Source organism: Pogoniulus pusillus, chromosome 10, assembly GCF_015220805.1.
Source record: "Pogoniulus pusillus isolate bPogPus1 chromosome 10, bPogPus1.pri, whole genome shotgun sequence".
NCBI lineage: Eukaryota > Metazoa > Chordata > Aves > Piciformes > Lybiidae > Pogoniulus > Pogoniulus pusillus.
In genome coordinates this window covers 15,718,528-16,006,885 of record NC_087273.1, presented here as the reverse complement: position 1 = coordinate 16,006,885, position 288,358 = coordinate 15,718,528, and the positions used below count along the sequence as shown (strand labels likewise).

Here is a 288,358-nt window from a genome sequence, read left to right as displayed (position 1 = left end):
TTCCCTTTCCCTTTCCCTTTCCCTTTCCCTTTCCCTTTGTTTCTTCTTCTTACTTATGCATTTTCCACTGATTCCCCTTCTTATCTTCCCCCCCCCCCCCCCCTCACTCTGCCAAGAATACAGCTGATTGGAGTCAGGATGATAGCATCTCAAGGTCATCCAAATGGATTGATAAATAGCAGGAATGGTGTGAACTATAGGGTGCCTCCACACGTATCCAGCAGGGCTCTTACAAAAGGTGGTTAAAAATACTTCTTAAAAAGCTCTTTTACATGTTATTTTTACTAGCACACTAAAGTCCTTGCACCCCTTAGGCTGAACAAACCAATTAACAATCTGCACTTTGGATTGCTGGGCATGTTTTTTTCTGGTCTGTATTTGAAACTACCTGCTTCAAATATACAACCCTATAAGGATTTTTTAGAAGAGTTGGGGTTTGGGCTTTTGTTGTTGGTTTTTCATTTGTTAGTTTGCTTTATTATTTTTATTTTAATTTTAATGATCATTGAATCAAAGAATAATTAACCAAGTTGGAAAAGACCTCTGAGATCATCAAGTCCAACCTATCACCTAACACCTTCTAATTAACTGAACCACGGAAATAAGTGCCTCATGCAGCCTCTTCTTAAACACTTCCAGGGATGGTGACTCCACCACCTGCCCAGGAGCCCATTCCAATGCCAATCACTCTTGCTGTGAAGAACTTAACATCCAGCCTAAACCTGCCCTGGCACAGCTTGAGGCTGTGTCCCCTTGTTCTGTGGCTGGGAGACCAACCCACCTGGCTACAAACTGCTTTCAGGTAGTTGTAGAGAACAATGAGGTCTGCCCTGAGCCTTCTCTTCCCCAGGCTGAACATCCCCTGCTCCTTCAGCCTCCTCACAGGGCTGTGCCACCTCACCAGCCTTGATGCCCTTTTCTGGACAAGTTCAAGCACCTCAATATCTTTCTTAAATTGAGGGGCCCAGAACTGGACACAATACTGATGATATTACATTGTTTAGAAACCATGGTAATTATCAACTTTGTATTGGCAATATAGTGACATCTCTCATGCTAACTCGACTTCAATTCCATGAAGAAAAAAACAAAAGGGCAGTGTGCTGTGAAGAAAATGAGACTAAGAAATGTGGGGGCTACAGTCAATATTCAGCAGCCTTAGAGAATGGTTCTACAGACTAAATTTAGGAGTAGAAAAAAAGGGAAAAGCAGGACATGCTTAAGTAAAAGCAGGTGAAGACTGTAACTTCACAAAGTAGCACTTATTCCATAACTTATCTTAAAAATAAGTACTGATTTTACTCCACCTTCTTCCTTTTCTGTCCTCAACTCCTTCCCAATCACTGGCATACCTTTTTTCTTCACCAGCTACCAGCGCTGGTATGAAGCTTCATCTATTGGCATCTGAATTTTGATTTACCCAGACCACAGGCACCCTGGAGAAACAGCTTTACCCTTGGATTCTGCACCTCAGTTTATTCACTACCATCCCTTACAGTGCTTGAAGAATCTGCCAAACCAAAGGCTTATCACTGAAACTTATCTCCACTGAACAACGGCAGTTTGACACCTTTCTTCTCACCAACTTTGAATTCTTTAATGGAAATATCATGACATTATCTGAAAGCATTCACTAGCTGAGCTGAATTAACTAGACAGAAGCCAAAGACAGCAACCCCACAGGAATTTGAACAGAAGAAAGGTTTCTAATTTATGCAGAGATTAAAGCATGACTTGCTTGCAAGTTGAATTGACCAAAACAATTAGGATTTGATTTTATTATATTCTGCAGAGGTGCCATTACCTTTTCATCAGGCTACTGTGATGTTCAGCAGAGTATTGCTTTTTATTTTCCCTTCAGAATAACAATTGTTGCATTACGAGTTGCTTAAATATTCATTCGGGCTCCAGAGCTAGGAAAATTCCCCAGACCGAAACTAAAATCTGATGAAGCTCCTTTCATTTTTATGGTGGTGCTATCAAAGAAGTGGAGGGGAAAAAAATCCAAAAACAACAACTTAAAAAAATTCAGGCACCTGACTGCTACAGTAAGGCAGAGCCACAGTGCAAGCATATACAGAGCCAGGGAGTGAAAACAACAGAGACACAATTACAACTAATTCTGACTCGTTCACTTTGTTGATTCACTTTCTGAAAGAGCTGGTCCTGTTAGGGGAACACCATTCTCTTACTCATTAGAGATTATTAAGCTAAACGGTGTATTTTCTACTGCTCTAGGATGTTTCAAAGACGATCTCCACTTAAAAACATACCTTTTTCCTGAAGATTAAAGAGGCACACTTCATTGAATATTTCAGGCTGGAGACTCGGTCACCTAACGTCTTTTGTACCTGTCTGCTTCAGCTAAGCCTAATGCGCTGCTATTCAGATTCAACAGCACTTCTATCTCGCTCTGCGCTGATAAAAAAGCCCACCCAAAAACCTGCACAAGATGTGTCCAAAAAAAGAACGAAAATGCTTATGAGGATTAAAAAAAAAAAAGAACAAAACCAGCTATTCTGATAATAAAAAGCCAGGCCACGCATTCAGAAAGGTTTCATCCCTGGCATACATGAGCTGCTCCTAACGCTGAACTGCTTTAATGATCAAATCACTTTTTGTGCAGACCGAGTTCTGCCTGCCAACTTCTTCCCACCATGTATTGCCATTTACACAAAATACATCTGCACATGATGAGCTACAGTCATATATGTCACCCCCCTTCCCAACGTGTCACAAGATCACAAATGCAGGCAAGTGGGCAAGTCACAAGCATTACTCCACAAAATGGGAGAGGGGAAGCAACTGACACAGTCCTGGAGACAATGAAGAAAATTGCACTCTACTGTTTTTAACTCCAGGCTTTTTTGTTTCTTCTCGTTTACCATCTCTCCAGAGAGAAAAGAGGACGGGAAGTGCGGAAAAGGGCAGGAAGGTGGTGGGGAAAGGGGACAGAAAGGGAGCAGGAAGTGGGGGAGAGGGGGCAGGAAGGAGGGGTAAATGGGACAGGAAACAGGGGAAAAGGGATGGGAGAATGGGGGAGAAGGGAACAGGGAGTGGAGGGAAAGGGGACAGAAAAGGGGGGGAAGGGGAAAGGAGGGAGAGGGAGACAAGAAGTGGAGGAAGGGGACAGGAAGGGAAGCAGAGGAGTAAAACTGGCTTACAAGAAGAGAAAAGCATTTTAGCAGGATTAGTCTCAAGTCTGAAAGGAAAGGAAAATTTTCCTCTTCCTTGCACTCACATTTGTCCATTCTGTTTCCCCCTGATCGTTCCTTTGTTCCTCCTTCCTCTTGTACACATAAACCACACAAACCAGCTCCAGCATACATCACTACACTGTCAGCTTCCATTATCTCCCCTTTTGCCCCAGTAACCCTGCTTCCATCAGTTAGTGGTTCTTCTTCTGTGCTCTCACTTCTCTTTTGATCTTTATCCCAGAGGCAGGGAAGCAGAACAGTACACAGTTGGAGGACCGACACCTTAGTGAGGAGGCACTCATCTAAACTAGACTAGCTACAAAGCAAAACAAACCAGGGAATCCTGGGAAAGAACAACCTCAGGGATCAGCATAGGTTGGAGACTGATCTGTTGTTGGAAGGCAGTGAAGAGGAAAAGGATTTGGAGGTCCTAGCGGACCATGAGCCAGCAGTGTGCTCTTGTGGCCAGGAGGGCCAATGCCATTCCAGGGTGTATTAGAAGGGCTGTGGTTAGTAGGTCAAGAGAGGTTCTCCTGCCCCTCTACTTTGCCCTGGGGAGGCCACATCTGTGTCCAGTTCTGGGCCACCCAGTTCAAGAGGGACATAGAACTGCATGAGAGAGTCCTGCACAGAGCCGCAAAGCTGATGAAGGGAATGGAACATCTCTCTTACAAGAACAGCCTGAGGGAGCTGTGGCTGTGCTGCTTGGAGAAGAGGAGACTGAGAGGTGACCTCATCAGTGTTTATAAATATGTAAAGGGTGAATGCCAGGAGGCTGGAGCCAGGCTCTGCTGGGTGATGCCCAATGACAGGACAAGGGGCAATGGGTGAATGCTGAGGCAGAGGAGGTTTCATTTAAACACGAAGAGGATTTTTTCCCCTGTAAGGATGACAAAACCCTGGAACAGGCTGCCCAGGTGGGTTGTGGAGTCTTCCTCTCTGGAAATATTCACAACCTGCCTGTATGTGTTCCTGTGTGATTTGATATAGGTGATCCTGCTCTGCAGGGGGGTTGGACTGGATGAGCTTCGGATGTCCCTTCCAGCCCCTGGCATTCTATGAGTCTATAAAAGTAAAGATATTCACACACATCCTCCTAGTGTCACCTGAAGCAGGGCTGGAGTATTGCACCTCATGCCACTTATGAAACACAACATCTTAAGCCATTGCTATGTTCCAAACATTTTGTAGTTTGACTGCGTGTATATTTCAGTTCCTTAGTAGTTAGTAAAGTTACAAAATAAAGAACCTTTAAGTGGATAGGTCCATCAGCATTCAGTCTATAAACAAGGTAGGAGTACCTCTGCTGTAATTTACAGAGTTTTCAAGACATTAAATTGCTGACAACTCATTCAAGTGACAAGGACTGTAACAAGACGTGAAAGTGGCAAAACATCAATCAGCTCACATGCAGAAAGCTATTAAGTTAATCTCATTTGGCCATTTTTGTCCTCACTGGAGGGAAACCATACATCTACACAATACCCTCACAGAACACAATTAGAAGGGAAGGAGAGAATTAACCCAAATAAGTCTCCCAGGGAATCTTTGAAAAACAAGTTATCATACTGGATTACTCCATTGATTCCTACTATGCAGCTCATAACTCATTTGGAATATTATTGGCTTATATTTTCATTTTTAAAAGTATTTTAAAAGGATGACCAGATAGCAGTACTCCTCCTTCAGACCAAAACTGAGAGACAGCCTTACTGATCTGACCAATCACTCAGAATCCACATCGAATTTCTCTTTTTGATGGTTAGCACCAATAAGACAAGGAGCAACAGCTACAAACTGGAACAGAGGTTTCACCTCAACATGAGGAAAAACTTCTTTAGAGTGAGGGTCACGGAGCCCTGGAACAGGCTGCCCAGAGAGGTTGTGGAGTCTCATCCTCTGGAGATTTTCAAACGCTGCCTGGATGCATTCCTCTGTGAACTACCCTGGGTGATCCTGCCTTAGCAGGGAGGTTAGACTCAATGATCTCTGGAGGTCCCTTCCAAACTCTAAGGTTCTGTGATTCTGTGGTTTTATGAGATAAGATAATTAGTACACATGCACTAGTGACATATTTCATCTGTGGCCTCCACCAGGATATTAGATCTATAGAATCTACATCAGAACATCCTTAAGTTTGGAAATCAAACACCGAAGATGTAGGAAACAAGAGATGTGAGCTTGCCAGTTCTTGATTCTCTTCTCAGTATGTTTTACACTGTATTTTAAATGAACAGTGTCATCATAATTTTTGGTCCCTAGACAGTGTAGGACAAAAAGTCTTTAATAAAGGTCTACTCACATGATGGAGCAGGTGTTGGTTTGTTTTGGTTGGGGTTTCTTTAAATGCCTGTGTGTACAGGATTAACCCTTCTAGGGGGGGAGTGATCTGGAACCTGACTCCAGGTGGTCTTGACCCCTCCCCAGGGGTGGGTCTGAACACTACCAGGGGATGGTTACCCCATTCCCTCTTCCTAAGATCCATAAAAGCAAGGGGACTTCCTGTTCTCACTTTCTGCCTGCCTACATCCCCTGCTGTTTCCTGCTGCTTATTGTTTCACCACATGGCCATCATCACCATGAGGCAGACAAAACCCACTGCCATCAAATCTGGTTGTATATTTACATGTTTTGTATCTTGTTTTTTTCCCTTCTCTACACCTTTGTAACTCCCTGTACAGGGTTAAACCTCCAGGGGGAGTGACCTTGAACCTGACCCTAGGTGGTCTTGACCCCTCCCCAGGGGTGGGTCTGAACACCACCAGGTGATTCATAGTTAGTCCACTCCCCCTTCCTGTCTAGAGGTCTATAAAAGCAGGGGGGACTTCCTGTTCTGCTTACCAGCATCATCATCCTGTTCTTGGTTCTCTCTCTTTTACCACGTGGCCGTCACCCAAGAGGCAGACAAAGCCATCAGCATCAAAATCTGGTTGTATTTACACATTTTGTATTTGTTTTCCCTTCCCTATACATTTGTAACTTCCCTAACTTGGATACCTTTTTATTAATTGTTCAACTTTTCTTCTTTTAACTTCCAAATCAGAGTGAGATTATTTATTTGGGTGTGCTTACCTTTTCCTCTCTCTACATCTAATTTCTTTCTTTTGGGAAAGAGGGAAGGGCACTCTGAAAAACTGTTATTGGTTCTATTAAATGTATTTGAGTCTCTGGGAATTTACAGTATCACAGTATCCCTACCTCATATACCTTTTATTGTTAAACTTTTTCTTCTTTTAACTTCCAAATCACAGTGATATTATTTATTTGGGTCTGCATTCCTCTCTCTCCATCTAATTCCTTTTCTTTTGGGAAAGAAGGGGGAAGAGGGAAGGGCATTCTATAAATTGGTATTGGTTCTATCAACTATATTCAAGTCTCTGGGAATTTAAATTAGAACTGAGACACTGTGTCAATATAATGAATGAAAATTATAAAGTACACTTACATTTGAAAATATACATAAATTACCCATACAATTGAAAATATACATAAAGTACACTTAAAATTATTGTTGGAGGTCACCTGAAAGCCTCCACAACCTCCCTCAGAATGCAAGTGAGTAGGAATGGTTGCTTCCAGGACTGAATCTGAACATCTCAGACATTAAGTGTGGCCAGCAGAACGTGGGAAGTGATCATGCCCCTGAACTCAGGATTGATGAGACCACACCTTGAGTACTGGGTTCAGTTTTGGGCCATTCACTTCAGGAAGGGCTGGAGTGAGTCTGGAGAAGGGTTTGGAGAACAAGTCTGGTGAGGAGCAGCAAAGGGAACTGGGCTTGTTTAGTCTGAGGAAGAGGCTGAGGAAAGACCTTATGGCTCTCTACAACTCCCTGAAAGGAGATGGGAGTGAGGTGGGAGTTGGTTTCTTCTCTTTAGAGTCAGGTGATAAGACAAGAAGAAATGGCCTGAAATTGTCCCAGGGGAAGGTTAGGTTGATGATTGGGAAACATTTCTTTCTGGAAAGAAGTGATCAGCTGATGGAACAGGCTGCCCAGGGTGGTGGTGGAGTCACCATCCTTGGAGGTATTAAATGCGTGGGCATGGCACTTGGGGACATGGCTTAATGGCCATGGTAGTGCTGGGTTGATGGTTGGACCTGATGATCTTAGAGGTCTTTTCCAACCCAAACAATTGTATGATTCTTTGTTATTGTACACATGCAGTTCAAAGTCTTAAAATTCAGGTTGCACTCAATCTGAATTCTGTTATTTTCTAATTTCAGAGAATTTGATTTCCCAATCTCTTTTTTTTCCCTACACATATTTGCTACTGCTCTAACTTTTAAAAAATGTTTAAAAAGCACTTACACACCATGTCATATTTGATAAAGTCATTTAGAAAAGCCTGCAGAAGATTAAATGAGCTGGAGATATGAGTTTGTTCAGTGTGCCTCCATAAATTAGCAAAAAAAAAAAAAACCAAACAAATAGAAGATTTCAAATCCATATGGAATTTGATCCAAAATATAACAGCAAAGTGATGGTCTCTTTCAGAAGAGCAATATAGGCTGCAGGCTAGATCTTTTGTATACTGATGTACACAGCAGCTGTCATTTGGTAGGTTTAGACTATATATTAGGAATTTTTTTCTCTCAGCAGGAGTGGTCAGGCATTGGAATGGGCTGCCCAGGGAGGTGGTGGACTCGCCAACCCTGGATGTGTTTCAAAGCTGTTTGGATGTGGTGCTTGGGGGTATGGTTTAGGGTGCACTTTGTAGAGTAGGGATATTGGTTGGACTTGGTGATCCTGAGGGGCTTTTCCAACCTATTCTGTAAGTGAAATCTTCATTTTTCTCCTGCAGATTGGCTTTTGCAGTCCTAGACAAGTTCTTTGACCCTGACGCACCCTCCCTGCCAGCTGTCGGGGGGTGCTGATGGAAGCTTCTCGATGGCAGTTCCACAGTGCTTGCACCTGATAACCCCTCCTGGCATTAGTAACACTTTCTGCAGCAGCTGCAGAGGTAAAGTGAAGCCCAGAAACTGTAGCAAATCTGCTCGTGGAGCACCAAAAGCACATTCAAATTTGGGGTGGGGGCTTCTAAGACATCCCCCTGCTCCATCCCACATGCTGCTCTCATTTGTTCACCCAGCAGCGTTTTCATACTTTATTTGTGGGATGGATCAATGGTAAAAAAATCCAGAAGGACTCTGAACTCTGCAGTGCTTATTTGCAAAAAAAAAAAACCCAAACAATTCCCAAAACAACTCCCATGAGCTAGCAGCCACAAAAATCAGACAGACTCCTTGTCATGACATAAGCATATAGAACAAAGACCAGAAAGTAATGTTTAGAGGGGCTCTCAGAGGGTTCACACCTGAATGCAGCTCCAACTGTTCCCACTGAAATCCTTCTGAAATTTTGGTGGAGAGGTATTCCACACCATGAGCAGAATCTTGGCTCCAGACTATTGTTTGTGAAGAGCCTGCAGAGCAGAATTTAGAGTCAGTCATAGTCTGACATTCTGGTGTAGTACTTACAATTTACCTGTCACCAGCATTCACCGAGCCTGGAAAGCACAAAATGATATTCATGTCTAGAAATATCTCACATTTTTAGGTAGCTTCTATCTGAACTTTGCTTTCCCTGTTTGTATTGTTCTAACTTTTGAAGTAGCAGCATTGAAAAAGGAGAATTCTACAGCAGAAATAAAATGGGAAGTTGGTTTAGACCCCTTCACTTTACAGTTGCAGAGTGGTTTTGGGTTCTCTTTTTTGTTGTGGAGTTTTTGTTTGTTTGTTTTGTTGTTGTTTTCTTTGTGGTTGTTCTTTTTTGTTGTGTTGTTGTTGTTGTGAGTTTTGTTGTTCATAGAATTATAGAATGTCAGAGGCTGGAAGGGATCTCCAAAGATCATTGAGTCCAGACCCCTGCCAGAGAAGGATCACCTAGAGCAGATCACACAGGAATGCAACCAGATGGTTCTTGAATATCTCCTGAAAGGCAGACTCCACAACCTCCCTGGGCAGCTGGTTCTGGTGCTCTGTCACCCTCACAGTGAAAAAATTCTTCCTCAGATTCACATGGAACCTCCTATGCCTCAGCTTCCACCCACTGCCCCTTGTCCTGTCACTGGGCATCACCAAGCAGAGCCTGGCTCCAGCCTCCTGGCACTCAGCTTTACATATTTTTAAACATCAATGAGGTCACCTCTCAGTCTCCTCCTCTCCAAGTCAAAAAGCCCCAGCTCCCTCAGGCTCTCTTCATAAGGAAGATGTTCAACTTCCTTAAAAACTTGTTTTCAAGCCTAAAACACCTGCACTCATTACAACAGTCTCTCCCCCTCGCAAAAATCCTGTGTTCTTTGCCTGATATCCTTGTCTTTACATGGCCAAAATTTCCATATACTCTTGCAAAAGTGATGCTGAAAGCAGCATTTTCCAGGCACCTCCTCCTGAAGACTTCCTGCAGCTTCTAAGTGTTGTGGAGGCAGGGAATTAATGTGGCCCAGTCAGGAATATGCATAGAAAAATAGAGTTCTTTTATTTTCCTAAAAACCCACCCCCAAAACTACATACAGAAATTAATTTAGTTTTTAATTAGTAGATTCATTTATGTTGAGAAGATCTACGAGGATACCGTAGGCAGATTTGACTATTTTGGAAGTCAGAAGTTGGAAAAGGCCAAGCTATCAAACATAGCATCCCCCACTATTAATAAGGCTGAGCCAAAGTTACTCACAGGTGAGTCAGGCTGGCTGAAAGAAGGGCAGTCCAGATGCTTGTCCCCTGCTCTCTTTCAGAGGCCATCGAAAAAGAATGCTTAAGGTGGGAAGCCTCCTTCGAAGCAGAGCCCAGGGGCTCCTTCTGCAGAGTCTATCCAGGCAGGGGAGAACTCTAAGGCGGGAACCCCAAGGCAGGAAGTTCCCCAATATTTATACCCCTCCTAGACTAAGAGCAAAGTTACCACTGCCTAGGCACGAAGACCACAGCCAATTACAGCCCGATTCCAGCGTGGGCACTGCACGGGCACCCCTCGTGCCAGAAGGGCCCCCTACTCCCCCACTTCACACCTGCAGGGCAGGGGGGGGAAACAGGTCTTTTCGTGCCTCTTCCTCTCCCATTCAAACCACAGAGGGAGAGGAATTTTGGGGTATACAGGGCTCCAGGACACTAAGAAAATGGTGCCTCTTATCAACTGCAGCATGTCCTGGCAGCATCAGGAAGATGAAGTAGAAGGAATTTCAAGATGATGAAAAAAAGGCCAAAACCCAAAAGTGTTCACATTGCTGTGGCAACACGAACTCAATAGTGAGGTGCTGAGAGAGCTTTCATGGGACTCTGTTTGTGTACTGAGATAAACTTGTCTCTGAGGCAAAATGGAAGAGTCTAGGCAGTAGCAAGCTGAGTTTGATTGATGAGTGCTCACACAATAGCTTACATCTTTCCACATAAGGACAGGAACCATGCACTTGCAGCATAAATAGGCAGAATGAAAGAGTTCAGTGTGTGTGCTGGTGTCTCTTGTCTGTTGCCAAGAGCTGCATCTCTGATAACAAAATGATAGCTGAGCTCCACATACAATGAGAGTGCACAGAAATCCTAAAGGAGGGTTTATAAAATGCAACAGATATGAATGTTCTGTCATCCCCTTTCACCACTGCTAAGCAATGCTAGACGGTGTTATGAAGCAAGGACAAAGCAAGGGCTGTTTGAGACTGTCTGTTCACGTTCAGAGGAGGCCACAAAGATGCTCAGAGGGATGCAGCAGCTCTGCTATGAGGACAGGCTATGAGAGTTTGGGCTCTGCAGCCTGGAGAAGAGAAGGCTTCAAGGAGAACTCGGAGTGGCCTTCCAGTATCTGAAGGGAGCCTACAGGAAGGCTAGGGAGGGACTATTTGCAAGGTCTTGTAATGACAGGATGAGGAGTAATGGGTTTAAACTGGCAGAGGGGAGATTGAGACAATGTTAGGAGGAAGTTCATTACAGTGGGGGTGGTGAAACAGTGGCACAGGTTGCCCAGGGAGGCTGTAGATGCTCCCTCGCTGGAGGTGTTCAAGGCCAGGTTGGATGAGGCCTTGAGAACCTGTTTCTAGTGGGAGGTGTCCCTGCCTGTGGCAGGGGGTTGGAACTGGCTGAGCTTTGAGGTCCCTCACAACCTAAACCATTTTATGATTCTATAATTCTATAACTGACAGTTCTTCACATGAGCACTTCTCACTACTAAAATCTGTAATGTCCAAAAGCACACAGATTTGCCTTTTGGAAGCTGTGTCTGCAGACACTTTAACTTTAGCAGGTTCCATTCCCATTGGATTTATGCCACATGGTTCCAGAATTGGATTACAACTTGCAGTTTCCAGAAGCTGCTGCAAAGGGACTGTCTCCAAATTCCTACTCCACTCTTGTGAGTAAATCCGGTGCTCTCTTGGCTTTTCCCTGGGGCTCTGGGCTGCCTCTGGTTTCTAAGTGGAGTAAAGCTGTTTTGTGGCTTAGCCTTTCCCACTTTCCGACTTTCCTAAATTATCAATTGCCCATGAGCATCCTGGTGAAAATGCCCAAACAAATTGGAACCTGTAAATAAAATTTGACTGGTTTTGCCCATAGTTTTGGGGCAGGGCTTTTAAGGAAAACAAAAAAAGAAAAAACCCAAAGACTCACAATGAGAAGTATTGCCCAGTTCAGAGAAAAGGCACAGGCAAACTTTTGAATCATGAAGAAAATGAGCAACTACCATTATAATAGAATAAAAACCCCAAACCCAAACTTCTGGGGGTAACAGCCAAAGAACATTAAGCTTAACTGCTAAATTTAGTATTTAACTTTCCACACTTATAGCCCCAGAAATGTTTGGACTTTTCTTGCACCATTTCTGTATTCATACAACCTGGGGGGGGGAACAAACCAAAAAACCCAAACCCCACACAATTCTGTTTTCAGAAGTAAAAGCAAACAGGAGCCTTCATCAATGGGGACTTAGACATTGACATTAGCCTGTAAAATTTCTTTACCTTGCATACTTCTCATATATTACCCTTTCTATTACTCATGTATACTGTATACCTCTAGTATAATACTCTCTCTATTACTCTTGTATATTATATATCTCAACTGTATTACTCTCTATTAGTCTTGCATACTATATATACCTCTAGGATATTACTCTCCCTATATTATTCCTGTTGTATACTATATTCCTCTAGTATATTACTCTCTCTCTATTACTCTTGTATACTATATACCTCAACTGCATTACTCTCTATTACTCTTGCATACTATATATACCTCTAGGATATTGCTCTCCCTATATTATTCCTGTTGTATACTGTATTCCTCTATTATATTACTCTTCCTATATCATTCCTGTTGTATATTACATTCCTCTAGTATATTACCCTCTCTCTATTACTCTTGTATACTATATACCTCGACTGTATTACTCTCTATTACTCTTGCATACTATATATATCTCTATTATATTACTCTCCCTATGTTATTCCTGTTGTATATTATATTCCTCTATTATATTACTCTCTCTGTTACTCTTGTATACTATATATCTCTAGGATATCACTCTCTATATATTATTATTCTTGTATACTATATATCTGTAGGATATTACTCTCTCTATATTATTATTCTTGTACACTCTAGTATATTACTCTCTATTACTCTTGCATACTATATACCTCTAATATATTACTCTCTATATATTACTGTTGTATACTATATACTTCTAGTATATTAGTCTATCTCTATTACTCTTGTGTACTATCTGTATAATATATATCTATATATATTGCATAGATATATAATATCTAATGCTAGATATTACTCTATTATTCTTGTATTCTATACACCTCTAATATATTACTCTTTATTACTCTTGCATACTATATACCTCTAGTATATTACTCTCTATACATTCCTCTTGCATACTATATAACTCTCTATTGCTCTTGTATACTTTGCATACTCTCTCTGTATAAATACTTGACATATATGCACAAAGAGCTGTAATACAATTTGGCAAGTGAAGTGCAATGACTGAGTTAGTGCCTTTTGGAAAATAAGCTGCTACACTGGAAGATATATTCCCAGCTGTGAACAGTGGAATTCTGATCAGTAATGAAACACCACAGAGCCATATGTCCATAGTTATTCAGAAGGCTGGGAAAACACTCACCAAAGCAAGGCCCATGCTTTTTGTTCTGAAGCAGAAGGAAGCTATTGCAACTGAACAACCATCACAGATTATAAAGTACAGAGGGGTTATTAGGGACACCTAATTTAGGATTTTAGGTTTTTCCTATTGTTCCTAATTTAAAGTCCTTTTGGATGTCCCAATTGATGCTCTTAATTTTTCTTCACTGAGAAAAACAGACCTCAGAAGAGGACATCAGAGACATCTGGGGCTTGGCACTACATGTACATCTTAAATCCTGGCTCCCGTGCTCTTTATTTGAAGCCAAGGAGTATCTCCTTTGTGCTGCCTTGGATACAGCTAGAAATGGCTCTCAGCTTCTAATAATGCTTAAGAGAAGGACAATGATTTTACTATTTTTCCTAAGCAATGATACAGAAATCAAATGCAAATCAGGGCAAATCAGATGCATGTCCTCATTTTCATTATGGTACACCTATAGCTCACACACTTCTTACAATCTGAAATTGAAGATATAGATATTTTGAAGCAATAATCATCACTGCCTTGCATATTGTCCCATGTTAAAGGCCAGGCTGGTTGAGGCCTTGGCTGACCTGGTCTAGTGGAAGGTGTCCCTGCCCATGGCAGGGGAGTTGGAAGTAGGTGATTTTTAAGGTCCCTGACAACCTTAGCCATTCTATGAATCTATGAATGTTTTGGGGGATTTTCTTGCATGTTCTCCATGTGTTAATGTTTCCACAGCACACTGTACTGCATGCCTCCATAGAACACTGTAGGGATGGCTTGGGTCACATACGAAAGATACATGTAAAATTTCTGCATTTTGATCAGAGATTCACATTTCAGGTATCAGCATAAGAGCTTTCTTCAGTCCATATGTGAACCTCACTACCAATGCAACTTCTGCTATGCTCATTAAAAACTACTGCTGAATCACAGATCCTTAGAGGCTGGAAGACACCTTCAGAGACCATCAAGTCCAGCCTCTCTGCCAAGGCAGGATCACCCAGGGTAGTTCACACAGGAATGCACCCGGGGGGGGTTGGAAAGTCTCCAGAGAAGGAGATTTCACAACCTCTCTGGACAGCCTGTTCCAGGGCTCTGTTACCTCCACAGTAAAGAAGTTTCTCCTCATGTTGAGCTGAAACCTTCTCTGTTCCAGTTGGTAGCTGTTGCTCCTTGTCTTGTTGCTGCTGACCATCAAAAAGAGTTTGGCCACAGGCACTTGACATCCACCCCTCAGATATTTGTACACATAGTTGAGATCTCTTCCAGGTCTTCTCTTCTTCCAGGCTACTCAGCCCCAGGGCTCTCAGTCTCTCTTCATAGGGGAGATGCTCAAGTCCCCCAGCCCTTCTTGTGGCTCTCTGCTCTTCCAGCAGGTCCCTGTCTCTCCTGAACTGAGGGCCCCAAAACTGGACACGGTATTCCAAGTGTGGTCTCACCAGGACAGAGGGGCAGAAGAACCTCCCTAGCCCTGCTGGCCACACTTTTCCTGATGCACCCCAGGATGCCATTGGCTCTCTTGGCCACAAGGGCACATTGCTGGCCCTTGCACAACTTGCTGTCGACCAGGACTCCAAGGAAATTAAAATGGCAATTCAGAAGATCCCTGCCCCTGAAATTAACGATTCTGCTGCACTTACAAACTGACTTTTTTATCCTCCCTTTTTTTGGGGTGGTTGTTTTGTTTTGGTTTGGGGGTGGTTTGAGGTTTTTTTTCCCTATTTATTTTTTTTCCATGTTTGAGAACTACCAAAACAGCATATTTGACATGAAATTAACACTGGCTGTTTTCCAGGATGACTGGTAAAGCATAAAAGACTTCTTTGTGTCTAGAACTGAAATATATTTCCTTTAAACTGCCACTTATGCAACCTTTGACTGTCACAGCAAAACTGTACATTTCTTGAAAAAGATAGTGGTAAAACTCTAAATTAAAAGGAAAGTGCAACAACATTTAGCAGGAAGAGAAATGTAACAAATATGACAAATAAATAAATGCCACAAATTAAATGCTGCTCTGTTTTCTAAGTAACAGATATGTTATGCATGTCCTTCAGCACTGAGTACCTGCAGTGTATTTCTCCACAGACAGAATGATTACTTCATTGATACATACTATGAAAATACAGGGCCTGTCTTGCAAGGAAAATGCCCAAATATGGGCAATATTAATAGCTGAAATATAAAATAACACTGATTACCTGATAGAACAGCTGATGGTCTAGGGAAACAAATCACAAGTTACAACCCAGGCACTCTTAAGCTGTACCTACTGACCATGTAGCAAAATAATCAAGCTGTATTTTCATCCTCTATATCAGACCTATAAACCACATTTTCTATATCTAATTTGTTTCAGAATGATTATTTGTCAAGAACTAATAAATGGAGTTATGTTTCCCTGTAAATAACCCTTACTTATTCTAAGCAGAAACTCACTACAAAGAAGTCAAATATTTTTTTCATCCTCCTGTGAGAAAAATCCACATTTTCATTACCAGTAGAATACTTATCATGGTTAGTTTTGGTTTACTGTGTAATTTGTGTATGTCTGAAGTGCTGTAGGCCAGAAAAATGGATGTACACCAAATATAGGTTAGCCAAGAAAGGGAATGGCTGAGACAGTGCAAGGCATGATTTAAGATCTTTGAAGTATTAACAGTGGATGTCAATAAGCAATGGTAAAAGGCTGAGTTTTCAATGGAGGCAGCTGGTATTGAACAGGATAAAAATGAAGCATTTATATCCCCACTGAAGTCAGTAACAAGCTTTCCTCTATCCACAATAGATCTTTTTTCTTTACTGCATTATTTTTCCCTGATATTTTTATAGCAGATCAAACAGAATATTGCATGGATACATGTGTGTCACATTAAAGCATCCAGTCCATTTTTGTGTTATATATGCACATGATAAAGCTACAAAGTGACCTGAAAAGTCATTTTAAAAACTTTCAGAGCCAGCACACCACTGATGAACTCTCTGGTTTCTGCACCCTTCTATCTATCTGCTTATAAATATTTCTTTCTCTTGTTTTCTCTTGTTTATACAGAAGGTTGCAGTGCCACAAGTATTCTGTATCCCCACCTACAAAAAGAAGGAATGAATACTGTTTCAAACTCACACCTTCATAATATTTGAATCAAAAGCTATACAGACAAATAGTTTTCCAATGAAGTAACAATTTTCCTGTGTTTCTGTGTGCCATTCCTAACTAATGTATTAATCATAGAATCAACCAGGTTGGAAGAGACCTCCAAGATCATCCAGTCTAACCTAGCACCCAGCCCTATCCAGTCTACTAGACCACGGCACTAAGTGCCCCATCCAGTCTTTTCTTGAGCACCTCCAGGGATGGCAACTCCACCACCTCCCTGGGCAGCCCATTCCAATGCCAATCACTCTCTCTGGCAACAACTTCCTCCTAACATCCAGCCTATACCTCCCCTGGCACAACTTGAGACTGTGTCCCCTTGTTCTGTTGCTGATTGACTGGGAGAAGAGACCAACCCCCACCCAGCTACAGCCTCCCTTCAGGTAGTTGTAGACAGCAATGAGGTCACCCCTGAGCCTCCTCTTCTCCAGGTTGAACACCCCCAGCTCCCTCAGCCTCTCCTCATAGGGCTGTGTTCCAGGCCCCTACCCAGCTTCAACACCCTTCTCGGGATACATTCCAGTATCTCAACATCTCTCTTGAATTGGGGAGCCCAGAACTGGACATAGTACTCAGCCTTATTCCAAGTAATAAACATATTTTAACTTCATGCAAAGATGCAGCAGCTAATAAATAACTTTTTAAAAAAAATCTTAAATGCACCATATTATTCTAGTAGCAACAGAACAGTTGCTGGCAGCAATCTGACCAGTTGCATTTCATCTCCAAGGTCCCACCTTAGCAGCTTGAGGACTATGTCTAGGATTACTGGAGATTAGATGATAACCAGATCTTGGGGAGAAAATTATCACTTCTCTGGACTTTCTGAACACTGCTACTGACTGAAAAGCAGACAAAATGTCCTTTCTTTTTCTTTTGTTTGTTGCAGGAGCTCAGGAATGGTCAAGATTTCTTATTGGGGTAGAATCACAGGATCACAGGATGTCAGGGGTAGGAAGGGACCCAAAGGGACCATCGAGTGCAACCCCTCTGCCACAGCAAGACCAGAGAATCTAGCTCAGGTCACACAGGAACACATCCAGATAGGCCTTGAAAGTCTCCAGAGGAGGAGACTCCACAACCTAGAAGGCCAGAAATCTAAGAATATGGATTCACAACAGAGAATTGCAGATTACCTCATCTTGGAAAGGATCCATAAAGATTAATTCCAACTCCCTGCTCCTCACAGGACTACCTAAAACTACATCATGTGACTGAGAGCATCATCCAGACACTCTCTCAAGTCTGACAGGTTGGTGCTGTGAACACTTCCCTGGGGAGTCTGTTCCAGTGATCCTCTCAGTGAATACCACTTCCCTAATGTCCAATATGCACTTCCCCTGATGTGGCTTCATTCCAGTTACTCGCATTCTATCATCGGATAGAGGAGATCAGCACGTCCCTTTCTGCTGGCTGCCACCCTTGAGGAAGCTCTAACCTCAATCAGGTCACTGCTCAGCATTTTCTTCTCCAAGGCAAACTAACCAACTAGCCTCAGCTCCTCCTCGTAGCTCTTGCCCTCAAGACCTTCTTTGTCCTCCTCTGGACACACTCTGTACTGGTTTGAGGCTAATTGGACTATTTTAATGAGAGAAATGAGATCACTGGCTGTGAAAATAATAGCGATGCCTATGTCACTCGTCGGTTCTGCTGAGAGATATAAAAACAAGTAATATAACAAAAAGTCAGTCAGTCTCTGGTTGCTGCATCAACTATCTCTGCCTGGACCTATGTAACTCCAACTAATCACTCTGATTCTAAGCCCTTATCTGGCTTCCCTCATCTCACCCTTTTGCATGTAAGAGATTCTGAGGTAAGGGAGGAGGGGCGGAAAGAAAGAGGGGAGTTTGAAAGCCCTCCTGGGCAGTTCTGCTGTTTGGGAGGGGGTTTGTATTTCTGTATTCCTCTTAACTTGTATCTATTATAGATAGATGTAAATATCTGTATATATTGTATAGTTGTGCTTGTAAATTGTGCCATGCTATAAATGTAGCTTCATTCTTTGACTTCCAGCTGGCTGAGTTACTCTGGCGAATTCGTGGCACAGCAGGAAACTCCTAAACTACCACACACTGTAAGGAGTATAAATGAAAAATGCAGCTAAATAGAATTTCAAGTTGCCAGAGCAACTAAAAAGAAGCCATGTTTACTAGGAATAAATAAATTGAAGTAAAAGCCACAGACAGAGGAGGAGATGTGGAGAAATAACAGAGATATTGCTCTGGATTCTGATGTTTCGATCTCATTTTGACATCCAGCACATCAGTGTGCTAGTTTGAAGCTATCTAGAATGTTTTGGTGAGAAGGACTACATTACAGGCTGTGAAAGGGAAACAGAATGATGTCTACTTCAATCATAGGCTTGCTGAGATGTAAAAGAACAAGAATACAAACATAGATAAGCTACTACTGCTGCTTCTGCTGGGGAGCTCAGAGCTGCATTTTTTTTCTCTCTCTAGCCTCTCTGCCGTTTCTCTGATTAATCCACTTTGCTTCCTAACCCCCTGGCTGAACCTCCATTTTTATTTGGGACTGAGGTAAGGTTGAGAGAGATGGGAGAAGGAGGAAGGGCAGTTGGGAGCCCTTCCTGGGGACTCAGGTTTCTGGGAGGGCTGTTGTGTTTCTGTGTTACCTTTTACCTTGTATATTTCTGTATATAGTTGTACATACTGTAAATGTCTGCTTGTATATTGAGCTAAGATGTAAATATAAGCTTCATTCAAATTTCCAGAGCTGGCTGAGTCTAGTCTGGGTGATTTTCAAAGCGTGGGCGGGGCAGGTAACACCCAAACCACCACAGTGAGTGATCAGTTATTGTTGCATCTGACTATTTTTCATTCAGAACAGAGGTCAATGACAGCATAAGCACACTCATGGGAAGAAAGGTTCATGGCACTCATATGGAAGAGGGGCTGTAGGGAAGACTGGATGATCTTGGAGGTCTCTTCTAACCTGGTTGATTCTATGACTTCTCTTTCAATTTTCTGATCTTGACTAAGTTGAACATAGTATCGGCACCACTATTTTGTCCCTCGGTGAAGACAAGGCAATGCCATCACTTTCCCATGTGAAATAAAGCGTCATACATATCTTAATTTGTGAAATAAATACTTGCCTCAATCAATTTTGCAATGAATTTGTTGAATATTTGCAGTGTTAAATTCATAAAAACCCACTAATTTAAAAGGAGTAATGAGATGCAAGCAATTTTTTAAATAGGTCCTTGTTATATAGCAAATCAGAGAAGAGCTCAAAGAGTTTATCACAAGATCCTGAACATTGATGTTCTTTGCATACCACAACTGTGAATCAGTCCCTTAAAAAAAAAAAACAAAAACAACTAAGTTAGAGATGGTAATGAATATATTCTTTTCTGATCTTTTAGGTCTGTTTTGTTTCACATGCCGACTCCAAACGACACATCAGCATTGATGTGCCATCATATCGATTTTAATTTGAGCTTGGCTTCAGGCTTCTGATCATATTTTCAGAATTCATTATAAATAATGATTGGTTTGAGCATGCATTACTTGAGCTTTATGGTGAGTAGAGTTAATGGGACTTGGAGCTCTTTTAGTTCCTATTACCTTGCTTATCCTGGAGGTTTCTGTCCTCAGGCAATCAAGCTAAAGAGGCATTTGGGTCCTCAGAGGGCATTGTTCCTCTCAAAAGGAAGCTATCAATGATGATAATGATATTGAAAACACACAGAGAGCACCTATCACCATAACGCCAGTGCTTACTTTTTGAACCTTAAAAGTAAACACAAAAAGTCCTGGTTTTTTTGAAGACTTGCTACTAGGTTTTCTCCTTCACTTTTGTCATTAAGCTTAGATAATAATTGTCAGTACTCCATATGAACACAAACAGTTCAGCAGACTACAGATGGAGACACTCTTGTCAAGCCTTTCTCGAGGGGCCTTTCATGATGGATGGCAAATGGACCTGTTATATGGTGAGCATTGAACAGGCATCTAAGAAGAGTTCAGATAAAAAAGATGCTTGCCATCCCCTGCCAACAATCACAAGACTAGTAACAGAGCTTCAGACTGATCTGCATGTTTACACTCACGGAGCTACTGCTGTACAGATTGCTGCTGACAGAGAAAAGCATCGGCAACTGTGGAACAATCACAGGATTGCAGGATGTCAGGGGCTGGAAGAGACCCAACAAGATCATCGAGTCCAACCCCTCTGACAGAGCAGGACCATACAATCTTGCTCAGCTCATAGAGGAACTCATCCAGACAGGCCTTAGCAGTCTCCAGAGAAGGAGACTCCACAACCTCTCTGCGAAGCCTGTTCCAGTGCTCTGTGACCCTTACAGTAAAGAAATTCCCCCTTGTGTTAAGCTGGAAACTCCTGTGCTGCAGCTTCCATCCATTGCTCCTTGTTCTATCTCAGGGAGCAAGTGAGCAGAGCCTGTCCCCCAGCTCCTGATCCCCAGACCTCAGATATTTATTAAGTCCCCTCTCAGTCTTCTCCAGACTAAAAAGCTCCAGGTCCCTCAGCCTCTTCTCATCAGGCAGTGCTGCAGTCCCCTAAACATCCTTGTATCCTTCTGCTGGACTCTCTCCAGCAGATCTCTGACCCTCTTAAAATGGGGAGCCCAAAAGTGAATGCAGTACTCAAGATGAGGTCTCACCAGGGCAGAGTAGAGGGGGAAGAGAACTTCCCTTGATCTGTTGGACACACTCTTCTTAATACACCCCAGGCCTTCTCGGCCACAGGGGCATATTGCTGTCCCATGGATGTTATCCACCAGCACTCCCAGGTCCCTCTCCACAGGGATGCTCTCCAGTAGATCACCTCCCAGCCTGTAATGGTGCAGTTTATTATTCCTCCCCAAAGGAATAATAAACAATTCAACATATCTGAAGTGCAATCCTTTTTGACTAGGTGACAGTAAAACAGACAAATAAATCTGTTCTTACAGCAGCTGTTACCCTCAAGTTTCCTCACCACGGTGACAAGTTTCTTGTGTGGCATAAAGCTCTCACAGTCATTTCAAATATTTTTTTTTTTTGCAATTAACACAGCTGAGGTAAATAAACAATGGGAAATACACCATCAACAACATATATCTGAAAACCACTTACGCATGGATAAATCCAACCAATCAATTATCTCTTCGAAGGTGCTGAATACTTCCCAGAGAAGTCTGTCTCCCTACAGAAGGGTGCAGAACAACACACTCTTCACTTAGAAAATTTAATACTTGTATTTGGGTACACTGGAACTGGGTCAGGCAGGTAATAGATGTAAAGGAAGCACTGGAGTCAGCCTCTCATGACATGAACAAAACCATACCGTTTCTTGAACTCTTTCAGTAGATTCATAGAAGATCTGAATGACCTTTGAGAAGAAGGGAAAAGAACAAACTTTATAGGCTGGGTGTTAGGAGGAAGTTCTTCACAGAGAGAGTGATTTGCCTTTGGAATGGGCTGCCCAGGGAGATGGTGGAGTCACCATCCCTGGAGATGTTCAAGAAAAGCCTGGCTGAGGCACTTAGTGCCATGGTCTAGTTGACTGGATAGGGCTGGGTGGTAGGTTGGACTGGATGATCTTGGAGGTCTCTTCCAACCTAGTTGATTTTATGATTCTATGATTTTTATGTCTCATACTAGACAGCTCTTCTATCTCTTGTGATCTTTCCAAAAGGAAGAAGACAAATTATCTTATTAGAGTTCTTATGGCTTCCATCACAGTGCCATAGCAGTTTCTAACGACAGCTAAAAAGACCTTTCAAATCCAGGTTGCCTCATCTTGATTATAAGTATGCACTAATTTTCCATATTTGAAATGTGTAACATTTGTAGCCTGTGAAACCAGAGACAGGATGATGACAATTAGGTGTGTCACATAACACAACACTGAATCTACTTCACAGTTTCATAGAATGGTTTGGATTAGAAGGGAACTTGAAGATCATCTAGTTTCAGCCCCACTGCCATGGGCAGAGACACATTCCACTAGACCAGGCTGTTTGAGGCCTCATCCAGCCTGGCCTTGAACACCTCTAGGGAGGAGGCATCCACAGTAACACAAGAGGGAGGGGACAAATTCCTCTCAGTTGTGCCCTGGGATAGACAAGGGGCAATGGGTATAAACTACAGCACAGAAAGTTCCACCTCAACATGAGGATAAACTTCTTGACTGTAAGAGTCACAGAGCACTGGAACAGGCTGCCCAGAGAGGCTGCAGAGTCTCCTTCTCTGTAGACTTCCAAGCCCTGTCTGGATGTGTTCCTCTGCAACCTGAGCTGGATTCTCTGGTCCTGCTCTGGCAGGGGGGGTGGATTCGATCTCCGGAGGTCCCTTCCAACACCTAACATCCTGTGATCTGTGAGTTAAAATAGCAACTACTGAAATATAATAGAGATTATTTCTTTTACCTACAGAAACAGACTAAAGTAAAACGAGTGGTATTAATCAGAAGACCAAGGAATGTTTGAGCATGCTTTGCACTGACAGTTGCCCAGAGGAATTTAAAGAGTTTCATAAGGAAGCCACAGGTTGGTCAATACTTACATTTTTATGTATGTGTGTGTATGTAAAACTATAAACACACAAGTCTACACTTTAGTTCCTTCAGCTCTACAGAATGAGAGATTTTAAGAAGTTAAAAGAAAAAAAAAAAGTACATATAGAATTATTTATTAATATATTGCTGTACATAATGAAGCAAAACATACAAACTGTCTCACCATTCAGGTTCACTGTGGCTGTCTACAGAATGACACAGTCGTGTACCTGTAATTTTTAAACACTCTCAGGTTAAATGCCAAGATGCTATTTAAAATAAAGAGTAAGCAAACAAAACACTTATTTCCCCCATGTTTAGTTACTAGAGGCCACGGAAAGTGAAAAATGTGAGTTATGGATATCATCTCTTGTCTTTCAGAAGTTTTCCAACATTTCCATTGTTTGAAAGCTTTAATCACCTCTTTGCATCTGACTGTGTTGGGCAGTGGAAGATTAGTGCTAAGTGTTCTGTGACAATGCCTACCTGTATGTCCTAAACTAGTATGCCCAGAGGTGTTCCTACGAAGTTTAAACATCAAACTCCAACTGCACAGATCTCTCTCACAGGGATGCTGCTCTGGTTAATGTTGTGGATATCCTTCATATAACACAACAATGAATCTACTTCATAGTTTCATAGAATGCTTTGTATTAGAAGGGACCTTGAAGATCATCCAGTTCCAACCTGCTTGTCATGGCAGGGACACCTTCCACTAGCTCAGGTTGATCAATGCATCATCCAACCTGGCTTTGAACACCTCCAGGGAGGAGACATCCACAATATCCCTGAGTAATCTCTTCCAGTGCCTTACCAGCCTTACTATATAGAATTTCTTTCCAATATCTAGTCTAAAACTACACTCCTCAAGCTTCAATCCATCCCCTCTCATCTTAACACTACAATCCTCTGTAAAAAGCCCCTTCCCAGCTTTCTTCTAGGCCCCTTTCAGGTATGGGCAGGCCACTATAAAGTCTGATCAGAACCTTCTGTTCTCCAGGTTGAACAGCCCCAACTCTCCAAATGAACAACTCCTTTTCAGTGTTTCAAGATTAACAGCAACATCTGAGCAAAGAACACAGCATCACTTTGCACAGGCATCCCAAGAAATTGGGGAAAACTTATGGCTATTACATTTCTCACAAACATCTCTCCTGCCTTTCCAATTACTGCATTGTTTCCAGAATACTGGCGCCAGTGCTCCCATCTAGGTTAAATAGCATAGAACAGGGAAGAGATATTAATGATACCAACAACAATGAAACTGAAATCATTTGCCATGGTTTAGAGCTGTGTTATAATGTGTAATAGACTTTTTAATAACATGAAATGAGACTGATTTATAAAATTTCTAGAATGACATCTGAAAAAGACTTAGATAGGCTGGTAAAAAACAAACGGCAATTCATGTATCTTCCACGTTGGCTGTGGCAGTGATTTACTGTGTTGTCTGCAATGCTAAATATACATCATAAATCCCTCCAACAGAAGCCTTATTATATTCATCCATCTCTTCCCTGTGAGCTAACAATTTCTTCTTTCATGAGCTTTATTGTATAAAAAGGAACTCATTATATAAAATAAAATGCAGGCTAAAGCCAGCGATGTTGCATTAACCTAACGAGGGTTTTATCTGAAGAACCCATACTGCAGATACCCTGTGGTTATGTTGTTGTTAAAGACTATTTATCGAGTGGCAGTGGGCCAGCTCTTCTTGTGTAAGATAAAATGATACAGAGCTCTTTATAGATCTACATCAACTGATCTGTTTTCAGCTTTGGTATAAAATATTGCATACAGTCTCATATGCAATACAACTTGGAAAGGCCTCAGCAGTTTGTAAAGGAGCATGGCTGGGGGGGAGGGGTAATTTACTGACTGAGACAGTATGAACTAATTAGAAGAGAAAGGCAAATGGCACCTTAGTGAACAATTAATATCGGTGTCAGGAGGGTCTCCTTTCAGTCAGCTGACACTGAAAATTCAGCCCAATGAAGTTCACGTTTGGTGTTTTTGAAGCATCCTGTCCACTGCTCAGTACGTGGACAATGGCACTATGATGGGGACAACCTTTTAATCTCAGCAGCATCCCACCACTTACTGTCCTATGAAGACAATTTCATCAGCCACTAGAAGAACAAAAACTGAAACTCTACTCCTATTTCTATGAAAGCAAGCAGAAATGATAAGCACATTTCCCTCTTAGCAGCAGCTCCCTGATCACTGATGGCACCATCATTCTCTATCTTCTGTTGACAGAACAAAGAGACATTTAACCTACTCTACTCTGAAGGCACAAGGAAAATTATCAAGACGACATACAAGCAGACACCATAAATAATCTACTTCCATAGTCTTATGCAAGACATAAAAGTGTGTGGCTGAAGCTTTGGAACCAGAGGGCCATCCACTGATGCAGTGCTGAAAGGCTGCTCACTGGTAATGGCTGGGGTAAGGTAGCACTAGACTCAACAGCATCAAACACATGTTTGGGGAAGATGTCAGAAGGAAACTACAATCAATGACCACCATCCAGAGAGAGCTGAGTCATAATACAGTTCAGAGATGGGCTTGCTCCTCAAAACTCGAATTTCAGGTGGGCAATTACACAAAAATCATAAGGTGGCTATGTATCAGAACACCTGAGGAATTAGCCTGACAGAATGTCAGGGGCTGGAAGGGACTTCCAAAGCTCATCCAGTCCAACCCCCCTGCCAGAGCAGGATCTCCTATACCAGATCACACAGGAATACATCCAGGCAGGTTTTTAATACCTCCAGTGAGGGAGACTCCACAACCCCACTGGGCAGCCTGCTCCAGTGTTCTATCGCCCTTACAGGGAAAAAAGTCCTCCTCATGTGTAAATGAAACTTCCTATGCCTCAGCTCCCACCCATTGCCCCTTGTCCAGTCACTGGACATCACCCAGCAGAGTCTGACTCCATCCTTCTGGCACTCACCCTTTATGTATTTATAAACATTGATGAGGTCACCTCTTAGTCTCCACTTCCCCCAGCAGCACAGCCCCAGCTTCCTCAGGCTCTCCTCGTAACAGAGATGTTCCACTCCCCTCAGCATCTTCGTGGCTCTGTGATGGACTCTCTTAAGCAGTTCTATGTCCCTCTTGAACTGGGGCACCCGGGACTGGACACAGTACTCCAGATGCAGCCTCACCAGGGCAGTGCAGAGGGGCAGGAGAACCTTTATGCTTCAGATCTGTGCTACCTATTTGTTCCACTGAGTTCCTTACACTGCCGAGGCAGCTGGCAAAGACTGTAAACATTCCTCTACTGTTCATGTGGCTGCTTTTGATGAGTTTCTAGACTAATGCTGCACAAATGACTTGGGCAAGATGCACTTCTATAGGATTTTGGAATCAGAAGTGGATGATCAGGCACATGTTTTAATCTCATCACAGCCTCAAACTGCACCGGGGCAGGTTTAGGCTGGACATTAGGAAGAAATTCTTCACAGAGTTACTGCCCATTGGAATGGGCTGCCTGGGGAGGTGGTGGAGTCACCATCCCTGGAGGTGTTTAAAAAGAGGCTGGATGAGGCACTTAGTGCCATGATTTAGTTAAATAGGAGGATTAGGTGATAGGTTGGACTTGATTATCCTAGTGGTCTTTTCTAACCTGGTTAATTCTGTGATTCTGTGATCACACTGCATAGGGAAACATTACAAAGTCACAAGAGGTCTGCACATACCAATTCCAAAATGAAAAATCTTTGTCTTTTAAATTGTCTCAGGAGGTAGATCACCTGCTTCATTGAAAGACAGATTTCAAATTTACTTTTAAATACATGTCTAGGAGTTATTGGGAAGGAGGTTTGATGACTACACTGCAGAACAATTTTGATTTGTTGATGAGTTTTTAATTGAAAAGAAAACTAATGATGTTTCTGGCAGCGACAGCAAGGCAATCACTTCATTCATTAAAAATGGTTTCTTATTAGATCATGAAAACAACAGCAACAACAACAACAAAAAATCCCAGCAGGGCACCTACCTGTATTTAACTTTGGATGTTGAGATTCATTTCTTTTTGACAGAAGCCACCTCAGAAAGATGGTGGTTTTTTTGTGATTCTTTTCTTAAGAAAAAGGAGTGACCTACAGATAAGGGCATCAAAACAGAGTAATTCTTATATTTCATCTTTCTAACAATTCTTAGTTTTCATACCTCCTGCAACACAGAAATGAAATTAACTAATCTGATGGTTCTGAATGGGTTTAAGTCATGCCCTTACTTTCCTATCTAATACCCTTTTGTACGTTGCTTGCAATTTCTCTTTATTTTATTTTCCCTGAATCATGAAGACTAAAGACTGATACTGAATATCAAAAGCACACATATACCAATCATGATTGATTCCTATTTCCAGTAGCTAAATTGTAGTTTTGCCTTGCCCCCAAAGATAAGGAGAGAATACAGCAATTAGTATATCCTGGCCTGTATCAGGAACAGTGTGGCCAGTAGGACAAGGGAGGTTATTCTTCCCCTGTACTCAGCACTGGTCAGGCCACACCTTGAGTACTGTGTCCAGTTCTGGGCCCCTCAATTCAAGAGAGATGTTGACATACTGGAATGTGTCCAGAGAAGGGCGACAAAGATGGTGAGGGGCCTGGAACACAAATCCTATGAGGAGAGGCTGAGGGAGCTGGGGTTGTTTAGCCTGGAGAAGAGGAGGCTCAGGGATGACCTCATTGCTACCTGAAGGGAGGTTGTAGCCAGGTGGGGGTTGGTCTCTTCTCCCAGGCAACCAGCAACAGAACAAGGGGACACAGTTTCAAGTTGTGCTGGGGGAAGTATAGGCTGGATGTTAGGAGGAAATTCTTCCCAGAGAGAGTGATTGGCATTGGAATGGGCTGCCCAGGGAGGTGGTGGAGTCACCGTCCCTGGAGGTGTTGAAGAAAAGCCTGGATGAGGCACTTAGTGCCATGGTCCAGTTGACTGGCTAGGGCTGGGTGCTAGGTTTGACTGGATGATCATGGAGGTCTCTTCCAACCTGGTTGATTCTATGATTCTATCCCAGATTTTTCTCTCCCAAGGCATAAATACATACTGAAATTCTATGTGCACGGTTGGGATTGTCAGTATAGGTGTCTGACACAAAGTCATGTAAGCAAAATGACACATATTGGCTTCACACAGACCAAACACATAAAGAACGAAAGCAGGAGACAAAATTATATCTGTTTATAATACAGAGAAGTGTTATGGGAATAGCCTTGCTAACCTTCTCCACTTAAACTTGCACAGCTTATGTAAGACAATTCATACAGACTTTTTTTTCCCCCTGAAGAAAGACTTCTCTCTTGTTGTATTGCTACAAAATTGACACTAAAAGCCAAATAAGAAGGCTTCGAACACTGCAATATCCAACTTTCAGTTGCTATTCAATTTGAGCTTCCCAATATTCTGCCAAAAAATTATTTCCAGCACTTCTCAAAAACTTCAGCTTTATAGTAGACATTATATCACTTTATTTGGCAATTACCTCACCTGTGTGCCTATTCCTCTTCTTACTATATTTCAAATAAATTAGAAAACAAAACTAAAACCATAAGATAACTGTGCAATCTGCTGTGCCACAAATTAGAAGTGCTCTCAAAAGAGAGGTGGGGTGCAAAATTGCTACTTTTACTGTTACAGTTGTATGTTCAAGGCTCCAATGCCTCTCAAAGGACTTAATAAGAACAGCAAACTTTATTATACCTAAACAAATTTTCAGAAGGAGGAAAGAAAGCCTCTCGTCTCCCCGAAAGAGAAGGGCAAGACTGGGAACAAGAAGTGGGATCGTTAACTTAAATGCAAAGGACAACAAAAAAATTCCCCAAACAACTCTGAAGTCCAAGCACATAGCTTATAAATAAACTGCAAAGAAGTCAACAACATTATTCCAAGTATGTGCTTACTCACTGCCATTTGTCTCTCAGTTCATCTCCTCCCTTGACTGCTTTCACTTACTGCAGCTTTTTTTTCCCCACAAATAATAAACAATGATTGCTGGGACAGGGATTCCTCCTATTTTATCATTCCAAAGTTACGGGCACAGCAGGCTCCTAACTCCTGGCCACAGCCCCCCCAGGTGCTATTGCAATAAGTATACTACCATTCTAGGGAAAATAAATTAAATAACTAGTGCAAAACTAAACCCACACCTTTTAAAAGTATGCCTGAATATCTCTGCCATTAAAATATGCTTGTTCTCTAATATCATAGAACCACAGAATAGTTTAGGTAGAAGGGACATCAAAGCTCATCCAGTTCCAACTCCCCGCCATAGGCAGGGACATCTCCCACTAGAACAGGTCACTCAAGGCCTCATCCAACCTGGCCTTGAACACCTCCAGGGAGGGAACATCTTAGCATTTGCAACCTCCTTGGGCAACCTGTGCCAGTGTCTCACCAACCTCACTGCAAAGGACTTCTTCCTAACATCCAGTTTCAATCTCCCCTCTGCCAGTTTAAACCCATTACTCCTCATCCTGTCATTACAAGACCTTGTCAATAGTCCCTCCCCAGCCCTCCTGTAGACCCTTTCAGATACTGGAAGGCTGCTATAAGCTCTCTACTACAGGCTGCAGAGCCCTAACTCTCATAGCCTGTCCTCACAGCAGAGCTGCTCCAGCCCTCTGAGCATCTTCATGGCCTCCTCTGGAGTCACTCCAACAGTTCCATGTCCTTCCTGTGTTTGTGGCTCCACAACTACACACAGTACTCCAAGTGGGGTCTGAGGAGAGCAGAGTAAAAGGGCAGAATCCTCTCCCTTGCCCTGTTGGCCATGCTGCTCTTGCTGCAGCCCAGGACATGGTTGCTGTCTGGACTGTGCACACACTGCCAGCTCACGTTTGTTTTTTCATCAACCACAGTACTGCTTCTTCTAAGCTCACAAGGAGGACTTTTATTTCCCTCTATTTCGTAGGTTTCAAAGAACACTGGAGCAAATAAATGCTTGCAATAAAAAACACATTAAAAGTTTTCTCATGCCTGTTGTTGTGTTGGCTTACCACATGCTCAGGATAGGATTATTCTCACCTAGCCTAAGACATGTGCAGTACAGATGTCTACAACCAAACCCCAGTTTCTCTGGTAGTCAACAAAAATGTATAGACACTGCAGGGAACAACTGATCTCTTTCCAGCAGATGTCTCAGATAAGTAGTGCCCTGAAAGTGCCTGTATCGTTCCATTCATAGAATCATAGAATCAACCAGGTTGGAAGAGACCTCCAAGGTCATCCAATCCAACCTAGCACCCAGCCCTATCCAATCAACTAGACCATGGCACAAAGTGCCTCATTCAGTCGTTTCTTGAATACCTCCAGGAAGGGCAACTTCACCACCTCCCTGTGCAGCTCATTCCAATTCACTGTAAGGAAAGCACAGTGTGCTAGTTTGGGGCTAACTGGAATATTTTAAAGAGAGAAATTAGATTGTAGGCTGTGAAAAGGAAACAGTGACGATGTCTACTTCATTCATAGGCTTGCTAAGATGTATAAAAGCAAGAACAGAAATATAGATAACACAGTCATTGTGTGTCTCTGGGTCCTTCTGCTTTCTAACTCCCTTGGCCGACCCTCCAAACTCACCTTGCACATGAGGCAAAGTCTGGGATAAGGTAGGGGGGTGGAAAGAATGTGGAAGGGTGGTTGGGAGCCCCTCCTGGGGACTCTGGTTTCTGGGAGGGCTGTTGTGTTTCCGCATTACTTTTAACTTGCATATTTCTGTACATAGCTGTATATATTGTAAATATCTGCTTGTCTATTGTGCAAAGCTGTAAATATAAAGCTTCATTCTTAATTTCCATCTGGCTGAGTCTAGTCTGGGCAATTTCATAAGCAGGGGTGGGAGGTAAGTAACACCCAAACCGTTACACATAGCATTATCATCCCAGGTATAAGTGTCTACCCTGACATCTATATTCACTAAGAGGAATTCTTCACCAGAAAAGCTAACATTTCTCAGTGATTTTTATAGATCATTTGTAAACAGAAAGAAAGAATAATCTCAGCACAACCATGTTATCAGGACAAAGTATTCCTATACATCCACTAAAGAACAAACTATGGATAATGGCCTTGCTGCAATGACCTGCATGTAAAACATTTGTTTGCTTACACATTTTATCAAAGAATTGCAACCAACTGGTACATTTTTTCACAAATGGGCTAGAAGCAGGATTATTTGTTCAAATATAGAGTTCATCAGAAGGTGTTAAAGCACTTTTATGAATCTGCTTTTCACAACTTCCCTGCAAAAAGGAGATTATGACAGTTTTACAGATGGGTACATTTAAGTACAGAAATATGAAGTGTAAAACCTGGCTAACAGGGCAAGTTATCAGCAAAGCTAGGTAAGTACCAATTTTCCTTTCTGTCCTGTTCTCTGAATGTGATGTGACAATGACTTTCTGGAAATGATACTTAGCAGAATCTCTCACTTTAAAAACAGGAGGGAAAAAGGAAAGGAAAAAAAAAAAAAGGCAGCCAAGCTTCTCCCCTTCCCAAGATTTAGTTAACTGTATTCTTTGATACTTACAAATGAGATCATAACCAGTTCACCAAACTCACATGCTTTGAATCATCTTTCAAACTGATTCATAACGCGTGGGAAAACCAATTCACTGACCTCAACTCCATGATGACTGTGGTAAACTTTATCAGTTTCACTTTGTGATGCAGGAGCTCTTCTACTTGAATAGCAAATACACTCTGCCTCCCTTTGTGATTGAATGGCATCCACAAAAAAGAGGTTGTTTGCTGGATTCGAGTTCATAAGTTACTCCTCAAAACACTATTTTTTCTCCCTCTCACCCTGTACTGGGTCATTAGAGTAAGTTATGCTGGGAAAGCTTTGCTTAGTCAAAATAAAGAATGTTGAATTCCAATGACATCCTGGCCTGTATCAACAACAGTATGGTCAGAAGGACCAGGGAAGTCATTCTGCCCCTGTACTCAGCATTGGTTAGGACACACCTTGAGTACTGCATCCAGTTCTGAGCCCCTCAGTTTAAGAATGATGTTGAGGTGCTTGAACTTGTCCAGAGAAAGGCACCAAGGCTGGTGAGGGGTCTGGAGCACAGCCCTGTGAGGAGAGGCTGAGGGAGCAGGGGGTGTTCAGTTATAGAGCTACCTGAAGGGAGGTTGTAGCCAGGTGGGGTTGGTCTGGTTGGTCTCTGCTCCCAGGCAACCAGGGACAGAACATGAGGACACAGCCTCAAGCTGTACCAGGGCAGGTTTAGGCTGGATGTTATGAAAGAGTGATTGGCATTGGAATGGGCTGCCAGGGAGGTGGTGGAGTCACCATCCCTGAAGGTGTTTAAGAAGAGGCTGGATGAGGCACTTGGTGCTGTGCTTTAGTTAATTAGAAGGTGTTGGGTGATAGGTTGGACTCAATGATCAACCTGGTTAATTCTGTGTGATTCATAGCAAATACATTCTAAGTGAAACCGAACCATAAACCACTTTATACTGCTGCCTGCATCTGACAAAACAGTTAGGGTACGTTGTTACACACTGGAATACCTACTTATTGCCTGGTCAGTTTGTATTTCACCTGTGCCACACAGAAATCTGTTGTAAAAAGCAAAGACCTCCCAGGCTGCAGTGGCTCTCTGGCTGCACCGCTGACCTCCCTCTGAAATTGTGGTATCTGCTGTGGTCAGTAATAGGAAGGAATTCCAAGGGGATTCCTTTGTGTTGCTGTTATTATTAATTTACCTTTCCTATTCTCAAATGAAAACATTTGTCTTTCACCACATAAGACTTTAAAAACAAATCTATCTTTCTATTTACTCTTTTCCAGCATAACACAATATAGAGAAAGAGTGAAAATGTTTGGATTTGGGTTCTTTCAGAAGAAAAACATTTAATATATAATCTTTGATTCTTTCAGTTATTCACTTTATTTCTGATAAACTTCATTTGAAATTCAAAGCAGACTGTCAAAGTTCTCTGCTATCCTAGATCCATGCTCTAGAGAATTCCAACTTTAGTTGAATTTCAATATGATTCAAAGCTTAAGAGAATGAAATGGTCACAGGATGCTAGCAGTTGGAAGGAACCTCCAGAGATCGAGTCCAACCGCTCTGTCAGAGCAGGAACAGAGAATCTAGCTCAGGTCACACAGGAACACATTCAGACAGAGCTGTAAAGTCCCCACGGAAGGAGACTCCACAACCTCTCTGGGCAGACTGTTCCAGTGCTCTGTTACCCTTACAATCAAGAAGTTCTTCCTCATGTTAAGGTGGAACTTCCTGTGCTATAGGTCATAGCCATTGCCCCCTTGTCTTATCACAGGGCACAACTGAGAAGAGTTTGTCCTCTCCCCCTTGACCCTGAGCTCTCAGATATTTATAAACATTGATTAGATTCCCTCTAAGTCTTCTCTTCATCAAACAGCCACAGATCCCTCAGCCTCTCCTCACAGGGCTGTGCTCCAGCCTCTTCAGCATCTCTGTAGCCCTCCCTTGGACTCTTTCCAGTGGATCCCTGTCTCTGCTGAACTGGGGAGCCCAGAACTGAACACAATATTCCAAGTGAGGTCTCACCAGGGCAGAGTAGAATGGAAGAACCTCCCTGGGTCTTCTGGCCACAGTCCTCTTAATGGCCCCCAGAAAAATGGCATTGAAAAATACTACACCAAATATATAGAAAATATCCAATAATGAGCTTAAAACTTAAAAGAAATTAAGGCAGGACTTTGGTTCTTACAGTAAAGTTAGCTGGGAAAGAGCTGATGGAAAAACAGAATATTAGTTACTGAGCTTCTTTTCTTTATGTAGACAGCCACATTTGAAGTCAACCAACAGCAGGAATCCAGATGTTTATGAGCAAGGCTGGTTTATAGAAATAGAATCAACCAGGTTGGAAGAGACCTCCAAAATCATGCAGTCCAACCTATCACCCAGCTCTGTCCAATCAACTAGACCATGGCACTAAATATTATCCTTCTCTCTATCTTTTTTTTAAAGTTCAAGATACCAATCATCTGATTTGCTTCTTGAAAAGATTACAGGTACTCTTCCTGCAGCTTGAATTCATGCAATCTCTTAAAAGAAGAGAGGGAAAGGAAAAATAAAGGGAAAAATAAGGAGAGATGTTGTTCTACAATATTTTACTAAGTTTTGGTGAAAACAACATTATTTACTCACACACCTTTTTTCATTGTTCTGTTCAGAAAGAGCAAGCAGAAGTCCTGTTTTTCATTTGTGGTGGAGACAGGAAAAAGAAACACACATCCTTTAGTATATTTTTTCTGCCTGTATCTTCAAAGGACTTCAAGATTTAGACTGAGAGTAATTTAAATGGTGAACAGCTAAGCTGAGGATCAGTATTGAGAATGCTATACGTGAGAAAAATGCAACTGTCCATCACAAGAGTGAAGCTCAGTGAGCAACAGGCAAAGTGATCCTTGGGTTGGTCTAAAAATTCATAGAATACCTAAGAAGTACCACAAGTTTCACCACTCTCTGCAATTTGACTCTCTACAACTACTGCAAGAGAGGTAGCAGGGAGATGGGATTTGATCTCTTCTCCCTAGTAAAAGGTGATAGAATGAGAGGAAATGGCATCTAGATGCACCAGGGACAGTTTAGGCTGAGTATTAGAAGCAACCACTGAAAGAGTTCTCAAACACCAGAACATACTCCCTAGGGAGGTGGTTCGGAATCCATTCTTGAAGGTGTTTAAAAGATGCAGAGATGCAGTGCTGAGGACATAGTTCAGCACTAGAGTTGGTAGAGATAGACAGAGGTTGGACTTGATGATCTTAAAGGCCTTTTCCAACCAAAATGATTTTATGATCCTATGAGTTCCTGTTCCAAGATCAAGAAATATTTTTTAACCCTAATCTCTCAGATCTACACAGCACACTGCACACAACTGAAAAATAGAAGCAATACCCAGCTGTGTTCCCAGGCAAGAGAGAAGGTGTGAGAGAGGACAATATGGATGGATGGAAACCTACGTACAAGACATGCAATACTTCAGTGTACTCATAAAAACTGTTTGGATATCAAGACAAAAGGTGCAGAACAAAAATGCTGCAGAAACCAAGCAATTTAGAGTTTCCTGGTAATCTCTAAGACACAGATGTACAAATACCTGCCCATGGATGTCATTAGACTTACAGACAGTTTGACCTTGCAAGTGCAGGAAGTCATCAACAGATGGATTTAGTCAATTACATATGTAACATTTGATCTCTTGCAGAAAGAGCATCCAAAGAGTTCATTTGTCAAAGAGGGAGAACAACTACAGAAATGTGTCTTACATCATTATTACTCCACCAGATGAATTGCTCAGACACTAGTCTTACTTGGAGTATATTTACTTGAAGCTTTATTTAAAGTGTTTCTTCTGACTCTGTCTGCAGAAGTAACTGTCATAACCATAAGACAATAAATGCTGTCTCCCAAAGAGCAATCCCTAAATCAGTATTTACAAGTAATACAAAAGGTCTCCAAAAAAATCTAATGCTGCAATATTGATGGGGGGGGGGGGGGGGGGGGGGGAGGGAATATGTAATTTGCTCCCTTGAAAATCTTATCAGACAATAAATATTAGTTCACATAAAATTGTCCAATTAGGAGGAAAAGAAGTTTAAAAATAATTTTCCCAAGGGCTTTTGCTTACGTTTTTTCCTCTAGTTAAATATCATCAAAACGAATATCATTGGCAATTATTACTGAGGTAACTCATGATCTCATTTCTGAGAGCACATTTCAGCTTACAAAACAAGGTTGAAGGATTGCTAAGTATTTCCCACCCCACCCCCACCCCCGGAACTTTCCAATTTTTCTACAGATAAGTAGAAATTATTGGAGAGCACTGGAACAAAAATAACTTACATGCATGATGACACAAAATAAAGAACAAAATACTTCATGTGGTGCAAGTGAGATGAACCTCAACCCATGAACGCAGCTGGAGCTACAGGAGAATTTGGGGCGTGTGTGTGAAATAAAGCTACAGTTCCAGATGCTGGATTTTTTTACAGTCATGGTGTTTGGATCAGTGATTCACAGTACTCAATCTCTTACAGACACATGAATTTGCACTGTAAGGTGAACAAGAAGCATGTAGACCCAAGTGTTCCCTTCTCCTGAACTTAAGTAGTCATTTAGACAGCTGTCACCATATGCAGCATGACTCAAACTTGGTGCACAGACAAAACACCAGGTTCTGATGGGCTTGCAAACCCAGTTTTAACAGAGTAGTTGTTCCCATGGAAAGTCTCAAAGCTATGAAGCAGCATTTTCTAACAATGAATTTGAGGATTTCACATCAACTCTACTGACACCTCATAGGAAACTGTTTTGGAAGGGCTGTTGAACTGAAGTGCTTACATACTCTTGTTCTAAATACCCGGGCTATGAATGAACCACAGAATCACAGAACTTAAGATGTTGGAAGGGATCTTCAGAGATCATCAAATCCAAACCTCCTTGCCAAGGCAGCATCACCCAGGGTAGTTCACACAGGAATGCATCCAGGCAGGTTTTGACAGTCTTCAGGGAAAGAGACTCCACAACCTCCCTGGGCAGCCTGCTCCAGGGCTCTGTCACCCTCACTGTAAAGAAGTTTCTCCTCATGTTGAGGCGAAACCTTCGGTGTTCCAATTTGTAGCCATTACTCCTTGTCTTATTGCTGCTGACCACAAAAAGGTTGCAGAGGGAAATACAAGTATTGCAACTCTGTGACCCACTGACTCAGTTAATGGTGTCTTGTGATGTTTTTCACATGCAGCCAAACAAATGCGTACCTAGCTTGAACTTCTCAATCATTCCACTGAATGGCTTAGAAAAAAAATAACATTTACTTTTTGCAGGCTTTGTATGCACCCTCTAATTGTATAGTTCATCAACATTTATGTTTTTGAATAATAAAGCATTCTCTTTTTAATAGATCCTTTGTTTTTGGGGTCACCTTCCCAATATTCAACACATTAGCATGTCCATGATTTTATGATCATTTATTTGCCAAGGTCAACAAATTTGGGAAGGCTCCAAAGCATTAGTAAAGACCACTTTTAATCATTCTGCAAGACTTGAGCATCACCACGACAAATGAGCACACACAGCTGTGCATGGATGGAATTCACCTGGAGTACTGTGGATAGTTCTGGAGCCCCCAGCGCAAGAAGGACATGGAACTGTTGGAGAGAGTCCAGAGGAGGCCACAAAGATGCTCAGAGGGCCGCAGCAGCTCTGCTGTGAGGACAGGATATGAGAGTTGGGGCTCTGCAGCCTGGAAAAGTGAAGGCTTCAAGGAGACCTTGGAGTGGCCTTCCAGTATCTGAAGGGGGTTACAGGAAGGCTGTGGAGGGTGTCATGGAGGGCCTGTAGGCCCAAAAAGAGGCTTGCTTATGCCTATACTTGCCTGGACATGTTTTTCTGCCAGGACCCCTGGTTGTAAACAGGTTGTGTAAGCCACACACACCCAGCTCGTGTCTCCCTGGGGTAAGCCCATGTGATCCCCATATTTGGGAAAGTCCAGGCAAGAGCTTCTGCCTCTTATGGTAAGGTTTGGCTGACTGCCAACCTGATTGGTCATTCTAGTGGCCAAAGGAGCCATTAATCTCGGCCCACAGTCAATAAATAAGGGTGCATAGGTAAACAACTTGCTCAGCTCTGACCCTACCCACAGCTCAGCTCGGACCCCATTGCAGCGCCCTGCTGCTCTGACTCACCAGTATGGCTCAGACATAGCTCTGACCCCCACTTGCAGCACTCAGCTGCTCAGCCCCCCATGCTCGGACTCCATTGCATAGGTCCGATGCTCAGAGACTCAGACCTCATGCTTTGACTCATTCGCAGCTCACCTGCCTGCGTACCTTAGATGCAGAGCTCATTTAAGCCTGCACATATATATATATATAAGGAGCCTATAGCCTTCTAAGCCAGCTGTGCACATCTGCATGCTATTGCTAGCAGGACCAGATCCTGCATTGCCTTTACCTACGGAGCTCAGACTCCCAGCAGCCATGCACACTTTGCATGCTGCTGCCTACCATTGCCTGGTAAAAGCCACTGCCACTGACATAACCATGAAGCAGACCCTGGATTGCCTGCACACACGGCCTGAAGCCGTGAACAACCATTCTCCTGCTCCTGAAATCCCGCCAAGCTCAGAATCCCTGGACACAGAACCCAGAAGAAGCCAGCAGCACCAAAGGCAGAGATCGTCCCTTGCCAGGAGAACAAAGGTTAGAGAAAGCCTATTTCCCCAGAAACTGGGAAGATTTATCCTCTCCCCTCAAGCCGGGAAGATTCCAGCCTCCAAGTCCGCAGGTAGAGATCCCCTGAAGTCTGGACACCAGGCACAGGCTGTGATGCAGCCCTGGAGGGTGATTAATAACTGATAAAGAGTTGTGAGTAAAAGCTTTAATACCTCTGTAATATAAGTTATCTCTGCCATAGAGCAGAAAGAGTTTCAGCCTGCTCTGCTGGGCAAATAGCATAAAGAATCCAAACGGCAGTAAGCCACGGGGAAAACTCTTCTCTCTGTTTATAGTTTGAATGTTTGCTAGTTAAATAACAAATCCCTGTACATATTTTATCCTAAATTGTTTTCATAACCGTGTACCAAACTGAATATTAATATACAGTGGTTGGGGGTGGTGAGAGTTCAGAATATTGAATTTAATAAATCTATATTTCTAAATAAAATTTATATTGCCCCAATTAATTTCTCTCCTCTGCCAAATAGGTGTAGGCACTGAGAAATCCCCCTCTGCAACAGCGAGACTATAGGAAATGTCTTGTAATGACAGGACAAGGAGTAATGGGTTTAAACTGGAATAGGGGAGATTTAAACTGGATGTTAGGAAGAAGTTCTTCATAGTGAGAGTGGTGAGACGCTGGCATAGGTTGCCCAGGGAGATTGTGGGTGTTCCCTCCCTAGAGGTGTTCAAGGCCAGGTTGGATGAGTCCTTGAGCGACCTGTTCTAGTGGGAGGTGTCCCTGCCTATGGCAGGGGGTTGGAAAGGGATGATCTTTGATGTCACTTCCAATCTAAACCATTCTATGATTCTAAAATAACATTTACTTTTCACAGGCTTTGAATGTACCCTCTAATTGTATAGTTCACCAACATTTATCTTTTTGAATAATAAAGCATTCTCTTTTTAATAGAACTTTTATTTTTGGGGTCATACTCCCAATATTTCAGTTTTCAGAAATGCTGTCTTCTAATTAAACACATGTCCATGATTTTATGATCACTTATGTGCCAAGTTCAAGGAATTTGGCAAGCCTCCAAAGTGTTAGTACTATAAACACACACAGAGCTGTACATGGATGCAGAGCAACAGGCTGGGGTCAGAGTGGCTGAAGAGCAGCCAGACAGAGAGGGATCTGGGGGTGCTGATTGATACCCGCCTGAACATGAGCCAGCAGTGTGCCCAGGTGGCCAAGAGAACCAGTGGCATCCTGGCCTGCATCAGGAATGGTGTGGTCAGCAGGAGCAGGGAGGTCATTCTGCCCCTGTACTCTGCACTGCTTAGACCACACCTTGAGTACTGTGTTCAGTTCTGGGCCCCCCAGTTTAGGAGGGACATTGAGATGCTTGAGCGTGTCCAGAGAAGGGCGATGAGGCTGGTGAGAGGCCTTGAGCACAAGCCCTACGAGGAGAGGCTGAGGGAGCTGGGATTGTTTAGCCTGGAGAAGAGGAGGCTCAGGGGTGACCTTATTGCTGTCTACAACTACCTGAGGGGTGGTTTTGGCCAGGGGGAGGTTGCTCTCTTCTCTCAGGTGGCCAGCACCAGAACGAGAGGACACAGCCTCAGGCTGCACTGGGGGAAATTTAGGCTGGAGGTGAGGAGAAAGTTCTTCACTGAGAGAGTCATTGGACACTGGAATGGGCTGCCCGGGGAGGTGGTGGAGTCGCCGTCCCTGGAGCTGTTCAAGGCAAGATTGGATGTGGCACTTGGTGCCATGGTCTAGCCTTGAGCTCTGTGGTAAAGGGTTGGACTTGATGATCTGTGAGGTCTCTTCCAACCTTGGTGATACTGTGATACATCTTCACAGAGTAGTGCATGGGTAGAAGGGTTTTCAAAATCACTTGTGTTTTTATTTCAGCTGACACCAAGCATCTGTGCTTTCTGCATCACCCAGCTATGGAAACCATCATGGAACATGCCTCGAAAGCAAGAATAAGAGAAGTCTACCTTATGTAGTTCCCAATTTAAAAAAAACTTAAAAGTTAGAGATGCCAGGTTTCTTTACATGTTCCTTTTCATCACAGAGGTCAGTTGAAAACCAGCAAGGTATTCTGCATTTTAGGTAGTTTGTTTAGTAAAAGCTTCCTTTTAAACATGAAGTTAAGAAGGTGATTGTGATGGTTTGGGTGTTACCCATCTTTGGAAATCACCCAGACTAGACTCAGCTGCCTCTGGGAATTTAATGAAGCTTATATTTACAGCTTAGCACAATGTACAAGCAGATATTTACAGTATATACAGTTATATACAGAAATGTACAAGGTAAAAGTTAATACAGAAACACAACTCCCCTCCCAGAAACCTGAATCCCCAGGAGGGGCTCCCAACTGCCCCTTCACCTTCCCCTTACCCCTCTCAACCTCACCCCAGTCGCAAGGAAGATTGGAGGTTTGGCCAGGAGGTTAGGAAGCAAAGTGGATTAGACAGAGAAATGGAAGGTGAGGTTAGAGAGAGAGATGCAGCTCGGAGCTCCCCAGCAGGAGAAGTTGAGCCTTATCTATGCTTTGATTCTTGTTCTTATACATCTCAGCAAGCCTATGAGGGAAGCAGACATCACCACTGTTTCCCTTTCACAGCCTGTAATCTAGTTCTTCTCACCAAAACATTCTAGCTAGCTTCAAACTAGTACAGTGATCTGAGTGCCAGGGATCCCAAAAACTGCAGGCTTTTAATTTTGAGTGTATTGGTTTGCATTTGCTACATTTATGGGAAATTAAGACTTATGCCTGAGCACCTACAGTTATAAGACTTCTCTCACTGTTACCAACCTCTGTTTTGGGACTGGAGTAGTGAAGTTACCCAATAAAAATGAAGGAATCTGCCAGCCAAACTGCATTCCAGATTAATTACAACCACCTGGTACATGAGAATGTTGCACGTGTGCTAAGAGAGGTGAAACGAATGGGCTGTCTTTCTGAATGCAATCAGCAATAACAGGATTTTACTTGCTGCTGGGCTGCATTAATACATTGGCAAAACCAACTTTTTTTTCAGAGATGAGGAAAAGTAAAAGTGCTTACCTAAGAGAGGGAAAAAAACTTTAAGAAAGACGATGTAATAAATTAAAGTAATGCAAATAAATCAGAGATTCTGCATGGGAGAGAGGAAAGGGAGAGAGGAAGTGAACTTGACCCACCACTATGCAGAATTATTAGACACCAAACCCGTAATTTGGAGACAGAAATGTGATCATTGCACTATGGCTTTTTGGCCAAGCACATTAAGGCTTGTTGGACTATACCATAAAGCAGGTTATTGTTACTTGAAAGTGGAAGTATGCTAAGCGACCCATACGTAATTCAGTGAACAAGTTGTATGCATCAGGTTTTGTCAGATACTCAAGTTATAACCAAGCAAATCCTTCTTGGTTTGCAAGGCAATGCTCCTGTCAGTCACTCAGTGGGTTTCCTTCTCTGCTCCACTGAAGCTGTCTCCTCGGCCTACAATGTTAAGTGACCCTGAAAAAAGCTCTCACTAAATGACTTTACCAAGTATCAATTGCAGCTGAGGCAATTCAAGAACCCCTGGGGCACTGAACTAAGCAACTTATTTCTGGTTTCAAGACTTGCTTTCATTGTGATGCTCCCTATTTTAAAACTAAGAGCTTTCTCAACACAAGAAACATACAAATGCTGTTATACAAAAAAGACATATACCCAGAGCCATTGTGACACTATGTGTCTTGATTTCTCCCCCTCTCCCCTTCTTGCCACAACTATTAGTTCTGCCACAAACTGTTTGTTCTGAAAGATTAAGTGAAGAATTATTGCATAAAACACATTAAAATCTTAGTATGATATTGGAAGAAAAAAGAATTCTTTAACAAACAAAGACAGACAAGAAATGTCTCTTTAAGATCAGTGACTTGTCAGACAGAACACAAGCAGCAAGGCTGTTAGCCAGGGTTAGTGGAAGAGATTAGAGCAGAGTGAAGGAACAGTGAAGGAGCAAGAGCCCAAGAGCTAAGGGGGACAAATTGTTTATAATTTGGCTTTTTATCTTTAGCAAACAATGAATGGTGTAGACTTTATCATTATTATTATTTTACCACCTTGTAGTGGCCTTCCAGTATCTGAAGGGGGCCTATAGGAGGGCTGGGGAGGGACTATTGACAAGGTCTTGTATTGACAGGATGAGGAGTAATGGGTTTAAACTGGCAGAGGGCAGATTTAGACTAGATGTTAGGAAGAAGTTCTTTACAGTGAGGGTGGAGAAACACTGGTGCAGGTTGCCCAGGGAGGTGAGGTTCAAGGCCAGGTTCAATGAGTCCTTGAGCAGCCTGTTTATAGTGGGAGGTGTCCCTGTGGCAGGGGGGTTGGAACTGGACGAGCTTTGAGGTCCCTTCCAAGCTAAACCATTCTATGATTCTATGAATTTTCTGTGCCACGTTTCATTGTCTCTTGCCAGTGTCCACAGCTGTCAGACATGGGACATTAAGTGGTTGTCTACCACCTACTTGCCTTAGTATCTGCAGTCCATAAATTTGAAAATGCCTTTTTTGAACCTGAGGATTCCTCTTCTGCTTTGAAGTTTGCTGCCATTAAAGCTAAATGTGTACCTTTCATAACAATCTGGACCACACTGCTTCTCACAAGGGTATTCCATCCTACGGTGGAAGATCAAGATGCCTCTTAATGAACTCCCTGATGGCTACTGAGAAAGGAAGTACTGCTCCACGTGTGGATTCAGAAATTCAAAGCCAGAAATTAAGTGTAAGGTCTTTCTTAGGCATTCATAGGCTTGTAATGGGTTTGGGAAATACAGTTTAAAATGTAAATGGCCATTTTGTTCCAGGTGTTTCTGTTGTAACTGAGATTTTTTTTTAATACATCCATTCAAGCAGGCTTTACTCCAGCCATTTTCTATCAAAAACGGGTAAGTATATGCTTTGATTTTTAATGAGCAGAAAGTTGTTAGCCATTTTTCATAGGAGGCTGTGACTAATTTTATTTTATAACCTTGGCTAATAGATAATTAGGTGTTTCACTCAAATTAGCTCTGACACAGCTGGAGGCAAAGTGGGAGGAAGCATAAAGCTGGCTTTTGCCATAAATTTTGTACTATCAGTTCCTGAACACCTCTGCAAAGCAGCTGATAGGAAAGGCTATACTGGATATGTGCAACCTGTGTTTCCATTTTTTTTAGCAGTATTCCCTGGTTTTAACTGAAGAGAAGCTTAATAAAAGAAAATATATGCAGAGGAGGAGGATCTCCCATAGAGATCATTAAGTGGATCACTGAAGCTGTACAAATTTCGAAACAAATTTCCTGGATCAGGTACTTCCTCAGGCTTCACACAGTGCACTCTCACCTATTAGTATTATTACCTCAGTGTAATCCCATCACAACATAACGGTACAAATGGTGACTTGCCTCAGTCCATCTCCCTCTAGTTTAAGATAAACAGAATTATTCTGATATGCTTACACACATAGTACTGCAGTCACAGAACCACAGAAACATCCAGGTTGGAAAAGCCCCTCAGGATCACCAAGTCCAACCTAGAACCTTACTCTACAAGATCCACTTTAAACCCTAAGCACCACATCCAAATGATCCCTAAACACATCCAGGGTGGGTGACTCCATCACCTCCCTGGGCAGCTCACTCCAGTGCCTGACCACTCTCTCTGTGAAAAACTTCGTCCTAATGTCTAATCTAAACCTACCCAATCTCAGCTTGAGGCCACTCACCCTCATTCTGCCCCCAATTACCTGGGAGAAATCCCCATATACATAAAATTATTATAATTTGAAATAATTTTTCTCTTAAAAGAGCATCAACCACAGACCATCACAGCTGTTTTAAAGTAGTGATCTCCAACCACAGAGCATCACAGCTGCTTTAAAGTAGTGATCTCCAACCACAGAGCATCACAGCTGCTTTAAAGTAGTGATCTCCAACCACAAAGCATCACAGCTGCTTTAAAGTAGTGATCTCCAACCACAAAGCATCACAGCTGCTTTAAAGTAGTGATCTCCAACCACAAAGCATCACAGCTGCTTTAAAGTAGTGATCTCCAACCACAAAGCATCACAGCTGCTTTAAAGTAGTGATCTCCAACCACAAAGCATCACAGCTGCTTTAAAGTAGTGATCTCCAACCACAAAGCATCACAGCTGCTTTAAAGTAGTGATCTCCAACCACAGAGCATCACAGCTGCTTTAAAGTAGTGATCTCCAACCACAGAGCATCAGAGCTGCTTTAAAGTAGTGATCTCCAACCACAAAGCATCACAGCTGCTTTAAAGTACTGATCTCCAATCACAGAGCATCACAGTTGCTTTACAATAGTGATCTCACAGCTTTTATGATGACACATTAGAGCAGGCAGTCAAGAAAGACCCACCTCAATTTTTCTCCTGTTTATCAAATGATCACTTACCAGAGCTGAAGGAGATATTGTGTCTGTCTCATTTCTGCTCTTTAGATGAAGGATGCTGCAAGTTTCTTCTTATATCATGTTGAGGTGAGATTGCATCACATGAGAAGTTTGGTTGAATTTAGAAAGCTGGTCAGGTGCCAATGTATAATTTCATATTTATGCAACAGATTATATATTGTGCTTACGTATTATGTATTTTCTGTCATAGCCTAGTAGCTTCCTCACTAATTATTTTCCCATCTTCTGCAGCTCGTGATTCTTTTCTTAGTGAAAAATCTGATTAGTTTCTTAGTAAATACAATAGACATTTTAAAACTAAATAGGCAATCAATACATCAAAAAAACAAAAAAAAAACCAAGACACACAAAGACCACAAAGAAAAATGGAGGCTAGTCATCATCAATTCAAGTGTACCCAAGTGTCTAATCAGGAGAGACACGCATAGTCCAGATTGCTCAGGCTCAGCATTCAATTGCATCATTTTACTGGGTGTGGTATTTGTGTTTGGTAGGTAGCTGATACATGGTTACCCATAAAATGTCTTTGTCAGCATTGGTACTAATCATTCAATGATATTTGTGTCCCTATGTGTTTGCAGTCCTTCAACATCAAGGCAGTTGCTTATCAGAAATCGTGCATTTGACATGAGCTACTTTTGAGTGACCAGAACTAGTAGAAAAGATAAGCATAGACATTTGCAGGCTCATTTACAGAATCACAGAATCAATCAGGTTGGAAAAGATGTTCAAGATCATTGAGTCCAACCCATCACCTAACACCTTCTAATTAACTAAACCATGGCCCCAAGTGCCTCATCCAGTCTCCTTTTAAACACCTCCAGAGATGGTGATTCCACCACCTTCCTGGGCAGCCCATTCCAATGACAATCACTCTTGCTGTGAAGAACTTCTTTCTAACCTTCCAAACCTGCCCTAGTGCAGCTTGAGGCTGTGTCCTCTTGCTCTGTCGCTCAGTGCTTGGGAGAAGAGACCAACCCCACCTGGCTATGACCTGATTTCAGGTAGTTGTAGAGAGCAATGAGGTCTGCCCTGAGACTCCTCTTCTCCAGGTTAAACAACCCCAGCGTCTCTTCACAGGGCTGTGTTTCAGCCCCCTCACCAGCCTTGGTGCCCTTCTCTGGATACATTCAGCACCTCAACATCTTCCACAAATCGAGAGGCCCAGAACTGGACGCAGTATTCAAGGTGTGGCCTAACCAGTGCTGAGTACAGGGGCAGAAGGACTTCCCTGGTCCTGCTGGCCACACTATTCCTGATCCAGCCCAGGATGCCATTGGCCTTCTTGGCCACCTGGGCACACTGCTGGCTCATGTTCAGCTTACTACCACTACCCCCAAGTCTCTCTCTGCCTGCCTGCTCTCGAGCCACTCTGCCCCCAGCCTGTAGCACTGCATGGGATCGTTGTGCAACATCTGAAAATGTTAAGAATGACTGTTTCTAAAACACAGAAGCTTTTTTTAGTGAATAACATATTTTTAGCAACTTAACATTCATTGCATGAAGAAAGCACTCCTATCTTGGCAGAATGGGGTGACCAAGTGGTGTTAAAAGTATCACCTCTGAAAAACCTTTCTCAAAGTGTTTTTTTGCCCTTGAACACCTCAGAAACCTGTTACCTGCCCTCCTACCTACAGCCTACATTTTATTTGAGGTCTCTTATTCCAATGGCAATGATTCACTTGCACACACAAAGCACTAAATTATTCATGTTGAAATAGTCCAAACTTACAAACCCCTTACCAGAGTCACTCATTCACAAAATATCAACCTTACCAGAACATCATGGCCATCCTGCTGTTTCACTCCTTTTCATGCAGACAATAGAAGAGATGCACATTCTTTCCTGAGTGAAGCCCCAAATTGAGTGAGGTTTCTATGATGTCAGCCTACCATTCCTGTTGCTGCAACTGCCGAACCCAACAGCATACTTCTTTGTTTTGCTGATGCTATAGGATAAAGGCTCCATGGTCTTGTTTGGTAACATCATACATCTTATAGTGGTGGTCTGTTGCTGTCATTTCTTGGTACCAAAACACAAGAGAGAAGATATTTTTTACATGTATGCCTTTCATTCATTCTCAATGTTATATGCATGCATAAAGATTTTTGTCTAGATGCAAAACTGAGCAAAGCCTTCAACACTGTCCTGCACAACATCCTGATCTCCAAACTGGTGAAACATGGGTATGGTGGGTGGACCACTAGATGGATAAAGAACTGGCTTGATGGCCATGCTCAGAGTGGCTGTCAATGGGTCCATGTCCAAGTGAAGGCCAGTGACAAGCAGAGTCCATCAGAGATCAGTCCTGGGACCAGTCTTGTTTAACATGTCAGTGACATGGACAGTGGCATTGAGACACCCTCAACAGGTTTGCTGATCGCACCAAGCTGTGTGGTGTGGTTGACAGCTGAAGGGAAGGGATCCCTCCAGAGGAACCTGGGCAGGCTGGAGAGGTGGGCCCAAGCCAGTCTCATGAAGTTCAACAAGGCAATCTCAAGCACCAATATAGACTGGGCAGTGACTGGCTTGAAGGCAGCCCTGAGGAGAGGGACTTGGGAGTGATAGCAAATGAGAAGCCCAACGTGAGCCAACAGTGTGCTCTTGCAACCCAGAGAGCAAATCAGAGCCTGGGTTGCAGCTGGGTGAAGGAAGTGACCCTCCCCTCTACTCTCCACTGGTGAGACCCCACCTGGAGTACTGCATCCAGTTCTGGACCCCCTGTTACAAGAAGGATATGGATATGCTGGAAGGTGTCCAGAGAAGAGCCATGGGGATGATCAGAGGGCTGGAGCACCTCTTCTGTGAGGAGAGACTGAGGGAGTTGGGGCTGTTCAGCTTGGAGAGAAGGCTCCAAGGTGACCTTATTGTGGCCTTTCAGTAGCTGAAGGAGGCTACAGGAAAGCTGGGGAGGTAATTTTTAGGATGTCAGGTAGTGATAGGACTGGGGGGAATGGAACAAAGCTAGAAATGGGTAGATTCAGATTGAATGTTAGGAAGAAGTTCTTCCCCACGGGGGTGGTGAGACTCTGGAATGGGTTGCCCAGGGAGGTGGTGGAAGCCTCATCCCTGGAGGTGTGTAAGGCCATGCTGGATGAGGCTCTAGACAGCCTGCTCTAGTGTGAGGTGTCGCTACCCATGGCAGGGGGTTGGATCCTTGTGGTCCCTTCCAACCCTGACTGATTCTGTGAGTCTAAAACTTAACATCATATTCTACTTATGCTTTCAGAGCCTTTCCCCTCCTTCCCCACTCCATGTGCCTTGCTCTAATTTTCATTTTGCTCATGCTTTCTGTACAACTCAGCCTCCGCCTCTTGGCAACCACATTGTTTTGACATGTTCTTAGCCAAAAACAACTACCAAGTGATCATCCCCACTTCCATTGATCATCTGGCATCCATCCAGCTTCTCTCAATCAATTGATCTCTTGCTGCTTCTGAGCTCCCAACAATTGATAATATGTTTTGCTTTGCAGTGCCATGCTGCTTCACCCTCTGCTCTCTGCAAATTGATATTGCGCTCTCCCCAATTTATCTGCTGGCTTCCTTCCAAACCAAGGAATCCAGTAAGGTGTTTAACAGAACTCTCCTTCCTCCTGTGGTTGGCTGTGATCTCTGAGTGCTCAACTGACTGAAAAGAAAGCTTATATCTGAAAGCTAATAAGGAATTCTGCTGAGAAATCACCCATGCAGCAACTCTCCCCACAAATAAATAATGTCAATAAACTTTCCTCAGGTAGTCTCTTAAAAAAAAAAAAAGGAAAGTAGTCCTTCACTCAATTTGGGAGTGGAAACCCCAGTCCACTCCAGAAGGGTAGAGCTCCTCCAAATCTGAATTTCTTTGCAAAGATTTAAAATCCCTCACATCTCTCTCGTGTCATTGGCGCTTCTGCAGATGGTCAAGAACTGCCCAACAAAGGAAACAGAACGATTCAGATAAGGTCTACCAGGCTGTCTGGGATTCTCATTTTGTATCTCATACCACATACAAGAGTTATCTAAAAGAATTCTATTTGACCATGTGTAACAAGAAAACACAGATAGGTGCAAGACTTCTCACCACTCCAGAAATAGCTGCAGCTCCAGCTACAGAATTTGCACAAAATTAGTTCAAAACATGAGGAATTTAAAGTGAATATATTACAGAAGTTGGTGCAAAATTTCTGTGAGATTCATGTCCATATTAACCAGCACACCCTATTCAGAATGCCTTTTTTCTTTCCTGCATGTTCATTTGCAGTCAATAGTCTAGCAAGGAGGTACCTATGCTCAGTGCAAAGCTGTCTGTTACCAGCTCTGTTCATATGTATCTGTGTCCTGGCTTATGCTGCTGTGGATCACAGGATGTTAGGAGTTGGAAGGGACCTCCTGAGATCATAGAGTCCAAACCCCCTGCCAGAGCAGGAACAGAGAATCTAGCTCAGGTCACACAGCGACACATCCAAACAGGGCTGGAAAGTCTCCAGAGAAGGAGACTCCACAACCTCTCTGGGCAGACTGTTCCAGTGCTCTGTCCCCTTTACAGTCAAGAAGTTCTTCTTCATGTTAAGGTGGAACTTCCTGTGATGTAGTTTATATCCATTGCCCCTTGTCCTATCACAGGGCACAATTCAGAAGAGTTTGTCCCCTCCCTCTTGACCCCCAGCCCTCAGATATTCATAAACATTGATTAGATTCCCTCTAACTCTTCTCTTCACCAGACCAAACAGTCGCAGGTCCCTCAGACTCTTTCCAGGGCAGTGCTCCAGCCCCTTCATCATCTTTGTAGCCCTCCCTTGGACTCTCTCCAGTAGATCCTTGTTTTTGCTGAACTGGGGAGCCCAGAACTGAATACAATATTCCAGGTGAGGTCTCACCAAGGCAGAGTAGAGAGCATTCACAGAGCTGGAAACTTTCTGTGAGAAACCTCACCAAACTTTCAGCAGTGACATTATTCATTGAACAGAACATTAACACTGCAGGGAATAAACTGCTTATCTTTGAATTGTACTCTACAAAAGATAGAATAAGCAATCACGACTGTCTAATGCATGCATCCAACTTCAGCAGTGTGACCACTTCTGCCCACTGATCCTATAGGGTGGTAACCTGGATGCTCTCTAACTCAGAAACACAGATTATGAAGAAGCTCACTGAAGTCCCCAGAGGTTTAGTTGGGACCATGGTCAGACTCTCAATTCAGATGTTATTCTTATACAAAATGAACCACCCTGACACTTGAGAACATGAGTATATGAAGTGAAAGCCACACAAAAGAAGGAATCTCTGTTGTACATGTCATTAGAAATGCAGTAAAAGCTCTTCTTATTCCTGATGGACCAAATTAGGTAGCATCTCCCATCAGATGTTCAAATAAAGCTTATCCAACTTATTACTGAGACTTCTTTATGAGCTTATAGCAGTAATAATCCACATTTTAAATATTTTTTAGTTCAAATTACCTAAACTACCTCAGTAAAATGATGCAGTAGCTGTTGCCAGGCTGGTACTGTGTTTCACAGGTCACCTAGGCACACAGAAATGCTCCTTTCTGAATTTAACTCATCTATGTCATTCATGAAAAGAACTGAGCAGCTAACCAAGTCCTCACAATATCAGTTCCCTCATTACCTATTTCTGGACTCATGCACAGATGGAAGGAAATGAAACAGCCTCCTTGCACTCCCAGCATGGTCAGTCAAAAGATCTTGCCCTCAATGGGGGGAAAAATATAGAAAATGAGGACAGAAACTAGGAGGGTGAACAAAAGGCCACATCAAATCCTAACACTGCTTAAAAGAAACAGTTTGCAAAGCACTTGGTCCTTGTCTGAATCAGCAAATATAATCTTTCCACAATAAGGTATCTGCTCTGCTTCATTGCAAACACTGTAAGCAAAGCAATAGGGGCAGTGACCCTTCAGCTAAGAAATTAAACCTCTCCAGTGAATTTAAACCTGGATTTTTTTTTTTTAAATCAACATTTAGGATATTACTATTTATTAATATCTCTACTAAATCCTCCAGTCCTGCCTGACTGACACGACTTCTCTTAGTCATTTGCTACCAGTAGCAGAAAGGTCTCACATCAATGGCAATTCCCCAGCTGACATTTGTTCCTCAGTACCTAGGAATACTAAGCAAGCCTGAGGAGCTCCATTACCATAATTTAGTCATCAATGATAAACTCCGAGGTTTTAATGTATTTTAATTATGCATTTTAATTATTTAATCTACTCTAAAATAATTCTAAAGTAAACTCAAATTCAGTCATGACACGAAATCGTTATTCGCCGCTCTGTTCAGCTTCAAATCTTACTTGTGCATGGATGCAGACACTATGCAAAACACTTAGAATCACTTTGTCAGGCTTAAAAACTGTTGTTTGTGTCACTGTGAAATATAAATTTTAAGGGGGAGGGGACGGGGAGGGGAAATCACTAATTTTATATGACCTAACCTTATATGAAAAAGTTACTTCACTGCAATAAATAAAACATGAACTAAAGTTTTAAAGAACGTTCATCACACTGGATAGCTTCAACTGGAAGGAACCTGCAATCATACAGTCCAGCTGCCTGATCTCTTCAAGGCTGACCAAAAGTTAAAACATGCTACTAACAGCATTGTCCACATCTTCACAGTATCACAGTATCATCAGGGTTTTAAGAGACCTCATAGATCATCAAGTCCAACCCTTTACCACAGAGCTCAAGGCTAGACCATGGCACCAAGTGCCATGTCCAATCTTGCCTTGAACAGCCCCAGGGACGGCAACTCCACCACCTCCCCGGGCAGCCCATTCCAGTGTCCAATGACTCTCTCAGTGAAGAACTTTCTCCTCACCTCCAGCCTAAATTTCCCCTGGCGTAGCCTGAGGCTGTGTCCTCTCATTCTGGTGCTGGCCACCTGAGAGAAGAGAGCAACCTCCTCCTGGCCACAACCTCCCCTCAGGTAGTTGTAGACAGCAATAAGGTCACCCCTGAGCCTCCTCTTCTTCAGGCTAAACAATCCCAGCTCCCTCAGCCTCTCCTCGTAGGGCTGTGCTCAAGGCCTCTCACCAGCCTTGTCGCCCTTCTCTGGACACGCTCAAGCATCTCAACGTCCCTCCTAAACTGGGGGGCCCAGAACTGAACACAGTACTCAAGGTGTTGTCTAACCAGTGCAGAGTACAGGGGCAGAATGACCTCCCTGCTTCTGCTGACCACACCATTCTTGATGCAGGCCAGGATGCCACTGGCTCTCTTGGCCACCTGGGCACACTGCTGGCTCATTAAACACTAACAGCCTTGGGGCACCAACTGCCACTCTAGGAAGCCTCTTCCAGTTTTTGGCCACTCTTTCCATAAAGAAAGGAGGTTCAGGAGAGACCTTGTTGCTCGCTGTAACTACCTGAGGGGAGCCTGTAGCCAGGTGGAGTCTCTTCTCCCAGGCAAGCAGTGACAGAACGAGAGGTCACAGCCTCAAGCTGCACCAGGTTTAGGGAGAAGTTTTTCATGGAGAGAGTGACTGGCATTGGAATGGGCTGCCTGGGGAGGTGGTGGAATCATAGAATCAACTGGGTTGGAAGAGACCTCCAAGATCATCCACTCCAACCTAGCACCCAGCCCTATCCAATCCACCAGGCCATGGCACTAAGTGCCTCATCCAGTCTTTTCTTCAACACCTCCAGGGACGGTGACTCCACCACCTCCCTGGGCAGCCCACTCCAATGCCATTCACTCTCTCTGGCAAGAACTTCCTCCTAACATCCAGCCTAGACCTCCCCTGGCACAGCTTGAGACTATGTCCCCTTGTTCTATTGCTGGTTGCCTGGGAGAAGAGACCAACCCCACCTGGCTACAGCCTCCCTTCAGGGAGTTGCAGACAGAAATGATGTCACCCCTGAGCCTCCTCTTCTCCAGGCTAAACAACCCCAGCTCCCTCAGTCTCTCCTCACAGAGCTGTTCTACAGGGCCCTCAGCAGCTTCTTTGCCCTTCTCTGGCCACATTCCAGTACCTCAACATCTCTCTTGAATTGAAGAGCCCAGAACTGGATATAGTACTTCAAGGTGTGGCATGACCAGTGCTGAGTACAAGGGAGGAATAACCTTCCTAGCCCTGCTGGCCACACTGTTCCTTATCCAGGCTAGGATTCATTGGCTGTCCTGGCCACCTGGGCACACTGATGGCTCATGTTCAGCTGCTATCTACCAGTACCCTCCCAGGTCCCTTTCTTCCTGGCTGTTCTCCAGTCCCTCTGTCCCCAGCCTGTAGCACTGCTTGGGGTTGTTGTGGCCAAAGTGTAGAACCCTGCACTTGGCCTTGTTAAATCTCATCCCATTGGCCTCTGCCTGCCCATCCAACCTGTAGGTCCCTCTGCAGGGCTCTCCTACCCTCCAACAGATCAACACCTGCTCCTAGCTTGGAGTCATCTGCAAACTTACTGATGCTGGACTCAAGCCCTTGTTCCGGATCATCAATAAAGATATTGAGTAGGACTGGGCTCAGCACTGGAGCATTTAAGAAGAGGCTGAATGAGGCACTTAGTGACATGGTTTAGTTAATTGGAAGGTGTTAGGTGATAGGTTGGATTTGATGATCTTGACGGTCATTTCCAACCTGGTTAATTCTGTGATTCTAATGTCCATTCTAGTTTTCCCCTAGTTCAGGTTTGCACACATCCTTGTCATTGCATAGAAAAAGTCACGACCTCCCTCTCTACCTCCCCTCCTCAGAAGGCTGCAGAAAGCAATCAGTTGGCCTCTCAGCCTCCTTTTCCCCAACCTAGACAAGCCTAGAGTACTCAGCCATTCCAGACAGGATATTCCTTCCAGCCCTTTCACCAGCTTTCTTGTCCTTCTCTGGATGCATTCAAGGGCCTTCACGTACCCATATGCTGCTTTTAACTACACTTCATTGATCCTTGTCTTCAAGCCTCCCATTTCACTTGATCAAAGCCTAAAAGAAAAACCAGTGAGCTGAGATTAAAAAGAAAAAGAAAAAGACACATCAAATGTAAAAATACAAAATTAGAAATAAGAGACTGGTCTGAGTTTTACACTAGGAAAATAAATGGATTATGAGTGAACAATAAACTGCCTCTGCAAGAAATGAGGTGTCACAGTAGTAAGCATTAGTAGGAATATCACAGGTAATATATTTCTGCAACTCAGGACTTTTAATCCTACTGAGATAACTGTGCCTAGCTGGGTACTGCATTTCAAAATAAATAAATTAACAAACAAGACACAAACAAGTGTCTTCAGGAGTACAAGAAGACTCATAAAAGCTGTATGTTTTGTAATCACTTATGAATAAGTGTTGAAGGATTTATGTTTGCTTGGTCTGGAGAAACACAGCATATCAAAGGAGGACCTGAAACAATTTTCCACCATTAAAAGCCTATTATAGCAACTGCAATTACCTGGAGGGAAAGAAAAAACACATTCTATATACAATTAAATAAAAAGCCTTTAGTATAACAATAGGAACAGAGTCTGCACCAGAGTTAGCATTGCAGTAAGCCATCCTTATTTAAAGGCATGAACAGAATGGGCACACATTTGGTAGGGACAGGGTTACAGTTAGATGTTCAGTTTTGGGCTCCTCAGCTCAAGAGGGACAGGGATCCACTGGAAAGAGTCCAAGGGAGGGCTACAAAGATGATGAAGGGGCTGGAGCACTGCCCTGGAAAGAGAGGCTGAGGGACCTGAGGCTGTTTGGTCTGGTGAAGAGAAAACTTAGAGGGGATCTAATCAATGTTTATAAATATTTGAGGGTTAGGGATCAAGAGGGAGGGGGCAAACTCTTCTCAGTTGTGCCCTGGGATAGGACAAGAGGCAATGGCTATAAACTACAGCACAGTTCTTAACATGAAGAACTTCTTGACTGTAAGTAAGGGCCACAGAGTTCTGGAACAGTCTGCCCAGAGAAGTTGTGAAGTCTCCTTCTCTGGAGACTTTCCAGCCCTGTTTGGATGTGTTCCTGAGCTAGATTCTCTGTTCCTGCTCTGGCAGAGGGTTTGGACTTGATGATCCCTGGAGGTCCCTTCCAGCCCCTATCTTTCTGTGATTCAATTATGCTTAGCAATTTTGAGGAGTGGAACTGACAACTCTTCTTGCCATACGTTGCTATGGTTTGTATGACTGACGAAAAAGAGTGCAAACAACCAAAACAACCAATCAAAAAACACCCCCAAAATAATCAATCAAAATACTACCACAGTCCTGGGATTTCCTGAGAACTAAGGAGATATCCAATTTTCCATGTATGTTCATTAAGAAAGAGATGAGTATATTAACTTAGAAATTGGTCTTTATCATATGAGCTGCCCAGGGAGGTGGTTGAATCACTGATCCTGGATGTGTTTAAGGGTTCTTTGGATACGGTGCTCAGGGTTATGGTTTAAGGGGAATCTTGTAGAGTAGAGTTATAGGTTGGACTTGGTGATCCTGAAGGGCTTTTCCAATCTGGATGTTTCTGTGACATTCATACAACTGCATCAAAAGAACTCAGAAGATATAACCAGGAACACTGATAGGCTTTGGCAAGCAACCAGTGTGATTACTCCCATTTACTATGGACACACAAGTCAATCAAGTGACATACACGGTTAACACATCATCTGCTTAGCAGAGCTGCAATAAACCAGTCAAGTGAGTCCTTAGACAATTTTTCCCACCCAAATGTGCAAGCTACTTAATTTATTCTGCTCATCCCTGGACAGCTTTGACTTCTATGAACTGCAGCTTCACCGTTACACCAAATTCCTGAGAATGACAACAAAGTCTTTACTGGGAAAGTTAATGAAAAACATTAAATAGCCATTCCTACACTACTGAGCTCATCAAGGTGAAAATATACACCCTAGAATATCACACTGCCACCTCTTCTACCTTCCCTCTTGCCAATTATCTACCATCCATTAAGTAATTCCCCTGGCAAATTCTACTGTCAGGTAACATCTTTCACAGGCTTTTCAAATTATGGGAAACAGCACAGGAAAAATTTTGTCCTCCTATTGAAATGAAATGGCATGGCATGATGATTATCCTATTCATCCTCATAGAGCAATGAGGATGATTGGGGGACTTGAGCATCTCCCCTATGAAGAGAGCCCTGGGGCTGTTTAGTCTGGAGGAGACTAAGAGGAGACTTGATCAATGCGTACAAGTATCTGAGGAGTGGCTGGGGCTAATCTCTTTTTAGTGGTCAGCAGCAATAAGACAAGGAGCAACAGCTACAAACTGGAATATAGAAGGTTTCACCTCAACATGAGGACAAACTTCATTAGAAGTGACAGAACCCTGGAACAGGCTTTCCAGAGAGGTTGTGGAGTCTCTTTCCCTGGAGACTTTCAAAACCTGCCTGGATGCATCCCTGTGAGAACTATCCTGGGTGATCTTTGCCTTGGCACTTGATCTCGATCTTTGGAGGTCCCTTCCAACCTCTAAGGTTCTGTGATTTTACTTATTTGATGTTCATGTTGTTTATTTGTTTCAATACGTAGACAAGACATTTCCTTCATCACCTTCCCTTCAAAAGTGCTGCAGAATACAGCAGTGACTTCCACACACAAAATAATTTTGGAATTCATAAAATCTTACTTTGGGAATACAACAGACACACAAAAAATCCAAATGGAAGGCAATCCTAGCAGCTCATTTTCTTCTGTTCGTACATGCAGGAAGATACCACTGTTTGTTTACAAGTGGATCTCCTTTTCATGGTTCCCTTCACATCCAGGACAGCCAGTAACACATACATTAATGGAAGTTTAGTATGATGAATCAGCAGGTGTACCTGCAATATATAATCATTTGAAAGCCTGTATTAATCACTGTTTGGAAGTTAAACAGCAATGCACTGTGTAGGCTTTTTGTTTCATGTATTTTACAGTTTCAAGATGGCTTGAATGGCTCATCTTCACCATCAGTAATGGCATGGTTTTAGACAACAAGAGTTAGCTTAACATATGCTAAAAAAAATGTGAACATCATGCCACAGCACACCAACATATGGGGTTGGAACACTGTACACATCTGTTCAATCTGTTTTCTATGCAGCATTGTAGCAAGAGGTCAAGAAGTTAATGGCATGAATTTCAACCAGAAGCAACCAGAGAATCTGGCTAGACTCTCCATAGACTTTGCTTGCTAGTTCATTTTACCATAATTAAGCTCAAAGCAGTTGCATCTACTGAGCTTTACTAATTTTTCTGAGGTATATAAACACTACAGTTACAACTCTTAACTCAGGAGGTGGCTGAAGTAAATTTGTGTCACAACACGAGGATTTATTTTACTTGGCAAATGTTTCAAAACTATCCACCTGCCTCGATGAAAGACCTCCAAGATCTGTAATGGGCTCACACATGTTAAAATGCCATTGGTATTCTAAGCATGGACTTTGGCCAAAGAGCCAAAAAGAGCTCTCTCCAGATGCCAACTGGGACAATCAAGAACCATTCGCAACCTGTGGATAATGCTTCAATCACTGAAGCTATTGACAGGATAGTTGGATCCTAATTATTTCTGGAACAAGAATAACTTTCTGTACTTTAAAATGAAAAAGCCAGCACTTTTAAATGAGGGAGGGGGGGAAAGCCATCTAGAGAGGATTAGGAAATAGCTCAGTTTGATTCAGAACCCATTCAGACTATCTATCCCAGCCCCTCCTGCATATATATGAAATTCTCCTACAAAGGATGCAGCTGAGCATTTAGAAAAATGAGGTAGATGACCTTATGAAAGTGGATCTGTAAGATGAGACATGAATCAGAATGCTGACAAAGAGCCACAGCTGAAGGTGTGTCTTTTTTTTTTCTTTCCTCAGGGAAAATGGTGAGCCAAAAAATTCCATCTTCAAAACAGACAAGAAGACCAAAAGGGAGAAATGCCATTAAGAACCATGACAGCTCTGTTTATGAATAAGGCACATGGCCTGTTCCAAGCCACTGGACAGTTCATACTGCTTTATACTAGGAGGAGGAAAGGGAGTTCCTCCCAGAGCCTGGTGGTCCTCAGATGTTCTAGATGAGAAACATTGCCTCTTCAAAGAAGTAATCAGAAGTGACAGATGGTCACAACAGAATGCTTTGACTAAGGATAACATCCTCATTTCTGGGTTCTTTCTTTTAATTCTGACAAAAGCTAAGTGAAGGTTGAAGAAACAAGAGAGTTCACAGAGATGCTTAAGGAACAATGGTCACCATAAAAGAAGCTAGAAAAATGTATTTTGCAGCAGCAGCCACAAAGTATTTTGATTTATGGAACATAAAAGACAGAAAGATGAGAAGAGAATCAGATTGAGTCATATATACAATTGAATACATGAAATGTATGACCTTGTGAACAAAACCAAAAGGTCTGCTCGTGACAAAAAGCACAGAACTTTTTCTTACTGCTGAGGAGTAATGCATTTTCCTAACTCTCACAAACAAACTGATTGAGCTGCTTGTTTCTCTGTTGCTTTCAACATCGCTACTGCATTCATTCCTGAGCCTCATTTTATTCACCTTTGCAGAAAACACAACTAAACCCAAAAAATAAACACCCCCCCCAAAAAGAAAAACACCCAAACTAAAAACAAACAAACAACAGCCCACAATTGTTTCCTGTTCTCATCCCAGATTTAAAATAAGAACACAAAATCTATTTGCAGCTTTCTGTTTCTGAGCATACAGTGCCATCTATATTCTCAGGATGATTTCACAGTCTCTGCATGAAAACAATTACTTTGCCAGTCCTAAAAGCTCAGCACATTTAAATGCCTTTTTTTTACCCAGATCTTACACAGGGATTTTCTAAAGTGACAACTGATTAGGACTGTTTTGCTTTATGGGTCGTTAATTTGAGAACTCTTCAAAAGGCTTGAGTGTCAAAAAGCATTAAGCAGCTTCTCTCTTGAAATTATGACTTTTTAAGACACTCCAGGACAGGCACTAAAACATTTTTTAAGCAACAGCTGCATGCTCTCTCTCTGTGTAAACTCTAACTGCTAGCCATTACAAAAAAAACTAGGATCTACTTGGAGATTCAAAACAGGCTCCGTGGAACCTTCTCCCATTCTGTACTCGACAAGGGCAGTGTTGTGAAGATCAACATACATAAGGACCTGTATTCTTTCAAAGCTAACAACAGTAGCTACCTTCTGAGCTCAAGTTTCACTGGGAAATAGGAATTTTGCAAATCAGAGCAAGTTGCTGAAGCTTTGACAGCAATGAGGCCCAAAGAACTCACACAGTATCACATCACACAGTATCAGTATCACACAGTATCATCATCAGGGTTGGAAGAGACCTCATAGATCATCAAGTCCAACCCTTTACCACAGAGCTCAAGGCTAGATCATGGCACCAAGTGCCACGTCCAATCTTGCCTTGAACAGCTCCAGGGACGGCGACTCCACCACCTCCCCGGGCAGCCCATTCCAGTGTCCAATGACTCTCTCAGTGAAGAACTTTCTCCTCACCTCCAGCCTAAATCTCCCCTGGTGCAGCCTGAGGCTGTGTCCTCTCGTTCTGGTGCTGGCCACCTGAGAGAAGAGAGCAACCTCCCCCTGGCCACAACCACCCTTCAGGTAGTTGTAGACAGCAATGAGGTCACCCCTGAGCCTCCTCTTCTCCAGGCTAAACAATCCCAGCTCCCTCAGCCTCTCCTCATAGGGCTGTGCTCAAGGCCTCTCCCCAGCCTCGTTGCCCTTCTCTGGACACGCTCAAGCATCTAAATGTCCCTCCTAAACTGGGGGGAAACTCAATCCTGTGCTCACCAGAAGAAAACAGTCCTCGTGCCTACACTCCTCTATGCAACTGAAGAAGCAGCATCGGTGAATCCATGGAGCACACAAGATTGCAGGAGTCTTTTCTTACAAAGGCATTAGAGTTTCTTCAAGCCTTTTTTATTTGAACAGCCTTCCTTTAAAGCCCTGTATCCAGTGACATACATGGACCACAAGAGAAGAGCTGAGGCTTGACTTTGCTAAGACCAGCAGCATGCTGAACCAAGCCAGAATACAGGAGCTTCTCACCGCAGCAGCTGCATCACTCTACATATGTGAGACAGGTATAAAGATAAATGAAACATGGGACAAGGAGTCTTTTCCACATGCAACAGCAGTTTCACCGTGATGAAAGACAAAGCACAGCATTAAGTACAGTAAGTGACTTTTCCTTCCAGCTTTGATACACCCTGGCACACAAGGACAGATAAGTTATACTCCTCAAAAAGATGCATTGACAAATTCCCTTACTTTAGAAAGCATTTTGCCACCTCACTGCAGAATTCCTTGACAGTGGTGAGAGACTTCTTCCTTTAAGGTACTTCAGCTTCTACTTTTAACAACTGACTGAACATTTTGTGAGTGATACAGGTCAATGCCTTAATAATATACTTGATAAAGAGCTGTACAACTACAGCAAATGCATGAGAGCATAATTATAGATGTGCCATGAGCAGCAACAGTAAAAATATGAATCCAACTCAAAGCAAGCATTAATCTTGTTTGCAATTTTGTTTTCAATCTTCCAAATCACCAGATTAAAGTACCACAATAAGAAATTAGTGATGAGAAGAAGCTTATTAGATAATATTGTACATCTCCTTGGCAATACTAAATTGCTCTCTACAGCGAATACCTGAGCGCTTTGTTCTGAATGGCCAAAGGCAATGAGATGCTACTGATCTACTCCCAAAGAAACAATACTCCATTGAAACTTTATCAGGAGCTGTGTTCTTATATTTCACATAAACATTTCCTTGCTCAATTCAATCCTATTTTTCATATCTCCTCAGCCTTTCTAGGTGCTGCTTCATGAATGACATTTACCTGAAGTAAATAGTTTTCATCTGGCCCTCTTACTAGATGAAATAATTAAGTGCATAGATATATTTTAGTGGGGGTTTTCGGTTGGTTTTTGTTTGGTTAGTTTGGGATGGGGTTTTTAGTTGGTTTTTCTTGTTTGTTTTGTTTTGGGGTGGTTGTGGGGTGGGGTTTTTGGCAGGGTTTTTTTTTTTTTTGTTGTTGTTTGGTTTGGGGTTTTGCTTGGTTTTTTGCTTGTTTGGTTGTGTGTGTGTTTTTCTGTTTGTTTTTGGTTGTTTGTTATTTGGGTTTGGGCTTTTTTTGAAGGGGTGGGTGGTGCATTTTACTTTTTAGGCACAGATAGGATTGAAACTGCCAGGGAAAATTCTCTGATTAACACTTTAACAGAGACTAAATTATGAGTTTGGCATCAATGCTCCCCAATACCTATGAGAAATTGTGCTAGTTTGAGGCTAGATAGAATGTTTTGGTGAGAAGAATTAGACTACAGGCTGTGAAAGCGAAACAATGGTGATGTCTACTTCACTCAAAGGCTTGCTGAGATGTATAAGAACAAGAACATAAATATAGATAACAGAGTTGCTCTCTGTCCCTCTGGCATTCAACCTCTAACCTAACCTGCCATCTGTGTGACTAATCCATCTGCTTCCTAACCCCCCTGGCCGACCCTCCAAGCTACCTTGAGCATAAGGCAAAGTCTTGGGTAAAGTAGAGGGGTGAGAGGAAGGTGGAAGGGCAGTTGAGAGCCTCTCCTGGACACTCAGGTTTCTGGGAGGGCTGTTGTGTTTCTGTATCACCTTTTAACTTGTATATTTCTGTATATATTGTAAATATCTGCTTGTATATTGTGCTAAGCTGCAAATAGAAAGCTTCATTCAAGTTCCAGAGCTGCTGAGTCTAGCCTGGGTGATTTTCCAAAGTGGGGGGGGGGGGGCGGTGGGGGGAGGCAGGTAACACCCAAACCATTGCAGAAATACAATTGCCTACATTTTTTGTGGTCGTGTCACGTTGGTAACTCAGAGTTCTCTCGATAAAATTCTTCATTTTTCTCACTGAGATACTGGCTGCATTCGGTCAAACCCACAGACTGTTAGCTGGTCCTCCTTCATGCTACTAACTACTCTTGTCATTAAAATTCACTCTCTAGGCTTGCAAGATCCAGACGAACAGGCATGCAGTTACTCAAATCATAGTGCCTCTTTCACAGATGTAAAAAAGGTTAGTAATGTTTGTCATCTAGACTGTATTTTCATAGCTTGAAGTTTTTAGGATTTTTAAAAGTAGCTTTTAATTCTACCATTAAAATATGGATCACATAATGAACACAAAGGAAGGGTAGCATATTTTTATAATGACCATATAAATCACATGCATAATCATATTATATTTGTATAATTAGCATATAATTACCTTTTTAAAATAAATTTCCACTGGTTGCAAGGCATTTACTGAAACAGTAGATGAATTTTAATGATCATCCAATAAAACACCCAGATCCCATTTCCCAGCCCATTTTTCCCCTATGGGCATTTGGCTGAAGGAATTGATGTTATTTCCTCAAAGCAGAAATATTTTCCCCATGGGCACTGTTTTGAAGATGTGGCAATATGATTAACCTGCTTTTAAAAAGAACCATCAGCCTATGACTATCCTTATGGTGAAGGCTTTTCCCTTTTGTACCTTCAAACTGAAGGTTAACTGAAATGAATCTTTGGCAATCATCCTGTTAATAAATCTCCACCAGCAATCACCTGATCACTGTGGAGTGAAGCAGTTTACCCTTGATCCTCCAGAAGGTTTGTCTAATCCCTTGTGAAGATTTTGTCTCCCAATTGGATATCCAAGTCAAAGACAGTAACACAATTTTATGTTGATCATGTGTTTCATCTGTCCTTCATTAAGGAGCTTGCCCTTCGTCTTAAGCACCGTTTAAGTGTTCTTTCCCTTCTCTTCTCCCCTGTAGTACTGTGGAGTATGAGTGGAACGGAAGATAATAGCATGCTCTTGAAGCTAAGAATACATTGGCCAGAGAAGCAGAACAAAAATACAGCAGAATGAAAGGCGACAGAGTACTGAGAATGCTCTAAAAAAAGCACCAGCAGTACAGATGGATCACCTAAATCTTGCAGTCAGATAAACAAAATACAGAAGATAAACAGCAGGTTTTGAAGCACTATTGCAACACTCACCTTGCAGTGCAATGAACAAGAATTGCGGTTATCTTTCTTACTAAGATTGTTTCTGTCTTCCTATTTGGCATCTGTTATGATAACAGTAGCATCCCAAAAGTAAGAGAGAGAGTTCTGTGAACACTGTAAAACAGAGGATCCACATGATAGGCTCAGCTTCTTTCAACAGCTTAATTCCGCCAGAAATAACTGTGCCAGTGTTTCAACAAGTGCATCTTCAGTCTGATCCACTTTTCCCATGCCTTCAGTGTTCTGGAACATCTCTTCTGTTGCACCATACAACATCATCTGTCAATGCATCTATGAGGAACTTGACATGTTCATAATAATCTCTACGTGATGTGTATTCTACCAATAGCTGCCATTCTTCAGCTAAAACCAACCTCTGGGGTTAACTTTAAGTATCATGCTGGGTAACAGAATGGAAAGAAACAACAAAGCAAAAATTGCTGAAGAGACAGGGAACTTCCTTTCCCTCTTCAAAAACGGAAACATCATTCAATATAATCATGACAAAAAAGAACAGTGCTGCATCTTTTACCAGACTATTCTCCCATAACCCAGGGAAACATCAAAAATGCTATGTCATGGAATATGGAAGATCGTTTATCTTGGAAAATCATAGCCTCATTCAACTGGACCTAGTTACACAGCTTCTGTCTTAGTTAGTATCTCACATCAGAGCATTCAGCTGGAAAAACCTCCACAGCTAATGCTCAGCTACAAGTCTTATCAGCAATATTCCAATAACACAATCACTCTTACAGTTTTATATCGGTGTTGTCATATTTGGAGGCTTTACTAAAGTGTCAGCTCTATGGGGCTGTATGATTTGTGAAGCCCTCAGCTTTTATTCTTAAGCTAAGTTTTCAGATCTCAAGATTCATAGACCTTAAAGCCAGAAGGGACTGGTGAGATCATTTATAACTCCACACATCACTGCAAGATTTCCTTACACTTATTCAAATTTGAACCAGAGAATAAATTTTTAAGTGAAAACTTCTTAGAATGATTCCATTACTGCATGATTTCAGAGACAGGCCTGGAATTATTTAGTCTATCTCTCCAATTCAAAAATGAGACAAATCTGAAGATATTCTTTTTTTTTTCAATGCAGAGGGCTTTTAAAGCTACTTTTTTAATTTTTATGTTTGGCAGTGGAGATTGTTAGGGAGATTTGATTCATAATTTATTAACATCATTAACGTTTGGAGCCAAGAACAGGATGCCAGTAAAGCTTTTAAGACATACCATACAAAATATATCCATAATACCTTATCCCTTAGTTCTGTTCACTAAAAGACAGCTAAAGTGGTGGTGCAGAGATCAAGATTTTTTTATGGTTATATTTCATATCATCACCTTTCTGCTTTTATTAATTATCACAGTAGTTGCTCTGTTGTTAACAAGGTACTACTCGGTTGCTAATGAAATTACTGCCAGAGAACTGACAGGAAAAAGAACAAAATTCAGACTCACTCTTTTTTTTCTTCCCTCTCTCTTCTAATTTAAATTCAGCCAGTGATGCTAATGAAGCAATTCTTTCCACACTCTTTGGTAGTGTACAGATACATGTGGCAATAGGTTAGAAGCAATTAACTAACATTCACTAAGTATTTGTCAATATTTTTGCAAACAAGTCTGAGGAGCTTACATTACAGGTTTCAAAAAGCAACAGATGTTAAATGACATGAAAACTTGGAAGCAATGTCACATTGTTAATTAAGAATGAAAAGGTTGCTTCAAAACCTTAAAATCCTTGCCTGATGTAGAATCATAGAATCAATGAGGTTGTAAGAGACCTCCAAGATCATTCAGTCCAACCTGGCACCCAGCCCTATCCAGTCCAACCAAACCATGGCACTAAGTGCCTCATCCAGGCTTTTCCTGAACACCTCCAGGGATGGTGACTCCACCACCTCCCTCGGCAGCCCATTCCAATGCTAATCACTCCCTCTGGCAAGAACTTCCTCCTAACATCCAGCCTAGACCTCCCCTGGCACAGCTTGAGACTGTGTCCCCTTGTTCTGTTGCTGGTTGCCTGGGAGAAGAGACCAACCCCCACCTGGCTACAACCTCCCTTCAAGTAGTTGTAAACAGCAATGAAGTCAGCCCCAAGCCTCCTCTTCTCCAGGCTAAACAACCCCAAATCCCTCAGCCTTTCCTCACAGGACTGTTCCCCAGGCCCCTCACCAGCTTCCTTGCTCTTCTCTGGACATGTTCAAGTACTTCAACATCTCTCTTGAATTGAAGAGCCCAGAGCTGGACACAGTACTCAAAGCATGGCCTGACCAGAGCTGAGTACAGGGAAAGAATAACCTCCCTAGCCCTGCTGGCCACACTGTTCCTGATACAGGCCAGGATGCCATTGGCCCTCTTGCCCACCTGGGCACACTGATGGCTCATGTTCAGCTGCTATCTACCAGTACCCCCAGGTCCCTTTCTTCCTGGCTGCTCTCCAGCCACTCAGTCCCCAGTCTGTAGTGCTGCTTGGGGTTGTTGTGGCCAAAGTGCAGAACCCTGCACTTGGCCTTGTTAAATCTCATCCCATTGGCCTCTGCCCACTCATCCAGCCTGTCCAGGTCCCTCTGTAGGGCCCTCCTATCCTCCAACAGATTAACATCTGCTCCTAGCTTGGTGTCATCTGCAAACTTACTGATGGACTCAATCCCCTTGTCTAGATCACCGATAAAGGTATTGAACAGGATCGGGCCCAGCACTGATTCCTGGGGCACACCACTAGTGATTTTACACAATTCAAGGCTTTCACTGACTGCTGGAAAAAGCAGGATTCAGTAATAATTTCTTCTTCCCAATGTGTAAGATAGATACTGCATTTTTTATGTATTTATTCATTTGCACTGCTTCTAGTTACTGCAAAAAGCTGCAAAGCTGTGACCAGGGCTTGGCATGGCACGTGAACATGGCTACTTTTAGAGACATTAAAAACCTTCTAAGAGTATAAAGAAATTAGAGTGTCTCACTGGTTTATCATCCTTCCACACTAAGTTTGAATCAGCAACTGGATTACTTGATTTGATAAATGCATACTGCATGGTTGTCTGTGATGGCTACAGATCACATTCAATGACAGAGATTTTTTTTCCCCCCAGTCCAGTCTTATAATGGAAAATTATTAATACAGACTGGAGCATTTGTGTAATAAGGGTCTTGTTATTTTCAATGGTTAGCAGAGAAGAAACTTTCAATCCAGTCTGCAATTAACCTGAAGAAAATTTGGGTGTGATTGCCCTCTTCTGCATAATTCATCATGGACGTACAACTCTACATTGTGGCTTTCACCAGACCACAAATCTTTTGCAGCACAAAATAAAACCTTTTAAAGCACAAACTAAAATCTTCCTGCAGCAAAAATCCTTCAGGTATTTTACCAGGTAGCAAAATAAAACTAAGAACTCCAAATCTTTACCTCTGTATTCTGAGCATCCTCCCCAACAGACTAGCCTGAAATTAAAATTAACGCTATATAGACACATTGAAATGCTGTGCAAACAGAAGGCAACAGTAGCTTTGCCAGATTGCAACAATACTTGTGTAAGGCAGGGCAAAAAAAAACCCTACTCACTGATTTCTGATAATGTCAATCTCTCAGATATAGAGTTTTAACCACAAGAACCTGCAAAAGTAATGCTTTTTTTCCCTCTATTTTCTAACTCCTCAAACTTGAAAAATGGCCACTAATCATGGTAGACTTTACTCTTTCAGCTCCTTCAACTTCATGCTCTTTAAAAATGTGCAGCTCAATATTCCAGAACACACTCCTTTCCTTAACCTACACACTTGTGAAAAAGAGCATAAAAAATTGAGGATAATAAGGTGATCAATAAACTCTGTTGGTTCTCCACTGGAGAGAAGAGGATGCAATCTTGCACCTGCATTGGTCTCTCCTAGTATTCTGAAAGTTTAAGCATTGATGTTTCTTTATAGGGAACTTCAAGTCACTTAAACAACTAATATCTCATTAGAAAGAGTGGCAATTTCAATTAACTAGGTCTTTAATTAATATTTAAGTCCAAAGAACTGATGACTGGAGCACGTCTTATGCATAGTTACTCTCAGAATTAGTTTACCTTGATGGTATTTAGGGTGTAGAGAAGCTCTGTTATCCTATTCTAGCTATTTAGTTGTAAGGCATTTGTGAAAGTCATGCTCCTTGAGTGTGCAAGGACACATAATCCAAATTAGCAGTCAGATTAAGGCTGAGGGCACAACATAATAAGTAAGCTAAGTGAACTATGCAATAACTGCAAATGTCACATAAATATCAAGAACTATTGACCTCGGCTTTCATTCTTAAGCATTTTCTATGTATAATATTTCATTCCAAGGTATCACAAGAATTGCAGCTTCTTAAAGACACATACAGTTTCTGACTTCATTTTCATGCTGCACTCCATGCTTCCTTCCTGTGATGAAAACACAGTGCTTTTCCTATCAAGATCAACGTGGAATAACACAAAACTTGTGTCACAAACCAGGCTTACAGATGATCTGAGATGTGGGGGTTTTTTGCTAGAAAGTACAGAGAAAAAAAGTTTCTGCCATTTTCTCTGTAGAGTTCTCTGCTATGTATACTACATTCTTCAGATTCCAAATGTTTGCTTTCTGAGGGCAATTTTCTCAGTGGAAAATGTGGAAAAAGTTTGCACTTAAATGCTGCTGGTTAACAGAATTCATGTACATCTGAAGATATACTCCTCACTTTTATACTGGACATGATGTATCTGAAATGAAATCTTTTGTTGGTCAGTTTAGGGTCACCTATTCTGCCGTGTCCTCCCCAATGATGCAATCTCTGCAGCTCCCCAATTTGGCACACAGGATTTCTCATTGATCGCCGTCCATAGCAAGTCTAACCATAGAATTAACCAGATTGGAAAAGACCTTTGAGACCATTAAGTCCAACTTATCACCCATCACCTTGTAATTAACTAAACCATGGCACTAAGTGCCTCATCCAATCTCCTTTTAAACACCTCCAGGGATGGTGACTCCACCACCTCCCTGGGCAGCTCATTCCATGCCAATTACTCTTGCTGTGAAGAACTTATTCCTAATATCCATCCTGAACCTGCCCTGACACAGCTTGAGGCTGTGTCCTCTTGTTCTGTTGCTGGTTGCCGGGGGAAGAGACCAACTCCTTCTGGTACAACCTCCCTTCAGGTCATTGTAGAGAGCCTCTTCTTCTCCAGGCTGAACACTCCCATCTTCTTCAGCCTCTTGTCACAGGGCTGTGCTCCAGACCCCTCACCAGCCTTGGTGCCCTTCTCTGGATATGTTCAAGCACCTCAACATCTTTCTCAAATTAAGGGGCCCAGAACTGGGCACAGTACTCAAGGTGTGTCCTAGCCAATGCTGAGTAGAGGGGCAGAATGACTTCCCTGGTCCTGTTGGCCACACTACTCCTGATACAGGCCAGGATGCCACTGGCCTTCTTGGCCACCTGGGCACACTGCTGGCTCATGTAAATCAAGAGCCCTTCTGCACATCTGTCTTTGGTAGCAACTCTGAACAGCAGCATTATGACTGCTACGAGCAGGCACAGCTGGCAACAACGTGCTGTTAATTCAGAAAGTTCAGTCACTTAGAAGAGACTAAGCTGAAAAGTAAAATTACCAAGGACAATCAGTTCTGTTCTAGTTCAAAGTATGCCACTAACCAAAAGAAGACTCTAAGAAAATTCCCTTGTCAGGAAATGTATAATATGTTAAGCATTACTCAGAGGGCATCAAAGCATGGGTGATATAAAACCATCAGATATCATCGATTTAGCCCTAATGATTTCATAATTCAAGATTCACGCTTCCACAACATTTCTAACCATATATCAATAGAAGTTTTGGCACTTTTATTCCAAAACCTGAATAGGCTGGGTACTTTTGGGCTAAGCTTTCATTTATTATACATATAAACCTGCAATTAAAAATAGAAAATGTGTAACACAGATCTGCACGCCTACATAGATGAGAAGTAGTTATGCAAATCTCATGTAACTCTGCTGTGTGTCGTAGATGTAGCAGATGCTATAATAAATGCAGTCCCAGGATACTTGAGCACAGTTAGGCAATGACAAAGGCTTGTTTCTGAGAACCCTGCTGCAGTGAAAATTGCAGGGATAGTTGATTTGAAATTACTGCCTCTGGGGTTTTTTTCCTTTCTTTTTTTTTTTTTTTTCCTTTTCTCCACTCTTGAAATTTGATTCCAAAATTCATGCAGCAAGTTCTCTTTGTTTGTATGCATGTGAGATACATGCACAGCATATGAGGTGTTTTATATGGCATTGCCTAATTTAGTCTCTAAAATAACAGACCTCTACAAACTGGCCAGCATTTTAAATTAAAGCCCAGCTACTACTTTTTGCCTTTAAAAGGCTGCAAATATAAAAGCTGGGGGTTAGTAACAGTTAAAATTCTGTGAGTGTGTTTTGAGTCTTTGGTTCAGTTTTAGAAGATTTCATTTTAAAAGAATGCAAGTTCTGGCACGAAACCACACTTTGTTTATATCACATCATAGAATCATAGAAAGGTTTAGGTTGGAAGGACCTCAAAGATATCCAGTTCCAACCTCCTGCCATAAGCAGGGACACCTCTCACTAGAACAGGTCACTCAAGGCCTCATCCAACCTGGCCTCGAACACCTTCGGGAAGGGAACATCTACAACTTCCCTGGGCAACCTGTGCCAGTGTCTTACCACTCTCACTAGAAAGAACTTCTTCCTAACATCCAGTTGAAATCTCCCCTCTGCCACTTTAAACCTATTCTATTGTTCTATCACTGCCTATTCAATAAATGAAGAGACTTGTTAAAAAAAGTCACCACACAAATAGATGCTAACATGGAATGTGATGCAAATTTGCATTTTAAAGAACAGAGGTCATAGAGATGTATTTGGTACCTTCTCATTTGGTAAATAGTACCCATTTTGTGAGGCAGCAAATTTAGGAGAACACCCTAAATCCACAGTCACCTTTTTCAGTGAGTTTCATTTCTCTTGCAGAGTATTCCTTTAGACTAGAGGAACTTCTTGTCAACACATTCCTTACATAAAGCACTTCAGTCACATTTGCTGGTCAACAGGCTTGTCAAACGTGGCAAGAAGAAACAGCAGACCCGTATGCTCAAGTTGCTAAGTGAACACATTAGTATTAAGTCTGAAACTACTTTTGTTCAAAGCTGTCTCTGCTCCAGGTTGTTAATGTAAACTCTTGAGTTTAAAACAGCACTACATAGCTCCTTTCCTCCACTGTACTTAGAGCCTCTTTTTATTCTCACAAAAGAAAGAAATTCCAGCAGATTTTTACCCCAAAGCTTTTCTTTTGCCTTTTAATTGGATTGATACTGTGTTTTTTTTTTTCTTATGATATTCTATTTAATAGAGTTAATATGGATCGGGGGCAAAATTCTCCTTCCCTAAGCACAGACTCGGTTAAAGGGGAGAATTTTGCCTTGTTCACTACAACATAATAAAATGCTTTTTTTACTGTGGTTGGGAATAGCCTGGCATATAAATTATATCAAACACTGAATATCCCAAGGAAAATAAAAAAGCCTGCACTACAAAATATTTTTTCTTACTACATTTTCTAGCAGAGACTTCAATAAAAGCAAATCTGTACATTTTTCAAATGAATGCACCAGGAAAAAAAGTGCACTGTATGAAAAATACACTAAGATACAAAAAAATAAATGCCTAAATTAACTCTTAGAAGCCCTTAGGTATTTTGTTTCAGGTTTTCCAAATTATTCTTCCTTGATTTTCCTACTTCTATTAACAACAGAGAAAATCTAACATTTTCTAATCCAGAAGGTTGCCAAGGCATACAGAAGCCTTGACAGCATCTTTGCCTAGGAACTGTAGATCCATTTCAAGAGTTGTATATATAAATGTATAATATCCTAAAGAAGAGGGAAGCCTGAGTCTCCTCTTCCACATTGTTCCTGACTGCAGAAGACAAGGGAAGGGGCAAAGAAGGAAAACTAAGAGAAGATGGGATAGACACTTGTCCAAAACTGTATAATGAATGCTCATTCAGCACAAGCCCATGATAATGCACAACAGAGAAGCAGGAGGGAAGAGGACATTAGGGCATCTCACTATCTGTCTTCTCATGAGCCCATGACAGGAGTGACGCTCCTTAGACTACAAATCTGTTTAGATAAGAGAAGAGCCACAGCGCTACTCAGCAAGACACAGCAAAATCCCTTAACCTCTTCCAAGAAGAGGTAGCACAAAGTGAAGGATACTTGAAAACCTGATTTCTTATTCAGGTTTTAGCATAAAAGCAAAGCCATGTACAACTGCCCCAGAAGGAGTGTGACAGGCAAGTAAAACAGAGTAAGACTGCAGTCAGAACAAGTACCTGGAAGGAGTGGAAGAAAACTTACGAGTTCTGATACATTTTTGGCAGAGAACTATGCCTGCTTTTTGCTTTCTTTAAAATTCATGACTTCATGGTTGTAAAGAAAATGAAGCTCAGGGGTATCCACGAAATTCACTTCCTGGCAGTCAGAGCATCCACCTGTGGGAGAGAGAATGTGGGAAAACACACTCATCATGTTCTGTTTATGCTGCTTCTAAACACAGTTTCTTGACTTTATGCCAGCATAAATGAAAGCTTTATACAGATAGATATATACACTCACATAGATAAACCTATACGTACGGATACGTCCATCCACACACACATACAGACTTGAGTTATGCTAGCCACACAGCTATAGGCAAATATGTATATAAACATACATAAATCCACCCAACTAAAGTTTCAGTGGGCAAGAAAATAGTTTCCTGTCTGCTCTCAGAATAACAAAGCTGAGAAACAGAACACAGTAAATGCACTGCAATTCACAACTCTTTCACTCAAACATGCATCACAGGTAGCAAACCACTGTTGCATATGTGCCCAAGTCTGGGTTCCCCTGTCTTTGAGTGATCTTTGTCTTTCAGAGTTGAAACAAGTTGAAACAGAAAATGCACTGCAATGGACAACTCTTTCACTCAGACATGTATCACAGATGTCAAGTCACTGTTGTATACATGCCCATGTCTGGGGTCTCATCTCTTTCAGTGTACTTTGTCTTCCAGAACTGAAACAAAAAGGAGTTCCTAAGCTTTTGAGCTATGCAACACTTTGTCATTTCTAGAAGCTTCTTAGCATAACAAATTGACACGAAGTTGTTTTGGTTTTGTTTTTTTTTTTAAAAAGAAAGAAAATGAACCCAAATTAAGTTTACTTAGATGAGAAGGTTTGAAGTAAACACCTTTCATCTCGAAGCATGGGTTGCAGGGAAGGAAGAAAACTGGTTATTACACGAAACACCTTCCTTAAGCTGCTAAATGCAGATTCACTTAAGTAAAAAGGAATCCTCCTGATACGCCTCTCAGCATTTTGAGCTTTAATGATGCCTAGCACAGTAATTAACAGTACCAGTGATATATAACAATCCTGTGCTTTCCAGTGTCAGAAACAGAAGGCTAATGCCAGATTGCTTGTTAAAGGTACACCAGGCTGCAAAGCACACCAGATGAGACAATCCCCCAGTAGCCACGTAATGAGGTAAAGACATCTGTAAGATTATTTCAGAACTTTGAATGTGAAGATTCAAAGTCTTTGGTGATGCTACAGATGTTATTATTGTCATCCCTGCAGCCACTGGCAATGGAAATAGATCAGCCCTCCCATCAGACTGGACTGCAAATGGCTCAAACCTTGTTCTTCCTTAAATGCCTTAGTGCATAGCTATTCCTAAGTCACTTGAAGCAGTTCAGGCTGTTAACAGAAGAGAATACATTCCCTTGAATATGCTGCTCCTTCTGAGAACTGTGACCCACTACTTTAAGAGAATACTAAATGATCACTCAGTAACAACAACAAAACCAACCAAAAAAGCCTAACAAAACCAAAGGGCAAAGCCCCAACGAAACCAAAGGGCAAAGCCCAAACAAAACCAAACAAAAAAATATCAAACAAAGCAACCAAAGGAAAAAAAACAAACAAAAACAATAAAAGGCAGGAAAATTCCACTCAGAATAAATGAGAGAAAAACCCACACAATTTAAGATACTACTACAAAAGAAATACAAATTAGGGGGAAAAACATACACAGAGAACTCAGAAAATTTAGCAGATACACTAAAAAAGCTATGACCGTGACAATATTTTGGAGATAAAAAAAGAAGGAAGCATAATATTAAACTCAAGTTATGAGAATGTGAAAACATTTTGATTGAAAAGGCAACAAAGATGGAATGACTGCCATGTAGCAACTTCTATCAAACCTTTTAGAAAGAATTTTCAGATCCGAAAACTATGTCAGGAATTGAGCATGGGTTTTGTTGCTTTTACTTTCCAGCAATATCAAACCATCAATGTATTGGCAGGGGAAGAGAAGAATCTAATCATGACACTTTGCATCTTTGCGTCACGGTAGAATCATAGAATCATAGAATCAACCAGGTTGGAAGAGACCTCCAAGACCATCCAGTCCAACCTAGCACCCAGCCCTAGCCAGTCAACTAGATCATGGCACTAAGTGCCTCAGCCAGGCTTTTCTTGAAGACCCCCAGGGACGGTGCCTCCACCACCTCCCTGGGCAGCCCATTCCAATGGGAAATCACTCTCTCTGGCAAGAACTTCTTCCTAACATCCATCCTATACCTACCCTGGCACAACTTGAGACTGTGTCCCCTTGTTCTATTGCTGGTTACCTGGGAGAAGAGGCCACCCCCCACCTGGCTACAATGCCCCTTCAGGTAGTTGTAGACAGTAATAAGATCACCCCTGAGCCTCCTCTTCTCCAGGCTAAACAGGCCCAGCTCCCTCAACCTCTCCTCATAGGATTTGTGCTCCAGGCCCCTCACCAGCTTTGTTGCCCTTCTCTGGACATGTTCCAGCAACTCAACATCTCTCTTGAATTGAGGAGCCCAGAACTGGACACAGTACTCAAGGTGTGGCCTGACCAGTGCTGAGTACAGGGGAAGAATAACCTCCCTTGTCCTGCTGCCCACACTGTTCCTGATGCAGGCCAGGATGCCATTGGCTCTCTTGGCCACCTGGGCACACTGCTGCCTCATCTTCAGCTTACTGTCTATCAGTACCCCCAGGTCCCTTTCCTCCTGACTGCTCTCCAGCCACTCAGTCCCCAGCCTATAGCACTGCTTGGGGTTGTTGTGGCCAAAGTAAAATCACTTGCGCCCACTTTCAGACTTCCTTGTCTTGGCACTGAGATGTAAAGTAGTCCTGCTGTAAGCATGGATCCAGGATGGAAGTTTCCCAGAGCTGGAATGAAAGAATGCAAAGAAAGCCAAACCAAATGGATTTCATTACAGTCACACAGTGGTGAATTTTCAGATAAATAAAGTGCTGAGACTTTTTAATACTGTAATGAAACTTCAGCAACCAATCTTCTCATAAGGAAGCCACTAGGCTCTGTTCTGTCCTGTTTTCAGTGCTGTGAAAAGCCAAAAATGATTGAACTGATTTCACCTGGAGAAGTAACAAAATTAAATTGCATAAGGCGTATTAGAACTGGACTCATATGGCATAAGTAGGGTAGATTAGTATTATCAGCTTTTGGATTCCTATACTTCTAAACTAATTGATTTAGATCTAAATCTCCAGGAATAAACAATTTTGGATGTTCTTTGCAAGCAAAATACATTTCTATGAGCGGTGTTATCATAACAACTCTTAAATCCAACTTGTGTTTTAAAGCTCAGTAAATCACCCACAGTAACAACGTGATCAATTTAATTCCATTTCAGTTAATCAATTGTCCATGAGCTGGCTTTTATAGTCTCTGCTTAATTAAAATAACACCCATAAGGGATTTGTTTCTTCAAGGTATCTTTAGAGATATTCACACCTACAGATATGAGTGTCTGAATGGTTGCTGTTATTTATGTTCCTGGTGAATGAAATGGTTGGAAGCAGGACTGGCAAATATCTAAAGTCTGTAGGATAGTCATTAGGCATATCTGAATCATCTGTTCAGCTTAGATACAGAGATGGTGTGCTTTCATTCAGAGTAACTTGGTTTCAGTGCAAATACTCAAATTTAGACTTTGTTTGCCCCATCTGCAAATTCACTCTTACCTAAATGGGACTTCTACACTCAAAGCAGCACACATGTTCTCACTAGTACATATACAGACTCACAGAATGTCAGGGGTGGAAGGGACCTCCAAAGCTCATCCAGTCCAATTTCCCCTGCAGAGCAGCATCATCTAGATCAGATCAGAAAGGAATGCATCCAGGCAGGTTTTTAATATCTCCAGAGAGGAAGACTCCATAACCCCACTGGGCAGTCTGTTCCAGGGTTCTGTCACCCTCACAGGAAAAAAAATTCCTCCTCATGTTTACATGAAACTTCCTATGCTTCAACTTTCACCCATTGCCCCATGTCCTGTCATTGGGCATCACCCAGCAGAGCCTGGGCCTATCCTCCTGGCACTCATCCTTTACATCTTTACAAACATTGATGAGGTCACCTCTCAGTCTCCTCTTCTCCAGGGAACAGAGCCCAAGCTTCCCCAGGCTCTCCTTGTAACAGAGATGTTCCATTCCCTTCATTTTTGTGGCCTTGCGCTGGACTCTCTCATGCAGTTCTATGTCCCTCTTGAACTTGGGGTCCAGAACTGGACACAGCACTCCAGATGTGGCCTCATCAGGACACAGTAGAGGGGCAGGAGAACCTCTCTCAACCTACTAACCACAGCCCTTCTAATACACCCCAGAATGACATTGGCCTTCCTGGCTACAAGTATACATTGCTTCGGTCTGGCAGAGGCAGGTCAATAATGCTGACTCACCTTTAGAGGTTAGATTTTGACCATAAGCAAAGCCCTTGAACTACTTGAAACACTTTTGATGACATGAAATTAAAGGTTGCTCTCTTCTGTCAGGTGGCCAGCGCCAGAAAAAGAGGACACAGCCTCAGGCTGCACCAGGGGAGATTTAGGCTGGAGGTGAGGAGAAAGTTCTTCACTGAGAGAGTCATTGGACACTGGAATGGGCTGCCTGGGGAGGTGGTGGAGTCGCCGTCCCTGGGGCTGTTCAAGGCAAGATTGGACGTGGCACTTGGTGCCATGGTCTAGCTCTGTGGTAAAGGGTTGGACTTGATGATCTGTGAGGTCTCTTCCAACCCTGATGATACTGTGATACTGTAAATGCTCCTGGCGGGTGTGTTAAAACACCAATGTTCAGATTTCTGGTTAACCCAACTCAAGACAGTAATTCTCAAAACATTTGACCTTTATTTTTACTCTTCATGCAGTACAGAATCAGAGATAAAGATACAAATCTTCTCATGTTCTGAATGGTTCCTTTGTTTGGGTGAAGACTTACATTTTAAGAACTAAACAGCTACAACTTGCCTCCTGAATAGAGACTGCACAAAAAAAGGGTATGAAAATTAATAGATCCAACTTGCTGACCTGCATATTAAGGTTAGAAAACAATGCATGCCTTAAAATAAAAGCTTCATTAACAAGCATGGTTCTAATGAAGAAAAGTGTTGAAACATGAATAAATTCAACCAGAACAGACTTTTCAAGCAATTAATTGCCAAAAAAAATAGTAGGAAAGAAATTGAGTATAAGGTATCTGAATTTCTTCACTGAAGAGCTTACAAAAGGAAGTACAGACCACAGAACAAAGGCTCATTAAAAGGTTAGGAAGGAAATATATTTACTAACAGGTTTTATTCATGTTAGGCTACAACACTGTAAGTAACCAAAATTCAATTACATTTTCTAAAAAGAAATTATAACCAACTACATCCTGCAAGACTTTGAAAGCAGCCTTAAATCAGCCAGCAGTAGGGAGAACAGCTGGACAAAATTCTTTCCTTGGCCATATTTTCTAGCCAGTGTTTATCTATTTATTTCTAAGCCGTTCTTAAAGGTCTCTTACTCCCGTGGCCACTCTGCTGAGACACTCAAGCCTTCCTTTCATCATTTCTGCCCTTCAGGTTTTTCTTCTTTTCCTTTATATTTCTCATTCCTTCTTCCATAGGTCTTTCCCTTTAAAGACATAGAGATTATGAGCAAGCCTGGAGAAGAGGAGGCTCAGGGGTGATCTTATTGCTGTCTACAACTACCTGAAGGGACATTGTAGCCAGGTGGGGGGTGGCCTCTTCTCCCAGGTAACCAGCAGCAGAACAAGGGGACACAGTCTCAAGTTGTGCCAGGGTAGGTATAGGCTGGATGTTAGGAGGAAGTTCTTCACAGAGAGAGTGATTTCCCATTGGAATGGGCTGCCCAGGGAGGTGGTGGAGTCACTGTCCCTGGAGGTCTTCAAGAAAAGACTGGAAGGGGCACTTAGTGCCATGGTCTGTTTGACTGGCTAGGGCTGGGTGCTAGGTTGGACTGGATGATCTTGGAGGTCTCTTCCAACCTGGTTGATTCTATGATTCTATGGAATGACTTCTGCCAACTCCCATCAAGCCAGTATTTTGCAAGCCAGTCCCTTTTAAGCCATCTCTTGTGATTATACAAGCCCGTGCTCACCAGTTGAACTCAATGGAACTGCTTCACATAGCTAAAAGCAAGTGAATGCTTGAGATTTTCTTAAGCTTTCCCTTTACAGAGACACAAGGAGGGAAGCTTCTTCAACTGCTGATGCTATAAGAAATTGCATCATAAATTTATGGACTCAGATTTTGTAACCTATTGCGTATCCTCACCTTAGTACTACTACTTTGGCTGTTTCAGGACCTAATTTGTCCAAGGTAGAAAGCATAAGTAGCTTACATTACCTTAATTTGGGGGAGTATTTGCAGGTGAAATGAGAGAGGTGGGATGGAGAATGTAAACTCCTCCTATAGAAGCATCTCCCAGCCACCTGAGGCAGACTTACTAGAAGTTGCTTCATGCAACATTACTATTATTAACTGATTATCTTAGTCAAGCTCAGCACTGTGTGATCATATTAGCATAAGAGAAAAACCAGGAGCAAGTGAAGGGGACAGACAGCTGAGTCAAAATTGATTCAAGAAACAATCCTGCTTTCAACAAAGCACACAGTAGCATCATGTCCCAAAGGGAGTAGAAAGACTCTAAGGTGGTTATATAAACCCCTTCAATCAGAAACATGTTTCCACAACAATAAAAAAAGTTTTGTAAATATTTATAAAAGAAAAACTTCTTTTTTTTTTCCAAGAGAGCCTACACAAAAGGCTTTAAAAAATGATGCAAGCTTTATCAACTTGAAAAAATTAAAATTCAGAAGAACCAACTGAATAAAAATCCCAACAGACCAGAACTGCTCTTTCATAGAAGTAGTTGCTTTATCTTAGGGGGTAGGAGGGAGAACAACATTTTGTTTGCTTCTATAAAACAACAAAATCTCTACCCAACTGTAATATTCTCCCTACAGTTTTATTCTTTTCACATTTCCTCCCATCTCCCACACTCCCTTGTGGTTTGTGTTAATAATCGTTTGACAGAATCTTCCCCTCTATTTTATATTTAATTCCACAGAAGAAAAATATAAAATACAGTCACTGCTGTATTGGATTAATGCTTCTGCATGTCCAGAGGAGTGTTTCTTCCTAAAGCACTTTTCAAAAGAGTTCATATATTACTTGTTCTGCATGGAACATCACAGAGTGAAATAAATAAAACCCATGGAAGGGGGGAAGGTGGTGGGGGGAACCAAGAGAATTTTTGTTGTTCTCCATTCACACCCTGGGTGTCACCTTAAATTTGTTAATGTTTCTAGGGCTGATCAAATGCCAACATTTCCTGTAGCTGAGGAATCCATGTAGCCTGGAAGTTTCCCTTAGCCCTAAATAAGAGAGCGAGAACGCAAATGAAAGTCAAAATAAAACCCTCCAAAGCTTATCTAACAGCATCCTCTTTCTTGAGGTAAACATTCCAAAAGTTTTCTGTCAGTTTTCTGTGACATACACTTTCTGATAGCTAAACATGTTGGAGTTTGTCTAAATCCACACTTTTCCTTCTTTCTTTTTTTTTTTCAAGGACTCAAAAATGCTGCCAAGGGAAAAGAAAACCAGGCAGTAAAACCCAAAAACAAGCTGGCAAAGCAGCAGAATCACATATGGCCTGCAAACTACAACATTCATCAGGGTGTTACTTTTTTGGGTTCAGAGGGAACAGCAAATGATCAGCTAGGCTATCCCAGATTCCACTGCTACGCTTCTCTAGTGAGCACTATGGAACATAGATTTCCCTTTCTCACAGTGTCAGGACTAAATCAGGCCTAACTGCACCATTATGACACATTTATTTCCCCCATCCACCCAGCACATCAGTCTCTGTTTATTTAGATCTTCCTAGTGTCTACTTTTCCATAGCAAACATAAAATAATCAAGATTCTTACGAGGCTGAGGGAGCTGGGGTTGTTTAGCCTGGAGAAGAGGAGGCTCAGGGGTGACCTCATTGCTGTCTACAACTACCTGAAGGGAGGTTGTAGCCAGGTGGGGATTGGTCTCTTCTCCCAGGTAACCAGCAATAGAACAAGGGAACACAGTCTCAAGTTGTGCTGGGGTGGGTATAGGCTGGATGTTAGGAGGAAGTTCTTCACAGAGAGAGTGATTGGCATTGGAATGGGCTGCCCAGGGAGGTGGTGGAGGCACCGTCCCTGGAGGTGTTCAAGAAAAGCCTGGATGAGGCACTTAGTGCCATGGTCTAGTTGACTGGCTAGGGCTGGGTGCTAGGTTGGACTGGATGATCTTGGAGGTCTCTTCCAACCTCATTGATTCTATGATTCTATGATTTATTCTTTTAAGAATAAATAAATAAATAAAAAAGTAACTTCCTTGCCCTTGATTATTTTATGTTTGCTATGGAAAAACAGCTGAACCAGCTCGAATTCAAAACAATTGCACAAAATATTTTCCTTAAATAAATAAAAACTCTGCAACTTTTATTTCACAGAATGTCAGGGGCTGGAAGGGCCCAAAGCTCCAGTCCAACTCCCCTGAAGTGCAGGAAGCCCTCTAAAGCTCATCCAAACCATCTCCCCTGAAGAGCAGGATCTCCGAGACCAGATCACACAGGAACACATCCAGGCAGGTTTTGAGTACCTCCAGAGAGGCAGATTCCACAACCTCCCTAGGCAGCCTGTTCCAGGGTTCTGTCACCCTCCCAGGGAAAAAAATTCCTCCTCCTTCTTCCATAATTGATTAAGGCAAAAAAAAAAAAAAAATCAGGATCTTGCTGTCTACAACTACCTGAGGGGTGGTTGTGGCCAGGAGGAGGTTGCTCTCTTCTCTCAGGTGGCCAGCTCCAGAACGAGAGGACACAGCCTCAAGCTGCGCCAGGGGAAATTTCGGCTCGAGGTGAGGAGAAAGTTCTTCACTGAGAGAGTCATTGGGCACTGGAATGGGCTGCCTGGGGAGGTGGTGGAGTCGTCGTCCCTGGGGCAGTTCAAGGCAAGGTTGGACGTGGCACTTGGTGCCATGGTCTAGCCTTGGGCACTGTGGTAAAGGGTTGGACTTGATGATCTGTGAGGTCTCTTCCAACCTTGGTGATACTGTGATACTGTGATGGAAAAGAGAAGTATCAACATTGATAACTTATTGTATGCCAGCATTTCAAGTTACCACAGCATCTATTAGTAAGTACCCTTGTGTAGGTCACATCTCTGCCTGACTTAGCCATAGAAAAACAATGAACATTGGAGATCTGGACAACAAAGTGGCTGTGCTAAACATTCCTGACTCTCAGAGCAATTTATATTATTTAATTCATTTTTTAAAATATTTTTGGTGGGTTTTTTTTTTCTTTCCTTGTTTTATTGGGGAGCTTTTTTGTTTGGTTGGTTTTTTTTTGCTGTTGTTGTTTTAGTAAAGAAACATTTTTGCAGGGCCAGATAATCACAGAACCACAAAAACATCCAGGTTAGTAAAGACCCTCAGGATCACCAAGCCTGCTCTGCAAGATTCACCTTAAACCATATCCCTAAGCACCACATCCAAGCGACCTCTAAATACATCCAGGGCTGGTGACTCCAGGGCAAAATGTCATTGCCTTGATGTTGGAATTCTGAAGGAGAATTCTACATCCTATTTTAAATATGAGGTCAGATCAGACCAGAAAATGGTGCTCTCTACCCTTAGAACACAGAAGTGAATTGTTTATATATATATAAGATCTTTAAAGGGCTAAAAAATTTCATGCAATTACTTACGTTGTGTTTTGTCCCTTTCTTACCTTCATTCTCCAGTTGGTATGCACTGTCTTTCAGAGTGTAAGCTCTTTGAAGCTAGAGCTGTCACGTTTTATGTACTTCCACAGTGCCCAGTACAATAGGGCCTGACCTAGTTAACTCCTAATCAATAGTGCAATAGAGATGTTAAATCTCTCTCTGGAGATATTCAGAAGCTGCCTGGATGCATTCCTGTGTGATCTGCTATAGGTGATCCTGCTCTGGCAGGAGGGTTGGACTGGGTGAGCTTCCGAGGTCCCTTCCAGCCCCTGACATTCTGTGATCCAGTGAGATAATTACCACAAGACTATTGTACGTCCTACCACACAGTTCAGTTCATTGAGAAATCCTGTTGCAGTACAAGGGTACCTCCATGCTACACAAGCCAACACCAATAAAAAACCCTGGGAGTTTCCTGCTTGAAAACATCAAGAAAAGCTGGTATTGAGAAGGAATAAAGCTCAACTGAAATCAGGTAGGGATTGCTAAACATGCTCCTTTCACCCTGTTCCAACTCAGCTGCACTGAAACCCAACTTTGATTGCAGGTATTTTTATTCACAGTGATTAAAGCTCTCCTGCACTCACCGCTGAGAACAAACGTGTGCATATCCAAATGCTTCAAACTGAAAAGAAAACTTTGCTCTTCACAATAGCAAGCACTTTTAAATTGCTTTGCCATTTAATTCCACCTCAGTTGCGCACAGAAATTAACAAATCTGCTTTCAGACATCCCTGTTATTCTTCATAAAGTCCCCAAGGTGCCTCAGTGAAACTAAATTTAAAGCATGTTAAGTGCATTACTGGAAATGTGTTCCCCAACACACAGTCCAATTATGTGCCAAATGATGCCTTGAAGTCTCACCCATGCAAACCATACAAGGCCAGTGAGATTTTGCAGTGAAAATTTACAGCAAAAATTAACTTTCATTATCTAGCAAACCAGGAATAAAGATTTTCTTTCATAATTGAGATTTTTTTCCCCCTATTTTGGAACTTATCCTATGCTGCAGATTGAATCATCAAAGGAAAAACAAAAGGTCTGTAAATCAGGAATTGGTGGGCGCATGAAGGATGATCAGAGTTTTATTTCAGGATTACACAGGCAGAAAAATAGGAAGAAGTTCCCAAAAGATACTCTGATTTGGATGCAAAATACCTTTTACTTGATTTTGTTTTGTGGCTCCATCAGCTAGAATATTGATAAATATTTTCTATCACAGCTGCGTGCCCATACAAACACAGGGTTTATAATGAGCCTCCAGTCTTTTAATGTCCCAGAGAGCCTAAATAGAATCACAGAAACATCCAGGTTGGAAAAGCCCCTCAGGATCACCAAGTCCAACCTATAACCCTACTCTACAAGACTCATCTTAAATTGTATCCCTAAGCACCACATCCAAATGACTCTTAAACACATACAGGCTCCATGACTTCACCACCTCCCTGGGCAGCTCCTTCTAGTCCCTGACCACTCTCTCTGTCAAAAACTTTTTCCTAATGTCCAACCTAAGCCTACCCAGTCTCAGCTTGAGGCCATTCCCCCTTGTTCTGTCCCAAATTACCTGTGAGAGACCAGCAGCAGCCTCTCCATTATGTCCCTTCAGGCAGTCATAGACAGCAATGAGATCTCCTCTCAGCCTCCTCTTCCTTAAACTTACCATGCCCAGCTCCCTCAGTTGCTCCTCATGAGATTTATTCTCTAGGCCCTAAACGTCTGCTGCCCACAGCACCAGTCTGAATTAGACAGAGCACACACCAGAGTCTTTGCTTCAATATTGACTGTCCATCACACAAACATTGTGCAGCTTCACTGGGTTATGTTCTAAAATGGTAAAAATCAGCTTCTTAGTGCTTCCTAGTCGGCACCTCTGCAGCATTTGTGTGCTCACACACCTCTGTCACAGCGCTTCTTAAAAACACCTGTTCCAAACTCACAACTCCTGAACTGTGTAGTCTTCCCTGCCTCACAGCTCTGACTGTCCCTATTGCCTTGTCTAGCTTTTGGAAGAGGATTCTTCCAAATGGTGTAATGGACACTGAGAACTTCCTAAAGAAGAGTGAGAACCAGGTTAAGGCAACTTTATAGAATCACAGAATCACTGAATCAGTCAGGGCTGGAAGGGACCATAAGGATCATCTAGTTCCAACCCCCCTGCCAGGGGCAGGGACACCTCATGTTAGATCAGGCTGTCTAGAGCCACACCCAGCCTGGCCTTACCTCCAGGGATGAGGTCTCCCTGGCAACCCAGGCAACCTGTTCCAGGCTCTCACCACCCTCATGCTGAAGAACTTCTTCCTAACATCCAGTCTGAATCTACCCATTTCTAGCTTTGTTCTGCTCCTCCTAGCCCTATCGCTAACTGACAGCCTAAAAGCTCTTATTGTCATACACAAATGTCTGGAACTGATTTAAGGACAAGGCAGTTATTTTGCTGTGTATTAGGGCAAGCAAACCTTCACTAACTTAAGAACATGACAGTGGTCTGCAATTTAGATGTGCAGGGAATGCAAAGCAGTATTCCATTCATTGTCAGGAAACCCTGCAGCTCCCACAATACACACAAACATGGCACACCTCCCCTCAGCTGAAGGGAGCAGGAATTCTACCTGGAGACCAAATAGAAAGATCCAGGTTGGAAAAGCCCCTCAGGATCACCACGTCCAACCTATAACCCTACTCTGCAAGATTCACCTTAAACTATATCCTTAAACACCACATCCAAACAACCCTTAAAACCATAATAATTAAACCCATAATCATTCCCATGAGCTTGTAGCAATTTCTGTTAGTGCTTCAAAGTCATTGATCCCAACACAGACAGAGTTGCAAGTCTAAAGCACAGCTCTACATACATGCCTGGTTTGTGCTGTGGCTTTGTTTTTAAATATATGTGTGTATAGCTGTATTTGATTAGAACTGACAAGAAAACTAAAATATGATGACAAGAGGTCATTGTCAATAGCCTGAAGAAATTATTCAAGTTGACAAATGTGCCCTTTTCACATTAATGATTTTTATAGATTACTTTATTCTAGCCTGATTAATGGTTTTCAGCCAAATGAGTAAGAAGCTGTGATTATTACCAATCTCTTCCAGTGTCTCCTCTTTTTAACTTCTGACCCCTCAATAAAAACAAGCAACACACATAGAGGGCCAGGACAATGTGGGAGGTTTTCAGTGAATCTTGAAGTCCTTCACTTTAAAATCTCTAACACTGCATTTGGAATTTGCCACCGATTCCATTATATAAAGATTAAACATGACTTTAAAAGCTATGAATTTAAAAGGCTATTTGACCTTTCTGAATGTCTGTAACAAACCAAAGCAAATATCACTTACTACTGCACCACTATTATGAAGGCAGCAAGGGAAAGCACTACAAAAATCCTACAAGTGGTATTAATCTTTTAGCAAAGGAAAACAGAAGAGTCCTCACCAAGAAACTGCTCTTTTACGAGAATTCTACCTTAATTTCCAGACCACAGAAGCCTAAGTAATATTAAATAAGCAATGATAGCCTTAAGGCACAACCTTTAAGTGGATGCTACTTAAAGAAAGGCTCACAGCACTGCCCAAGTGTTGTAAACATTCACTTATGCTGGCAGATACGGATCTCAAATGTACCTTCTTGGAACTCAAGTGCTGATCTCTTGAAATGTATTTATTTATCATGCCTTTGGGTTAGGTTTTTGGTTGGTTGGTGTTTTGGTGGTGCTGGTGGTGGTTGGTTGGTTTGGGTTTTATTGTTCGGCTTGGGTTTTCTTGTTGTTGGCTTTTTTTGGTTGGTAGGTTGGTCAGTTTGGTTTTGTTTGGTTTGGTTGATTAGCTTTTATTAGAGTTTTTTGGGGGACTTCATTTTTCTTTCTTTGGGTTTTGGTTGGGTTTGGTTTTGATTTGTTTTTATTTCTGTATGTGTGTGTGTTTTCAGTTTTGTTTTAATAGACTAAACTTAAAAATAATGTAAAATTACATAGAAAAGGTTTTAATTTTAGGAAGTTCTACACAGCCTGTGAAGACTACATGTTGAATGGACCTACACCTCACAGAAAGGAGGAGATCTTCATACCCATAATCATAATCAACTGCATTTCACAGAATCAAAGAATAAACTAGGTTGGAAAAGACCTTTGAGATCATCGAGTCCAACCTATCACCTAATACCTTCCAATTAACTAAACCATAGACTCATAGAATCAAAAAGGTTGCAAGAGACCTCCAAGATCATCCAGTCCAACTTATCACTCAGCCCTGTCCAATCCATACCATAGCACCAAGTTTTCAAACACCTCCAGGGATGGTGACTCCACCACTTCCCTGAGCAGCCCGTTCCAATGGCAAATCACTCTGCAATTTACTGTGTGAATAAACCTATTCATGTGAACATTAATGAATTGGAATTAAAACATTTTTCACAAGGAAAATGTCTTGGAATCTGAGCCTTCATATTGAGAAGCCTGACTATTTTTTTTTCATTAAACATATCCTTAGCAAGCCAGAGTGACACCACAGCAGCTCTTTCAAGCTTAAATTAAAGGCTTTGCAAAATGCTGTGAATAGACCTTACATGCTATAGAGCAACCCCAGGTAGTTCTATGTTGGTAAATTTAGATAAAACAGTTCAAAAAAGAAAAAAAAAATAGAAGTACTCAAAGGGAACGTTTATCTACTAAATGTGTTCTGAGATGGGCCACCTCTGCCCTTTGGAAAGAAAAAATACTTCTGCATCACTGGTATCTTAGTATGAAAGCTGCCTCCCCCCAATTTGTTAATCAAGCACTCACTAAGTGGTAGGAAGCTAGAATCATAGAATCAACCAAGTTGGAAGAGACCTCCAAGATCATCCAGTGCAAACTATCACCCAGCCCTAGCCGATCAACTCGACCATGGCACTAAGTGCCTCATCCAGTTTTTTTACAGAAACATAGAATCAGTCAGCCTGCATCAGGAACAGTGTGGCCAGTAGGACAAGGGAGGTTATTCTTCCCCTGTACTCAGCACTGGTCAGGCCACATCTTGAGCACTGTGTCCAGTTCTGGGCCCCTCAATTCAAGAAAGATGTTGAGGTGCTGGAATGTGTCCAGAGAAGGGCAACAAAGCTGGTGAGGGGCCTGGAACACAAACCCTATGAGGAGAGGCTGAGAGAGCTGGGGTTGTTTAGCCTCAAAAAGAGGAGGCTCAGGGGTGATCTTATTACTGTCTACAACTTCCTGAAGGGAGGTTGTAGCCAGGTGGGAGGTGGCCTCTTCTCCCAGGTAACCAGCAATAGAACAAGGGGACACAGTCTCAAGTTGTGCCAGGGTAGGTATAGGATGGATGTTAGGAGGAAGTTCTTCACAGAGAGAGTGATTGGCATTGGAATGGGCTGCCCAGGGAGGTGGTGGAGGCACCATTCCTGGAGGTCTTCAAGAAAAGACTGGATGAGGCACTTAGTGCCATGGTCTAGTAGACTGGCTAGGGCTGGGTGCTAGGTTGGACTGGATGATCTTGGAGCTCTCTTCCAACCTGGCTGATTCTATGATTCAGGGTTGGAAGGGACCGCAAGGATCATCTAGTTCCAACCCCCCTGCCATGGGCAAGGACACCCTGCCCTAGATGAGGACACCCTACTCTAGATCAGAAACACTTCCTTTTCTTGAACACCTCCAGGGACTGCGACTCCACCAGCTCCCTGGGAGCTGCCACTACTTTAATCTTGTCTCAAATCAATCATTTCCTATTGCCAACTTGATTTTAAAGTCTACTCTGAAGACCAAATGGTGTACTAGAAGATTATGCAGCACAGTCATAAAGCTAAAATCTGTACCTACCTTCTTTATCTTCCAACTCCTTTCCTTTTGCCACTGGATTTGCATTCAGCTTTCTAAATATTTCTTACTTTCTGCCTTTCTTATTGCAAAATGTGTAGAACAATATATCCTTGACACTGTGTTCTCTTCACACCTACACTGTTCAATACCCTCCCTCAGCTTGTCTTTACAGTGCACGAAGGATAGATATAAGAGGTTCAAATGACCAATTACATCAGGAAGATAACAGAGAACTTGGAGTAAATACCAGACAGTTTCACAGGACAATGTAAAAGCCATCACGTCTGTGTTCAGAGCAATTTAAAATTCAATAAATAAATTTGGATATACTGATGCATTTAGAACACTCTAAAAAGAGACACAATGAGAAGACACAGAAAATTCATCTGTATATTAACATTGACTGCAAAATATCAGAGAATCAGAGAATGTCAGGGGCTGGAAGGGACCCCCAAAGCTCATCCAGTCCAACCCCCCTGCCAGAGCAGGATCACCTACACCAGAGCACACAGGAACACATCCAGGCAGGTTTTGAATATCTCCAGAGAGGGAGACTACATAACCCCCCTGGGCAGCCTGTTCCAGGGTTCTGTCACCCTCACAGGGAAAAATTCCTCCTCATATTTCCACAGAAATTCCTATGCCTCCACTTCCACCCATTGCCCTTTGTCCTGTCATCGGGCATCACCCAGCTGAGCCTGGCTCCATACTCTTGGCACTCACCCTTTACATATTGATAAACACAAATGAGGTCACCTCTCAGCCTCTTCTCCAAACAGCACAGCCACAGCTCCCTCACGCTCTCCTCATAACAGAGATGTTCCATTCCCTTCATCAGCTTTGTGGCTCTGTGCTGGACTCTCTCATGTAGTTCTATGTCCCTCTTGAACTGGGCAATCCAGAATTGGACACAGTATCACAGTATCATCAGGGTTGGAAGAGACCTCACAGATCATCAAGTCCAACCCTTTACCACAGAGCTCAAGACTAGACCATGGCACCAAGTGCCATGTCCAACCTTGCCTTGAACTGCCCCAGGGACGGCGACTCCACCACCTCCCTGGGCAGCCCATTTCAGTGTCCAATGACTCTCTCAGTGAAGAACTTTCTCCTCACCTCGAGCGCTCCAGATGCGTCCTTGCTAGAGCAGGTCAGATGGATCTGCTCTTCTCTTCTTGCCTGTACCATCTTTGCATAGTGCCAAGCTTGCAAAGGAACAAGAACTCTCCTCCTCATACTTGTTGTTTGCACAACTTTAATGATATCCAAAGCTAGGCCAAATGTACACTAAGCAAGCCAGTTCGAATTGCCAGAGCAGGACAGACATACTTTGCTCATAGCAGCAGGAGAAAACAGATAACCCAATAAAGTCAGGGGATAACCTGCCACACAGTGCAGGGATGTTTGGGTTGGGTTTTTTTCAAATGTGTAGTTCTGTGATCCACTTCTTCTAAATCATCATCTGCTAAGGAGATCCAGCAGTCAGTGGCAGGGTTTGGTGCAGTGGTACCTTCGAATTTTTGCAGCCTTTTATCAATATTCTCCTGCAGCTCTGACACACTCTGTGTAGTTTATGCAAGCTACTCTGCATCAGGCTTTGGTGATCCAGAGAGGAAAATCTACATGACCTGCTGGAGTGCACTTGAATTCTCTCCACTGACAGTGAAAGAATATTTACATGTTAACAGCACATCCACTTTTATAACGAGGGTAGGAGTTCAGCACTGAGTCAACTAAGATAAAGAACTTCTCACCAAAGAAGCAGGCACTTAAAGCATAGGTAGAAGATGCTGTTTTGCCTAGAGTGAAGAAAGATGTGATTTTAAAATCCCACTGGAATAAAAGTGTAGGATTAATCTTCATACCAAACAAAAAATTGTTAGAATTCTGGGCTGTACTACTGAGATTAAATATGAAAATTAAATTTTTTTTCAGTTAACTAAACAGGCTCTGCATTTAGTTATTTTATCTCAGTCCAAATATCAGAGCCTGTGATTGTGATAACGCTTTGAAAATAAAAGCAAATCAACTTTCTCCAAGCACAGAATGAAACTTAGGTTTTTGTTTTCGTATTTTCTTTTCCATTTTCTCTTGTACTCTTTTGTTAACTGCAGGATAGATGAATCATATCAGGCATTTCTCACTTGTCTAAAACCTGTGATCACTATGCCTGTTCTCATCTGCTCAGCACTGAAACCCATGACTGGTTGTAAGAAAAAACACTCCTTACAGAGTTGTTTCTTTGAGGTTGATAGTTGTAATTTCCAGGGAACACAATAGCTTAATAGCGTCATAGTCATTAAAAGGGACCAGAATTATTTTAGGTCACTTCCATAGAGAGCTAAAGGATATTAACATCCATAATATCAAAGCACAAATTCATCAGCATAATTAAATAGGCTAGTTCAAGTAATTACTCTTCAAAAACCATAATCACAAGTCCTCTAACTGAGCCTTCCTGGTACCACTGTGGCTTTTTGTCCTCTTGCGGCTATACAACAGCTTTTATGAGCCTCTCTGCAAAATAGTGTCTTTTAGCTCAAGCATATAAGGGATCCAGGATTATTCCAGAATCTGAAGGCATACTTGCCAGCTGTCAGACATTGGGCACATTGGTCAATAAACACAACGGGTCAGTTGGACTACTGGAAAACTACCTGCAGATCTCTTCACCACCATAATCAAAGTCACTTCAAATTCCAATACAATTTATGTCTTAAAATAAAAATCCACCTCATTACTATACAAAAGTCCTCTTCATGCTCCAAAACAACACTATCACAGAATTAACCAGGTTTGAAAAGACCTTTGAGATCAAGTCCAATCCATCACCTAACACCTTCTAATTAACTAAACCATGGCACTAAGTGCCTCATCCAGTCTCCTTTTAAACATCTCCAGGGATGGTGACTCCACCACCTCCCCAGGCAGCCCATTCCAATGTCAATCACTCTTGCTGTGAAGAACTTCTTCCTAATATCCAGCTTAAACCTTCCCTCTTGTTCTGTCACTGGTTGCCTGAGAGAAGAGACCAACCCCACCTGGCTACAACCTCCTCTCAAGCAGTTGTAGACAGCAAGAAGGTCTGCCCTGAGCCTTCTCTTCTCCAGGCTGAACTACAGCTCATGCAATAGATATGAGGATTATTAGAAGTCTAGTACTACTCTTTATGTTTGCAGGAGGCACTGACAGAACACCACATTGTTGGACAGCAGAAAATAAACTTGAATGACAGATTATTATGTCTGAACCAATCAAAAAAGGTACAGAGGATAAATGCTTCTTTGACAAGAATAAATAAAAGTAATATTAAGCTGTTCTCATTTTTCTGATTTTTGGGAGATTTAATACCTGACAACACTGGTTAGTGGTAAAGAGTTGGTTCCTTGTTTTCCTCAGGTTTTCATAATCCTCTTGCAAATGCAACAGCACTACATTCTGCCATTTCTGGTGTCTTCTTGGCAATACAAATTGCCCACTTTCAACTGGAGCATCATACACTTAGAACATGTGAATGTGTACATATGTGTGCATATGTACTTATAAAAACTATTCTTCTCGTTACCTGCAACCATCTCTACCAACGTTAACAGTGTCTCAAACACAGGCTAACATTTCTGACTAGTTCTACAGCTCCATTTCAGAGAAGAAAAGATATAGACAACATAAGCTACAGCTTGACTAATTAAAATAGCATCTTTTAAAAATGGAAAGATTTCCACCCCACAACAAAACAACAGAATACTGTTGGTACTGTTCTGCAGAAGAAACATGAACAGCTTGACTGGAACAGAAGACCTCTGGAAGGTTCCTTGCAAACTATGCTGAAATGTTTTAAACAGAGTTTGAACTTTACTCTGGGAAGTATTTCAGAGAAAAGACCTCACTTTTCAGCCTGCAAGAGCAAAAAGCTAGAGGAAACAATACTCACAAAATCAATGACAATCACAGGTACTTCACCTACGTTAGTGACAGATTTATGGAATATCTTTTCATTATTCTTTCCAATTCTCAAGGCAAAACATTGCACAGAGTACAGGAAAGTTTTGCCTTGACAGCTGACATGAAATAAAAGGCAATCCAGAAATAAAAAAATGATTTGGTAGTATTTCAACTCCGTCACTGAATAGTAAATTCTCCTTATAGGTGAGAAACATTTTTTAAAACCTCCTTTTCTTTTCATGGTCTGGGTTAGAAGCAGATACCACCTCAGCAATTCTGCCATTCACGTGAAGTGGGAAAGCAGCTGAAGGCCTTACAGAGACTACTCTCTGGGAGCAAAGCTGGGAAGTGCAGACTCAGGCACAAAGAGCCTTTGGCCTGGTTGGAGCCCAGGCACAATTGCAAATAGAAATCCATATTGAAACTTGTAGGAAGCTTCCAAAAGTTTGTCACTGCCACTGAAGCTTCTCATTGATAAGGCAATGACCTACATGCAGATTGATTATCAGTGAGAAAAGTGCCCTGCTGTAACTTTTGCTAGTCTCTTATGTATTCCCAGGACAAGCTGCAATGAGCAGTCAGAATCATCAGGTGGTGAATACTCCCCGTGCAAACCAAGCAGCATGCCACAGCATCCCCTTGACAAACTCACAGGTCTGTGATTTGCCTGAGCTACACTGATATGAATCTACTTTTCAATTTGCAAGTTTCCCATTCTTCAGCTGATGGTTTCAGGGCAGATCACACGCCAGAAAAATATTAAGTGAGAGCAATTTAAGCAGCCCTCAGAAATAAGCAGTCAACAAAATAGGAACTTGTAAATATTTCTCTCTCTCTTTTTTTTCCAAGTTGAGTCTTACAGACAAATAACAAAACGTTAACACAGGTCTCCAGGATAAAACTTTGAATGATTGGTACAGTGTTACAACAGCTTTTTTATTAACCACTCTTCACATGACTTGCAATATCATTTACTCCACAGGTTGTGCTTCATAAGAAGCTCTGTAGCTGTGCATTGCACATGAAAGGATAATGATGTGCATACAATACTTAGTGGCAGAGAAGAAAAAACCCAAATATATATTTCCTTTCTAATCCTAAAGGAGCACTTTTTCTTACAAAGCATCAGGGAGTGTACATGCACAATGTGTATTACAGAAGCTACATTTCCCATTAATTATTTTGTAACTGAGTTTCTTTCAACACCAGACATAAAAGTGAAAGGCTTTTTGTTTTTGCATTAATTGGTGTCTTTGTGATAAAGCACTTTTTGCTCCTGTGGCTGATAAAATAATCAGCGTTAGGGTATGTATGTGAATATTCCCATAGGGTTCACTTCAAAGACTGAAAACGAGGCAGATTTTCATAGGCATGAAGAATTGGTTTAGAAGTGTATGACATGTTGTCTGATAAACAATTCTGAGGCACACCTTACAGTATGCAATGTACAAACAAAGTAGTAGCATGTCCTTTTAATTTAGAATTATATTTTTTAATCAGAAACCCAGGTTTACATCAATTCATCACAGTGGAAGATGGTTACAGCCTAGACATTTTATAGCTTCTGATGTTTGACATGCTCTGCTCATATCCCCAATGTAAAGATGGGGTTTTAAATTTCTTTCTCAACTCACAGAATTTAGATCACATTTCTATACTCCTGTTTACACACAGGGGAGTTTCATTGTAGACTGAGATCAGCAAGGGGCTAAAGCTGGCACTAGAGGTCCTTATGACATATAATTTCATTTCATCTGGTGAAGACTTAGGATCTAAGCAATGTTTATAAATATCTGAGGGCTGGGAGTCAAGAGGGAGGGGACAAAATCTTCTCAATTGCGCCCCAGGGTAGGACAAGGAGCAATGGGTATAAACTACAGCACAGGAAGTTCCACCTCAGCACGAAGAAGAACATCTTGACTGTAAGAGTCACAGAGCACTGGAACAGGCTGCCCAGAGAGATTGTGGAGTCTCCTTCTCTGGAGACTTTCCAACCCCATCTGATGTGTTCCTGTGCAACCTGCACTAGATTCTGTGGTCCTGCTCTGGCAGGGGGGTTGGAATTGACAATTTCTGGAGGTCTCTCCCAGCCCTTAACATCCTGTGATCTCACAAATATTTTTGTTAGCCCTGGTCTGGAGAAATGTAACTTGAGACGTGTGGAGATTGATGAGGATTTTGGTTGGCACTCTTAATCATACAAAGAAAGTGTTGATAGAAACTGCTGGAGCAGTAGCATGTAGCAATTGCAGCTACACCAAAACAAAAATCACATGGGATTATGTTAATCAGAAAAAGGATTAACTACCAGCAATCCTTTGCCCTCATAGCATTTGCAGAACTCTTAGCAAAATCACTGGGGAAATTGTAGAAAAAAAACCAACTGAGATTATCTGCTGCATCTAAATCCTTACACTTTGCCCCTTAAAAGCCCATTTTATTATGGAACTAATGCAGAGCTCATGAAGTGGAACAGAGTGTAAAAGGGCACTAAGGAAAGCTACCTGCTTGCAGCTTGAACTTTTTGTCTGCTAAATAGTGACAACAATATGTTGGACTTGAGATGTACCTTTTTCATATATATATATATATATATATATATATATATATATAATGTTTTTTTCTTTTGACCAAGTGATGAGGCTGTCCTTGAGCACACCAGTGGAACATGCAATTACTATTAGTTAGGACTCTTATTTGTGTATCTACAACTTTGCACGTACAAATTACTCCTTGCTCACTACAGCAAAGGGATTTCTGATGGCAGGATTATTACCTGCTGACCATTTGTGTAATGTAACCTATCTGGATTCTTACAGAATCACAGAATGGTTTAGGTTGGAAGGGACATCAAAGATCATCTAGTTGCAACCCCCTGCCATAGGCAGGGACATCTCCCACTAGAACAGGTTGCTCAAGGCCTTATCCAACATAACCTTGAACACCTCCATGGAGGGAGCATCCACAACTTGACTGGGTAACCCATGCCAGTGTCTGAGCACCCTCACTGGAAAGAACTTCTTCCTAACATCCAGTTTAAATCTCCCCTCTGCTAGTTTAAACCCATTACTCCTCATCCTGTCATTACAAGAACTTGTAAATAGTCCCTCCCCAGCCTTCCTGTAGGCCTCCTTCAGATACTCTATATTGTACCTGTTGATTGGTGTTCTCAGTTTGAAGATGGCCAGGAGGAACCCTGAGCATCCGGCCAAGACTCGGCTTCACTTTTGTGTTCTTCCACATTCTTCACTTTATAAACCTGATCAAGTAATTTATTTCCTTTGTATTTCACTCTAAACTTGCTTGTTGGCATGAAAATCCAGCAGGGGAATTTTGTCTCCATGGTGCCTAGACAGATGGCACACCAGTTAATGTGTACTTTATTATAGTGTCTGCAGGATCAGTTATCACTCTTCTGTCTTTCTCAGGAGAGTGCTTTGATTTCTGAAGATCTTGGTATAGGGTTTGTAACAGGTATGTTTTTTTCAATAGAGTTTGATATTCTCTCTTGTGCAGATATGACCAGAGTGACTTGTTTGGTATATACTGATTGACATCTTGCATAAAAATGTTTAGATTGTGTTCATGTTTCATCAGGCTTTTGTCATTTTCTTCTCTGTTCCTAACGTGTACTGTGGTGTCACTGAGGAGGAGTTAGATTCCTGCCATTTCTGTATTACACAGACTGATTTCTGAACCAGCTTTTGCTTCAAAGGGTATCTAAACTCAAAAGGAGGGTGTTTGAGTGGGTGTTTGGTTTTTTTTTTAATAATGTTAAAATAGTTTGGGGTTTTGCTAATATTTAAACTGCAAGTATCAGACGTGCACTGGTGACAGAAAATCTATAGATGACAGAATTCGGCACTGGAAGTTGTTTTATGTTCGAGTCCTGCTTCTTTGTTTGAACCTGGGGCTCTGTGAGCATATGAAGTGCTTTGGTATTTTCTTTTGCAGTCATAATTGCTGAGCTAATCCATCCTGATAATCCTTCCATCTTTTTAACACTGCTGAACTGTGCCATACTGTGCAGCTCTTTATCTGCCTTAAACCTTCCTGTTAATCTTGAGAGCATGATTCCAGTACATCTCACTCACACCATATTTGCACCCTATATGATATCCCAGACATGCCATCCATTCAAACATGTCAAGTCAGGTTAGTCTCTCCATCCTTAATTTTTTCTACTGTGACATCCTGTAATAAACTCCATTGAGATTATGACTTTTCATCAATTTAGCAGGCTTTTAATTCTCACTTCTTATTGTTTTTGTTGCAGCATTTTGCTACTTAGAAAAAAAAAGGCAAATATGTTATCTGACATTTTAAGCTCCTTGCCAGAATTTTACATTTAATTTTTTTTCCTTTTGAAAAGAGTGTAGAGGGAACAGACTCAGTAAGGTTACTCACAGCTGTTTTTCCCACAGCTCTTCCCACAAGGTTACACAGATGCACCTTGTCAGGGCTGACCTTGAACACAGGCAGATGAACTCTTAGTATGGGGCCTGACAGTGAGGGGGCAGTTTACTTCATCTTCAGGTCATTGATAAAGCTGTTGCACAAGATAAGTCCTAAGATGGACCCCTAAGGAACCCAGCCTCTAGGTACAGCATGAACCATTAATCACTGTTCTTTGTTGGGTTCAGTGGGAATCCTTTGTGAATTATTTCACATTTAGCAGAAAGAAAACTTCAAAGTCTGGTCATAAGAAATTTCCCTTACATAGGAGGAACTTTTTGTGGCCAAAAAAAGTCTGTAAAAAGGAAGAGCTTTTCATCAACTTTTCACTTGGAACTACTTTCACTCTGCTTTTTACATTATTTTGCAATCCTTTCAATAAATGCTCAGCAATCTGACTCTTAACATTTCTCCCAAAGTTCTTTGTGCACCTTATGAAAAAGGGTTCATCTAAATGAAGAGGTCACTCAAGGCAGTACTGTGATACTGTCAGTGTTTTGCACTCAGCTGTTAGGACATAAGCCTCTTTCTGCAGCCTCTGGCTATTGCAGTACACCTAAGAAGAAAATATGGTCAGTTTTACATGATGGACAACTAAATCTAAGAGTCTATGATTGTCCACCTGTGAAGGTGTTACTTTTTTTTTTCCCTGTTTCAAAGAGTTGATGTACACAAATTTGTACCTCTGTCTGTTGGTGGACTTAAACTTTCATTCTCAAAGGCTGCATTTGTTATGTCATCTTTACTGAATTCAGCTTGGGAATCTTATGCAAGTGATAGAACAGTGTTAACCTAACAATGCTATAAGACACAACTGGCTGGTTACCTTTGTTTGTAAGAATGGGGACTGGTGAACACAGCTGCAAACAGTTACTGCCATTATTGAAAGGAACACAGATAGGGCACCTGAGACTTGCTGTAATTCATGGGGGGAACCAAAGCAGTTCATTAAACTAGAGTACATTGTCTTGCAACTGCTAAGTTCATTTATGCCATAAGGCTGACTACATTAGAACACTGAAGGGACAGAAAGTAGTTCTGCTTTTATAATTTGCCCTTTCTTCTCAGAGGTGAATTTATGACTAAATATGAATGTAAAAATTTGATTGCAAGTTCAACCCAAAACTTCTTGACGTCTCTAGGTCTCATCCTTACAAGGAAATGAGCTCTATTAATCACTGATACAATTTAAGCAGCTTAGGATTGGAGTTCATGGGAGGATAACGTGAGTTACGCTGACATCACTGGACTTTGTCCATCTTCACACCACATTGTGGTCTATTCGCAAGGTCTAACCCAAACTTTACTCCTCTGGCACTGTCTGGTATCCCTAGATCTTGTGCAGCTCATACAGATAAAGCACTGCAGCCCTTCTCTTTGGAGGGTTCTGTCACTGAGTGGGAAGAAATTGGAACAAACACACAATTGGACCTGGCACTTTTGCTTTTTTTCTCTTATGCATCCTTTTGTATAAGAGAGAGTTCCAAGCAAAAACATGGAGCCACAAAAGAGGCCTTACTTTCATTCAGCTGCTACCTCAAAACGTTCCTAGTAAGCTGAAATCTTATAATGGATAGGCAAAAGGAAGAGAGCAACCTCTGCTTCTAGCACTTAAGGATACTGTACACTCTACACTTTGTTTTTCCATACTCCTTTGCTTTTCTTTGCTTCTCATTCTGTGTTTTCTATGCAATATCTAAAAGTCTTTGATAGAGGTCTGCTGCATTTGATCTGTTCCAGTGAGAAGGAACTCAACCTGGTTAAGGTCACTGGGTGCTTAAATGAAGACATGCAAGCAATAGGAATGTTAACAACTGTAATATTCCTTATGGTGCAGAAGAAGAGTACAGTATCTGTCTGGGAGCACTGCTAGAGAAATTATGCTAGTTTTCTCTGTAAAGAACTATAGAATATTGCTCTCCTCAAGGAAAGGTTCTGCCTAAAAAGAATTCTCAAACATTTCAATACATAATTTATTCTGTGATTCAGGTGCTGCTCTTAATTTTGCTTCCTGGCAGTCCTCTTTGTAGCAATTGCTATTGCTATAGCAGACTTCTGTATGTCACTTTTATCTGCTCTCGATACAGAAGCTTCGAAACTGAGTGCCAATAATGATACATGCAAAGTCTGATGTGAACTTCCTCCCTCTCAGAGCTCTGCTCTCATTCTTGGTAGGTGCAGATACTGAAGATTCTTTTATGGTTTTTATTCTATTGCTCCCCTTCAGTAACCTAAATTTCTCCCACACTCCTTGTGCTCAATTCTCCCTTTAATTTTGCTCTCTCCTGTGTTGCTTGTCTCACGCACAAAGATGCAAACTCCAGCTTTCAAAAACATCTCTTTCCATTATCTCAGTTACCTCTCCAGCAGTTATCTCCAGCATCCCACACTTCTCCTTTTTATAGTTACACTGAATTCACCTATGTGCTCTGAAGCACCTTCCCTTGGCCCTCTCTATTCAGTGATTTCATTTGCTGAGGTTAAGTCATATTTAAATGCTGCCTAGCCAAGTCTCTCCTCCATTACTTTCAGCACAACTGTCCTTTCTTTTTTCCAAAAAACTTCTTTTTTTCCTGTTTTTCTGCTACACCTAAACCAGGTCTTGATAAATCCTTTGGAGATAGAGAAAATTCTCTTTAACATCCCTTCCATCTTGCTGTGGTGCTCTCTATTGTTGCATCTGTTTTCATCTGTCTGCTCTTCATTCCTCTTGGGGTAATTTTATTCACAAACACAAATAAAGGGATGATCTATTTTTCTTCTGTCCAAATGGCATCAGTCTGTCCCTGACACATCCAGCTGGATATAACTTATCCTTCAGCTTACTGTGTTTCAGAGAAGAATTGTACTTCTGTTTCCCTCATGAGCCCTTTTTACTGCTTCTGATATCAATCATGTGAACATCAGCAACACTTCTATGAACCTCATTTCCTTGTTGACACAGACCTGTCATTTGGGTTTCCAGACTATGGCTATGTTTTGCAGGCAGTTTTCACATAATGGAACTTTCCTTCATACCAAACTCAAGTCTCAGCTCTTACCTAACAATTTGATTATTACCATGTTCATTTTCCCAAATTTGACAATTTGACTTACTTCACTGTGATCTCTCTAGGATGTTGCTTCAAAGAGCATTGATTGTTTTGATCATCTACTCTTTTATATATATCTCCACTGATTATCTTCTTCCATTTTCAATTAGTGGTTTGTTTGATACACTTTCAGCACCCTTCAGGGACCATACCCAGTCTGTTGTATTTCAGTGATCTCTCTCTTCCTTTCACTCATAAATCTACCACTAATAACTTCTATCTTCATTGTGAATATTCACATTTCTCCTTTGCTTTCAAAAGACCTCTCGATGGATTTTCAGAAAATACTTGTTGTAGCCATAGAATCACAGAATCAACCTGGTTGGAAGAGACCTCCAAGATCACCCAGTCCAACCTAGCACCCAGCCCTAGCCAGTCAAACAGACCATGGCACTAAGTGCCTCATCCAGTCTTTTCTTGAACACCCCCAGGGATGGTGACTCCACCACCTCCCTGGGCAGTCCACTCCAATGGCAAATCACTCTCTCTGGCAAGAGCTTCCTCCTAACATCCAGGCTATACTTCCCCTGGCACAGCTTGAGACTGTGTCCCCTTGTTCTGTTGCTGGTTGTCTGGGAGAAGAGATCAACTCCCACCTGGCTACAACCTCCCTTCAGGTAGTTGTAGACAGCAATGAGGTCAATGAGGTCCTTCAAATCCTGCTCTAAAATCCCTATTTCTGTTGACAAAACAAGGTACTAGTCTTCTGTGAATGTGGATAAATTCTGGTGGGATGTTAGCTCCCTAAATATTGCCTTAAAGTCAACTGTCAGAACTTTTTTCTGTAGAAGGTGGCTTTATGTTGTAGAGTTCTTAGAGTACTCGTAGGGGCAAAACGTGGTGCCAGTAACTGTAACAGCAGAGCACAGCATGTCAAAGGACAGAGAGATACACAACATAGACCTTTTAGTCCCTTTTTTCCCCTCCCAGGTTTGCTTCTCCGCTTATGAATGGGCTCACTGCTCTTCAGTAGTTGTAAAGAAGGCAATAACTGTGTTCTTGGGTGGTTTATGATCCAAACCATGGTGTTGAGAACCATATATTACAAAAAAGATTCCAATCCTGTCAGCTAAAGGCTCTCTGTTCTTAGCCCTTAGCACCCCTATGGCCTTTGCTTTTCAGTTCTGATATGTACAAAATGAGTTGTTGTTGTTTTCTTAAGGTAACACCACAGGTTTTTGACATGATTTTGAAATGCTTTATAGCATATATAATTGTATATATATTATACTATTAAAACTTGTACAACACACTTATAAACTGCAGAACATAGCTATGTACAATTGTTTTCTCACTACATATCTAACACATCATGTAATCATTAATTTATAAAGGGAATTTATTATCATTAATAATTAATAATAAAGCTTTTTAGAATTGCTACTTTACAGGAAAGTATTATTCACAGAATCATAGAAATATCCAGGTTGGAAAAGCCCCTCAGGATCACCAAGTCTGAACTGGATGTGAGAAGGTAGTTCTTCACCATGAGACCCTGGGATGGGTTGTCCAGGGAGGTGGTTGAGGTCCCATCCCTGGAGGTGTTTAAGGCCAGGCTTGATGAGGCTCTGGCCAGCTTGATCTAGGGTAGGGTGTCCCTGCCCATGACAGGGGCGTTGGAACTAGATGATCCTTGTGGTCCCTTCCAACGGTGACTGATTCTATAAGCCCAACCTATAAGCCTACTCTACAAGACTCACCTTAAACCATATCCCCAAGCACCACATCTAAACAACCTTTAAACATATCCAGGGTGAGTGACTCCACCACCTTCCTGGGCAGCTCATTCCAGTGCCTGACCACTCTCTTTGTGAAAAACTTTTTCCTAATCTCCAATTTAAACCTCCCCAGTCTCAGCTTGAGGCCATTCCCCTTTGTTCTATCTCAAATTACCTGACAGAAGAGACCAGCAGCAGCCTCTCCACAACCTCCTTTCAGGTAGTTGTAGGTAGCAATGAGGTCTCCCCTCAGCCTCCTCTTTTTCAAACTGTCTCCAGCTCCCTCAGCTGCTCCTCATTGGATTTATTCTCTAAGCTCTTCACCAGCTCCATTGCCTTTCTCTGAACCTGCTCCAGCACCTCCATATCAATCTTGTATTGAGGTGCCCAAAACTGAACACAACACTTGAGATGTGGCCTCATCAGAGCTAAGTACAAGGGGACAATCACCTCCCTACTCCTGCTGGACACAGCATTTTTAATACAATCCAGGATGCCATTGGCCTTCTGGGTCACCTGGGCACACTGCTGGCTCATATTCAGCTCCTGTCTATTACAACCCTCAGATCCCTTTCTGCCAGGCAGCTCTCCAGCCACACTGCCCCAAGCCTGGAGCGTTGCTTGGGGTTGTTGTGACCCAAGTGAAGAATTCATTCCTCTGTCCTGCTTGTCTGCTGTACTATTTCAGACAAGAATAGCCATTACAAAAAATGCAGCAGCTTTTCTTAGTCAAACCACATATTTCACTTTGAGTTTCCAAAGATGTGATTTTTAAATGCCCTACATCATTTTAACAGCCTCACACTTTGTTTGTGGAAGCACAACATATGGAATTTAAGTAAAAAGGAATTTAAGTAAAAATGTGTCCTAACATCCTTTGTTGCTTTGCTTTTGTTTCTAGCCTTGCACACCCCTCCTCAACACTGCATCATTAAACATGTTCTTAAAACCCAAACACATTCAAAAATTCATCTCTTCAGCAGAAAACCATTTGATGTGACTAGATAACACATACCCTTCGGCAACACAGGCAGAGGGAGAGGTTTTGCTTTGCTTAGCTTTGATAATGTGCACATACTCACCAACAGCAAGGACTGTGGTAGGAGGCATGGTTCCGAAGTTTTGTGTGTTCCTCCTTTGAACTACAGTAATCCTCTTTGTTCTCTTGCTCATCACCTCATCCATTGGCTATTTCTGATGTTTAATAGCATAATACAAAGGAGAGAGGGGGGGAAAAAGGAAAAAAATACATTTTTTTTCTTTCAAATGGTTTATTTGGCACTTCTGGATCTATTTTCCAATCACTATCAAGTAAACTTTTTTTTAAACCTTAGAGACAAGCAAATGTCCATTGGTAACAGTGCAATGCTTCATCAGAACCTTGCCAAACCCTATCACATTTATTCTGAACCTGTACACGCAAGAGTACCATGCTTACAACACCTAATCTGAATACCGCCAGTGTAATGGAAGAAATCTACTTCTGGATGTCAAGCCTCCTATCCCATTAGCTGAAAATAAAGTTCACAGAGTAACTCAGCAGTTTTTTGAAGGGGAGGGGTGTACATCTTGAAAAGTTATTTGGATAGTAGAAGTTAATAATTTGGGGTATAAAGGGCTAACAGGCATCACAGTATTAACCTCCAAATAGTTCTGGTCTTTTTTAACAGTGTTTTATCTAGCTAATATGTCAGACTAGCTTCAGCTTGGGAAAGAGTATTACTGACAGTCAGAGGGCATTCTCCAATCTTATTCAGTCCCTAGTGCTGTCTGATGAAGCTGTTGTTTTGTGGTAGATACACTCACATACACCTGCCTGTGCAGGAAGGATTGATGATCTTATTTCATATGTCATAGATCGTCAGCATCCACTAAATGCTGACTGCAGAAAGAGCAGGATTAAACTATTTGAACAGCAAGTGCTCACAGCCACTTGGTTCTCAAGGTCATTGTTGCATACAGTTGCCTTCAAATAACTCACAGTGGTTACTTGCTCATTTGCTGTATAGGGATTATTTATTTCTTTCTACCAAAGAAAGCTCTCCTAAGAGAACTTTTATCAGCAAAGTAGGAAATTATCTGGTGCATATTAATAAGCATATCTAGTATCTGATGCTTGAAAGTAAAGCTTTAAGTGTTTGATCCTTAGCTGCACTGCTGTCAGCTTGAGCCACTCAAGTAGATATGAGTACAACAGAGAAAGAGAAGAGCGAGAAAAGCAGTGTTGGGGATCATTACTTGAAACAAGTGGCTTTACGTGCTGGAAGGGAAATGTTTTGTTCTCTCCTTTTAAATGATTGAAGACCCAACCTGTTTAATCCTTAGAGCACAACACATCTGCTGCAAGACAGGATGCAACCCTGACCCAGGGGCTTTGACTCCCAACTTCTCATGCCTCATAGCTGCACTGGCTGTATGACTGACAGTTACCCTGACAGGAGGAAGGAGAGGTCTCCATTTCCATGATTATGAAGATCCTCTATTTCTGACCACATAGGGGGAATGATATTAGTGCAGCTTTTCTACCAGATTATGAATAGATTCAGAATGAGAGGGGACCTTGCAGAAACTTTTTATCATGTGCACAGCTGGGGCAGATGCCTGCCATTCCTACAATGCCTACTCAAGGCAATGCAGTCGATCCTCAGCATGGTGCAGGGATGGGTGAATTTCACCTTGAAAGCTTTAAGGTTAGTGTCTGGCATCTATGATTACATTTGCAATTCAAGTTAGTCTATTTTCTGCTTTTTAGCTTTTATTCAACTGAATTTAGTGCTTGTGAAAGATGTTGGATTGTTATTCCTGGAGACTGAAAATCTTTCATTTATACATGTAACAGATACACCTTAAGCAGTGGCAATGTAATCCCTCTCTGTCCAACACTACCCCTTTCTGTGTTCCTGATGCTGAAGAAATATCTCTTACGGCTGAGAATAACATTTCAGGTAGCTGCAGCAGTATTAATGAGTAACTTTGTGTGGATGAACTTAAGAGAAATATGGACCTATCTCTGTTATGGAGTACTAACAAATAAAACCATGGCAATAAAAATTGGCGAGGTACAAAATATCTGTGTCTAAACTTTGTAAATAGAAGCAAAGCAAAGTAGCTCAAAGTGTGGGGGAAAAAAAGGTACATCAGTAGAGGTGTTTCTTTTGGGTTTTCACAGACACCTACTCCTAGCATGTCAAGCAATGACATACAGTTAAAAATGAGTGGAACAGAAAATCAATTATTAGAATCAATTAAAGAACATGACTAATAAATTTAAATTCATGTATGTTCAGAAACAGACAACCTGTTTGCAATTCTAGAACAACATCATCACATTGTCTAAGAGAGGGGTTTTACTTGCAGGGATGAAGTAAGGATGCAGCTAAGCCAACTGGAAGCTGAAAGTCATAGCTCCCATTAGAAGTGATGTTAAAATAGAGACAGACAACTGAATGCAAACTACGTGCAGCTCTTGTGCAAAGTTTCCAAAGCCCTCATCTGAACTACAAAGCGCTGTGTACAGTTTAAGTCATTCTAACTGCTTGAGATTTAGATGAATTGTTGCTCAGGGATATCAGGAGAATACTCTGTTCTCAGGTCTCTAGGATGGAGTATGTTGTAACAGGAGATTCGTTGGGTTGGAGAGAAAGTGCTCATAACTATGCATCTGTAATTTAGGGAACCCAGCTGAAAGCTATATCGTGGATATCTCTTCTAAATTCAAGAAATTATGAGCAAGGTAGTCTATAAAGTTTCTTGGAGTCCTTGGAGTAGGACTAAGGTAAGAATCATGTTCACTCTCTGATCTTTAAGAAAGAAAAATATGAGGTACCAAATGGAGTATTTCTTAGAGACGTTTCTAGAGTTTCATATCCTTCTGTAATTCATGTACATATCTCTTTATATATATACACACACTGAAGGTTAACTCATACACTAAAACTAAATACACTTTTCTGAGTGGTTCTAAGTATCTCAAATCTTTGGTGGGTTAACTGATCCGTGAATAAAAAGGAGAAACCATATCTTCCAGTTCTCTTTGTAAAGAACCTGAATTCTCCAGCATTTGAGCTATATTAATGTGTGGGATGCACAGAGAACTTAGTTTTTCAACCTTGCAGGGAAGCAAGCAAGAAATAAATGTCAGATTTCTCTGCTTTGCTAAGACACGAGGTACCATAACTCTTCTCAGCCAGAACTGTGGGAGTTATAAGGAACCTGAGTTTTGAAAGCAGAGAGCTCTATGAAGTTTAGCTCTTTCTAAGCTAATGTAAATGCACAGAGAGGACAATTTTAAATTTGTGAGCCATCTGTAAATCTCACTTTCAGACTTAATGTATGGATTTGGATTTTAAAGTGCCTGTCTTAGTCAAATGAATGTGAACTTCACTGGAACCTGGAAGCTAAAAGTGTGAAATATGACATAAGCTCAGAATGGGAAGGCTCAGTTGCTTCGCTGTTGATAATACTGAGTATAGTGCTAGACTACTGTTTCCAGAGTCTCTTTTCAGCACAGAATTTTAAAGACTTGTAGAAAAGTTGAGTGAGATTCCAGGAAAAAAAAAAAAAATACATGAATGATTCTTTCTGGAAAGAAAAAGTTACATGTAGTAAGAAAACTTTGAAGCTGAGTTACCGAAATGAAGGTACAGAGATGACTTGAGTACCTTTCACAAGTATGTTTATGGGGATGAGACACCCAGCAGGAGGTAATTATTCAGGGTGCAGGAAAAATGATGCAAGATACAGTTGTTTGACGTTGCAGCTAAGTAAATTAAAAGCAGACTTAAATGCGTTATTTTAACTTAAAGCATTTAGCTACTGAAAGTCTTCTCTGAGGATGTGATGAAGCATTTAGAGAAAAATTCATAGAGATACATTCATAGATGGTTTAGGTTGGAAGTGACCCTAAAGATCATCTACTTCCAAATCCCTTGCCATGGGCAGGGACATCTTCCAGTAGACCAGGTTGATCAAGGCCTTGAACATCTCCAGGAAGGGGGCATGCACAACCTCCCCAGGAAGCCTGTACCAGTGTCCCACCACCCTCACTCTAAATAATTTCTTCCTAATCTCCAGTCTAAAGTATTTCTAACACTTCAAGAGTTTTCACAGCCAGCAGATGATGTGAACAGCTCTATGTTTTAATACCTTTCCACTGCTAATCAGAATCTCCACTGGTTTGCTATTGCAAGTCTGTAAATTTGAGACTGGATGTCTTTCCAAAGGTGAGTTGTAGATCAAATGGAGTTCTGTGGGCTGCATATAAAGATTACTGTAGGCTCTTTGGTCTGTGTATAGGAAATAGTTCTAAATTCAGCTAACTGAAAGGTATTCCAGGTAAAATGATAGGTAAACTACTACTACACAGTCAGTGAGCTAGGAGATACGACGCTGGAAAACCAACACCATTTCTCCCAACATCAGGGCCCTAGGAGTGAGGGTAAGCAGAACTCCCATTGCGCATGGGAAACGCTAATTCTTCTCTCATAGAACCTAATTCCCCCTTATTTTTTACTCCCTGGTGTAGTGTTTTACTCATGGAAGAGATAAACCCTCAAACTCTCATGAGATAAGTAGTAAAGAACCCTTACGAACTCAATTATACACAGCAGGCAAAAGAAGCAGCAGTCAGACAGTGATTCCTGGCTTTTGCGTTGTCTCTAGCACCAAGCTAAGAGAAGCAAGGCTGAGTTTCCCCAGAGATCTCCAAGCACTAAAATTATGTCAGCCATGCTGCCCAGGCAGCTGCAAGAGTTGAGACAGTCTTCTCCAGGTTTAACTCATCTATAACACAATACTGACCCACTTAAAAGCTTCTGATTAGTATTGTTCTGGTAGAACTGCAGTTTATTAGTTATGTATTTGATTCTGCATAAATATTGTCTCCTTTATAAATCCAGATGTATGCTACCAATAGACACTATAAAACATTTCTTTTGTTTCATAGAAGCAACCAGGTTGGAAGAGACCTCCAAGATCATCCAGTCCAACCTATCACCCAGCCCTAGTCAGTCAAACAGACCATGGCACTAGCTGCCTCATCCAGTCTTTTCTTGAACACCCCCAGGGATGGTGACTCCACCACCTCCCTGGGCAGCCCATGCCAATGCCAATCACTCTCTCTGTGAAGTTTTGTAGCAAAACAAATCTATTCCATGAGATATAAGCGACTCAGAAAGAGTCCTGACCAGCAACTCTTTGTTTCAACCCAGAGACAGAAAACTGCTGAGTTGTGTTAGGAGAGCAATAGATACATTCAACTGAAATCATGATTGCTCTGTGAACAAATACCAGAATGAATAAATTTGCATTGATTACAATTAGTGTCAAACTGATACCCTAGAAAACACAATCTTAATTACAGTGCCAATTTAGAAAATACTTAAGCACATGCTTAAGTATAATTAAGCATATGCTTAGCCCTTCATTGATTTGGGGCCTCTTCACTGAAATATGTGTACAGGGCTGGCAGCCTCACTGGGAAGGTTCTATAAAGTACATAACTGTTGGGCTCAACATCTCATTTGTTTTAGGATTAAAAGAGAAGCTGTAATTCATGAGGCAGTTACGTAGTCAAGGGGAGCAGTTACTGCTGGCTGTGACTGTGTAAAAAACACAAACATAAGCACATTAGGAATTACCTTAAGTTTAAAAAAAAAAAGTGGGTATTTAAATAGGTTGACACTAATTTTCTTTTGTGGAGAATGAAATCCTAATTCAAGTCAGCAAAAATTATCTGGGAACTCTCCCCTGTGCAATTGTCCTGATTTAGGTAGTGCTGTGTTGTTCAGCATTAGGAATACTCATAGCAGGCAGCAGGAGTGTTCATGTAGTGCTGGAATCTTGACTTGATTTGATAGGCAGTGTTTTTTTTAAATCAAGAAGCAATATTATTTTAGTGTTTTATTAATCTTACACATGTATTTCTTTTATATCCTTATTTCATATTTCTAATATGCACAATAAAACATCCTGAATTAATATATATTTCATTTTTAAGACACTGTTCATGAAATCTGGTGTCATATGGATACCTACATTACAAGTAGGAAGCAAATAACCATACTCTGAAAGAGAAGAGGAGGCTTCAAGGAGACCTTATTGTAGCCTTCCAGTATCTGAAGGGGCCTACAGGAAAGCTGGGGAGGGATGTTTTAAAGCATCAGGTAGTGAGAGGAACTGGGGGAAATGGAGCAAAACTAGAAGTGGGTAGATTCAGATTGGATGTTAGGAAGAAGTTCTTCACCATGAGAGGGAACCGGTTGCCCAGGGAGGTGGTAGAAGCCTCATGCCTGGAGGGGTTTAAGGCCAGGTTGGATGTGGCTGTGATCAACCTGATCTAGTGTGAGGTGTCCCTGCCCTGGAACTGGACAATTGTTGAGGCCCTTTCCAGCCTCAACAATTCCATGATTCTATTAAAAAAAAAACACCAGACACTGAGATCTTATTCCTAATGGCACTTTATCTTAAAGTCTTCGTGAGTTTCTTCTCTTAAGGCCAAATGCTAATTTTTCTATATATACTTTCATTTATGTACATCTTTGAGACTGGATTTTTCAAGGCACGTCACTTTCACGTGATGTGCTGATGTGACTTTTAAGTCTCTGAGTGAAGAGTAGAGGCCATCTTAATATGCTTATTCATGCCTTCTAGTTTTTGTTATTGGATGTCCTGGGGTTTCTTTAACATTTTCTGGTGTGATACTTTCCCTGATAATAGTTTTTCAGCCTCAACAAAATTACTTCATTTGGTGACCCCAGCCTCTTGTGAATGTAGAACTAATGTGTGCATTTACTTTCATTCATACCTCTGGTGTCAGCACATTATTTTTGTCATCTCTCCAAATCTGATCTGTCTTCTTCACAATGTTTTTAATGTACTTGGAGAAAAAAATCTTATCTCGGTTTCTTCTACAGTTTATGTCTATTTTCTATAAAGGGACTTATCTTCCCTTTCCTCATCCCAACTTCTACCTATTTTATATGATATCTGATATATAATACCTTCTTAGTCTTGATTACATTATGCAGGTCTGATTTCATCCAGGCTGGGATCCTTTTTCCTTTCCCCCATAGTCAGCCAAATGAAATGCAGAATGACTGAGCATATTATGCAGAAATATCCTATGAACAAACATTGCTTCTCTGCTTTCACAAAGTCTTTGCCTTCTCCAAACTTGTTATTTCAAACTTTTTTACTTGTTATTTCAAACTTTTTTTTTCCCCCTTGGGTTTATTTGGTTTGTCGTTTGGTGATTTTTCTTTTTATGTTTCAGAAGTTCCTGGTTTACAAAACTCAGCACCTTTTCAGTCTTAAATCTCTTTTGGGTGAGCATTTTTTTTTTGTATCTCCTACATCACTACAGAATAAGCTGGTAATCTGATCCCCACTCCACTTTCTCATTAAGAAATTGCTTTCTGTCTTCTCCTAAGTCTACAAACAGTGCAATTTCTAGCACGCCTTTATTATGCATTGATTTGTGTCATAGTAACTAAAAGCCAGCCAATGATATAAAGGAAGCTTTTCTTTTCATAAATCTGTCTCACTGATGGAGAAGGCTGCATGTGGCATGCAAATGTTTGGCTTGCTTGTTTTGTTATTTAACATGCAGCAGGCATTAATCAGGGGTCGAGGAAAACTGTTGTCATTGATAAGCTCAATGAAATCACTTTTATCTGTTTTACTTTGGTGCCACTGTTACACTATACACTGACAATATAGTTGTAAGTGCACATTGATCCAAGTCTGTTGGAAATGCCTAGGCAAGACATAAAACTTTACAGGTATTTTTCAAGCTACATCTGGGAGTCAGATGACATTGAGAAGTAGTTTTTTGTCTGGATGAAGGGTGTGAAAGAACCTTGCTATTAAGAACAGAGCTTTACTTATCTCGGCTATGAATATCCCTCTGTATCCTCAATTATTTGATTACCCCTCAGATGAGCAAGGAGACATTCTATTGCTGATCAGAACCCAAGCAGGGTTAGCTTATTGTAGCTACACACGTCATCAGTAACACTTTGCCTGCAGCTAGATCTTTAACTCCAAAAAAACCCAGCAATAGATGGCACTCAGCAGAGCAGATCCAGATTTTGCTTTTGCTTAGCATCTGCATTAGGATCTGAAAGAAGATGCTCTTAACTGTAGAGAATAGACTCATATTACTGCTTTACTGCTTATACAGCAGTAATGTGCTCAAGACTGTACAGGTTATTTAAAAAAAAACAAACAACCCAGAAATCCACACCCCAAAGAGTGGTCTGTATCTAGACAGTAGCTTTCTGGTGACACTCAACAGGCCTTAACATTGCAAGGTAATTAAGTCACTGCACATTCTAAAAATCTCATCAGCATCAGCTGAGTCAGCATCATTAAAGATCAACCTCACGAGTAAACAATACGTGATTTTAAAAGCTGATATTTATATTTATAAGTTTGGAGTGGAGGAAAAAAAAACCACACAGAACAATAAAATTTGATTATCCCCTAATTCTGAACCTTAAATCATTATGTTCTTCTCAAGTACACTACAATTCATAATTCACAAGTTAGCATCTTTCTAGCTCTTTTTCAAAGTCTCAGTGCAGCCAAAGTATGCATCCAACATAACTACACAGTTATGTGCAACCAGGAAAACAGCAGTCTGCAGAAGCATTTGCAAAGACATTGGGACTGCAGTACAGCAAGACAATGTTTGTGCTTTCTTCAAACCCATAACTCTATTTTATTTAGAGTTTAGCTTGAAGTGACTGAGAAGTCTTTAAGTAAGTTGTGCAGAGCCACATCCAGCCTGGCCTTAAAGACCTCCAGAGATGAGGGTTCCACCACATTCCTGGACAACCTGCTCCATTGTCTCACAGTGACGTTCTTCCTAACATCCAGTCTGAATCTACCCACTTCTAGTTTTGCTCCATCTCCCTCAGTCCTCTCACTACACAACATAATTGATCCTTGAGGTCCCTTCCAGCTGTGACAATTCTATGATTCTATGATTTTTATTCGGTTGTGCCTAGTGAGGAGTATTTGAAGTTCTTGGTTCTCTGTGCTGCATGAGAGGAAAAAAAATATAAAATTACATTTAACTTGTAACTTGAAAGCTCCTGAAGAGAGTGCAAAATTGGCTTTGAGGTACAATTATCACTTGTGCTATTTCCAGGAGAATACTAATTTGATAAAATTAGTGCATAAATGGTATCCTGTCTTCTGTTTCTTGTAACAGACTTTACAAATTACTTTTCTTTTTGTCTGGAATAATGGGTGAGAGTTTCTTCCTGTGTGTTTGTATACCTGTCTAGCTAAGCAGGTAGCTTTTAGTTTGGTGAAGACTACTTTGAAATTTTAAGATGTAGCACTTCAGTCCTGGTTTCAAAATAGCTGTTTAAAAAAAAAAGCTGACAAAGGCTAGCCAAAAGGGATGCTGCATAAAGTACCAGTTTGGTCTCACAGATGACTCTGAATTATGAACGTAATACTTCATGTTAACCTTTTGATCTGTCTTTAGTCTTGCTTTAAGCATTTGAGAAGAACTAGTAACTATTAATCTGTCTTAACCTATCTATATTTATTATCTCCATTAGTGAAAAAAGGGATTCTTACTCTAGTAATACATATGGCTTTTACACACTATAATTACCATGATACATGTTGCAAATACAGGCACTGGCTGAAAATATCACCCTTTAGTACGCCTGCAAAGGGACTTCTCAAAAGTGAGTCTACTGTGGGCTTTTTAGTACTCTGAAAATACCTATTCAGCTGTAAGACTCTCTTCCAAGGGCACACTTTAGGAAGGATCTGCACTCATAGAGGAGGATGGTCAGAGAATTTTTATAACTGCTATCCCTGATGTCATAGTTCTGACTGTGGATAAACCATGGAATCATCACAGAACAGCCAAGGTTAGAAGGGACTTCAGAGATTATCTGCTCCAACCTCCCCACTATGGGCAGGGACTTGGCCACTCAATACCTCATCCAACCTGACCTTGAATACACCTATAAAGGAAGCATCCATTGTCAACCTATTCCAGAGTCCCACCACCCTCATACTGAAGAGCTTCTTCCTAAGATCCATTCTAGACTTATTCTCCCTCCCCCTTGTCCTATTGCTAAACACCTTCATGAAAAGTCACTCTCCAGCCTTCCTGTACCATCTCAACCTTCCTGTAGGATCCTAACCTACTAAACCTGCTGTGTTAGATCCTGCTGAACTATGTGGTTGTTAAGGGCTGTTACAACCCCTCACAATGCTCTCAAGGCAGACATCAGGAATACAGCAAACTGGAACTTGTACTGTGAAAGTCTGGCTAAAAACTTTAAAGTAACCAAGAAGAGTATGAGTATCTGAAAGCTGTTTTGCTGGCTGGGACTGAAAGTGAGCATACTTGTCTGTTAAATTACAGCTTGATACAAGTGGATTTTTTTTCTATTTTGAGAGGGACTTTGGTAAGATTGGCTGCTACTATCAAGACATCTCTCTAAGATTAAGTGTTAAAAACTGAAATGGAATAGCAGATAAAGAAAAACTTCTCTTTGACACACAAAACGAAAATGTAAATGATCGCACTCCTGATGAAACAGCCTGCAATATATAATGTGTGTTTGCTTCACTTTCATTTCACATGAGTTAAATAAAGCTGCAAGGCTCACACTTTCTTTAGAACATTTTATGCTGATGAATCAGTTTTGCAAAGAGCTGTACTCCAGTGGGTAAAGGAAATGTTATACTCAAAGCTAATAACTGCTCATCCTGACATAGCATTAATGAAACATTCTATTCCAGTTACAAATACATCTAAAAAATAGCTTGGCACTAAAGCTCTCTCAACAAAAAAGGTGGGGCTCATGTTGGATAGCAGCTGAAGTTTCACACGACATATTTATTTTGCTTATTGCAATGCCCAGTTTAGTTGTGTGCAATCTAAATACACTTCAGTTAATTCACTATTGAAGCAAGAGCTGTTAAATGGGTTAGAAGACCTTTGAGTAATGCTTTGAAGTGATAGCTGTACGTGCTAACTTTCACCAGGGTTTATTCTAACCAATTACTTATTGAGGAAAAGAGGACACAAGTTGATTGGCAAGTCAGTTTCCTTGTTCTTTGCGGCTCTTGCTCGCTCTTTAGAGCTTCCCCTGGGTTTTGCTGCACGTGAAGCTGATTCATAGGAACACAGCACTAGTTGAGAGAGCCTGGGATGCTGAAGCCAGTCATCTTCCACCACAAGCACTAGGCACATGTTTAGGGCCTGTGTGGATGGCAACTCTTTAAGCCACAGGGCAGAGTCCCTCTCTCCCTCGAGCCTTTCTTCTGTGCACGTTTGCAGCCTATAACCAGCCTGGGTCTTAGAACAACAGCTCAAATTTGTAGGAAAAGCTGTATCTGCCAAAGGACAGACATCTTGATCTGTGCACATTTAGACTCATATAAGCTCAAGAATATTTGTCATACCATCCAAGTGGCCTGAACTAAAATTTGTAAAGCAGGTGGCTTAAGGATAAAAACAGGGAGATTGTGTGGTATGCCTGATACATAATTAGCTTAGTTGCAAGGGTGGACAACAAAAGGTATAGGATCCTGGATGGAATGTTAACTGTTATTTTCTTCCCTCTTCTTCATGCTTCAAATGTTACCAATGTCCCCTTTAACAGGGAAACAGGACAGGCAGGCAGCACTTGCAGAGCTGACATCTTTGCAAAGGAAGATAGTCTTCCTGCTTTTTCTCATCCTTACTTCCAATGGTGACTTCTGTTTTACCCTTTTTTTTTTTTTTTTTTTTTTGGTGCTGTTATGCATGATTGGGTCAAATCTGCAGCTCACAAACTTCAGACTGAGAATGGACTCCAGACAAAGGAGGAGACACTGTCCTCTTGAAGAAACTCTGATTTAGTTTGGGCTAATTTATCCATATCCTTGCTCCTAGCATATGCACCAATTCCAACATTGCAGAACTGAGTAAGTGCCAGCCCTGGACACCTCTCCCTCCTCCAAGCTACTCAGTCTTAGAATTTCCCTTGAAGGAGAAAAGGAAAATTCCTTTGCATCTGTCAGCAAGTCAGTTGTTCAGATAGTGTAAGATCATGAATCATTTTGACAATGTGCAGGATATTGCTCAATATTAATGTTCTTACAAGGAGATTATAAAAGCAATAGGTAAATTCAATTAGTAAAGCAAAAGTAAATCAGCAAGCAAGATTTCTCTCTAGCTTAGCCTCCCTTTCAAAATATGAGAGATGTTGACTTGCTGTCCACCTACTAAAGTAAAAATCAGCTTAGCAATATACAAGACAAAGTCCTGTTACTGGGTCATGAGTATACCCAGCTTTGGACGTTTAGACTGAATATTCAGTGTACCTTTGACAGAAGGCAGAATTTTGCTTGGGAGCAAGAAATACTTGACGACAGTGCAAAGACTTTTGAAATAGATGGGAGCATTTCTAATCAAGGTCAGAGTGCAGGGTGGCTGGTGGAGCTGCACTCTGCAGCTTTGACAGCTGTAGTTTGAGTTGAAAGAGGTAGTCAAGGCATACCCCATACTGCTTGCAGCAGAGAAGAACAAAGGTGTAACTACTGCAGAGTACAGACTGCCACCATGCCTGGTGTAAACCTAACCAAACCAGTGAGGCTAGAAAAACACCAGCCAGTGTGGTTCATGTGACAAAAACTAAAGCAGGCTCAAACTGTCAGGTGCAGAATAGACAGATTCAAGCGGCATGCTGAATTCTTGGGTAAAACAGAAAGATTCTTGACCTTAGTGAATTATAAAGGGAGACGTTTAATGACAGTTGTCACTTCTTAGTGATTAGTTTATCATTGTAAGAAATATATTTTCCAAGTAAAGAAATGCAAATTTTATGATTAATTTCATTTCAACAATTTTCAGGGCTCTGAACACATGATAAGTACTCACAAAAGAGTGCAATTTCCATTAAAGATGTGCAGGTGGTGAAAGAAATCTGCATATTAAAATAACAAGTTCTTTAAAACTACATAGTTTTGAACTTTAGACTGTGGTTTTTGTATAAGTTTTCTTATGATAATAAGATGTTGTCCTACATCCAATCTTTCCTATGCAATGTTGTAGCTTCATACACAGAGTACTTCACTGTACATGATATAAGGGAAATTAGAACTTGTTTCTAAACAGGTGGAAAAAAAGCTCTGTAGGAAGCCTTATTTATGGTGAATAAGCATGCTTGGGTTAAACTTGTTTTCCATTCTATTTGCTAATAGCCCCTGTGGTATTGCAGAGATAAAACAGCATAAGTGCTTTGTTTTGAAGGACTACAGTAGCTGGCTTGCAAATTATATATTAAAAAAAATAATAAAGCAAGTTTTCAAGTGGTGGGAAAGTTAAAAAAAATATCTGAGAACTCCTTTAGATTAGACCTGTCCTTCCCTGGGAAGAATAGCATTATCCAAGTTAGTCACAGCTGAAGGGAACCAGGCCCTTAGAAATACACAGCAGGATGGGCTCACTAAAATATTTGCATATGTTGAGCAGAAAGCTGATTTTCCACAAGCAAAAGAGATTGTATGATACAGCAATTGGATTTTTCTGAAGCAAAGAGATGCAGACAGAACTGTTAACTGATTCCTGTAGTGACTGGGAATTTTCTCATAGTGCAGGAGCCACTGGGGCAGTGTAATTAAATATTGAGGTCCCAGTTGTGAAGCCTAGATCAAAAAATAACATGTAGCTACAGACTTTTCATTCTCTATGTGACTGAAATCCTAAAAGTGATGAATGGGTTTCAGACAGATGCCTGCAATGAGGCTGGCTGCAGCCAGTTCTAAATGTGGGCACTGGGACTGTTGCTTTCCAGAAGCTATGGAAGGAGGCAAGTCTGGCAGCCATGGATTGTAGTAGTCTTAACTACTTTCTCAGAAATGTTGAGCCTGGACTTTGTAGTACGTAACCAGGCTCTTGTCAGGGCACAGGAGAGGTGCCAAGTATAATAATGGGGAGCACTACTACATTGTTAATGTGACAAGAGTCAAGTAAAAGTGCCAGCAGAGTTAAATAGAACAATAAATTGGTGTAATTATCAATTAAAAAATGGAGTCATATAATGGAACATTAAAGAAAAAGTGAGTAAAACAAAGTAGTGCTTCCCAAGTTTAACCAGCACGACTGTTGCTGACCAGAAATGTTGAAGACTGAACTCAGAGCAGGAAACAGGAAAATAATTCTGTTTTCTCTCTTCTGCTGTTGTAGACAGGTTCCTGACTAACTACCCAAATCTCTCTATGGAATACATGCTTGTGAAAGCAGAGCCAAAATATAAAGTGGAGTCTTAGAACTAAATTATAAGCAATAAATCATATAGGCTAGTGCTGGCTCTCAATCTCCTTATCTCAGATATTGTCTGGAGTATTGCAACTTGAACAGCAATGAAGAGGTGGTTTAGATTTAAGTTCCTTCTCTGTTCTTATGATAAGGTTATAAGAGTTAACCTTTGTGCTGCAAAATTAATTCAAGTTCATTATCATAGAGTCATAGAATCAAGCAGGTTGGAAGAGACCTCCAAGAATATCCAGTCCAATCTAGCACCCAGCCCTACCCAGTCAACTACAACATGGCACTAAGTGCCTCGTCCAGGCCTTTCCTGAACACCTCCAGGGCGTGTCCTGGAGTCCTGTACCCCTAAATTCCTCTCCTGCCCGGACTTTGGGGGAAGAGGGGAAAAGCCGCCTGGTTTCCCCCCCCCCCTCGCCTGCCCTGCAGCCGTGAAGAGGGCGGGGACTGCCCCGTGAAGGGGAAGACTGCCCCGTGAGTTCCTGCGCTGGAGCCAGGCTGGGATTGGCCGTGCGCTTTTGCTCCTAAGGTGTGGTAACTCTGCCCTTTGTCTAGCGAAGGTTATAAATATTGGGGGTCTTCCCGCCTTTGGGGTTCCCGCTTTGGATTTTGCCTGTGCCTGGACGTATGTGTCTGCCTGAGCTCACACACTGCCCTCGGATGGACTGCAGAGACCTTCAGGAATTCGCTTTCCTACTGACACCTTTGTGTGCCTAATGACCCTTAACGATTCACCTGCAGCTGCTGGAGGAGGAACACAGACCGCACGAGCCAGCCTGAGTGAGTTATTTGGCTTAGCTTAATTTAGTAAGAAACAGCTATTAATTAATAGCTGAGTCCTTTTCCAACGTCTGACTTCCAATATAGTCAGATTATTGATGGTATCCGTGTAGATTAATTCTCATGCAACTGAATCTGCTTATCAAACTAAATTAATCTTTGTATATATAGTTGTGGGGGTAGGTTTTTGGGAAAATAAAATATATCTATTTTTGATAAATTCCCGACTCAGCCATGAATTAATTCCTGCCCTCCGCAACAGGGCGATGACTCCACCACCTCTCTGGGCAGCCCATTCCAATGCAAATCACACTCTTGCAGGGAAGAACTTCCTCCTAACATCCAGCCTAGGCCTCCCCAGCACAACTTGAGACTGTGTCCCCTTGTTCTATTGCTGGTTGCCTGGGAGAAGAGACCAACCCCCACCTGGCTACAACCTCCCTTCAGGTAGTTGTAGACAGTAATAAGATCACCCCTGAGCCTCCTCTTCTCCAGGCTAAACAGGCCCAGCTCCCTCAACCTCTCCTCATAGGATTTGTGTTCCAGGCCTCTCACCAGCTTCATTGCCATTCTCTGGACAGGTTCCAGCACCTCAACATCTCTTCTGAATTGAGTAGCCCAGAACTGGACACAGTATTCAAGGCGTGGCCTGACCAGTGTTGAGTACATGCTAATTCTAATTGTTTGGGTAATGCATGGAACCTAAAATGTAAACACAGCTGAGGTTGGAAGGAACTTCCAGACATTATTAGGTCCAGTCTTCCCTACTCCAGCCTTACATAAGTCACTTGTTGACAGACTGAGCAGGACTGGAGCAGGAATACAGCTATTTCCAGTTCGGTCATGTTGTGTTTACAGAATGAGAAGTATTTCCATCTGGACAGTGTGTGCTTTTTCATTTCTTGTTGGATGCCATATTTTGTTTGGGCACTTTGATTTAAAATTAAGAAAAAAATATTTTCCTTGGATAAAATCATCACAGCCCCCAAAATAAACCATGTCTAAATAGATCTTTCTTTTCCCTGCATGCTCAATTTTTATATATCTCAGGTGATATAAGACAGTAGGTGATTGTTTTTATTTGGGAAGCAATGTCGTTTTTATTCCAATTTATAAACTAATTTTAAATTGCATTGTTCTATACATCATTCCTTTTCACATATTTCTTTTCACAAACTATAGGGCTTTTGTGCAATGCTTACTACATGGTGGAACTCAACATTCTTTTGGCTCAAAATGGAGAAGAATGACCTCATCTGCCTTAGCTCACTGAATACAAACTTTGCATTAAAGATTAATAAAATGCTTCAGAGTAAATTAGTGGAGTTAATTCTGTATTAGAAAAAAAAAACCCTATGAAAAGTCAAGGTCAAGGGCAGAAAAACTGTCTCAAGCTCAACAAAGAAAAACAAATGTTCAGCAGGCAAGCAGAGCAATGACAAGCAGTACACAATCCTGGGAAAATGTAATGACTAATAGAAGGGGCAGAGATTTTAAAATACCCATTTTAAGGCCCTGCACGGCCTGGATCTGGTTCAGAAGCAAAAGATAAACCAAGGACTATGTAGATGCAGTGGGCAACTCTGTACTGTTGTGGTGTAATCCATACCAAAGACAGGCTGCAGTGACAAATGCCCCCATGTGTCTGCCATTCTGACTTTGCTATGGAATTCTTCTCGGGGCTACCAGCTTCTAAACTCAGCTTCCTCATTCTGTGCCCTTTTCTTACTTTCACCAGTAAGAATGTAGAGTGGTCCCCTAAAGAGACATTAATACACATCGAAGGTTACAAATTACTAAGAGTAATTGCCCTTTCATCTTTCAGACACTGTCACACTAACACAAATCCACTGGAATTTTAGCACTCCTGTTTTGTCAGCCTCTTAGAGAAAATAAAAATTGCTAGATTGAATCTCTAATCATAGCTGCCTTTCTCTGCCTAAAATTTTTAACATGTTGATGCCAAAACATTGCAGAAAGTTCTATGCATCTTCCATATAATATAAAATTAAGCCTAACGAAAGTAGAGATGCAGTGCAGCCATTAATCAACAGTAAAGTTGCAGATGACACCAAGTTAGGAGCAGATGTCGATCTGTGAAAGGTAGGAGAGCCCTGCAGAGGGACCTAGACAGGCTGGATGGGTGGGCAGAGGCCAATGGGATGAGATTTAACAAGGCCAAGTGCAGAGTTCTATATTTTGGCCACAACAACCCCAAGCAGTGCTACAGGCTGGGGACAGAGGGACTGGAGAACAGCCAGGAAGAAAGGGACCTGGGGGTAGTGGTAGATAGTAGCTGAAGTTGAGCCAGCAGTGTGCCCAGGTGGCCAAGAGAGCCAATGGCATCCTGGCCTGTATCAGGAATAGTGTGGCCAGCAGGACAAAGGAGGTTATTCTTCCCCTGTACGCAACACTGGTCAGGCCACACCTTGAGTACTGCATCCAGTTCTGGGCTACTCAATTTAAGAGAGATGTTGAAGTACTTGAATGTGTCCAGAGAAGGGCACCAAGGCTGTTGATGGGCCTGGACACAGCCCTGTGAGGAAAGACCGAGGGAGCTGGGGTTGTTTAACCTGGAGAAGAGGAGGCTCAGGGGTGACCTTATTGCTGTCTACAACTACCTGAAGGGAGGCTGTAGCCAGGTGAGTTTGGTCTCTTCTGCCAGGCAACCAGCAACAGAACAAGGGAACACAGGCTGAAGTTTTACAGGGGAGGTCTATGCTGGATGTTAGGAAGTTCTTCACAGGGAGAGCAGAGAGAGTGATTGACATTGGAATGGGCTGCCCAGGGAGGTGGTGGTGGCGGCGTCACCATCCCTTGACATGTTCAAGAAAAGCCTGGATAGGGCACTTAGTGCCATGGTCTAGTTGACTGGACAGGGCTGGGTGATAGGTTAGACTGGATAATCTTGGAGGTCTCTTCCAACCTGCTTGATTCTATGATTTCTGTGATTCTAATTCAAATTGCATCATATGCCCCACCCAGACTATCCATGTTTTACCAGCTTCAGTATAACAGATACATTGCTACTGTATGTATTTTATTGCTACATCGATAAATGTAAATTCAGACTCACAGTTTCAGTTCAGGCTGTCTCCATCAACACTCAAACCACCACAGTTATGTAAAGCTTTTGATAAATACAAGACACTACAGGATTTATATGAAAATTCCTGCTTACGAGGATATTTTGGTTTGTTTGTTTCTGTACTCCCCTGTCAACTTCTCTGACAAGCAAGGTTTTTTAGCAAACAGCAAAACCTAATCTGAACAGCAGGTGCTGCCATTCAGAGGTGGTGGCAAAGTGATAGTTACAAGGAGTGGCTAATTTATCTCTGTACTTACAAACAGCCAACAAATTAACTCCTCATTACATCTTACCTAACTTTCTGAAGTTCAGGTTATATGCTGCTGATGCCCTCCCGCTTAGGATCACAGGATGTTAGGGGTTAAAAAGGAACTCCATAGGATTGAGTCAACCCCCATGCCAGTGCAGGACCATAAAATCACTGGCTTCATTTGGCCACTGTTCATTGGAGTTCTTATCTTGAACTCAAACTAGTGTGGTGTTAGGATAATTTGATTGAAATCAAGCTGATAAGATTACGACCCATGTAAGAAATGTTATGATATGATACTTTGCCGTTACTCAGTCAGCCCAATTGACACAAACACTTACTTTAAGCACCAGCTCTAACATACAGCCTGTTAGAAAAAGAAAGACTTGAAATGGCATTTTTGTCTTAAATGTGTTTATGGTTGCAGAGTCTCCCTCTATGGAGATATTCCAGACCCATCACAGATGTGTTCCTGTGTGATCTGGTATAGGTGATCCTGCTCTGGCAGGACAGTTGAAGTTGATGATCTTTCAAGGTCCCTTCCAGCCCTTGCATCCTGTGATACTCTGATAGTGGTGACGGAGTCCTGGTGTAATGGTAGGGGTGGAATTTATTCCAAAATAAATTTATCAATTTTGATATGTATCTCAACATGTGCCATAATTTTAAATAGTAAGAGGTTCTTAGGAGGGTCATGGAAAGTATTACAGAGAGGGAAATAAAGAAGGAATCTTGAACACTTAAGACATAACTAGCAACAATATAACAAACATTAAGCTATTTTGGAAGAGACTCTTGCAGCCACTATGATGCTTGTCCTTGAGGGAGGCCCAAGAGGCTCCTTTCTGCTAATCAGAAGGCACAAGGCACAATGGAATTCAGTTACAGAGAGGATTCTAGATCTTCCCAGACTCTAAACAGGGTGCTGGGAAAGAGAAAGATGATCTCTGACCTGATCCTGGTTCCGATTTTGATCTCCAGAGGCACAGGCAGGATGTCTTGCAGATGTGCAGAAAACTTGATGTCGGTGGCACTTCTCATCACACTGTGAGGCACTTAATGCCTTCTCCTGGTACACTTGAAGCACAGCAAGTTCCAGGTAGTCAAAGCTTGTCCATCAAAGCTTTGCTGATCTGAAGCATAAGGCAGAGCAGAACATATTGAGGCAGAGCAGAGCACATTGTCAGAGCAGAGCCCTCTGCTTGCAACTTAGCTCCATGTACATTATTTCCCTGAGCACAATAGCTCCTTTTGCCACAGAGATTCACCAATCAGAATGGCACTTTGCCAAACTGACCACATTTGGTGAAACCATGGCTTGCTTACCCTTATTCACTTTTGTAGGAGACACAATACCCCAAGCCTTTGTTTTCCTCCCGCCCTTGCTTCCCCCATCAGCAGAAGGGTGGAGCAAGCCAGGACATGTTTTAGGCCTCATAGACTTCCACGACACCTGGCTAGAGGCTTTGGGCTCCATGAAGGATGTTTGCAGGTGGTATCTTGTTGAATAGCCATGTATTTTATTCTATTCCACTCATGTAACAGAGCATACATACACCATTCACAGATTTTTTTTCATTTGATTTTAGGCAGCAGAAATGTAATTCAGAAAAATATAATGTAAACATAGTTTTGTTAGCATGGAAATCATAGATTTTAGCTGAATGCACTCTGAATATAGAATGTGACCCATACGTTTTTTCATTTTACAGTCCCATTTCTACAGATTACTATGGGAAAGAAAATATATATAGCATTTAAATGGACAGGTAAATATTCCTGCTGAGGCAGATTAAGATGATAAAGGGAAATCTACAAAGGGGTTTCTGCTGAAATTGATAAATAGGTTGTATTTTCTAGATCTCTATTATATCAGTACTTACTTACTGAAAGTAAATATTTACGTTTCTGATTCTCTTACACCTTAGAGGAAGAGTAGCTTCACTAGTATGAAAACATGCCACCAGACAGTTGCCATGCAGCTGTGGTCTGGCGAGGGCAATATGACCTCTTGACAAGAGAAGCCTACTTGCTAATTTGCATCTACTTTCACCATCAAAAGTGAGGTATTTGGAACTTGGGTTGCCTCTTCTCTGTGTTTTACCTTAGCTCTAGTATTTTAGCATAATGAAACCACAGGTGCATTGCTCCTGTTCCACCATGTGGTAGGTTGAGAACTTACCACCACTACGGAAATATACCAGCCTGGCTCAGACAGTTTGGAAAATGAAGGTCTGTTTACAGCAAAGATATATTTACAAGCATATATACACAAAATAGTTGCAAATATTTATGAGTATATACAAATTAGAAATAATACAGCAATCTAAACTCCCTGATAAAGGAAACTGCCCAGAAGGGGGTTACAGCTATCCTCTCTTTCTCCCTCTGCTTTCCCAGACAGACAAACGAAACCACCAGCAAAGCTTATGCTGTTATGTGTAAGCCAAGATTAGAGGAGAGATGTTGGAGCAGATCAAAGGAGAACCAAAAAGGAGCAGCATCTCAGACCAGAGAGGGATAAATTGTTGACATCTTGGCTTTTTATCCCTCTCAGCAAACCAGTGAATGATATAGACTCCATCATTATTTTCATTTCACAAGCAATGATCAAATTTCTCTCATCAAAATATTCCAATTAGCCTCAAACGAGCACAAACCAGAACCTGGGAACACTAACAGTGTTCAGGGCATTCCATTCCCAGTGCACATTTGCATTGCACATCTCCATGCACAGGCAGGCCACTGTCTTTAGATTGGCTCACCTCATAACTTTCATTGTATTGCAGATGACTCTTTCCCTAGCTCAGCTTTAAGCACTCCCTGTTTCATCACTGTAATATCTTTCTGGAAAAGCTGTGGGAAGATTTCCTGTATTTGGCTCTGTTGCTAAGGCCTACAGCATCCACAAAACAAAATATTGCTTGGATTGAAAACAATTGCACACAGCAGCAGATCTGTAACTGAACACTAGGGAAACTGTAAATGTTTTACAGCGTAATCCCATGACACTTGGAAAGACTGTGTCCTCAGGGACAACTGCTGTTGGTATCATGAAAGGAGAGCAGCTACTGACTGTCAGGATCAACTCAAGAGCTCAGAATTAACCTGAGTAATAAAAGTGCATGAATCACTCTCTTGTGTATTGTTTGTGCCTGTAATTTTTCAAGCATCCACATGAATGATTAGACATGTAACAAGTTCAGGTTTCTGCCCAAACTTTGGTGACAGTAGAGGATAATACACTTCTTGTTTTGCAAATTTACTCTGAATTTTTTCTTCTTTTAAACCAGATTGGAAGAGACCTTCAAGTCCAACCTGTCCAACCAGTGCAACCTATCCAACCAAGACCATCTAGTCAAGCCCTGTCCAATCAACTAGACCATGGCACTAAGTGCCTCATCCAGTCTTTTCCTAAACATTTCCAGGGACAGAAATTCCAGAACCACCTCCCTGGGCAGCCCATTCCAATGCCAATCACTCTCTCTGGGAAGAACTTCCTCCTAACATCCAGCCTAGATCTACCCTACCACAACTTGAGACTGAACAAGGCCAAGTGCAGGGTTCTACACTTTGGCCACAACAACCCCAAGCAGTGCTACAGGCTGGGGACTGAGTGGCTGGAGAGCAGCCAGGAAGAAAGGGACCTCGGGGTGCTGATAGATAGTAGGCTGAAGATGAGCCAGCAGTGTGCCCAGGTGGCCAAGAGAGCCAATGGCATCCTGGACTGTAGCAGGAATAGTGTGGCTAGTAAGATTAGGGAGGTTATTCTTCCCCTGTACTCAACACTGGTCAGGCCACACCTTGAGTACTCTGTTCAGTTCTGGGCCCCTCAATTCAAGAGAGATGTTGAGATACCGGAATGTGTCCAGAGAAGAGCAACAAAGCTGGTGAGAGGCCTGGAACACAAACCCTATGAGGAGAAGCTGAAGGAGCTGCGGTTGTTTAGCCTGGAGAAGAGGAGGCTCAGGGGTGACCTCATTGCTGTCTACAACTACCTGAAGGGAGGCTGTAGCCAGGTGGGGGTTGGTCTCTTCTCCCAGGCAACCAGCAATAGAACAAGGGGACACAGTCTCAAGTTGTGCTGGGGGAGAAAGTTCTTCCCAGAGAGAGTGATTTGCCACTGGAATGGGCTGCCCAGGGAGGTGGTGGTTCAAGAAAAGACTGGCTGAGGCACTTAGTGCCATGGTCTATTTGACTGGATAGGGCTGGGTGCTAGGTTGGACTGAATGATCTTGGAGGTCTCTTCCAATCTGGTTGATTCTATGATTGTAAATCAGGTACAAAGCAATTAATTGCTGGCACAATGGAACAACATTGAGTGTAAGAGAACATGCATTGTAATTTTTTTTCCACTGTAGTTCAAGGACATTATTTTTTTTAAACACCTTTTTGGCAGCAGTCTGATTAGTACATTGAGGTTTTTGTCTTCTGAAAATAGGCTTTGCAGGATCCAACTTAATGCCTAATTGGATGTTTGTTAATATTAACACAGGACACAAGCACTATTCAGTATGATGACTGCTCATACAAAAATTTATGAGATGTTATCATTGCAATATTAAAGTCCTGCATAGATAACCAGGATGTTTATTCTGGAGTAGGAAAGTGTTTTCTGTTTCAGATCACATTGTCACGTTGAGCCACGAGGAAAAGAATGATGCCAGCACCCATGGAATATTAGAACAACAACAAAGGTTTCTGAATAACTTATCTACACAAAACAGACTAAAATCAGTGTGTTGTCCTCTCCCCAGAGACTGCTAAATTTGGGCAGCGAGCAGCTTCAGCTCTTTGAATCTTTTAGAGGGCAGAGGAAATGATCATACAATACAGAAAAATTATCTGGAGAAGACCTGAAGAAGTCATCTAAGTCCATGCTTTCTCCCAGAGAAAATTCTATCACATGTAAATAACTCAGGAATTTTTGTTCTTGAATCTCACTACATGTAGTATTTTGTTCCGTTTTTCAACCCTCAAGTCCTTCTCTGTAGAGCTTCTCCCAATCTGTACTGATACCAGGGATTGCCTCAGCCCTTGCAGGACCTGCACTTGGCCTTGACACAGGACCACCTCTCAAGATTGTCCAGGTTCCTCTTGGTGGCATACCACCCTGCAGGAGTGTCAACCACACCACTTAGCTTGGTGTCACCTGTAACCATGCCAAGGGTGCACTCAATGCCACTATCAAAGTCAGTATGAAGATATTAAACAGCACTGGGCTCAGTACATACCTCTGAGGAACAGCACTTGTCACCAGTCTCCATTTGCACATTACCACTACCTTCTGGATGCATCTATCAAACTGGTTCGTAATCTGATGTGGAAACCATGCATCAAGTCCATTTCTGTCCACTTGAGAAAGATGTGTCAAAGGCCTTACAGAAGCACAGCTGGATAACATCCATAGTCCTTCCTTTGGCCACTGATGCAGTCACTCCATCATAGATGCATTATCTTAGATTATTCACTATGCAACAATAACATTTAGGAAATGGGTTCAAAATGCACTTACCTAAGTGACAATGAAAGTTAAGTGCACATTGGTACCAAAATTGTGCTACTGTGATTAATCTGCAGAACAGGAGGTTCCATCTCAACACAAGGTAGAACTTCTTTACTGAAAGGGTCACAGAGCACTGGAACAGGCTGCCCAGAGAGGTTGTGGAGTCTCCTTCTCTGGAGACTTTCCAGGCCCATCTGGATGCATTACTCTGCAACCTGAGCTAGATTGTATGGTTCTGCTCTGGCAGGGGGGCTGGACTCAATCTCTTTGGGTCCCTTCCAACTGTTGACATCCTGTGATGTGCTCAAGTAATTAACTGAAGTGGATGCAGGTAGGCAGGTATGTGGCATGCATAAGATGCAGAGTATGAAGAAGTCTTTTAATGAAGAAACCACTGAATGCTTTTAAATTTCATTTACCAGAAATAATACATGATCCACTGTCTTCTACCCAGATATAATGCCATCCCCTACTAAAGTCTGGCAAAGTGATCAGGCTCCCTGAACTACTCCATGCTCAGTTGGTTTGGCTAAGTTGGAACATTTCCAGGGTTTGGGTTTTTTTTTTTTTTTTTTGTGGTTGTTTCTTTTCAGTGTTGTATTTAGCTTTTTTCCCCATGACATAATTAAGTATGAGAGTGCTTTTGTATTATAATAGTACTTGTATCTCTTCTCTTACACGACTTAATAAAGCTCTCAGGCTATAAAGGAGTTGTTAGCATTACTGCAATATGTTGCTAATTAGTATATTGTCATTTCTGACTACAGAAGTGCTTTCAGTTTGGGCTGTTGGTAATAGTGAAATGGTAGCAGGCATGGCCTCTGATTAATGCCACTCAGTTTTTCAAATACATCACTAAAAGCCTGAGTGAAGTTATATTTGCATGTAAATTATGAACCACCATTTCAAGCACGTAGAAGATATAATTCAAGTATTCAAAAGGCTACTGATGCTTTCTCTTGAATTAGTCAGTAGGCAACACTGCAGGTAGATTCCATCACTGGGAGAAATTGATGATTTATGTTTCTTTGGGAAAAAAAAAAATCCTACTTGCATAAAAGGAATAAAAAGGCTTTTTTTTTCAGCACCATGACTTGTCTGTCTTGACTGGTAGCCAAGATTTAAATGAAAACTCCTTTCTCAGTTTTCTGACTGCCACACCTTGACTGCTGTTTATCTCAAACATGGAGATAGGAGGTTGTGCCAGCTGTGGTCCTAGCTCAGGTATTTCTTGTGCCAGTACATGGCAACCTCTCTGATTCTCATGTGTGCACTGCCTGGGCATGCCGAGCTCTAAGCCCAGCCCGCAAGTTATCTTTGGACAACCTTCCTGCACATAGCCATCCCAAATCTCAGTGCAAGTGCTAGTGAGTGGAAGGTGCTCCTTGAAAGACTACATCAGCAATACTTATCTCCTTTTCTTATCCACAAACACAACATACTTGAGATGATTATGGATTTACTATGGACTTTTTTACCACTTAAAAAAAAACAACAAAACAAAACAAACAAACAACCAAACCAAATCAAACCCAAAACTAACAAAACACTCAACAGGCAGAATGACTCCACGAGGCTCTCATTTCCTTATGTTTGACTCCATTAGGCTCTCATTTCCTTATGTCTCCATATGTTTCTGGAACAAGTTGCCCAGGGAGGTGGTGAAAGCCCCATCCATGGAGGTGTTCAAGGCCAGGTTGGATGAGGCTCTGAGCAATGTGGTCTAGTGTGAAGTGTCCTGGCCTATAGCATTGGGATTTGAACTAGATAATCCTAAAGGTCCCTCCTAGCCCTGACAATTCTATGAGTCTTCCATTCACCAAAGTTCAATACCTTGACCTAAAAAAAGCATTAAAGCATAACCACAGGTAAGACTAACCAGGAAGCTATATATAGACAGCTTTCTTCTTGGGCTGAGTGGAAAACCACTGGTTCAGGTTGGGATTTATTTCTATTTGTTTGGGGGAGTGGGAAGTGTGTGTTGTGGGGTTTGTTTGTTTCTTTGTTTTGTGTTTGGGTTCTGTTTCTTGTGTGGTTTTGGGTTTTTTGCCTGGTGCAGGATATTCCTGGCATAGGCTATTCATATTTTACAGGGAGTGCCTTAATAATAATCTTTGTCAGAACTACTGATCTGTGCTTAGCTGAGGAGGAAGGTGTCTGCTCTCTGAAGCAGCACACCTTTTGCTGATTCACAAACACCTTTGCAAGGTTGGCAAAGTTAATAGAAAATTTTAAAGTAAAAAAAGAAAAGAGCATTAAGAAAAATTAATTTAAAAATGATCTATCATCTAGAAGCTGCAGAAGGGGCTGCATTGTCACAGGGGATACAAATGACTGCCATTTTATATTTTAACTTCTTCCAGACAGTACAGCACAACAGACTAATCAACTGTGTCTATGTAATATCTTCAGACTAATGATTGGGCTTAGGTTGCCAGCTAGGGATTTCCTCATTCATTACTTTCAACACATCTATCCAGTCTCAAAACACTACAGACTTTAGCTTCTCATCTTCTGCAGAGAGGAAGAAAAGTTCTGTGATTATGTCTCAGTAGCATAGTGTCAGATCTTTTTCCTTTGCTGGCTTTGCTTTACCCCTCCCTTTGAAGATTTCAGCATTTCATCAGCACTGCCTGTGCCTTTAGTTGTCCATCTGCATAGTGCAGGTGTCCACAGTATGTACAAGGGGAGAAATTTGCTAGTTGTTGTTGTTTTGTTTTTTTTTTTTAATACTTAGAGGCATACCCATTTCAGATGGCATCTGAAAGTAAAACCCAAAGACCTTATGACACTATTTGCAACTTTGTGCAGGCATAAAAGCCATGGTTAAATAGACAGGGTATGGTTGCAATATACTTTTTCTTTTGTCCTTATTTTAAGGTTCACACACTCAAAAGAGTTTATTAGTGCTGAGAACAAGGAAATTCAGAACTTACCACTAGATCTTCCCAAGATTTTTTTTTTTTTAATCTATGGAAAAGTCACTTCTGTATGTTGGAATTTATCTTCCTGGGAAATGGAAGTATTACCTGATGAAGCTGATACAACAACTCCATAGTCTTCAGATTTTAAGATACAAAGTATTAATGTTTTGAAGCCATAGATCTGTTAATTCCTGACTATTTGATGCATGAAAAATGAGTCAAAAAATTGTCTTAGATAGGATCTGTACATCCTTAATTTCTCTGAGAATCAGCCTACCCTGTTTTTAGACTATTAAGATAGATTTGCTTAAAAGGGATAGAAGAGTCTTGATTTCTGCTGTTTGATTTTTAATACTAACATAGTTAAAAAAAGAAAACAAACAAAACCCAACCAAACAAAAAAAACCCCACACAAAAAAACCCAACAAACCCACAACAACCCAAAAACCATCCCACAAAAATCAAACATACCCAGTACTGGTCATTACTTCCTTCTGCATCTGGACTGTTAGGTCTGAGGGCTGCCTTGACTTTCCAGCTCAAGCACTGGCTTGATTACATTTCCAACAAGTGAAAAGGGAGCTTTGGAATGCACAAGCACAGTTCATGACCATCCTCTGCACAGTGATAAGAAAGATTTAAGATACTGACAGACCCAGTTAGAAGCTTTCTTCAATAACCACTAGTATAAATCAATTCAATTCAACCAGAATTGAAAAACAGACCAACTCCATTCTCTAGCTTAACGATGTCAAAAGGTTAAAAGAAACCAAACATCTTCTCCTTCACCAGAAAATGGGGAAAAAAACCCAACATGACCAAACCAACAAACAAAAAAACCCACACTTTTTTTCAGAACTTTTCAGCTGCTTTGCCTCCATTTCTTAGCTTTCATTTTTTTCAGCCTCCTCTCCTCAAATTCAGGGATTTTTAAAAACATCCTTAGTATAAAGGGTCCATTATTTTAACTACAACAACAGACCCTAAAGGATGGTATTTCTCTCCTACTTCCATCATCCATACTGAAAGAAAAGTGGCACTGAGGTAGTTAATATGATGCAATCTCAACTTCTCTCTTCCAACTAACATCAGTATAGCAAGTGACAAGCCAAATTGTTATCAGCCATCAGAGCTGAGGCCTCTTGCTCCAGCATTTTGGCCTTAATCCACTTGATGTGCAAGTTAATACTGCTTAAATACAATCAGCAGTGTCACATTTTTAGGTAACTTGCAGTTAATTCAAATTTTGATTATTTACCTCTGGAGTTCACTTCACGCTACTCACCACTTCCAGTAATGCTCAGTCACCGGAAAACAACCAGCAAGAGCGCAAGAGGTTCCACAACAGTCGAAACAAATTAGTGAACTAAAATTAAAGAAGTAGTTACAAGGAAGATTTTGCAACACTTACTAGGCTGTAAAGAAGCAAAAATCTTCTGTAAGGGTTGGATTAGTTTTAAGAAGGATTAAGGCAGCTATTGCTACAGAACACCAAGAAAAATTTTGTCACTTGCAGAGTAGAATCTCCTACTTCAACAGTGCACTGAAAACATCACATCAATAAAGAGCATCGTACTTCTCTGGCACCAAAATACCAGCCAAACTCTTGACAATGCTGGAGAGAATATGGATGCTGTCAGAGCATTTATTTTTCAAATTTCTAGCAGCCATTTCCATATGAATCAATTTTCTAACTCTAGGCAACAACGATGCATAATTCCTTGAATATAAATGTACAACATTTTGTTGATAAACAGCAAGGAAATATAAAGAGGTTTTATACGCTTATGTAAATACATCGCCTGCAACACTCATTAGTTCAGGTCATCAGATGACCTGTATGCCATGCTCTAAAGGTCAAAGTAGGAGAAAAACTGGAAAAAAAAAGATAAGTCCTCAAAAAAAAAAAAAAAAAAACCACCAACAAACAACTTGCAACAAAACTCAAAACAATGTCACATCAATATGTACTTAACAACTAGGACTGTGTACATCAGAACTAAACACACTGGATTCATTTCTCAGAAAACATGTGCCACCCTACATCTGTCATCCAAGTTCTTTGTCTTTCTCCCTAATAATTCATTTTTCCTTTGCACAATTTCATTTCCATTCCACCATCCATCAGTCCACTCACCACATGACTGCGTCAGTAGCCTAGGCTCCCTATACTGGCATTTGCTTCTATGGAAAGAGTTTAGGCAGGACTGAATTGAAGTGTCTGAATTCATCTTTACTCATTAGCAAAAGATGTGTCTTTACTTGGTTGCTGTGTATTTTTGTTGGGTTTTTACAATAAAATATGATTTTAAAAGCTCAAAATCATATAGTCATATATCTGTACATCAAAAGGAAGTATGTTCTTTTTTGTTTCTCATTTATGCTAATAACAGAAATAATAGCATTAACTTCATTGCCACCCAATGATATACAGAAACCTCAAGCATCACCATCTGGAAGGAAGAATCAAAACAGAATGACAAAATCAAATTAAAATCATACATCTTAAGACAGCATTTTGAATCAAGTGGTATCTCAAGGATGGCCAAACTCATCTGATGATAACAATCTCAAATGGTACCATGTCGTCACATCGCCAAGTAAGAAGTAGGATTACCTTACCTATTGCAAGCACCTTGTCTGCCTTCAACTCCTCATTTCAAATATAGATCATTAATAAAGTTGCTGTATTTTGATCAGAGAACAGCATTCTAGATTGAATTAAATAATACATACTGCTCCCAGACACTTAACTCCATAGCACTTCTACTGAATGAAATGAGTAAGCGTACTCACCAGTGCTTGCAGGAATCAGATGCACAAGACAAGGAAATGTAGTAGTCTACTATATTGCACTAGAAAAATGCATCAAATACCAAGTGAAAAGTCTGCTTAGCACAAAGGAACAAAACATTAATATTATTTTGCAATTACAACGCTGCAGTGATTGAGATAAAATTCCCAGCTGATGAGGCCAGCACAGCACCTCCCTCTCCACTTCAGCAAAACCTCCACATCTTAAGTTTCAGACTGAATTTTGCAGCCCATAGTAGGCTGCCTTGTTGAAGAAAAACCTTACTTCTAAGAAGAGTTTTCTATATTACAGAATAAATTACCTTTGAGCAGTGTTCTTGACTGGCTGATTGGGTGAGAGGAATATGCTATTAGTCTGTAACAGAAATCTTACAATAAATGAGTTCAATCACAGAACTGCTTTAAATTCCAGCAGAGCATTTCAATGCTTTGTTGGTAATATTTAACCATCATCAGAAGCTCTACTCACGGGCATTGCTAGAACAAAAAGATAGCCCTTGTCTCAGAGACTTCAAATCTCAGTTCAGGCCACGGCACTCTAAACTAAGAGATCATAATGAAAGGAAATATTGCAATCCTCACAGCTCAACCTGTGCTACAACCTTAGGAAAAGGGATTGGTGAAACTACCCAGGGAGCTCTAAAGGTGAATAGATATTCTAGGAAAGGACATCTGTGGATGTTTCCATTCTAGACACTTGAGACATCTGATTTTTATTATTGTAGATCTGCCATTAAGTTTTAATGAATGTGTCTCTAAAGTTTGATTTATCATCAAAGCTTCACAGTCATCAAACTTATCCTTAGATCTGTTCCAGGACAAATTATCTGTGGAGTCTAACTCATCTAATAGAAATAAAAGATGAATTAAAAAGGGGATGGGCAGGCACTGGTCACCCTACTGCTTTCAGTGCATGTCCTGGTAGATACATATTAGGCTGTTCAAGTGTCCAAGCTCAAACATTCTCATAAAAACACAGGAAAATAATCAGGAAACTCACTGTTGAAAAATTACTACTTTGATTAGGAAACTGCATTCCTGATGTATTTAACACAATTCTTCACTCAGATAAATTACCATTAATTTGAAAGCATAAGGAGGCTACATCCATGAAGGAGACTATAGGTCATAATTGAATATGTATTGGCCTATTTCTGTTGTTTCCTTTATAGTCAAATTGTTTAAACACATACAAGTAATCTCAGGGAAAGGAGAAATAACTGAAGTGTAACAAAGAACACTGGTACAAAGAAATGGAGTCTGGTTCAATTACCTTCTTGATGGTCAATCACCAAAGTAATGTAATGGAGATTATTGTTTTTCAAAGTGATGAGTGATACTGACAAATTTAAAATGTACCTCATAACAAAATGGCAAAGCAGCTGCCAAAAATGATGCCCACTTGGCCTTGTCTCTTGCATTCACAACATAACTCCTAAATGTAAGGTCATGTAATTAGGTCTGCTCCCATTTTATCAGATTTTACTGATATTTAAATGCTGAGTATCACTTGCTTACAGAATCACAGAAACATTCAGGTTGGAAAAGCACCTCAGGATAATCAAGTCCAACTGATATCCTGACTCTACAAGGTGCACCCTAAACCATAGCCCCAGGCACCACATCCAAATATATTCTAGACACATCCAGGGTCGGTGACTCCACCACCTCCCTTGGCAGCTCATTCCAATGCCTGAACACTCTTTCTGTGAAAAAAAAAAAATCCTAATATGCAGTCTAAACCTACCCAGTTGCAGCTTGAGGCCATTCACCCTTGCTCCGTCTCCAAGTACCTGTCAGAAGAGACCAGCAGCAGTCTCTCCACAACCTCCTTTCAGGTAATTGTAGAGAGCTATGAGGTCTCCCCTCAATCTCCTCTTTTTTAAACTAACCATGCCCAGCTCCTTCAGCCACTCCTCATCAGATTTGTTCTTCAGACCCTTCCCACCTTGTTGCCCTCCTCTGCACTGACTTTAGTGCCTCCACATCTCTCTTGTATTGAGGTGTCCAAAACTGAACACAACACTTGAGATGTGGCCTCACTACAGCTGAGTCCAAGGGGACAACCACCTCTTCTGTTGGACACAGCATTTCTGATCCCAGACAGCATGCTATTGGCCTTTTTTACCACCTGGGCACACTGCTTGATCATGTTCAGTTGCTTCTCGATTACAACTCCCAGCTCCCTTCCTGCAGGCAGCTTTCCAGCCACACTGCCACAAGGTTGTAGCATTGCTTGGTGTTGTTGTGGCTCAAGTGTAGGACCTGGCATTTGGCCTTGTTGAAGCTCATGCCATCATGATTGCCCATCATGTTTGCCATGGATTCAGTCTACCCATGTCCCCCTGTAGAGCCTCCCTACCCTCTTGATGATCAAGACTGCCACCTAACTTGGTGTCATCTGCAAACTTATTGATGACACAACTCTGTCTTCTTCAAGGTCATCAATGAAGATGTTAAACAGATACTTAGTTTACTTAATACAAGTAAACTCATGCTTTCCCACTACTACTTCAAAAAACTTTTACTACATATTGTAAAAGTTCTTTGGGGGTTAGAATATTCCACACAAAACAATTTAACACATTTCCTGGGACCTCTCCGGTGAGCCAGGACTGCTGGAAAATGATGGAGAGCAGCTTGGCCAGCTCAGCTGCCAGCTCTCTCAGCACCCTGGGATAGATCCCATCTGGTCCCATGGACTTGTGGGTGTCCAGGTGGCTCAGCAGGTCCTGAACTAATTCCTCATGGATTTCCAGGGGAACACACCGCTCCCCGACTCCATCCCCCAGTTCAAGAGGCCACTTGCCTCCTCCTCCCTCCTTACTGTTGAAAATTGAGGCAAAGAAGGCATTCAGGACCTCAGCATTTTCCTCATCATCAGTTATAGTGTTCCCCTCCTGGTCCAGTAAGCAGTGGAGGCTCTTCTTGCCCTTCTTTTTAGAATTTATAAATTTATAAAAATGCTTTTTGTTATCTTTCACAGAGGTGGCAGCCTAAGTTCTAGCAGGGCCTTAGCCTCTCTAATTTTTCTCCTGCATAATCTGGCTACCTCCTTAAACACGTCAGGAGAAGCCTTCCCCTCCTTCCAGAGGTGATACACCCTCTTTTTTCCCCCCAATTCCTTCAGGAGCTGTTTGCTCATCCAGGCTGGTCGCCTTCCCCGCCGGCTCATCTTTCGGCACATGGGAACTGCCAGTTCCTGTGCCTTCAAGAGGTCCTGTTTAAAGTAGGTCCAACCATCCTGGACCCCTTTGTTCTCAAGGACTGCTGCCCAGGGGACTTTGCAAATAAGTTTCTTGAACAGTTTGAAGTTTGCCCTCCGGAAGTCTAAGGTGAGGGTTCTGTTATAGTTCCTCCCTGTCCCTGCATATTGAAAACTCCACTATCTCATGATCACTACACTGTTAGGTTTGCAGGTTTTACCATAACATTTTAATATTGTGCCTTACAATACCAACACCTCAGGTGCTTGAGTTCCCCACCCAGCTCCAGCTCTTCTGTATGCGTTTTGCAGGGCAGATTTGCGGCACAAATCTTGCAAGCCAGAAGGATTCACAGGCTACACTCTGTAGGACTCACTGGAATGCATTGCAGTCACTTTCTTGCTTCTTCACCATCAGAACTTCCCAGACATGCAGTAGTATCTAGTTAATAGGCAGCAACAATTTCAAGCTTAATAGGTAGTCTAAATCTGCCCTCCTTAAGAAGAAATTCTTCACAGCAAAGGTGATGAGACACAAGAACAGGTTGCCCAGGTAGGTCATGCATTTCCCTTCCCTGGAGGTATTCAAAGCCAAATTAGTTGAGACCTTGACCTTGAACAAAATGGGGTAGTGGAAGGTGTCTCTGCCCATGGTGGGGGCTTTGGGACTAGATGATCTATAAGGTCCCTTCCAATCTAAACCATCTATAAATCCATGGGCCAGAGGGCAATGGATGAGGATAAGAATACAGATCAATTAATTATGGAGCTTGCTTTGTCACTGTGTGTCTATCCATCCAAACTCATCTGTTAGAGCTTTAAGTAAAGAGCTGCTTAAGTGAAACTAAAGTAGAAAGTAAAGGTGGAACATAGCTTTTGCCTCAAGTCCTGTGAAAAACAATGCTCAATGATAGAAAAGATACTTCCTGAAATACTGCAGCCACAAAAAGGCAGTACAAAAGATATTTGTCAAGAGAGTTTTCTAAATAAGAAAGGGTAGCTGACACTAATATTTCACCCACAATAGCTGCAGACATTCAAATTGAATAAGTCTCAGCTCTCTTAAGAAGAAAACAAGCAATCTAGGACAAAAAAAAAAAAAAAAAAAAGCAAGCCTTCAGTATGTGACTTCAGGTTCTTCCAAATTCCTTCATCTTTGGAAAAGTCACATATTTATACAAAACATATATTTAGTTTTCATTGGTCTTTAATGGAATTTTCTGTGAAAGCTAGTAGAGCTGGAAAATAGAGGCAATTTCCATAAATTTACTTCTGCCTCTTTTGAAAACAAAGCAAGCAATATTTTTTTTCTCCTTGTTATGTGTAATTTTCTCTCTTGGCCATCTAATTTAATTTATATAACTATTTTCATAAGTTCTTTTCTCTTCATATTGTAATAAAATGGAAAAATCTATTATTTTGCTGCGCAGCTCCTCTTAAAAGCTCTTATTGTTGTGTTAAATCAATGTGTATCAAGGCTAATCTATGTAAGTGGATTTTCTCTCTCTCTATGCACCCCCCCCCAATCTTTTTTCTCTCTCTGTTACAGCTCACTGATCAACTTCATGATGAGAAAGGTAAACTGCAGAAGAACACAGCCTTGTCCATTCAACATCCCAAGGGTTTTCACATTTCACACAATCACTATGCAGAAACAGAGCAAGGAACATGCTCTTCTTACTAATAAGAGTATCTTTGTCAGCCCAAGGTCAAGGCATGCTTGCTTTTAGTGCAAGATGGAATAGCAAACAGCTACTGCAACTGCCTAGGAAGTCCATCTCAGAAAAGTTTATACAGCTGAAGTTTTTTAAAAGACTAAGAAGAAATCAAGGTGTTGACTTGGTCAGCTGCCTATCACCACACTCACAGTTCCTCCTGTTAGTTTTCACACTCTCCCATGTTAAGTGATCCCACCCGCTCACATAGTTCCAACTACCAGCTCTCCACAGACAACATCCAAACTCATTTTTTCTTTCTGTAACAAACTCTTGAAAACAAAGGAGCTGAAAGACATCATTAGTATTACAGAAAGGGTAAAGACTATATATGGGGTTCACTAAGTCAAAAGGTAACAGACTACATTAACAGATCATAGAAACATAGAATCAACCAAGTTGGAAGAGACCTCCAACATCATCCAGGCCAAGCTAGCACCCAGCCCTAGCCAGTCAACCAGACCACGGTACTAAGTGCCTCATCCACTCTTTTCTTGAACATCTCCAGGGATGCTGACTCCACCACCTCCCTGGGCAGCCCATTCCAATGCCAATCACTCTCTCTGGCAACAACTTCCTCCTAACATCCACCCTAGACTTTCCCCGACACAACTTGAGACTGTCCCCCTATTCTGTTGCTGGTTGCCTGGGAGAAGAGATCAACCCCCACCTGGCTACAACCTCCCTTTCAGGTAGTTGCAGACAGCAATGAGGTCACCCCTGAGCCTCCTCTCCTCCATGCTAAACAACCCCAGCTCTCTCAGCCCCTCCTCATAGGGTTTGTGTTCCAGGCCCCTCACGAGCTTTGTCACCCTTCTCTGGACACATTCCAGCACCTCAACATCTCTCTTGAACCTATCATCCTAGTAAATCCACTCTTTTTGTTTATGAAAGAGTGACATATCAGGCTTGAAAAAACACAACAACTATGATTTCTATTTACAATCAGTGGGAATGAAACAGATATTAAAGAAAGAGGCTTTTCAAAAGTGGACAATGTTATCTAAACAGCAAAATGTTGTAGATGACACCAACTTAGGTGACAGTATTGATCACCATGAGGGTAGGGAGGCTCTATAGGGGGACTTGGATAGACTGGATCCACGGCCAATGTTAATGGCATAAGCTTCAACAAGGCCAAATACCAGGTCCTGCACTTGCACCACAACAACCCCAAGCAGCACTACAGGCTTGGAGCAGTGTGGCTGGAAAGCTGCCTGCAGAAACAGACCTGAGAGTTGTAATTGAGAAGCAACTGAACATGATGAAGCAGTATGCCCAGGTGGCAAAGAAAGCCAATAGCATGCTGTCTGGGATCAGAAATGCTGTGTCCCGTAGGAGCAGGGAGGTGATTGTCTGCTTGGACTCTGGTGAGGCCACACCTCAAGTGTTGTGTTCAGTTTTGGGCACCTCATTACAAGAGAGATGTGGAGGTGCTGGAACAAGTGCAAAATGAGGGAAAAGGTGAGGAAGGGCCTGGAGAATAAATCTGATGAAGAGCAACTGAAAGAGCTGAGGATGACTAGTTTGAAAAAGAGGAGGTTGAGGGGAGACCTCATCACTCCATCATATGGAGAGGTTGGTACTGGTCTATTCTGACAGGTACCTGGAGACAGAACAAGGGGGAATGGCCTCAATCTGCCTCTGGGTAGGTTTAGACAGACCATTAACAAGAGTGGGCAGGCAGTGGAATGAGCTGCCCAGGGAGGTGGTTGAGTCACCAACCCTGGAAGTGTTTAAAAGTCATTTGGATGTGGTGCTTGAGGATATACTTTAAGGGTGAACTTTGCTAGAGTAGGGATATGAGCTGGACTTGGTGATCCTAAGGGTCTTTTCCAACAAGAATGTTTCTTTGACTCTGTGAAAAAAATCAAACCAAGTGGAAATGAGAAGAAACCAATGCACCATGACTCAGCAGCACCACACGCTGCCATCACTGGGAATGAAGTGCTCTAGTTCAATCCTTAGGGCTTTTTCTCTGACTGAATTTGGCACTATAACAAATAAATGTAGGCAATGAAAGGTCTGACTATTTTATGTTAAATATTTGTATCATATAGTAATTGGTCATACATGACTGACTCCAAAATGTATGCAAATTTAAGTAACTGAACTCTAAGTGCATACAGGTGTTAAAAATACTTCATAATTTTGGTTAAATCAGGTCTTTAAACAATAAGCCACTGTCTTCTAGGGCCCAGTGGTGATCTCAAGTTATTCCTGAGTATCAGACTCAGTGCACCAGGATCATTCACACTTAAGAGTGAATGTCTATTAGCATTTTTCCTAGAAGGTGCCCCACTAGAGAATATTTAAGTAAGTGTCATGTGAAGAGAAAAAGAGAGTCAGTATTTAAGAGGGAATCCTAACAAAACATAATTACAGGGATTATATGCCAATTATGCAGAGGCTTGTGTTATTTATTTGAACAGCAGATATTCAAAGTAATTCACCTAATCAGGTCTATAAGGTTATTTAACTAGCTTAAATGAGGAATTAAATTAATGTCATATTCTATAATAAAGAGGCTTAATTAAATAATTAAGAGTTAACTCTTAGGAGCTGATCAACAGCACTGAAGAAGGAAGGGTTTGTCTGACAGCTGAAAGATGTTTTGGGGGCAGCAAACTAGGGAGAATATTTCTTTTAACTGATTAAACTCAGTACAGGGATCTAAATACTCTTGACTGCTCTGGGAATGACACTGCTATTAATAACTCTCAAACTCCTATGGAATGACTAAAATGTGCTCATTAAAGCAAAATGCTTATTAAGCAATCTTGAAAATGCAAATGATGCTTCCCAAATGACATTTAATTTTTTTTCCATTCAGTTTCACTTCCCTTGGGTTTTAATACAGGTAGTCACATCATTGCAGATGGAAAAAAAGCCACCACAAAAGCACTTTATGCAAATATGTTTCAAGATTTGAAATCACCTTGATATTTTTCCCTCTAATTTTGTTATTAGAAAAAAAAAATGCAATTGTAAGACCAGTGAAGAAGTCTATTGGCCACCATTTCAGCCAGTAATGAAATCTTTAGTAAAACTAGCTATCAGAAAAAATAATTAAGCCTTTTTCTGGTGGAGTTCTGGGAGTCTAGATGACACTGATATTATAATTATACATACATGAACATAAAAACTTTGACCAGTTTAAAAAATTCTGGGTTTCATTTTGTACCAAATCAACCAGCCCCTTGTACCAAATATCTACCAAGGTGGGAATATTTACATAAAGAAAAAAAACAACTGATTTAACAACTTTAATAATGACCAAGAAGTCTGTCTTGGTGCTTGTTGGAGGTCGGAGACCGGTGCGGCGAGAGATCGGGGCACTGAGAGTCGACTCTGTGGCTTCTGCGCAGCAGTGCAATTTATTAGGGCGATACAGCGACCTTTATAGCCCCCAAAGGGGGTGTAGACAACTGACTTAGTTCGAGATTGGTACAAGTGGAGGGTACAGATTGGCTCCAGGTTAAGTGTAAGGCAGAGATAGGTTAAGTTACAGTAAACACCTTAAGGATCCCACCCAGGGGGGGTGGCCAGAGTCAGCCCCCTGGGCTGTGCCCACCTCAGAGGCGGGCAGATTCCACCCCCTGACAGCTGTGCGTGGGTTGCTCATAGTTGCAGGCTCAGGCCCCTGGGAGCCTCAAGGCTCCAAGGATACTTCTCATCACAGGGTCTGATGTTTACCTTTCATGCTCCGCTGCGGGAGGAAGCTTCCCACAGGTGCTTAGCAAATTTACTCACAATATGAACAAGCTCTTGCAACCAGCCCTGTGGTGAAGAGGAAGAGAAAGAGGAGAAAACAAAAAAAACACAAACCAAAAACCAAACACATAACCAAAGACCTCTGCAGCAAGTTTCTTACATAGAATCATAGAATCAACCAGGTTGGAAGAGACCTCCAAGATCATCCAGTCCAACCTATCGCTCTGCCCTATCCAATCAACTAGACCATGGCACTAAGTGCCTCAGCCAGGCTTTTCTTGAAGACCCCCAGGGACGGTGCCTCCACCACCTCCCTGGGCAGCCCATTCCAATGCAGTGGATGGCTGATATCAAAATGCTCAGATCTTCACTTTCTAGTAATTATCTAGCTCACATAATGACTTCACTCTGACTGCCCATCAAGTGACTCCTGATCATGTACACAACTTACAACTCCCTATCATTAACCACTTTTACCACAAGTTTTTTACATCTCCAATGTTTTTGCTTAAGAGCTGTGCTAGTTTGAAGCCAGCTAGAATGTTTTGAAGAGAAGAATTAGATTGCAGGCTGTGAAAGGGAAACAATGGTTATGTCTACTTCACTCATAGGTTTGCTGAGATGTATAAGAACAAGAATACAAACATCGATTACACAGTCACTGTCTGGCCTTTGGGCTGAACTTCTATCTCTCTCTAACCTAACCTGCCATCTCTGTGGCTAATTCACCTGCTTCCCTAACTCCCCTGGCTGACCCTCCAAGCTACCTTAAACATAAAAGCAAGATATAGGGTAAGGGAGAGGGGTGGGAAGAAGGTGGAAGTGTGGTCATGAGCCCCTCCCAGGGACTCAAGTTTCTGGGGGTGTGTTGTGTTTCAGTATTACCTTTTACCTTGTATATTTCTGTATGTAGCTGCATATACTGTAAATATCTGCTTGTATATTGTGCTAAGCTGTAAATATAAAGCTTCAATTTCCAGAGCCGTCTGAGTCTAGCCTGGGTGATTTCCAAAGTGTGAAGGGGGGGAGGTAACACCCAAACCATCGCAGGAGCAGACAGAATTTGCTATTTCACCTTTTCAAAAAAATGCAGTAAAATAATAAGGCTCTGACTGAATTTGAGAGGAATACAGAAGAGTTGTATTTAAAGATGCACAGGAAGAAAGATATGGAATATGTGAATCCTTCACACATAGATACAGCATACATGAGAATTCCCCCAAACCCTCCTCCCAGCCAGGCTAAACCACCAAACCCCAGTGCTCATTTTCTTGCCCTTCCCTCCCCTCACTGTCTCCCATTAGGCTCAAGCAGGCCATGATTGCACAACTCTAAATTTGCTGTGGCCTTGAAGGCCACAGGGAGCTTTACTCCCACATAGTTACCCAGATAAGACTCCCTCCAGTGAGCCAAAACGGAGGAAATAAAAAGAGAAAGAGTTTACTCTGCTGCCCACTATAAAATGATAGCAAGATTATGGGATTGAGTAACAAAATTACATCCTCTGGGATGGGACTCATCTCTATGGTCTTCTTAAGGGAACCTGGGACCCCTCAAACCACCACAAGACTGAACTCCTCTTGCCTCTTCCCATCCTGGCCCCATGTGCTGGTTTGAGGCTAATTGGAATGCTTTAATGAGAGAAATTAGATTATAAACTGTGAAAAGAAAACAACGGTTATGTCTATTCCCCTCACAGGTTTAGCTGAGATGCTAAAAAAAAAAAAAAAAGGGACACATAGATAAGGCAGAATGTATTTTCCCCTGGTTTCTGCCATATTAACTGCTTCCAGCTGGATCTGTGTAACCCAACTAATCATTCTGCTCCTAACCTCCCTTGCCGATCCTTCCAACTCACCTTGCATGTAAGTCAGGCTCTGGGATAAAGTAGAGGAGTGGGAAGAAGGTGGAAAGGTGGTTGGGAGCCCCTCCTGGGGACTCTGATTCCTGGGAGAGGTATTGTGTCTCTGTGTGATGGTTTGGGCTCTTACCCGCCCCCCCACACTTTGTATTTGCCCCAGCTAACTCAGACGGACCCTGGGAATATAGATGAAGCAATTTATTTACAGCTAGCAGAATTTACAAGCAGCTATTTACAATATATATACAGTTATAAACAATTACATACAGAAATATACAAAGGATAAACAACACAAAAGCACAACTCCCCTCCCAGAAACCTCAGTCCCCAGGAGGGGCTCTCAAACCACCCCAACACCTCCCCTTGCCCTCTCAACCTTACCCCAGTTCTCAGGAAGAAGAGAGGTGCAGCCAAGAGGTTAGGGAGCAAGGTTAGTAGGAGCAGGGTTAATGAGATGTGACCAGGTCTGAAGGCAAAGGCAGAAGTGAAAGACAAAAATGGAGAAAGTTTACTTCTTCTTCCCAGAGTTTTCAGCATAACTGTGAGAGAAGGAGACACAATTGTTTTCATTCCACTGCCTGTTACCAAGTTCTTTTACCAAAGCATTCCAGCTTGCTTCTAACTAGCACACTCTGTATTACTTGTATATACTTAACTTGTATATTTCTGTCTATAGCTGTAAATACTTGTAATATATTGTAAATATCTGCTGGTATATCGTGCTAAGCTGGGACTATAAAGCTTCATTCCTTAACTTCCAGCCAGTTAAGTCTAGCCTGGGTGATTTCATGGAGGGGGGGGGAAGATAACTCCCAGAACTGCTACACCCCGGAATTGTTCCAAGATCTGCTTTTCCTGACAGCTGCAAATAAATTATTTGTTCCTGGAGATGCAGATGACAAAACACACATGCACAAACAAAAAAAATACCCCAAACAAAACCCCAACAACAAAAAGCCACACACCCCAAAACCCAAGCACATTACCAAGCCCCTTATCACTCCCTTTTGCCTCCAACCCAGGGAAGTAGGCCATGTGTTAATAGAACTAACCTGTTTTGCACAAGCTAATAAATGCAAAGTCTTAGACACCAAAGGATTGAGAATCAGCACTAACTGAAGAGCAGCTAAGATACAGAAACAAAGTGCACACCTGCAAGGGCTCTCACGGATGAGATATATGCAATTACACAGCTCTGCTTAAAGTAAAAAAATGTCCCATTAGATACATTTCCACTACCTTCATGTCCCCTTCCTCCCTGTCTGACCTCAGTTTCCACCTCACCTCCTCTTGGGATTCTTGCCAAGATCTAGAGCTGCTGCTATTTCAGGATAATACTTTAACAAGAAAAGTTAAGCCAGGCAACAAAATTGATGTCAACTTGACAAAAACATCACCTGTCTTTGAAACAGCAAACATCTTCATAGACAAGTTTTGCTAAGCCCTACCTACAAACAAAAGCCATCCAGTGAACTCTAACAAAAATCTGGGATCTTACAGATTTGCCCCCTGTGGCTGATCAACTTCAATGAGGATTGAAGATGTAAGCTCCAACTGGACCACTTTTCAAGCCCATGACATTGATTTCACTTTCCCTGGACAATCAAGTACCATCTCTGTCATGTGGGTGTGCTACCCATCTGCCTATTTTAAGGTGGTTTTGTCTCTGAGATCTTTATCACACTATCTCAAGTTGTGCTGGGGGAAGTATAGGCTGGATGTTAGGAGGAAGTTCTTCACAGGGAGAGTGATTTGCCGTTGGGATGGGCTGCCCAGGGAGGTGGTGGAGTCGCCATCACTGGAGGTGTTCAAGAAGAGACTGGATGGAGCCATTTAGTGTCATGGTCTAGATGACTGGATAGGGAGAGGTGATAGGTTGGACTGGATGATCTTGGAGATCTCTTCCAACCTGGTTGATTCTATGATTCTATCAAAAACAGTCAAAATAGATTCTTATAGCCAAAATACATCTAACATTAGGAGAGACAAATACCATGAGACAGCAAAAATCTTGTTTCTCTGGGAAAAGACTAAAGTTACCAAAAACTCCATCGTGTCCACACGTAAAATAGATTAAGCATTATCTCCAGCAGGAAAGTCATCTTGGGTCCTTTCTGATTCTCACCACTTTTCCATGCATTTACTCCATTAAATATTTCACATCCTACTAATCCTCCAAAATTCATATGCAACTTGATTTCTCTCCTCTCCTTTTCTCAAGCTTTAACTATACCAGAGACCCTAGTTCCAAATTTATGCCAAAGATGCCAATTCTAGCTCTTAACATTTCTATGACTTATGGAAATATTTTTAATATTTTACTTCAATTGATAACCTTTTAAGCTACAATATTGAAGTCTAGAGAAAAAAGGCAAAGACAACTTCTTTTTTTCTCCATGAAGTTCTTTAAGTCTCTGTGAAAACCATCGGCACCACATTCAAGCTTTTCAGAAATAAAGATATTAAATATCTTTAAACAGCCCTGCATCAGCTACAACAATGTTCAGCATGATCTGCAGAGCCAGAAATAAAGGACAAATGGATATTACTCTTATGTAGAATCTGTATAATCTTACTCCCAAGCCTGATAAAGCTTGATTAGCAACTTTTCCCTGTATTTTTGCAAAGCCCCGACAGTTGCTTTAAAATACAGTTTAAAGAAAGATAAAGCACATAGCAAGAGATTTTAAAACGAAGAAAATGTACACAGCAAAGCTACAAGGGAATGGGAACAACCTGTCAGTTTCATGAGAGAAAGCTACAGGGAATGCTTTCTCAGTAAACAGGAGTAGCAAGCAAAGGCTACTGAAGCTGTTTGAAGATACCTACACTGATCTTTAGCATAAATACTGCAAAAGAAAAAAATCCCCACAGATATCCTTAGCCTTCATTTAAGCAGAGCAACAAACACAGTAAAGGAAACAAGTTCAAATGCTCAGTTTCCATGAAATCTGGAACAAACTAATTTCATGATGAATTTCCAGCTACTGAGACTTCCTTGTCCCTTTACAGCTGTAGAGATTATTTTGTTTTCCTTTTTAAAACATTGTATTTTGTTTTCAGATCACAATCGCCCTATCTCAGGGAACAGAGGACCATAAATCCAGTTCTCCTTGGGTGCCTAGATGTACAGTTTAGGAAAACAGCTCCAGATCCAGTGACAGCTACAGAAAGTACAGAGTATCCCACTGCTCCCTTTACAGAGATAGTGTAACATATGGTTAGCGTGGGGCTTTTCTCATCAGCTCAGACTGACGCAAAATGATCCAGTTAGAGTCAATTTGCATGTATAATATCAGAGCAGAGTGTCTACAGATTTACAAGCCAAAAGGAAAAGTATTCACAACTTTGGGAGATGAAAAGTTGGAGCTGCAGACAGCTTTAGCTGATCTTAAGTCCCATACAGCTACTAGCTAATTCTCAGGAAGGCGTGCGGGGAATTAAACCTGCAATTCCCATCATTATCCAAAGATTGCTGCTGCTCAGAGTCTTTATATGCTGAAAACCTACCCTCTAGTGTTTACTAATAGCATCCATTTAGTACAGCAGGTGAAATGCTGATTACTTAATTCATTTCTTAGTCATTTTGAAAACCTCCCACTGCATTTATTTTGCATATCCTCCTTTTCTTCATCTGAAGATGAAGGCCACTGAAAAATCCTCAGGGATACAACAGGACTCTGGCACAACAAATGAGCATCACAGCATGTATACATTTACAGGGCATCAGGCTGCAACAGAAAAATCTTCTCAACAGTTCATTTACACACTGTGAACTAAATTCAGTTCACAGTGTATTTGTATATGAAACTTCTACCTACCCCTGTGTGGTTGATGTGTGCATACTCCAAAGTACACTTCAACCTTTGATTGCTTTATCCTCTAGTTCTTAATTTCACAGATATGCTGTTCAAACACTTCAGAAGCATTACATGAAGTAGACAGGCAAAGAAATACTTCCATATATTAAGATTTAATAAGTTGTTTTCCTGAGCAAGGGCCAGATCCTGCACAGCCTACATTTCCTACGGAGAAAAAAGCAATCTCAATTTGTTACCAGAGAAAAATAAAATCTAAGTTATTCATTATTTCACGCCTTTCTGGCTCATGCACTCCTGCTAGCTGCTTTTCTATTCTCTTACTAATGTTTAGACAACAACAGCATTTTGTCAGGGAAACACTGATCACAGCTTTTGCAAATAATGAATAATTTGACCTACACAAAGGAAAGAAAGGTGATGTTTTCAGTTTGATGTTGCCTCTTTCAACGCTTGCTTACACTAGAAAAGGAGAAGGAATTCCTGATGCATGCTGTGCAGTTCTTATTTCATTCTGCCTTATAAAGACAGGCACATAGTGACTAAAAAAAATATGCAAATCAGCAGTTATACTAAAGAAATTTCCCCGTAGTACTCATCAGTACAGTCCTTCAAGCTCCTCTCAGATAAGACTTTAAGGGATTTTACACAGTCTCTGGCCCTCTTTTCCTTTCCCTGACTATAAAAAGCTAAATGAAATGAGTTGTGACTCTGCTCATCCTTCTCACTGAGAACTCTCTTCCTCTTTCTAGAGAAACATCACTTTTCTTTTCAAAGCATCTGCAACACAGTACCAAGCTTCCCAACCAAAAATCTTACTGCTTTCTCAAAACAAATGCTTTTTAGTAATGCATGCTGAGGTACAACTCAGATACAGCAGAACTTCTTGCTGCTTCTTCTGCCTTTCCAAATCTTAAAGAATCTCATCAGCTTTTCCCACCTCCACCATCTCCACATGTCTATAACGAGGAGGGAAAGACCTGCTTATCTACTGAAAAACAGCTAGTCTAATCTGGCATAAGGCATTACACAGGCTGGTTAACAGATTTCTGTCCTTCCTGTTCTCTGATGGCTAAAAAAAAAAAACCAACCCAACTTTACATGATTCCTACAGTGCTTAGCAAAGCCAGCAAAGGAGGATGTGATCAGACGAATACCTTTCAGGGACCATTTGCCAGCCAACGTATTTTATAATTCATCTATTCTCTGATACCAGGAGTCGCACTGTTCCGTAAGGTACAGCCGTACTTCCAATGCACTACTTAAATGTTAATGGAGTGAAATTGCTCACATCCATATTTTAACAGGCTTAAGTACGTCAGCTTGCTCACTTCTGCAAAGAAACTTAAGACACAGGAAAAAGTCTACCAGAGAAATTCAGCTATGACATTAGCTACGAATAAATTACATAAGGTTGGCTGTGTCAGTGGGGTCTGGGTGAGGAGGGGTGCTGGCTTTTAGAGGTTTGGTGGATGTGGTGGGTTTTTTTGGATGTGGATTTAAATTTGTGACTGTGTTATGACTCACTACCCACTTCTAGCTCCTCAGAATCAAGTAGATGTGAAAGCTCATGCTTCAAAAAAAAAAAGTCTCAGGCATTAGAGCTTCATGAAATGTTTTTCTCCCTTTCTAAATCAATTTTTTGTTAGATATAAATACGCCTGTTCTTCAGCTTACAGTTGTTTTATTTAGATTAGATCATTTCAACCAATTAACAGTGAAATGTGCATGACATTTTGACATAAAACTTGTGCACAGTGGGCTTTCTGATGGAACAGAACTGAGATACTTGGGCATGTTGGAGAGTCTATACACCTAAGTACATTAAAATATGTAATCTCAAACTCTGATGCAGACAAAAATCTATCAAAACTTGGACAAACACTTTTTAAACACTGCAACACCATCAATGACAAAGCCACATTGGACTCTTCCTTCTAGAGGCATTTGAGGCATAGTGTGAAAACAACCGAAGCAATGAAATAAATGGCTGACCACATGCCAACAGTGAAGGAAGAAGTGAATGAAAACCATGAGTACGAGGAAGAACATGAGGGAACATTTCCTGATCAGAGGGGGGAAAAAAAAAAGAGGAAAACCCTAACAAAACTAAAAACAACAACAAAACCCACAACATGTAGTTACTGATGCTAAAAACTTACTACCTTGCCTTCATAATCCTCAAAAAGCAAAGCTGTAACCCCAAAAATACACAAGTCTATAAGCTATTGTGCCCAGAGGGGCAAGAAATCTGGTGAAAGGGCTGGGGAAAAGATGTCCTAAAAGGAATGTCTGAGGATCCTGGGCTTGCCTATTTTGGAGGAAAGGAGAGAGGCCACCTCATTGTTCTCTACAGCTTCCTGAGGTAGGCAAGTGAAAAGGGAAGTGCTGAGCCCTTCTCCCTGGTATCCAGACATGACATGCAGAAATGGTCTAAAGCTATGCCAGGGGAAGTTTAGAATGGACATTAGGAAACACTTCTTGATGTAGAGAGTGGTCCAAAACTGCCTTTAATAACATGCTTTAACTTTTTGTCAGCCCTGAATTGCTCAAACAGTTGGACTGGATGATGACTGTCAGTCCAACTTAGACCTATAGTTAGATGCACTATAGTTTGGATGCACTATTTTAATAAGCAGCTAAAGACAGGAATCTATAACTTTCAGTAAACATGAATAACAGCAGAGGTGAGGGTGGGTTGGTGAATATTTTTTTGTTAAACAGTTTTCTTAATCTTCTTACCTCACCAGGTTGATTAGTGTCCTGTGGTCTTCATTTTCTTGCGTGCTAAGCCAACAGTTCTCCTCACTCAGTGGGAGCTGAGCACAATCAACTACCTGCTCACATGGATGAGGGCCATTTGAGAAATGTATCTGAGCAGCTGCTATTGCACACAAGAAATAGCAATGTAAGATAGACAGCATTGCTTCTTGGAGAAGAGTCGTTTGACATCTCAGGTTCTCTTTAGATGGAACACAGAATCTGACAATCTGTGTCAAATGTGGAGAAATAATTTCCTGAGAAATTTCATTCCAGTAGACCAGGTGGCTGTGCTGTGTTTAACAAGTGATGAGCCAAGAGCCTCAGGAGTTCATATTTAGAATACAGCAACTGAAACAGTAAGTCCCCTCCAGACAATTCACACAATGCAAACCCAGAAATAATGGCAATGAGTGGTCACCTAGACAAGATGATTCAGAACATGAAAAGGGATGAATAAAGGCTTCATAAAAATAAAGCAGCCATCTAAATAACAGAGCAGCCCACTTGACCTCACTGTGTAACAGCTCAGGGTGTTTTGAACTATGCATAGCACAAGGGACAAATTAATATTCTGAAGGCAGAGCATACTGACATAGAGCTCAGAACACCTATGTGCTTCAGGGCACACCAACCAGTTGCCAGGGCTGAAGGAGAACCTACAACGACAGAATCCTGATTTTTCATGCAGCTAATGCAAGAGCAAATATAGGAAGTGTGATTTTTTTCCAACACAGCACTTCTTTATTCAGTACTGAAAATTAGTTTTTCCTCAGAAACACAAAGAACTCCTATCATGTGAAGGACAAAGAGTAAATGATAGATACAAAAGATGTTGGGATATTGGTTATACTGGCTGAGAAAAAAATCTCAAATACTAAGTCTCTTCTGAAAAAGGTTTGCATAATCTTATTTAGATTCTTCAAGCATGGGCAGAAATCATTACAGGTATACTAAGGAGGACAGAAAAACAAACACCCTCAAGTACTTTTATCCACATAATCACAGGAGAAAGGAATAACTTTCACACAGAAGTCAGTATCCTGAACTTTGCTGCAACCTTCAGGACTGAACAGGTGCATACATGTAAATAAACATTTTCTGCTTATAATTTTAAAATCCAAATATTTCTACCCATAACAAAGACAAGTCCAAGTAACGTGTTCCTTACAGCTTTCGAGTCATCAAGATACTTTGATAAGAGCCACAAAAAGAAGGAACAGAATTTTCCTTTACTATGTAAACGCTGTGATTCTTGCAGACAAACACACAACCCTCCACCTGCAACTTAAAGCACTGCAACTCTTGACCTCACTTAAAGCTGCTCTGAGGTCACAGTGGTAATGGGGGAAAAAAACAAGGGGCATTTCTGGAGATTTTTGACAAATTTTCACCTAGAATGTTTGGCTGAGACTTGGAAAGGCAGTTAGTTATCTAATTCCCATTAGTTTCAGAGTGAGAAAAACTTACAAACACATTTCACAGTCTGGCCTTTTACTTAGATGAAATACCCAAGGTTTTCCCCCTTCATCCTATACTTTACATATACACAAGAATCATAGAATCAACCAGGTTGGAAGAGAGCTCCAAGATCATCCAGTCCAACCTAGCACCCAGCCCTATCCAGTCAACTAGACCATGGCACTAAGTGCCTCATCCAGGCTTTTCTTGAACACCTCCAGGGACGGTGACTCCACCACCTCCCTGGGCAGCCCATTCCAATGCCAATCACTCTCTCTGGCAAGAACTTCCTCCTAACATCCAGCCTATACCTACCCCAGCACAACTTGAGACTGTGTCCCCTTGTTCTATTGCTGGTTACCTGGGAGAAGAGGCCACCCCCCACCTGGCTACAATGCCCCTTCAGGTAATTGTAGACAGTAATAAGATCACCCCTGAGCCTCCTCTTCTCCAGGCTAAACATCCCCAGCTCCCTCAACCTCTCCTCATAGGGTTTGTGTTCCAGGCCCCTCATCAGATTTGTTGCCCTTCTCTGGACACATTCCAGTACCTCAACATCCTTCTTGAATTGAGGGGCCCAGAACTGGACACAGTACTCAAGGTGTGGCCTGACCAGTGCTGAGTACAGGGGAAGAATAACCTCCCTTGTCCTACTGGCCACACTGTTCCTGATGCAGGCCAGGATGCCATTGGCTCTCTTGGCCACCTGGGCACACTGCTGGCTCATCTTCAGCCTACTATCTACCAGTACCCCCAGGTCCCTTTCCTCCTGGCTGCTCTACAGCCATTCAGTCCCCAGCCTATAGCACTGCTTGGGGTTGTTGTGGCCAAAGTGCAGAATCCTGCACACACACACACACCAAAAAAAAAAAAAACCACATTAGATTGTTATATTAGCTTTGTTTTAATCTCTCTGCATTGATGTATACAGAAATTAAACAGACAAACAGAAAAGCAATGACTAGTACAGAGGTGCCTGGGTGATGAGCAGGGACAGTTTAGTAGATTTATTTTCAGAAGCTAATATTGTTTATATAATAAACCTGAGGTCCTGAAAGAACAATATCTTTCAAGAAAAATAAGCTCATTAGAGCTTTTTATGATGAGAAGTGTTTCATCATTTCAGATGAGGCAGCTGAGCCTTGTGATATTACACTTCTTGTAATTTGGGTAAGACATTGTGGAATCCATCGCTCTAGTAAATTTGATTACAAGTGGTATCTTTGTATAAAATGTAAAAAGTTTTCTTGTCTCCTCTCACTATACATTGGTTTTGCCTTTTTTTTTTTTTTCAATTGACAATATCTGAGCATGTCAACAAAAGCAGGCAATTTTTTTAATACATAAATTCAAACACAAGAGAAATACAGAACAGTTTTCCGGGGCAGCTGACAACAGATCAATCTTCACGACTCCCTTCAGAACCCCTTGAAATATGTGCTGAAAACAATCAGTGCCCTCTGGCACTAGCCTCAAAGAAGAGTAAGAAAAACACTTCTACTAAATCATTATTTCAACTGTTTCTAATGCCTTTAATCCATCCAAGGAAAACTTGCCACATGAAAGTATCTGATCAGCCCTACACTGAAAATAAACACTTGGTATCAAGTACAGTAGAGGAAAACAAATCTCTGTTTCCCTGCCAGTCAATGGTATACCTCAGAAGAGCAAGCTGGTCACTGGCTAAAATAGAGCTCCTGCGTCAAAAAGGCACTAAGTGATTAAAAAATAGTGCAAAATACTCTGCGACCTCTTGGACTCAGTAATGAGAGACAGCTCTTCTTTCTGCCACCAATCACAAAGGTACCAGCACCAGGAGCTCAGCTCTTGGACACCTGCAGGCTGAGCTCTGGCCCAGGGCACTCCCGTGGGAAGGAGCTGGCTCCACAATCAATGAAGCTGAAATGAAGCTGCGTCTCTCACTACGGATATAGGATCAGACCAGATGGTGGATGCTGCTGCTTCTCTGTCACAAGAAGGAAGGCAACAAACTAAACACCACAAAGCTCCCCTTCAAAGAAAAGCCTCAAGCTCCTGCCCTTTTCTCCTTGAGACTGTCCACCGAGGAAAACAAATCAAACAAATATAACTAAGCGATGTTTTGGAGAAGGAAGAACTTCTCATTCTCCACCACATGGCAAGCAGCCACACTAAGAGCTGCTAAGCAGCTGTTGATCCAAAGGACAAGCAAATAAACACAGCAGACAAGCTGGCTGACTGGCAAACAATTATTGCCTGGGAAACAATCATATCCTAAAGTATATTTTCTTGTGAACTGGGGATGAAAAAGGGGGAAAAACACACAAAGTGATACAAAAGCAGAACGTAAATATATCTTCTTAAGAATCGCAAGGGGGGGGGGGGGGGGGGGGAGCAATCCAACAAATGAAAAATACAAAGTGTTCTAAACACAGCAAGATTTTTGTCCCTAAAAAATCAGAATAGTGTAACTTGGTTTCTGACTTCACTTGTCAAATCATCATTTTACCAGATGTGATGATAGGCAGTCATACTCACACTAGATATTATCACTGCTGGCTTGTCACAGGGAGGCTACATCAGTTCCAACACAAGCACATGATAAACTTAATGTTTTATTAGGCTGTTAGAAGGAAAACATCAAGAAAAAAGGAACTTTACCCACAGAAATCTCCCATATGTATTTACATTTCATTCACGCTTCTAACAGTCACATTGTGAAAGGACCTGAACTTGAAGTCACAAAGGAGAGTATCTGAGCATTTTACATGCTACTACAAGAAGATATTTCTGTTGCATAAGTTCATTTGCTCATGTAATTATTTTCCTTCGCATTCACAGCTTAATCCTCCCCTTAGTCCCCTTCTGATGCAAGTCCTGGTTCTTTCACTTGAATAGGTCTGAAGCTGGTCTGAATAGGTAAATAGTGGCACTGGCACTTAGTCATGAGCTCAAGCCTCAGACTAAGAATCCTTCTACTTCCAGAAATCCTGCTCCTTTTTACTACAAAGAAGTATTTTTCTCTACTAATCCTAAGAGAAATCACAGCAGAAGTATTTAAAGCATTCAATATCCCTAATCTAATTGAATGCATGAAGCTCTTTAACTATGTATAAAATAACATCAACTCTTCTGAGCAGTGAAAACGTGGAATTGTTACAACAGATCTGCCTGTCTGTAATGTCTGGCAAGATGTTATACTACCCCTCCCTATGGAAAGTGGTAAGACCATGAGAAGTAATGTTCTGTGAATGGGGGATTGGACGCTGCAAGAAGATACAGTGAAATGAAGACATACAAGACCAGCAAGCTGATTCGGAATTGAAAAGAGCCTGCTGGAATCTGTCTCTGTTCTAATTTAAATTTCCCAGAGACTCAAATATAGATGATAGAACCAATAACAATTTATTGGATGCCCTTCTTTCTTCCTCCTTCTTTCCCAAAAGAAAAGGAATTAGATGGAGAGAGAGGAAAGGTATGCAGACCCAAATAAATAATCTCACTGTGATTTGGAAGTTAAAAGAAGATAAGTTTAACAATAAATAAAAGGTATATGAGGTACGGAAGTTACAAAGATATAGGGAAGGGAAAACAAGATACAAAATATGTAAATATTCAAGCAGATTTGGTGGCAATGGGTTTTGTCTGCCTCGTGGGTGATGGCCACGTGGGGAAACAAAGAGAACCAGGAACAGGATGGTGATTTCTGGTGAGCAGGAAGGCAGGGGAAGGCAGGGGAGAGAGAGTGTAAACAGGAAGTCTCCCTGCTGTTATAGATCTTAGGAAGGGGGAGTTGGCTAACCACTATCACCTGGTAGTGTTCAGACCCACCCCTGGGACGGGGTCAAGATCACCTGGGGTTGGGTTCAAGATCACTCCCCCAGGAGGGTTAACCCTGTATAGAATCAACCAAGGTCATAAGGAATTTTCCAGCTTTAGTGACTTTCACAAGTCCTCTTGTGGTTGTATGACATGGGGTGCCCTTCTCTTGCGCAGCCAACACTCTGCAAGAGTGAATAAGTGTGCAGAAGTATAGCTGGCACGAGGGCCTCGTACCTATATTCATCAGGCAATCAGAGTTCACATGAAGCCATAAAGAATTGTTCTGATTTCATAAAGCTAGCGTGCTCTAGGGGAAAATTAACAAGGCCTTAGCAGGGCTGACTGAACTCTTGAGAATGACAACAAAACAGTAAACTGAAGCAATGAAAGATACTGGTTTCCACTGTTGACACAGTAAAGGTGACTGAATTATAACATTCCTCAGCATGAGCAAGATCCTCCCTCAGTCTATACGGAGTTTAGCAATGTTCATATAGACACACACACGTGGTTTAACTTCCTCCTTTCTCACTCACCCCACACACGTTTTTTGGAAACAAACCTGAAGGAGGATTCTTTCACAGAAAAAAAATTCAAGCCACTGTAAACTATTATGGGGAAGTCTTTTACATAAAAGGTGGCTTCACAGCGAATGCAAATTTTCCCTTCTGTCAAGCTCTTTCAACACCAAGACAAGTATTTTCACATTTTGTCCTACCAATGATTCTGGTACTTGCATATCACTCATGAATGTAGAAATCATGAGAACAGGTTCTCATGAATAGGCCTTCAGACCAGAAAAGCATCCTCATGATTTGGGCAAGATGAGGTTGTGGTCTTTCTTCCCATGCTTTCTGCATAATTCTCCATTAGCTATGAAAAGTTGTAAATCCTCTGGAAGAGGAGACAGAATTGGTGCACTAGTCTGATCACTAAAACTTTTCTACAGAATCAGTCCAGTAGGATTCAAAAAAAGGAAAGACAAAAAGAAAGCAAAGGCAGGAGTGGACATTGTCACAGACAAGTCCTTCTTACCACTCATATGAGCGAAAGATACGATGCATGGAGAGAGTCTGTCAAGTCCTTCTTACCACTCATATGAGTGAAAGATACGATGCATGGACAGAGTCTGTCACATGTGGAGAGAGTTCATCCTGGCCTCCTCCCTTTTTTCTTTCTTTTCTTACTCTGATGGTGAAGAAGCATTAGCACAGGTTGCCCAGAAAGACTGGAAAGTCTCCATCACCAGAGATTCTCAAGAGTCACCTGAAAATGGTGGTAGGCAACTTGCTGTGGGTGAGTCTGCTTGACCTGGGGAGTTTGACCATATAGAATCATAGAACGGTCTAGTTTGGAAAGCATCTCACAGATCATGTAGTTCCAACCCCTCACCATAGGCAGGGACACGTCCCACTAGAATAGGTCCCTTCAAGCATCACTTCAAATATCAACCATTCTGTGATCCTGTCAGTCACAGAATCAGTCATGAACGCATCTCATGACATCAGAGGAAGCAGCTTACAAAGGAGAGCATATGAAAACAAGGCAACATTAAGAAGGCTTTTCTATGAAACAGCGCTGACAATGCACAGACATATGAAGAAAATCCAACTGCTTCATCTAACTCGACAGAGCATCTGCTGACAGCATGCATCAAACAAACAAATTTAAATAGTTAATCAAACACTACATACAGCTGGCTCTTAATTTTCAATAGGTTTCTTAAATCATTACTTATTACCCTGTTTACAGTCCTTCTGAAGTCAATGAGTGGTGAGTACTTAATTCACAAGTAGCATCAGACACAGACATACTAATGTTTAATTAGTGGGTCAGTTACCCCTACAAAGTAGACTTATGTGTTTTATTTAAAGACAATTTGCAATGCCAGATGTTTTATTAGCTCCTAACAACTCTAACCATCCTTGGACTGATGCATTAAAGTTTGAGAGAATACACAATGTCAGTTCTTGCTGTGAGACACCAAGGAGACAATTTGAAAGAGAGAAAGTAAAAATACACAAAATAATCTCCAAATATTTGAAGAGAAACTTAGGAAAAGTTCCTCTACCTACTTCATACCATATTTCATGTTTTGGCAAATCAAGGTGACAGGAACATCATGAGTAAAAGCAGCAACATTCTGACAGTGGTGTCAGTAACTATTATTTTCCCCCTGCTTCTCACAGAGTTTGTCAAGCCCTTGCTACATATGGTGATACATTCCCTAAACTGCCTTACTCTTGACACTTAAGCCTCATATCACTGAATCAAGAGGGAGAAAAAGGAAAACCTTACTCTGGAAGAGACAGCTTCCTGGTTCATAAAAGCAGACAATGAGCATCATCTACATTCCATTACTACTTTAAGTACTTCATAACAGGCTTTCATAGCTTCCACTAAACCAAGGTTTGTTTATACCATCACAGCCTCACAACAATAAACAAGGGGTGATGCACAACTTAGACACTGTCAACGGCTACTCTCTAACCCATGATTTCAGGTAGTTCCATTAGGCAGTGCTAAAGGTGTCAAGTCCAGTCCTGATGACAGACTTTGGTAAAAAGTCAAACAGTTCTTCCTGAACTTTGTTCTTTAGCTCTTCTGGGATTCAGAAGGGGGGAAAAATTAGAAAGTAGTCTTGGAACAGAAAACCAGAACTCATTGAAATCCCTACATTTTATCCTGTACTTTTTTTTTTTTTTAAACAGAGAAAATATGGGAATATGTACATTGTATATAGACACAGTGTATGGAAGAGATTTGTAAGGGTTTATATTACCTGTATGGGAAAACCCTATTGTATTTGTAATGCAGAAATTTAGATTTCGAAACCAGAAGGTGATTTTGGAGCAAAGTCACGGTCTCTTCTCAAAACAACACCCTCCCCACAACACCCCTTTATTAATATGTAAGAGATGGCTAAATGCATTGATTTGAACAATAATAAAGAACTAGAGCTTCAGGTGCGTCTTAGATGTTAAACTTCACTGGAGAAATAACTCCCCTTTGGTTTCTTTCTTGGTTGCCCAAGACACTAATTCTCAGCTCAAAGGATTATCTCACACTTCACGAGCTTTGGTACCTTAGTATAATCATCTGCTGTGAACTTTTTCTGCACTTCACAGATAGACTGCAGGGAAAAGAGCAGTCATAAAAGGTACTAAGAAGAGAAAGGAAAAAAAAAAGAAAAAAGCAGCTATAAAAAGGCCACAACCAGTTCCATCATAATAGCTACTGTTTCCTTTAGATTTCAGACACATTTTCCCAAATTTTATTTTAAGTATTATTCAGGGTGAGTACAGATAAGAAACCAAAGAAAGAGATTATTTTTTCCTGTTCTCCTAAGGCAATTTAACAAGTCCTTGCAAGGTCAGCCACTGCACATGAAAGAAAATAAGTCTTCTCTTTAACTGTGGCTAATGCCATTTGATCATCAGACAACATCCTTTGAAATGCTCAATACTGCAAGTATAAACCATATATACAATCATATACTCAAGCAAAAGTGTATCTACATTTACATGTAACAGGGAATGCTCTAGAGATAGTCAACTTTGTTATGCCTGAAATCTTCAGCTGTATACTGTTTTAGATATTATGCTTTGATATACTAAAATTTGTTTGTTTTTTATTTTGGTGTGCTGCTCCAATGATAGAGTTTAGCCACACTGAAGCAGGACAGGCAGCTTAAGCTAAGATCAAGTAATCAACTGAAAGACCTCACTGTCATCCTCCCATTTATTTAATGGATGTGAGAGTAAAGAATCTGCTAAAGGGCTGAACGATAGCAGTTTCCTGAAACAACTATATTTAGTTCTATTTATACAAACATATATGTAAATAAAACATTATAAACTATATAGAAGAATATATTAAAAATAGATGTAATTTACATAATATATATATATGTTATATGGAAACAATAACATAGCAGTGCATTAACCAGCAGAAGTTCTCCCTTTTCACCCTCAACTTTTCAGTACCAAAAGTCCTCTGAACTCAGAACAGGGTTGTCACAGCTCCTCTTGGCATAAAACCCACAGGGCTGTATAAATTAGAGCTGGCTGATTTAAAAGACCCAAATCTTCAGGGTCATTTGCATGAGCTAGGGGTGCAGGGCTGGAATTACAATTTGTCTGAAGCTTTATACAAAGAGTTCATCGTTAAACAGAAATGTAATTGGTTAGATACCTTTTTGTACATACAAATGGTAAATTTCTTGGTTTGCAACCAAATTTTTTTTCTATACAAGACACAGGTTTGCTGAAACCTAATTTATTTCTTTTTAAAGAGCTGTCAATTACATTTGCAGTCATAAGGAAAAAAATGTGATTAAATGCAGACAACCTGAATTTCATTCCAAAGTAATTAATAGCCTAATTATGACATACACCACCCCTATTATATAACTTCATTACAGTAACCTCTATTCCAAAGGAGATGTCCAACTCCAGAGCATTAGTATTGTGGGGCTTGTTTATAAACACCCAAAAGACTCTCCTTTAGGAGCTCTTTCAAGGCCGAACTTCCCAGGTGGGAAACTTTTTCCAGAACAGCTTGGGTTTATAATAATCAAACTATTCCTTCCTATTTCATTAGCCATAAAAAACCCAAACCAAAAAAAACCCACCAAACTCAGACCCCCTCAAAATCTCAAACAAAACAAAAGCAAGGCTAACAGTAACTTCTTTCCAATAACTGTTACTACAAAACTGATATTCCAACATCATCTTTCACCTTTTTAAGTGAGGAGTCTTTCAATATTTATTTTCTCCTTATTATTACAGGTGTCTCCGAGCACTTCAACTTCTATAGCCAAAGTCAAAATAGCATCAAATGGAGGCTCAATAGTAATCCTAACACCTATACAGTCATTCTGGATGACTCCTGGATTTTCTGGAAAAACATATGGCTGACTTGAACTGAGGTGCACTGTTATCCTGTTCGGCAGCATTATAGCATAGCTAATTATTCCACATTTTCTCACTAGCACTCATCCTCACTGATCGTAGGAATCACAATATTTTGTTTTACCAAGATTATTTTGAATTCCCAACTTGGATTCCAAGGGCTTGCCACCACTTCCACTACAATATCACCTTATTTCAATGTTTCCTAGCACAAAGAATGCTAATTTAAAAAAAAACAACCCAAACTAAAACTCAATCCATACTAAATGTCCTTTCAACTTCACAACGATATTTTAATCTCAGAACCTGTTTAACTTACAGGTGATTTGCTCCTGAAACAGAGAGGTCAATGTAAGCAACCTCTCTGACGTTCAAAAGTGTCACAGGTGCTGCTTCCCACCTACCCAACAGCACATGAAAAAAAAAAAATCACATCAATTTACCAGTTCCTGACAATCTACGTTGGCTGGATTTTCTTATTAGTTCTTATCTGTTCTTATTGGTCCCCAGATTAAATGGACACTGGAACAAATTACTAGACATTTATAAAAGCCTTTATGACAGTCATGTATCTATAGTCCACTTTTTATTATGGCCAATGAAACTAAGATTTTTGCCACGTTATATTTTGTTTCTATTCCCATTTTGCAGACTTCCTGTACCTTCCTTGACTTTCCTCTTTTATAGGGTATTTAAGAAACTTACTTGTTATGCATTTTGATGGAGAGGTCTGGATTTTACCTTGTATGTTTATGCTCTTCCTTTACACTTCTCTTTTACAGCACAGATAAGACATCAAACCTCAGGACTGCATCCCACTGGACCCATGCCAATTCAGATTATCAACACCTTACTTCAAGCTCGTATCTTTAAAAATCAATATCCATAGCAGTACATTATGGATTCTGAGTAGATAGTATCAATGAAAACTATTTAGTCACATTTACTGCACAATTCTGAAGGCTTGAAACTGTATGCAAATCTAAAGGACATCTAAATGCAAAAAATCAGATGCAGCCTTTAATGAATGCATCCCTTAATGCTGCACAACAATTTCAAAGTGGTGTTTGTTTGTACTAGATAGTCTAATAAGATTTTATTTCTTCAACTGCTGTAATTCAATTTTATGGAAAATTATCTCCAAAGCCAGCCCCACAACAAAATTAAGCACATACAAGTTCTAGATAATCAGAATAAAACCATTCTGAGAGAAGCAATTATCTAAACAGTTCAGTTTCCCAGTGCACAGGTTTCAGTGGGATTTTTTTCCTTGTTTGTGCACTTCCTGGGTAGCACAGAATGGCAATGGAGGGAGATGACCAGAACACAGCAGGGAATGAACTCTGACTCACAAGTACTTTGGTCCTCATTTCCCTAGTCCCTTAGCTTCAACAAATTAAAACAAAACTCCTCCACGAGGAAGGCAACAGCCTGTGAACAAACTCATCAATCCACTTTCATGCAGCCTCATGGCCTTGACTGGGATATTACGTATATAGGCACAAAAGGACCTTTTCCTATTCCACTTACTTCTCAACCAAGACATAGTCAGTACCAGAGCCTGACCTATTGGCAGCATTAAATTAACTTATTTGTTGTGGGAAATGGACTGTTCCTTTCTCTTTGTCTTTACTATAAGCAAACAGAACTTTAAAAAAACATTTTTAACCAGGAAAAAAATAGAGAGGAGGATAGAATGAAAATGAAATTATTGATAACTTGTCTCTCCATAAATACTACACGTATGAAAAATAGATAAAATAGGAATTAAAACATTTCCATTTTATTCAATGTTTTTCCGATAGTTGACCATTGAGAAGAATCACAGAACCTAAGAGGTTGGAAGGGACCTCCAGAGATCAAGTCCAACCACCCTGCCAAGGCAGGATCACCCAGGGCTGTTCACACAGGAACATATCCAGGCAGATATTCAAAGTCTCCAGAGGAGAAGACTCAAGAAAAGCAAAGCTGCAGTATAATCTAGGCTAAGGCCATTTTTTTTTTCAGTGACAATGGATTCAGAAGAGATATTCCTGACTTTTTTTTTCCCAGAGATACATCCCTGGCATGAATATTTAATTTTCACCAATTATCATAATATCTGCATGCTAATTCACTACTCACAACAGCAGATTGCTTTCTGAAAGTGGGAAAATTGTGGCCTAAGATGTGAATGCATTCAAAATTTTCAACACTAAAAAAAAAATCACTAAACTGACCAACTTCAAAGCCAAGCCACAGTAATGAAGCTTAGTTCTGTCAACCACCAAGAAGCACTAGGATCTACCCAGCTGTTAAAGGAAAGGAGAGTTTCTTTAATCAAATGACCCTGCAAAGACACACAGATGTCCAAAACTATTGCATGGCAGTGAAAATTTTACCTATGTCGAATTGTATGTGAAATTAGGTCACTTTGAAACTATAAATAGGAAAAGCATGAAGCAGTAGAATGGATTCACTGCCTGAATCAAGGAACTTCACAATGTTGCTGTGCGTGATTAAGCCCATTTAAACACTAGTGAAGTGATAAATTTCATTTTACCTTGCATTTACAGAGGCAAACCCAAGCTGCTTCAGAACATCCATTGTTATTGTCACAAAACCAGTGTGGTTTTTGTGTAACACTGGCTAGCAAAGGCTTTCTTCTTCCTCAGAATTCAGAGAACAAAAAATTCACACTGCCTATGCTTATTTACTTTGAACAACTTCACAGAATCATAGAATGGTCTGGGCTGGAAGGGACCTCCAAAGGTCATCTAGTCCAGCTTTCCTGAAGTGAGCAGGGACATCCTCCATTAGATCAGGTTGCTCAAAACCTTGTTGAGCCTGACCTTGAATATATCCAGGGATGGGGCCTTGACTACCTCCCCAGGCAACCTGTTTCAGTGTTCCACCACTCTCATGGTGCAGAACCTGTTCCCAAAATCCAATCTAAGTTTGGTCTTCTATCATTTCAAACCATTGCTCCTTGTCCTGTCACTGTGAGTCTTTGTAAACAGTCCCTTCTCGAGCCTTTTTGTAACTCCCCTTCAGGTACTGGCAGGCTGCTGTTAAGGTCTCCCTAGAGCTTTCTCTTCTCCAGGCTGAACAATCCCAGCTCCCAGCTCCCTCAGAGGAGAGTTCCTCCAGCCCTCATCTGCACTTACCTTAGAATTTTACCATACATTATTGACAGACTCTTCCATATTGACACTCAGGGTGCAACTCAACCAACAGATAGGCTGCCTGTTTCTCCTCCCATGAGACAGGCCTGAAGGTATCTTTTTATTCTCTATGACATTAAACTTCTTCTAACCCATAGCCCCATAAAATTAATTAAGATGCAATTCCATTTGTTGGAAGATACAAATATTTCTGCAGCAAAGCAGAGAACACAGCTTACCAATAATGAGCTGCCCAGGTAGGTGGAGGAGTTGCCAACCTTGGATGTGTTTAAGGGTTGTTTGGATGTGGTGCTTAGGGATATGGTTTAAGGTGAATCTTGTTGAGTAGGGTTATAGGTTGGACTTGGTGATCTTGAGTGGCTTTTCCAACCTGGAAACCTGTGATACTGAATGAAGACAGCATCCCATCTTCAATGAGCATTTTGATATTTCTCTAGGAAACATCAGGTTATCCCATTCAGAAAATTTCTTTTATTTATAAATCTCTTTATCTTGTATTTCTTCATTTGCTAATTTTAATTGTGATATATAGCACTAGCAACCTAGAGCTTTGTTTTCAAGTTTGATGGCTACCTGCATGCATAATTACATCAAAACTTATACTCAAGTCTCCACACCTTCAGGTTTTTCATAGAGAAAAGGGAGAGACCATTTAATATGCCTGTCTCCTCAGAACACTTGAGCTTTTCCCAAATGTAGCTGCTGCCAATTGCATTGCTTGCCTCCTTTGCTTTCTTTGCCTCATTAATTCCCAGTATCTGCTGCACGGCTTACTGAACAATAACATATGCTCTCTGATCTCCCACTCTCTCCTGCAACCTTTTCAAACACACCTAGCAAAAGAAAACTAATTTGCTTGTAGGTTACCTCTGGAAGAATTGTATTACATTTGGCAGAAGTATGAATACTCACTCAAGGCTAAATGTTGTCTGCGCAACAGAGTGAAATTGAGTTTCTCCTGAATCTGTTTCCTTGTGCATCCAGTAAAGGATAGGTGTATTTTGATTTGTCTCTCACAGGTAGTTAAGAACACATACCACCATTACAAGAAGAAAACCCAAAACACTGTGCATACATAAAAGTAATATATATTTCAATGATTCTTTCTGCACATTCAAAGACCACCGTGGTTCTCCCACTCATCCCACAACTTCCATCAAGAGTTTCTGATGCTATGTACTTTCAGATATTGATATCCACCTTCAGATATCTCAGTGCAGATCTGCACATTCCTGCACTTCTCTCTCACACAAGCATTCTGAGAGCTCTGAAAACACCAGGAGCAGCCCAAAGAGAAAAACAGCAATATGAAATGTTCTGAGACATACAGAGGTGTATCATCACTTAGGAAGGTACAGGCAAGACTGAGGGCCTGCTTCTCGGTTCAACAGCTAACTCCCTAAATTGAAAAGGAAATTCTGGAATCTGAACAAATTTCAAACTCTCTATCACTGAGGGAAAAAAAAAGAAAAGGTATTTTTACATCCTTAATGTATCATTCAATCGAAAAAAAATTGAATGAACAGGTACATACATACATGGGTTCATTGCAAGCACTTGGGGAAAAGATGGTCTTAAAATTCCAGTGATGCTTTCATTTATCCTGAGAGTTTTGGTTTTCCTCACTTTTTTATACCTGGTGTGCCCAAGTTCTTGCAAAACTGCTCATACCTTCTATCTACAGACAGAAGATTTTCTGTTCATTATGTGCATAAAAAAAGTGTGTCACTCAATTCCACTCTCTGTCTCATATGTAAGTGGAAAGGTAGATTTTTTTTTTTTTAAGAACAATAAACATGTTCACATTTCCTTTTAACTGCAAAGACTATTAGCTTGGTTTATGTCCTTATGCTCCTTTAGAATAAGTTGAAATCGGGCTTCATAAGAAGCATGCATCTCCTCTTCTGTCATTTTGCTCTTCCTAGCAAAATCAGCCCTCGTATATCTGCTCTCCTGAAGCTTTCTAGGGAGCCCTTGGTCAGCAGCTAATCCTACCTTGTTACTTTCACCGAGCCAACAGGTGTCTAGCTGCTGCGTACACAGAGCTGCCACCAGGTTCAGTGGTGTTCCAAGCAAGGGCTGCTAACAAAGAACAGCATCCTCAAGACATGGGGGGGTTTAAAGCTTTTCTTTTTTATATATCAGTGTATCAAAAGAATATACACATGAAGCCAAATTTTGTTTCTGCCTGTTCCCAGAGCTGTAAGAGACAGATATCTTTAAGAGAGTAAGAAATCCATGCACCAAAGAAAAACACACACAAAAGCCCTTGGTTTTCTACCACCATGCAACATAAAAGATAGTTATGCATAAACACTTTTGTGGGTGAGGGATTCTCACTACTAACCAAAGTTTATCACCTCTCAATATACGGACAGTATGCTCTCCTCATGGGCAATTTGTAGGCCACAAGTATTTGCTGTACTTCCAAAACTTCTGCCTGAAATTTCATTCAGAGCAGAAGATTTTTAAGAAGGTTTGAATTTTATCTCAGCTTTCATAGCTTCAATATCATTATTGCCATAAATACTAAAATATTTCTGTACTGAAGGATTAAATATATGCTTGTGATAGATATAAAAATGCATTATAAAACACTCATCCAGGCAAAACCCCTTTGGAGTAGATTTTATGGGTTTGGGGTTAATTACCATTTTGCACAATATTAACACAGAAAAGATGGTTATGAGTTTGGTCATTATTTCTGACCACAATAGCACCACAGAATCATAGAATCAACCAGACTGGAAGAGATCTCACAGATCATCCAGTCCAACCTAGCACCCAGCCCTAGCCAGTCAAACAGACCATGGCACTAAGTGCCTCATCCAGGCTTTTCTTGAACACCTCCAGGGACAGTGCCTCCACCACCTCCCTGGGCAGCCCATTCCAATGCCAATCACTCTCTCATGGCAAGAACTTCCTCCTAACATCCAGCCTATACTTCCCCTGCCATAACTTGAGACTGTGTCCCCTTGTTCTATTGCTGGTTGCCTGGGAGAAGAGACCAACCCCCACCTGGCCACAACCTCCCTTCAGGTAGTTGCAGACAGCAACAAGGTCACCTCTGAGCCTCCTCTTCTCTAGGCTAAACAACCCCAGCTCCCTCAGCCTCTCCTCATAGGGTTTGTGTTCCATGCCCCTCACCAGCTTCATAGCCCTTTTCTGGACATGTTCCAGCACCTCAACATCTCTCTTGAATTGAGAAGCCCAGAACTGGACACAGCACTCAAGGTGTGGCCATAACGAGGATGGGACATGTATGGGTGTTGCGGAGGCAGGGAATTAATTCGGCCAAGTCAGGAATTTTATAGAAAAATAGAGTTAACTACAGAAATTAATTTAGGTTTTAATTAGCAGATTCAGTCAGATTGAGAAGATCTATGAGGATACCATAGGCAGATTTGACTATTTTGGAAGTCAAAAGTTGGAAAAGGCCAAGCTATTAAACATAGCATCCCCCACTATTAATAAGGCTGAGCCAAAGTTACTCACAGGTGAGTCAGGCAGGCTGAAAGAAGGGCAGTCCAGATGCTTGTCCCTTCGCTCTCTATCAGAGGCTGTCAGAGGGTCGCTAAGGCCTATTGAGCCTGCATAAAGAGTGCTTAAGGTGGGAAGCCTCCTTCGAAACAGAGCCCAGGGGCTCCTTCTGCAGAGTCTATCCAGGTGTAATAGGTAATTGTAATTGTTTAATAAAGAAACACTTTAATAGAATGTTAAGCATAAAGGTGTAGGTACGGTTATTGCAAAACAGGAAATATGCCTAACCACAAAGGTCATGCTATATATGGTAATGTGCAAGGAATAAGCTAGCTGACTGCCAAATATTTCAAGGACTAAGCTTTAGATACATCCTTAGTTTTGAGATAAGAGAAAACATGTCATATATGGGACTCGAGACATTAACCAGCCAAAGGAAACCCATATTTGGAGACGGGTTAACCAGAGGACACCTGAGGAAGACTACTAACTTCATCTTCAACGACCACCAGAAGGGAAAGAGGACCCTAACCCAAAAGAAGGAACATGCGCAGAAAGGATGGATTTATGTAACCTGCAGGGCGGAACAACGCAGAACAATATAGTATAAATAGAGGCTGATTGAGAAACTCGGCACGACAGTTGGCGGAGCGGTGACTCCCCTGTCATCCAGCGCTGCAACTTTGCTCATATTCTACTTGCCTAATATGAATAAATTTGTAATCTGGAAACTTTGATTTTGAGTCATTCTCAATTTATAACACAGGCAGTGGGAGAACTCTAAGGCGGGAACCCCAAGGCAGGAAGTCCCCCAATATTTATACCCTTCCTAGACTAAGAGCAAAGTTACCACTGCCTAGGCACGAAGACCACAGCCAATTACAGCCCGATTCCAGCGTGGGCACTGCACGGGCACCCCTCGTGCAGGAAGGGCCCCTTGCTCCCCCCCTTAATGCCTGCAGGGCAGGGGGGGAAACAGGTCTTTTTGTGCCTTTCCTCTCCCATTCAAACCACAGAGGGAGGGGAAATTTGGGGTACACGGGATTCCAGGACAATGATTCCCATCATTCACCATTCCTGCTATTTTCATTCTTTAGCTGCACATTTTCATGTGGGGTGATTTACACACCAAAATAATTTCCTCATTTAAGAGGAAGAAAAACACAGCTGGAACTACAGTTCATATAACGATTCAACGAGTAGACTTCTAGGCATCATCCATAGTTTGAATTTTAAACTAAACCACCAAACACCCTGCATGCAAAGTAATTCCGAGCAAATAGTGTCGTGAGAGCATTCACCTGCTTGCAACTGAAGGTACTGATTGACAAAGCTCTTGACCTCTTTGACACACTGTCTTTGAGAGACAGAGCCCTGGGGCTGTTTAGTCTGGCAAAGAGAAGACTGAGAGGAGATCTGATCAACGTGTACAAATATCTGAGGGGTGAGTGTCAAGTGGCTGAGGCCAATCTCTTTTCGATGGTCAGCAGCAATAAGACAAGGAGCAACAGCTACAAACTGGAACAGAGAAGGTTTCAGCTCAACGTGAGGAGAGGCTTCTTTACAGTGAGGGCGGCAGAGCCCTGGAACAGGTTGTCCAGTGCAGTTGTGGAGTCTCCTTCTCTGGAGATTTTCAAGGCCTGTGGAAACTCCTTCCCTGGAGGATTTCAAGGCCTTTCTGTATGTGTTCCTCTGTGAACGAGCCTGGGTGATCCTGCTTGGCAGGGAAGTTGGACTCAATTTCTAGAGACCCCTTCCAACCTCTAAGGTTTTGTGATTCTGTGATGCTCTGGAGCAGCTTTTGTCAGCAAATTCTTCTCTCCTAGCCTCTCTGCAACAGTAACAGATGAATCACAAACCGGATTCCCACACATGGGAATTAAAAAAAGGTCTAAAAAGCTCAGGAAAAGGTGGGATATTCTCTACACCATTGAAATGCTACACAATCAAAGCAGTAATAGCAGAAGGACATTATTTGAGCAGTATCATTCTGTCAGAAAACCTAACAGTGCTACTGGACACACGGCTGAGGAAATTCCTGTCAACACTATAGAATACGCTTTTCACATTCCCAGAGGCTGCTGCTGCACCACCTACACGCACTGCCTCAGGACTTCTAGTCAGAAGAATGCATACAGCATCTGAGGATTTTGGGTTCCACTCAAATGCCACATCCTGAAACGTGGTTATAAGTAGACATTTCATTGTAAAAAATGCTTCTGTCGTGTTAGAACTCTGTGTTCTCCACAGACCGCAGAAACAAAGGCAAGATGCTCATTTATTACAGCCTGAGTTGAAATAGCATCTGTAAATCTTGTAAAGTCTATCAACATAATTCAACTTAAAATATAGCACAAGTGCAGCAGGAATGCTTAGTTTCCTGTGTTTTCAACTGTGTCACTGGACTGTCACATTAATTTTAACTTAGGAATTCCTACTGTTGTTGAAACTCAAAGCTGAAGAGCTCCTCATCTCGCCTGGACTGATGTTGAAAAGTCAGGAGTGACACCACTTAAACATATTTAATACAGAAAGCAACAGTAAACATTAGTGGCCTTCTTCGGTTATTTCCTCAACAAAACTCCCTTGTTACTGTAAAGTTCCATTACAGAGCACAGTTCTGAAGTGCAAGCACATTAACAAAACTTTAAGAACTGTAATTCACTAGAAAGCTTCAACTTAAAAGCATTCACAAAAAGAAACAAAAAAGGCTTTCTTTTTTTCTTGCTGTCAACTGTACCTCCCCCTTAGAAATCTTTTACTTCGCTTTGTTGCTGGTCTTTCTCTGACCTACACAGATCTACCTTCATAGCCTAATTAACGTCAGACCACAATTAGAGCAGCTATTCAGTGAACTTCTTGCCACTGCTATCTCCATTATCTAGGGCAGCTTTCTCACTGCACACAAACACGCAATTCAGAGTGAATGTGATGGTTTGGGAGTTACCCGGCCCCCATCCAGAGTAGACTCAGCCACCTGGAAGTTAAGGAATGAAACTATATTTACAGCTTAGCACAACTTACAAGCATATATATACACATAATATATATATCATGTTATACGTATGTTAAAAGTGATATGGAAATACAATAGCCCTCCCAGAAACATGGAAGTCTCCAGGAGGCTCCCAACCCAAACCTTCTCACCCCTCCCTCTTTCCCTCCCCCCTTCAGAAATAACCAGATCAATCCCTGTATATCCCACATGATAAATCTGGAGAGATCCGAGGTGAGATATCAAAAAGACAGCAAGGAGGCTAGAGGGGAAAGGGTCAGATTAGAGTTAAGGCAGAGGCAGCCACAGAGACCAGACTGCCAGAAAGAAGGAACAGAACTGAGAGCTAACTGAGCAGTGTGTGAGAAGTGAGACTCTTATCCATATTTTGACCAGTTGAGTTTCTCAGCAAAAGAATGAGTGATATGGTACTGTTGTTTTTATTTCTTTCTTCTTGCAGCTAAAGGATTTCTCTCAGTAAAATATTCCAATTAGCCTCAAACCAAGAACAGTGAGGTACCAAAACCAGGTTGTGAATAATGTACAGCCAAGAAGGCTTCACATCCTGGGGGGGGGTGGGAAGAACACAAACAAAAAACCAAAGAAAACACAATGACTGCAGAAAATGTTTGAAAAATCTTTAAAATATTTGCAAAGGGTAAAGCAGATTTATTCTTGTGACACACAAATTAGCCACCTCTGGATGAAATGGGCTCAAGCTAGGGACCTGTACATTTTTCTGCCCATTCCTCGCAACTCTTTGTGGAAGCACTGGCAAAGTGTTTTCACTAGAAAATCTTTTTAAAATTCGAAAACTGCATGAATTACAGGAATAAAGATCTAAAAAAACCCAACCTTTTATACATACAATGCTTTGCATAGAAGAGTTTACTACACTGCTGATTATAGAAAGCTTGCTTGCTTTCTGTACGTGTTCCTAAACATCCCTCCTGAGCTCTGATACAAAGAACTAAGTCAGTTAGAAAGCCCTTCTATCTCAGCCAGGATGGACATTCTTCTCAGCAAGGCACCTACACCCTGACTTGCCATATCACACCACAAGCAGGACACTAATTCTCTTGATTCTTCAGAAGCCAAACAACGAATTCTGTAACCACTTTCCTTCTGGGTTCACACAGATTCCACAATGAACTAAATGTCAATTACTAGCATGAAAGTATCAGTAGGTTTGGCTTGGGTTTTTTTCTCCTGTTTGGGTGTTACCTGCTCCCCCACACTTAAGAAAAACCACCCAGACTAGACTCAGTGACTGAAAATTAAAGAATGAAGCTTAGCATAATATACAAGGAGGTATTTACAATATATACAGCTATATACAGAAATATACAAGTTAAAAGTTAATACAGAAACACAACACCCCTCCCAGAAATCAGAGTTCCCAGGAGGGGCTCCCACCCACCCTTCCTCCTCCTTTCCACCTCTCTACCTTATCCCAGACTTTGCCTTACGTTCAAGGTGAGTTTAGAGAATCAGCATGGGGGGGTTAGGAAGCAGACAGAAGTTAGGGAGAGAAGTGCAGCCAAAGCCAGAGAACAAATGTTTCATCTGTATTTATGTTGTTTTTATACATCTGAGCAAGCCTGTGAGTGAAGCAGAAAACACCATTGTTTCCTTTTCACAGCCTACAATCTAGTTCCTCTCACTAAAATATCCCTGCTAGGCTCAAACTAGCACAATCATATTCCCTTCTAAGACAAGAGAAAATACCCAGAGAAAAATCACAGTTTAGCTACAATTTGAATTTTGTGTTTCTCTCACTGTCTAGTAATGGGCGGTTCAGGGGTTTTTAGGTAATTTTCTCTTTTTACACTGAAAAGGAGAACATACCATAGAAATGAGCAAATCATGTATTGCTTTCAATAAAGGCATAACCATCTAATTAAAATAAACCAATAAATACTTATCCTTAGTTCAGTATGTACACTCAGAGTCCACCTGAACTGTTAAACAGAGAAAAGCCTCAAGAGTAACTCACTCAAAAGCTTTGTAGAGAAATGCTCACTGGTACCTAACCAGGGTTTTAGCAGGGTCTTGCTGGCTCACTCCATGGTGTTCCCCCAGGTCCTAAGGCAGCCAATCTTCTGCAGGATGGGGTGTGAGTGTCATACAAATACTGTTTTCAGTGGGGGATAAAGGACAAGGACCTCTTCCTCATGTGAGAGTCTAAATCCTCTCTCTCGTTCATCGACAAAGATAAAGATTGCATCGTGTCTCCCTAACCAACAGAGATAAGAGAGTGCCTTTGTTAACTCAGACTCGGGGCTTGGCCTAAAGCTCAGGGATGCAAATCAACAGATAATGCCTTGGAAACTCCTGGACCTCAGCCTGGCTGGAATGCCCAGGAGGCCTACATCTTACCTCAGCTACCCGCAGGGGAAAAGGTTTATGTGCATTCAGGGTATGGACAGGTGCAGCCAGGGAGGGGGTGGAGGCCCTCTCCATGGTGGTGCTGGACCCCTGCGAATGCATGAGAATACACAGGAAGATGTCCCGGGGAGCTGCAGCCGGACACTGAGCAGAAAACTGTGTAAAAGGCAGGAGAAATGCCTGCCAGAGTGTGGCACTCCCACCAGACCACCAGTGGCACGTCCAGCGGACCACCAGAGCTGCACACCACCCGAGGAATCCCTGACGAACTCCACAAACGATCATCCCTGGGCCACGCACTCGTCTCCTTCTCTCCCCTCCATCTGCGACTGAGGGTAATATGATCACAGCTCTTTTCCTTCCGTTTCTTCCCTTCTCTGTCATCCTCTTTATCTCACTCTCTCTCCCCCTACTCCCCTCTCTCCCTCTGTTTTGCCCAACCTCATCCTTTAATAAATACTTTCGTGGTGATATATGGTCTCGTTTGCACCTTAATTTCACAACACGGAAATCCGTAAGAACAGGTCTTGCTCCTCTGGACAGAGCCTCTGTTAATCTCTGTTCTCTGGCCCTTGACACCTCAGCCTAGGGATCTGCTTGAACTTATCCATATAAGCTTTCTTAACCCTGCCTGTTTCCACTGATTTTCCAGGTAATGTCTGAGAAGGGGAGGCATGGGGACAGGGAAATGGTGGCATGCAATTTATATTTATGACAATGCTTTTGTCTTCCCATTCCTTGACTGCAAAATGGCATTTACAGCCATATTCTAAATATTAGCCAAAGAAGTGTTTTCTCTGCATGGTTCCCAGTATGCTGGGACTCTCCTTTCAGGCTAGCTTCTGATAGAGCAGTCCCATGCAACCACTTAAAAATTCTCTAGTATATATGAAGAATGTGCAGAAGTATCTCTCACACAATTTCTATCTAAAAAAGCATAGGTTCAAATATGTGTGTGTTTATTTCCCACTTCTCAAGACAGACCTTACAAACACATTTCTCCACAAAAAAACCCACACACCACCACAAAACCAAACACACACACAACAAAACGCCCACAACACACCAGCCTGCCTTCAAAATAAGCAGGTTAGCTTATCATACAGTCTAAGACTACAGAAACAAAGCCCAAGATAAACACAGCTACAGAATCAACCAGGTTGGAGAAGGCCTTCACAATTATCAAGCCTGACCTATCACCCAGCCCTATCCAATCAACTAGACCATGGCACTAAGTGCCTCATCCAGTCTTTTCTTGAACACCTCCAGGAATGGTAACTCCACCTCCCCAGACAGCCCTTTCCAATGCCAATCACTCTTGCTGTGAATAACTATTTCCTAATATTCAGCCTAGACCTTACCTGGCACAGCTTGAGACTGTGTCCCCTTGTTCTGTTGCTGGATGCCTGGCAGAAGAGACCAACCCCCACCCGGCTACAACCTCATTTCAGGTAGTTGTAGACAGCAGTAAGATCTGCCCTAACCCTCCTCTTCTACAGGCTGAACACCCTCAGCTCCCTCAGCCTCTCCTCAGAGGGCTGTGCCCCAGTCCTCTCTCACCAGCCTTAGTGCCCTTCTCTGGACACATTTGAGCACCTCAACATCCTTCTTAAATTGCAGGGCCCAGAACTGGACACAGCATACAAGTCTTAATTTTATACTCCACGTTCAAAACCCTCGTCCTGCTTGGATTCTAGAGTATGTAGAAAGACTACAGATCTAATCCTTCCAACGTGCTCTGGCTACCTGCTGACAGGAGTGGTTGCCTGCTTCTTTCTACCTGAAAAGACAAAAAAAAAAAAGGCAACAAGCTCTGAAAGATTTCACAATTCTCTTTGAAAAGATGAACTAAAGTAAGCAAAGGGGTGCCAGACAGATCTCTTCACAAGGCACTAGCCAAAGCATATATCACATGGGAAGCTGCAGATTCTTAGTTGGGGAAAAAAAATGTATTGTGAAATGGTTTGTATCCCTTTGCACATTGCTACAGAAGCATTATTGAAGCCTCTCCACAGTGCACTTGTGCTCTAAGTCTAGGTGGATTTATAACAACGATCAGAGAAGCTACAGAACTTCAGATAGTAATCTAAGCATTAAGCTGCTTATCAAAAACATCACACTTTCTGCTACTCTCTTTACTGTGACTTCACAGCTTTGTTTACCCATTTGCTGTGATCACTGTTTCAGTGCCCTTTTCCTCCCACTCACTGCCACAGACAGCAGCATTTCCTTGAAGAGCTGTTCTCTGGTCCCCTTTTACCCCTCACCTTCCCTTCCTCCCCTCTAATTTACACAACTAGATGCATAACCCACTTCAGTCCCTGGTTTATTTTCTTCCCTCACAGGTCTCTAGTTTGAATTGTCAAGTATTCTGACATCTAAGCAAGACAAATCCTCCAATGTGTCAGATTATCTTGCTTAGTTGATAAAACACTGAATAGCTCAAGGGATCACTAATGGCTAGAGCCTTTTGTTTACAGACTGTAGTTTCAATACTAAATCATGCCCACGATGGCCTTGAATCAGTTTTATCTGATGCCTGTTTCATGAGGATACAAAACACAAGCTGTTGAGATCAACAGCAGTTTTCACATCGGATGATCACAGCTAACACTTCTGTTAGTCTTGGGGGAAAAAACAGGCTAAGTGCAGAAAGAGAAAGCAGGAGAATGCTTTACAGGTGCAGAGATCCCTGAAGCAGTAAGTACTCGTGTTACTGGACCTACCTACATGGTGCAGGTTAGCTCAGCACAATGCAGTTGCCAGCTTGGTCCTGGAAATGGAACAGAGCTATAAATGCATTGAGTTGGATTTAGTAACTCAGGCATAGCCTCTCCCTAACACAGGTGTACTTCTTTAAGACCCAATCTGAACTCTTAGCTCATATTTCTCTTGGACGTGCAGGCACACTTGCAGGCATGAGTGCAGGGAGTGCTCTCCTTATTTTGAAGGCAAGCGCTGGGAGAGTTGCTGCCTTTGCTTCACTAACCCCTGACAGCAGCCAGGAGCTCTGGTTGCTGCTACCCCCAGCATTTCATCCACTCAACATGAACAGTAACATCATATTTCCTAGAAAAACTAAATATGTGTCATCTTATCCTTAAACACTGGAAAGAAAAAAACATACATTCTCTCAACCATTACCTGCAACTACATTGTTCAGATGTCTATTTGCTTGTGTAGGACTGCACTAGATCAAAACAAGGTCCACTAAATTCACAATCAGAGCTGTGTTACCAGCTGTTAGGAAAGAGCATAAGCCACACAAACACAGAATGACATTTCGCTTCCTACATGCTCCCAGATTTTGGTAGTCTGTCATTCATGAGCTTCTACAAGTGAAAGTGGCATTTGAGCACTGGACTTAACAGCCACACACGAATCTTACCTACATGTATCTGTTACATCCTCCTTTTTACAATTCCATTATATGAAATGGCACAAACTGCCATCTCAGTAGATTTATACTTGGGTATGAAAACTAATGCAAAGAACAGTAACTAGAAAACAGCAAAAACACTCAACTGCCATCTAGCATTGTTCTCTGACTATGAAATAGAGCTGCATAAAGAGACTGGTTAAGTTCCACAAGCCCTTCCCATCCAAATCTCTCTCATTCCAAGGACCTGCTCAACAAACGGGGAAGTAGATTACTGTACTGAAGAAGGGATGGAGCTGCTACTGGTCCAGAGTGGATTAAACAAAGCAGGGACTAATGAGGAGTGTGCAGATGTTGGGCACTTTTTAATCTTTTTTTTTTTTTTTTTTTCCCTCCCAGCTAAAGTTAACTGGAAGAAGGCACTTTATTTTAAAAAGAAAATTTTAGAACTCTCTTGAGGAGAGAGTATGAATAGCTCACAGCTGCCTTAAACCTTCCTGAGATATGCATAAACTACATTTTTATTAGAGCTGGATTATACTAGCAGCTATCCAGGAGGTTCAAATGCCTAACCACTGGAGACAATCAGAAGCACACAAAGATCTTTGCATAATGAACATAAATATCCCTTCTAACAGAAAATCATAATCCACTCTGCTGTAATCAAGCCTATATTGTTCCATAAAGAATTTTAAGCAGAAAAGGAATAGATAGGACAGGAAAAGAGTAAAAAGAAACTGAAATGTTTCTTTGTGATTGCTCTGTTTTAATAACTTTCTTCAATAAAATAGTTACATATGATAATTTATTATTAGCTAGTTCCTCACATCCTGTAAGTACAATACTAACACTAACAAGGATAGTCTTTCATCCTTATATTTTAAATCAAAACTTCTTTCAGCTGTTTCAAAATGGATCTAGGACTTCAGCGTGCATTTCTGAGGCTAACCAGTGCCTGAAAAGATATAGAATAGACTCTGCCTATTGTCAGCACTTCTACCTAGAACCCTTTCAAGACAAGGACAAGCCCAGTGCTGAAGCACATCCCAGGTGAAGTGCCAGCTGTCAAAGATGCTTACAGCACTTCTTTATCTATTCTCCTTCACCCATTTCCCAACCCTTTTCTGCCACATCAGGACTTAACTGGTGGTGGACTTTGACAAGTGACTTTTCAGAGTAATAAACATCACCATCTTGAATCACATATGCCTTCTTTGCAAGGCTCAGATAAGAGGATCATAGGGGATATCTGGGACTAACCTACAGAAAAAAATACAGCCTGCTTTGGATATTTTTCATCTTTCAGTAAATTTATATCCAGCATATTCTGAAGAATGAAAAACATTAAGCTGCATTTATCCAAAACAGATTCCACCTTTGGTTTCTTGGCAGCAAAGAGGTATTATAGAATCATAGAATGGTTTAGGTTGGAAGGGACCTCAAAGATCATCCAGTTCCAACCCCTTACCACAGGCAGGAACACCTCCCACTAGAACAGGTCCCTTCAAGGCCTCATCCAACCTGGCCTTGAACACCTCCAGGGAGGGAGCAGCCACAACCTCCCTGGGCAATCTGTGTCAGTGTCTCAACACCCTCGCTGGTAAGATGTTCTTCCTAACATCCAGTTTCAATCTCCCTTCTGCCAGTTTAAACCCATTACTCCTTGTCCTGTCATTACAACACCTTGCATCTTTAATTCCTGCTCATGGGATCCTGTAAATAAAACAGAACAAACCAAATTAGGTGTTTGCTCTAAGAAAGAGCCCCGCTGCAGCAACAGCATGTTGGTTGTTGCAACTGAACGTGCTGTAAAACAGTCAGAAGAGCATTTAGAAGAATTTATTGCAAAGACTTCCCTACAATCACTCAAAGTATTTGTACACAAATCAGTTTTTATTGAATGAGTATCTTATGTTTCCATTTTATGCTTATACAGAACACATCTCTAATAAGTGTTCTTTATGGGTGAATTACTTTTTCCTATGCCTCTATGAGCACTTCCAAAATGTGGAAAAAATTCTCCTACATCACAAGACAACCTTTTTTAGGATAGGTACAGATAATTACATCTGAATGCAGATCTGAGTATTTAGGTAATGTATGAAAGTAGCCATGGTCTACTCATACATGTATTCAATAAAACAGGCATGAAAGCCATGGAATGTTTAACTATTCCAGTGTAGAAACCAGTAAGAATAATCTTAGGTAAGGGCTTATATCACCAGAAAAATGTAAAAATAATGCAATTGGAGAAAGACTACATTAGAAACAAAACACCAGGAGAAAGAAAAACAAGCCCAAACCAAACTTTATGTCAAGTTAGCAAGGCATGTAAATCTAAGTCATAGTCTACACAAGTAAGCTGCATTGCAAACTCCTGAGCAATCTTTATCCATTCACCCCTCAAGTGTGACAATATTTCCACTATCTTATTACTAACAAATCCAAAACTCATTTAAGCAAAAAATGAGGTGCAACACTATACAGTTTATGGATTTTGAAAGCATGCTGGAATTGCTCCTTAAAAGAAACTTTAAAGCAAAAAACATATATATACACACATATATATAGAGAGAGAGGGGAGAAGAGAAATTTTGGCACAAAATAAAAATGTCTTAATAGTAAGACCCACTGCCCTCTGGATTAGTTTCCCAAGATAAATGTTGAATGTCTCATCACTTGATTAGTTAAAGCAAAGCACTGGGAAATATATATTCTAAATATACCAGGGCAATCTTGCAGTAGATGAGATTGAACTGAACAGCATAATACATATTTTTCCAATTCTAATTTCTATGAGTGGGAAAATATTGCATTTAAAATGGAAATGTATTATTAATGGCACATACAAGGCTTAATAATTTACTATCAGTTTTTTATGCTGCCTAAACAACCCAGTATATCATTTCATTAACACAAGCAGATCTAGGAGAGACTAACCAACAGGGGGAGGGGAACAAAAAATAAATCATTTAGCTCTTCAAGAATGTAATAGCTATTTACAGTCATGGGACACTAGCACAGAGGAATAAAGAACAGCAGGCTCTACAGCTTGCAAGGTAGAAGCAGGATTCAGATTGAAAACAAGAGGAGCAGAGGTACAAAGCATTGCCTCAAGTTCAAAAAAGTAAGAAATAAAGATCAGGCTTAAATGTTAGATGACAAACTGAGACAACATCAATCGATTAAGGTCTGGAGTCTGAAATGGGGGCTTTGGCTATACAGATGTAATAGCATGCTGCATATGCAGTCAGAAGAATGTAATTTGCAGTCATCTAATCCATCTAGTGCTGATGTCTGTATTGCTGAGGGAGATCACCTACAGACAACTCAATCTCTCACACAGCCCTATAGGGAAGATGGAAATTAAAAGATGAAAAAAAGGGGGGGGGGGAGGGGAAGAAAAAGAAATGGAGCAGTGGATTTTAAGGGAGGGGGGAAAAGCAAGGATGACAGATCTCTTCTCTTGAATCAACACAGAAAAGTAAAAACACAACAGAAAACCACACATGAAGGTGAATTCAGCACAGTCGGAAGCTGAAAGGAACCCTCTTAGACTGCCTACTACTGTTACTTAAATATAAGCTGCACCAGCACCTTGAATACTAAAAAACAAACCAAAAATACAAAGGCACTTAGTAACAAGACCAAAAAGCAATAACAACTCTTTCACCGAAGCATCTTGGCAAGATGCTAGTGGTGGCTGGATGCCACTACACAGCAGCTGGTATCTGATACCATGTTATTGCCATGCTACATGAAAACCATCGCTGAAGTAGCATGCTGTGTATTTCCAGTATCTACCTGCAACAAGACTCAGCACATGAAACTGTATCACCTTCCAAACTACAGTCCACATCAGATTTCTTGGAAGAAGGTGAGCACATTGTCTGTTGCATCTTTGCCTCTTAACTGAGCCAGTTTGACATTCCAGGGGAGAAATTTTCTGCTTCACACTCCCCAGTTATTAACCACACCAAGGAGGAGGTGAATCTTAGGATTTGTTAGAGTGCTAACCACAGTTCTTGAGTTTCATCTTTCCAGGCATGACCACATCACAAAAGAAGTTCAAAGGACAGAGACCTATGCAGGGAATCCTCAGCTGCTAACTGTAAACACTCCTCTGCTGTTTAAATTGAATAAAGAGGACCAGGGTCTGCATACCACAGAAGATTTCTTGCCTGGATTAAGGAAAAAAATATATATGATATATATCTATCTTTAATCACCATTTTCTGTGTTTGAAGCCATGCAACTTATTTTTAAATGCCGAAGTGTAAAAATTGCAGATAGGCAGGAACTTGCTGATTTACCACAAACCATGTTTTTTAAGCCTGCGGCCACCAGGAACACAAGGATCCAAACAAACCCACAAAAACCAACAAAATAAAAACAGACAAACAAAACAAACAAAAGTCCCACAAAAAAAAAAATGGGGGGGGGGGGGGGGGGGCAGCTTATCTCCTAGAGTCGCAAATCCCCAGGATTAGGTTGGTGGCATTCTCTCTCTGAGGCCTTCATGCATCAGCCTTGCAGAGAGCACTGAATCCTTCATGTTGACAAATCATTTGCATTTAAAACAAAAACTTCCTTCTAATTCTGCAGCCTGTCTGCATAAAGGAGTCCAGGGGGACAATTACATAAAGACATCCATTCTATTTTGACACTTCTCTTTTAAAAGGAGAAAATACAAAGACAAAAAGAAACCAAACATTTCCCTTGTCCTTAAAAAAAAAAAATCAGTAGGGAGCACCACTGATCACCAGCCTGTGTGTACTTGTGCTCAGGCAAGAAGGGCTGTGTCTTTAGGAGCAGATCTGTGTCCTCATTTAATGCAGTGGGCAGTTTATTATCCCACACTTCAAAAATAAATGGTGTCAATGAAGTGAAACAATGCCAGATTGTCAAATACCTATTTAATTCAGATGAATTACACCTCCCCCACCCTGCTGCTCACAAAGACTCTGCTGCACATTGCTGAATATATGTGATAATATTTTGCAGGCATGAAGCACATACGATTCCAATAGTTTGACTAAAGTTACATCAGCTGGCATCTCTCAGCTCTAGCATTCAAAAAAGCTTTCTTGCAGGTTCTTTTTCTACCCTCTCTAACCTCACTCCCCTTTGCACACAGGCACACATTACAGAAGGGACCAAAGGGCAAGGACTAAAGCCCTAAGCATGCATTCAATTAACTCGTTTAAAATTTAGAGAGGCACGGACACACCAAAGTATATCAGACTTGGTCTCAAGGGCAACATTTTTGTACTGCTGCAATGTTCTGTTTTCCCTGTAGTACATCTCTTAAGTGGAAAGCCAGTAACGTGGCTTAGGCTCTACCCTGATTATCATACACTTATAATTAAAGAGAAATATTTCAAGTAGGACTCAGTAGAATAAAACTTCTTTTTTTTTTTTTTTTTAAGTGTATGGAACAGGCCTATCCTGGGACAGTTGTTCTTATGGAATCCAACACCTGGCAATGCATCTGACAGATCAAAACAATTACTAAAAAGTTTTGAAGTCAGCTCTGCACTTCAGTCATGTTTCAGTGCAATTGGGTGAAGCACTACTGACACTTTCCATGTATTCCACCAAAGAAGAAAAGCTTGTGAGATAAATGGTTGAACACACAAATCTAACACATATTTTACAACATTAGTACACACATTGTTTGGTGTAAATCTCCATTTCTTGCAAGGTGTCCTCACAAAACCAGACACCAAGAAACTCTCTGTCTTATCTGGAGAAGTTTTAAGCCTACCATGCAGCTTTAAAACCATTCCCTTAGACAAAAATAATCCTAAAATCTAGTAATTACAGCATTGAAGCTGTGGTACCAAGTCAGGGCTGAGACAGTGCTTCCATTTTTATTGCAACAGTGTCAGACAATAACATTTTGGGCTGAAATTTTTACACTTGATCTCACTGCTGATGTTTGCATTTTTAGATTTGCATTTCTTTGGTTGAAAGTAAAAGGAGTATTTAGAGGGATAGAACAGCAAAGCAAGAAAAAACAGGAGAAGAAAACAGTTGTTTACTAATGCAAGCTGTATATGCAACATTAACATTGCTAGATTATTTTTAAACCTAGATAATGTAGAACTTATCATGAACCACATTCTGACCTCATTGTGAGTCCTACTGTTTCACTGAGGAGCATCTAGACTTTTAATTTCAAAACTGGAAAGTGCTTTCTACTTTTAAATCATGCATATAATGTAACATTGTGGTTTTATCTTATTCTGCTCATCTGGCTTATAAACTTGGTGAGACTTCCCCCAATCCTAAATCTGCACCCACTACAAGTGAAGTAGACAAAATAGGTAATAATTTCAGTACATCCCCATCACCATAATACTGCACAACTCATAAGCTTCATGGAGTTGAGAACAATGAAAACTGAAGATCATACAGAAATATACCTCAAGCTTTAGAAAGCATCACACTGGTTACAAAAGTTTCTAGTAGTTTTATGATCACTCTTTTCTTCACAAATGTCACTTTAGAAATTACACATCAAGGCAAATCAGTAAGTAGTGAAGTTTCTGCTGCCAATCATAAGAGTTTTATGTAGCTTTATTTCATGACTTCAGAAAATCCTTTTCATCTACTGGTAAGTGAAAAATGTCAATCTAATCTACTCGATTGCCATTAAGAGCATCTAATTATACATATGGCACTAATCATTGATTCCTAAGCATGACCACAAGGCAGCTCCTCCATACTTGCATGAAGCCCTGTGTTTCATAGACAGAGATACCTGTTACATCATGTTCAGTACAGACAGATTCTCTCCAGTACAAGTGTCACTACAATAGGTGAAGGAAACTCAGTCAATGGACACATTTTAATCTTCATGTAGTTATATTTTGGGTTATTTGTACTGCTGCAACTCCTGCTTTTAAGGGAAGGCAACCAGCAGAGTTGTTCTGTAATTTTTTATTTAATTTAAAAAGAAATATTTATGTATTCATGTGGTATAACTGCAAAATAAAATCCTTCACTGTAGTGCACACACTCGGGGGAATGAAGATAAGGTTGTAGTGGGAAAAATTAACTGTGAGTTTCTTGACTTGTGTATAATAATATCAACTTAAATGCTATATTAATATTCATATATTTGATTCTGTAATTGTTTTAATTGAGACAGACCAATTAGTGAGGAAGAAAGAGCCTATTAGCCCACAATAAAAATCATATATATAAGTACTTCATTTTCTAAATACGTCTCCACTGAGTTTCATTGAAATTTTCACTTAGGGAGATCACTCTTGTTTTTTAAGCTGCTTTTTCAGGGCTCTGCAATATAAACCAAAGTTCTATCTTTGTAAGTAGATGCAAAATTGCAGAGAAACAGTTGTTGGTATTCTTAAGCCTAAGTGACATTCTGCTAGGTTCTCTGTTGCTATTTAACCTCAGGGTAACTCAGAGAAGGCTATTTAAAAAGATGAGCTGTTAGTGTGACAGAGGAGTCATTATTATGTGAACAAGCACTTCAAAAATTTAAGAGTATTTTGGTTTTCCCAGCTGGGTTTTCCTGGGAGGAGAGAAAGGAGCAACAGCAAAACTTTTCCTAACCATTTGCATTCAGTTTTAACAGCTGAAATTATCTTCTTCACAAATAAAAACTGTTACAATGCAAGTTTACTTTCAACGCATTTATGAACTCATCCCACATATTCCCTCCCTTTTCAACTCCAGTGACGTTCCCACTGCCAGTGACAGCTCAAGTGGAAAAGAACTCATGCTTTTCCTCCCTATGTTTCCTGTAGGATAACTTAATTTTAAGGAAATAATAAACTTGCAGGATGGGTAATCCTTCAAATGGGAAGACTATTAAATTCCTAGGGCACACAGATTAATATCACTGTAGCGTTTGCCAGCAGGTTCCTCCTCCAAAATGATTTTCTGTCACTGATTGTTTGGATTTTTTGAGTGACTCCATGATTTTCAAATGGGAGGAGGAAAAGCCAGCCAAACAAATAAAAAAGCCACACAACCAAAACTCCCAGTTACCACATGTAAGGGCCATAATTTCTGCAGTTATCTCACAGGGACATGTGAATAGAAAATCTTAAGGAAGAAGTTTGGGAATCAAAAGTCACAACTACACCAAGCTAATTTGACAAGTGCTAAGTGTCATGACTTGCTAACCAGTAACACTGCAAACAGATGGATTAAGCTGTGACAAGCTAACTTCCTAATCCTCACTTCATGGTATGGGCAAACAGCCACTCATAAAACCTGCCTGCTACTTCATCCAGCAGACTTCTGTGCATCCACTGTAATTCACCTTCCAGGATGTCTGCAAGCTCTTTGGGACACTTGTTATAAGGAAAACAATGTTATTTTTAAAGGTGAAGTTCATCTACACAGAAAGATTTGCTACCTGCTTCAAAGAGATGCCAAAGCTATAAAGGCTATAAAATGCTATGGTTTGGGGTTTTCTTAAATAGAATTATTTTGCTATTAAATGGAAATGCTTAACATTTTCAAATAAGAAAAAGATGGGTTTGGAAAAACAGGTACAACAACTCCAGCACTTACTTGTGTTGTCACAACTGATTTTCTACCCTGAAGTGATCACTTTGCATGAAAATTTTCTCAATGAAGAAAAAGGAAACCGATTTTTAGAGGGATTTGTGGGTTGTTTTCTTGCTTTAAATACAGTTTGGATGTTATTTAATAGGACCTTGCTGTGCAGAATGGTGGTGTTTAACTGGAGATGGTGAACAGACACCTTAAGGAACAGGAAACAGACCACTTCTCCACAGAGGTGCTGGAGCCAGTGCAGAGGAGGGCAGCAAAGCTGGGAAAGGGCCCAGAGAACAAACCTGATGAGGAGTGACTGAAGCAGCCGAGGATGGTTAGTTTCAAAAAGAGGAGGCTGAGGGGAAACTTCATCACTGTCTACAGCTACCTGAAAGGAGGCTATGGAGAGGGTGCTCTCTAATATCTGACAGATAAATAGTGATAGAACAAAAAGGAATGGCCTCAAGGTGTGACTGGGCAGGTTTACACTGAACATTACAATTTTTTTTTCCAGCAAGAGTGGTCAGGCATTGAAATGAGCTGCCCAGGGAGTTGGCAGAGTCACCAACCCTGAGAGTGTTTAAAATTTGTTTGGATGTGGTGCTTGGGGCTGTGGTTTAGGGTGCACCTTGCAGAATATGGATATCAGTTGGACTTGACGATCCTGAAGGGCTTTTCCAACCTGGATGTTTCTGTGATTCTGTGAACTTGAAAAAAATCAATGAAGAAAAAGATGACTTGATAATGGGATAATGATACATGCTGCATCAAAGTCTCTTAATTGAAGGTTTGCCATGACCAATGAATAACATTCATTGTAAATGTCTTTAGAAAAATAATACCCTGCTAAAAGTAGAAAATGATCAAGAGGAATGAAAATTGTGAAGGAATGAAAATTAGTAGCCTTTACATACTAAAACATAATGGTAGTTCTCAGAGCCTAGAATGGCAGACTAATTTTCCAAATTAGACTGGTTAGTTAATTGTGCACTTCAACATGCCAAGCATTTCTGAATAATACTAAAAATGAGCACAAGTTTGATAGGGAATAAAAATTGCCTATGAAACGTACTAGCTTAAAGACACACATACACAAAATGAAGATGACAGAAGCAGCCTAGCAAAGCCACAGAGCTTCACTGTCTATATAATTAATCATCCATGGTGCAAATCTGACTGCAGGTTTCAAAAAAAAAACCAACTTGGAGTTGGTATCTCTTAGGTTAGCATTTCACCTGTGAAAAATGAAGAGCAGCAAACACTTGTGACATTGAACCATGAGAAATATTATCAATTTGGGAAGAAAGTAATTTTAAAGATTTATACATATAATATAGAACTATAAAAAACATATCCAGTACTTCAAAAATTAAATCACATATACACCTTTCCAATTTGATTTGAGAATTCTTGCAAACATCCTGTTCACTTCACAAGGAAATATATCCATGATTTAAAACTGTGCTGCAAAATTATCTATGTTCAGTATTGCTCAGACAAGTTGCCAGGGAGGGAATGCGTTTTGATTATTCTAGAATGGTCTTTGGAAACACTACAAAGAATGGGAATTATATATTTAAGAGATGTTAAAGAATAGAATAAACAAAGGATTGATTCTAAGCATTTAATTATTTTACTTGATTTAAATTACCTTGGTATCAACTTATCCCTAGAGAGTCATGAATGGTGACTTTTCTGCAGTGCCCTAGAACACCAAGAACAGTGAAAGGAGCAGCATTCCGAACCAAGAAATAGAGCAAAACACAACTTTGGAATAAAAAAACAACAGTTTCAAGGAATGTCATGGGTGTGACTGCCTTGGAGCACTTAGGATGGAGAAACTAATCAGCTCTAGGTATAGTAAAAGTAAAATGATTCCTAATGAATGCTGGAAAACCCAGTATGAACTAGACTGAAAAATATCTACACTGTAAGAGACAAGATCGAGTGGTTGTTCATATACAGAAGACTCACAGAAGATCATAAAGCAGCAAAGTGCTGTAAAGAAACCAATTCCAAAATTCAGAACACCAGAGGGATACCTTCAGTGAAACACAGTGAGTAATACTATAAGGAAGTGCTTACCAACATGAATGTAATTAGCTTTTGGAAATCTTTCACATGGTACAACTGAGGCCAAGAGCTTAAAAGTATTAAAAACACTAATTCAAATGGATATAGATTATGAAAGAATTCAGAATTCTTAAGAACACTTAATTCTTAAGTGGTTCTGTAACTCATAATTGCAATGAATCTTACAACTTCCAAAAGCACATGACAGATTAGTAGTATTTCCACAGGAACAGGGAAAACAACATTTCCTTTCCTGTGTGGAAGAAACAGTAAATGCCAGTTCATGTTTTTTAGATTTGTTTTGAACTGCTAACATTTTCCAACAAATTAAAATTCTGATGATTCCTGGAGAAGATCCTTGATCTCTTATGCATGAGATCAAATTAACCTAAGGATTCTGTCTTTAAAATCCAACAATATCAATTTTATTGAATCTCAGAATGCCTTAGGTTGGAAGGGACCTTTAAAGGTCATCTAGTTCAACGCCCCCCTTAGTGAGCAATGGCCCACTAGGTTCTTCAGACATGCAATGGGAGGGAAATAGCAAAGATTTTGCCCTTCCTGTTCTAGCAACATCTGGCAGATATTACAGGGAGCTAACCAGCATTTTTTTCCCCAATGATGGGCATGAAGAAGCAAGAGAAAGTTCAGAAAGTTCTAAGTTACTTCTGGTAAGTAGTTACTACTAAATGCTTAGAACACCTGAGGAGGAGTACAGCACGCAAAAACACATTGCACAAGCTCTGATAGAAAACATCTCTAGTCCAAAAATGTTTTAGAATGATGTTTTAGAGAGCATCTCTTACCTGATAGAGTCTTACACAGCATGCAACTCATACACAGCAAATAGCCTTAGAAAAGACCAAACATGGAGCCTGACTTCTTGGATCAGAAATCTTGCTATCAAATACACTAAATCCAGAAGTTGATTATTTGGCAAGCTTTAATTCCAAGAACTTTAAGATGGAAATATTCTCCCATTAGAGGGCATTGGCTTGGTGGAGCATATTAGTAACAAAATAGTTAGAGTCCTGCACTGAAGTGTTGTTCATTGTCACCCTTACTTATCTTTAAAAATGTTTCTGTCCTGGTCTAGCCAAAGCACAATTCAAGATGAGGATGAAAAAAAATGATCTAAGCAGTATCAGCATCATCCCAGGAACCTGAACTGTAACAGAGTTGACAGTTCACAGTCACTTAAGAATCATGAAGTTTGTTCCTCTTTAGGAGGCCTTAAGTTGTGCTGAGTTACAATAGTTGCAGCTAGCAGTCTGGGTTGGATTTAGATCCTTCTGAGCCACTTGGATCCTCACAAATCCATGGGACCAGAGGGGATCCATCCTAGGGTGCAGAGAGAGTTGGCAGATGAGGGGTCAAGCCACTCTCCATCACTTATAAACAGTCCTGGCTCACTGGAGAGGTCCCCAAAGACTGGGAGCTGCCAATGTGATGCCAATCCACAAGAAGGGCATGAAGAAGGAAATGTGAAATTACAGACCTGTCAGCCTGACAACAGTGCCAGGCAAGGTGATGGAACAGGTCACCTTGAGTGCCATCACAAAGCACCTAGAGGATGGCCAAGGGATCAGGCCCAGCCAGCATGGGTTTACGAAGGGCAGGTCCTGTCTCACCAACCTGATCTCCTTTTATGATCAGGTTTCCTGCCTGGTGAATGTGGGGCAGGCTGTGGATGTAGTCTACCTGGACTTCATCAAAGCCTTTGACACTCTCTGCCACAACAAGTTCATGGCAAAGCTGGCAGCAAGTGGCTTGGACAGATTCACTCTGAAATGGGTCAAGAACTGGAGGGCCTGGACCAGAGAGTGGTGGGGAATGGTGCCACATCCAGTTGGCAGTCAGTCACTAGTGGTGTTCCCCAAGGATCAGTGCTGGGCCCAGTCCTGTTTAATATCTTTCCCCTCATCCAGATCATCAATATTGAGTCCAGCATCAGTAAGTTTGCAGATGACAGTAAGCTAGGAGCAGGTGTGGAGATGTTGGAGGGTAGGAGAGCCCTGCAGAGGGACCTAGACAGGCTGGATGGGTGGGCAGAGGCCAATGGGATGAGATTTAACAAGGCCAAGTGCAGGGTTTTGCGTTTTGGCCACGACAACCCCAAGCAGCACTACAGGCTAGGGACTGAGTGGCTGGAGAGCAGCCAGGCAGAAAGGAACCTGGGGGTACTGATAGATAGTAGCTGAACATGAGTCAGCAGTGTGCCCAGGTGGCCAAGAGAGCCAATGGCATCCTGGCCTGTACCAGGAACAGTGTGGCCAGCAGGGCTAGGGAGGTCATTCTTCCCCTGTACTCAGCACTGGTCAGGCCACACCTTGAGTACTGTGTCCAGTTCTGGGCTCCTCAGTTCAAGAGCTACTGCAGTGTGTCCAGAGAAGGGTGATGAAGCTGGCAAGAGGCCTGGAACACAGCTCTATGAGGAAAGGCTGAGGGAGCTGAGGTTGTTCAGCCTGGAGAAGAGAAGGCTCAGAGGTGATTTCACTACTGTCTACAATTACCTGAAGGGAAGCTGTAGCCAGGTGGGGTTGGTCTCTTCTGCCAGGCAACCAGCAACAGAATGAGAGGACAGTCTTGTGTCAGGGGAGGTACAGGCTGGATGTTAAGAGGAAGTTCTTCACAGAGAGAGTGATTTGCCATTGGAATGGGCTGCCCAGGGAGATGGAGTCGCTGTCCCTGGAGGTGTTCAAAGAAAGACTCGATGAGGCACTTAGTGCCATTAGGGACAGGGCTGGGTGCTAGGTTGGACTGGATGATCTTCGAGGTCTCTTCCAACTTGATTCTACTGACAGAACTGGATACAACTGACAGAATAAAAATTACTTTGATATGAGTTAATGATCTGCTGTCAAGTGTATTATATTTTATCCTGGTTGTTACAGAACCAATGGTTTCCAAATTGGATATTTAATTTTAGGCTCTTAAAGTCAAGATAGTCAAATGCACCTAAGTGGCTTCAAAGCATAAATTTGGTTTTAGGCATCCAAATAAAATTGTTTACTTTTTACACCAAAAAAAAAAAAAAAAAAAAAAAAAAAAAAAAAAAAGAAGTAGATCAATATTCTCTAGAGAGTATTTGCCAGGCAAAGGAAAAAGGGAACACACTAGAAAAAGTATCACAGGAGACCTGATTGTAGTGTTTATGATGAGCTTGGTTTAAACTTCTAACTTGTAAAATAAAAACCCATCCAAGATCTTCTGTAGATAAAGGCTTGTTATTTTGGAAAGGTGGATGGGGGAGCAAAGAATATGCCTTGGAACACAATTTCAGAGTGTTCTCTTTTTTTTTGTTTGAAGTTTAGTTTTAGTTTACCTGAAATATTGTGAGGAACAAAAGTTTAAAATAGATGAGGTTAGTAAGACATTAAAATATATGTACCTTTGGTTTTAAGTGCATAGACTTCTTGCAGGCCCTAATGAAACCAGCTAAAGAGCAAACTGGAATAGCATGACTTATGATCAATGTTTGGCTACATTCAGAATGGAAATACTTTGGGGAAGAAAAAGGCTTACATAAAGTGCCTATTAATTAATTCAGCATCCATTAAAGCCAAGTTTCCACAGGGTATTATTTATTAGCATGTTGCCTAGCCTTGATTGTAGGTATATCAACTGTTCCAAGCACTCCCCTTATGGAGGTCTTCCAGGCTAACATATCACATCACCACCAAGGCTTTCTTTATTGTATTGCAAGACAGTTCTAAGGTATTGCTGTATCTGCACTGATACATATTCTGACTATACTCTTTCAGTCTCATAACTCCTACTCCCTGCAATTATTATTCATCAGAAATCACTTTACAAAGGTATGGGTGAGGGGTAACAGTCTGAGAATGGTTTCATATTTCTAAATCTACATTTAAACTTGCACTTAAAAAGGTGGGAAATTCAGATAAATTAGCCTAGAAGGCCATCTATTGTTTCCTGGATATGACTACGACTCCCCAGAGACTGCTGGATCAAAAATCCCAATCCATCATGAGAACTAGATGTGAGATAAATACAGACACACAGAATTCCTGTCAAACTCCATTCAAACTGACTCAAGAAGTGGTTGTTTGAACACCAGTCATTACTAGAGCTTTTGGGAGGGCAGTGATTAAATACAAAATACTGAAAATTCAAGTCTGTATGGACTTTAACACAAAAAATCTCATACTCTAAGCTGGATTTATTAAGAAAGGTAGGGCAATGTTCTAAAAAAGACATTTCCTGGGCTGTACAGCAATATAAATCAGCCCATTCATTCATTGCTACCAAAGCAGCACAGGTAAACTACTATTAAAAGCTTAAATAGATTCAACACACAAATAGAGCAGAGGCTTCAGCCAAAGGAAAGTTACAGCAAATGTCAGAAGGCAGCATGAACTAATCAATGCTGATCAGCTTAGGATTGTTCTGCCTATATAGCCTCCTTAGCAATCAACCACTTGCCTTCATCACAAAGATCCAGCCCTGTGTTACTGCTCAGGATACTGAGCACATCCCAAATGCAGAGAGAAAGGGAAGTGCATAATAGCAGTTTTGGCTCACCATGACAGAAAATGACAGAAATCAGGAAGAAAGATAATGCCTTCAGGCTTCTTTGTCACTTCTATATTTATAGATAACCAAACAGAAGGGCTTCACTGGTACCTTCTTACTGAGAAGGGTGAAATACTCCAGTCTTGCAACTTATTTGCAATCTTGTTTCCCTAAGAGTTTCAGAAGCCAAACTACAAAAGCTAAGCACTCTGCCATTCCAACATTTCAGCTGTCTGTCGAGAGCAGACAGATCAGGCCATTCTCTCATATCAGTGAGCAGGGAAACAAAAAATAAAATCCTATTGAATCATCAACATCTGACTCTCTGTATTAGACCAACACAATGTTCCAGCTGCCCTCCACTGGTTACCCAAACCTGTAAGGTTCTTTACGTGGAGAAGAAGAAGTCTTCAGATGTCAGCAGCAGAAAACAAAACAACTGCAACATAGTGAAATTGGAAAGACTGAGCCCAAGTACAGCTTTCGTTGGATCATGTTTTTCAATGCTTTTTAATAACGAGTGCCTACTGCCTGCATAAGAACAGGATACACAACAAAAGAAACATGTAAGCTGATACACAAATAAGAGCTATTCTGATAATACAGGGGTAAGTGAAATACAAACATTTAATCTTCCTACTATTCCTACATTTAATCTTCCAGTATCTCTCAGAAATATCAATCTCTGCCTTCAGAAAAATCAATTGTATTAATGGAAGAACCATATTTTGTGAGACTGCCACAGTAAAAATTCATAACATGGCACAGGCAATGGCTCTAGAGCTTCTCACAGTTATTGCAGAATGGATTTTGATATTAAAAACATATTTTCAGTAAGTAACATGAATGTAGAGTATAAATGTATAACCTGGTAAACTAGGAGAAAGAGAAAAAGGGTAATAAGCATTTCTTTCCAAACAAACAAACAAAAAGCTTCTCATTGATACACTGATCAATGAAATTTTCATCAAAAAAATTCCAGCCAAGATGAATTTCTGATCCAAGGTAACAGGAGAGGGGCAGAATATGTGTGCTTCCTTCCTGAATGGCAAGAATGACAAAGTCTGATGCTCTTAAGCTGAAAGAAAAGATTCTATGTTCAGTTCACTACTTTGTGCATCAGCTAGGCAACACTTTTTTCCACTTGAAATGGACAGTCAAGTAACAATATTCAAGTTTATTAATTAAAAGTAATAAAGAACCTGCATTGGTGCTGCAAAGTAAACAAATTCCTTGTGTGGTAAATAAGGAGGGCAGAAGAGTGGTGAGATCTGGAGTAAAGAGATTTGTTCTACTCTGCCTATCAAAACAATTCAAATAGGAGTTGGCCAACTTGTCCATTCTCACACTGGAAAGCATTCACAGAAATAAAATCAGAGAGAAGATGAGTATCGTGTGCATGGTGAAATTAGTGCATTGTGACCTAAGCCAGAAAGCAGAAAAGTATTTTGAGAAGTAGATCTTTTTTCCAGCTAAGAATGTGGTACTCTATACCCTAAAGCACTTATAATCAAGACTGAAAGGACTTGGTCACTGTGAGCTGTGCTTCCCCTGATCTGATTGCCTTCTTGTCTAACACAGGCTTCATCCCAGCAGAGAGCTTCCAGCTACTGCCAACCTCAAGTGCCCTTCATGAATCCTGCTTGCCTTTCCCTCCAAGATTTCTCACATATATGCTTCCTTTCTGGGAGAGGCGACTGAAAAATGTAAGCCCACTATAAAAATATCTGTGGGTTTTGTTCCTGTTCTCCATCACTCTGCTTCTCCTCATGTCATTTGCCAAAGTTCACCAGTGTTCAGCAAGCACACATTTAATAGTTTATTGGTGGGTGCTTGAATACTGGACTTTGAAAAGTAATTTATCTTTCAGTATGACAGAATTTGGTGCTATCAGACCCTTACTTCTCAGACAAGTTCAGAAACAATCAGTAAGGATGCAATTCTCTTACAGTTGGTTACAGAAAAATGTGCCCTTCTAAATACTGTACCACCCCCACACAGAATACTCATTCAAGCTGCAGCTGGGTAGGTTTAGACTGGACATTAGGAAAAATGTTTTCCCAGCAAGAGTGGTCAGGCATTGGAATGGGCTGCCCAGGGAGCTGGAGTCACCAACCTTGGATGTGTTTAAAAGTTGTTTGGATGTGGTGTTTGGGGCTACGGTTTAGGGTGTGTATTGTAGAGTGGTGACATCAGTTTGACTTGGTGATCCTGAGGGGCTTTTCTAATCTGGATGTTTCTGTGATTCTTTACAGCTGGTAATACTCAGTCAGATTTATTTTCAGATATGCATGATCTAGGTGTTGTTCCTCTCAGAAGCCAAGTGCTACTCTTCATATGTTTGTTCTTGACATTCTGTGAACAGAACATAGATTCTATCATTTTTTTTAATTTACATATTTAAGCTGTTTAATTGAAATCAATATTTTTGGATTGAGAATCTCCCTGTGTATAAGGAATGTTTTTTTCTTCATTCTTCTATTTTTTAAAATATATATTTAGTCATAAATGGTACTCTATGCCATCCATAACTTCTTCCTTTCTGTCTTGAAGGAAAAATAGGTACAGAACTTGGGAAAACACAAAACAATATTTACTCAGCCAATAACTTCCTGCTAAAATAATTTACATTAACACCGAGTGGTTAAGTACCTAGCAGTAGTCTCTTGAAGAGCTATGCTGCCATCTCTTGGTAATGAAAATATTCTTCGGACAGTGTTCAAGAGCTTAGGAAAGCTAATGTTCTATTAAAAATAACTTCCCTGCATTTATAGACCACTCAAGACAACAACTCTCCTCTCCTTTCCCTTCGCTGCTAAGAGCATAGCAGACAAAGTAATCTGGATAGAATCATTTGCACAGTACATCAAAAGGGAAGGTTCTGCAGCATTTAACACCTGAATGAAGATCACTCAACTTGTGCACTTTACATACATAGAGTCAGTCAAGCCACATTTTTTTTCTTATAGGTGTGATCCTGGTCAAGTACATTCAGGCACAACAGAAAGGTTAGTGTGGAACAAGAGAATAATCACAACAATCACCCAAACAAATATATATCTATATGCATGTAAGAGTAAACATTTACTAAAAAGGCATCAGCAGAAGTTAATTCAATGGGTTGTTTAGTGATCTCTGAGGAAGTGATGTAGCTAGGGAGCTCTTAACTAATTCACCCTTCCACAAGAACCCTAGAGAGTCTGGGCATCTAGCACTACCTACAACTTCTGTGCAGCCGTTTCTTGATACTAGCTGCCATGTTCTTCACGCTAAAAGATTATCTGTAGGTTAAAAATGCAGGGAGGTATTTTAAACTAATAACTGCTTTCAAAAAAGGAAGAAAGAAATTAGAGCTGTTGATTCTATTATTTGTAGAGCAAGCCCTCTGCCTTGTCTTCTGTGTCTGGGTTATTTTGGTTTGTTTTTTAAATCAGAACATGTGGCACTTCTAAGGAACAAGAACAGCAGCTGGCAGCAGAGATCCCAGAACAGTTACACATTATGGAAACTACATGCTCAAAGCACCAATTCTGTTCTTTACTAGCACCACAAGGTTCTTGAAATTTCATTTTAGAAAACTAAATAAAAATCATACTTCCATTCAGGGCAATTAAAAAGCCTGATTGCTTTGCTGAAAATATTTTCCTACTGTCTTCTTCAACTTAAAAGATTTTGGTTTTGAGAAAGTCATTTGCTGGGACATGATCAAAAAAACACTATGTATCACACAAGATAAGCAGACTTTGAATGCTAAACCTGACTTTTAAAAGTGCTATGTTACTGTGTTTGAGCTACATTTCCAGCAGGAACAGAATTTCAGTCTTGTTTTTATCTCTCTTGTGACAAACTGAGAGAACTATGGATACAACAGAGGCTCTAATGCTTTTTAGCTGGTGGTGATCCTCCTCTATTCCTCACCACAGTCCAAGCACACTGACTGTACTCTGCATTGCAGTGCATTCTGGCACTAATGTATCCACCACTGCCATAGTTAGCTAAGAAGAAAGCTCTGAAGAGCTTACTTGGGCTTATGAAGTTCTAGTGGGGACAGACTCGACTGCTCCACCCTACATCTGCCCTTACCCTAGCCTTGACCAGTATCTAAGAACACAAGCTTCTCTCCTCCATACACAGTTTCTAAATCAGTGAGTTTTGAAAAACAAGTTAAAACCCCACATCATTTTTCACACAGGTGTTGATTGCTATTTATTTCACGCCTATGTATTAAAGCTAAATTCCTGGAGCTCAAATCCCACAGTGGAAAGCACTCTGAGCTCTGAAAAGCTGAACTACAGCACAGCTTAACAAGGGATGTTGAGGATGCCTGTAAGGAACGAAGGTGGTGAAGCCTACACCTACATGAGAAACGCCTTCCAGGAACCCCAAATAAGAAGGTAGCACTCAGGTTTCTGCTCTCATTATAGCTGATAATCAATATCATATATAGTCATAGCAATCATTTCACTGATCAGCTTCTATGTGCCCAACTAGCTTTAATAAGCTCATGCAAGTCTGGATATAATCACTTGAAAAAGAAATCTGCAATCACACACACCAAATGGAAGAGCGGTTAATGAGATTTTGGTAATGTATTTTCTCAACCTTAGGAGGCAAAGGTTCTTTAAAGCCATTTTTCACCCTTTGAATGTGCACACTGCAATTTATTATTACAAAGCAAGATAGGGGAATCTTATTTGATACACTTCATTGTATTTTATATTAAAATTCAGGAATTCTAAGCCTTTTTAATGCATAGAAATGTGAAAGAATTTACATCTTCTACTTTAGTAATCAGCCATGTTATTGTCTGTTACCCTTAGCTGAATCTAATGTCAAAAGCAATACCCTTATCAATGAATCATGAGGGACCAACCCAGCAGCTTTTACTCATACAAAACTACCATTGACTCCAATATCTAGAAATTACCACACATAAAACATGCAAAATTATGGAATGATCTAAGACCTTCCCCAAAATTAAGCTCAGGACAACTTGGTTTTTCTTTTCTAATATACACAGGAACAACCTCACTATTTTTAAACACATTTAAGATATTAAATCCTTTGTTACCAACCTTAAGCGGATCTTTGGTTGAATCAAATTGCTCTCTGTTTTCATACCGACTTTCTAATCCCATTTAAGTACTTCCTTCAATGAGCTTTCTATTCTTAGACTTTTCTTTTCCGATACACTAATTGATACCACAGCAGTATTTGGCACAGCACAGCAACAGTTCTCAAAGGAAGCTTATCTTGAAAAAGAACTAGTGTAAGTTACTGCAGATTGAAACTGAAGGATATTGGTACAGTAGCACCTGAGAAATATAAATAATTAATTTCTCTATTGCCTCATTCTAGAAAGCACTATTAATCCTCCATTTGAATTCTTAAGATTTACATGCAACCGAAAAATGAAGGCAAATGCTGATAGCAGAAACAAGATAAAGACAGGTAACACACAAGATAAGGAAAGATTAGCAGGCCAAGATACAGGTTCTGACCCATGGAAGATGAAAGGCTGGTCACACTAACTGATGGCAGCATGCCTCTTTTTTAAAAAGGAGGTCAAGTGATGTTTTATTTCCAAAAAAACTTCTCAGTGAACAGATTAAATGCTTTTTTATTTTTTTTTCAAAGCAATATATGTGGAGGATTAAGGGAGGCCATGGAGCTTTGAAAGTGTTTCTAACTCACACATTCCATTTTTGATACACTATTTTATTTTCTTCTTACCCATGTCTGAGTCTTTCTTCTTCCTGTCATCCCAAACCCTTTCTTTATTTGGATTCTCCCTCTTTACACTTTCCCCTGTCCACCAATTTGGAGTTACTCACCTCCCTGCTGCCTCTCTTCTGTCTAACCTACCTATTGACAGCCATGCTGTACTTCCCAACCTGTCTGTGTTGTTCAGCATTTAAAAGCACTTCCAGATTAGTGTTTTGAGCAGGAGGATCTAGCAGCTGGATCTGAAGGGAAACATCCTGAGAAGGTCAAATATTTCAAAAGTAGTTTATCTCTACACTCTGCATGGTGGCTTCAGCTGCCTGCCACAGTGAAAGTTCCAAGCACAGGCTCTGAACACAATTATGGCAAAGAATACAACAGAGTATTGTTTCCAACTGAGGTAAAAAAAGGAATATTTTGGCAATGACATAGACCAAGTAACATGATTTCCCACTACTTGTAATCTTTCAGTTAAGTTGGCGGTCTCAGGACTCAGCTTGCCATTTAAGTTTCCCTTCTTCTGCATATAGCTCATGAGGAATGTTGATTCAAGCTATTTAAATTGGTATTTACTTTTTGTCTAGAGTTAATTATCACTCTTAGTGGACAAATACAGTGAAAGTATCAGAATGTCATTTAGACTTTGTATGCATACATACAGCATGTTTGAAGGTTGCACAGAAATTACAGGACAGAATAGCAAGATATCCACTGTGCCTCAGTTCACAAAGTTGCTTCTCTTCCTGAGCATTTTGGGAGAGAACACTCTCTGTCTTTCAGAAAACTACTTTACCTCCTAGCAGAAACCAAGGTGAATGGAATAGACAGCAGGGGGAAGAATTTGAATCAGGCACCAATCTGCATTTCAAAAATGTTATCTAATCCAACTACTTTCAGTGGGAAATGGGGGCTTGGCATAAACCTCCGGTGAACATCCCATCCAAATATTGCATGATGCTGGCTATTCATAGCTAGTTGGCTAAACTGAAGCTGTCAGGGGAGCTGAATTGAAACATTTCCTATGGCTTTTTCTACTATAGACTAGGCTATCCAGCAAGGTTATTCAATGCTCTATTAATCCCCGCTTCTTGCCATAGATGAAATAAAGTTCAACAATGAAATTAGTTTATTATTGTAATACAATGATCTCAAAAGCAGAGTTCTGTATGTGATTCAATTAATTGAGCATTCAAGAGAGGCTGGACTGTTTCTCATTACTGACCCCAAACACAGTAGCATCTACCACTGGAGGTCTGGTGGGAGGAAAAGGGAGATTGCCTGCTCTGACCCACCAAACTCAGTCAGGATGATATTTTAATTGGCAAGAACAATCTCTAGGCTGTGCAGTCTTTCACTTTTCTTCTGAGAGCCTAAGACTAAACAGAGACATAATTTTCATTTTCACCTGAGCTTGTTCACTTCAGATTAATAACTGGACCTGCTAGTTCCCATCTACCTTCCATGGAAAAGGCAAAGCCCTCATCTACCTTCCACAGCAAAGGCGAAGCCTCCATCAGATCTGCAAGGGCCAAGAAACTACATCCCACTAGTTCTTCCTTTCACTCTCCACTATTCTTCAACACACTAGGAATAGGTGAAGTTTTCTGTAGTCATTTGATGCAGATCTACAATTGGCATGGCACCAGACTGAAAACACAGAATCAAGTGGGAAAGCCACCAGTGTATCTCCTTCAGTGAAGATTCAGCAATAACTTATTTTGGAATTAAGCCAAAGACCCAAACCAGTAAGTTGTATCCACCTGTAGATAGAGACAGAACATAAATTCATTTGTTTAGCTGTCTCTAGGCCTTCTGTCTTTAAAAGAATTATTTTCCTTTTTACTCAGTTTTCTCTCTCTTGCATTCCTTCACCTTAAAACAATGTTATGTTGTGTCACCAGGATGAAGACATAATAACGCACACCATAGCCGAGAATCTCCAGCTATTTAAATAACTACCAGGCAGTAAGCAATCAGCTCCCACGAAACACAACCTCAAGTTTTATTACAGGATGAATTCAATATGCAAATCACATTTTAATTTCTTCAGTACTTCTACATATTTAGAACAATGCCTCTTTTTCCAATTGTCATGCATCAATGAGATAGAGACAAGCAAACAGATTAGGTGACATCTAGACTAAAGTTGTGTAAATAATTCATCCTGAAAATTGGTGCTTGATCAACTCAAAAGCTTCATTTGATCTTTTCAGGGAACTGAACAACCAAAAAAAAAGAGTAATTTCAACGTTAAGTTGACTTAAGTATTTTTGAAGTCATAATCTTTTCAAAGAAAACTTCAGAAGGAAAATAATGTCATGTAACATCCTCCAATACCTCAGAATATTTAAACTTCCAGACGAGAGGAACAAAGAATTACTTTGCATACAAACCTGAAAAGCAAATACTTAACTCCATTTTTAGTGAATTATTCACTATAAACTACTTAGTTCCAAGAGGGAAACTTTGCAAACTGGTACAGTTCAAACATAGACATATACGAAGAATTGAAAACAAAGAAACCACCCCAGCTCAAAATACAGTAACTACAGCAGAAGCTTTTTCTATATCATTGAACATATTTTTCAAGCTTTTTTGGTTTAAGAATTCATATTAATAATTGAGGAGGATTATAGACAAATACTTGACTGCAGATCAAATATCAAGAGTTCATTCAATACATCTCCGCAAATAACAAACAGTATTTGTCCAACATCCAAACCACTATTATCTGTTTATATAGTTGCATCCAAAATATGTTAACTATAATAGCAATTATAAACAAGTTCTACAGCTCAGTTAATTCACAGGAATATTTTCATAAACACACTTGCAGAATCTTCTCATCATGAAAATATAAGAATAATAAACCATAAATAACTTGTATAATAACATAAAATATTTCAAGCTAAATTTAAGTAGTAAAACAAGCCTTCTAAATCAAACATTTTAATGTAGTTGAAGAAATACATCTGGGGAAAGAAATGCAGGCTGTATTGTAGCAAAGAGGCTCATATACAAGAAAAGAATCAGAAAGGTCATAGAATCATAGACTTGTCAGGGCTGGAAGTGACCCCAAGGATCATCTAGCTCCAACTCCCCTGCCTTGGGCAGAGACATCTCATACTAAGACAGGTTGCTTAGTAAGTCAGGTTGCCTGGCCTTAAACACCTCCAGGGATGGGGTTCATTTTATCTCCAAGCACAGCAACAGTGGAATCAGCGCTGGAATATGGTATCTCTTCCTGACTTTGACCAGAATATTGAAAGTGTGAAGCATGTGTTAAAAAAAGTAAGAGGGAGCCTCAAAAAATTCTACAAAGATTGGAAACAAATGTCTTACAGCAGGACAGTAAAACAGCTCAATCTGTTTAGCTTATCAAAAAGAAGGCTCAACAGTAACTTGATTAAAGTGCCTAAGAACAGTCACTGAGAGAAAGCACTGGGTACTAAAGTGCTCTTCAAATGCAGTAGAGAAAGACTGAGCATTAAGGAAGGGCTTGACATTAAATCCAGGCAAATTCAAATTAAGAGTAAGTCATAAATATTTAACAGTGATGGTGATTAACCACTGGTACTACTGAAGCCACTGCCCTTCTATCAGGAGTTTCATGTTAAACCCGGGTGACGTTAAGAAAATACACTTTTGCCAGACAAGTTACTGGTCTCCAAGTGAGGCTATCTGGACAAAATTTTACAGGCTATGGAAAAAGAGAACAAACAGAACCTGCTTACCTTAAGCTCTGTAAAAGACACTGGCATTCATCCCAAGAGCTCTCTACAGATATTAATAAAGTTTTCTCAACAGCTTCTAGGGGAATGTCTTCATTCCTCTCAGAAAAAAAAAACCAACCTCCATTTCCTACCTTCTGCCAGAGGCCTCTGTGAAACACTGAGTGCTAGCCAGGAAAACATACTCAGGCAGCTGCTTTCCCTGAAACCTAACCATGTTTTAAAGGTTCAGACATACAACAAGCCTGCCCAAGAGTTTATGTCGGCACAAGGGTCAGATCACCTTGACAAAATCTCTTGGAGATCACATGGAGTTAGGCAACAAAGGAGTCAAAAATGACAATTACAAATAGAATCAGTAACCTCAGTTGAGAGTCATATATCAGCATGTACATGCCTGTGTGGCCACCTCAATAAAACTCCCCTTAGCTTTTATTCCTCAGCACAACCATACAACATGGAATACCCCACTGGGTCAGCTGCCCAGGTGGTGTCCTCACCCACCTTTTTTCTCACTCAGTCTTTTCCCCATCCCACCTAGTTTGCTGAAGGGGGTAGGCAGAGCAAGAAAAACAGAAAGCTTCAGTGCTGTGCAAGTACTGCAACAGCCAAAACACTCTTTCAGTCAACAAATCTGAAACACAGCACCATATGGGCTGCTCTGAAGAAAATGAACTCCATCTCAGACAGACCCAGGACACAGGTGCATTTAGTCTTCAGTAGACAAGAGCTGGAAATCACTACTCCAGCTCTTAAGGGCTCACCAAGAGACTCAGCTGAGCTCAAATGAAAACAAGAAATAGACCTGAACAGTAATAGAAGTTATTATTTTATAACAAGAATTAGTTACATATCCAGAAGAAAATATTTATCTTGACCTTCCCAGTAACAAATCAGTCACTACTCCTGCTCTGCAATAGCTTTGAGATGAAAGAAGGTGCAGAAGGGAAGATGAAAGTAACTAAAATTCCACACATTTTTCATCTCTGTCATCTCAACACACAGCCACTCCATCAGCAAGCCCTGGTTTTCTCCCACATGAAACAGACCGTGAAATTTTACTTTCCCTCAAACTCCTGCCTGGCTGCATATAGCAGGTTATGATACAAACCCACATGGCCAAAATACAGGGTACTGAGCAGGTTGGGGACCATCAACGTTATTCTCCCGTAAATAAGAATAAAGTCTCCCTCAGCAGGACTGGAACATCTTTCTTGTCTATACTATGTCTCTTTTGAGGATGGAAAGAGGAGTTCATCCCCCCTTGCTGTCAATCTGGTTCCCTTCATAAGCATTAAAATTCACTTTAAAGTCTGAATAATAAGGACTGCTGACCCTTCCACACTGATAAAAATAAATAAATGTCAGTCAGACACCAGTTCAGTCACACAGGTAAACTTTTTTCTAACCACACTGCACAGATTTATTCTTTAAGCTAATCAGAATTCAAACAGAACAGAAATCAAATGTCACCCTGGCACAATAACATCCATCAACCACAATGATTACATCTACATCAATCATTTGATATAATAGGAGTAAAGTCATTATAAGAGAACACTGTCAAAAGATCTGGAATTGGTCTTCTATTTAGTGTTCCATCATATAACATGTACAAGATTATTTCAAAGGCAGCAGTGCCTGCTTTGAAAATATAAGACAGCTTGCTTCAGCATTTTCCTGGCAGGAGAGTGTTATTCAGTGACAGCATTCCCTATGAAGAAGTAACATTACTGATTTGAGCTTTATAGAAGGGAAAGGCACTGTATTTTCTGTTTCACTTTTTTTTTTAACTAGAACTGAAAATTAAACAATCACATTACTTTCTTAGGATCATAGGATGTCAGGGGTTGGAAGGGACCCAAAGAGATTGAGTCCAAACTCTCTGCCAGAGCAGGACAATACTATCTAACACAGATCACAGAGGAACACATCCAGACAGGCCTTGAAAGTCTCCAGAGAAGGAGACTCCACAACCTCTCTGGGGAGCCTGTTCCAGTGCTCTGTGACCCTTACAGTAAAGAAGTTCCCCCTTGTGTAGAGGCAGAACCTCTTTTGCTGCAACTTACACCCACTGCTCCTTGTCCTATCACAGGGAGCAAGTGAAAAAACCCTGTTGTAGTCCTCCCCCCACCCCACTCTTGGCCAGCCTTCAGATACTTATAAACATTTTTAAAAACCCCCTCTAAGTCTTCTCTTCTCCACACTAAAAAGCCCCAGGTCCCTCAGCCTCCCCTCATAAGCCATGTCCTCCTGTCCCCTAATCATCCTCATAGCCCTCCGCTGGACCCTCTCCAGCAGATCCCTGTCCCTCTTAAATCGAGGAGCCCAAAACTCAAGACAGTATTCAAGATGAGGTCTCACCAGGGCAGACTAGAGGGGGAGGAGAACCTTCCTCAATCTGCTGGACACACTCTTCTTAATGCACCCCAGGGTCCCATTGGCCCTCTTGGCCACAAGGGCACATTGCTGTCCTATGGACAACTTTACTATCATATGTCTGGTTCATGTGTATGACCTGTAACTCCCCTGCAAAGAACCTTATCATTCGGCAGAAGTGTTGTTTACATCAGCTCATTCCAGCATCTCCCTTACTTTAGAAGCCTCCTGCACATTGTTTTACCAGAAACACCTCACTAGTTCATTCCTAAGTAGAGGGTTGCCTATCTGCACATAGTGCACACCAGTATTTCAGAACTTGTTCACCTGCTGCATCAAAACATGTCTTCTAAGTTTTCAGAGACTGAACCGATGATGATTTGTGGCGCTAAAAGACAGTTAACAATTCTCCATACAGACTGCATGTGTCAAACTGTCCTGGAGTCCTGTACACCCCAAAATTCCTCTCTCTCTGTGGTTTGAATGGGAGAGGAAAAGGCACAAAAAGACCTGTTTTCCCCCAACCCTGCCCTGCAGGTATGAAAAGGGGGAGCAAGGGGCCCTTCCAGCACGAGGGGTGTCCTATGCAGATGGCTGCGCTGGAATCAGGCTGGGGATTGGCTGTGGTCTTCGCGCCTAGGAAGTGGTAACTCTGCTCTTTGTCTAGGAAGAACATAAATATTGGGGGACTTCCTGCCTTGGGGTCCCCACCTTAGAGTTCGCCCCTGCCTGGATGGATTCTGCAAGAAAGAGTCCCTGGCGCTCAGAAGGACAAGCTCCTGAGGGGCAGGGCTACCTCCGCTTTGGACGGCTTCCACCATAAGCACGCTTTATGCAGGCTCGATAGTCCTTAATGATCCTTGGATGGCCTCTGAAAGAGAGCAAGGGGACAAGCATCTGGGCTGCCCTCCTTTCAGCCAGCCTGACTCACCTGTGAGTAAACCCTTGGCTCAGTGTGATTAATAGTGGGGGATGCTATGTTTAATAGCTTGGCCTTTTCCAACTTCTGACTTCCAAAATAGTCAAATTACCTATGGTATCCTCGTAGATCTTCTCAATCTGACTGAATCTGCTAATTACTACTAAATTAATTTCTGCATATAGTTTTGGGGGTGGGTTTTTGGGAAAATAAATAACTCTATTTTTATATATATTCCTGACTCAGCCACATTAATTCCCTGCCTCCATAACACACACTCAGCTCTGTCCGCAGACAATCAGAGGCAAAGATCATAGCAGAGAAATAAAAGCACAGAACATAGCACCTTTCTGGACATCATAGATAACATCAAAGACAGTATCTAATCAAAGCAGTACTTGTTCCAAACATCTACATCTGCTCTTCTCTTATTTCAAACCATTGTCCTCATCCTATCACTGCAGGCCTTTGGCTACAGTCCCTCTTAAGGTATGGGAAGGTCACATTAAAACTTACGGTGCAGATCAGGTGTGCAACATCTCCTTGGACTTTATCAATCCAATGACTTTTTTCACAAATAGCACTCACAGTAGTGATAGTTTTACCCAGATGCTGCAGTTCATAAAATCAATTTATAGACTCATCTTGATGGGACTTATGCCATCACCTGGCCTTCTCACAGGCTACACACATCTTGGCCCTCACTAGTCATTGCTCATTTATTCATGCTAAGAGTTGTTCATGACAGAATCACTCAACAAAACAGGATCTTCTATTAAAATGTAAAATTCCAGCAGATTGAGCCAGCCTTCTCTAGTAAGTCAGACCTAGTGGCTTCACAAGTCTGTGCTGGAATTGCTGCATCTCCCTTTACATCACTTGCTAACTTTACTTCTAGACAGGTATCTCCGACAAGTACTTCACCTCAATGTGAATAGACCCTTAAGAACCACAGAATGTCAGGGGCTGGAAGGAACATTGAAAGCTCATCCAGTCCAACACCCCTCCCAGAGCAGATCACACAGGAGCACATCCAAATGGGTTTTGAATATCGCCAAAGAAGGAGACTCCACAACACCCCTGGGCAGTCTGTTCCAGGGTTCTGTCACCCAAAAAAAATTCTTCCTCATGTTTACATGAAACAATACAGCAACATTTTCTCTTAAAAAAATTACACTTAGATCATACTTTTTTAAATACATGACTTCCAATATACAAGTTTCTGGTATGATATTTGAAATAATTGTCATTGATTTGTAAAGCAGTTGATTTCTATGCTTTTAATTAGTACAATGTACTTACTGCAAACATGAACTTACAGGTGTTACTCTCTTAGGAATAAGAGTTACAGTAAAACAAAAATCCATCCCAGAGAAATCCCAATAAGTTAGAAACAAATACAGCATTTTCTGCCAAAGGCCACGATACTATTAAATAATTGCCAAATTTTCAAACCATTTTCATTAGTGAACAAGCGAAATCTCAGCAAATTATTTTTACATATTTATTATGGCAGTCACATGTTAGATGTAAATAGCAGCAGCAGTGTTATATATATCTTCACAGAATTACCAAGATTTAAATAGTGAACATTGCATATTTACTTGGCATTTCAGTGAACATTAAGGTTTATAGTTCAGAGGGAAAAATTGACTTTGGCTTTACTTCAGTCAATATTTATTTCTCCTTTCAATAAACATTGATGCTTGCCTCAAGAGAAGTCAATATCCTGTTAATGTACATTACTTGAATAACATTTGGGAATTACTAAACAAATGAGTCAAATTCAGTGGATCAAAGATAGTGAGACCAAGAAAGACCTTACAGGTCGTTTGTTTAAACTTGCAGTCTTAGCAGAACCACCAGAACATGACATGGAACACACCTGTGAACAATTCCTCCTTTAATCTTCAGTATACTGGTATTGCAGCCAATTCCCTCTTTGGTACAGCCCTCTGTGCAAGGACTTTATCCTGTGCTCTCCTTCAATCTTTCTAAAGCCAGTCTGACCTTGGAACATGTTCTGCTTCAAAGATTGTAATCACATGTTTGTTTTCAGCATTTCACAGAAGATCTCCAGTTAGAAGAGACCTCGAAGATCATCCAAGTCCAGTCTTTGACCCAGCAATGACAGGTCAATGCTAAACCATGATCCCTTAGCACCAGGTCCATGCATTACTTGAACATCTCCAGGGACAATGACTCCACCACTGCCCTGGGCAGACCATTCCAAGGTTCAATAATCATTTCAGTGGAGAGTATTTTCTAACATCCAGTGTTAATCTACCCTGGTGCACACCAAGGTGAAGAGGCTGCCTCCTTGCCCAAGTACTTGTAGTGGTTCTGGGCATTACCTGCCCCACCCCCACACACCCCCACAATGAATTTCACCTAGACTAGAATCAGCTGGCTTAAGGAATGGAGCTTTATACTCACAGCTTAGCACAATAGACAAGCAGATATTTACAATATATTACAAATCTTTACAATTATATACAAGTTAACAGCAATACAGCAATACAAGACCCCTCCCAGCATCCAGAAGGAGCTCCCAACTACCCTTCCACCTTCTTTTCCATCCTCTCCCTTATCTCACAATCTCCCTTACATGCAAGTCAATCTGGAAGGGTCAGTGACGGGTGTTAGAAGCAGAATGATTAGTTGGAAAATGTTCAAGGTCAGGCAGAAAGAGTTAATACAGCAAGACCTAGGCAGAGATTGTCTTATCTATATTTGTGATCTTGCTTTTATACCACTCAGCAGAACAAGTGGGTAATATAGACATCACCTTATTTTCTTTTTCACAGCCAATGATCTAATTTCTCTCATTAAAATATTCTGATTAGGCTCAAACCAGCACAGTACTCTATGACTTAAATGTTCTGGATATGGCAACCACATGCCTGCTGAAATACAGGGCAGCCTCAAAGCAGGAAACCACAGCACAGGTTCCATGTGAAGAACACAGTATTTCACAAGGCTTCCATGCCAACACCATCTTGAAGAGACCCACTGCTATCATTGTATTCTTATGTTTAGTACCTTTAGCAAAACCACAGGGTTCGTAAAGACGCATCTCAGAACGCTACCCATCATGCACCTGCTTCTAGGCAGAGGTCAGATAAAGTACAGGGCAGTAAGAAGATGGTACCAGCACTGTCTGCTGTTTCAGTTCTCTGTACACCTACTGCCAGATTCCCAAAAGCTGTCAATCCAGAAGTACTGAACTTTCACAAGTCAACCCTTCACCTAATCTTCCACCTATTCCACCTGTCAACCTTTCTCAAATACTAAATTCACATTAAGTACATTAGGAATGAAAATAACCCTCTATTCTAATAACCAGAAACTGCCAATTAAATCCATAATGTATGGACATTTTCTCCTTACTTGCCCTTTTTATGCAAAACAGCACTGTAGGAGGGTGCATGCAATACCAACGTGTTGATCACTTAAATTATTTCTGGCTGTTTGTCCATACTGCATTAGATTAATACAGTCCAGTTCATAAACTGAATCGAAATGCATTCACAACTTGTTGGCATTCATACACAAAAGATCTCCATTAGGCTACTTCCTCAGTAAAAAAGAGCTTCTTTCAGTAGAACAGCCTCTCCAAACATTAAGCAACACTGGACCTGTCCAGCAAGCATCATTCATACTAAAGAAACATTGAGAGAAAGAACATTGCAAAACTCCTGATTTTCCTCTACTTGTGAGAAAGAAATTTGTTGGAGCAAAAGTATTTTTGACCTTCAGGTCAGTCAAAAGTCAGAGTCACTCAGCTACTGAATTTCCTGTAGTGGTGGTTTCATGACTGGATCACAATCAGGTGAAACAAATCCACTGGAGCTACTTGGAAGAACAAATCCTTACTAGCCAAACCAGTGGCCTGTGGATTGATTTTTATTCACATCCGCACAAGCATATTTCTTACCTTATGAAGCACTTTTTCTGAAGAGACAATGCCTGTGCCTGATATTCCCCATCAGGAAACAAAATCATCTGCTTCTCATATTCTGCATTTCAATTTTCTTATTATTTAAAACCCCAAATACTTTGGTAGATGCCATGAGAAGTGGATCTTCAGGGCATATCATGAGCGTGTGGTAAATGTTTCATCAAAACATCCAATTCATCCACTACTGATTGGGTATTATACAAAGCATGTTTGTGATAGGTAACTAACAGCTAAGATAATACATGAGTTAGCTCAAAAACTGTTACATCTGCTAAAAAAGGGCATGAAATCTGGAGCTACCTTTAAAAAAGGGCTGGCAGTCACCCAGTAATTCAAAAATCTTTCCATTGTTTGGATTGTTCTTCTCAGCTAAATGCTGTACCTTCATTATGAGAAGCTACTCTCACATTGCCCGAGGGCTGATGCTCTCCTGCAGCATTCTCATGCTATCTTAACCCCTGAGCTTAAGGAATAAAGGGATGGGGAACAAAATCACAACATCTAGTATCATTACAGTCGTGTCTGCTCATTACATGGGAAGAGCTAAACTCCTTAGGCAAAAATAGCACGTTGGTAAGAGAGATACCTCCAACTTCCTTAGCTTCTGTTGTCTAACAGCTAAAGATATTTTTTTCTCATAATTGTGGTGCATTCAGCACTAAGATAAATATCACCACTTTATGTTTCACTCAGTAACATACCAAAGCTTCTATATTTGTGTACATGTGTGTTTCAGAATGTGATGGTAGGCTTGATGGGGCAAACGTGGGCTTATCCATGTTGGCTTGCTCAGATACGTTCCCCTGCTCCTCCCGTGCTGGGGAAGGCAACTGTAGAAAGGAAGAGCAAAAGCCCTGGCTTCACCTAATATGGTGAGGCCTGACAAAGTGCCATTCCGATTGGCTAATCTATGTCCAATGCTCCACTAGTCATGGGCTGGATATTGATAAAAGGCTGCTGATGCCTCGTTTTGCACCCTGAATTTGCCTGGGGAGTTTACCAGGAACAGGCTCCAAGTGCCTGCACGTGACTGGCTTGCATAGCCCCCAGCGTGACATTGTGCTGAGACTGCATATCACAAGACATCCTGCCTGTACCTGAAAATCTCCTGGCAAGACGAGAAGTCCTGGAGATATACAGATTGTCCAGATGAGCCAGGAGACAAGGTCAGAGATTCTCTGCCTCCTTTCCCCAGAAGCATGGGAAGAATCAAGTCTCAGCAGCCAACAAGACAGAGTTCCACGTGCTTTGTGTACTGTCTGATTTATATTTTTGTGAGTAAATACTTAAAAGCCTCTTCCAGTATAATATTTGCTTTTGCCACTTTAAGAAATAAGTGATCTAGTTTTGCCTGTGCTCCACGTATATAAGTTTTCAACCTGTGAATAAGTTTCTGGTGAGTTTTAATGTTAATGGTAATAGTTTTCATAGTTACTAACAATCATCACCTGGATATCAAAATAAATAGAGATTATTAGTTTTGCATAAACAGAAAAACACAGAAAAAACAGTTCTATTCAGATCACCTGGCAGAACTCTCTGGAAGGCCACCACCTCTGAAGCAGGAAGATGGCACAGAGCAAGAGCCCCTTGATGCTCTGCTGCTGCAAATTCCCAAGCTCCACAGTGTGCTAGTTTGAAGCTAGCTAGAATATATTTTGGTGAGAAGAATTAGATTATAGGCTGTGAAAAGGAAACAGTAGTGATGTCTACTTCACTCATAGGCTTGCTGAGAAAAAACAAGAACATAAATATAGGTAGGGTTCTTGGGCCCTGATTGCATGCACTTCTCTCCCTAACTTGCTATCTAACTAACCCATCTGCTCTCTAACCCTCCAGCTGATCCTCCAAACTCACCTTGAATGTAAGGCAAAGTCTGGGGTGGGAAGAAGGTGGAAGGGCAGTTGGGAGTCCCTCCTGGGGACTCTGGTTTCTGGGCGGGGTGATTCTGTATCACTTTTTAATTTGTATTTTTCTGTATATAGCTATATATATTGTAAATACCTGCTTGTATACTGTGCTAAGCTGTAAATGTAGCTTCACCCTAATTTCCAGCTGCTGAGTCTAGCCTGGGTGATTTTCACAAGTGTGCAGGGGGTGGGTAACACCCAAACCATAACACACAGGGACCGGGATGCCTGGTAACACACAGCAAAGTTCACCTTGAAACTTCAGTTTTTCAAGACAAACTGTTTGTCCAGCATAGAGGATGTCAACTTCAGCAAGGACTTTCAGATGCTGTTGGATTATGTGCCTTGAAGAAAAAAAGATTAATCAGTCTTCCTCATTTTCCTAAGAGTCTGTGCAACTGTTGTTTCCCTGTGAGCAAGTGAAGTAACTCTTCAGAAATTATCTGAACTGCAGAACTGCCATGCCTGCAATGATCAAACACCAAAAACCTACAGGCTATAAACCAGAACTTCTACTATCAGGGCAAATACTAGAACTAAAATTTCTTGGCCATTAGCAATTTTGATACCATTTTCCACTCAAATTGCAATACTGTATAAGGTAATAAGAGAACCTTAGCTAAAGCCACCCCCTAGGAGAAAAAAAACAAACCAATCAACGACTCTGACTTAGAAAAACATATCCTAAACTACTAAAATGCCACAAATTGGTGATATGGAATGGAAAATAGTGGGATATTGGAGACTGGGAGAGAATAATGATCCTGAAAAGGAACAATCTGAGAAAGGGCACTTATTGCCCTTGTCTCTTCGACTTGGACTCTTTTTTTTTTTTTTTTTTTTTTTTTTTTTTTTTTTTTTTGTGTGTCTTTCTATGGGTAGTTAGGTAGAGCATTTGTAACCTATCATTGTGATTAACCTACTTTTCAACTATCAGGACAGGGCAAAGTACCTAGGTGTAGGCAGTAAAACCACATCTAACTGGTTTAGGTTTAAAAGCAAGATATCCATGAGTCAGGACAGCAGCATTAGATTTACTTTGTTACTTATCAAAATCCATTTTTGACAGTAAAAGCTCTCTCCCATCTGCATCCATCCACACTTACTTTAACACTATAGTTATGGGGGAAAGTGGAGCAAATAGTAGGAGACAGATGCAAGCCCATGAACTATTAACTCCATAACAGCACAAATAATAATGATGATGACTACATCTTCTACACCACATAGATGTTATTTCAGTAAAGAATATTCTCCTTTCTGCAAAGGGAACATTCATAAGAAGCAGTAAATCAATGAATTATTTGTGCAAGCATACAGAGAAAGATCACTCAGACATTAGGTAGTGAGTTTTGCCCATCCTCCTTGAATGTCACAATATGCAATATTTACTAGACTCACCCAGAACTATGTATTTAATTAAGGCTGCAAGCTTCACTTGAGTTCAGCTTTCAGCTTAGTGGTCAAAAAGATATTGAGTTGCTTTCCTATGCAAGAGCCCATACCACCTTCTTAGAAGTGGATTTTAAGATAAATACTGGTAATGAGAGTAGCACAAAGAGGTTAGTTCTATCATTAATCTTGTCAAATACCCTGTGCCAACGGTCATGAATTATCACACAATGAAACAGAAGGCAGAGTAAAACACTGGTTTTGGCTTTACTTGTGGCAATAGACAGAAGATTTTCATGTGGGAATATGAGAGAGGATAGTGACAAAACAGGCTTGAATTTTTTCAGGAGCTTTCTTGAAGTGTGATAATATTTAGCCAGATAGATGGTATCAAACTGAATGTTTTATGATAATGTGTGCTCAGTACACATAGATAAGTCAGCAAGTAGAAAGTGCACACAATATTCAGACACCAATCGCCCACAAAACATGAGAATGTTCCAGACATTGCAGGTCTCCTTTACAGAACACTTTGGTACTTCCAAAAAGTAGGGGCAGAAACAGCAACTTACAAAAGCAAATGCAACCACAGAAGACTGCAGGCTATACAGGAGTCTGAAATGTGCCATGAGCATAGGATCAGGCTTCCATATGGCCTATTAAACCAAAATACCATTTTGGCCACCTTGGTCATTACTCCTTGTCTATCCAAGAAAAAACAGTAAGAATCTTATGGTAACTGTGTGTCAATCAAATTGACCACTTGAAGTCATTAACACTCGAGCAGAGCATTTGCTTTAGCAAGAATCACAACTGCATGCATTTCTTCTCTTAAGACTGAGATGTGTTCAGATGTAGTTTCAAATTATTTTATCAGGTGTTTTACACATCAAAAATGCTATTTTGCTTCTCCCTGGTGTTATTTTTTGTTTTCTTAATGTCTGTTAACTTCATTAATATCAGGCTAGCACTGCTTTTGTACAATGCTTGTGGGGTGCAGTGGCATAGCACTTGTGTGTCCTACATGATTGTCCTCATGTTTCCCAGCACATGATGAGAAGTTATGTGTTTTTGAGGAAGGCAAGTAAATTAGGTCATTAAAGGCTAATTGATGAAATAATTAGATCAGAACTTCACCATTAAAGCTTCTCCACTAACAGAAATAAGCATCCCAGGTTTTCAAGTTAAGGAACTAATTCACTACACATTTCACTTTGACAAGCAATGCATGCACAGACTACACTTCACAATAGTCAAACTAACCTCCTATACATTTCCATCACATGAACTGGAGGTACTATTCTGCATGGCCTGTTCAGGACAATGTTTCACTAAAGGACTTTGAATAAGACCTGCAGTAAGAAAGTCACTCTTTTCCTGTACTCAGCAGTGGTTAGGCCACACTTTGAGTACTGTGTCCCCTTCACAGTCCCTCAATTTAAGATGTCATTTACCTGGACCTGAACAAGGCCTTTGACACTGTCCCACACCATATCCTGGTCTCCAAGCTGGTGAAACATGGGTTTGATGGGTGGACCACTAGATAGATAAAGAACTGGCTTGATGGCTGCTCCCAAAGAGTGGCTGTCAATGGGTCCATGTCCAAGTGGAGACCAGTAACAAGTGGAGTCCCTCAAGAATCAGTCCTGGGACCAGCCTTGTTCAACATCTTTGTTGGCGACATGGACAGTGGCACTGAGTGCACCCTCAGCAAGTTTGCTGACGACATCAAGCTGTGTCATGCAGCAGATACGCTGGAGGGAAGGGATGACATCCTGAGGGACCTGGACAGGCTGGAGAGGTGGGCACAAGCCAACCTCGTGCAGTTCAACAAGACCAAGTGCAAGGTCTTGCATTTGGGTTGAGGTAATCCCAAGCACAAATACAGGCTAGGCAGTGACTGGCTGGAGAGCAGCCCTGAGGGGAGGGACTTGGGGGTGCTGGTGGACAAGAAGCTCAACATGAGCCAGCAGTGTGCACTCGCAGCCTGGAGGGCCAACCAGATCCTGGGCTGCATCAGGACAAGTGTGGCCAGCAGGTCGAGTGAGGCGATTCTCCCCCTCTACTGCGCTCTGGTGAGACCCCACCTGGAGTACTGCATCCAGTTCTGGAGCCCCCATTACAAGAGGGATGTGGACATGCTGGAGTGTGTCCAGAGAAGGGCCACGAGGATGATCAGAGGGCTGGAACAGCTCTCCTATGAGGACAGACTGAAAGAGTTGGGGCTGTTCAGTCTGAAGAAGAGGAGGCTCCAAGGTGACCTTATTGTGGCCTTCCAGTATCTGAAGGGGCCTACAAAAAAGCTAGGGAAGGACTTCTTGGGCAATTAGGTAGTGACAGGACTAGGGGGAGATGGAGCAAAGCTGGAGATGGGTAGGTTTAGACTGGATGTGAGGAGGAAGTTCTTCATCATGAGAGTGGTGAGAACCTGGAATGGGTTGCCCAGGAAGGTGGTTGAAGCTCCATCCCTGGAGCTGTTTAAGGCCAGGCTGGGTGGGGCTCTGGGCAGCCTGCTCTAGGGTAGGGTGTCCCTGGCCATGGGAGTGGGGTTGGAACTAGATGATCCTTGTGGTCCCTTCCAACCCTGACTGATTCTATGATTCTAAGAATGATGTTGAGGAGGAGGGAACCAAGGCTTGTGATGGGACTGGAACACAGTCCTGTGAGGAGAGGCTAAGGGAGCTGGTGGTGTTCAGCCTGGAGAAGAGGAGGCTCAGGGCGGACCTCATTGCTCTCTACAACTACCTGAAGGGAGGCTGTAGCCAGGTGGGGTTGGTCTCTTCTCCCAGGCAACCAGCAACAGAATGAGGTGACACAGACTCAAGCTGAGGCAGGTTTAGGCTGGATGTTAGGAAGAAGTTCTTCACAGCAGGAGTGATTGTCATTGGAATGGGCTGGCCAGGGAGGTGGAGTCACCATCCCTGGAGGTGTTTAAGAGGAGACTGGATGAAGCATTTAGTGCCATAGTTCAGTTAACTAGAGGGTGTTAGGTTGGACTCAGAGGTCTTTTCCAACCTGGTGAGTTCTGTGAAATTACTCAGACTTACAGTGGAATATTAACCTGTACATGCTGTGCTAAAGCAGTGTGTTTTGTCAGTTGACACGAATATTAGGTTTCTTTTCAGGTGAGCACTGATTTCTGAGTCTTCAGTTTTAAAACTTTACAAAAGTCCAAACAAAACAGCACAGTTGATCCCCCAATTCCACTTCAGTTACATCGCATTAATAATTACTGTCTCTCTCTTATGTCCATCTAACCATTGTTAATAACAGCACTATGTTCTAATACAAACTTCAATGCATATGAAGAGTCAGAGATATTCCACAGCATGACAGTTGAACACTCCTCTGAGTTCTGGGAGTTTTAAGGTTAGGGGTTTTGATTTTTGAGTCAACACCTTTCCACTAATTTTTCCCTCTCTAGGACTACTTACTTGCCCTTAAATGTGAGCTTTGTTTCTGGTGGGAAAGTAAGGACACTGATCTTGAGACCCTCTGCTGCCCTGAGGTTAAAAAAAAAAGGAAGAAAGAAGAGAGACAAGATAAAGCAAAGTTCTATTCTCTAGCCCTGCACAGGAGATGTTAAATAAATCTGACAATCCATTCTAGTATAACATAGTAAAAACTTTTTGGGGATCTTCTGTGTGCAGTGGTCAATAACTAGCCTCCTCTAACTTCACTCTAACAAATTCACAAACTCAAACAAAATGAGTGAGCTTCCTGAAATACTACAGTACAACCATTTAGAACATGACTTTTCCCAACTGCACTCTACTCAGTCCTAGCATTAATGCCTACTGCTCATCAGCTCTACAGTCCAGGCTATTAAAGTCCCTGCTTAATTCACTGCACAGCACAGCTCCAGAACTTGTAAGTAAAGCATTAAACAAAATAAATAATAATAAAAAAATCAGCAGTTGCCATACAGTGGTAACAAACTCTTTGTTTCTGTTCCAGGATAAGAACTGCTGTAATGTTTTAAAACCAACAACAGGAAACACTGATGTCTAAAAGTTGTCTACTCTAGCTAAGAGCCTGTCTGCACTGCTTACAAACAATGACCTTGAAAACATTTGCCTCCTATTACAGCAGCAGCCACCTTGTTTGTACGAACACATCCTTAAGTAACATTTCCCATTTCAAGTCAAGGTTTTCTTTCCATTCACTATACTGCATTTCCAAACAGATTCAGAGTTGCTCAGTGCATTGTGAATTTCTTCTAAATAAACTGTAAGGACATGAAGTTTGCTGTGATGCGGCTGGAGTATCATATACAGTGACACTTTCAGTGTTGGACTGTATTGCTCCTATTGCTTCAGCATAGAAGCATGTAGAAAGTCTTTGAAACACCATTTTTTGGAAGTTATTACACTCTGAAAACACAAAAACAACTGCCTGATGTTTCCTTCAACATAAAGCACTCCAGAGAACCACACTCAGAAGTATAACACTGTGCCAGTATTTCATAACTTGTGTGGCTGCATGGAAGAAAATAAATTAACTGAATTCACTTAGCTCCTTCCAAGTTTCCTTTGTGCTACAGATGAATGTCAAAGGCCTGGATATTAATCAGGCCCCTAAAGAGATCCTTAACAGCTCACCATAGTCAAAATCTATGATTTTTAGCAGGAAAAGTAATGAAAGTTTTTGTCTTGGGCACAAATACGTTTAAGTGGGGGACACACACAAGACACTTGTGCATCAAAGCAGTCCATAAAAACGAAGCTTAGACACATTCTTGAAGATAACATTTTCATGTTATTTCAAGACACAGATTTCTCCACTTGTGTACATCTCCACAACTCTCTTCGATCTGCCAGATCTCTTGTTCTATTCACAGAAATTATTTAATACAGTAGCAAATGTAGGAAGAAAAACAAACACCACATTGCTGCTCCCTGTTGCCTCCCATTACCTCCAATAAAACATATTTTTATGGTAATGAAAGGAAGCACAGTAGCTTGTGCTGCTATCTCTTTGGCTTTGTGTTTAATTAAATGCAAGTATTTGTTTAGTGAGGATCTGTATTAACAGTTTCTCTGGAAGCAAGTACGAGCTGATAATAAAACCTGGTTACACATTCTGAGCAAACCCAGCATCACGTTGCTCCCACCTAATGCATTCCAAAAAATCTTAATTATAACTATGAGGGAATAAAATCCCTCTCACAACATTTTTAGATTTGACTCTCAGTTTGACTATCTGGTATTGACCTAAATTAACCTAGACCCAAAATGCAGTTAAGCAGAATCAGCAGAGACGTGCTTTTACACAGTTCTTGGCAATAGTACAGTCTGGGTGTCTTACTCTGCATAACTGTGTTATTAAACATATATGTCACACAGGTCACAGAAATAAGGTCTCAGTTTCATGCATTTCCTTGCTTTTCACTTCATCACACTGTCCATATTTCTCTCCCAGTCTTAGACTTCTTCCTGAATCAGCATACAAGAACTCCATTATGTCAATGCAGTTATCTTAACTGATAGAAAAATTACTGAACCATAAAGGTGGACCCTGCAGAGACTGCAGTGATTTGGGACTCCTTCAGCTTTTTTGCAGCTACACATGCACATTGCCTCATCCCTGCTGTGACAAAAGTCTGCTTCCACACAGTAAAATCAGGTTTCACGCTGTTAGGAACAGTTAGGAACGCAGGCTACCGAAGCTACTCCACAGGAGAAGCAGCAAGGATATCTTTGCAGAAACTAGCCGTGATCAGAACTGCTAATTTAATTCTGCACAAAGCAATACTCTACTCTATGGCCAAAAGCAAACCGAAAATAAATAAATGCGTGCTAAAAACGCTGCCCTCTACGCCACACCTCTGCCTTTCTTCGGCAGAGACAAACTCAGCAGCACCCCCACCCATCCCTCTTCTCTTATCCAATACCCTTGATTTTTTATTCTAGGCTAAAGATCAGTTTTCAGACCTTCTTCCTTTTGTGTTTGTTTGGTTTTCTCCACACTGAATGAGAGAGAGAACTATGTAAGTTGTCAAAAGCAAGCTGGAAGTTGTGACAGCTGAGAAAGAGACATGTGAAGTTTTCAGCACCAAGGAGACATGTCCGAGCCGGTTGTGAGCTCAAGCATCCAAAAGACAGTTAAAATGCTTGAGTCTGAAGGCGACAAGCATTCCTAGTTAACTGCAGACATTTAGGGGACTAATTTGGGAGGGATGAATCTCAACGACAGCTAGTCAGCCACCGCCTCCCACCACATATCCTGCCACATTATCATCAAGGTGAATGCGACAGACAGGATTTGCTGAAGTGGTCAAAGTTTATTTCAGTGCCACGTTCTTCACTAGATATTAAACCCAGGCTACTCTTAATAGTATCAGAGAAATAATTTTATATTGATACACTGTTTTATTACAATGTAAAAACGTGCATGAATTTGTCACCTCCTATCACTCAAAACTAGGTAAATGGAAATGTTGGACTAGATCTTCCAAGGTCTCTTCCAACCCTTAATATTCTGTGGTTTTGTTTGTCATGGGCAATGTATCTACCAATCCCTGAGCAAAAGGAAAACAGCAAATGTCAATATAACTGTGCAGTGAACTACAAGATTTTTACCTAAGAAGAGAGGCACATAACACATTATTTGGACTCCATGGAGAAAAAAGCAAGCCTTTGACTTCTAAAATCTTTAAAAAAAAAAAAAAAAGCCTGAGTTTATTACTCCCCAAACATTTTGACAGGTAGAGCTTTGCTTATCTACTGTATCTCAGAAGGTCAGATGTTGATGAAGGGTGTGTGTTCTATCTTCCTGAAGCTAACCTGTCTCCAAGGTTAACAGGCTGAACCTGATTGATATTTACAGAGGATGGGACTTGAGAAAGCATTTAGGCTGAGATAAAAGCTGAAGTTAACCATTCCTTTCACTCACAGTAAGGTTTCTAATATTCCTGTAAAGCAGTTAATCACCAGTAGCAGAAGCAATAAACTTAGGTCACACTCATTTCTCAAAGACCTTTTGCTTGCCTTCCATCTTTGTCCTCTAATTTTCTGTTTCATCTCAATTTTAGTCTATAACTTTCGTGCTACTTGCCATGGTAATAAACTTTGCTCTGGTAGAAAACAACTCAGAAGTCACACCATAGAAACAAAGCTTCCCTTATTTTTCTTTCATTTGAGAATTTTTGTGTTATTGTTATTTTACTGTGCAAGAATGTGAACTATTAATACTCAGCTCACAAATGAAATAACACTCAAAAGTTACAAAAAGCCATCTTTAAGCACATCTGCTAAAGACTGTAAACCACTAAGACATCCTTGAAAGTGAATGCTAGCCTAAAAGGTTATTTATCACCAGGAGAGGAGAAAGCATGCAGAGTGTTTATGCCAGACTGGCAAGTGACAGCTACACAGATTATAAATCTTTAGTTCAAAACATGAAGTACTCAAAACCATATTCCCCAACCACATCAAAACCAAGAACAGCTCACAAAGGGCCTAACTAACTGGGGCCGGACCCAGTAGGAACACATTAATCTGCAGACCATGTCTTCAGATGGAAGAAAATGAAGAGAAATCAGTAAAGAAAACAAGCCATTTATAATACACTGGGAAAAAAAAAAAATCACTAAAACAATAGCTTTTGGAAACCTTGCATCTGCAGAAAACCTTCAGGGCCTAAATCCAATACAAACCTGTCAGAAAATATTGATGAAAAATGGGCATTTACAATTGTAAATAAAACATGAATATGGAACCTACTCCTAAACTCAATTTTTCCAGAAGAGAAATAAGGCTTTGTGTTTTTCTTTTGGGTTTTAATTTTGGTTGGTTGGGTTTTTTTAACTATGTTAGTTAGGTGACTTAATTAGACACCCATTTTGGCAAACAACATTACCTCAGAACGATACCCCCAAGATAACTATTGACAAATCAAATGGACATCAAAGGCTGCTGCTATGCTTATCTGCCTCACTCCTAATAGCTCATTGAAGATACCTGTAAGAGCCTAATATTATAAAACCACCTTCCCAGAAGAGAAGTGTGATCAAAGCAATTGTCAGATGAGAGAAGGCCAGCAGCCTTTCAAATACTGCACAAGGGATTCCTTCATCTTGAAGGGCCCTCTGATGCTCTACCTCAGATCCTAATCCCACTCTCCAAGGGAAAGCTTAATGGAGCACACTCTTAATTCATAGGCATATCTTAACATATACTAACAAATTTTTTTTTGCTAGGGTGCTCTAACAGATGGAAGTGGTAGCAGACCTTCTGCCATTGCCTGATCGGAATACTCAGCAAACAGCTGCTCACGATCGTGGATGAGCCTCAAGAAAACATTCCCGATTGAACTCATAGCATCAAATGCTCAGCTGGCACGGTTCAGTAAGCACATTCACAGTATCACAGTATCATCAGGGTTGGAAGAGACCTCATAGATCATCAAGTCCAACCCTTTACCACAGAGCTCAAGGCTAGACCATGGCACCAAGTGCCACGTCCAACCTTGCCTTGAAGTGCCCCAGGGACGGCGACTCCACCATCTCCCCGGGCAGCCCATTCCAGTGTCCAATACAAGTTTCCAAGGTCCACCTCTAAGTGGTTATATGGATTGTTTTCCACAGTTACTTAAGGTGAGACTAAAGTAATTACTTGAATAGATAACAATTCAGTTTCCACACCTGTCATGGAGGGCCCATAGACCCAAAATAGGCTTATACATGCTTTGTCTTGCCTGGACATGTTTTTCTGCCCACACTAGAGGTGAACACATCAAAGAAACACAATAGAGCTGGCGCCATAAAGTCTGGCCTGCCCAGGGCCCAGGTTGTGTAACACAGTTGTATAAAGCCATGCACCTAGCTTATGGCTTACCAGGTGCTAGGCCCATGCTCTCCTCATATTTGGAAGGGCCAGGCCTGTGGCACTTGCCTATTTTGGTATGCTTTGGTTAACTGCCAAGCTGATTGGTCATTCTGGTGGCCAAGAAGCCATTAATCTTGGCCCACATCTCATAAATAGGAGGTACACAGGTAAACAAAGTGCTTGTCTGCCTGCCTGCTCACCTGCAGTGCTCGCCTGCCTGCTTGCTTTTGCTTCACTGCTTGCTGCTATTCCTCTACAGAGCCTAGTCTCCTGTGCAGCCGTGCACCCTATTGCACGCCCGCTGCCTTATCACTGCCTGCTAAACTCCACTGCCAAGAGTTACCAGGAGCAGACCCTGGATGTCTGCACACGATCGGCCTGTGTGGCCAGTGTGACATCGTGCTGAGACTGAACGACTTCCTGCCCCTGCACCTGAAGGTCCTGCCTAAGAATCCCTGGACATATACACAGATCATGCAGAAGCAGCCAGGAGAACAAGGCCAGAGATGTCTGCATGTCTGCAATTTCTCCTGAAGCCAGGAGATCTCCAGCCTCAACGTCCATGGGCAGAGTTCCCTGAAGATTGAACACTTGTAGCCCTGGAGGGTGATTGATAATTAATAACAATTTGTGAGTAAATGCTTTAATGCCTCTGTAATTCTCCACTGCCTTCTGCCATAGAGCAAAAAGAGCTTGGGCCTGTCTACTGGGCAAATGACATATTGACCATGGGGATTCTCTCTGTTTATAGTTTGAATGTTTGCTAGTTACTAACAAGTTACAGTTTGATGTTATTCCTAGAACGTCTTTTGTAACCATGTAAGAACAAATATTAGTATTAAGATTCAGTGGCTGGGGGTGGCAAGAGTTCAGAATACTGAAGTTAATAAATTATATGTTTTTATAGAATATCAGCTCGCACCGATTATTTTTCCCCTCCACGACAACACCAAGATCCCATCCTTTCAGAAAGTCCATCTGTGCAACATTAAATCTCAAACTAAGCAAGTAGAAGGACACCACCGAAAACAAAAATGAGAACTTCAAGAAAAACTGTCAGTAGTTTGTCTGGACAACTCATGAGATAACTTGACATTCCAGTGCTAGCATGAATGGTTAAACCCCCCTAAATCCGTCAAAGACTCAAACCAACCCAAAACATGAAATAATATGGAGGATTGCATGAAGGATTACCTGAAGATCTTTCGTATGATGAGAGGCTACAAGAGTTGGGGCTCTGCAGCCTGGAGAAGAGAAAGTTTTGAGGAGACCATGTAGTAGCCCTCTGGTATCTGAAGGGGGCTACAGGACGGCTGGGGGAAGGACTATTTACAGGTCTTGTAATGACAGGATGAGGAGCAATAGGTTTAAACTGACAGAGGGGAGATTGAAACTGGATGTTAGGAAGAAGTTCTTTCCAGTGAGGGAGGTGAGACACTGGCACAGGTTGCCCAGAGAGGTTGTGGCTGCTCCCTCCATGGAGGTGTTCAAGGCCAGGCTGGATGAGGCCTTGAGTGACCTGTTCCAGTGGGAGGTGTCCCTGCCAATGGCAGGGGGGTGGAAGTGGATGATCTTTGAGGTCCTTCCAACCTAAACCATTCTATGATCATCAGTTTTCAAGGACCTGCAAGCTAGCTCAGTCTCCTTGAAGCCCAGAGCTTGAGAGAAGCTCAGAGGCTGTTTATTTTCAGAAAAAAAAAAAAAAATTAAAATGGGAGAAGAAAAGTTCTAGCACATAGTAGTTCAGAAATACAGTCTGTGGGCATCATGTAGCTGAATCAATAGTAAATCATGTTTACCACAGTCAGCACTAGAGGCAGTACAAGTCATTGGAACAGGGAACTGAGCAAGGCTCCACACACTTTTATTGAGCCTTCATAGTGTATTTATTTAAGCACTTCAGATAGATACAGGGGGAAAAAGTCCAGCAAGCTAAAGCAGTAACATAAAATAAGACTGAATGTGTTTTACATGTAGTAAGTGACACTTAAGCTATCCCAGTTGCAATGGGTTTGAGAAAATCACTCCCCCAGATAAAATTTACCAGACCAGCTCAGATGGCTTGGAAGCAAGATAAAGCTACACTTTACAGCAAGCTAAGTTTACAAGCATATATACAAAACGTATTTGCATTTACAAAACACATACAGTCTTAGAAATACAGAAACCAAATCTTCCCCAAGACAAAGGAAGCCCAGAAGGGGCCAACACTACCTTCTTTTCTCCCCCCATATAGACACACAGCGAGGCTCAGGTGTTATCAGTTCTCTCAAGGTCTGTATTCAGTCATGCATGGAGGAGCAGCGCAGAAGGTTGAAAGCAGACAGCAAAGGGAACAAAGACTTTGAAATTGTTTATACGTTGCCATTTCATCCCTCTTAGCAAACCAATGAATGTTGTAGACTTAATAATAATCATTATTTTTACTACCAATGTTACAGTTTACATTCTGCACTCAACTCTCCTGAAAGTCCCAATTTCTCTTACTGGAATTTTCCAGTAAGCCTTAAACTACTACACAAGTAGACTACTTTAGCATGTTTTCTAGACAGTTATTTTGGTTTGTATTAAAAATAATGGTCATGAAAAACAAAAAAGCCACCCTACACACAAAAACACACCACCAAAAAACCCTCAAACAGTTCTTTTTATTTCACATACACTATCAGGCAAGAAGATTATAAGCCTTTCTCCATGTAAATTCCAAGAGCTGAAACTCACAAAATTTCCAGCTTCTAACCATCTCAATATCTAACTTCCCATTACCATAAACATAATTGAGAGACTCTGCAACTTGCACTGAGACATTAGGTTGACCCAAACATACATCAAGAAGTTAGTATCACTTGTGATCAGGACATGTAAAGATAACTTTCTGACTTGCACTCAAGTCTCCTAGAAATTATATCCTGCTTAGGATAACAGGACAGCAAGGGACCACCAAAACTCAGTCCAGTCCCCAACCATACCCAGTACTGCATAACTTAATGCTTTTCATAAGGCAATCAAGCTTTTTTCCTAGGGGTACTTATGATTTTGCTTTGATTGAAAGAAACCATTGCAGAACCTCACTGTTCTAACAAGTAGGAACACTCTTTCAATTCTCAGCTTGAATTTATTCACAGTCAGCTTATGCCCATTAGTTCTTGTGCCAATATTGTCCTTTAGTCTAAATAGCTCTTCTCCATCCCTGATGTTTACTTCCCTCATGAATTTAATTCCATTCAATTACATTTCTTAGGACTAATTGTTTTCAAATGAGAGGACACACTTTGTAAAACCATCAATGGCACATTCCATAAGGAGAAAAATTAACTTCTCTAGCAATTAAATATCCACAACAGTTGAAAAGTGCACAGCAAAGCAGTTATAAGTCCATACAAAACTTCTTCTACTGGAAGGTGAGAGAGAAGCAATTCCAAAATGAAGATATTAAATGCTGTAAGTGACAAGCTTTAGAAACACACAGGAGTGAAAAAAAAATTTTCAATACTCTTGCAGAAAGACTATTCAAATAGTTTAAAAAAACTTTAAATGGTCGTTTCCCTTGTCACTTTGCAACATTATGGGGAGCTAAAAAGCCAAACAAGTGCAAAAAAAACCCCATACAAAACACTCCACACAAATAACCCAAACACACCACACAAAACTCACAAAGCAGTAAAACAGAATACTCAGGGACCACGTTAAAAAAGTGCATTATTTTGTGAGCTTTTATACAGGCTTTTCAACTGCCACTGGGACAACTTTCAGTGACACTTTGGTTCCTCCTGATAGTTCCTATAAAGGTCAAGACAAAGTGCTTTCTGATAAGCTTAACACAATGGCAAAAATCAAATCATGTCTTTATTAAAGAACTATTTATTTTGGGTAGCAGTTAGACTCTTGTTTAGTGCCTCAAGTGATCTCATGCCTTATGGAAGAAAAGTATTTGTCAGTATTTCAGAATCAGAGTCTTTAATTTCAGGAGGTTTTATCTTAGTAAACCCAAAGCGTCCAGAAAGTTTGCCATATAATGTTTTAGCTTAAATGGCCTAAAAATACATGAGTAAAGACAAACAATTTTCATAACACAAATCTGGAGAAATTAAATTTGTGTTTAGTTTCAGGTACCTCATTACAAGAGGGATGTGGGGGTGCAGTGCAGAGGAGGGCAAGGAAGCTGGGGAAGAGCCTGGAAAATAAATCTGATGAGGAATGACTGAAGGAGCTGGGGGTGGTTAGTATGAAAAAGAGGAAGCACAGGGCACATCTCATTGCTGTCTACAACTACCTGAAAGGAGGCTGTGGAGAGGTTGGCGCTGGTCTCTTCTCACAGGTAATTAGTGATAGAACAAGAAGAAATGGCCTCAAGCTGCTACTGCGTAGGTTTAGACTGGATATTCGGAAAAAAATGTTTTCCCAGCAAGAGTGGTCAGGCATTGGAATGGGCTGCCCAGGGAGAAGAAGTTACCAATCCTGGGTGTGTTTAAAACTTGTTTGGATGTGGTGCTTGGGGCTATGGTTTAGGGTACACTTTGTAAGGTAGGGATATCAGTTGGACTTGGTGATCCTGAGGGGCTTTTCCAATCTGAATATTTCTGTGAAATACCTACTATTACTTTGAAGTCATCAATTTTTATCTTTTAAGAGGCAGAAAGTAAACTAATTCAAGTCAGTAGGCAGATGAATTACAGATTAAAACCAGAGTTCCACTTCACTGTTATCTGCTCCTCATGTGTAAGGAGTACAGAAATCAGCAGACAGACAAGAAGTTGCTCCTTCATTTTTGCTATGTGAAAATGTATCCTTCTCCTACATTTTTTCTCTGTTTGGTGAAGTAAAGCAGTACTTTCACTTGTCATCTGAACTGTAAGCTCCTTCAGCAAGTCCAAGATCATGCATTAAAGAACTCTTCCAGACCACCTTTAACTCACTGAAATCTTCAAAACAAATCCGTGTTTTCATATCTCCCTACCTCCAGTTCTTCAAAGAGTTAGAGTATACTGAAGTACACAAAAATTAGGCAAATCAGATCTAGCCATCTGAAAAAAAAAAAAAACCACCTTGGATTGACGTGGTTTTTTATATCCATATCTCATCAGAAAGCATATGCTAGCAAATGTTTCACACAATACTAGAGCCAAACCTAAATCACAGGTATCACAGGTAACAAATATGATGATATTGCTTCCAGAAAATCACTGGCACAGTCAAAATGTTGTCATATATCACTGTGATAAAGGACTTATTCTCTGAAATGAAGAGATACACTGTGGTATTAATCTATTTGTAAACATTAGAGCTATAAAAACCTTAACACACTGCATGGTGAAGTGCTGGTTGCTGGTTTTTATTTTGCAAAATTTCTAGCACAGTATCAACAATCACTGCTAGGTAAAAATAATAAATCATCTTTTCAGCTAGAACACATTTCAGTGGCTCAGTTTCCAACAAATATTCTAAACTGTTCTTGGTTCTACAAGATGCAGAGAAACCACAATGATTTTGCAAATAACAGCAATACTGATTTCACCTGGACAGTCTTTGTGTGTGCAAGATACAAATAAATTTTCCAAGTCAGCTACAAGTCCTTACTACTTTATAAGAACTACAAGGCCAAAAGCATTCAACTTTGTAAAGTATTATGGAAATATGCTTTACTAAATCATTATGAAAACAGTCACTGTTCTACTGCAGAAATCCAAACAGAATCCAGGTTCAAAGTCGTTCCAGTGAAGTTTGCAAGCATGAAGATTTGATTTTGTTTGTATCTTAACATACATTCACATTAAAAGAAAACTTCCATCTGCAGTAGTCATGTTAACAGAAAGCATGGCACATGAAGAAATTACTTCCCTTTCTTCATTTTGGCCATAATAGTTCTTTAAGCAACTCACTGGTACTTGCTTTTCTTAATAAAGCACATGAAACTCTCAGGTATTGCCCTGTATTTTAACATGTCATTGTAAAGGCACTGCTGGCCTGCTTAAGCCAAGTAGTTATCAACACTGATTTCACATAGTTCTTTAATGCTCCCATAAATTACACCCAGCCAGCTCATGTTCTAGAAGACCAGTAATGAGTATCAGAAATCTCGGTCACAGGAAAGAAACAAACAATCAACCACCTGCTATTTTCTTTTGCTACTTCAAGTTGTTTACCTACCCTGAAAGTACCTCTTTGGTACTGAAAAAAACAATTTGCTCTGCACTACTATGTTGCTAAAAGCTCGGCACACTTTTTTCCGCCCCTCCTCCCCTTGCAGTTAGGGGTGGGGGCAAAGAGTAGGGAAAGAAAAGTGAGTAAAACATTGGTAATTTGTTTAGCTAGTGATGCAGACTGTTCTCCGATCAAATTTTGTTTCCCAAAGGAAGGTATCAGTTTTAAATTACACAGCAAGCAGGCAAGAGAAAGGAAGCAAACAATCAAAACCTTCCCAGGAGGGGCAAGTATAAGGCAAGAACTCCAGAGATCCTATTTAATAAATAAACACCTTCATTTCTGTAAGTTAATTTCACCACAGGAAATAAGTTTAGTTTTAATTATATTGCCTTATGTCATGTTTTATAAAAGGTACATGAGGCTCATTGACTTTTCTCTTATTAAAACCTTTACATGCTGCAGAGATGTTGCATGTAGATTATGCCTCAGCAGAGCCTTAGCAGAGTGCACAGTGATGTAAGATGCAATGTTTTTATTATTATCCTACACCTGTGACAACTGCTGAGATTAAAAACCAGATGTTGCATTTGATTTTTTTAAACACAACCAAAAAAAGACAACAAAACAAACCAACAGTGACCAAACAACCCAAACAATTAGACAAAGAAAACACAAAATGTACCTCTACACACAGTGATAGAGTACATGCCAAAATCAAGGCCTTGGCTCACACAGATATAGAAGATGCACACTGCTCCAGAAGTCTAAGAGGTTGCATAGGAAGAAACATTAAGTCTTTAAAAGTTAATTTCCAAAAGAGAGAAATGCCAAAGGAAAACAGATTTTTTTTCCAAAGTTCGTGTGCATCAAGTGAGCAACACTCCACAAGCTGGGTAACAGCAGCATGGCCTTCAAGCAACACTTAGCACAAGCCAAATGATGGAGATCTAAGGGAGTTCTATTTTGAGTGCCTTAGGAGGCAAAAATAAACTTAGATCTCACCGCCTTCTTTTTTTAGTGTGGTCATGATGCCACCACACACATGCACATTCACTAGCGTTTAACTCCTCTCCAGCCTCAGCTGGTTTCACTCAAGTAATCAGTTCCCCACCCTGATACTTGTAGTTGTGCATCAAAGGTTCCATGATCAGTAGGAAGCTTATTCTACGTGCTGCTGAAGAAAGAATTGCATGTACTAATGCTGAATTGGTGAACATTTATCTAGATAGCCACCAATTTGCTGCAACCTTTCAATGGCTAGTGTCAAATACCCACGTGGTAATTCCTGTAATTTCCAGTAGAATGGGAACGCAACCCTGTGACTAAAACCACACAGCAGATGAGAAGTCTATTTATATACCAGGCTGCTTTTTACTCAAGCAAAGAGGCCATGAACTTCTTTTGCTATCAGCCTAACACCTCTCAGCATGAAACAATTATTTTGGGAAGGGGTAACACTCTTACACAGCACTGACAGCTTCACATGAGATGCAAAATCCTTTCTTTTCATAACCTGCTCTTTACATTGATGTGTAGATTTTTCACTTCCTCTTATCAACATTCACAATTATCTGCAGAACAGGTTAGAAAAATGATAAAAAGGTTTGCCAGAATCTCTGGCAGCCATTACCCAACACATCTGCTCCCAGTTACTCATCCATTTCTAATTCCCATGTGCAAAGTTTGTAAGTGAAAATTAAATGAAGTATTTCTTCGCCAAACTGCTTGACACATACTTCAAGCTGTTTGCCCTTTGTACAATTCAGAGCATCAGGGCTTGGATTCAATTTTTAATAGAAAAACATTAAAAATTCCCCTTAAATGCTCTTCCTCATACTTGCGAATAATCAACAAGTAACTGGTGTCTGAAAGACCGAAGGCAAGGCAATGTTTTAAGAGAGATTGGCACTTTCCTAGGTTAGGATGAGCTAACATGTAGCTATCAGTAGCACCCAAAACTTCAAAAGAAAGATTTTTTTATTAGTAGTAGTAGCAGACGGAAGAAATAAGAGGAGAGAGACATTCACTGGAGCCCTTGTCTCACTCTGACAGCAAAGAAGAAATTTCAAGGTGCATCTTTGGAACTCTTAGTTCTACAGCACTCTCACACCTTTAAAATTACCCAAACACTGTGCTACTTACCCTAATCACTAATGTTTTGTGATGGTGCTCTGAAGAAGTGCAGTCTACTTAGATGCAACAAAATAGTTAAAGCTGTCAAAATGCAATGGATTTTGAATCTACAATTAAGAACTTATAACATTCAAACATGCTGTCCTTATTAGTAAGATCAGTTCAATTGGACATTTAAAGAATTTCACTGAATCATAAAATGGTTTCAGGTGGAAGGGATCTCCAAAGGTCATCTACTTCAACCCCCTGCAGTGAGCAGAGACATCCTCCATTAGATGAGGTTGTCCAGAGCCCTGTCAACCCTGACCTTATCTCCAACAATGGGGCCTCAACTGCCTCCCTCCACTGTTCTACTGCCTTCACAGTAAAGACCTTCATTGTAACAGTCAATTTAAATCTACTCTAATTTAAAACCTTATCTAAAATTAGCACTGCCCCTCATCTTGTCACTATAGACCTTCACAAACTGTCCCTTTCCAGCCTTCTCATAGGCCTCCTTCCAAGCACTGAGCACAAGCCTGCTGCAGTTTGTGTTTGTGGTCTACTCCAAGCTGCATCATCCACTAAAAGATTTTTTTACAACCTTTCCAGTCATTCTTTTGCTGTATTTCTCTTAACTCACTTGACAGCCAATAACTCTTTCCAATCCTACCGTCTACATGTCTCTATTAAATTGTAAAAGCTCAACAACAACACAAACCCCGCAAACAAACCCAAAAAGCTCTACAACATACACCCCTTCAGGAGAAGCATTTGAGAAAGCATACCCACTTACCTCCAATATAAAGCACTGCAAAACTATGCCTGAGGGACTCTATTATTTCACCAGTACAGGTAACTGGGAGACAAAAGTTACTCTTACTAAAGAACTGTGTATTAGCTAGAAGTTAGTCACCATCTATACTTGTTCTGAAAACTAATTTTCAGGTTACAAAGCTCTGATGAATTCATTTCTTCACACACTTTACAACACCTGCTCATGAGTGATGCAGTGTATTTTTCTCCTCTACTTTCAAACTTGATTGCTACAGATTATTTGAACAGATACCCAACAGAAGTGTTCACAGAAACTCTGCATAGCTTGAGGCAAGAGACAGCATCTAAATAACTGCAAAACACTGCTTTGTGTTTGAGGAATGTGTTTTAAGGGACAGCTTCAAGGGACAATATTTTACTTTACTACTACAAAATCAGTAGGTGTAAAGAAATAGGGAAGATGTCTATTTTATCATCCCTGCTTATTGCTGCTGAGGCAGAGAAATAACAACATATAATTAAGATCCAAATTCCATACATCAACACATCCTAACAAGTTCACCCAATATAAAGCTTCACTCACCTCCACAGATCCATCACCACCATAACCAGAAACACTCAGATTGGCCTAGCTTCAGACAAGAGCGCCTTCTCCACGCCCCACTGCACAAACCACTACAACTGCTGATAGTGCTCTGAGAGCTGTGCTGTCTTTTGCACAAGCTTCTCACCAGCTCTAGATGAAAGGGTGCTTGACTTTCCATCATCAGGGGCAGCTGCAACAAAGGCTGCTGACACTCATGACTCAAGAACAGCTGACTGAGCTTGTTTGAAGCACCTGGGGATTCCTCAGGATAACCTTGTGGCTCTCCTTACCTTGTACTTCACTGGCAACAGCAGGTACCAATTTAGCACTAATGGAGAAACAAATGGCAGAAGCTTCATCGGCCATTTATTCTATTGCTTGTCTGCCTGGAAAAAAAAAAAACAACAAAACAAAAAGAGAGGGGAAAAAAAGAGAGAGAAAAAAAGAAAAAGGGGGGAAAAAAGAAGAAAAAAAAGGAGGGGGAGAAAGGAGGAAAAAAGATTTAAAAATATAAAAAAAGAGGGGAAAAAACAGAAAACAGATTCTGACAGTGCAGTTCAAGAGCATTATCTTCTGCTCTACAGAGAACATCATGTCCTATGTAAGCTGCTATTCTTCCTTTAAACATTGTGCTTTCACACCATATGGCATGATTTCAGAAGTGATTATTACTGAAACCCAAAAACTACTGGAAACTGTGGCATTAAAGTAATGTACAACTCTGTAAAAACAAACTGATGATGAAAAAGTAGTAGGTGTTTCCTAAACAGTAAGACTTAATTATCTCCCCCTGAGACAGAAGAATAACTATCAGTGAAAAGGTTGCCAAATCTGACACTTACTTAGAAAACTGCAAACAGATTTTGTTAAGCAATGCTCAGCTACTTCGAGTAAAGAGACTTCTGGAGGTAGGCATGTGCCTATCATTTCTGGAGATAGGCACATGTCAATTTTTATGCTACATTCAAACCCATGTTGATTTTGAACACATCAGTATTCATCATGCTCAATTAGCACCACCCTCATGTCACTTGATTTGTGTATTATAAAATTAAGCAGTTTTCACTAGCATTATCAATCCTCCCATTAGGACATAAACTAGGCAAATGTAAGTAGTACTACTACTGTAATGTGAAATCCATGTAAATTGACACAAGCATATTTGTTATTTAAAGACAAAAAGCAGAAGTATTGGGGACTTCCTTTGATTTCCTTCACTGTTTGGTAGAATTACAACGATAAGCAAAACAAGTGGTTGTGGTAGTCCACAATCCTCAGGGCAAAGGACACTAGAATCCAGAGAAAAAGGAGAAAATTAAACACTTTTTTGGTCAAAGTAGAATAATGTCCACCAGCTAGTGGGTAGCTGGAAAAATGCAATAAATTTGTTCTTACTGTCCATAACATTTGCTGTTGAAGGCTTCACGGACACTCATGGAAACCCAACTGGATTAACAGAAGAATGTATGTAACTTGAAGTGCTAGGAGGCCTGGGACAAAGTAGCTGCCTCTGGACTAGATGCTGAGAGTAAATTCATTATTTATATATGGTTTTTAATATTCACATTAATTTCCATCGAGATGCAAGTTAGCTTTCTCTGAGATAAACAACGTGAAATCCATCTTATTTCCATTTATATGTCCATTTCATATTTAGTCTAAGTTGCAAGAGAGACACTGCCATGCCTCATTTCTTTAATCACTTCCTTGTTCTACTATAGTTCAACAATGTGCTTGAGTCTACTGCTCTTGTCAGAGACATGGTCTAGACGAGAGAGCTGGCAAACAGAACTGTATTTCTACTTCATCTGCTGAGGCCTTGGGTAACTTTGGACATCTTCTAAAGTTTCTGGCAGGACACTTTCAGGCATCACACAACACTCACAGACAGCTGGAGGACATAACTACCATGTGACTAACACACTGTCATGGGTTGAACTGAATCTGATGATGACATCCAATACCATGCTGCCATCATGCCAGCTTCAAAATTGAAGTGCTGGCTGGGGCAAAGTATCGTGGGGCTTGAAGTTCAGGCTGTAGCATGAAAGGCTTCCTGCTCCAGCTGATACTTCTGGTTTCCAGGTTTGGAGTGTTGGTCTTTTCTGCTGTGTGAGCTGTGGGTTGGTGGGAGGATCACTGACTTCTGCTGCTGCTTCTGCAATTTTGCTGTCTTTTCTGCAAATAGGCTAAAGGTCATTGTGCTTTCCATCATTTCCAGCAAAACTCTTTATCTCGGGCCAGAATTTTTTTGGTGTGTGTGTTACTTTTCCTCACATCTGTGCGGGGAGAGAGGGTGGCTCATGAGAGTGGGCTGTGTTGACCCAGGACACATAGATACAGAGCAGTCTTAATTTACATATTATCATCTCCCTAATGCAGACACATGACTCTAAAAACAGTGGGAAAGTAGAATGATGTGGTTTTCCTATCCATAGCTTTAATGACTTCCCCATACACAACACAACAGATTATACATTTGCCACCCACACCACTATATTCATGCATGTAGTCTAAAGCAAGGCAAGAATAATAACTTTCAATTACAATGTTTTTATTATATTAAATTAGGAGTTTACCACATTACACACACTGACCTGGTAGGGCATAAATCCTGCCAGGCCCATTTAACCCTTGCTCTCCTCCTCCTGTTGCAGGTCCAGGAAGTTGAATAGAAAGAGCAAACAATGAAGGGTTTGACCCCAGTAAAGGCTTGAGGGCAAAGGGCTTAGCACCATGTGAAAGGTGTCTTGTGCTGCCCCTCAACATGCCTGTGTGGTCACACCAGGCACGAAACTCTGAATTCACAGGCCAGAACAATGATGCTAGTGCTTGTTGGCCAGTTTCACTTTCAAAATGATGTATTTAATGGGGGGTGATTTAGAAACCACCTTTCTGCCTTTTTGCACTGACCCTCCACTGGCAGCCACACCCCAATTGTGGCTTGTTAACTGGGAATCACTGCAGCCACCTGTTTGCACCTTGCACTAGCTCAGCAGCAGCAACTCAGTTCTCTCCTCCCCTCTGCCTGGAATGTTTTATATTTTAGCCTGAAATCATTATTGTGAGTTTTGGAACAGTCTTTGTACAAGAAACTCACTCAGGGACCAAAGCATCATGTGTACATATGCTGGACTCCATAAGCACAGTTAGAATTTTCCTGTTCTCATGTTCCTCTTTTCCAAGTTCTGATTGTTTAAACTGTTTAATTCTGTATTCATAAATACCCTTTGTGTAACTACTTCCTGTCGAGCGAAAATCCAAAGAATCTTGGGGAATTTCCCCAAAAATTTTAATATAATATGAAAAATTATACAGAAATTAATATCCATAACTGATTATTAATTTTCAATGCACGCATAAAGTATGAAAATGGTATAGCCTGACATTTTTTTGCCACCAAAGCAAAATTTTCAGAGTATATTAGCATTTAGTATTTCCATTTACCAGTAACAGCTGTAAGCATGAGCAGAATGCTCACATTTCTAGGCTCTTAAATGCCACAATAATCACTCTACTAATGGCAGGATTTAGATTTTATATTTAGAAAAAATAAAGAGGTGGCAAAGCAAAGCTCCATGGAAAGTAAAAAACTCTCAACAGTTTGTCACTGTAGGAAAATGCAGCTTCCAGTACTCTGTTGTGTCTTAAAAGCACTGCAGAGAACTGATTTGACATTACAGAATCATAGAATGGTTTAGGTTGGAAGGAACCTCAAAAATCATCGAGTTCCAACCTCCCACCATAGACAGGGACACCTCCCACTAGAACAGGTCTCTCAAGGCCTAATCCAACCTGAACACCTCCATGGAGGGAGCCTCCACAACCTCCCTGGTCAACCTGTGCCAGTGTCTCACCATCCTCACTGGAAAGAAATTTTTCCTAACATCCAGTTTAATTCTCCCCTTTGGCAGTTTAAACCCATTACTCCTCTTCCTGTCATTGCAAGACCTTGTCAATAGTCCCTCCCCAGCCTCCCTGTAGCCCCTTTCAGATACTGGAAGGCTACTCCAAGATCTCCTTCTCTTCTCCTTTTCTCCTTCGCCTTCTCTTTTCCAGGCTGCAGAGCCCCAACTCTCTCAGCCTGTCCTCATTGCAGAGCTCCCCCAGCCCTCTGAGCATCTTTGTGGTCTCCTCCAGACTTGTTCCAACAGTTCCATGTCCTTCTTGTGTTGGGGACTCCAGAAATGTATACAGCACTCCAGATGGGGTCTCAGGAGAGTAGAGTAAAGGGGAAGAATCACCTCACTTAACCTGCTGGCCACGCTCCTCTTGATTATCTCCTCCATAAACATGGTCAGGCACTGGCAGCTAAAGCAAGAGAGTTCTTCTCTCATACTCCACATAGATGCCCTTTTGTCATGCTAGTCTACACATCCATTGAGACAGATCCAGCTGAAAAACTGACCTCCCCACACACACCAAAAAAAAAAAAAAAAAAAAAAAAAAAAAAAAAAAAAAAAGGAGAATAATTTTCAAGCAAATCAGCTCTCCAAATCAGCCTACAGGAAGAAGATCTAAGTACTTGAGCCTCTGCTACTGTAGCTGCTTTTGAGATAAAGGAGACAGCTATGGCTCTCACAGAATCAAAACTTGTTCTGAAATTAAAAAATTAAATGGCTTCAAAGTTGGCTATGTTATCAAGTCTAAACCCTCAATCAAGACTCCTACTTGCAACTCATAAGTGCCTGAATATCAAGAAGAGTGTAACAGCCTGTATAAAATCCAGCATACATGAAAGAGTTTCTATTGTTTTAACTTTCTATGCTTTTAGCATACTACTGCATAACCAGCAACAGAACAAGGGGACACAGTCTCAAGTTGTGCCGGGGGAAGCATAGGCTGGATGTTAGGAGGAAGTTCTTCACAGAGAGAGTGATTGGCATTGGAATGGGCTGCCCAGGGAGGTGGTGGAGGCACCGTCTCTGGAAGTGTCCAAGAAAAGACTGGATGAGGCACTTAGTGCCATGGTCGAGTTGACTGGCTAGGGCTGGGCGATAGGTTGGACTGGATGATCTTGGAGGTCTCTTTCAACCTCATTGATTCTATGATTCTATGATTCTAATTAAAAAAAATATTATCCTGTTCTTAAAACAAATTTAGTTGGTATCAGTCCATCCAAGGGGGTCTATTTTTACTTTGCAGAAAAAACAGATGTAATACACAAGATGGTTAAGTGTTCAGTTCCTGTTTGCAAAAGAAATTTCAGGGAAAAGAAACCAAGCTGCACATCAGCATACACATACCTCAGCCAGGTACCAGGAATGCTTTCACACAATGTGAGCTTGTAGAAAAATAGCCTCCAGACCAACCACCAAACAGACACACATGCAAATAAACCAACAACTAAAATACTTGCATCCCAAGACAGGTGGCAACAGGAGATGATGTGCCACTGATAAAGAAGACTGTGAGTTTCTTTCTAAAAGCTACTTTTATCATCCCTGTAAATGCCACGAGCGATTCCAAAACTCTTCCTAATCCCAAACAAACAGCTACAAGGCAAGAACAACAGTGCCAAATCCTCAGTAGGGTCTGGCATAGTGAAACCAATGATGGAAGCAGTTGCATTTCATCACTGAGTGCAACTATGTTATTCTACTGGGCTGTAAAACCAAAATTTCTACAGATGCATCATTAAATTCTGTTGTCTTTGGAACCATACACAATGTTGGCAAGGAATAAACAATAAATTTAAAGTGATTTAATTATAGAAATATTACTTTCAAAATAGTTTCCACCATCTGCATTGCTAAAGGGCATCTGAGTGTCTCAGGTTTAAGCAGCCAAACTGTTACCAATATTAATCACTGTTTTCCAATGACTTGTACAACTCATTAGTCAAGATCTCAGTGAAATGAAGGGCAAGGGGTTTTGAAAATGTATGATTGCTTATTTAGCCAACTTGTGTTCCAAACAGAAATCTGCAGTACGATTCTTCCGCTTCATGCTACAAAACAAGGCAGTGGCATAGTCACTAGGACCACCAGTTGGGATTAAAGACATTTTACTTTTGTCCCAGTCAACTAATGGCTTAATGCATAACAGCAGGAAATTTACCTCTCCTGTGATTTCATCTCCTGTCTTTGAAAAGAGAAAATATTTACACAATCCATTGAACTGCTTTTTGAAGCAGAGTTTAAACACCTCACATTCTCATCCAACCTAGCAGAGGGGCTGATCTCTTGAGATGCAGCACATCTTCCACCAAATACACCCATTTCAACTTGCAAAACATCAGAGTGATGTGCAACAACCAGGGAACCAATTCACACAGCTCACTTAAAGCAGTTCTGTGTTTTAGAAACAGTGCATCTTTGTACAACCTGAGGAAAGCAGATGGGGAAAGAAAGAAGGGAAGGGGAAAGGGAAAGGGAATGGAAAAGGGAAAGGGCAAGGGAAGCGGAAGAGAAGGGGAAGGGAAAGGGAAGGGAAGGGAAGGGGAGCGGAGGGGAAGGGAGGGGAGGAAAAGGGAAAGGGAAAAGCAAAAGGGAAGGGGAAAGGGAAAGGGAAAGGGAAAGGGAAAGGGAAAGGGAAAGGGAAAGGGAAAGGGAAAGGGAAAGGGAAAGGGAAAGGGAAAGGGAGGAGAGGAGAGACAAAAGGAAAGACAAAAGGCAAAACAAAAGGCAAAACCAAGTTATTTCATCCTGAAAGAAAAATTAGTATATTGCTCATTCCCCAAAAACCACAACACCCCCCTGCCATCAACAGAAAATAGGTCATTAAGAAATAGCTGATCAATTTTGCAATTTGATTCCTTCATAAAATACTTAATATCTATCAATACAAGTCATAATTGGTGCTTTAGTAAGATGCCTGAAGAATTGGAGAGGTCATATCTCCTGTACTCATGGCTGCATCACTGAATGTTTACAACGCGGCATAGGAAGAATGCTGTTTCAACTCTGCAAAAGTGCTCTCAAAGACATGCAGGTGTTGTTTTCATGCAAATGACATTATGCAGGCACAAAGAGAGATTATTTTAAATATCTGAGAACATTTTAACCAAATTGTTCTTGGATCACTAAATGATAATTACTTCCAGACATAACAGACCTCTAAAAGAGCATTATCACCCCAGACCATCAGTAGCTGTGCAGAGGCTGAAATGTACTGGCAAGGTTCAGAGCTAAGGTGAACCTATTTTTGCATTTGTTGCAGTGTAAAGCTAATAAATGAATGCTGTGAATTTAGGGGCAGCAGGAGATGCCATGTTACCTGACAGATTAGGATGTGAAGTAAATGAAACTGTCACACAGAGACGACTGCTAACAGAATCAAATTTAGATTTAAAATGAGCCCTGAAAATATTTCTTAGAAAAGCCTCACCAATGAAGAATTCACTGACTTCCCAGAGGGCAGGAGGTCATGTATTACACCAAATCAGTCAGCTGTGCCCCTCCACTAAAATACAAGAAATGAAGAGCTAAAAGTGACTGGAATGAAAAGAAGTTCTTGAAAGAAAGAATGAGACTCTGTAACTAGGGTCACGGGTCACACCATTTAAAGACAGCAGAAGCACTATTCCAATGAGTGCAGGACAAGGTCCAGAGTGATCCATTTCTCTCAGAAGATCAGAGCACACTGAAGAAACGAGATGTAATGCCCTTGTTTCATAGCACGTCGGGAAAAGTTCTTGTAACTCTAGCAAACTACAACTCGACCCAGAAACAGCTTAAATCAAATGTGGCACCCAGCCTTCCGGACTTGCCAGAAGTGACACAGACATTTGTTTTAACAAAAAGGTTACTGCATGTAGGTAAGAAATAACAGTGCAAGATTCTAAAATCTGCTCTCAGTAGAAGGCTTTCTTCAACTCCTGACTGAAAGGGATAATGAATGTAACAACAAACTACCCATTATATACCAGGTTACTACATGTGCCACCAAAATCCCTGCTTTATCGACTCTGTTGCATCTGAAGGACATTAACACTGTTATTAAGATTACAATCTATTTGGGATCAACCTCCAGGAGGACAACTTAAGAAAGAAGCCTCCCACCACAGCTGCTTGCTGCAGTCCACCTGAGCTTTGAAACAAGCAGGTACACATCCTTCACCTGAAAAAAGCAAAAGCAGGCCACTCACTGGGATGCACTGGAACAACGTAGCAGTCCATTATAAAAGCTGCATGTACACTGGCACACACCTATACACAGATGGCAGATGGCTCTTTATGAGACAATTTCTTCCCTGCACAACAGAAACACTTTGACAAAACTCTCCTAAAATCCACACACTTCCTTTCAACAAATTAATATTTCTAAATTCACCTACCTTACCTCCTTTTATATATATAAAAAAAAAAAACCAAAACCACTAGGCAGAGACTTTTTGGAACTGTCGTGAACACAGAATGTTGGACAAGACAACATGCAATTATATGACTAAACTAATAACTTGTTCAAAATTAATTGATCAACAAAAGATTTTAAACTGTCTGTAAAGTCCATCAGAACTTGTCCAGAATCCTGATGATCAGCCAGAAGCCACAGGATTTCAGCGCAAGAATCACTGCTACTAGACAACCCCTTTAGCAGACCACAATGCAAGCAGATTCTCTCTATATATGAGAGATTCTCTCTCATTCTGAATGTGCACTGGTTGGTATTCTAAAACCATGAGGTTGAATACTCATCCTAGAATTCCTCCTGTAGCATATCATAACCAGCTACTGTCAATCTGCTTGATAACATCTTTAATTTGTTGGCTGTAGGAGAAGATATAGGCTGGATGTTAGGAAGCAGCTCTTCACAGAGAGAATGATTTGGAATGGGCTGCCCAGGGAGGTGGTGGAGTCACCGCACCTGGAAGCATACAAGAAAAGACTGGGTGAGGCACTTAGTGCCATGATCTAGTTGACTGGATGGGCTGGGTGATAGGTTGGACTGCATGATCTTGGAGGTCTCTTCCAACCTGGTTGATTCTATGATTCTATGAAGAAAGCACAGTGAAGTGGGCAAAGAAGCAGAAATGGCAGGCACATGTTACCCAACAGGAATCAGAAGAGTGCTGCAATAGTTTTGGCATCATTCTGGCAAGCTAGCCCAGGTTGTATAGACCTCCCAAACTGCCTCCCTGTAGTTCTAGACACTTAAACAGCAGAACACAAACTTTGTTTTCTCTGGCACTCAAGGACATTTGGCTGAACATGTCTCTTCTAATATTAAAAGCAAAACAGAAAGACCTAACTTAACACAGCGCGTATATGAAGGGAAGCGCTGTTCTCAACATACTTTTAATTTTAGCCAATGATAAATGATTTTTTAAACATTTGAAAGCATGACTATGTTAAATTGCTGTATTTTTCCAACATGGAAAAATCAAAAGCAGCATTACAAAGAAGATGCAAATCCGCATATGCATGCAGAAGATGGAATTATCTCTTTATCATCACACTTTTTCCTCCATTCAGATAAAAACTCAATGTCATTCCAATGAGGCTTGAGAAGAAAGCACAAAACAGTTACTAATATTTATAAACATGTCTTTCCTAAAGACAAAGTTAGCAAATTATTATGAAATAATTAAGATACCCAAACGATCCAAGTTATAAATACTAAATTTAAGAGGGCAGACTCCCCATTCAACATGAACAAAGTAAGAAATTAACAGAGCAAGCTGTATGCTGATAATGGACAATTTGTCTATTAATTATCTATTGCTTCTAAATCTTATTTTCTATCAGCTACTCAAAACTCACACTGAAAATTTTATGGGAGCCTGCCAACATTAGGGAAATAGAGAAGAAAATGGGTAATAGCCCCCTAGGGCCCAATATATTTTTGACAATAGATTTTTAAAACATATGCCAAAAATTAATGAGGCAGAAATGGAAACAGATTGGGTAAATTTTGAAGTAGCTTCAAGTGAAAGATACTTATTATGAGTTATGTTTATAGTTTCCTGGAAAAAAAAAAAATCAAGAACATAGACACTGAGGTAACAATACAGTTGTGATAAACTAATTTCAGAAAGTACTGAGGGTATGTATCATCACTGCAATTTAGGAGGCCAGACAAGAACAACTGTCAGTGTTGTGTATGTTTCTTAGAAGGCTAATCTGTATTAATGTTGTGGTAGGCCTGATAGGCCCAAAATAGGCTTATACATGTCCTGCCTTGCCCAGGCATGCTTTTCTGCTCCACCAGAGAGGCAAGCACAGGATCCGGACACAAAAGAACCTGGAGCCACTGAGACTGACCTGCCCAGGGTCCTGTGGTGTAAGGTACACACAATTAGCTTGTTCCTGCCTAGTGCAAGGCCTGTGCTTTGCCCAAATTAGGGAAAAGTGAGCCTGAGTCTTTGCCTAATATGGTCTGGTTTGGCTAACTGCCATCCTGATTGGACGTTCTTGTGTCCAAAGGGCAATTAATCTTAGCCCACATTGATAAAAGGAGATAGGCAGGTGAACAACCTGCTTTGGCTTCCCTGCTTTGCTTCCCTGCTCTTTGCCTGTTCTCTCTGCTGTGCCCAGCCCTGCTGCTCTTGCACACTGCCTTATTGCTGCCTGCTAAACTCCACTGCCACCAGTTACCAGGAGCAGACCCTGTACGTCTGCATGCAATGGGCCTGTGTGGCCAGCGTGACACCGTGCTGAGACTGCACAACATCTGCCTCTGCATCTGAAGGTCCTGCTTAGAATCCCTTGACATATACACAGATAGTCCAGAAGTAGCCAGGAGAACAGGCCAGAGATCATCTGCATCCTTTCCCCAGAAGCTGGGAAGACTCAAGCCTCAACGTCCAACAAGACAGAGTCCCCTGAAAGCATTTGGGCACTGTCTGGACTGTGGCCAAGCCCTGTGAGTGGGCAATAATAATAATAATCTGTGAGTAGATGCTTCAATGCCTCTTTGTAATTCTCTGTTGCCTTCTGCCATAGAGCAGGAAGAGCTTGAGCCCAGCTACTGGGCAAGTGGAATCTGACCACAGGAATAGTCTCTTCCAGTTCAATTAATGTTTATATATTTTACAGGTTATATTAGATGTAGATATTATCCACAGAATGTTTCCATGACCGTGTAAGAACCAAAATATTATTAAAATTAGTGGTCAGGGGTGGCAGAGTTCTGAATAGCAACAGTAATACACAAGAGTCATTTTGGAAAATATCATCTCATGTCAATTAATTTCCCCTCCCCAACAATTTAAAAATAAAATTTTAAAAAAGGTAAATTTGACTAAACATTTTAAAGGCTGAACTTCCATCAGCTTCTTGACAAAATAACTCATGTTCACAAAATAACAATGTCATACAAAGTCAAGTGTCAGAAGCGGATGCCCACATTACTGCAATCTTTTCTCCATAGCACCTGTTCACTGAGATGAGACAGCCTCACGAATACAAAGGAGATCTATGGGCATTTGACAGAGAATCCAAAGAAATAAAGGATTCTTGGGGTTTCCTAAGAGACAAATCACATTTTAGGGATTCTGGACAGTGTGTTCATGAAGTAAACAGGACAGGTGGCGTTTCTGACAGGTGTTATTCATTGCTTTTATTCCATTCTCTTCTATTTTCTGATAAATGTCTATCGGTGTCTTACAGAGCAGCACACTAAGTGTTCTGCTTAGACAGCATAATAGAAAGGTTTAACTAAAACCCAACAGAGCTATATTAGACCTTACAAGCAAAAAGAATATCAGTACTAAAGCATCACTCGCCCCTTCCAGCAATTATAACCATAGTGACTCCGAAGTTTAAGAGTGCAATAACATCCCTGGGAAAAGGTCAGAAAAGAAATCCAATTAAACTTTCTTTTATGTTGACATATGCCAAAGTGGAACCACTCTTTATGGGCACCGTTTAACACTGCGTCCTTAGAACTTGAACAGGTTTCGCATAGAAAGAGACTCGGACATATAAATCTGTGTCTGATGGGATACAGCTAAACATCCCAAATCTTCTCCATGCATCCAATGAAGAACAGGGCAGCTTCAACACCGGAAATCACAGCACAGGTAAGTCCTCATGAAAAACACTATTTGGCTATTTGGTCTGGTGAAGAGAAGACTTAGAGGGGATCTAATCAATGTTTGTAAATACCTGAGGGCTGGGGATCGAGAGGGAGGGGATAAACTCCTCTCAGTTGTGCCCTGTGATAGGACAAGGGGCAATGAGTATAAAGTACAGCACAGGAAGTTCAACCTCAACATGAGGAGGAACTTCTGGACTATAAAGGTGACAGAGCACTGGAACAGGCTGCCCAGAAAGGTCATGGAGTCTCCTTCTCTGGAGACTTTCCAGCCCTGTCTGTATATGTTCCTGTGCAACCTGCACTAAATTCTATGGTCCTGCTCTGGCAGGAGATGATTTCTGGAGTTCTCTTCCAACCCCTAAGATCCTGTGATCCTATGAGACTTTAATGCCAATGCTATTCTTTCTAACAATGCAAATATAATGGAAAATAAACATGAAGTGTGCAGTAAACTGTTCAACTAAGTGCCAAATGCTCTTGGAGAAAAGTTGAATGAACATGATCATCCTCAACTAAAGCACCACAGAATAAAACTTGTCTGGAGTAGAATTTAATTTATAATGATAAATTCAATCTCTTTTTTTTCCCTTGTCTTCCTTTAATTGTGTCTCCTTACTAGTAAAAACCAACTATTTTGCTTCACCAAATCACCCTGGATTTATACAGGTTTGTTTTGATAGAATCACAGAATTAATCAGGTTGGAAAAGACCTTTGAGACCATTAAGTCCAATTTATACTGGAATGGAATTTAGAGCTTTCAATGTCTGACATTAAAACAAAAAAAATTAAACAATAATGTGTAAGAAGCACCTTTGGAAATGCAGTGAGTCAGTGTGAAAATTACAATGGATACATTTAAAAAATATAAAAATAGTAATAAAAAATCCTTTCGGTAATTCAGCCTCCAGGCATCACCCATTCTCAGAAAGGTGGCTAAGGCAGTCTGATACCTGTCCATCCTCTCAAAAAAACTTCCATCCCTCACCTGAAAAATATTCCCCATGAAAATCAAGACAACTGTTTTCTTCAAACAGCATTTCAATGCAATGGTTATTCCTCATTCTAACCACTGTATTTACATTTGGTTCACTTGGTCTCTGTTTCCTCCTCTAAACCGATCACCATCCCACACAACACAAGTATTTCCTCAAGTCGTGTATGGCACCCACGGATTCTTTACCCAGGCCCTGGCATTCTGAAAAGATTCTCAATGAAATTGTATAATGTTCTCACACTACCCCTTCACAGGATCACACAGAATTAACCAGGTTGGAAAAGACCTTCAAGATCATTGAGTCCAACCTATCACCTAACACCTTCTAATTAACTAGACCATGGCACTAAGTGCCTCATCCAGTCTCCTCTTAAACACCTCCAGAAGTGGTGACTATCACCTTCCCAGGCAGCCCATTCCAATCCAATCACTCTTGCCGTGAAAAACTTCTTTCCAACATCTAGCCTAAACCTGCCCTGGTGCAGCTTGTGGCTGTGTCCTCTTGTTCTGTCACTGATTTTGCTATGCCACCTAGCTTGTTGTTCTTTCTTATTATTAATCTGCTATTTCCTCCTTTGAAGTGTATCAGTTACTGTAGAAACAGTTCTATATGTAAATTGGAGCTGAGTCCACTAGGACAGAATGCTAGATAGACAGACAGACAGACAGACAGTCAGCCAATCACCAGCTAACTGAATGACTTGAAATACATAACTGGTTGAACAGCTAAAACTCCTACCTTGGATAGAACCACAGAATCATAGAATCACAGAATGGTTTAGGTGGGAAGGGACCTCAAAGATCATCCAGTTCCAACGCCCTGCCATAGGCAGGGACACCTCATCAAGGCAGGGACACCTCATTCAACCTAGCCTTGAAATCAATATGAGGTGAAAACAGAAATGTTAAAAGAAACAAATATTAATGCTTTAAGCATGCTTAATCTCATCTACTATTGCCACTGACTTGTGCATTTTATTGAACTGCTCTTCCAGCAAGAGGATTTAAATGTAAAGATTCATTTTGCTGCAAAATTCTGGGCAATTCATCATTCCAGTAATATGTATTAATTTAAAACTGCTGGATCCATTTACTACAATAAATTGTCTCTTGCTGATGAAATGAAATGTGTTTGGTCTATATTATCAACCCTAGGATGTCTACGTTTTCTTTCAGTGCTTTCTATAAATTAAGGCAAGATCGAGCAGGGATTTTACAATTGATTTTCCACCGACTCCTTCACGGGTTAATAGATTAGATTTGCTTTTATTTTGATGGCTTCGTGTAGTTACAGAAAAATGTAACATATAGACCTACATAGACATCCTCATCTCTTTCTAAATTATCCCTTGTCCTTCAGGATTATAAAAATTCACAATTAATTGGCTTCCACAAGATGCTACACCTGGTTCCAGTAGGAATTACACTCAGTAGCATCTTTGCTAGTTCTACTTCAACAACTAATTACTGCAACAATTAGAAATATACACTGAGAAAAAAAGGCTCTCGAAAGCTGGCTGCAGCCTTCAATACCTGTGAGGGTTTTTACAGGTGACAGAAGCCTTTCAAACAGCCAAAATCAGAGCTGACTGCTCACTTTTTATCAGAAGCCACACTAATGAGCTTTTGATGTCATTTCTGAGTGCATTCATACCCTCACTCTTTAAAAAAAAACCCTGCTGCACTAAACCTCCTGTTCTGGTCCCTCCCACAACAGAATATAAATGACCCACCTTATCCTGTTTTATCATTCCAATGCTGAAGCTAAGTTGAAGTTCTAAAATCATATTTCATTATTTGTTTCACTCGGGAAATACTTAGACTGAGATTATTAATTACTATTATTTGTGCAGAACTCAAAAGTAAAATATCCCAGTGACTTCAAAGAGCTTTGAACCAGGCCCAAAGGACTCAAATTGGATTTAATTTATTCCTGGACTTTTACTGACCCTCTGCACAGTGATGAATTTATCCTATCTTGAAATTACGAATTAAATAGGCCAAGGATGTATTTTTAATGGCTTTTTCAATTTGAAAACATAATGAAAAATGGCATCTATGTTTTGATCAATCATTTGGACATTCCTCTGAAATCCTTTCTGGGTCTGTACTAGGCCCTATGTATTTTATTATTTTCTTGCATCAGTCAGCTACTTCTGAAGCAGTAGACGACACTGAGCATTATATGCTGATTAAAGAAGAGACATTAATTGTCATGCAGATGGCAACAACTTTAAATTTTAAGATTAGGCAAACTGATAAAAATAGCAGGGCATAATTCAGGAAACAATTATCCACCTTAGATGAGGGAGTTCTACAGACTTAATTAAAAAATGTACAGAATGCATTACTGTCAATTAGAGCACACCCTGTGCAATTCATAAAAGCCCTCTCCCCTGTGCAGAAGTGACAAACACTCCATTATGCACCGGAGAAATTAGGCAGAACACAAAGGGGTAATGCCAAATTAAAAAGGGACTGACCTGTTCACAGCACAAAATTATATGATTCAGAAATTAAGGAATCTGGACAAAAGTGATGCAACTGGAAGACAAAAACTGTCTAAGGAGAAGTCTGGTTTGTTTACAGAGCAGTTAGGATGGAGCTATACTATGGTAATTAAGCTATTATTCAATGTCAAAAAGAAAAAAAGAAGCAATTACTAAAGAAACCCTGCTGACACTTGGCCTAAAAAGATATATACCTGGGTAAAACAGGAAAAGGTGAACTAAACAGCAACCCAACTTTTGAAGAACTATTTTATTTAAATCTAAACCAACCTGTCTTCATTTGTCACTTTCATGATCTCCTGCATATTCTTTTTGTACTAGATTTGAATATGTCTCACAGTTCTTATACATGCAAAGAGATCACAGAATGGTTTGGATTGGGAGGGAACTCTAAAGGTCATCTCTCTAAAGGTGAGAGGCCTTGAGCACAAGCCCTAGGAGGAGAGGCTGAGGGAGCTGGGATTGTTTAGCCTGGAGAAGAGAAGGCTCAGGGGTGACCTTATTGCTGTCTACAACTACCTGAAGGGTGGTTGTGGCCAGGAGGAGGTTGCTCTCTTCTCTCAGGTGGCCAGCACCAGAACGAGAGGACACAGCCTCAAGCTATGCCAGGGGAGATTTAGGCTGGAGGTGAGGAGAAAGTTCTTCACTGAGAGAGTCATTGGACACTGGAATGGGTTGCCTGGGGAGGTGGTGGAGTCGCTGACCGTGGGGCTGTTCAAGGCAAGATTGGACGTGGCACTTGGAGCCATGGTCTAGCCTTGAGCTCTGTGGTAAAGGGTTGGACTTCATGATCTGTGAGGTCTCTTCCAATCCTAATAATACTGTGATACTGTGTGATACTGTGATCTTGTTAATCCCCTATGCCTTTACTTAGTTTTGAAGTACCTTCCCTATTTCTTTCTCTCTCTTTGATTAGCTTCATTTACTAGTGCTGTTTCGAGATATAAATGTGGAAAAATAATAAAGATTAATATTCTAGATCCCATTCATGTAGTGCTAGAAAACAGCTGCACTTCAAATTAGATAATCTGAGTTCTTTGATTCAGGAACAAAAACTCTGAATATGCAGTGGAGTCCTCTCAGTAGATATCTTCTACCTGTGACAGCTAAACAGCCAGTTCCAGTAAAAGTAGTCTATTAATAGTAAGATGAGATGTTTCACTCTTACATGTTTCTAAAGTCACTGTAATGTTAATCTAAATTTACACCAGCATCTTCCAATTCAGCAACAACCTGCACACAGCAAGCACAGCACTGAGGGGATGCTTTCTACACAAAGCCAAAGTAAATCCCACATGAAAACCATTTTCCAGTGCAGGAAACTCCTGATCTCAAGGCCTTACACCTCAAGCCTGCCTTTTGTAATCATCTATGACAAAATACCAAAATTAATGCTGATTATTTATAATAATTTGCCTATTTTTGCTTCCACTTTAAAACATTATTTTGGCATAGAATCATAGAATCATAGAATCAACCAGGTTGGAAGAGACCTCCAAGATCATCCAGTCCAACCTAGCACCCAGCCCTAACCAATCAACTAGACCATGGCACTAAGTTCCTCATCCAGTCTTTTCTTGAAGACCCCCAGGGACGGTGCCTCCACCACTTCCCTGGGCAGCCCATTCCAATGGGAAATCACTCTCTCTGTGAAGAACTTCTTCCTAATATCCAGCTTATACCTACCCTGGCACAACTTGAGACTGTGTCCCCTTGTTCTGTTGCTGGTTGCCTGGGAGAAGAGGCCACCCCCCACCTGGCACTTTCTCTTCATTTTGTATTTAATTTCTTTTTCTCCCAAAGCTATTTTAGTTTCTCAATACTCTACTTGAACAAGCCCTAACTGAAAAAATATTTCCTACCTACAGAGTTACAGACAATCTGCTTAATTTTAGATACAAACTCCTATGCACAGTTATATGAGCAAGAGATAAATGGTAAAGAAAATGTTTCCTAACTCGCTTGTTATGAGCAGACATGTTACTTAAATTTCAATTGAAGAGTCAGTTTAATGAGTCAGAGAATTGAGTAACTGTTACACCTAGGTGCAACCATATTCTTCTCTACCCTTTCTTTTTCTCTGACCTAGGCATGACTCAGATTTAATGAAAAAAAAAAAAAAATTAGAAAAACTTCAGACTGCTCTTATATCACAGTATCACAGTATCATCAGGGTTGGAAGAGACCTCACAGATCAAGTCCAACCCTTTACCACAGAGCTCAAGGCTACACCATGGCACCAAGTGCCACGTCCAACCTTGCCTTGAAGTGCCCCAGGGACGGCGACTCCACCACCTCCCCGGGCAGCCCATTCCAGTGTCCAATGACTCTCTCAGTGAAGAACTTTCTCCTCACCTCAAGCCTAAATCTCCCCTGGCACAGCCTGAGGCTGTGTCCTCTCATTCTGGCGCTGGCCACCTGAGAGAAGAGAGCAACATCCTCCTGGCCACAACCACCCTTCAGGTAGTTGTAGACAGCAATAAGGTCACCCCTGAGCCTCCTCTTCTCCAGGCTAAACAATCCCAGCTCCTTCAGCCTCTCCTCGTAGGGCTGTGCTCAAGGCCTCTCACCAGCCTCGTCGCCCTTCTCTGGACACACTCAAGCATCTCAATGTCCCTTCTAAACTGGGGGGCCCAGAACTGAACACAGTACTCAAGGTGTGGTCCAACCAGTGCAGAGTACAGGGGCAGAATGACCTCCCTGCTCCTGCTGACCACACCATTCCTGATGCAGGCCAGGATGCCACTGGCTCTCTTGGCCACCTGGGCACACTGCTGGCTCAAGAAAAGCTAAGGCTAAGCTACTTGATTAGCCCACATTAAGTAAGCACTTTAAAATGACTGCCTGACTGCTTGACATTTGACCAAGAGGAAAGTATATCGCTATGTAAGAAGTACATCAAAAGCCAAAGTATTACGCATTTTCTCACAGAAGATTTCCACTTGCAATGTTGTGGTGGATGTCACATTCCAGCATGTCAAAGATCAATACACAATTTAGAACAAGAGCAATCCGTTCCTTCATCTGCCCTAATAGAGTCATTCAGCATTCCAAGGCCACAGACAGCACTCCTAACGAAAGCGGTCCCGTGTAACGCAATTAAGTTAGGTCAGTTTTAACAAGCAAGGATTTATGAATAACTTCTCGAAAAGCTTCTCTCTGGTAAAACTTTACGAACTCCACAGTAGCTTTATTTTGTTACTACGTTCCAAAATCACTAAGAAGCTTCAAATTCACCTTCATACCCTCACTGTTCATTCCAAAAAGAAATCCCTCAAAGTAACAAACCCACTGTTGCGAAAGAGCCTACGCACACTTTCTGATGGCCATGTCTGCTTTATTTACTACGTACAGAACACCATTTCATTTTCCATCAACAGCGAATATTAATTCCCAGGTCTTGAGTTGAAGCTCAGCAACAGCCCTTGCAATAAAACCCTGGGAATTCTATCTACCTCGCTCCAAATGCACCTCTTCTCCACCCAAAAAGATGATTTTGTGCCCCTTTAGACCAGGGATCACCTCTGCTATCACTCCGCAGCACTGGTACCAGTCATTTGTAAGGCACACAAGCAGCTGAAGGTGTGGGTGTGCAATGACACGAGTCCCCTTTCCCCGTTAGGCAGTACCGAGTGCTGAAGGGTGCCCGTTTCACCACAATCTTGTCACGTAAAAGCATCGCCCTGCCGTGCCGTGCTCCCCCTCCTGCTAGCTGTTAGTGTCACCTCTCCCCTGGGCGGGTTATCCTACCGTTATATTTTTACGGTTTGGCAGCCTTTTGATGACTTGAAATCGTCCGCGTTTACCCACTGCCATTAACCCCCTAGCTCCGCATGATGCTGACACCCTGCCTGTGAATCGCTACGTGCCACAAGCAGAAAGGGCAGACGATGGCTCTGGCTGTGTTCCCCGGGGCTGGCCGGGTGACTCTGTTCCTCTTTCCCTTGTACTGCTGTGGGGTAGCTCTATCCCTCTTTCCCTCGTACTGGCGGCGGGAAACTCTGTCCCTCTTTCCCTCGGGGTTCACACAACCTTGGGAGCAGGAGGCGCGGACCGTACTCTCTCCCGGAACGCCAGCAGCCGGGAGCTCGGCGCTGCGGGGCCGGGTGGACGGTGTTGGGCTACGGACGGCGTTTGGACGAGAAGCCGCTCGCCCTCTGCTCGTAACGCCAGTCCTGTCAGCACTGGGAGAACGGACGGGGAACGGTTGTGTTGGCCGTGACCTGTGCTTGCGCTGCCAGATTCCTTCTTTATTTCGCGGTAGACTCAGACCCACCTGCTACGGTGCAGAAGAGCCGTGCTCCAGCGCTGCTGGCTGCCGTAGCGGTGCACCACACATCGGGGTCCCACTGCTCCTCGCTTCTGCCCTGGCTGTCACAGGGCACGCCATCGCCCGCTGCCTGCTCTTCCACGCCTCTTCACTCCTCAAACACTACGAAGCTTCTGTATGCGATATTCTTTAGGCCACATAGCAGAGCTAAATGTCATCCCCGACAACTCTTCCCCTTACTCCTCATGGCACCGCCTTTGCTAGCACCTCTTTATCTTTGCACCTCATTCTCAAACTCATGCACAGCTTTGGAATTCCCGGGAGGCACACAGCGATTTAAGAGGAACCTGCTAGCAACTTCCTGAGCTTCTTGGTTCAGCTGGACTGCCTAGGCTCTACCCTTCCTTTGTAGTGGTAGGACAAAGGGCAACAGTTTGAAACGGGAGCAGGGTAGATGAAGGTTAGACATAAGGAGAAAGTTCTTTACAATGACAGTGGTAAGATACTGGAAGAGGTTGCCCAGGGAAGCGGTTGAGGCCCTGTTCCTGGAGACAATCAAGATCAGACTTGCTGTGGCCCTGAGCAGCCTGATGTAGTTGGAGGTGTCCCTGCTCCCAGCAGGGTGTTTGGACAACATGACCTTTGTTGTCCCTTCTAACCTGATTCCATCTGTGAGTCTGTGAACACTACAACCCTACCTAACATGACAGGAAACCAAAAGCCTCATTACCAAATAATACAGTTCAGTATCCCATTGCATTCTGTAGTCACCAGCAGGTATAATGTAAAAATCCATACATAAGACAGGTATTTGCTGGGATTGTCTAAGCTGTGACAGTTTTCACAAGCTGTTTCTAATATTCTTCACACAATAAGATCTTTACGTTGTCTTATTCTTGCACAGAGAGAGAAGTAGTGAGCACAACTGTTTGTTAGAACAATAACTTTGTGTACTTATAAAACACAGTATGTCTTGCTAAATCCAGCGTGAAACACCTATTATTTGCTGAGTCAAGTTACAGCCAGTCATTTTCATGTGAGCATTTGGAATTATAGGCAATTTAAAAGTAACAGTCAGTAAAAAACTTTAAGATCATCAAACAGTTGCACTAGAGGTAGCAATTTGCTTTAACCTCTTCAGTCTGCCCATCTCTAATTCCAGATTTTCACTGCTGTACCTCGTAGCTTTTTCTCAAAGGAAAGCAGTTTTTACACTTCTTTTTGTCTCTTCAAACAACTGAGTACAAGGGCATTATGTAGAAGCATGATTGTGCGTCTGTCCACTCGTGTCAGAAGCAAAGTGATCAGTTTGATTAGGTACGATTATTCAACTTAGTAAATGCAACAACAGCATGGGGGGAGAAGGGCATGGCAGGGTTTAAAATACAGTATGCTTGAGACCTGTACTTCAGCTCTGGTGACAAGGACATCATTACAGGCATGAAGGAGTATCCATTTGGATGTGGAACAGGAGAAAGAAGGAAGTGCAAAACCATGGCAGGGCTTAAAATACAGTGTGCTTGAGACCTGTACTTCAGCTCTGATGACAAGGACATCACTACGGGAATGAAGGAGTATCCATTTGGATGTGGCACAGGAGAAAGAAGGAAGTACAGAAGCATGGTGATGTTGCAAATACAGGAGTAGTAATTACTGCTCTGATGAGGCAAAAGCAATCAAAGGCATCATGATTTCCATACACACATCTCATAGATCCAGAAATAAGACCACCATATTCAGTGAAGATTTGCCCATTGTGACTTACTAAGCAGAGGCCATCTGCTGGTTTTTTTTTTTTTTTTTTTTTTTTTTTTTTTGTCGTTGTTTATATCCAACACAGTTGCATAAATCTTTCAGATTATTCAAAAATATTTCTGCTTTATCAAGTTGCTGATCATAGCCCACCAAAGAACCTGAAAGGAGACACTCAATGTGGTGGATTTGTGTCATGCAGCAAACTAACTCAGCAGCTGAGCCTCTGATTCAGCTCACCAAACTATCAGAAAGGTAACACAGCAGCAGAATCATAGAATCATAGAGTCATGAAGTGGTTCAGATTGAGAAGGATCTCAAAGATTATCTAGTTCCAACCCCCTACGATAGGCAGGGACACCTCCCGCTAGAACGGGTTGCTCAAGGCCTTATCCAGCCTGGCCTGGAACATCTCCAGGGATGAAGCATCCACAACCTCCCTGGGCAAGCTGTGCCAGTGCCTCACCACCCTCACTGGAAAGAACTTCTTGCTAATATCAGGTTTAAATCTCCCCTCTCCCAGTTTAAACCCATTATCCCATGTACAGCATGATTTTTTTTCCCTTGCTAGAAAGCAGATAAGTTGCCAGTTAATCACTAAAACATATTAAGCAATAATCGTCTTGGTAATGTGGTTTTGTTTGGCATAGAGTAGTGCTGGGCAGTAGTTATGCTGACCTGTTGTTCATTAGGTGGTTCTATTAATTACGTAACACACAGTTTGGCTGCTGGTGATTATGATTCAGAAAATAACACAATTCCTTTTGCAGAATATATTTGATCAGGTTATTCAAAAAGTAAAACATGTTTCCTTTTCTCATATGTAGTGTGACCTATTTTATATTAGATTCAGAAGATTTAGACTGCACAAAGGATCCAAAACAGGGCCCTAAATCAGTAGAATATGCAGCAAAAAAAAAATCACATTGCATAGTTATCAGGGAAAATTATTTCTTCCTTATATGAAGAAAGAACTTCTAAAAGGAATTAGGAAGCGTTATGGGAGAAATACTGTGAATGCATTAATTGAACACAAATTTGCCCTTTACTGCTTGACACTTCATTTGGAAAACACCAGGTAAGTGTTAATTAAGGTAACAAGTGACCCATACTTTTCATCTTTTGCTTTAATGACTGATGAGAATTTATGAACTTTAATACCACTTCTTTAGTGAGGCAAAATTAAATACACAGGAAGAGAATACAACACACTTAATTTAAATAGTAAAACATTAAATATCACTTTTGGTTTCAACATATGCCTCAAAAACGTTGGCAAAAATCAAGTCTGTTTCCACATGCTGGGAAGCAGCTGACAATATGTCAGTTTTACAGAAGAACTGTCAGTTGATTACAGGTTATGGGAAAGACTGTTCTTACCAGAGGCAGGAATGCTCTGAATTATGTGTAGGAACTTACATATTCAAGATCATTTGTACTACAGAGGAATATCTACATTTATCTGGTTAAAGTTTCCATTAGAAAGCAAAGTTCTACCTTTCTCCTAATCAGAATATTAAAAACAGAAAAAATGAATGCTTGCTTATCACCTAAAAGGATGTGCCAGCTATTTCTGCATGAGATTATTTATCTCAAGAAATGAGGGATGGGACTGAATTAGCCCTTTTGCAATCATAGCAATTTAGCTTTGTGCTTTCCTTGAAGAATCAAAAGCAAGACTTAGGTTGATAATAGGCATTATTATTATTTTTACAGAACTTCAAAACAGCAGTGTATCAGGTATGCTTTACTCGCTGGAAACATCAAGTATTTTTCCAGTGTTTGTATTATCTCAGCTGCATTTCTAAATACTAACATTTCTGCAATTTAGTAGAGCTTCAGTTGGTTGCAGAGCTTTCTGAGCTTCAAGGAGTGCAGGTGGACCATTCTGTGAGCAGACCAGCATACACTCAAAAAGAAGCTTTTGTTTCCTCATTGCTTAGTAGTTATTGATTTACTGAGAATCGTCACTGGCTCCTAAGTAACTCAAGCTAGTTTCTCGCATCAGAGCTCTTCATATCAAAATGCATTATTTTAAGTGAGTTCCCACTCACCATTGTCTTCAAAATACATCCTACACTGTGCTTTTTTAATTAAAAAAAAAAATGGAACAACATTTGGGTTCCACTTTAGCTCTGAATTGTTTGAATACAGCACTGTCCAAAGGTACTTTAAATGGTGCCTAGTTACAGTGGAAAGATCCAAAGCTTCTGCCACATTTTTTGATGTGGAGAATTTCTTCGCAGCTTTTATTTATTTATTGAAGACAAAGGCAGGTGAGTAATTTTTAAAAAAAAAGGTAATGAGTTTGTAAACTCGAGTCACTTAACTGTAGGTAGAAATGGCCTCTTACCAGTAAGGTCTTTTACACACTGCTGAGTGTGAGATGGCTGAAGCAGGAGGGTAGCCTTCATCTTGATGCAGTGAACATTAGCGTTGCCCATTGCCCTTTTCATAATGACCACTATGTAGATTAGCTCCAGGAAAACACAGTCACATCCAATATTAAACCATCATGGTCTACATTTACAAGTGATTTGGCAAACTTTTGATCTCTCTAGACCTTTGCCTGAATTTCTTTGTGATTTGTATATTGCTAATCATTACATTCAGCCTTGGAGTTTCTTTTGTAATTAGTTCTTTAAAGTGCATCAGAGCTTTGGAAGACATTCATTTGACAGATTTCTAATTGCTTTTTATGTTGTCATCTTTATGACAAAGGGGCTTTATGATCTTAAACCTCTAAAACATTTAAATTTTTTTCTAGAAGTTGATACTAAAGTGCTAAATGTGGTCAGCTTAAACAAGTCTAATGTGAAGACACCTGTGGGCTTCCCAATGCACCAGTTCAGTCCAACATTTTTTAACCTCTTCAGTAACCACCAGACTACACAGAAATATGACAAAGCACATCTTGCCCTTTGACAGTAAAGATGTGCTTCATATTTATTACTATCTACTAGCTGTAACAGTAATTACTTGGGATTGCTCTGGGAAGTTTATTACACATACTAGCAAAATTCATTGACAAACAGATTTTCTTCATATCAATGTGATACGAAGGGCAGGTCCTGTCTCACCAACCTGATCTCCTTTTATGATCAGGTTACCTGCCTGGTGAATGTGGGGAAGGCTGTGGATGGAGTCTACCTGGACTTCATCAAAGCCTTTGACACTGTCTGCCACAAGAAGCTCCTAGCCAAGCTGGCAGCTCATGGCTTAGACAGATTCACTCTGTGCTGGGTCAAGAACTGGCTGGAGGGCCTGGACCAGAGAGTGGTGGTGAATGGTGCCACATCCAGTTGGCAGCCAGTCACTAGTGGTGTTTCCCAGGGATCAGTGCTGGGCCCAGTCCTGTTCAATATCTTTATTGATGATCTGGACAAGGGAATTGAGTCCAGCATCAGTAAACTTGCTGATGACACCAAGCTAGGAGCAGGTGTTGATCTGTTGGAAGGTAGGAGAGCCCTGCAGAGCGACCTGGACAGGCTGGATGGGTGGACAGAGGCCAATGGGATGAGATTTAACAAGGTCAAGTGCAGGGTTCTGCACTTTGACCACAAGAGCCCCAAGCAGCACTACAGGCTGGGGACAGAGTGGCTGGAGAGCAGCCAGGAAGAAAGACACCTGGGGGTACTGGTAGATAGTAGCTGAAGATGAGCCAGCAGTGTGCCCAGGTGGGCAAGAGAGACAATGACATCCTGGCCTATATCAGGAACAGTGTGGCCAGCAGGGCAAGGGAGGTTATTCTTCCCCTATACTCAGCACTGGTCAGGCCACACCTTGAGAACTGTGTCCAGTTTTGGGCCCCTCAATTCAAGAGAGATGTTGAGGTGCTGGAATGTGTCCAGAGAAGGGCAACAAAGCTGGTGAGGGGCCTGGAACACAAACCCTGTGAGGAGAGGCTGAGGGAGCTGGGGGTGTTTAGTCTGGAGACTATCTGAAAGGAAGCTGTAGCCAGGTGGGGGTTGGTCTCTTCTCCCAGGCAACCAGCAAGAGAACAAGGGGACGCAGTCTCAAGTTGTGCTGGGGGAAGTCTAAGCTGGATGTTAGGAGGAAGTTGTTGCCAGAGAGAGTGATTGGCATTGGAATGGGCTGCCCAGGAAGGTGGTGGAGTCACCATCCCTGGAGGTGTTCAAGAAAAGCCTGGATGAGGCACTTAGTGCCATGGTCTAGGGCTGGGTGCTAGGTTGGACTGGATGATCTTGGAGGTCTCTTCCAACCTGGTTGATTCTATGATTCATATTAAGTGACCTTTCCTTGCACCAGTTGTCTGTCCATATACCTGACAAGATTTTTTTTTTCCTTCTTCTGCAGCATTACCTCAGTTACTTGTGGGCTCTCCCCTACATTGGTACTCAGTGAATCGTGTTGCTGTGTTTTAATAAAAGGCTCCACAGGCCTTTGCTCGAGTACCACTAATCACTCTTGCCATTCTACTTTCAACCTTTTTATTAACAAAGGCTGCGCTGACAATAGCAATTCAGCAGCACAGAAGATCAGTAGATCAAAGTAGATTAAAGCAGAATGTGCTGAGCACACTCCATCACCATCCTCACTTCAAAAGTTTCAGAGCTGCACTTTAGATACATGCCCTCTGGACTCAGCATCCCAAGTGTGCACTCAGGTCAAGGCTATCTGAAGGAGCAAAAGATCTGGAGCCATTTCCATTATGGATCTGAGATCTTTAGGTGAGCTACCAGGCTGACACTCCAAAGAAAAAGATCTAGTTCATATGCCCTATGACAGGAGTTCTGCACATAGCACTTGAGGTCAAGTTTATTGATCTGTCCAAACTTTTACTTCCATTCATGTGCCTCTGATTTGACTAGGTCAGTTATTTTCAGTGGGGAAAAGCAAAACAGAACAAAAAAAAATAGGATTCAAACCACAGTTCTAAACATTGATAAGGAAGTAGATTTTTTTTTTAACTTAATAATAGGATTTTTTCTTTTCTTGCTCTATTTACTGAAGGAGAGGGTATAGTTGCACAGTGATTAAAAAAAAGTAACACAACAACAGATTTTTATGAAGCTACAGAAAAACAGAATTGCAGCTGGTTTTAATTAAAAAAAAAAAAGAAAGAGGGAAAGAGATCACGAAGTCAACCTATCCACAAAATACTCTGGGATTAAAAAGTCTGCTACTTACTGAAATACAGCAAAAACTAGCATCCAGATCTTCAATCAGTGTTAATCAGAATACTTCCACTGAGGTTCAATTTATGCTAGCTAGGGATCCAGCATTAGATTTAATGATCTCATTGGTAATGAAGCAGAAAGATGGGTTTACAAAACCAACAGTGAGGAAACAGAAGGAAAAAAATAGAAAAGGGGGGAAAAAAAGAAGAAGAAAGGAAGAAATATCCTGGCAGCAATCCAGCATTCATAACTGAACTAATGTTCAATTACTGTGAAACGCTTTATGGAAATAAATGTTAGTTCTACATGAATCCCAAATGAGTTTATTACAATCAGTGCTATTAAAATGATTAAAATAAAGTGTTACTAATATGCCAAACAACTGTGATTGCAGTTTCATAAAACTAGTGGTTAATATCCATCAGAGATAAAAGATTTTTTTTCCTGCAACAGCTAAACGTAATGATGTGTCTAAATCATTTGTAATGATGACATTGATGATAATGGTAATTAGACTTTTAAAAAGAATGAATGTAGTGCAATGTGTAAAATATATTAGAATACCTAAAGGTTACTTAAGTAACATGAGACCACTCTCAGTAGCTGTTTCATGTAAGCAGAACAGGAAAATAAAAATCATTACTCCATAAAATCAGTTGCTTGTTTTCTTTATCCAGATCCAAAGGGGTTATGAACATGTTTTTGCTTGGAAATTTTTGGTGATTATGGTACTCAAAATGCTGAATTCAGTTGCTATTTCACATCCCTAAATGATAGCTTACAACAATTCCTGCTTGCACAAATCTACACTATTAATAAATAGTGGTTAACCTTTGGGGGGAGAACCAAGAAATTACCTGAATCTGTTCAGTGTGAATATTTCACAGAGCATTTTCCAATAGAGAGTAACACATTTTGGTTAGAGCATACTGCCCAGTTTTATTAGCAAGTATATTAGGCAGTTTTGCAGGCAGTCCTGCAATTTTCCTAATGTAAAAGGGTTTAGTTAAAACATATGCATTGTGCACACAATATAGCAACAGATTTTAGATGTAGCACATCTATGGAGATCACAGAATCATACAAATATTCAGGTTGGAAAAGACCCTCAGGATGACCAAGCCCAATTAATATCACTACTCCACAAGGTGCATCCTAAACCATAGCCCCAAGCACCACATCCAAACGACTTTTAAACGCATCCAGAGTTGGTGGCTCCACCACCTCCCTGGGCAGCCCATTCCAATGCCTGACCAGTCTCACTGGGAAAAAATGTTTCCTAATGTCTAGTCTAAACCTACCTGGTTGCAGTTGAAATGGAATAAAAAAATAACTAACAGTTGAAGTGGAATCAAAAAGATCTCCAAGGAAATAGTGCAACTCATCCTGCATTTCCTCAGTTCTGTGCTTCTCAGGAAACCTGATAATATTAACCATTTACTTCCCTATCTAACTTGGAACTGTGCAAATTTAAATACTGTGGTTGCTGTTCAAGTAGAAAGTTCCCAGTGATCGTTTAGGACATGTGTATGTGGACAGCAAGTTATCCATTGGACAGCAATGTGCACTTGTGGCCAAGAGGGTCAACTGAATGCTGGGGTGCGTTCATAAAAGTGTGTCCAGCAGGTCCAGGAAGGTTCTCCTCCCCATCTGTTCTGCCCTCTCCACACCTGGAATACCGTGTCCAGTTTGGAGTTCCCCAGTTCATGAGAGACAGAGATGTGCTGGAGAGACTCCACAAGAGAGCTATGCAGATGACTATGGGACTTGTGCATTTCTCCTGTGAAGCAAGACTGAGAGACCTGAGGCTGTGTAGTCTTGAGAAGTGAAGACCGAGAGGGGATCTTATCAACGCCTATAAGTATCTGAGGGGAGGGTGTCAAAATGAAGGTGCCAGGCTCTTTTTGGTGGTGCCCCCAGTGGCAGCACAAAGAAAATAGGTAGAGGCTAGAATACAAAAGGTTTCACCTCAATACAAGGAGACACTTATGGTGAGGGTGAGAAGCACTGGAACAGGCTGTCCAGAGAGGTTGTGGAGTCTGCTTCTCTGAAGATTTTCAAACCCCACCTAGATAGGTTCCTGTACCGCCTGCCCTAGGTTATCCTGCTGTGGCAGGGGGATTTGACTCAATGATCTCTGGAGGTCCCTTCCAATCCCTAGCAATCACAGAATGAGATATGTACATACAGATCTGTACACTGGTCAGAATTAAATACTTACATGAATATCTTGAGAAATAATCATTTTCACAGAATCAGGAATAATCATGCAACTGTCTACCAGTAGTACAAACAAAGCATTTCATTGAGTGCGTTCAGTTCACTGGTATAAATAGAATCATAGAATCATTTTGGTTGGAAAATGACCTTTAAGAACATCGAATCCCACCGTTATTTAACTCTGCCAGATCTGGTGCTAATACTTATAGTGCTGTGACAAAGGTACTTCCACCAGCCACCTGATGGATGCACGTTACCTTTTATAGAAGTCACTAGTGGAACAAAGTTTTCTAGTTCCATGCTTGCTATTTGAACTATTGTTCACAAGATTACTTTCTTTCAGTTTTTACTTCCCCAATTAATTTTTAAATGTAACCTTTTCCTTTCTGACCTAAAGAATTTGTTTTTATTTCACTATATTTTCTTTGAATACAGACATTAAAAAAATCACCACATAAGTAAGCAGGAGTCCTCTTTCCCATCTCTGAATGGAAGGTAATTCTGAAGTAACTCAGATCAACAAATGACTAACAACAAAGCTGTACCTTTGAAACAAGTTCTCTAAAATGATGGATGCCTCACACGAGTCTGCTAAAGTCATAAAAACAGAAGTGACATTAGACAAATACTCTCCTTTCAGCAAAACTCACTTCCCACTCCATAAAGAGATCAAGTGTTTGCTTAAAACATGATGATCATCCCACATAAGAATTAGATGAGGATGGCAGATGGATGAATGCATCAGACAGCTCCTGCAATCCTTGCATGCCAGGAAAGTCTGATTACATTCCACAGTCCAATGTAGAAAGCCACTCAAGAGAAACTGAAAGGTCTAAGGGATGAGACAAGAGAAGTTTTTACAGGTGAATGACTGGAACCTCAGTGTCCACAGTATATAAGAGCAACTTGATGACTTCCTACTATTGCAGCGTGTCAGTGGAAAACAGATAACAGGCTCCTGTTTTCTGCTGGCATTGGCACTCAACTGTGAAAGGTGATTCCCTATCTTCTGCCTTCCTTTCCTTTGCACACTAATCTCATCTACTTGGTACATCTACATCTGTAGATTTTTTTCCGTTCTGCAGATTATTGAATAGTTTCTCCAGGTGAGAATAAAGAAACACAACTTAGTGTCAGGTCCTGTGATTTATTTTTAAGGCCAAACTAAAGTCACTTAAACCTTTTTGAGGGAAATCCAACCTTTTAAAAGGCTCTTAGTCAAGTCATGTATTTTATGTGAAACAATAACTGAATAGAATACAAGTCTCTTGAAACCCCACCTGAAACTCATTACTCCCTACTCATGGATAATGCTAGTCTATAATAAGTCATGTCATCTCATCTTCTTATTTTGTACTGCAAATTCATTATCTGCTGTACAAGGGCAGATTGACTAGAAAAATAATATTTCTCCCTTCAAAGCCTGTCTATAGTTGTTTAGTAATTGACCCTGCTGAAAACCAAGAGATGTGAATCTCTGCTTCATCAGATTGAGCATTTAATTGTGTTTCTACTTCCTGCCTCCTTTGGCATTGTGTTGGGTTTCATGACAAGGTTTTGGTAGGAGAGGCCTACAGAGGTGCCTTCTGTGAAAAGCTGATAGCAGCTTCTCCTATGCCCAGTGGAGCCAATGCTAACCAGTTTCAAGGTGGATCCACCACTGGACAAAGGCAAGCCCATCAGCAAACAGTGATAACATATCTAAGAAAGAAAACAAAACAAAAAACCCCAACAACCTAGAAAATCCAACAATCTTGCCACTGCTTTCTCCTCCACTTTGAAAAGTTACTATTACTTAGCTTCCAGTGTATGAGGAGGAAAAGATTAATTGATATAATGGGAAATCTTCAGTCAGCTCACAGAGCTGGGGCTTTATTATCCCAGGAAAGAGGGTCAGATGCTGAGTTACCCCAACTCAAACCTGCCAGCAGTGGCAGGGCCTTAAGATAACATTTCTGTCAAACAAGAAGGCTTCCCTGTCATCATTCACTTAAAATGTCAAAGAAAGAGCATGAGAATAACCAAGGAGACAGCTGAGTACTATGGACTTACAAACAAGTCCAGATATCCAGTGGCACCAAGCTAACTTCTTGGTGTCATATTTCAGATCTCTTTTTGTTGAAAGAATGAAAGAACAACAGCAAAAAAAGAGAGATTGCTAAAAATATGTCAGGCTCTTCAGAAAGGTTGATTACTATAGAGCTATCCCATCTTCTTACCATTAATTATTGGTGCACTTCACTGGCTATGACAGCAGATACTGCCTCTCACTTTTTAAATCTTAGCTGTAGAAGCCAGTTTGTCTACAGCTCTGGGCTTTGTGTCCTTTCATTAGGTTTTGTGTGCTGCTTTTTCATGACAGAACATAGAAGAAATCTGAACTTGAAGACAGTGCTTCTGAGCACTGTTAAGCACTGTTAGCAATGCCAATGTGTTTCAGAGCTAAATAATTCTGTTTCCAGACAGCATTAAGATATGACTAGTAGAAGCTATTCCTACATGCAGAACACACATAATGTCGGTTGTTTTTCTCCCTCAGTGCTCTTCAAGTCTAAAATTGCCTTATGTGACAAAGAGGAGTACACCGAAAGTGATTGCAAATTGCCAGAAGAGAAGATTCCAAGTACACTTGAAGAGCTGTTCAGACAAATCAGAAGCTTTGAAAACTGATTTTCCTTAGATCTGTATTTGTACACATTTTTTTTTTCAAATTATATTCTAGTAGTTTCTCTTGTCTCAGAAATTGACACTACCTGTATTCTAGCTAAAAATATTATTAACACCATACAAGGACAAAAAATATTTTGCAAAGAATAGGGAGAGGGACCTTTGCAAAAAGGAGGATTTTCATGATTCAAAATATCCTCTAAAAAGAATCCACTGGAGACAACTGAAACTCATCTTTTCAATGTAGTCATTTCATAACACAAACAGGAAAAAAAAAAAAGAATCATTTCAAGTGAACAGCAGTTAGAATAAAGCCAAAATGCCTTGTTCTGAAAACTTAGATGTAAAAAAATGGATTGTTCTGCAGTGACAGGCTGGATGGGTGGGCAGAGGTCAGAGGAATGAGATTTATCAAGGCCAAGTGCAGGGTTCTGCACTTTGGCCACAAGAGCCCCAAGCAGCGCTACAGGCTGGGGACAGAGTGGCTGGAGAGCAGCCAGGCAGAAAGGGACCTGGGGGTATTGGTAGATAGTAGCTGAAGATGAGGCAGCAGTGTGCCCAGGTGGCCGAGACAGCCAATGGCATCCTGTCTTGCATCAGGAACAGTGTGGCCAGTAGGACAAGGGAGGTTATTCTGCCCCTGTACTCAGCACTGGTCAGGCCACACCTTGAGAACTGTGTCCAGTTTTGGGCCCCTCAATTCAAGAGAGATGTTGAGGTGCTGGAACGTGTCCAGAGAAGGGCAACAAATCTGATGAGGGGCCTGGAACACAAACCCTATGAGGAGAGGCTGAGGGAGCTGAGGTTGTTTAGCCTGGAGAAGAGGAGGCTCAGGAGTGACCTTATTGCTGTCTACAACTATGTGAAAGGAGGCTGTAGCCAGGTGGGGGTTGGCGTCTTCTCCTGGACAACGAGCAACAGAACAAGGGGACACAGTCTCAAGTTGTACTGGGGAAGGTCTAGGCTGGATGTTAGGAGGAAGTTCTTCACTGTGAGAGTGATTGGCATTGGAATGGGCTGCCCAGGGAGGTGGTGGAGTCACCATCCCTGGAGGTGTTCAAGAAAAGCCTGGATGAGGCACTTAGTGCCATGGTCTGGTTGGATTGGATAGGGCTGGGTGCTAGGTTGGACTGGATGATCTTGGAGGTCTCTTCCAACCTGCTTGATTCTATGATTCTGTGACGAAGCTTTTGCTCTCCCTTCTATTAAGTTTCTGTTCAAAATTTTATAGGGAGAAAATGTTTCAGTAATTTTTTTCCTCAGTAGTTGCAGAGTCAATACCAACATTTATGGAACTGTAATTTTGATGAGGTTTTAATCACAATGCTGTTGCTGACAAAATTGATAAGAAATGCTACCAACACCAGAATATCCTTTTGCCACTCCTGAAATACCACTGTATTTAAAACAAAACAATTACCACTGTATTTAAAACAAAACAAACCACCCCTCAGCCCACAATGGAGTAGAACCAATAGCATGCACACACAGAGAGAACAGCATCAAAATGCCAATTACAGCTTGAAGACTTCAGTTCAAGGCTGCATTTTTTTATCAGAAGTAACATTCTGTATCAGAATAGCCAGAGTTATCTGGGAAAAAAAAGAAACCCAAAATCTATTGTAATTGAGTTTTTTCCTGGTGATATGTAGAAGAAATGTTTCAGTTTAGATACAATTCCAATTGTACATTACAATAATTTCATAGAAATAGATGAGACAGTAATGAAGGCAAAAGTATACTTATGGACATCAGACAAAGTAAAAATTGTCAACAATTACCTGGAGACACACTCAGTTTAAATTTGTATCAACATTCTTAAATTTATAGGGATTCTGACAATAATACATAAACATTTCATGGTTAAGAGAATCATTGAATGGCTTGGGTTTGAAGTGGCGTCCAAAAGTTATCTACTCCAGCCCCCTGCAGTCAGCATGGACATCGTCTGCTAGATCAGGTTGCTGAGAGCCTTGTTGAGCCTTGGTCTTGACTACCTCTAAGGATGGAACCTCAGCTCAGTTCCCCAGGCAACCTGTCTCAGTGTTTCACCGCTCTCATGCTAAATAACTTGTTCCTAATATCCAAGCTAATTCTGCTCTTCTCTAATTTCAAACCATTGCTCCTTGTCCTATCACTGTAGGGCTTTGTAAGCAGTCCCTCTGTGGCCATTTTATAGGTCCCTTCAGGTACTGAAAGGTTGCTGTTAGGTCTCCCCAGAGGCTTCTCCAGGCTCAGCAACCCCAGCTCCCTCAGCCTGCCCTCGTAAGAGAGGTGTTCCACCTCTCCCCTGCCTCCAAGTCGTCTTTGTGGCCCTCCTCTGGACCTGTCCACGTCTCATCAGGTCCATATCCTCCCTGTGTTGAGGGCTCCAGAGCTGGATGCAGTACCCCAGGTGAAGTCTTACCATAGCAGAATGGCAGAGTCACATCTCTTCATGTGCTGGCCACACTTCACAGAATCACAGAAACATTCAAGTTGGAAAAGTTCCTTCACATCACCAAGTCCAAGCAATATCCCTGCTCTACAGGATGCACCCAAAACCATAGCCTCAGGCACCACATCAAACTACTTTTAAGCACATCCAGGGTTGGTGACTCCACCACCTCCCTGGGCAGCCCATTCCAACACCTGACCACTCTCACTGTGAAAAAAATGTTTCCTAATATACAGCCTGAATCTATCCAGTGGCAGCTTGAGGCCATTCCTTCTTGTTCTATTGCTATTTACCTGTGAGAAGAGACAAGCAGCAGCCTCTTCACAATGTCCCTTCAGGTAGCTGTAGACAGTGATGAGGTCTCTCTTTTTCAAACTATCCATCCCCAGCTCCTTCAGTCTCTCCTCATCAGATTTATTTTCCAGGCCCTTCCCCAGTTTTGTTGCCCTCCTCTTCACTTGCTTCTTTTGATGCAGCCCAGGATGCAATTGGCCTTGTGAGCTGCGAGTGCAAAAGAGAAGATAAATTCGTTTTAAAAAGCCAAAACAAAACAAAGCAAACAAACAAATAAAATCCAGCCAACCAACCAAAAAAAAAACCCAACAGCTGTAAATAAATAAATAAATAAATAAGGCTGCAGAGTCTGATTGCCAAGAAAGTTGTGAGGAAGAATGAAGCTTTTAAAAAAACAAATAAATCCATGGCAGGCATCCAAAAAGGCATTCCAAAGTGCTAACAGTTTGAGTTGTTGCATGGCATTAGTTAAAATTATAATTCATAAATGGAGACAAAACCCACAGAAATATGACCATATAGATTATTTCTGGATGGAAAAATGTTTTGAGGGCTTTCAGAATCATGGAATGTTTTTAAGGAGGTGACAGGCACAAAATAAGCACACACAATTGTTAGTAAGTTTCTGTGCCATGGAAACAATGGTACTCAGCGGTAAATGGAAGGGAAAAAAAATCATTATTTCTTGCCAAAATAAATTCAGCTTTACATTTTATCATTTGAACAGTTTTATTAACAAGATAACAGTATTTTTTTTTTTTCCCTCACCACTTTGAAAGCAGAAACGTGAATGAATAGCTAATTCAGATTTAAAATTAATGAGCTTTACTGTGTTGGGTTTTTTTTATTCCCCCCCAATTTTCTTGAATAGTATTTCCTTTAAATAGTCTTCTGCATAATGCACAGTCTTATAAGTCCCAATTGAGTAACAATGAAGTCTCGTTAGTCTTTGTCACCTCATAATCATTCATGCTGCATTTTAAACAAGCAACATAAATTGCTGCCTTGGGAAATTATTTTGGAGTTAGGGAAGAAATATGCACCAGCTTAAGTTGTAGTTTGTTCTTGTAAAGCATTTCATACTAAAGAAGTTTTACTGGGCATACAAGAGTGTTTTCTCATTTAATTACATATATTTTTTTCCCTTGCTAAGTGTGGGTTGCTTCTCACATATGTTAAATCCTAACTGCCTACCTTCTTCATAACAGCTCTATTTAAAACCAGCTTTTTTCACAGAGGTGATAATGTCAGATGTATTTGTTTATTTAAAGAGGAGAACTTCAAAGGAGGGGGAAGGGGAAGGAAAACATGTGAAGAACTTTTCAGGATGAGGAATTTTGCAGGACAAGTGTTTGTTTTGAGGGATTTCTTTAATTTTCCCCATATCTCATTGTCAGCTCATTAGTTCCTGGCTTATTGACAGCATATGTAATGGAATCAGGGCCAGGTTTGTTGACCTGTCAATTAAGCAATGTTGACAACTAAATCAAAATCCAGCAGAGAACCAGGATAAATCTCACTTACCACTTGAGTGCCCTTTGTGACTCCTTTTGAGACTAGATGGGAGCTAAGTGATATGTATGTCTCACATTGCATAAATTAACCCTTAATGGATGTTTTACTTGAGGATTCATATTTTATCCTTCAGCAATATGCAATTAATGATATCTTGTTTCATGTAGGTCGCTATTTTGGCATTAGCTGTAGTGCTACAGGGTCAGAACATTCTTTCCAAAGCTGGCCTCGTTCCATCACCAAATGTGGAAAGAGATCTGCAGCTATATACAATACCACAATATTGACACACTGGAAGTGGGAAAAGTGCTTACTTCTGAGTGGAGGGAGAGCAGATAGCAAGCAAATTTTAGAGACAATGCCAGAAGATTCCTTACTCTCTGGTTTACCACGGAAGTTGTGCTATCAGAGAGGAAAAGGTGAAATGTTGGAAACTCATAAAGCTTTCTAGCAAAAGAAGCTTTTTATTAAAGCTGCCACAGTCTCACAGATCATCTAAGACATGCTGATATCTTTGCAAAGGTAGGTGCAGGTTTAGGCACCATGAAGATCTGCATTTCACAAAGAGAGAGACTGAGACACAGTTGTGTCAAAAGGCTCTTATTAGGGATTAATTTCCTTTAGTGTTTCCTTTTCTGTACCTTAGAATAATATGAGCAGACCAGCTGATTAAAACTGGGAGGTTAGAACTAAAGCTTTGATTAATCCAAGGAAGATAAATGTAGAGAATTTTAACTTTTTTTTTTTTTTTTTTTGGTCTTTAAAGACTAAAGTAAAATAAGAAACCCATGAGATAAGGATTCCCTCCTCCACTGTAGTCTAGTTAGAGGTCTATCTTCCTTTATTCCATTTTCATTTAGATAAAATACATTGGGTATTTCAGCCTTGGGCAGCACAGCAGCACCACCTGAAGCTCTCTGAAAACCAGCGTATTCCGTGAAGAGCCAAAGTGTTTCAAAGCCAGACTGAATTTTGACATTTTTGGTTTACTGACTTGTTACCAGTCTAGAAGTATTAAATAAAGAAAAAGTAATGGAACAACAAAGAATGTGTAATCCAGTATGACATACCGAGTTGGCAGAACCTGTCACTACACTCTGTACAAAGGTGATCTTCTGTGTCAGGAAATGTACAAATTCCTAGGTCTTTGTTCGACTTTCCCATTTAACTGCCAAACCTGCCTATTCTTTTCCTCGTGAATTCAGGTACTTGGCACAAGAATGTGAAACAGAAGTAAAGATATCTCCCAAAGGAGCTCAGGAGGGAAACTGGTGCTTCCATCCTCAAGATAAGACAACCTTCTGCTGTCGTACAACCAGACACTCCATCAGAACAAGCTCCAGCTACGTGACAGTGACAACAAAGTGTGAAAACTGACAAGGAAGCAGTTTTCCTGCAGAAAAATTATATTCTAATGCCTCCCCTTCCTCTTGTAGGACAATGTCATGGAGAGTAGCAAAGGCTCTCTAAGCTTTTGCTATATTGTGTAGTTTCTAGTGCCTCACATTCAAGCCAGAAGCATCGAAAAACCAAAACAATCTTTCAGTCCCATGGGAAGATTTCTCCCTAGGGTAAGTGAGAGGTAAACACTGGCCATGTTTCCTTTTCACTTGGCCTTGCTTTCCAGACAACAGGGTATTGTTTTGGTTAAGTAGAAACGACTATCTTAGGCCTGCCCAGCACCTGCAGGTGGGCTGGCCTGAAGGGGTGGTCTTTACATTGTTTAGGTATTGTTATCCAATTATATAAATTGCTTACTGTTTTTTACCAATGTATGTGAACAACGTAAAAGTGGTCTGAATTGTGGGCTAGTCCTGTTTTGGAACATTATAAAAATGGTGGACAGGCCAGGATCGAGGCCTTTTGCCTTTTGCCTTTTGCTTTTTGCCTTTTGCTCTTTTGCCCTTTTGCCCTGGATCTCACCCTCGCTCCTGTCCTTCCCCGGACTTAACAACAACAAACTGCTCGCCGATCTAGCCTCGCCTCGGGCGGACGCCGAGTCGCAGAGGCTAAAGCCTGCATGCCTGGACCCTCATCGGGAGAAAGGGACTCCCTGCCAAGCTACAGACTGTGAGTAGCTGACGAACTATTAACTCGAACCAGAGACTCAAAGAACTCTCTTTAAACATCGTAGACTCTTTAATTTGCCATTTTCGGAAATGTTACTTTGATCTCAATCAAAAAGAATTCACAGTGGTGGTGTAGTTTCGGGAAGAGGGAATTCGCATTCTTTGCAATAAATCACTGATAAAATAGTCAACGCCTCGCGTATTTCCCCCATAAATTCTGCCGCGAAACTGCGTTCCACGACAGACAAAGAAATACAGTTTCCCTATCACATGAAATCTTGAGGAGGGGAAGCAGAAAGAAGTTAATTTTCAGCATAACAGATTTGAAACTCGGAGCATCTCCATTGCAGTATTTGTGGGGCCTCAGCTCTTTCTCACTCCTTAAGGCTTAAAAGGTAGAAATGAAAGCTTCAAGACAATAGCTCCCAGATGTTGTTTTTTTTATCAGGCAATATGGAAATACAGGGACTTCAAGATCCCTACAGGTCAGCTGGGAAACCTGACCCATTTGTTGGGGAGGGGAAATTAATTGACAGAAGATGATATTTTCCAAAATTACTCTTCTTTATTACTGTTGCTATTCAGAACTCTCACCACCCCTGACCACTAATTTTAATAATATTTGGGTTTTTATACGGTCCTGGAAGCATTCTATGGATACTAACCTAGATCTAGTAATAACCAGCAAAACATATACACATTAATTGAACTGGAAGAGAAGGTTCCGCAGTCAAATGCTGCTTGCGGTCAAATATGCTTCTTGCCCAGTAGCTGGGCCCAAGCTCTTTCTGCTCTATGGCAGAAGGCAGTAGAGAATTACAAAGAGGCACTGAGCATTTACTCACAAATTATTATTCTTGCCCACTCACAGGGCTTAGCCACAGTCCAGACAGTGCTCAAATGCTTTCAGGGGACTCTGTCTTGTTGGATGTTGAGGCTTGAGTCTTCCCAGCTTCTGGGGAAAGGATGCAGATGATCTCTGGCCTTGTTCTCCTGGCTTCTTCTGGATGATCTGTGTATATGTCCAGGAATTCTAGGCAAGACCTTCAGGCGCAGAGGCAGATGCTGTGCAGTCTCAGCACGGTGTCACGCTGGCCACACAGGCTCATTGCATGCAGGCATCCAGGGTCTGCTCCTGGTAACTGGCGGCAGTGGAGTTTAGCAGGCAAGCAATAAGGCAGTGTGCAAGAGCAGCAGGGCTGGGCACAGCAGAGAGAGCAGAGGAGCAAAGAGCAGGGGAGCAAAGAGCAGGGAAGCAAAGCAGGGAAGCAAAAGCAGGTTGTTCACCTGCCTATCTCCTTTTATCAATGTGGGCCAAGATTAATTGCCCTTTGGACACAAGAATGACCAATCAGGATGGCAGTTAGCCAAACCAGACCATATTAGGCAAAGCCTCAGGCTCACTTTTCCCTAATTTGGGCAAAGCACAGGCCTTGCACTAGGCAGGCACAAGCTAAGTGTGTGTACCTTGTTTACCACAGGACCCTGGGCAGGCCAGACTCAATGGCTCCAGGTTCTTTTGTGTCTGTTTCCCATGCTTGCCTCTCTGGTGGAGCAGAAAAGCATGCCTAGGCAAGGTAGGACATGTTTAAGCCTATTTTGGGTCTGTCAGGCCTACCACAACACCATTACTAGATTCCCAAGCCCTTGGAGGCTCCATGAGCCACAGCTCCTGTTCAACTCGATATCATTACCATAGTGGTGAACTGGAATCATGGAGGATGCACCAGATCTGAAAGACCCCAAACTCCTTGTGCAAAGACTGCGCAAAGCTTTAAGAGCCTGGGGTTTCCACCACAACAAGCATGAGAATTGTTAGAAAGCCATTCTAAGGATTTTTATTTTTAATTTTTATTTTTTATTTTAAATGAGGTTTTATAGCCTTACAAGGCACCTGAACCAAATTAAATGTGAAAAAGTTATTTCACAGTTAAGATCTTGGCTTACTGGACAATTCCCTAACTATTTGTAGCCTAAAGGACCTGTTCCTGGTCAAAGGTTCATCACTTATGTCATTCGCCTACTCTTAAACATTTTCAAAAGACAATTTTAAAAGAGCCAAGTCTCCTTCTTGTGAAAGAGGAAGAACTCTGTGCAGGAGTTTATATTTATTAATTGGCTTCACTTTTAATTAGTTAATGATCCAATTCAGCTGTGATCAAGTCACAACAGCTAGATAATTCAGGATGGAAAGCAGAGTTCATTTACTCAGATATGATACTACTTTCCTAATGACTTTATTTCAGTGGAATTTCAATTAGATATCAGGTTATTTTACTCATTAGTCCAACAAGATATCTGCAGGCAATTAACATGTCACTCCTCATGAAACCAGAACATATATTTTTTTCCAGAGGGGACATCTCTAAAATTTATATTATGGAGATTTTTAAGAAGGTTATGGGAAAACTAATAAGTATTGAAGCTCACTGACAATGATTTAGCCATTTATTCTTGTGAATGATATTTATGTATTTTTATATGCATATATGTATATGTATACAATTAGGGTAATTTGTTGGTACAGCATTTAGTTTTCAGTTCTGTTTGATAAGCCAAGGGTTTCCCTTACCTAGATGAACACAGACTATACACACTTAAAAGACTAGGCCACAGATCAAGACATTTGGGGGTTCTAATAAAGACATCACTCAAACAGCTAAATCATATCCCTGAGCAGTGATAAACCCCTAGAATAGTTAAAAACCAGAAGCTGTAGCAATTACCAAAGTAGAATTCATCAGATAGCTGAAGTCAATGACACTTCATATTCTAATGTAAGCCAGAAAGGATATGCTTTTAACCAGTAATAACTTTATAGCTAATGAGTAAAGGCTTCCCTTTGCTCAAAGCTGAGTTAAAACTACATTATAAATTCTTTTACCTTTCAGATTTACCACATGGTACCATGTAATTTTGCAGCTACAAGCTTAAGTCAGTTTAAAAATATAAAGCAAAAGAAAAAGCTTGCTTAGTGACATTTTTCCTGGGCACACACTTTAGGAGCTTCCTGTGCATCAGTCTTTATTCCATGCCCTTTCTTAGAAATAGGGAAGTATAAACACTCCTTACTTTCTCCTTACCCAGAAACCCACAGTCTTTAAATGCATTCCTCTGTCAGTGCTTAGAAGAAAGGATTACCTTTCTCAGTCTAATTCAGCCAAAAAATCAGAAATAAACCCCCTAAACCCGGTAATTCATGGTTTGGCCACAACGGACAGCATTTGGCTGTGAGCAGCTCCACATTAACCTTCATTTCTTCTTTGTAGGTGTTCAGCACTGAGCCCTAATCAACACAGCATGCAAGGTACTGCTAACCTCCTCCAATTGCTATACTCATATGTAGTAATTATATACATATTAAAATCTTACTTCCCCACCAATTTGTGTTAGCAAGCTGAGACTGTAAATCCCTCTTCTCAACCCAACATATTGTATGAGTAGCTGTGGAGATTGACTTATTTTTAACCAAGGACAATAGTAGGTCTCCTAGCTGCCTTTTCTTGATTTAGCTGTTCTCAATGGTTACTAAGCTCTTAAGTACTCACCACTCAGAGCAAAACAAAGTGGTACAAAGTCGGATAAGCAGGGAGAGGGAAGGGTTTCAACTGTGGTCTTGTAAACCTTATTGCTTACAGGACAAGCAATTTAGACTACCCAGACATATTGGCCCTGGAGAAGTCAGGCAGAACAGCATACTGGAGAGAAGCAGAATTAACTTACCCTTCTAAATGTATTTCCCAAGAGACAAGATCCTACAAACTTCATCAGCCTAACAAAAGTGCACAAGAATGGGTCAAACCAACTCCGAGGAAGAATAATGAGCTTGACAGCCAGCACTGCCAGGAAAGGCATACAGACAGCTATGGAGACAGCCAGGCTGACAGGCTTTTTTATTGGTTTGTTTTTAATGGTAGCCTGATAAAATAGGACGATCAAACAGAAATGCACATTCATAAAGTCATTCTCTGACTCACTGAACCCTCTTCTCTGTTATTTATGGTGAGATAGAGGAGGTCAAATCAGAAAGGGTTTAGTTGATGAAGAAAAGCTGCAGGAAGGATTTGCTTAATTCCAAGAAAGGGCAAGCTGCTGCTTCTTAAAGGAAAATTAATTGGGACATCCTTCTTAAGAACTAACAATTCTGATTTCCAAATGTAATTTTGCATAGGCAATTATTTTTACTCCAGCCCAGTATTTGATATTTTATTTTTCACAAGTCTTTTGGCAGAATCCTCTGCCTTTGGCCCACTACATTCTGTGGTTGGAAAACTCTTAGTTACACTTACCCAGCAGTACAGTCTGTCCTTCAAAAAAACTCCAGAGAGGTGAACTCAGTTTGAAGGTTTTTCAGGTATCACAAGACTAAACTTTTTCACTTGGATGTCCAGTTCAGATGCAAGTGCACATGACCATAGCAGTAAGAATTTACAGGATGCTAATCTCCATTTACAGAATTTAGAGTCAGATTAACTTCTTCCTGTGAAATTCCTAATAGCTGTATGCCCAAATAAATGTTTAACATCATTAACGTGCTGTCATCACTCTGTGAAAGACTTGCCACATTCTTCAAGCAGCACTCAGTACTTTACAGGACAAAAAAGTGAATTTTTAGCTTTTGACATTAGAAAAAAACCCCCACCATTAGAAAAAAACATTAGTGTCCTAAGAGAGTAACCACCATGAGGAAAACATTCCTTACTAGTAAAAACTTCAAGCTTTTGGGAACAGACTTTTAGTCTTTGACTTTTAGACTCCGTAGACCTCCCTCTATCAAGTGTTTAGTTCATGGCACAAGATAGATGTTAGGCTCCTTCTTTTTTTTGTATGCCATACCACTGATAGTTTCATTCCAGAAACATTTCTTCCATGAGCATATCTTATAAGTGTATTTACATCATCCTCTCAACTGATCCATGCAATCAGTAAGGGAAATTGTCAACGATGCTAGCTAAAAATAAAACAGAGGAGGGTTAAATTGAGGGCAGTGGGGCAGAATAAAACTGTTTTGATGCTGTGCTGAAGCAAATTTACTTGTACTCACACACTCTCCTTCTCAAAACCAAAACAAAACACTGAAGTCAGTCCTCAAGAGTCTTCAAAACAGGGAGACAGAAGTAAGCTCTGAACCTGGCCTCCCAAACACTGAATTAATGTATTAGCCAATTTCCTCCTCAGGCTAAGAGTCAGATCTAAATCCTTCCCTGTCTAGAAGAATACCTTATTCATCTTCCTATAGCCACTTTGAGGAAATTCAGTCAAGCAGCAAAGGTGTTCACCTTTGGAGAAGAGTCCTTACATTTTGGAGTGTTAAAGTATTTTATCTTAAAGAGGTACTAAATAAGTACAGAGTGTGCCTACAAAATCCAAACCAGGTTAGATGTGGCTGTCTCCACAGAGGGCTGAGGTAACACCACACTTATCTGTCAAGACTAGACATGAAACATTCTCAGTTAGGCACTTGCCTCTGAGCATTTTTCTGAACAGCATATGCTATCATTAATATAGTAAACAAAACAGCCAGAAGTAGAAGCTGCTTTCCAATAATAAAAGCCCCATTGTTGTGAACTCTTTGAAAAACCGAAAGAGCTAAAGCATTCCTTCCTTCTTAAAACTCAACAAACCCAAGCAAAACAAACAAACAAAACCAAAAACCCCAAACAAACCAGTTACCAGCAAGAGGGAATACAGCCAGCAGCACTATTTTGGACAGTTTCTAGTTCTGCAGTCCTTGATATGCTTAATGGTTCTCAGTTAACTCAGGCAGAGGAAACTAATTATGAAATTACTACAGCAAACAGAATACAACACTCCATGCAAAAATGAAGCATATGGATATATTCACAAATGCTGAGCATTGAACAGGAGCATAGAAATGGATAAACCGAGGCTGAGTCAATTATGTTTTGTGAGAGGTGGAGGAGGAGAAGAAAAAGGGTATGTTTTCAGATAAGATCAGACTGACATTGGCATCTCAGACAAAACTTGTCATGGCAAGACAGTTAACACTAAAAAACGCAGTTGAAATTGCTAAGCAACTAGAGTTTGTTAGCTTGCCCTGAAAGTTCTGGATAGGAGGTAACAATTTGATCAGTTCAGAAATCACAGAGAAATAAAGTACAGCTAGAAAAACATGAACATTCATAACTAACTCCCAGTTCTTAAAAGCACAGTAAAACCAGCACATCTATGACCGTTAAGTTTTCATAGCATGAGAAAGCATCAGGATGATCCCATGTTTCTTTCCATGCTAGGACTCACCTTTCCACCCTAAGTTTTTGTTTACATGGAGGTGAGATGCTTACTCCCAGCAGAGCACTGACACTCTTCTTGTTCAGCTTTGCCTGTGATAAAAGTTTATTCAAGTTTGGAGAAATAGTCATTACACTAACGCTGCATGAATAGGTCTAGCAATATTGAAGCCCCCAGCAAGCAGAAGTGTTCAAGCTGAAAGGGGCCTACAAGAAGGCTGGGGAGGTCTTGTACATTACAAGGTCTTCTAATGACATGATGAGGAGTAACGAGTTTTAAATTGGAAGAAGGGAGATTTGAACCTGATGTCAGGAAGAAGTTCTTTCCAGTGAGGGTGGTGAGACACCAGCACAAGTTGCCCAGGGAGGTTGTGGCTGCTCCCTCCCTGAAGGTGTTCAGGGCCAGATTGGATGAGGCCTTGAGAGAACTGTTCTAGTGGGAGGTGTCCCTGCCTATGGTGGGGGGTTGGAACTGGATGATCTTTGAGGTCTCTTCCAACCTAAACCATTCTATGACTCAAAACTATTCAGTGTACTGATTACTGAATTCACCTGCAGGTTATTAACCTTCCCTAATTAATGTTGTTTCAAAAGATCATAAAGTCACGTTAGAGAAGTACAACAACTGGTGGATGGACTAGATCAGGAGTCATAAAAGAAAAGCTATGTGCTAAGAAGTAAACCACCATCTCTGTTGCAAAGGCAAATGTGGATTAAGGAGCTGATATCATAAAGTTTGGGTGGCACCAGTCACAACAGCAGCTTTATTGCTTAGCACTGAAGTCATGGTCTATGGCTTCATTTTGCAGTTCTTTCCAAGTTAACTGGAGGTGAATAATTATTCACAACTACTGAAAACTCCGCCTTTTGGATGTTTTCCCTTATGTATATTGATTGACTGGTGGGAAAGAGCATTTCATTTCTAGGATATGTTTTTCTGTGTGAAGTCAGAGAAACTCATACTATTGTTCAGAACTATGTTGGAGGAAGCAAACTGTGATGTTAAAAGACTGCTGCTCAGTTGTTTCTCTAGAAGAGACAGTGAAAAGCATGTCTCCAGTTCTGCCCAGCAGCACCTAGAATTATGCTGGTCTCAATCAACACTAGAGTACGGCTCAAAGCCATATTGGGTCAATCAGTTTCTTTGGGATAGGAAATAGGAAGAGCAGGAGCAAAAAAGTCTTGCTCATGCGTTACAGACAGGGAAATCACTTGCCAGCTACTGCCTTGGGCTAAAAAGACTCAACCCAAGGACGTTTATTTATTGCATATCACATTATATAATTTAGTGGCAGACAAAACAATTAAAAGAAACAAATGTATATAAGCCTTAGAAAAAAATAGCTTTTCACCCCCTTTTCTGGGCTCAACATTAATCCAGGGGTGTACCTTTTCCAGTGTGGGCTCAATCTCCAGTCTGCCCCTTTGCATCAGGGTGAACACATCCACCACCTGAAGATAGAATCATAGAATAGAAGAGAATCATAGAATGGTTTAGGTTGGAAGGACCTCAAAGATCATCCAGTTCCAACCCCCTGTCATAGGCAGGGACACCTCCCACCAGAACAGGTCTCTCAAGGCCTCATCCAACCTGGCCTTGAACACCTCCAGGGAGGGAGAAGCCACAACCTCCCTGGGCAACCTGTGCCGGTGTCTCACCACCCTCACTGGAAAGAACTTCTTCCTAATATCTAGTCTAAATCTCTCCTCTGTCAGTTTAACTCTGTTACTCCTCATCCTGTCATAGTCCTTCCCCAGCCCTCCTGTAAGCCCTTTTCAGACACTGGAAGGCTACTACAAGGTCTCCTGGTAGCCTTCTCTTCTCCAGTCTGCAAAGCCCCAACTCTCGTAGCCTGTTCTCATAGCAGAGCTGCTGCAGCCCTCTGAGCATCTTCGTGGCCTCCTCTAGAGTCACACCAACAGTTCCACATCCTTCTTGTGTTGGGGGCTCCAGAACGGCACACAGTATTCCAGGTGGGGTCTCTGGAGAGCAGAGTAAAGAGGGAGAATCCCCTCCCTTGCTCTGCTCACAATGCTTCTCTTGCTGTAGCCCAGGACACAGTTGGCTGAGGTTCCTCCACATTACCTTCTCCACCATGGACAGCTTCCTCCAACTTTGGTGTGCACTCCTCCCATCTGATGTTTTCTGCCTTTTCTTAACTTATTTTTTGCAGGGGCACCACCACCTTCACCAATGAACTCACCCATGTCATGAAGTGGACCCACTTTAGAGTTAATGGAACCATCTGTGTTCACTTTTGAGCAGCCCCAACCTCTAAGGCCAACCCTGCAGCCTCTTTGGCCCCACTCCCTGATCTTCACCAAAACAGTGCCACATAAACCAAATTCACATAGCAGTGTTCACTACTAAAACTGCATTTCTGGCAGGACTTTTGTACAAACATGCACCTTCGATGCAGATGGTGCAGCCTAGTGTGGGCTTAGCCTGGGGAATAAGAAATCCAGTGATAGAACAAGAGGACATAGCCTCAGACTGCGCCAGGGCAGGTTTAGGCTGGACATTAGAAATAAGTTCTTCACAGCAAGAGTGATTGGCATTGGAATGGGCTGCCCAGGGAGGTGGTGGAGTCACCATCCCTGGAGGTGTTTTAAAAGAGGTTGGATGAGGCACTTAGTGCCATAGTTTAGTTAAGTAGAAGGTGTTAGGTGAAAGGTTGGACTCAATGATCCCAAAAGTCTTTTCCAACCTGGTTAATTCTGTGATTCTGTGACTTAACACTCAAAAACTTTGTGAAGAGCTGTGAGACTCTTTTCCCTAGGTCACAGAGTATGAAGTAGTGCAGTGATTAAATTATGAATTTCTTTTCAGCTCAGAGCCAGTGCATAGCATTCCTACTCTGATTGCCTATGAAACCCACAGGTAACCATCCCACTGCCCTATTTCTGGTGGGAAATCCTGGGGCAAGGATACAAGATGAAAGCTGTTTCTCCCAAATGCTGTCATTTTTCAGATTTCCAGCACTGAGCAGTTCCCCATCCAGAGGTAATTCAGCTGTGCAGCACATTAACTATGCACAAGTGCTTAACCTTCCTGAGGGAAAAATTTCAAGATGCAGATCCACAGGCCTAAGTCAAACAAATCTTTCATTTACATCTCTGTACGTTCTCCAGGTTTTTCAGGGTTTATCATTCAACAGTGTTTATATTTTAACAATACTTTCTTCACACCTCAAAGTTAGCAGCTACTCTATCATGAGGAGCAGTAGGGATTTGCCTCTAACATCAAAACATTGAAAGTTGGGAAGCTAGGGGGGAAGAAAGGGGGAAAAAATGTTTGAAAATCATTTTTTGCTATTGCTGTGAGCTGGTCACAGATTTCAGTGTGAGAAGCTCCACAAGCAAAATGGTTCCCTCTGCTCACTCCAGTGGCAGGATTAGAACCTCATTTCTCGTCACTGAAACCTTATGAATAAAAATGAAGCTGAGCCCCTGCCCTTTATCCTCTACAAAGACAGCTATGAAACTCTTTTATCCTGTTCAACCCATCAAAGGTACGCTCAGAACATTCGACTAAATCTGCCAACAAACCAAGTTCTGTAATAAAATATAAATCCAGTTACTTTAAAATAAGGGATCACAAGCCTTCAAAGGAAAATCATTAGGCTGCCTTGTGGGGGGGAAAAAAAGGCAAACACTTAAGATTAGTGATAGCAAAATTCTGACCATCACTGAGAAAACCCAGGAGCTTCTTTACTAAACAGCTGTTTTCAGACATATGTTATGGAATAACACAGAGAGGGAATATAAAGTACAGCCAAAATGAAAATGGCTCTGAAGTTAGACTGCCTTTATGAGCTAGGTTGCTCTGAAAGTAGATTTACATACGCGTGTGGCTGACAAGAAGGAAGAAGCCACAGAGCAGATATGACACAACAGTCTGCATGTTATTCATTCTCACACTTTCTCTCTTTGACAACCATCTTCCACTTTGTTGTTAAAATTACCTGAATTTGGTGGCTCTCTGGAGAGGTAGCTACACTTCCATCAGGCTGGATGCAGACTGGCAAACCAAAGTACTTAGCAGTTAGGACCCACCCAGGTAAACTAATGCATACATTCATAGAATGGATGGGTTGAAAGGGACTTTAAAGATCATCTAGTTCCAGCTCCCCTGCCATGGGCAGGGACACCTCCCACTAGAACAGGTTGCTCAAGTCCTCATCTGAGCTGGCCTTGAACACCTGTGGGTGGGCAACCTGTGCCAGTGTCTCACCACTCTCACTGTAAAGAATTTCTTCATAATCTAAATCAACCCTCCTCATTGTTGCGGAGGGCAGTAATAATTCGTGGCCGAGAAGAAAATTTATCAAAAATAGTTATTTTTTATTTTTACAAAACCCGCCCCCACAACTATATATACAAAGATTAATTTCGTTTGATAAACAGGTTAAGTTGCATGAGAATTCTACGAGGATACCATTAATAATCTGACTATATATATTTGGAAGTCAGTTTTTGGAAAAGGCTTTAGCTATTAATTAATAGCGGTTTCTTACTAAATTAAGCTAAGCCAAATAACTCACTCAGGCTGGCTCGTGCAGTCGGTCTTCCTCCTCCAGCGGCTACAGGAGTCGTTAAGAGTCGTTAAGGATCGTTAGGCAGACAAAGGTGTGCCTAACACCAAGGCAAGTCCTTAGGTCTCTCTGCAGTCCAGGCACAGGAGAGTGAGCGAACTCGTCCAGGCACACGTAAAATCCAAAGGCGGGAACCCCAAAGGCGGGAAGACCCCCAATATTTATACCCTTCGCTAGACAAAGGGCAGAGTTACCACACTTTAGGCGCGAAAGCGCACGGCCAATCCCAGCCTGGCTCCAGCGCGGGAACTCACGGGGCAGTCGCCGCCCCCTTCTCGGCTGCAGGGCAGGCGAAGGGGGGGGAAACCAGGCGGCTTTTCCCCTTTCCCCCCGAAGTCCGGGCAGGAGAGGAATTTAGGGGTACAGGACTCCAGGACATCCCACCCCGGTGGTAATGAGCATCTTTGTCTAGAACTTGAGTGAGAGGTGATCCCCCTTCAATTTAGGAACCTATTAATATATATATATGGCTCAGCCTTTTCCAACATTAACAATAGGTAACACATTAATCGCCCCAACAATATTTAACAATACTTAACAAGGCTTAACAATAGCCCAAACAGTATTAACAAAGCTACACAGTCAATTTGAAGATTGCTCTGTTCCTGGTAGAGCAACCAAGTTCATGGCAGAGCCTTAGATGCTCTGAGTCCATGGCTGGAGGTCACAGTCCGTGGGTCCGGATGCCATCATCCACTGGCCACCCCGGTGATATGACTCCATCTCTCGTGTAGCTGGTTCTCCTTTTCCCAGGTGCTGGTCAGGTGGTCAGGAACTGGTCCTCTGCCTCGACCTTAACCTGTAAGGAGACAAAAATCTGCCTCGGCCTATAAAGGCCAGGCTTAGCAATTAATAGTTGGGGACGATCCACCGTATACTGATCCGGTGGCCTTTTGTACTGGGGCAGGTGGTCAGTGACCACGTGGCTCACCTAGGCAGCAGGTCTTTATTCTGGGGGCTTCTGTAGCTCTCCCCGTGACTGCTGACCATTAAAAGCTGCCGAGCCACCATTACACTAATTCAGTGTTTTGCCTCCCGTGTGGGAGACGAGAAAGGGTTAACCTTTCTGTCTGGGGACGAGCTGCAGTTCCCAGCGGGGGGGCTGCCGCTTCTGGGCGAGCCGCTCTGGGAACCACCGCTGGGCGAGCCGCTGCCGCTGGCCCTGGCGCGGCTGCCTCTGGATTTTGCAGCCGATTTCTGAAGGCACCGCACTAGATCCTTCAGCTGCCAGTCTGCCAGCTGCCTTAAAACAGTTTTTGGTACCCCTAAAGTCAGGGCTTGTCTATACCAACTGTTCTTTTCTCTGGGTCTCCAGTCACTCTGTGGGTCTCTGCCCCTTCCCCTCGGGGAGAAGCCTGAAGGACCGGTCCCCCTGGGGGGGCAGTCCTGCACTGGCCGGACCTGCCTGCGCAGAGTCCTGGGATTTTCTGGGGGAGAAGCACGAGACTGTCTCTCCCCAGCCCCTTTTCCTTCAGGAGACCCAAACCCAAACTGCAGCCCGTGGGCATTCAAGTCAGTTAACAGTTCAGCCCAAGTCATTACGTGTTCTGTAGCACCGTCCTCTGCATTCTTTGCAATCACACGTTCAATTTTCTCAACATTCTTCATTAGTTGGATTTGCAGAGTTGCTGGCAAACCCTTCATAATAGGGTGCAGTCTCTCCGGGTCCACAGGGGCATAAAACGGGCAATCGTAATGTCCCTTATCATAGATAGCCTGGACACAGGCAAGTCTGCGGAGAGCAGTGATGAGCTCAGAGGAGCTGGTGATCTTTAGTTCCGTCGGCTCCCCCCGGTAGGCTGGACGGACACTGCTTGCCCAGTAGGCTATCCGAGCGGTGAGGCTGTGTGTCCCCTCGGGTTCACGTGTCAGGAACACATCGTCCCCCCAGTCTCCAGCAGCTTCCTGCGAGTCTAGAAGGACCCGGTCCCCACCGGCTCGGGACACTCGATACACATAGTCAGCGACTGAGTCCCCAGGATCTCTCGCATATTTGACTTGTAAGTCACTGAGCTGTGCATCTGTAAACTGTTTTTTGATCACGGTGGTCCCTGCAGCGCCTTTCCTTCCCTTCACGGACTCACTCCTAATCACAGGCAACACGTGCCTCTGCACCGCGGCGCCCTCCTCACCGGAGCTCTCTTCTCCGCTAGCTACGGGGAAGTCCGGTCGGGACCTGCGCTTTCTGCGTGGCTTTGAGGCTTTCTGCCGCGCAGAGGCATGTGCAGGGGAATTCTCTGAGTCTCTGGCAGAGTCTTTTGTGCCTGGTTTCGGGGAACTTCTCTCCCCCGAAGAGCCCCTCGGGGCATTCTCTGCCTTTCTCCCCGATTCCCGCGAATCACTCCATTCAAATTCAGACACGGAGACCGAAGAGGTGGTGTCTGCAGGCGTTACAAGCCTTTCTTTCATCCGGGCAGTCAGTGCCGCGGTCAGGCTCTTTGTCTGCGCCAGCATGCTTTCCCAGATACTTTGGCATTTAGCTTTTTCGGCTAATAAATCCTTTTCCAAGGCCTGAATTCTTTTTTCATAATTTTCAAATTCGGCCAGAGTCTGGGTCACGACTGACCCCAGAACAACAGAGAAATGCTCCGTTGGAGACTCAGAAATCACAGGGTCTGAGCGCTCAGCTAATTTCTCCAGGATTTTCTCCGGATTTTTACAATTTTTCTGAGCCCAAATTAAATCAAGCCCTGTGATTAGGCATCCCTTTTCTTGTAGAAATTCTATGATTGAACTACCCTGCATACACTGCGCCATAATGTTGCGGAGGGCAGTAGTAATTCGTGGCCGAGAAGAAAATTTATCAAAAATAGTTATTTTTTATTTTTACAAAACCCGCCCCCACAACTATATATACAAAGATTAATTTCGTTTGATAAACAGGTTAAGTTGCATGAGAATTCTACGAGGATACCATTAATAATCTGACTATATATATTTGGAAGTCAGTTTTTGGAAAAGGCTTTAGCTATTAATTAATAGCGGTTTCTTACTAAATTAAGCTAAGCCAAATAACTCACTCAGGCTGGCTCGTGCAGTCGGTCTTCCTCCTCCAGCGGCTACAGGAGTCGTTAAGAGTCGTTAAGGATCGTTAGGCAGACAAAGGTGTGCCTAACACCAAGGCAAGTCCTTAGGTCTCTCTGCAGTCCAGGCACAGGAGAGTGAGCGAACTCGTCCAGGCACACGTAAAATCCAAAGGCGGGAACCCCAAAGGCGGGAAGACCCCCAATATTTATACCCTTCGCTAGACAAAGGGCAGAGTTACCACACTTTAGGCGCGAAAGCGCACGGCCAATCCCAGCCTGGCTCCAGCGCGGGAACTCACGGGGCAGTCGCCGCCCCCTTCTCGGCTGCAGGGCAGGCGAAGGGGGGGGAAACCAGGCGGCTTTTCCCCTTTCCCCCCGAAGTCCGGGCAGGAGAGGAATTTAGGGGTACAGGACTCCAGGACACTCATGTATCAATCCATCCCCTCCCAAGTGGCTGGGGCCAATCTCTTTTCAATGGTCAGCAGCAGTAAGACAAGGAGCAACAGCTGCAAACTGGAACAGAGAAGGTTTCACCTCAACATGAGGAGAAACTTCTTTACAGTGAGGGTGACAGAGCCCTGGCACAGGCTGCCCAGAGAGGCTGTGGAGTCTCCTCCGGAGACTATCAAAACCTGCCTGGATGCATTCTGGTGTGAACTACCCTGGGTGATCCTGCTTGGCAGGGGAGTTGGACTGGATGATCTCCGGAGGTCCCTTCCAACCTCTAAAGTTCTGTCACTCTATCACTACAAGCCCTTGTAAAAAGTCCCTTCCCGGCTTTCTTGTAGTCCCTTTTCAGGTACTGCAAAGCCACTATAAGGCATCTCTGATGCTTTCTCTTCTCCAGGCTGAACATCCTAAACTCATCCTGACTCCACAGGGGAGCTGCTACAGCCTCTGATCATCATCTTGGCCCTTCTCTGGACCTGCTCCACTGATTTTATGTCACACTGCAGAGCTGCCTGATGGCTTTCTGGGCAGGCTCCCTGAGCTACCTCTCCCGATGAAGAAACGTTGATGTCATGTTTTTAGCTACTGGCAGTTCCTGTTCCAGCTCTTGGATGCAATTTCCATATAATTCTGTTATAACCACTCTTTCCACCTCAGCTCAATTCTTTGCTAGGGCACAAGCTAGAGTATTATCCTCTCAAAAATTACTGCCCAGCTTATATTTCAGGGCTGTCATATGCAATATCTTGAACGTAGCGAATGGGTGTCAGTGAGTTTCAGAGATGAAACCACACAATTTTTTATCAATAAAGATTTAACACAGCATTTGGAATCTTTCTTAAACTTGTTTTCAAATAAAGGTAATAAATATAGTGGGTTTTTTTTCCTCACATGGCAGAGGCAAAATGAGGAGGCTGCACTTTTGTAAATTGGGCTCCAACACGATGTTAAAATGTTACTGTGCTTTAATATGCAGCCATAAACATCTTTGATTCTCATCTTATTTTTTTTCAGAGATGATTTATCATTTTCTCTAGTGTGGCCCCAAAAAGATATTGAATTCTCCAGCAGCTGACAAGAACAATTGCTTCTCCAGGCTTTGCTGCTCCAGAAAGTTGGCACATGGTCAGCTAGGGAAAAACTTTCCGGAGCGCTGACCTCTCTTAAGGGTCTAGATGGACATGGTTAAGGCAAAATGAAAGCACACAGAATAGCTGCTGGATTTAAAATTTACACCACAGCTGACTGCACAAACTTACCCGGGAAATAACACATTACATCTTCCCTCAAAGGGAAAACACTTCTGTAGCATGCAGATTAAAGCTTGCAGCCAGCAGTATTCCTGTATGGGAGTTGGAAAAGCTAAATTCTGGCAGAAAAGGAAAGGTAGTATGTATTCAGACCCAGTCCTTGTGTTAAGAAGAGCCCAAGAAGACTGCCTTTAACTTCTTTAACCTCTGCTCCTCTCAGGCAGTCAGACTGCTTGGGCAGCATGATTCTTTCTGGAAGTGTTGGATGAAGCTTTGGAAGTCAATATGGAGCACAGGAAACTGCCAGTACTGATTTTGTCCCCCGAGTCATTTTTCATCCTTGATATGTTGTTCTTTTGAGTTTCCATATTTTATACAGAATCCATCTATCTATCTGTCTGTCTGTCTGTCTCCTTTTTTTTTCCTCCCTTTCCTTTTGAGCTTAAAAATAAAATGGTGCAACATACAGCACAGATTACAGGAATGAGAACTGTTCTCTCTTCTTTTCTTTTTCCTTAGAGAGCAAACACAGTAAAATTAAGGTTCTTCCATTCTGTGATACAAACACAACTTCAGGCATTAAGCAGATGGCAGCACACACTCAGTGTTTACATGACAGCTGCATCTCCTGAGATAAAGGCAGCTTCTTCCCTTCGCTACCCACCAGTCCCCTTTTTCTTCTTTGTATAGGAAGCATCTCCATGTGACTGATGAGCTTCAGCTGTCTTTCCAGCTCTAACAATTCACTGTCTTTCTACTAAGTATCTTAAATTTGCCAAGGCCCCTAGGAGGAGAAAGGATTTTAAATTTAATGTCTTCAGGCTGCCCCAGTCCAGTGTTCAAAAGTTCTGCATTTGGAAGCCAACATTTTGCTTCCCATCACAGAGGACAATTTAGGCTTTTTCATCACTTTCTAAGGTTGATGGTAATTACCAGCCAAGTCACGGGTTAGGGCAAAAGGCTGAAGTATAGATTTCTAGGATTTTGATGGCATGCATTAAAAAAGTCATCTTTTCAAGTATTTGCCCTCAAATTCTTCTCTAAGAACTTTTCTCTCATTCACATAAACCTATGCTTTGAACGACAGAGGATTCATACGAACATCACTTAAGCAGATACCAAAAAAATTCTCAAAAGAAGATTTCTGGGTTTTAATATTCCTGCAGTTTTGCACATATTCTACTATTTTGCTGTCTCTGGGTGATATTAGATTATTGCTCCAAAAGTAGATGAGAAAACTACCTTGAATAATTTGAAGTTGACAATGAAATACAATTTTACTGAAATATATCATGGCAACCTGGTAACTGAATCTTCTAAAATATGATTCATCTGCATGTCAGTAAGAAGAACTGATGAGAAACTCAGCAAAGAACTGAAAGGTGCAGATCAAACTCAAGAAACCTGGATGAAATCCTGTGAAAAACCAGTGCAATAGCAGATATCCACCTTCACATACCCTGAGATCAGAGGCCTGAAAGGTTTAGCAAAGGTATGTGAGATAGCTGCAGGCTCTGTTACTGAGCAGTGTTCAAGAGAATGACTACACACTAAATTTGTTAATATTGACCAATAATTGTAATTCCATCCTAATCATAGAATCACAGAATCAACCAGGTTGGAAGAGACCTCCAAGATCATCCAGTCCAACCTAGCACCCAGCCCTAGCCAGTCAAATAGACCATGGCACTAAGTGCCTCAGCCAGACTTTTCTGGAACACCTCCAGGGACGGTGACTCCACCATCTCCCTGGGCAGCCCATTCCAATGCCAATCACTCTCTCTGGCAAGAACTTCCTCCTAACATCCAGCCTATACTTTCCCCAGCACAACTTGAGACTGTGTCCCCTTGTTCTATTGCTGGTTGCCTGGGAGAAGAGACCAACCCCCACCTGGCTACAATGTCCCTTCAGGTAGTTGTAGACAGCAATGAGGTCACCCCTGAGCCTTCTCTTCTCCAGGCTAAACAACCCCAGCTCCCTCAGCCTCTCCTCATAGGGTTTGTGTTCCAGGCCCCTCACCAGCTTTGTTGCCCTTCTCTGGACACATTCCAGCACCTCAACATCTCTCTTGAATTGAGGGGCCCAGAACTGTACACAATACTCAAGGTGTGGCCTGACCAGTGTTGAGTACAGGGGAAGAATAACCACTCATGGCACATAATAAAGGATGTAAAATGCGAAATAAAGTGCTGCCAAAGTACAGCTCAACTTCATTTGCTAAAGGTGGTACAGCTGGCAGTTTTTTCTCAGGTAAAGGGTAATCTGAAAGGAACTTGCTAGTCTTATGTCTAGGGTGATTTCTTAGTTTAGTGACAGAATCAGAGATCATAGAATCATAGACTCATAGAATGGTTTAGGTTGGAAGGATCTCAAAGATCATCCAGTTCCAACCCCCTGCTGTAGGCAGGGACACCTCTCACTAGGACAGGCTACTCAGGGCCTCATCCAACCTGGCCTTGAACACCTCCAGGGAAGGAGCAGCCACAACTTCCCTGGACAACCTGTGCCAGTGTCTCACCACCCTTACTGGAACGAACTTCTTCCTAATACCTAGTTTAAATCTCCCCTCTGCCAATTTAAACCTACTACTCCTCATCCTGTCGTTACAAGACCTTAAATATAATAACACAATAGATTGCTGCAAAACCAAAATAAATTGATTTCCTTTCTGATGGAGCTTCCCATCCCGATGGCTAAAGGCCAGACAGTCAAACCAGAAGATATCCCAGAGTCAGTCACAAGAGCAGTCCTAAGGAACATGCCCATGGAAAAGATCCTGCTCTTAGATACACAATTTATCAGAGTGTTCAGCCAGTGTTTAGCTCCAAGCACAGCCTTACATCCACCCCTCCGCAGCAAGGCCTTTAAGCAGATCTGTGTTTAAATATGTTCCTGAATTGGAGCTGTAGCCAACTATCAGAAAGCATCTGTTCTTTGATGCTGCTTCAACCCTGTCTAGCTCCCAAATTTTCTGTTTAACATAGGAAACGTAAGTCTATGCCAGGACTTGTTTTCTGGAGTGATTTGTTACCAGGCTGCAGATGGCTAATGCTGCAATTTGTAATTTCTATGAGCAATATTCCACCCACTGCATTTCTTAAAATGTATGCTGTTTAGATCAGGGATATCTGACTGTTGAACTAGGCCAGGGGAACTTTGATCCTGACTGGGCCTGAAGAAAACTTCTCTAGACTGAAAACTAAGTAGTAATAGGAGAAAAAGGCATTTTTCCTACTAGGACGCTGTTATGATATGTGTTTTGACAACCTATTCATCAAGAAATCATAAGAACACTTGGGAACTTGGTAGGTGTGGAGGTTTCAGTTGCATAAAAAAAGTCAACTAAATAAAATTGTTTATTTTGCATTTAACGTCAAAAAGGAGTCAAAGGTGATGAAAAAAATTCTGAGAGGCAGATTCCTGAGACTGTAATGATGGATTAAAGATACTGGGTCAGAGTAGCAGAGGATGTAAATTGGTATTGAAGTGAACAGAATTATGATGATTTCCTCTGCTGAGAGTTTGTCTCATGCATTATAAACTCCTAAATAAAAGATCCAAAAGAAGTAGCAGAATCATAGAATCATAGAATCAACCAGGTTGGAAGAGACCTCCAAGATCATCCAGTCCAACCTAGCACCCAGCCCTAGCCAGTCAAACAGACCATGGCACTAAGTGCCTCAGCCAGTCTTTTCTTGAACACCTCCAGGGATGGTGCCTCCACCACCTCCCTGGGCACCCCATTCCAATGCCAATCACTCTCTTGGTATCACAGTATCACAGGTGAAGAACTTCCTCCTAACATCCAGCCTATACTTCCACCGGCACAACTTGAGACTGTGTCCCCTTGTTCTGTTGCTGGTTGCCTGGGAGAAGAGGCCAACCCCCACCTGGCTACAATGTCCCTTCAGGTAGTTGTAGACAGCAATGAGGTCACCCCTGAGCCTTCTCTTCTCCAGGCTAAACAACCCCAGCTCCCTCAGCCTCTCCTCATAGGGTTTGTGTTCCAGGCCCCTCACCAGCTTTAGGTATAGTTTTAACTCAAAGCAGCAAATGTTATGATATTCTTGGTATGGATCAAGTGGCTTTCCTCCATACAGGCCTTTCTATATCTTAAAAAATGTATGCATTATATGCAGATAAGTATTGCCAGGAGCACTTTCTATTACCCGATACCACTGTAACGAAAGATAGGGATGGAATTTGCAAGGAGACATTCATCATATTTCTTTCTTGAATTAGTTAATAAAAAATCTTTTAATATAGCAGTGAATACCAAGAGGGCTAAGCTTTTACATTAGCAGTATTGGTAGTCTGTATCAGGACCTGTTTAAGAAAAGTTATTATTTCTCTTTATAACTATTTCCTATTAATATTGCTAATATCATTGTGCAGCATTTTAACAGAACTCTCCTTGATCGGTTTTAAAAGTAGGAAAGAAACTGCAAGCTGAAGTTGTCCTTTATAGTTAGCTTTCATTTGAAGTGGAAATGAGGGATTTTCTCTGACCTCATTCTCTTTGTTCTTGTGGTGGTGGATAGTCACTTCTGGGGAGCGCAGGAAATGCAGTCTGCTTTTGGCCCAGTACTGCTATCTTTACATTGGTAGTATTCATTTGCACAATTAATTACTCTGAAGTGCTGGGATTGCTAACAGAAATAAGGTGACAATGAGAGGCTAGGAGAATTAAGCCCTGCTGAGCTTTCAAGTAGCAAGAAGTCTAAGTCTCTGAGCTTACTCTAGAAAGCCTTTCGAACATGCTTAAGCTGCACTAAAGTCAGCTGCTAGTCTAAGTCTCTTTCTTTCAGAAGCTGTAACATTTTGAAGTTTCACCCAAAATCTTAACTGTAAGATTTAGGAACTACGTGTGTAGGAGATACACAGCTGAAGCAGCCCTGTATCTAATGAAAACACTTTGTCCTGTGTATGTCTTTCCCTGAAATTGCTAAGATGGGTTGGGAAATCACAGGAATTGAGCTAACTAGACTTTAAAAAGGTTTCACATAGGCCAGGAAAGAAGCTCTTTAAGGCACTTTCTTGGAGTTTTTTTGTTTTGTTTTGTTTTTTAATTGGATAGAAGTAACAAATAGAAATAAGCATGCTGGTCTTTGCATAGAGCTAAAACTAGTGTAGAATTATCCAACTAAGTCTTGAGAAAAAATACAGAGCATTGTGCTAGTTTGAAGCGAGCTAGAATGTTTTAGTGAGAAGAACTAGATTAAAGGCTGTAAAAGAAAAACAAGGGTGATGTCTACTTCACTCATAGGCTTGCTGAGAGGTATAAGAACAAGAATCCAAACATAGATAAGGCACTTCTGCTTGGGAGCTCTGAGCTGCATTTTTCTCTCTAGCCTCTCTGCCGTCTCTCTGATTAATCCACTTTGCTTCCTAATCCCGTGTCTGAACCTCCATTCTTCTTTGGGACTGGAATAAGGTTGAGAGGGGTGGGAGAAGGTAGAAGGGTGGGTGAGAGCCCCTCCTGGGGACTCAGGTTTCTGGGAGGGCTGTTGTGTTCCTGTATTACCTTTTACCTTGTATATACTGTATATACTGTAAATATCTGCTTGTATATTGAGCTAACCTTTAAGTATAAGCACTCAAATTTCCAGAGCTGGCTGAGTCTAGTCTGGGTGATTTCCAAAGTCAGGGTGGGGGGCGGATAACACCCAAACCATCACAAACATGAACACTCATGGTCCTGTAGTTTCCATTACTGAAAATTAATTTGTGTACTAAGTTAGCTTTAGCCACATCACTTTGTAACCCAATTAATTATACTCTTTCTGTATCTCTGTATTTTTAAAAGACAGTCTGTAGCTGCCATAAGCAAGACTGATGACATGAGTGGTCCTTTACTGTGTATGATCTGTGGAGTTCTGGAGATGAAAGTGGAGTTGACCTATTTACATTATCAAGAAACAAATTACTCCAGAAAATCTCCTAGTCAGAATGTTGGAGTGTTGCCCAAGTAATGCCTTTTATTTCAGATCTAAACTTGAAATTTTCCCTTGACCTGCTCTCACACATATATTGTTGGCACCAGAGACATTGCCAGTCTTCCATATAAACCTTATTTTCTAGTTTGTACTGGAGTAGCAGTGGCTGTTGGCCACTGTGTCCGAGTCATTTGTTCTCAACACAGCCTCGCTAATTAAAAATTCTTCCTGTCTACCATATTGCTCATTATCTGACCCAAATTGAGAACCAGATGGATGTATTAGTATTAACATAGCAATACCAAACAATGCAATTGCCATACATTACTTCCAACAAGTTTTAAATCTGTTGCTGTATGTCAGTGAGCTTATCAAGTTTATCCTGTTCCACAAGTGCTGATTATTGACTGTAATCACTGCTACAGAATTAAAAGTGCCATTATAAAAGCTTAGAATTTCTTTGTATTACAGAATTATAGGTATTACCACATTGGGTCTTTGCTTGCAGAGATAAGGGACAAAGCAGGCCATTACTCTCAAAGCGTTAATCACAGAATCACAGAATTAATCAGGTTGGAAAAGACCTTTGAGATCATTGAGTCCAACCTATCACCTAACACCTTCTAATTAACTAAACCATGGCACTAAGTGCCTCATCCAGTCTCCTCTTAAATACCTCCAGGGCTACTGACTCCACCACCTTCCTGGGCAGCCCATTCCAATGCCAATCACTCTTTCTGTGTAGAACTTCTTCCTAACATCCATCCTAACATGCCAGCTGCCCTGGCACAGCTTGAGACTGTGTCCTCTTGTTCTGTTACTGGTTGCCTGGCAGAAGAGACCAACCCCCACCTGGCTACAATTTCCCTTCAGGTAGCTGTAGAGAGCAGTGAGATCAGCCCTGAGCCTCCTTTTCTCCAGGCTGCACACCCCCAGCTCCCTCAGCCTCTCCTCACACGCCTGTGCTCCAGGCCCCTCACCAGCCTTGATGCCTTTCTCTGGACATGTTCCAGCACCTCTGTTATTGTTTGTGTTCTTGTTTTTATACATCCAACAAGCCTCACCAGCCTTGATGCCTTTCTCTGGACATGTTCAAGCACCTCTGTTATTGTTTGTGTTCTTGTTTTTATACATCCAACAAGCCTCACCAGCCTTGATGCCTTTCTCTGGACATGTTCAAGCACCTCTGTTATTGTTTGTGTTCTTGTTTTTATACATCTCAGCAAGTCTATGAGTGAAGTAGACAACACCATTGTTTCCTTTTCACAGCCTATAATCTAATTCCTCTCACTGAAATATCCCAGCTAGGCTCAAACTAGCACATGAAGTCTTCATTTATATCATCCCAAACAGTTTTTTTTTATGTTTGGACAGTGACCAAAATAGCCAATGCCCACCAAGTAGATGTGGATGTCACAGAATCGTAGAATCAACCAGGTTGGAAGAGACCTCCAAGATCATCCAGTCCTACCTATCACCCAGCCCTAGCCAGTCAACTAGACCATGGCACCAAGTGCCTCATCCAGTCTTTTCTTGAACACCTCCAGGGATGGTGACTACACCACCTCCCTGGGCAGCCCATTCACATTACCCTGAAGATCTTAATCTTATTTTTTTGGATACTGAAAGTTATAAAATTAATAAATGTGGGACCTGAAAGAGCAGAAGGGCTGAATTAGTTAAACTTATTGGGTAGAATTGCTTTGCACAAAAGTTGTTTATTTGACAAAAGAACGTTTCTTGTAAGGTCATTAACTTTAAGGAAGACTTGGGTAATAAATTCACTTTTCCCTTCTGATGCAGCTGAAATCTTTTGTTCTGAGATGCTCAGCAATTCATCATGCGAGTTTATAATTTCAGCTTCATACCCAGAGTGAAACAGCAATCTGTTTTTCAATGGGCTTTATTCCTGCAGTTAAGGCAATGTAATGCCAACTTAGAAAATGTATTTTATATCATCATCTGTCACAAGATTACCTTATGATTCAAAGCGAGTCACTTAAACCAGACTTTGGAGAGGAAAGATGTTCCTCATTTTCTCGGTGCTTATCTTGTCACAGCAAAGTTTTCAGTTGCAAAAATGCAGCACAGTCACAGCTTCGACTGAGACTAATAGAAATTGGGCTGTGAGAGAAGAAAAAATAAGGCAATAGCCTGTGTAAATCTGTGTGTAGCTAACTCAAATTGGGCAAAGGCAATCTTAAATCTGGCTTCTTCTAAAGTTGGAGCTTTCTAAACGCAGCTATATGTAACAAATGGGTTTTATTTAAAAACAAATAAAACAGAAAAT

General features: G+C 41.3%; 2 long non-coding RNA genes across 4 annotated transcripts; both read right to left on the bottom strand.

Annotated features, from left to right (window-relative positions):
- Nucleotides 1–75,856: 75,856 nt before the first annotated feature.
- Nucleotides 75,857–226,825, bottom strand: LOC135179002 (uncharacterized). Of its 3 annotated transcripts, none has more exons than XR_010303840.1 (4): nucleotides 226,705–226,825; nucleotides 120,152–120,332; nucleotides 100,872–100,983; nucleotides 75,857–76,621 (listed from the first exon to the last, which is right to left on the bottom strand). It is a non-coding gene; the product is annotated as an uncharacterized LOC135179002 (long non-coding RNA). The 3 variants fall into 3 exon arrangements; XR_010303841.1 differs by lacking the exon at nucleotides 75,857–76,621 and adding an exon at nucleotides 78,294–78,386; XR_010303842.1 differs by lacking the exon at nucleotides 75,857–76,621 and adding an exon at nucleotides 94,784–95,535.
- Nucleotides 226,826–228,553: 1,728 nt separating this feature from the next.
- LOC135179001 (uncharacterized) lies at nucleotides 228,554–229,555 on the bottom strand. The gene is made up of 2 exons (XR_010303839.1): nucleotides 229,305–229,555; nucleotides 228,554–228,885 (listed from the first exon to the last, which is right to left on the bottom strand). It is a non-coding gene; the product is annotated as an uncharacterized LOC135179001 (long non-coding RNA).
- Nucleotides 229,556–288,358: the final 58,803 nt, after the last annotated feature.